Raw genomic sequence first — 202,416 nt, 5'->3', positions numbered from 1 at the left:
TTTCTCCCCTTGTTTGTGAAAAGACAAAACAATGTTAAATTGTAGTAAAAGAGAGCACAGGGGTTAAAAAAAAAATAGCATTAGGCTAAAGGTTTAAGGCCCCTGTTTGGGCCTTGGGCTTTGGCAGGTTATTTATCCTTACCATTTTAAAAATAGAATGGGATTGTATGATGGGGTTGCCTGCGATAGCAGGGCAGTGAACTTGATCACCAAGTACCAAGAGGAAGACAAGCAGGAAATATATGTGTTGCTTCACCGTAGGCTGGAGTACGTTTCAGGCCAGGTGCCTGTCAAGGAGGGAAGAAGAGAACAATCCGGTGTTCCTAACTTTCAATGATTCCTTAAGACTTTCGTTGTAGTCAGGTGCCAGGATTTAAACTCATATTTCCCCTAAATAGTAACAAGTCCCCACACTTCTTCAACCTCACTGAAATTTCTCCTCTGGTTTTGGTGATCAGGATTATTTCTTGTGTATACTTAAACTTCAGAAACGAGGTAGATTATGTTTCAGAGTAACAGCCATGTTAGTCTATATTCGCAAAAAGAAAAGGAGTAAAAGGATGCATCCGATGAAGTGAGCTGTAGCTCACGAAAGCTTATGCTCAAATAAATTTCTTAGTCTCTAAGGTGCCACAAGTACTCCTGTTCTTTTTGAGGTAGATTATGCCTCTCTCATTCATTATTATTGTACTTAAGTTGCTTGTAGGACCCTCAATCCTGGACCAAGACCCTGTTGTGCTAGATGTTGTAAAAACACAGAACAAAAAGAACGTTTCAGCCCCAAAGAGCTTATGGTACCTACTTACACTTGTTTGCTTTATGGATTTCTCCTGATTTATCTGTTCCCTAACTGGAAGAATACAGCTTCTAGTATTTACTTACATACAGCCTTCCTAGGGCCAAATTCACTGCTGGCTTAAGCTGACCCAGCTCCATTGACTGCAGATTCACTAAGGCCAGCAGTGATTCTGGCCCAAGTCCTCTTTATAAAATAGATGGAAATTGATTTCCCTCCTATTCATATTCTGCATATGCAAAGTGTGCCCTTTGATAGGTCATAGAGGAGCAAACAATAGAACCAACATCCGATAATATCAAAATATTTTCAGGTATCAGAGGTAGCAACAGGATCATGAACAAACTGTGCTGGGCCAGGCACAGATTCACTAAATATGGCATGAATAATAACATACTTAGTAGTTACAGCATTTTTCACCCTCAGAACTCAAATTGAGTTTAAATAAGGATAAATGTCATTGGTCTCATTTTGACAGAGAGAAACCGAGGCACAGAGAGATGAAATAATGTGTTTACAGTCTCATGGAGAGTGAACGGCAGATCTGGGCATAGAACCAAGCCCCCCCTGTGTTCCAAGCCCAGTGTTCTGTCCACCAGGCTCTGCTGCCGTGTGCTACTGTTGATCCCTGTTACACACTGCTGGAACTTCCTTCTTTGAAATACTGTAAAGATATTCAAACTTAAGCAAAGCAAAGTTAAAGTTCTCCACACCCACACAAAATGCCCTTTGCCTATAGTTAAAATCAGCTCACAAGTAACTGAGCAATGCTGATGATACTAGAGGCTGTTCAAGTGAATATGTTTTTGTTTATAAATACTCTGAGTTCAAGTTCAAATACCCATCTGGTTGCCAAGAGAAATCATATTAATGAACAGGGACATCTTTATGAAGGGAATGTTGAGTCTCACTTTTTTCATACATGGTTTTTTTTCTCTTCAAATATTTTAGTATTTAAGAGATATTACAGAGCTTGAGAATTTACGTCAGTAAAAATAAGATATGAGCCTACATTAAAATATACAATATTGATCTGATCCAGCCTTCCTTGTGTAAGCAGGGTCTGAATGAACTCTCCCCTGCGAGCTAGCTGGGAGGGGGAGAGAGTTCAGGAGCAAACTGTATTTACATGAACACACCTACTCTGCTTAGATATCGAGCAGATAGCATAGTATGGCTCAAAATGATCAACTTTGGCTGGTGTTGGATTAGAAATCCCTTTACAAATCTCTGAATGCATGGGTAGTGAAATGTTGTTATCAATGTTGTGGTCTTTTGTGTATGAATAAAGGGGAGCAGAACTGTGCTTAACCTGTCCCAAAATGAGGGGGTCACCCTCAGCTGAAAGGACCTCATTAAACCAGGTGTTTGAATGCCAGACCCCTGTGAAAATAAGAGGGGTGTGGACTCTCCCTAAGGGTCCCTGGTTTGGCTTAACCTGATCCTCCTCACTGTTCAAAGATAGCGCTAAATAGGCTCTATTAGGAGCCTTTGTTGATTTAAATGTTTAAAATGAGAGCTGAAATTACTTGTGGGGGGACAGTGTTTCTGCCCAGCCTGCTATAAGCTGACAATCGCTAAGAGACTGACCTACAGAGGTCATAGGAGAGAGGCAGGTAGCAGCAGCAGGACTGCCAGTGAGAATGGCGAGCAGTCGGCCGGCCGGAGCAACGAACAAGTGGTCAGAGAGAGCTGAACAAGCAGTCAGCTGGTGGGAGCAGAGTGGCTGCTGGTGGGCTGGCCATAGGAGAGGAACCACGGTTGGTGGGGCAGCCAACCAAGCAAGTGCCCAGATGGTGGAGCAAACAAGGTGCCTTCTTCCTCAGCTGGGAGGGGAACTCACACAGATGCACCTCTGAACCCTGGGTCCTCACTGACCAAGGACAGCCACTGTGAGTGGGGTGTGCTGAGGGAGCAGAGAGAGGCACAGAAAAGGAACTTTTGGTTGTAGAACTCAAGAACCTGAGGCAGAAGACTCTGCCCCACACACACCGGGGTGGATGCCCTGCTCACAGTTTTATGATTATGAATCCTGCTTGTGTCATTTTCCCTAATTAATGCCTGGTGACTTCCCTCCTTTCATTAAAATTTCTTTGCTACACTCAGACTCTGTGCTTGTGTGTGGAGAAGTATTGCCTCTCACAGGAGCCCAGGGGTGGTGTGTAATTTTCCCAGGTTACTGGATGGGGGCTCGAGCCGGTTCTGTGTTGTATTGTTGAAAAGGAACCCCTAGATATTGAACCCGGCCCTAGTTGCTGCCGGCTGCACCTGGCAGAAGGGTTACACTTGTACACCCTAAACTCTTAACGACTTGGACTTGGTGCAGAAGAAATGAAGGACGAAGCCTAAAATTTAATGTTATTTTTATAATTGCATAATTCAGGTTTCTGGTTCTCCCCAGGGAGAGTAAACTGCACCAGCTACACACTTGGGGTAGATTCTTGCCTCTCTGCCCTGGCTCAGCTACTCTGGCTTATGTGTTGTGGACTGAGAAATGGAAACCAGGCCTCCGTCTACCCCCTGTCCTCCCCTCCCCAACATATATGCACAAGAAATTGGTAGCAGGCCCCTGGAGCTCATGCCACTTATGATACAGGTAGCCCAGGAAGGGGACTAAGTCAGAAACTTCCACTCCCTTCCTCTGTCTGCATACTCATACAGAGGAGTAAGTGACAATCTCTCTCCTTAATTATATAATTAACAATAAGTCTACAGTTGAGTGAAAATAATTATATATAAGCTTGCATTCATTCAGATTCATAGTCCGCCTGTGTGGTATTTGTGCTTTTAATCTATCACAGTATGAATTATGCAATCCTAAATGTATCTATTGTTCTCCTATTTCTAAAGACTCTTCATCCCTACATCTCTGCAGCACAGCTGTTCCCTTTTTGAAGCTGCTGCAAAGCAGTATTTTTCTTCCCTTTTGTGACTTCCCAGGGATGTTATATAGTCTTTCTGTAAGGAAAGCACTTTAAGATATAATGTGTAGGCTTGTTTAACTGCTCTTTACATCTGGGCTGGAAGGAAACATTCATCCATTATGTTTTATAGCCTTCTCGGTGATTTACCTCAGAAAAGCAATGGTCACTACCATTGTTAAACTGGGGTAACCTAGAAACTTTAAATGAAACACAAAGCTCTTCCATGAAATGTAGATATCTGACTTTGTTACTGGAGAAGAGAATGTGCTGTGAGACGTTTGTGATTTCAGGGTAACTTTTCCAAAGGCTGTATACAGTATTGTTGTAGCCGTGTCAGTCCCAGGATATTAGAGAGACAAGGTGGCTGAAATAATATCTTTTGTTGGACCAACTTCTGAAGGTGAGAAAGACAGGCTTTCGAGCTACACAGAGCTCTTCAGGTCTGGGAAAGGTCTTCAGAATGTCATAGCTAAATAAAAGGTCAAACAGCTAGTTTAGCATAAGTAGTTAGCTCATATGCTAAGAGACCATTCAAGAGACAATTGACAGGGTTCTTAACCTTGAATGCTCCTTTAGCATATGTGTTAACTACTTATGCTCAATCATCTGTTCCACCTTGAATTTAGCTGTGACACTCTGGCTATGTCTACACTACCACTTATGTCGGTACAATTTATGTCACTTGGGTATGAATAAGCCACCCCCTTGAGCAACATAAGTTACACTGATATAAGTCCTGGTGTGGACAGCACTGTTGGCACTCCCGCTGACAAAGCTACCACCGCTCATTAGGGGTGGATTAATTATGTTGATGGAAGACCTCTCTCCCGCTGGCTTAGAGCAGCTACACTAGAGATCTTACAGCAGCGCAGCTGCATCAGTGCAGCTGCGACACTGTAAGCTCTGTAGTGTAGACATAGCCAGATATAGTACCTTTCCCAGTCCTGAAGAAGAGCTCTGTGTAGCTCGAAAGCTCTTCTCTCACCTACAGAAGTTGGTCCAATAAAAATTACTTTTTTACTTCAGCCATATCTCTCTAATTTTCAAACGCTGGCACCTAATCACAAATAATTGTGTGTGCAAAACTTCCATTAGGGCATACAAAACTGTTACATGCACCTACAAGTATCTGATTGCATGTGCACCTATCCTTTCTGCAAGTGCAAAGGTAGGTTTGGATGAACAAGGACCTGTGAGCAAATCTATTCTGCAAACACAACTTGAGCACCAGGGGTCAAATTATGTTGTCAGTTATACTGTGGTTATCCAGTGAAATGCACTGACATGGCGAATTTTATTCTGGATTATGCCAATGTAAATGAGAACAGAATTTAGTTCCAAGTTTGTAAAACTTTTCCCTAAAATCTTACCTGCATTATATCTGTAAAGAGCTGCACAGACGGAGCCATTTGCATGGCACAATGAGAAGTTTTGTTGGCTCTACAAAAGTAAGGACTAAAGTGGATCAGAAATCTTCCACTGAATTCTTTCGACAGAAAATATGGTTTCTGCAAAATTGAAATATCTCTTTTTGGTGTTGGTCAACCTTTCTTCTACCCTGCTGGCGTTCACAGCCAAAACAATTGAGACCGGTCACATGAGTGAGTGCATATGCACCAGGGTGATAAGAAGGGGGATATTTATTGCTTCATTGTAGGGAAGAGTATGTTTCATTTCAGGCTAGGAGCCTTTCAAGGAGGGAAGAAGAGAAGCAATAAGTCCAGTGATGGGAGACAGAGGAGCCCTATGTTGTAAGGAAAGAAGCTACCTGCTGAATCAAGTTATTCTAACTTCCCACAATGACTATTTCTGCTGAGAGTGTTGTGTAGCCTCTGCCAAAGTCACTGTAAAGTGGGCTGCAGTAAATATGCTGAGCTGAGAAGTTTGCTACTGAAGGTGGCGGATATACTGGCAGAGACTGCCTGCAGAAGTGAAGAGGGCAATTGATTGGGACAGGTTGCTGCTGGTGGAGGTGATAGGGAGCAAATGAATGAGGATTTGGAGGGGTTGCTGCCCAGAAGATTGGGATTCTGATCAGGAGTCTCAACAAGGAATGATGAGGAAAATTGGTTTAAGGTTTGAGACTCTGGAGAAAAAGGGACAAATGATGAGGGGGCTGGATGCTGATTGGTGCTTTGGTGGCTTGTGGTGGCTACCTGGAGAAATGGGAGAGCAAGACACAAAGAATATAAACAGTGACAAACTGTTTCAGATGAACTTGTTAGAAAAGAAGTGTCAGATCAATGTACAGGTCCTTTCCATAGGTGCTGGAACTAGGGGTGCTGGGGGTGCTGCAGCACCTCCTGGCTTGAAGTGGTTTCCATTATATATAGGGTTTAGAGTTTGGTTCAATGGCTCTCAGCACCCCCACTATACAAATTGTTCGTGCACCCTGGTCCTTTCTTTTATTTTTTTCCATGTTAAAAGTTTTATTCGCTTTCTTTAAAAGAATGAAATTAAATGAAAATCTATTCCAATTGAGAATTTAACAAAAGCAAGGCCATTCAAAAGTAAAAGTCCCTCAGCAGTGTGAACTGGCCTTATTGCTCATCCTGCCTAAAGTATGCTGGATAACTTCTCATGCTGGTAAATGTACGCTTTGGTGCAGTTGTTTATAAGTAGCTAATACTCCTGTAGGAAAGCCAACATGAGAATTTTCTAACTCTTGTTCATTTAAACTGTCAATATTCCCATAGTTGTTAACATGGGGGGGAGGTTGTTGTATTGCGTCCACTTCTTCTTAGTGTAAGCAGAGTCAGGATGAGCTCTACCCTGACATCTGGTGGCGAGTCATAGTGGGTTGTGGAAAAGAACTTTAGGGGCTGATCTCATTTGCATAGGCACACCCACCCTGCCGAGGTGGTCACTTTGGCTGCTGTAGGAGCCCCAGTTTCTCTGTTATTGGGGCAGGAATAAACTGTTATTATCCTGATTTTGTGAATCAAGGACAGTGGAACTGTACTTGCCCTTTTGTTATGATGGAGGGACTCACCATCAACTAAGCAGCACTCGCTAGGCAAGGGTCATGGGTTCCAACTCCCAGTGAATGGAGAGAGGCTGGGGACAGGTGTTAATACTTGGTGGTATAGGCCCCCTTGGTAAGGGCTTTACATGCTAATTGTACTTCCTCCTCTCTTCCCTGTAGAATATCAGAGCTAATTTTGATTCTATTAGGAGTCTAGTTACAGGCTGCTGAGCTGAATTCATTTTGGGCTAATGGTGTATGGGCACTGAGGCTCCCATATTACAGGCTGAAATCACAAAAGAGCTAAAATCACTGAGTGTTGTGTTAAGTAGTGGGGGAGCCTGAAGATACATTGCGGAGCAGTTTGCGGGATGGCTGGCAGAGCAGAGCGGCTGGTGGAGCAGAGCTGTTTGCGGGACAGTGAGTGGAACAGTTTGTCGGATGCCTGGAGCAGCTTGTGGGGTGGCTGGCAGAGTGGAGCACCATGGAGAGGTGGGGCAATCAACTTTGGACCACGTAAGGTGCCCCTTAACCCACTCCATCTCCACCCAGGTTGGGAGGTTAAACTCTGCAGATAAACTTTTGAACTCTGGGGCTGCCCTGACCAGGGACAGAGACTTTTGGGTCATCGGACTTTTGGGACTTTGGGTGATTTTGGGTTGCTGGACTCAAGAACCAAAGGGAAAGGACATGCCCCAATTTGCTTGGGGTGGGTTTTTTGCTCATAGGTTGTGTTATGAATCCTGTTGGTGGAGTTTCCCCAGCATAATGCCACATTGCTTCTCTCTGTTATTAAAAGGCTTTTGCTACACTCAGACTCTGTTCTTGCGAGAGGAGAAGTATTGCCTCTTGGAGATGCCCAGCAGGGGTGGTATATATTTGTCCCAGGTCACTGGGTGGGGGCTCAAGCTGGTTTTGCATTGTGTTATTGGAATGGAGCCCCTAGATACGGAACCCGGCCCTTGTTGCTGCCAACTCTGATGGGCAGAAGGGTTACGTTAGCATATGCATAACGTGCCTCAAGTGTATTCATCACCGAATTTGGTCCACTGGTTGGATCATTAGCTTCCCTGACCCCAGCTGGGTAGTAACAGGGAGTGTGATGTGAACACTGATCTATGTCTCCCATTGCCTCTGCTAATGAATTAATCAAATTCTCAGATGAATTGCTGGAGTAGGTTTATAACCAGCTGACTTCTTAGAACTAGCCAGCTCAGGCTGACATCTTAGAACTAGCCAAGTAATGCAAAAATCCTGTGAGGTCATCGCTTCCAATGTCTGAACATTCTATGCTGTGTTCTGTTATGGGCACATCCTCTCCTTCCTTAGGTACATGTAGGCTCCCTCCAGACAGGCAAATATTTTTTAAAAACCTCAACAACTTGGTCCAGAAGAAGGGAACAAAAACAAACAAAATATTATATCTAGCCAGGAAAAAATAACTCAGAGTTTGTATCAGTCCAGTCTATTTATCTCTATTGGAGTGGCTGGTGGTTGTTTTTCTTCTCAAGAAGCTTGAATTCCAAAACTTCCTGAAATACAAACTGTGATAGTAATAATATCTAAGCAGCCTAAAGTCCTTAGTTACTGCTACTTATACTACTAATATTAATATTCAGAATTCATTATACCAGTTCACATTCACTTATGCTGGAGCTGTCCTCTGAATTACTGGATGACTGCTAGTTTAAATCACATTTAATGCTAAATATTAATGGTTTGATGATGGCAAATAGTGAGAAAGCTCTCCACACGCTGAATGTGGAATTTTTCCTTACTTTAGAGATTGCCATTAAAAAGGCAACATGTCCCTGTGGCCCGCCGCTTACCGCAGCTCCCATTGGCCAGGAACGGCGAACCGTGGCCACTGGGACCTGTGGGGTCCATGCCTGTGAACTGTCAACATCAACAAAATGTCTCATGGCCCGCAATCAGATTACCCTGATGGGCCACATGCAGCTGCATGCCACAGGTTGCGCACCACTGGTTTAGAGCCAGTTTAGGATCAGATCCAACCCCCTTCCTTTCAAGCCCATTTCCAATGTCCTCCATATTTGAAGTCTAAGGTGACAGCAACTCAGACAGCAACAAGATTTTGAAGCAGAACCTCTTGATATTCTGAACCAACCATCCCCTCTAAGTTTGTTCCATGCACGGCTTTTCTTTTACTCTGTCTAAATGAGATACTCTTTGTTTTTTCTTGATCTCTTTTGGCTGGTGCAAGAACCTTGATTATGTGTATCTTTGTGGATTTCTATAATGGTGTGGTAATTATTTTCATGCATGCTGTGAATTGCTGCTTACATTTTAATGTTTTGTGGAACTAGCCATAGCTAGTTCATTTTTCATAAGTAGTAGGGACTGGGAGTTCTTCCCTTCATTATTCCCAGGGCTCTTCTCTTCCAGTACTTTCTGTTTACCATTTTCCTCAGTTTCTTTCTTAGCATTTTCACATTCTTTCAAATGACCTTCTGCTATTTCTCTTTAGCTGTGGTTAAGTACCAGTTCTGTTACTATAATTATAATTCTTCTTCCCTTTCTCCCATTCTGCCTCCAGGTTAGCTTTGTGCTCTGCAGAACATGTGACCTGAGTCTTTGATATAGTTGTCTCTACCTGCCTGGCAATCAAATGTTTCTCTGATATCTCCTTACAAATGATTTCTTCAGGCTCTTTCAGGGAATCCCTGATGGATTCTTCCTTTCTCCTACAATAAATCTTCTTGATTGTTTCAGTATAAGTTTCTGTATCTTGCTTCTCAGATACGCTTTCACATCACTTTTTCTTTCTGAAGCTTCATTTGTTTTCTTCTCCCTGTGTTTGTACTCCCAATAGGTCATATTGTGCCATCAGTTATGAAATAGGATTCTTCCCTGGAATAAATGGGAAGTTCAATGGCACTGTATAGCCCAGTGTTTTTTTAGCCAAGATCATTATATTTTTCAACGTGCTGATTGATATAAGCTGTTCTTTCTTTTGCCCACTGGCCACTTGCAATTACCATAGTGATCACATGTTTCTTTGAGTTCAGCCTTCATTTTGTTCAAAGTATAAAACCTTTCTTTAGGTCTCTGCTTCCAGTTGTTTCTTGGGCTTTTCTTTGAGTAACGTTCTTGAAGTTCTTCCTCAAAATCTTCTAGTGAACACTTTCTCTGCAACCACAATACAGCTTTCCTGCATCGCCATCTTCTCTTTTGTCTATCTCATTTATCTCTTAACTGGGAAAAGGATATTTGAAAGATAGAGTTTTTGTTTATCCTTTTCTAGTATTTCCTTCTTACAGAGTTCACTGTTGATTTTATTAGTTACTAATATTTTCTTTTACATCTACCAATGTCTTCTCATTTTGACCAAACCCTGTCAGTTGTCTTTGTTTGATTATACATTTTATTCCTGGGGGAAATTCTGCACCAAAAAATTAAAAATTCTGCACACTATTTTAAATTTCTGCAAATTTTGTCAATATAAAGCCACATAATCACACAAGTTTCATTTATTTTGGTAATTTATTTCAAAATACCCATCAGCAAGTATATCTGTAACAACAATACAGACATACAAAATTTCCCCCGGGGAGTAAAGACTTAAAGAAACCCCTATGACAACCCAGTTCCTGTTTCTCTGCCCCGTTCCCCGCACAGAGCCCAGCTGGGGGGGCAGACACCCACAACGCCTCCCACTCAGAGCCAACCTGCAGGGCCCCCGCAGCCAATACACTCGAACCCCCTCCTCCCCAGAGCTGACCGCAGGCCCCCCCCACCCAGATGCCCCCCTCCCCTTTGCCAGACACCTGTTCCCCTCTGCCCCCAGAGCCCAAGTATTCAGAGGGAGAAACAGCCTGATGCTCAGTCCCAGGCTTGCCCAGAGTTTCCTGCATTCCCTCAGGGCATGCTGGGAACTGCAGCTGTCAGAAACCCTCTAGCTCCCTCTCCCTCCCCCCAGCAATGTCTTCCATGTGCAAGCTGGGCTCTGCCGAGTCCAGTGGTGGATAGCAGCCCTGCAGCCCATTTCTGTGGGGGAAAGGAAATTCAGGGCGCAAAACTTTAATTTCTGCAAAATTCTGCATTGTGCCATGCAACAGAATTCCCCCAGGAGTAACATTTCTTGTCCTACTTCTCACTTTTCACATACTGTCCTTGCTTTAAGTGTCTAAACTGTATTATTATTTTGATTACAGAATCTCCTGTAGAACCCAACCAAAATCAGAGCTCCATTGTGCTAGACACAGTTCATTCACACATTGATGCTTTTGCGCTCTTTGACCAACTTCGCTGCATTTCAGATGATTTATACATCACAAAAGTGCCTCACATGGTGGCTTAAAAACTCTCTCCCATCATTATTCTCTCAAGTATGTTTGGAGAGCCAGGTGACTCCAGAAATGTGTGGCATGATTGTCTCCACTGCAGTTCCCCAACTTTCTCCAATAGTTGCATGTACACTAGGCTACAGAAGTGTCTGAGCCACAAAATTAAGATCCAAGTCTGAACAGCACAAATTTCAGAGGTATTTGGATCCAAGATTTTTGTTTGGCCCACTATAGGCATAGGAATTAACACAAAATTCAGGTCTGGCGCTTGAATTGGGTTCCATAAGCCATACACCCTTAGCTTCAGGAGTGTTTGAATATGGTTTAGGCTAAGCTCTATTTCTTTCCTGAACCTTTCTCAACTTAATGCAGTTTGTGATAGTGCCCATTTGCAGGAGTTTTGGAGCCCAAATTCTGCTCCACTTTAAATCGGTGTAAATCTAAAGGAGCTCCAGTGAGTTCCAAGAACTTACCCTAGGTTTACACCAGTGTAGCTGAGAGCAGAATTTGGTCTTGAACGTTTTCATCAGAAATATCTTCATTATTGGTATGGTCAATAATGTTATTTCTTAAGGGGAAAGCATTTCATTTTTGATTTAATTTAAATTTTTAATTTATTTATTTTAAACTAACATTTTTATCCAGCTAAAGAGGTGATTGAATTATTAGCAGTTTGAAAAGTATTTTTTTATAACTGTACAAACAATACAGTCAAAAAAGGCACAGTGGTTGTCAAATGGCTAAATTCTGCTCATTATCTATTTGTATTACTATCATGCTATGGACCAGAACCCCATTGTGCTTGGCAATGTACAAACAGAACAAAAGCACTTCCAATCTAAATAGACAGAGGAGGACAAGGAAACAATGAGACAGTATTGATAAGCATGATAGACAATAGTCACAACATATCTATTGCCTAACTGTTGTCAAGTTTTATAGGCATCACAGAGTGATTTGGAGGAGAATAATGAGGCAGCTTTGTGGATGTTTACAGCCTCCTCCCCAACCACGAGGGGCAGCATGAGAGAAAGCATGAAGATGCTTGTTTGCAAATGTGACAAGTGGGTGACGGAGGCTGGCCTCAGGGGTCAATCAGAGGCAGGAGTCAACATCAATAGTGAATGAGAGATGATGATAGGTTGGCTGTGGATAGGCCATGAAGGGCTTTGAAAGTGAAAAACAAATATTTTCATTCTTAAGATTAGATCCGAATTAAAACCCCTTGGTAAACCCTGCTCTTTTACACTGGCACAACTGCACGGTATCTGTGTAACTGGGACCTCGTCTACACTCAAAATTTAGTTTGACAAAACTATGGTAACCCAGGACTGTGAAAAATCCATACCCCTGAGTGCCAGAGCCATGCCAACCTAACTCCCAGTGTAGATGCAGCTAAGTCGATGGAAGAATGCTTCCGTGGACCTAGCTACCATTGCTCATGCAGGCGGTGATCCTATAGTGATGGACAAACCTCTCCTGTCATTGTACACTGAGTATACACTACAGGGTTATGCTGCATAGGTATGGCACCATTTATAAAACAGGGATAACAAGGCTGATGTCCTTATGTAGTGCTTTGAGATATACCGATGAAAAGGGCTATATAAAAACTAGGTATTATTATTATTTTATTTTATTACTTACTTCTTTCCAGATACAATATGTTTAGAATATCTTTGTTTTCTACTTGTCTGTGTTTCTTTGTGTGTGTAGTATGACTGAATACTCTGGTCCACTTTGCAATATCCAGACTCGGTTAGATCAAGGGCCAGATTGTGACCCCTGTTAACTTAGTGAAAATCCACAGAAACACTACTGAAGTTATTCAAGATCTACAACTGTGTAAATAAGACCAGTCTGTGGCCTTAAATGAGTCAAGTCACATACACATTCCAGTGAAGCCATCCCTCTTCAATTGCTGGATGTTCCATCCTCTGTTTCTGTCCTCTCTCAGGTACATGTAGACCCTTTACAATCACAACAAATATTAAAAACTCAGCAACTTCGTACAGAAAAACAAAAATATTAAACTTGGCCAAGACAGCAAAGAAATTAGTCTGCACGAATCCAGTATCTGTTTATCTCAATTTGAAGGGCTGTTGCTAGTTGATTTTTTTTGTTTTTTGGCTGCTGCTTCTTCTCAAGGACCTTGAATTAAAAAAATTGCTGAAATCTAAACTATCGTAGTAATAATAATGAAACATCCTAAAGCCCATCATTATGACTCCTTAAAATAATACATAAATAGACAAACATTAACTTTCTTCTAAATTTCTCGTGCTGTTCAGCTTTCCCCCTCACTTTTTAGTTTTTATTTTACCACTATTTAATGCTTTTACTTAGCCAAAAAGACAAAGAAAAACTAACTTACTCTGAATTGAGGTACCTCTTAGTGCTATTTTTCCCACATTCCCTTTTGATGAAACTCTTTGCCTATAGAGTCTCTTGTAACTTTGTAGCAGCATCTTTCATCCACTCAACTGTAAGGTTCAGATCCTCAAAGGTACTTAGCCTCTTAATTTCCACTGATTTCAGTGGAATGAAGGATCCTAAATATCTTTGAGGTTCTGGGCCAAAGTTCTAAGCCCCTGATGCAAGGGCATGGGCGGTGGGTGAAACTTCCTTGGGGGAGGTAAGCTACTTGTCCTGCCTCTTTTGCCCACAGCCCTGCCCCTACCCACAGCTGGCTCACCACTCACCTCTTCACCCCCCCCAAGATTCCCCTCCGCTCACCTCCTCCCCCACCCGCCCACCTGCTGCTCGCCTCCTCACACCCCCTGACAGACCCTTCTCCCTGCCCGCCATGAGACCCCCATTACCACCTGCTGTGCAGCTGGCTTGCCGCTCGCCTCCACCCCCTGCTGTTGCCCCTCCATCCCGTGACGCCCTCTGCCCTTTTCACCTTAAAGCACTAATAACATTCCCCAAGGACACTGAACAGGCAACAGGTACAGCTCAATTGCCAGATAGTCTCCTCTGTGTGGCAGGGAGTTCGGTGTACGCTGTGTAGAGAGAGACGAAAAGCCAGGCTACCTGGGCCAACCTGAAGCCCAATCTCTCCTTTTGAAAAAGTGCTTGTCACTGACAGCCTGCATTAAGGCGGTAGTTTAATCACCTTTCTTACACAGAATACCCTGCCAGACTCATTTATTTAAACTAGATTTGAATAAAACAACTAGATCAAGAAATAAACTCACTGGCTATATCAGGTCCTCCTTGAGCCAAGTTAGCAGTTACTTCTGGGTACAGAGACTACTGAAGGCTCCTCATTTGGAAACTGTTTTAACCCCAGTAACACATTTTCTTACAATATAAAAGCCAGCTGAATGTGGCCAAAGGCTTCCTGGGCGTTGGCAAATGCCTGTGAAATGGCTTCAGTACCACTGTAATAACTCTCTAACAGTTTCAGTGATCTCTGCTACTAGGTCTCTAGAAGGCTTTTTCACTGTGTAAAAAGAAAAGGAGGACTTGTGGCACCTTAGAGACTAACCAATTTATTTGAGCATAAGCTTTCGTGAGCTACAGCTCTCCTGCAGCAGGAGAGTGAGTTTGTGGCGGCGGGGGGGGACGGGGACGGACGGAGGGTGAGAAAACCTGGATTTGTGCTGGAAATGGCCCAACTTGATTATCATACACATTTGTAAGGAGAGTGATCACTTTAGATAAGCTATTACCAGCTGGAGAGTGGGATGGGAGGAGGTATTGCTTCATGGTCTCTGTGTATATAATGTCTTCTGCAGTCTCCACAGTATGCATCCGATGAAGTGAGCTGTAGCTCACGAAAGCTCATGCTCAAATAAATTGGTTAGTCTCTAAGGTGCCACAAGTCCTCCTTTTCTTTTTGCGAATACAGACTAACACGGCTGTTACTCTGAAACCTGTCACTGTGTAAAGTTACTCAGGGATCCCCTCCACTTGCTTCCCCCACCCCACCCCCCGTCTGCCACTGACTCCCCACTCACATTCTCTCTCTCTCTCTCTCTCACACACACACACACTGCTCCCTCGGGGGGGGGGAGGGAGGGGGAGATGAGGAAAGACGTGGTTGGAAGCTGCAGGCACCTCCGAGGGGGAAGGAGATGGGGTAGAGGAGAGGAGGAAGATTCACCTCAGGCAGCAGCAGCAAGACATGGGAGAAGGGTCAGAGGAGGGAGGGGAAGAGACTGCGGGGTGGGGGGAACGGGGGGGACGACACCATGGCCCAGGCGGCAGAGATGGCTGTCCTAGGGGAGGCAACACCTCCCCTTGCCTATTATACCTGTCGCCCTTGGGCAGGGGCATCTGTTTTGAAGAAGTGAAGTTTTGTTTGTGTCTAGAGAAGGACAGAACAGCAAATTCCCTGCAGATGCCAAGACTTTATAGAAGGGGCTTTTTATTATTGGTTGCACACAAAGATGAAGGCAGGCCTTGGCCTTGAAGAGCTTTTGTTGTGTTTTGAGAAGGCAGAACACAACAAGAAATTGGAGGAAAGGAATAATTAAAGGCTTCAATGGAAGCTAGGAGCCTAAATATCTTTGAGGATCTGTGCTTTGGTATCTCATGTTAGGCACTCAGATTAATTGGTAGGTGCTTTAGCAATTTTTATTATTGACCTCTATGCTGTAGAATAAGATTAGTAATACCCCCCCCCCCACACACACCTCACTAGGTGGCTATTAATGAATTTGTATTCATGTTTGTGAGGTGCCTGAATTCTCCAGTAATGAGCACAATAGAAAAGCTCCCAAAGAAATAAAATATCTTCTATTCAGTGCAGCGTTTGGATGGCACACAGCAATTAAGTCATGGGTACACACATTGAATGAAGAGGATAAAAAGAAGTATTGAGTAGCTAGCTGCCTTATTTGCTAAGTTCTGGTAATCAGAGGGACTAATTAAAAATGATATTTGTTAAGAATAGAAAGAAAAATCAGCTAAAAACAAAAGAAACAGCCTGACTAACTAGTCTTATACTTGACCAGGGTTAGTGTGCCTGGGGAGAGCTTTTTTTCCTTTTTCAATTCTGACCCTTTCAGCCAGTCAACTTGTCATGCACCTTATTTTTCCCTGATTTTCTGATTTTTCCCTTCACAGCCCTGTTAGACCTTTTGGGTTTCTTTTACTATACCATGCACCTCTCTCAAGTAGTGTTCATAGATTCATAGATATTAAGGTCAGAAGGGACCATTATGATCATCTAGTCCGACCTCCTGCACAACGCAGACCACCGAATCTCACCCACCCACTCCTGCGAAAAACCTCTCACCTATATCTGAGCTATTGAAGTCCTCAGATCGTGGTTTAAAGACTTCAAGGAGCAGAGAATCCTCCAGCAAGTGACCCATGCCCCATGCTACAGAGGAAGGCAAAAAAGCTCCAGGGCCTCTTCCAATCTGCCCTGGAGGAAAATTCCTTCCTGACCCCAAATATGGCATATGGGCAAGGTTCACCAGCCAGATACCCAGGAAATAATTTTCTGTAGTAACTCAGATCCCACCCCATGTAATATCCCATCACAGGCCATTGGGCCTATTTACATGAATACTTAAAGATCAATTAATTGCCAAAATCATGTTATCCCATCATACGATCTCCTCCATAAACTTATCGAGTTTAATCTTAAAGCCAGATAGGTCTTTTGTCCCCACTGCTTCCCTTGGAAGGCTATTCCAAAACTTCACTCCTCTGATGGTTAGAAATCTTCGTCTTATTTCAAGTCTAAATTTCCCAGTGACTAGTTTATATCCATTTGTTCTTGTGTCCACATTGGTCTCAGCTTAAATAATTCCTCTCCATCTCTGGTATTTATCCTTCTGATATATTTATAGAGAGCAATCATATCTCCCCTCAACCTTCTTTTAGTTAGGCTAAACAAGCCAAGCTCCTTGAGTCTTCTTTCATAAGACAGGTTTCCCATTCCTCGGATCATCCTAGTAGCCCTTCTCTGTACCTGTTCCAGTTTGAATTCATCCTTCTTAAACATGGGAGATCAGAACTGAACACAGTATTCCAGGTGAGGTCTCACCAGTGCCTTGTATAACGGTACTAAAACCTCTTTATCTCTACTGGCAATACCTGGCCTGATGTATCCCAAGACCGTATCAGCTTTTTTCATGACCATATCACATTGGTGGCTCATAATCATCCTATGATCAACCAATATTTCAAGGTCCTTCTCCTCTTCCGTTACTTCTAATTGATGCGTCCCCAGCTTATAACTAAAATTCTTGTTATTAATCCCTAAATGCATAACCTTACACTTCTCACTATTAAATTTCATCCTATTACTATTACTCCAGTTTACAAGGTCATCCAAATCTTCCTGTATGATATCCTGGTCTTTCTCTAAATTGGCAATACCTCCCAGCTTTGTATCATCCGCAAACTTTATTAGCACACTCTCACTTTTTGTGCCAAGGTCAGTAATAAAAAGATTAAATAAGATTGGTCCCAAAACTGATCCCTGAGGAACTCCACTGGTAACCTCCCTCCAGCCTGACAGTTCACCTTTCAGTAGGACCCGCTGTAGTCTCCCTGTTAACCAATTCCTTATCCACCTTTCAATTTTCATTTTTCATTAAAACTCTTTCTGTTCCACCTTTGTGAGTTACTACTATGTAAACACTCCCTTTCAATTGCTTCCTCCGCTCCGCTCCCTTCCTCTCCTCCCTGTGACTGGAGGGGTGCTAAAGGACTACTCTACCTTGAATTGTCCTTTGAAATATGAAGGAGGGAGTACTTGTGGCACCTTAGAGACTAACCAATTTATTTGAGCATAAGCTTTCGTGAGCTACAGCTCACTTCATCATACAGACTAACACGGCTGTTACTCTGAACCCTTGAAATATGTATTAACTACTTATGCTAAACAATCTGTTCCATCTTGTATTTAGCTGTAAGGCTCTGAGTACATTTCCCAGACCTGAAGAAGAGCTCTGTGTAAGCTCAGAACCTTGTTTCTCTCACCAACAGAAGCTGGTCCAATAAAAGATATTACCTCACCTACCTTGTCTCTGTCTGGATCTGTCGAAGGCATTTATATGGCTCCCATTACCACAGTCTTGGCACCTCACAATCTTTAAAGTGTTTTCCCTCACAATCCCCTGTGAGGTAGGGCAGTACTATTATCCCCATTTGACAAATGGGGAACTGAGGCACAGGAAAAATACAGGCTAGCTCCACAAACAAATAGCCAAGTAGTTCGAGCACTTGCTAAGGTGTGGGAGATCCAGCTTCAAATCCCCACTCTGCCGGAGAGGAACAGAGTCTCACAGTCTAGGCCTCCCACTTCCCCAACAAGTGCCATAACCCCTGGGCAAAGTGGTCTTCTGGGTGTGGACTTCAATCTCTCCTGCTGAAGCTGTGCCCATTTTTATAGAATACATAAATATTCACCAGAGTCTCCCCGATCTCAGGGGAGTGCCCTACCACAGGGCTATAGAGCATTCTCACTCTTTCTAGCCCAATGACTGTTTTAGTATTTCTTGCAAAGTGGAATAGGTTCAGCAGGGGAGTCTCACCCTAGACTATCCCATAGCCCAGTGCACTCACCCAGTAGGTAGGAGACTGGGTCTGCAAGTAATTGCTCCTCTTAGGCAGACTGAGGATGTGAACCTGGGTTGAGGTCAGCTAAGCAATGGAGGGTATTGTGTGGAAGGGGTGGGGGGGCACCACCATCATGTGAGAAAGGTTACTAAGGCAGGTTGGCCCTAACTCCAGGTTAAAATTCATGGCAGATAATCCAATTGGGGTTAGGTACCTACATCCCTGATGGGGCAGGGCATAGGCTCCACCCCCTAAACAACATTTTCTGTTGGCTAGCTTCCCAGCTTTTGTGGATCCTATTCTTAAGCACCTAACTCTCCCCATGCATTGTATAAGGAGCCTGGGCACCTAACTTGGGGCTGTGGATTCCACAAGGCAGCAGGCAGCTGAAGTTAGGCATTGCAATGCTGAGTCTAAGTCCCCTTTGTGGATCTATCCGCAAGTGACTTGCCCATGGTTACACAGGAAGTCTCTGGCAGAGAAGAGAATTGAACTTCTGTTTCCTGAGGGGTAGACTAGTGTCCTAACCACTGTACTGTTCTTCTAACCCATCCTTTGGGTTTTTTTCCAAACTCCAAGGCTTCCTACCTTTTCCTCTGGCCTTGACCAACATACTTTAGCAAGTTAGTTGTCTTCTCTGAAGGTGTCTTCCTGAAACCAACTTAGTCTGCTTTTAAAGATGCTAGAGTTATGTAATCTTACAATTCATTCTTAACATTACTTCAATTCCCTATCAAATATACATTGTAGACAGATTAATTGATCTGTCACAGGTAGTGACAGGGATGCTTCATGTTTCCTTAGATGCAAAACAGCCTTTTAAGTTTCAGATAGTTCATGCTGGTCTCTTGCTTTAAAATTCTCCCTTTAGCCTTGAAGCAGTAAGCACTTAATGTTGTTCATGCTACTGCATCAATAGATTCCTTGAGCTCTAATCACTCTAATAGGGTGCACAGATTTAGCTGATAAATTAGTTCTCTCCTGTATGTCTGAGGTCTTTTTTGAAACCATCACAGCCTGCTAAATTAGTGAAGTTCAGAACCAGCGTTATTAGTCACTTTATACTTTGTTGTCATTCAGCCAGCTACATTTTTTTACTTTTAATGGAGGCTCCGCAAGTTTAATTTTATCTCATTCGACTCTCAAGGATTTATGAATTTTCAACTAATTCCTTAATCAATATTTCAAGTAAGAACATATAACAAACAGTAGTCTCCTTGGTTAGATAAACATTCATTTATCTTTGGGGAGAGGGAGAAAAATGAACTATAGCCGAAACCTGAAAAGTGGCAGTCAATATAAATCTTTGAATTCAAGGAAGATGTATTATTTTGATTTGGTGTAAACCACCATTTTGCTAAAAGTCTAATCCAGGTGATAAAAAGAAAGGAATTAAAAACATATGGTCTGAAAGAATCGTACCATTAGAACATTCCTTTAACTTTTAAGAATTCTCTTGAAAAAATGTAGGAAACTTTGCTCATTACTCAGGATTATTGCTGTGGCTCTTTATGAGGGATTATTCTAGCCCTTCCTATTCATGAACAACTACATCTGAGAATGCATGAAAGCCTTTGTAAAAGACACATGGCAAATCGCACACTGTGTTTGATCCGTTACCATGAAATACATATAATAATGTTTGATCACAAATGGAATGTATTCTGGGTATATTATCTGAATTTCTGATAGAGTTTACAATACAAAATGGCCAGTTTGAAGCTACAAGTGAAACTGGTTCTTATGAAGATTTTCAAATGATCGTTATTTCTGGTGGATTGCTGGCTAATCATAATAAAATGATAGTGTTATTTCTGCTTTTCCCTGAGGAAAAATTATATACCCCAATCGAAGGACAGTGATCGAAGGACAGGCTTATTAGAAAGCTGCACCATCACCAGGAAAAGTGGAACAAAGGAAAAAGAAGAAGAAGAAAAAGAGAAGGAATGGAGGCTCATTAGAAAGCTTCCATGCTTGTTTCAGTTTTCTTTTCTATGTACTTACAGCTCCTGTCACTGTAGCTTTCAAATGATCACCATCACCAACAATACTTCCCTGCCTCACAACAGCACCATGAAGTATAGAAATATTGCAGATCAAGAAATAAGAACAGAGAGATAAGGAGACTTACCCAGTCTCCAAATGTGTGACAGGACAAGAATGTGACCCAGATCTCATGAGTCTCAATCTTGTGCCTTATTCATAAGACTGTCCTTCCTTTCTATCGTTGTCAGTTACAGTGGGTGCTTCTAAAATTACTATTACTAGCCATTATGATGTTTGAATGTTTGAAAAGTAGCACATGAGCACAAATGGCTGCAATGATACACACAAACAACTCCAGTGGCAGCCCTGAGACCTCCAACAAATTTGGAAAATTCTCCTGAAACATTTTTTTCAAAGTTAGCAAATATGCATCTCAAGACCATTTTCTATATGAGCTTAGCTTTATTATCTCTGAAATGGAACCAATAAAAATGAAAATGTCAGGCTAAAATAACACAGGGAGCTAATATTTGCTGTCACCAACCCATCAAATCTTTCTAGGAAGCTTCTTTAGCACTTTGAGTTTCTTCATTTTATATCTCAATGAAACACCATAAAGATAGTTCTTAGTGTAGCATACTAATTAAATAGAAAATAATCTCTGAAAACATTGTTGCAAGATTTTATTGTGGTGTTTGGGGTTTTTGTTTTTTTACTGGAGGGTGGGGGAAATGCAATATATACCTTAGTTATTTGCCCTTTCTTCTAAATTTTGTTTATATTGTACAATAATGAAGGCATATGAAATGTCTAGTTAAATTAGTCACATTTTCTACACTTCAGTAAACATGTTCTCGGGAAAACACTTTAAGTTGGCCTGGCAAGTGAATTCCAAGAGACAGAAAGGTGACAGTTATAATTGCACATAATATATACTGTTCATTCCTTTATTTACACCTCTCAATCTGTAATTGCACTTGCTTTTAGAACGTAGGTGGTGATAAATGAGTTGTTTAAATCCACCATCGAATAATGTTCCAACTTTTTTTCCCCAAAAAATTCAGGAACTCTGCACGCACAGGTTGTTTTCCCATTCTTTGTTCTCACCAAAAGGAACATTCAGTTAGCAATCAGCATTCTTTAGGATACATGGGTATTTAGTTTCTTTCAGTAACATGAGCTATAAATAACAGTTGTTCATTGCTATAGGGAAAAAAAAAAAGAATGAAGCTGTACTCCAGATCAAACATTATCTTGGCATACATCAGGTAATTGTGAGTTTCATAACTACAGCCTACAGCATATTTAAAGACTGTACAGTACAATATATAAGCACTTAAGAATCAAATATTTTCTCACATATGGCTATAATATCTCTATGTAGATATGGTAATATAGTTATCTGACAAAAACCAACCACACCAGCAACTGTATGCTCCAAAGCACTGGGTATTTTGTACAAAAAGTAGCCTTTATATGTTTTTTACAATTAAATTTCCTAGGATTTTGAAAAATAAGGTATAAATGTAAAATCCGTGCTCCTGTTAAACATTTTGAAATTGAGTACAATGCTGCTGATAGGTATTTGAACAGGGAAAACAAATTAATAAACATTCAAAATGTTACTTGGCTTTTTTCTGTTCTGTGATTTTATTTTGAATGTTCATGTCAGGGCACTCATGGCCATGCCAAATGTGTACCCTTACCAATAATAAATAAAATATCATGTAGTCATGCTAAGATACAGTCAGAGTCATAGAATTTAAGGCCAGAAGGGACCACCACGTCTGACCTTCTGTATATCACAAGCCACCAACACAACTAAACCCAACAACCAAAATTAGATCAAAGTATTACAGCCCACAAGATACTAGACTATTATGTGCCACAGGAGGGACCGAGGCACACCAGTGCCTGAGGCCCCACAATGACAGGGAGAGAAATGATCAAGTGAGATATACCCTGATAAACCTGGCAAGTAACCTACATCAATACACTGCAGAGGAAGGCAAAAACCCTCCACGGTCACAGCCAATCTGACCTGGGGGAAAATTCCTTCTCAGACCCAAATATGGTGGTCAGTTAGACCCCAAGCATGTGAACAAGATCCATCCAGCCAAGAACCTGAGAGAGAACATGCTTGGTCAGAGCTCTGGCACACCCTGTCTGGTGTCCCATCTCCCCATCTCTAGACAGAGCTATCCCTGATGCTTCAGAAGAATTAGATTAAAAACAAAACAAAACAAAAAAACCCCAAACCAACCAATCACCACCACCACCACCAAACCAGAATACATTGGAGTGGGGAGGGGAATCCTTTCCTGAACCCTGCAGGTGGCCGGCTGAAACCTTGAAGCATGAGCAGGGCCGGATTTACAGCTTACACACCCCTAGGCACAGCATCTTCAGTGGCCCCCTCCCCCACACCTACAGCTGACCTTCATGTTTTCTGTAAAAAATGAAACTTTTAACCTACTTTTCACTAGAACACCAGCGCCCCTAGGCACTTGCCTATGGTGCCTAATTGGAAATCCAACCCTGAGCATGAGCTTTTAGAAACATAAGATGTGATCCAGATGTGAGCCCCAGGGTGCTGAGCTTTGTCCCCCTGCCATCGCAAGCAATCCTGTTGTATAATCACACTCATAAATTTGTCCAGCTCTCTCTTAAACCTAATTAAGTTGTTTGCCCCCCACAGCTTCTACTAGGAGGCTGTTCCGGTACCTCATTCCACTGATGGTTAGAAACTTTCTTCTAATTTCCATCCTGAATTTGTTCATGGCCAGTTTATATCACATGTTCTTGTGCCCACATTGTTCTATAGCTTAGATAGCACTTCACCCTGCCTTGCATTTATCCCTCTAATATATTTATAGAGTGCAAACATATCCCCTCTCCACCTTCTTTTTGATAGGCTAAACAAGCCAAGGTCTTCTAGTCTCCTTATAAAATAGACCGTCCACTCCTCTGATCATCCTAATAGAGCTTCTCTGGACCTGCAAGATAACAGCAATGAGGCCTCATGATTTAAGACATATGATGTTCGCTGCTGCAGGCCACTCTAGCAGTGGTATGTGGTGTTTCCCCTCTATTTCCTGGTTCACTGGAGCATAATAACCTACTACGGCTGGTAGCTAATGAAGTTACTCCTCTATCTAACATGGTAGATGTCTATACTATGGTGCTGAAGTCCACCAATTCAAACCCTGTGAGGCAGAAAGGTTATATTTGCAGTGGTCAAGAGCAAATGCCTGCACTGCTCCCACCCATCTGTGCAGCAATGCCCAATAGACAACATAGATTTTGGAGTCAATGGACGGTTTCTTTCTCTCTCACATCAGATATTGGTTACACCCAGGAGGAAGCACACCAGATTTATGAAGGACTGATAGAAAATGGAAAATCCTATGATTTTCCTAGCCTTCTAACAGGCTATGGAAGGATGTTTTGCTATCCAGTCATATTCAGAAATGTATTTCTCACTGATCCAGAATTTACTCAGATGTTTGGTCCATTAAACACCTAAGGGTAATGTTCTGTTTAGGGCACTAAATACTTTAGAACTGAATGATGATTGTGTGAGGTTTCTGAGAGCAGAAGGCCCAATTCTCCTTCCACTGAGATTGCTGGAGTTTTTATAAGTGGCATCAGGGTAAGGGGAAACAGGATTATAATGTTTAATTGGAAATAAGTGAATCACACAGTGTTTTTAACTAGAATGCATCTTTGAGGTCAGCAATGTATGTCAATGCTTTCTTATGCTGTGAGGGATCTACGAGATAGAATACTAACTTACTACTAGATGTGCTAAGATTTGGAACAAAATGAAGCTGCAATGTAGAGGTTTTCTATAGTGGAAGAGACAAGAGATGAGAGATAAGAGCAGTTCTTGGAAATTTGATTAAAGCCTTTTTATTTTTTAATGCCTTCTACCTAACTCTCTGTTTAGAAGAGGGACACTATAGTGTTTAGGACTCTAGCCTGGGAATTCAGAGAACCAGATTAAATTCCCTGCTCCACCACAGACTTCCTGTGTGACGGTGGGCAAGTCATTTAGTCTCTCAGTCCCCAAAACTGTAAAATGGTGATGATAATTAAGGTTACGTTTAGTCATGAGTATTATTAGTAAAAGTCATGGACAGGTCACGGACAGTAAACAAAAATTCACGGCTCATGACCTGTCCATGATTTGTACTATATACCACTGACTAAATCTTGGGGTGGGGGGAATGGCCCAGGAGTGCCGCGGGCGCTCGGGGGTGTCTTGGGAACCCTGCTGATGCTGGGTGGGTGTGGGGGTTGGCGGGGCTGGCAGGCTTCCTACCCGGCTCTGCATTTCCCCGGAAGCAATGACATCCCTCAGCTTCTAGGCGGAGGCATGGCCAGGCAGCTCTGCACGCTGCCTCCGCCATGAGCGCTGGCTCTGCAGTTCCCCCCTCCTCTACTTAGGAGCCAAGGGACATGCTGGCCACTTCTGGGGAGTCCCCCCCCACCCCCAGGTGAGTGCTGCCCAGACCCCTCACCCCCTTCCGCACCCCAACCCCCAGCTCTGAGCCCCCCACCTGAACTCCTGATGTTGCTGTGGGAGGAGGGCGCAGTGGCCTGAGACTGCCCCAGCAGTGGCCGGTGTGGCTGGCCCAGGGGCTGCCTGAGCCACACCGGCCACTGCAGAAGTCCCAGTGGTCCCAGAAAGTCACAGAATCCGTGACCTCCATGACAAACTCGCAGCCTTAATGATAATAGTACTTCCCTACATAATGGAGGTGTTGTGAGGATAAACTCATTAATGACTGTGAGGAGATACTATGTGCTGGTAGGCATTAAAATAGATAACTCCTTGATAGCCAGTTTGAATAGTTCTTCCCAAGATGTCAGGAACAAAAGGCAGAGCACAACAAACTTCAGCAAGACTCACTATAGATAATTTGATCTGGTGACCCAATACAATTCCTATTTGAGGTATCCATCTCTTTGAATATACAGTCTGTATTGTTCTGTGTGTACAGATGTGCAATAGCTCCAGAGTTCAGGGTCTGTAAATGTCCAACTGTGTCTAGAGGCCTGCCTTTACGATTGCTTTTCAGATAGAATTGAAAGCATTATTAAGGTTGTTCCTGACACCCGTCTTGGATATAAAGCAAAGTAACATTTGAAAATGAAACTTTTAGGTAAGAAAACCATGTTCAGCTAAATAACATGACCAGCTAGTGAAAGATCTTCCTTTGTTTGGGCACCTCTTAATACTGCTGGTATTAACTTTTCAAAAATAAACTTATAGATTTACACATTTAGGAAATACCAAAACCTCAGATGTCTAGCACTCCTTGAAGGTATCGGGTGTTTTGCCTACAGATGAATTATAGAATTGGACTAAATTATTTAATCCCTTTTAGAAGCAACTTAATTCCAGGAAAGAATAAGGGGTGTTGATTCTGGCAAAGAGCTGACTATGAATAAATAATACAGAATTTTTTTTCTACCCATTCCCTCACCCTCATTCACATACCCTTAATCAGTGAGAAAATGTTAACATGTTTGAATAAGGGGGATTGGGAGGGATGGAACAAACTTGTCAGGAATGCAACTAGCAAATTTTGCATTGTACAAAGTCATTACAAAATGTTACCTCTCATTGACCTTTGATTTTGATCACCCTTACACACTGGACACTTGACAGTGAGTTTTGTTTAACCCTTTCACAGCTGCCAGAATGTGCATTTATGGTTTCCTAATAGTATGTCAGGTTATACTGAGGTATAAATACATTAAGAAAGCACTAGCCAAAAATATTTGCTCAAAAGCACCTCGTAGGTCATTCAGCACTTGAGTGACTTAAGGCATTTTGAATTTTGTGTGTGTCAGTAAGAAAGCAGGAGAGGAAAAGAGAAGTTATTGTAGGGAAAGTCTTTTTATAACATTGAAGTGCAAAAATACTAAGGAGTGCCTGCTGCTATACTAAAGGGACAGCATAATGGAAAATAAATGTCATTCGTCTATTCTAAATTACCAAGTGTTCATGTCTGAGACGAAGAATGAGCAATAGAAGATAAATTCCTACTTTGGAAATGAGGGCAATTTTTTTTCCCAGGCCATCCATCTCTAATCCTAGAGATTTTCCCCAAAATGAGATGAAAATCAGGAATACTACAAAATCATTTTGAGAATCTGAGCTGAAGAAATTATGGTGTTGTTTGCTAGTAGTAGTTCTTGGGGTGATCTTTAGGGTCAGTAGGCAATCACACAAAAGTTAGAACTGAGATATATCAAGGTGATAGTAGTGAGCTTTTCGGTCAGATGCCATGAGGAGAAGGCAAAAGAGAATGTTTTGGAACCATAAGATTCCCTGGCATAGAAAGAAAACAGCATGATCTTTCAAAAACTGTGGGAATTTAATAGTTGTCTGAATATCCAGACAAAAGCCCAACCTATAATATATACGAAGTTAAAGGTTATGTTGTTTGCCATTCAAAAGATAATTTCTCTCAAACTGGCAAGAAGATATCAGATGAGACCTATGGCCCAGCAGTCATGATATTGTTAAAGTGCTCTGTTAAACAGGTCCCACAATTCACCCAAAGCGGTAACTACCTTTCATCAGTTTGTAGAGTTTGTAAGATGCTTTGGGATTCATCTGGATTCAAAACACTACAAACAGTAAAATGTAAGTCATGTATCTCAACATGGAAGAGACATCAAATTTCCCCTGGAGAGGGTATGGCAATAAACCACCAAATGGGTTGAAAATAGCTGACTTTTGCCCAATTTTTTATACCCAGTTATACTGCAAAAGAATGGCTTGTTTTGAAAGAGTTGTCTCACCAATGTCTCATCATCTATTACGTGTAAACTACATATGCACAAGTAAATCATAAACCTACAAAGAGAATTTGAAATGGAAATTCTCATATTGGCAGCTTTCCACGCCAGGGTGGATTCTAATGCCTATAGTTAGAGTTAGTGCTGGGGGAAAGAGGGAAGATGAGAATTGTTGACCAAATTTTGTTCTCCATTACATTGATGTAATTCCATTGACATTGGCAGTGTTGTCCAGGTTTACCCCTGCGTAAGGCCCTGGCTCAGCTGGCTGCCCTTGGATCCTGTGCATGGAGGATAAGTTGAAGGTCTTGGCATTTTGCAGTACCTGTGATTGTAAACATATTAGGCCCTAATGATTAGGCAAGGACGTATGTTGCTTGGTTGTATGAAGAGATATGTATATTCACACTGCTAATAATTGCTACTTTTTATTATTATTTTTGCAAAAATGTTGGACTCATTATGATAAAGGATATGATTAAGAAATTGGAACAATAATAGGGATCTTTCTCCAGAAGTGCAATCATAATTTAATTAAAAGAAGGATTTGACAGTATTAAAGTCAGATTAAAATTTCTGGAGATGAGTCAAGTGAGCTGGTTCAGGGGACTGGTAATGGGTAATGAAATCTTTAATGTCTAGATTGCTGGTTTCAGTGCAGCCCAGGTAGGTAATGACCAAAACTTGTTAAGTTGGTCAGTGGCCAACATGACATGAGCTGGGTTTTTTTGTAACAATTCCTAGATTTATTCATCTCACAAAATCACTACCTTGGCACTGTTTTGAAGCCCTGTTGTAATTGCAGCAGCAAGGCTAAAGACTACAGGAAATGGGAACAGAGACAGAACAACAAAATGCCACATTGCACCAGATGGAATGAACATCCTGTGACGTGACCCCTTCCAGGTCAGCAATGAAGTACAGGATGGGACAGTGTTCTGATGCTTATACAACTGTTACAGTGCTGGGCCCATTTTCAGGATAAATACAAGACCTTAAGGTAAAATCCTGGCCACACTGAAGTCAATGGCAAACTCTTATTTACTTCAATAGGGCCAGGATTTCACATGTAATCTCTGAGGCTCTCGGTTGGGACTCTTCATGATCCCTATTTTAAACTATTTGAAAATTAGTTTCAGTGGTATAGCTGATGGGACTAGGGTCTTTAAGCGAGTTGAATAAGTAGAGGGCCTGGCTAATTCAGGCCAGATCCCATCACCCCATCACTACTCATGTTGAGTAGTACTCTTTCATTAGGATTATGCCTAGAGGTAAGATACTACACACACAAGAATCACAGAATCTGGCCATTAAGCATATTGTAAGAGGAGTTTTGAAATGTGACAATATACAGTTGGTCCAATAAAAGATATTACCTCACCCACCTTGTCTTTAGGGATGAAATCCTGCCTCTAGTGAAAATCAATGGGAGTTCTGCCATTTATTTCAGTGTACCAGAATTTTACTTTCACATAAAATTGGAAAGCTTCTTGGGGTAAAAAGAGACTTTCTAGGAAATGTAAGACAGAAAACTTCCGAGCCGCACGTTCATGATGCTTCTTGTCGGCACATTCTGTTTTCCATTTTCTGTTTTAATTTTAGATTTTCCCATGATGTTGGCAGCTTCTAACTTGCACTTTTGAGTGGTTTCTTGATGAGGACTAAAAGTCATCTTTAGTCCATTTAGTCACAAGTTAATTTCCTTTCGTCCTCTGCCTCTGCCATTCTAATTTAGTTTTGACATTGTTTCTGTATTGTTAATTCTGTAGTAGTGATCTGCGCAGCAGCTTGGCTGAGATTAACAAGGAAGAACTCGCCACCTCCTTAGATCTGGGGTTCTGACACGTGTAGCATTGTTGATCCCTGAGAGTAAAGCTTTTCCAGGAATTGGGCAATTACGAATACTTAATCGATGTGGTATTTACCAGAGTAACCACTGCCCCCCTCACCACCCCTCCACACACCTGTTTAATTTAGTCCTTTGAAAAGGTTTTCACAATTTCTAAAAACAGCCTTCAGTTGCATGTTGTATAGTATTCTTTTAGAACTTCACAGCTAGATAGGGCTGGACTGGGTTGAATTAGTACATGAATAGAGACCTCTCTGGGATACCTAGATCTGTCTACAGTGCAATAAAATACCCGTGGCTGGCCCGTGTCATCTGACTGACTCATGGGACTTGGGCTAAGAAGTTATAAAATTGCAATGTAGATGGGTTTGGATTCAGGCCCAAGCCCAAATGTATACACTGCATAGCCCACAGCCAGAATCCCGCAAGCCTGAGTCAATTGACACAGGCCAGCTACAGGTGTTTCATTGCACTGTAGACATATCCCTAGGTTCTGCAGATTATTTGACACAGTGCTTTCTGAGCTGGCACTGAATGGATGCCCTGTGTTGTGGATTGCACTCTCAGCAAGTTTGCAGATGACACTAAACTGGGAGGAGAGGTAGATACGCTAGAGGGTAGGGATAGGATACAGAGGGACCTAGACAAATTAGAGGATTGGGCCAAAAGAAATCTGATGAGGTTCAACAAGGATAAGTGCAGAGTCCTGCACTTAGGATGGAAGAATCCCATGCACCGCTACAGCCTAGGGACCGAATGGCTAGGCAGCAATTCTGCAGAAAAGGGGTTACAGTGGACGAGAAGCTGGATATGAGTCAACAGTGTGCCCTTGTTGCCAAGAAGGCCAATGGCATTTTGCGATGTATAAGTAGGAGCATTGCCAGCAGACTGAGGGACGTAATCGTTCCCCTCTGTTCGACATTGGTGAGGCCTCATCTGGAGCTCTGTGTCCAGTTTTGGGCCCCACACTACAAGACAGATCTGAAAAAATTGGAAAACATCCAGTGGAGGGCAACAAAAATGATTAGGGGACTGGAACACATGACTTATGAGAAGAGGCTGAGGGAACTGGGATTGTTTAGTCTGCGGAAGAGAAGAATGAGGGGGGATTTGATAGCTGCTTTCAACTACCTGAAAGGGGGTTCCAAAGAGGACAGATCAAGACTGTTCTCAGTGGTAGCAGATGACAGAACAAGGAGTAATGGTCTCAAGTTGCAGTGGGGAAGGTTTAGGTTGGATATTAGGAAAACTTTTTCACTAGGAGGGTGGTGAAGCACTGGAATGCGTTACCTAGGGAGGTGGTGGAATCTCCTTCCTTAGAAGTTTTTAAGGTCAGGCTTGACAAAGCCCTGGCTGGGAGGATTTAGTTTGGGATTGGTCCTGCTTTGAGCAGGGGGCTGGACTAGATGACCTCCTGAGGTCCCTTCCCACACTGATATTCTATGATTCTATAAGATGCTGTCTTTTGGAGATATCAAACAGTCTTGATAATTAAAGATCCCAAGGAACTTTTGCAAGAGCAGAAATGTTAATCCCAATGGCATAGAACGTAATTTCCAAAAATGGAATTTAGCTATCTAAAATACTGGCAGCAATTCCACTTGGTTTCTCCACTTTCTGTCCTAAAATGTTGTGTAACATTGCTGTGCACTGTTAAATAGCTGCCTCAGTCTACCTTAGAGGTGGCTGCATTGTGGGTGAAGTTAATTCCTGTGTTGGCCTTACCTACTCCACGGGGTTGCTCTCAGGCCTAATTAGTTAATGTTTTTGTTAAAGCTCATTCAGATCCTTAGAAGAAAAAGACCCTCCTATGTATCTACTCTATGGCAAAGTATTCTTATCGAAAGGGGGTATTTCTAATCTAGTAAAATCCCATAGGGTGTGTTCTCATCCCAAACTATTTAATATCTTTATTAACAATCTGGAAGAAAATAAAAATAATTACTGGTGTCATTTGCAGCTGACAACAATTGGTGGAGTGGTAAATAATGATGGTGAAAGGTCAGTTATACAGACCAATCCTGATCACTTGGTAAGCAAGGTTAATTTGAGCAATGTGTTTTAATACACTCAAATGCAAGGAACAAACAAATACATCTAGGTACAAAGAATGTAGGTCATACTTACAAAACGGAAGAATTATATCACGGAATCAGAGTTGAAAGTAAGCCCGTACACAGCCAACTGTATCGTCAAGGGGCAGCTTCCCCAGACTGGCAATTTAAAAGGGCCCTAGGATCTGGGCAGCAGATCTGGGCCCTTTAAATCGTTGCTAGAGCCCTGCTGCCAGAGCTCCAGGTTAGCGGTGGCAGCTGGGAGCCCCAGGGCTCCAGCAATGATTTTAAGGGCCCAAGGCTCCCTGCAGTGGCCAGAGCCCGGGGCCTTTTAAATGGCTGCCAGAGCCCCACTGCTGGAGGCCCGGGATTTAAAGGCCCCGCCTCTTTGGATTGAGGTCACGCCCCCTTCTGGTTTAGGGCCCAGCCCTGCTCAGGACCCTGGCCCTGCATGCCGGTAAGTCCTTTAAGTTACTTTCACCCCTACCTGGAATGCAGTGACACTGAAAAGGACTTAAGGGTCATGGTAGATAACCAACTGAACATGATGTCCCAGGGTAATGTTGCAGCTAAGAGTCCAAATGTAACAACTGGATGAAGGGGAATATCAGTTAGGTGTAGGGAGGTGATATTGCCTCCATTTATGAATTAGTGAGGCCATTACAAAAATACTGAATCCAGCTCTGGTGTCCCCACTTCAAAAAGGATATTGAAAAATTGAAAAGGAGTCAGAAAAGAACTATAAGAATTATTTGAGGTCTGGAAAACATGATTTTTAGTGGGAAACTTAAGAAGTTCAAGCTATTTCATTTATCAAGAGAAGATTAAAATGTGACTTGATCATGGTCTACAAGTACCTAAATGGAGAAAAGACTTCTTATAGTAGAGAGCTCTTTAGCAGAAAAAGGGCTAACAAAATCCAGTGGTTGAAAGTTGAAGCTAGACAAATTCTGACTGGAAATAAGGCACACATTTTAACAGTGAGGGTAATTAACCATTGGAACAACTTGCCTAACGAAGTGGTGGATTCCCCATCACTTAAAGTATTTAAATAAAGATTTGGATATCTTTCTAAATATATGTTCTATATCAAACAGAAGTTGTTGGCTCAGTACAGAAATTACGGGTGAACTTCTTTGGCCTGTGTTATCATAGAAGATTAGGGTTGGAAGAGACCTCAGGAGGTCATCTAGTCCAGTCCCCTGCTCAAAGCAGGACCAACACCAATTAAATCATCCCAGCCAAGGCTTTGTCAAGCCAGGCCTTAAAAACCTCTAAGGATGGAAATTCCACCACCTCCCCAGGTAACCCATTCCAGTGCTTCACCACCCTCCCAGTGAAATAGTGTTTCCTAATATCCAACCTAGACCTCCCGCACTGCAACTTGAGACCATTGCTTCTTGTTCTGTCATCTGCCACCATTGAGAACAGCCTAGCTCCATCTTCTTTGGAACCCCACTTCAGGTAATTGAAGGCTGCTATCTCATGCCCCCTCACTCTTCTCTTCTGCAGACTAAATAACCCCAGTTCCCTCAGCCTTTCCTCATAAGTCATGTGCCCCAGCCCCCCTGATCATTTTTGTTGCCCTCCACTGGACTGTCTCCAATGTGTCCACATCCCTTCTGAAGTGGGGGGACCAAAACTGGATGCAATACTCCAGGTGTGGCCTCACGAGTGCCGAATAGAGGAGAATAATCACTCCCTTGATCTGCTGGCAATGCTCCTGCTAATACAGCCCAATATGCCATTGGCCTTCTTTGCAACTGCTGACTCATATCCAGCTTCTTGTCCACTGTAATCCCCAGGTCCTTTTCTGCAGAACTGCTGCCTAGCCAGTCGGTCCCCAGCCTGTAGTGGTGCATGGGATTCTTCCTTCCTAAGTGTAGAACTCTGCACTTGTCCTTGTTGAACCTCATCAGATTTCTTTTGGCCCAATCCAAATGAAGGAGGTCAGGCTGTACGATCCTTTTGGTCCCACCTGGCCTTAAAAATCTATGAATTATTATATTTACTACATACAATTAAATTCTAATCTGCTTTTACCTATTGTACTGTACTGTTCTGCAAGGCTCTGATCCTACTTACTTTGAAGTCAATGGAAAAACTTCAGGGGAAGTTGGATTGCGCCTTCAGCCTTTTAAGAGCTATAAGACTTTGCCATCGTAATTTTCTTCTCACTGTGTGGGTCTGTAAAGAACCTACAAATCCAAGGCGAGTTTTATAATCAGTAGGACAAATGAATGCAAGTAATATGTTTTACCGGTTTGTCATGGAATGCACTGCAGCTGTATTTATTATACACACCTTCCCTGCATGTGCTGCTTTCTTGCATTCCATTATATTAATCAGTGTTACTGCCATGCACTGGAGTTGGCAGTCAGTCTTTTCTTGTTTAAAGTAGGAATGTGTGGGAGGTTGTTTGAGGACATAATGCTACATGACCTCATGCTATATTTTGTGATACTTATAGCATGGAATTTAACAGTGAAAACTGGGCTCAGTGGTTAGGAGGGCTATTAACAGAAGCAAAACTTACACCGTTAACGTCATTGCTACATTTAACAAACACTTTCTCTCATGGCTAGTTACTGGTTTTGCTATTTCTATAAGAATCAAGAACCAGCTCTTCAATTAGTGCCAACTGTTGTTGCCTCACTGAAGTCAATGCTTTACATTTCTGGAGGCTCTAGCCCCAGATCTACAGAAGCATCTATTGCTTCAGAACCTAGGGAGACCGTAGAGTCAGTCAGGGAGCCATTCCTAACAGAGTTTATCATATGGTATGCAGCAGATGAAAAGTTCCAGTTTCAAAAAATAAAAGAAATGACACAAAATTAAATGCCCTAAAGGACAGGTGCCCTTTGTGTAGGATATTCCTCCTACACAGCATTGAAAATAGTGATATAAATATTGAACATCGTTCTAACCTTGTGATGTGATACTGAACCACACACTATAGACAAACAGCATATAGCTTAACTTTAATCAGAATGTTTTTAACAAATGCAGGAAATCATGCAGGGGCAAGTTCTTCTATTTTATTTTTACACTGCTCCAACACTTGCAGTGTTCCTGCTTGAATCTATTAATTGTTTTTTCAAGGGAGAGCAAAAAACTCTGAAGTGAGGGGTAAGATGAAGAGGGAAATCTTTAGCGTCACATAAAGCTGAACCTTCCCGTGTAAACAATAGTAACGGTCCAAGTAACTAGCTGTCATTCTTACTTTGCTATTTTCAAAGTGTAGTAGTAGTAGAGGGGAAATGAGGCCTATTTGCCTGGGATGTGGACGACTAGAGTTCAATTCCCTGCTTTACCATATACTTCCTGCATGACCGTGGGCAAGTCATGTAAGGTAAAATTTTCAAAAGTATCTACATTCAGTGGAGCTTAGGCTCCTAAGTAAAGTCAATGAAACTTAGGCTCTTAAGTCATCTAAGCCTAGATACACAAAGATATTTAGGTTTCAGAGTAGCAGGCCTGTTAGTCTGTATTCGCAAAAAGAAAAGGAGGACTTGTGGCACCTTAGAGACTAACAAATTTATTTGAGCATAAGCTTTCGTGAGCTACGATAAAGTGATCTGTAGCTCTCGAAAGCTTATGATCAAATAAATTTGTTAGTCTCTAAGGTGCCACAGGTACTCCTTTTCTTTTTTAAAGATATTTAGGTTCCTAACATCCATTGATTTCAATGGACATTGGGAACCTAAAGAGCTTTGTGGATCTGGGCCGCAGGTGCTTTCAAAAAGTTTCCCATTAGTCTCCCTGTACCTTCCCAATCTGTAATAGCACTTCCCTACTTCAAGGGGTTGTGACAAAGTTCCTGCTCTACCTTGGTGGGTCTTGCGCTTACTGGTGGATTTGCTCGCCTTGGAGCTTCACGGCAGCCCTCAGCTTGGCCGTTTTTCTGAACCCACAGTCCAGGTCGACTCCTCCTGTGTCTGACCAGGATTTGGGAGGATTTGGGGGGAACCCGGGCCCGCCCTCTACTCCAGGTTCCGGCCCAGGGCCCTGGGGAATGCAGCTGTCTAGAGTGCCTCCTGGAACAGCAGTGTGACAGCTACAACTCCCTGGGCTACTTCCCCATGGCCTCCTTCCAACACCTTCTTTATCCTCACCATAGGACCTTCCTCCTGGTGTCTGATAATGCTTGTACACCTCAGTCCTCCAACAGTCCGCACTCTCAGCTCCTAGTGCCTCTTGCTCCCAGCTCCTCACACACCCACCACAAACTGAAGTGAGCTCCTTTTTAAAACCCATGTGCCATGATTAGCCTGCCTTAATTGATTCTAGCAGCTTCTTGATTGGCTGCAGGTGTTCTAATCAGCCTGTCTTGTCTCCAGAAGGTTCCTGATTGTTCCTTACCCAGGGACAAAGGGACCTACTTAGCCTGCTCTCCTACTTCTGCCCTCTGGCCTGGGCTTTTCTTGCTTTTTGCCCCTGCTTTTGGCTTCCCCCCCGACCGGGCCAGATGCTCTCCCCCTTTCTTTTCCTTTTGTTGTTTTGTTTTTTCTTTCTCCGCTGTTGCTACAGTGCTGGCCGGCTGCCGGCCCGCTGTTAGCCCCCCCGCCTGCCCTCGGACGCTTCTGCCGCTCCAGCTGAAACCCGCCCCCCCGAGAGAGGGGGGGCCTGCTGACCCGCTCCCCGGAGGGGGGGAGTGAAAGGACCCAGCCCCCCGACCCAGCCGCTTGCTGTTTGTTTGTGGACTTGTCTCTGGCTGAGAGAATTTCTTATCACCTGCTCCAGCATCCCTGGAATGTTGGAGCTGCGAAAAAGAAAGCCCAGACAAGGAAGGGAAACAGCCGTCTACCGGAGGAACACCGCCCGGGGAATCTACAAATCGCCGTGGAGGGGGCCCAAGACTGAGTAACTTTCGAACTTTGCTCTCGTGTGGGGGGAGGCCTTGACTGTGTCGTGACTGTGTTTGTAGGGACACAGGGGGTGTGGCACGGAGCTGCCCCCCGATCCATCTGTGTCGTCCCCCCCACACACTACTATCCTCATCACTGCCCCCTCCATCGTCATTGCTGGCTGTTTAGCATCTGCCTCTGGACTTAGCTGCTCGCCCTGATTCCACCGTGTGGGCCAGAAGCACCAGCCAACCAAACAGGACTCTCTGGACAAGAGTACATTGGTTCATGTGCCCCCACCCCGAACTGCCCATCCCACAGTCTGTCCCTTTTTACCTGACCCCAACTCCTGTTAACCACCTGCCACCGCCCCCGCTGGGGCATCGGCAATGGAGGGCACCGGGGTGACCTCCGCCGCTGCTATGCCCACAGCCTCCCCAGATTCTAGGGGAGCCCCCCCAGCCGACGGGAAAGGCCAGGGCAAGAAGAAGGGGAAGGGCCCCACTAAAACCACCAGGCCCTCTGTGGCAGGGACCTCCCCCACTGCTACGGCTCCGCCACCAACCACGGCGTCCTTCCCCGCTGCCCCATCCACCAGCTCTATGGGTGCACCTCCCTCACCCCCCAGGATGTATGCCCAGGCGGCACCAGCCCCCCCGCCTGCCGCCTCGTCATCTCTCCCGTCCACCGCCTCCGCCACCATCAACAGCGGCCGGGGCCCCTTCCCCACCATGACAAGGAAGCATGGTGTCCGATGCCTCCTGGTGCCCGCCTTGCCCCACGTGGAGACCTACGTGCGGGTGCCGGCAAGGGTGGTGGGGCCCTCGACCACTGTGGCAGCCTCCAAAAGGTATGGGAAGGTCGTCTTCTTCTTAGCATCGGAGACTGCTGCCCAGGAGGCGGTGGAGAGGGGCCTGGAGGTGTGGGGGGGGGGTGTTTGTCCCCTTAGAGCCGCTGGAGGACCTGGGCATCCACCTGGTCCTGACCTCTGTCCCTCCTTTTCTCCCCAATGCTGCCCTGTTACCCACCCTTTCCACCCTGGGGAAACCTGTTTCTGTCATCAGCCCTCTCCCATTGGGCTGCAAGGACCCCACCCTCCGTCACATCTTTTCCTTCTGCCAGCAAGTGCAGCTTCTACTGCCATCAGCGGCGCGTGACGGAGAGGCGCTCGAGGGGTCCTTCCTAGTCCCCCACCAGGGGGCCCATTACCGGGTGTATTTCTCCACAGGGGAAGCTGTGAGGGACTGGAGGGACTGTCCGGAGGGACTGCCCCTTAGCCAGGCAAGGAGGAGCACCTGGGATCCCCGAGACCCGGCAGGACATCGGCCTCGTCATTGCTGACGCCCCTGGCCGCCCGATACCCGAATCCGCCCCCCCCTCCTCTTCAGACCACCACTTCTCCCGCTCAGGCCCAAGGGGCACCTTCCCTACAACGCCCAGACGAGCGGGAGAGCCCCACCCTCGCTGCTGACAATCTGGCGGGGCCTTTGGTGGAGGGGGTGGCAGAGATACCACCAGGCATGGGAGAGAGCCTGCCCCAGGGAGAATCCTCCCTCCCTTATGCCGCCCCACAGTCCCCTCCCAAGTCCCTGAGCCATCGCCTTTATCCCCTGATAACGACCCCTGCTAACCAGCCCCCACATGATGCCATGGAGGGCTGGGCCCTAGTCCAGGGGAAGCGAGGCAAGCAGAAGGCTCGAGCTCCACCTCATCTACCCGAGGCAGAGGCCCCCCGGAAGACCAGGAAGGGGGGCACCGATGCCGAACCTTCCCCTTTGCCCATGAGTGCATCCCATCCACCAGTGTCAGCCGGGAAAGACGTGGTAGCACCAGAAGGTAGTGTCTCCCCTCCATGGGAGACCCTCCCCTCCGAGACCCTCAAGGAAGCCCCTTCTGTCCTGACACTACCCGAAGCCCCCATGAACCCCAAGGCAACCGTTGAGTGGGGAGAACCCCGGGGCGACGGAAAGTGTCCTCTCCTCCATGTTCGAGGCGATCGAGGCCCTAGATCTGACCCCAGTTGCCCAGGGGGAGGACAACCTTTTGCCAGCAAACCTCGATTTGGGCGACCTCACTCCACCCCTCTTTTCCCCATGCTCCCTCCCCCTAACTGCTGTTTCTGCTCCCACCGCTTAACCCTCGAGCCTGATAGGGAGGTGCCACCATCTAGCTGCTTGCCTCCCGAAACCCAGAATTTCGCCTCTGCCCCTGCCCCTGTCCTTACCCCTATCCAGTCTACCTCCTGCGATGTTATCGCTGCCCCTGGGGCTGTCTCCTTCCTTTTTCCAACCGATGACCCCCCAGGGAGCGGCCTTTGCGTTCTCCTGCCCCGACCCATTAGGAGCTGCTATTTCCCCTCCACCCCCCGTATGAGGCGGGCCTAGAAGCTCCAGTCCATCAGGCACCCCGTCGGGGGTCCGCACCCTGCTTGCCCATTTTAGTACGCCACGGGGCTGCACCAAAGGCCCGCCAGAGAACAACCGGGAAACCGTAACCCCAGCCCCCCATGAGCTGCGAGGAGAGCTGTGGAAGTTTTTAGAGGATGTCCGTGGCTCCCGCAACAAGGTACAGCTTGCTCTCCAGCGATGGGGGGATTTTTTTCAAATCCTCCGGGCCACAAGGGCCCTCATGGGGGAAGGTAAAGGGACGGGGAAGCAGGATGCCGTGGCCTACTGGCGGGGCCGCGTCTTCCGGGACCAATTACTCACCTACGGGATGGGTCAGGGACTGTCGCACGGCCTGCTGGGGGATGCGAGCATTCCTGCCAGTGAGGATCCCCCCTGGCCCTCCTTATGACACCTCTCACCATCTCAACGTTGAACACTTGGGGTTGTAGGATGGCTCTCTGCAGGTCCCAGGTGCTCTCCTTCCTTCGGGAGGGAGGGTACTCAGTGATTTTCCTGCAGGAGACCCATACGGATCTGACCGCCGAAGATAGTTGGTGGCTGGAGTGGAGGGACAGGGTCTATTTTAGCCATTCCACGATTCGGCAGGATAGAGTGGCGACCCTGTTCTCCCCCGACCTACGGCCCGAGGTGCTAGGGGTTGCTGAGGCTGTGCAGGGTCGCCTGCTGCAACTCCGGGTCCGTACAGAGGGGCTCGTGGTTAACCTCGTTAACGTCTATGCCCTGACATCAGGCCCAGAGCGGCTGCAATTCTATCAGCAGGCATCCGCCTTCCTTGGCACCTTAGATTCTCACGAGTGCCTGGTCCTGGGAGGGGATTTTAATACTTGAGGAGTGAGACCGCTTGGGGACCAAGCAGTGCCCGGCCGCCGCGGACACCCTCCGGGAGATAGCTGAACATCACTCCCTAGTGGACATCTGGCATGACCACCACCCGGATGACACTTCCACGTTCACCTTTGTCCGGGTGGAAGCCCATTGAGTCATGATGGTCGAGTCACTCCTGGTTGGCCCGCATTTATCTATCACGCTTCCATCTCTCACAAGCCCACTCCTCCAGCATTCGGCTGGCCCCATTTTCTGACCATCACCTAGCCACTGTGACAGCTCCCTCTGTGTGGAGAGGCCGGGGCCGGCCTACTGGCATTTTAACAACAGCCTGTTGGAGGATGAGGGCTTCGTGACGTCCTTCCGGGAATTTTGGCTGGCCTGGCGAGGGCAGCGGCGTGCCTTTCCCTCAGCGCGGCGATGGTGGGACCCAGGGAAGGTGCGCGCCCGGCTTTTCTGCCGTGACTACACTCGGGGCACCAGCCAACGGAGAAAAGCGGCAATAGAGCAGTTGGAACAGGAGGTCTTAGAGCTAGAGAGGCGTCTGGCTGCCAACCCCGAAGACCAACTCCTCTGCGGAGCGTGCCAGGAGAAGCGGGAGGAGCTCCGGGCCCTCGAGGACCATTGGGCCCAGGGCGCCTTTGTTTGATCCCGCATCCACCTCCTTCGGGAGATGGATCGTGGCTCCCGCTTCTTCTATGCCCTGGAGAAAACGAGGGGGGCCAAGAAACACATCACCTGCCTCCTGGCAGAAGACGGCACCCTCCTCATGGAACCGGCGGAGATGTGTAGGAGGGCCTGAGCCTTCTACGCAAGTCTTTTCTCCCCAGATCCAACTGACCCTAGCGCTTGCAGAGTGCTTTGGGAGGAGCTCCCTATGGTCAGTGCGAGCAACCGAGACCGGCTGGAGTTGCCTCTCACTCTGGCCGAGTTCTCGGAAGCCCTCCGTCGTATGCCCACTAATAAGTCTCCAGGCATGGATGGGATGACCGTAGAGTTCTACCATGTGTTTTGGGACATCCTCGGCCCAGACCTATTCACCGTCTGGGCCGAGTCTCTGCAGAGCAGGTTCCTCCCTCTCTCGTGCAGGCGAGCTGTGCTCACCTTATTGCCGAAGAAGGGGGACCTCTGCGATTTACGAAATTGGCGTCCCATCTCGCTCCTCAAAATTGATTGATTGACAAAATCGTAGCAAAAGCAATCTCGCTGCAGCTAGGGTCTGTGCTGGCGGACGTGATCCACCCAGACCAGACCTACACCGTCCCGGACCACAGTATCTTTGATAACCTATTTCTGGTTCGGGACCTTTTGGAACTTTGAGTATAGAGACAGTCTGTCGTTCGCCCTCCTGTCCCTAGATCAGGAGAAGGCATTCGATAGGGTGGACCACGGGTACCTCCTGAGCACTCTGCAGGCATTTGGCTTTGGACCCCAGTTTATGGGTTTTCTCCAGGTGCTGTACGCTTCCGCAGAGTGTCTGGTTAAGCTCAACTGGACCATGACCGAACCGGTCAGCTTCGGGCGAGGAGTACGGTGGGGTGCCCCCTCTCGGGCCAGCTGTACTCTCTGGCGATCGAGCCCTTCCTCTGTCTCCTCCGCAGGAGGTTGACAGGGTTGGTGCTGTGGGAGCCGGAGCTGTGGCTGGTCCTGTTGGTGTACGCCGATGACGTGCTTCTCGTGATCCAGGACCCCGGCGACTTGGTGCGGGTGGAGGCTTGCCAGGCCATCTATTCGGCAGCCTCCTCTGCCCGGGTCAACTGGGTCAAGAGCTCTGGCTTGGTGGCAGGAGACTGGCGGCAGGCGAGCTCCCTCCCACCCGCGCTTCAGACCATCCAGTGGAGTGCGGGTCCACTGCTCTACCTCTGCGTTTATCTTTCTGCCACGCATCCCTCTCCGCTGGAGAACTGGCAAAATTTAGAGGTCGGGGTGATAGAGCGGCTCCGGAAATGGACGGGACTACTCCAATGTCTCTCCCTCTGAGGGAGAGCACTGGTGCTTAATCAACTAGTTCTGTCCATGCTCTGGTACTGGCTCAACACCCAGTCCCAGCCCCGGGTTTCCTCACCAACCTCCAGACATCGATTCTGGGGTTCTTTTGGTCAGGAATGCACTGGGACCCTGTCGGGGTCCTTTATCTACCCCTGAAGGAAGGAGGACAGGGCCTGAAGTGTCTACACACTCAGGTCCGTGTCTTACGCCTCCAGGCCCTACAGAGGCTCCTCTATGTGCAGGCAGTTCGGCGTGGAACACAGTAGCGCACGCCATCCCGCACCGCATCCAAGGGCTTCGATGTGACTGGCAGCTCTTTTATCTCCATCTGGGAGGTCTTCTGCGAGACCTCTCGGGGCTGCCGGTCTTCTACCAGGACCTCCTCCGGATTTGGAAACTGTTTTTAATGACCAGGTCTGTGGCGGCCACCAAGGGGGTAGATCTCCTCATGGAGCCCCTGCTACACAACCCCCAGCTCCGTGTGCAGGTGGCTGAGTCCCACTCGGTGCACCAGAGCTTGATCCTGGCAGAAGTCATGAGAGTCGGAGACCTCCTGGACTATGACCAGGGAGACTGGCTGGATTCCCTGACGCTCGCCCGGTGCATGGGGCTCTCCAGACCTCATACCCCTGGCGCGTACTTCAGGAGGTGAAGGCCACTTTGCCGCCCGCTGCTCAAGCTTACCTCAACTGGGTCCTGCTCGAGGGCACGCCCCGCCCACCCTCGACCCCAGGCCCGCCGGACCTTTTAATTGGACCCCTGCCCCGCAGATCCAATCGCTCCCCCACCCCTTCACTGCGAGCCGGCTGCATGAACTGCAGCCAGTACACTTCCAAACCGCACCAAGGAAACATCTATACACGCTCGCGCTCCACAGCCTTCACGCCCTCATCCTAGTGTCCCGTCCTGACACAAAGTGGCGAGACCTTCTGCACCTTTGGAGGGTGAGCAGTCCCGTTGGTCCAGCCTATATTCCACCTTGGTTCCGAGGCCTGTTGGGGACATCAGTTGGCGGCTCCTTCACGGAGCTGTGAGCACAGACATGTACTTGGCGCGGTTCACCCCCATCCCAGATACTTGTCCCTTTTGTGGTGTGAGGGAAACCCTGGTGCACGTATATCTGGAGTGCACCAGGCTGCAGCCCCTGTTCTAGCTCCTCACAAATATCCTATTACGTTTTTGGTTGCATTTTTCCCCTCACCTTTTTATTTATGCACTCCCCATCCGTGGCCTCACAAAGTCGCAGGATCTCCTAGTTAACCTCCTCCTGGCCCTGGCTAAAACGGCCATCTATAAAACCAGAGAGAGGAGTTTGGCCGATAGAGTCTCCTGTGACTGTGGGGCCTATTTCCGATCCTCGGTCCGTTCACGTATCCAGGCGGAGTTCCTCTGGGCGGCGTCCACCGACTCCTTGATGCTTTTGAGGAGTGGTGGGCGCTGTCTGAGGTTCTCTGCTAGGTGTCCCCTTCCGGGTCCCTTTGTCTGACCCTTTGATTGGGGGAGAGAGTAAGGGACCCTGGCCCCAGCCATTGCTGCTGCACACACCACCACCCTAGAGGGGTCCTTTCACATGTGGGAGCACGTGACCCCCTTCCCGGATTGTCCACCCCACAGCCTGCCCCTCTTGTTGGGTGCTTTCAGAGGAGGGAATTGTTGGTGACACTCGGGCATAGCGCCAGGTAACTCGAGGGGGTGGAAGACCACGGGAGTCGATGTAGCCCCCTCGCTCTGGGCCACCAGGTAACTCGGAAGGGTGGAAGACCACGAGAGTTGAGGATGCCCCCCGGTCTGGGCTCAGGCAAGCTTGAACACTTGCCTCCCCTGAAGCTAATGAGAAAACAATTGTGATTGGTTGCTTTGTTACACATTGCATATGCTGCTGTTTTTACTTTGTAAGTGTGTTATGCAAATAAAAATATCTTTTGTTTCAAAAAAAATTACTCTCCTATAGCCATCTGGGTCACAGGGTGTTGTGAGGCTAAATATGTTAAAGACTGTGTAGTGCTCAGGTACTTTGGTGAGGGGGTCATGAGTATCACAGAGAGAGAGTAGAATAACAGTAGACTTGGAGGGTGGATTTAGGTTTAGTGTTGATAATCTAGAAGAAACCGTCTCATCATAGAGTGTTTGAAGGAAGAAGAGTATTGCATTGAATACACAGTGCTCCATCTAGTGTATTCCAACCAACACAACTACAGTTAGACAATGGATGAGGTGGAACTGTATGAAAACTGGAGAAGAGCCGGTGTGCATTAGGACAGCGTGGTGAGGATGAGTGAGTATCAGCTTCAAATACATGTCACAAAATATATTAAATAAGACACTGCTCTTATTCCCTAAATTAACTTTGAGAGGCCACATTAGCACTCATTTACTTATTTATTTCACTTTATACCCTGTATTATAGTTTCATAGAGTTTTAGGCCAGAAGGGATGATTAGATCATCTGATTGGACTTCCTGTATATCACAAGCCATTAAATGTCACCCATCTACTCCTACACTGAGCCCAATAATTTGGTGCACTTACAAAGAATTTAAAACACGTGCCAAAGTGTATCTAGACTGATTAAATAAAAAATATCAAGAACTTTCTCTGCTTCCCCACTTACCCCTTCAGTCCCCCTTCAGGAAAAGCTTGTCATAGTAGTTGGGCTCTGCATTACCACTTGCAAACTCAGATTGTCTGAAGAAGGAGAGAGAGCAAACTTGAGTCAAGGGCTCTCAGCTGAAAATGGTCTGCCACCCTGCCTCCTCTCATGTACATTTTTGGGATGTTAGCTCATGTGCCTCAGCTGTTCCCAAAGATTTGGTAGATATGTGGAGAGAGGAAGTCTGTAATTTAGCTAGGACCCAAATAGTGCTTAATTTGTGCCAGGGCTTGCCAGAGCTGAGCCCCGGCACCTCTAGGCTTAGCAGTTCATAGACCCGGCACCTCTAGACTTGCTGCATCAGTTATGAAGGCAAAAAATTTGCTTGAGCCCCGGCATCTCTTTCATTACAAATTGAGCACTGGACCCAAACTATTAAGGGCTGAAGGGAACTCCTGGAAATGAGATGGTGGCCAGTACAGTCACTGAAAGATGTGTCTTCTGCTCCAAGTGAGGAAGAGTATTCAGTAAGTGGGCAGTCAAGTTCTGCATCAACTACATTTCCCGAGACATCTCCAAGAAGAACCTGCAGTGTAGCATAGTGTCAAGTCTGCAATAACACCCGTCAAATTATTTGTTGTTTTATGTCTGTGGTACTAGTGATTAAGGCCTCAACCATGCCCCATATCTGGGGGAGGGATAGCTGAGTGGTTTGAGCATTGGTCTGCTAAACCCAGGGTTGTGAGCTCAATCATTGAGGGGGCCGTTTGGGAGCTGCTGAAAATATTGGGGATTGGCCCTGCTTTGAGCAGGGGGTTGGACTAGATGATCTCCTGAGGTTCCCTCCAACCGTGATATTCTATTATGCTTGGCGATGTACATCCGGCAAATTTTATTTTCAATTCAGAACATTTCCCAGATATTCAACCTCTGAAATGATTGTGCAGGGCAAATTTTATCAGTTGGCTCTCTTTATAAATTGCTTCAGTTTTCAGTATACGTTCCAACGGAAATGAGGGGAGGGAAAAAGAAGAAGAAAGAACCAGCTAGTAAAACTGTAACATCTTTTTTTCTGATGTCATCATTGCTCTGGCCTCAAATGATAGTTCTGATTAGTTTCAAAATTCAAGGTAAGGTGTTTCTTTGCTTGCTTCCAGTATTCTTAGCAATAGCATTGCTCAGTATAGCTGCCCTCCTGAGCCCTGCTCTTCGGGGACCTCAATTTAAGAATTAAGCAGCTGCCCAAATCACTCAGCATTCTGAGGCTGGGCTCATATCACAGCCAAAGAAGCAGCAACAGACTCAGCACCCATTGTACTGGGACCACCAACAACCTGCCAGAGCAACTATACTGGAGAGTGTTGGGTGCGGTTCTCCCCTCAGTCATCTGACTCCAGTGCTCCCTTCCTCCTCCCCCCCACCATGGGGAAGGCTCTCCCACAACTTGCAGACAGAGGGGGAGAGAGATAGGGCTGGGCTTCTCGCAGCCCTCCCTGGGCCAGGCACACGGCTCTAGCGACCACTTCCCCCCGCTACGGGCAACATGCAGGGCAGGTTTCCCCCCAATTTTAAGGGCAAGAGTGGAAAAGAGCCAGGTGGGGCTAGGCTTCCTGTCATCCCATCACAGGAATAAGGTCATGCCGACAGTGGTAAATACGGCATTCCCTAACTTTCAAGTGCTTCATTCTTTGAACAGTTTTTTTGATGTATAATATATTTTTGTTCGCTAATGCACAATTGGGCACTGAAAATGGGTTTCGGGGGGACGCTTTTGAGAACCTGAACTCATCAAGAGTGCAATGAAGCGGGGAGGAAGCAGGGGACCAGGGCCCAACCCTTCACCTCTGATCAGAGCTGGGTGGTAAAGGCAAAGCCCCTTCCCTGCTGGCATGATGGAGGGGCAGCTGGGCCAAACCTTAGTGGCCCGTGGGGTCACAGCCCCGCTCAGGTTTGCGTGTGTGTGTTTATAAGGAAGGTGTTCTTACAACTGCATCAAGTCTCCTAGGGCCCAGATCCTCAAAGATCTTTAGGCTTTGAACTCTAGGCATTTGGCTACACTGGGCCTTTACCACCATTGCCATGGGGCAGAGGTGCTGACATTCATCATCCAGCGAGAACACGAGCCCCTCCCAGCCTTTCCCCTGCCCGGCCACTGTCTGGCACCATCAGTGCATCTCCATCTTCCTGACCAACTGACTCATACCCCCTGTACCCAGAGTTGCACCTGGCTGCCCTTCTCCTCCCCCCCTCCCCGCCCTCCATAGAATATCAGGGTTGGAAGAGACGTCAGGAGCTCATCTAGTCCAACCCCCTGCTCAAAGCAGGACCAACCCCCACTATTTACCCCAGATCCTAAATGGCCCCCTCAAGGATTGCACTCACAACCCTGGGTTTGGCAGGCTAATGCTCAAACCACTGAGCTGTCCCTCCCTCCCCCTTCTGCCCTGCAGCGTGCCCCGCCGCTGCCCCTTCCTCCTCTCCCGCTGGGGAGCAGGGCCCGAGGGCAAGTCCGGGCAGAGCGAGGCCAGGGGCCTCAGCAGCTGCCACGGCGCAGGCTGAGCGCCAGACTGCCCCGGCCGGCCCCCCGGGGGGCAGAGCAGCGCGCGGAGGGAGAGCAAAGGGGGCGGCGGCCGGAAGGCGGGGAGGGGGGAGCGGCAGGACCAAGCCGCCGCCGCAGCAGCAGGACCGGCTCAGCGGCGGCCCCTCGAAGCCCTGCCCCAGGCGCGGGACTCGCACCATGGCTCCGTGCGGGAGCGGCTGGCTGGCCAACGAGGGGAGCAAGCACCTCTCTCTGGTAGGATGCGGCGGCGCTGGCCGGGCGCAGCCCCCCGCGCGCGGCGCTGTCTCTGCGCGCTGCCCCGCGGCTCGCCCAGAGGAAGTTTGAGCTCGGAGCCGCTCGGGGGGGCTGGGGGCTCGGGGCTCCGCGTGCCGGGGCCGCGGGGAGCCGCCTGCCGTGCTGCGGGCGCGGCTGTGTGTGTGCACGCACGTGGACCCGGCGCGCTCTGCCTGGCTCTGTGGGTGTACGCGGGCACGCACGCAGCCCTGCCTGGCATGCACCTCGCACGCTTCGTGGGCATCGCACGGGCCCGCGTGCTGCGGGACCCATTTCCACGCGCATGTCGGGGGGTGGGGGGGTTGGGTGGCTAATGTCCATTGTGTGCCCTCGGGATTTGTGGGTGTAAATGCAGATGTCCCTGTATGTTGTGTGTGTACATGTGTGTGTATATATACGCACGTGTGTGCTATATAAGCATAGGTGCTGGGACTAGGGATGCTGGGGTGCTGCCGCACCCCCTGGCTTGAAGTGGTTTCCATCATATACAGGGTTTACAGTTTGGTTCAGTGACTCTCAGCACCTGCTCTACAAAAATTGTTTCAGCACCCCTATGACTAAGGGATAATGAACGCATGTGTATCTATGTGTGGTGCATGTGGGTTTGATCTATGTTATAGCCTCTGGAGGGTTGGAGCAGAAAAAGCATGGATCTCCTTTGAAACTGCTTTTCCTTGCTTGGGTCTCATAATTTGTCTTTTCCTTCACTATTTATTTATTCTTGGACTCTTTAATAGCAGCACCTAACTCTATATATTTTGATAGACAGCTTGCATGCAAGATGCTACATAAGATTGTAAAGGACTGAACCTCAAATGCAAACTTTTCGGAGGCTGGCTGAGAACAAAAAGTTTTACAGCCAGCAGGGGCTGTTTTTGTAATGTCTTTCCACTCGTTTTCTCATTCAGCTGCAAAAGCCTTAGAGAGCTCATTACATGTGTGCTGTGTGATGGAAAGAAATATTGAGAAGTTCTGGACTGTAAATGTGCCTTTCATTGACATGCATTCTTTCTTGTTGTCTTGTTCGTTTTAGCTTTTCTGGCTCTCCCTGAATGTGTGGCTCTTCTGGAAAACCTTCCTGCTGTATTACCATGGGCCGCAGTACTACTACTTACATCAGATGCTAGGTGTAAGTGATCCTTTTTCCAAGGTGGTGAGGAGGGGAGTCAGGAGCAGAAATGTGTTGCTGAGGGAAGAATTGGGGTTGCTTAGTAGCCCTTGAAGGGGGGGGAGAGGAGGGCAATGGAGGATCCATAAGAAATGGGCTATGAGATTGTTGACATTTTTGTGGGGTTAGCAATTTGATAGTGTTGAGAATAATCTCTATGTTGGAGTGAATAAAGGGTAAGGAGCTAGTCAAGTGGCTAGGAAAAGCCAACTGCAGGCATGCTTAAAAGATCTGACACTGTAAGCATGATCACAGATGACTGGGGCTTTAGTTTTTAGTCATCATAACAGTGCAAGCTTGTGAGCTTGTTCTGGTGAGCTTTTATGCCAGTTCTCATGCTGTATGTGTCTTAGGGGAGTTGTTTTATTAACTATCTTAGTCTTTCTGCCTTTTTCCATCTCATTTTCATGTTCCTGTGTGCTTGGTTAATAAATAATTATAAGTCCCGTCATTTTTTGCCTTAATTTCTGGCAATCAGTGTGAAAAAAGATGGCATCTACCTGTATAATGCTGACATCTCCACTTTGCCTTTGCAATGATGGACCCACCAGAAATAGTTTCTAGGTGGTGAGATGTAGGTCTTTTTCTTTCTTGAAGTTATCAGTATCTCCTGAGTAGGTACAATTAGCTTGCACTGTAAACTGTCCAGAGGGAATGAGCAAAGGGGAAAAAATATAGTGATGAAAATCTGGCCCTTGTTCTGTCTGTGTCTTAGTCCCCAATCCGTAAAATGGGTATGAATACTTCCCTAGCTCACAAGGGTGTTGTGAGCACAAACGCGTTAAAGGTAGTGAGGGGCACAGATACGGCGCTAATAAATAGGACCTCAGATACATCTATTAGTCAGAGGCTGATAGGAAAGAAGGAGTTCTGGTTCTGAGTCAGGAACACTACCTGAGTAAGAATCCCAGCATTCTCTCAGTAACCGGGGATGGAATGGTGCGTGGTGTTTGCCTGTGACTACTAAATGTAATCCTTTGTCCATCTATAATGTGACCCAGGGCCAGATTTTCCTCATTATATTTTTTCCCCTTTGCACATTCCCTCTGGTCAGTTTACAGTGCAAGCTATATAATCTTTCTTTCTCTTTCTCTCTCGCTCTCTCTCAAGCCACCGTGCGTACAGCTACATTAAACTGAGTAAATAAAAATCTATATTTTTAAGTGGAGAAAAAATATGGGAGATAATTTCTTAACTGCTGAATAATGCCCTTCCCCTCCTCCCCCGTTTTTTTTCCCCTTTCATTTTTGGATAACTCTAAAATGGCCAACTAGTCATTAATGGAAGAAATTATCTTCTGGGCATGAGAGCATACTGGAGAAATTGCATCCCTAAAGGGAACTTGTTGGTGGAGTATTACATAACTGAAAATGGAAGTGAAAAGAGGAGTCTTATTTCATCCTTTAGCTATACTGGTACTGCTGCACATAGCATTTTACAATATATTATGTTGATGTCTTCTTTATTTCTTGCTTGGAATATGTTCCAGATGATACAATGGCTTGAGATCTCATTTGCTGCTGCTTTATCATGATAAAGACTTTGCTATTTGAGGCCAAGTTTCTCCCTGCAAATTTCTGGTGCAACTCCACTGAAGTCTGTTTTTCCCACTACAGTCTGGAGGGAATTAGGCATCTTGAAACTTTGTTTGCTTTATCGTACTATTTTGTATTTAATTGCCTCGTAACCAAAGGATGCCAGATGTGTTTATTAGTCTGCTTCTTGCAGTAGGTGTTTCGTGTAGCAAAAATTGTTACTAGACGCTTTTATTTTTTCCTTTGTTATTTAAGCTCCTCTTCCTGTATTGGGATTTCACAATATTGTTTAAGGGTTTAACTCATGTGTCCAATTATCAACATAGTCCGTGTCTGATTTGGAGGCAATTTGCTGCCTATTATATTGTTCTGTCTGCCTTCTCTTTCTGCCATTCTGGTGTTTTGCAGAGTTTCCTTTAACCCTTTGTCCTCTCTTCTCAGACTCAACAATCCAACAATGCTATTCAGGTTATCATCTGTTAAGGGCCAACAAAGAGCTCATTCTTTGCACTGTACAGATCTTTAACGTTCATTGTTTGCTTTTTTAATTCTTTTCCACTCAAGTGGCAGTGCTCCCATCAAGGGTGTCTATATGACCATTTTTTGGGAGACCTCTTGCTGTTGTGCTACCTCAGATGGAGCTTCATCCATAGTAGCAACATTGGGAGCATTAATGCACACAGGGCTCAAGTAGCCCTCAGCATTTTTACCACTGTCTCTTCTAGAACTGTGGTAAAAATGTCGGAGTCCTGTCTACATTACCATTGGAGCTTAGATACTAGGGTGGTGAGCACAGAGTAAGTACTTACATAGAAGAGAATAGGTACAATGATATCTGTGCAATGGAGGGATATTTTCCCTAATAGTCTAGCATAGACAAGGCCTTAGAATTAACCTTGAAGAGCTAACTTTACTTTCAACCAGGTTTGCTGGGTTGATTAACTCCCTGAGACGGAGATGTGTACAGTGTGTTTCCTGATTGCTATTGATGTTTACATTATAGTCTACATGATAAGGTGTGCACCTAATGACAAAGGAGGATGAATGCAACAGAAATATGGAAAAAAGGGGTGGAGAGAAGGGGGAAATCCCCAAAATAGCAGCATTGCTCAATAAACCATGACCCAGACAGGATTAGAGATCCAGACATCTCAAAAGAGAAGCCTCTTTGGGCCTGATCCTGCAACCTGTGCCCTTTGAGGTGTTGAGCACCCTTATCTCACAACTGACTCCATGGAAATTTAGGGCAGGATCATCCCTTCACAGTCTTTTGGTAAAGAGTGCATAATAGAGTCCCATTCTTCAGAAAGGGACTATGTTCCTTCAAAGGGAGCGTGATATAAAATGCCCACATACTTAGAAGGACAGTACATGCGTGTGTCACACAGGAGCGCTGACAAGAGGCTGATCTTTATTTTCTAGCTTCATGTCATCTGCTCTGGGTCAGGGCACTGTTACATCTTCCCTGTTTTTAAAAAATAAAAAGCAAATAAAATCCTATATCAGCCCTCTCCCTTTCCCCCAGATTAATATGCTTAGGTAATAAAACACAAAGAGATATCTAGGCAGGAGATTAGTTTAGGCTCTGATGGCTTCTGTTACACTTCAGACAATGACTTACTTTGCTCAGGTGGGTTGTGTCATTGTCTCCAGCAGAGTTACAGAGCTCATATGGTCCATGCAGGTAACATATATAATGTGTACGTACACTGGATATGAAGAAAGAAACAGACAAAAAAACAAAAACAGGCTCAGAGGAGTGGCCTGGATTAATGGGTTCCAAGTGGCATGGAAAGAAAATGACTCATATAGTTAGCCACAAGAATTTAGAGCTTCAGTTTTGTTACGAAGACCATTCCCCTATGTTGGGGAAGGGGCTAAATCTGCTGCTGATGTTTGCTCTCTCCTGCCCCTTCCCTATTTTGTATTGCATCAGATTCTGATCTCAGTTACACGAGTGTAAACTTAGAGTAACTCTGTTGATTTCAGTAGTTACTCCAGATTTACCTCAGTGTAACTGAGATTAGAGTCTGGTCCCTACTTTAATTAATTTTTTTATATTTATATAAACACTAGATATAGCTGTATCTGTAAATATATAACCATGTGTCAAACATTTAAAAACTGTCTGACTCCAGTATGCCCCCAATGACTTAACATAACTTCAAAAGAATTGCAATTAATTGAGGATGGGATTACATAGCTCTCTGCCTCCAAAGTGTCCTCTTTTAGGAACAAGTACAAGCTAAAATGAGGTGCTAAAATGTTCTGGTAGATTTTTTTCCTCCCACTTCCATTTTCTGGGAATAAATAAATCCAGCCAGAAAAGCTGTGTTTGCCAGAGTTCCAGCCAAATTTGGCTGTCTCTAGGGGTATGAATAAGTTTTCTTTAAAAAGCACCTGATCTTAACCAAGATCAAACTCCAAACTTTTCTTTCATCCCAGATTGTAAAGTGTGTGACATTTGCATGTACTCTGTGATCAGCAATAAGGAAACATACACAGTACAAACAAAAGGCAAATGAGTAAAAATTAAGTAAAGTGCTCAGTGAAGCCTGCCTCACCCACAGAGATCCTATAAATAATTTTGACTCAGAGAAACTGAGGCATGGATGAAAGTTCATTGATGGACTCTGGGTCTTCGTCCTTTTATTTTGTGCTTCAAGAGGAGTTTAACATGTGAAATAATACCCTACTCCTTGAGGTCTTATCTGTGATCTCCCTTCTAATGTATTCCCTGAACTTAATATTAGGTTTCAGTGCATACAATTGTGACATCAACTTTCATCTTAGTGTTGTTGATAACTTTGCCTGAGAACTTCGGGGCATCGTGTGGTTTATATTAATGATAAATAGTTTTAGTCTCTTCTTGTGTTAATGCTGAAATATCCTGCTTAACCCAAGAAAAGCATATTTCTTCCATTACAGCATTCTTCCAGCACCCCTTGCAGCAGCACCCAGAGAACCAGGAACCAGTTGTGACTCCCTGGTTCTTTGCTTCAGCCTAGGTTGGAGCAGCCTGGGGACTACCCTGATGACGTGTACCAGCTGGCAGTGGTCCCCATGGGACCCTATGTTGCTGGGAATAGCTGGAGAGCAGTACACTCCACCCATTCCTGCTCCCCACTCAGACATATCTATACATATTCTCTCCCCCCTCACCCCCAAAAACTTCTCTGGCTCTTACTGGCTTTGTGCTTGCCTAGAGAGAAAAGGTGTTTCAGTGTATTGGATGCTAGCTTGTGACTCTGGTTTCAATTCCCTGCTCTAGTACAGACTTCCTGTGTGATTTTTGGGCAGTCATTTCAGATACTTCTACATTGCAAAAAAACGCCCCGTGGTGGAGAGTCTCTGAGCCCAGGGCAACTGACTTGGGTTTGTGGGGCTTGTGCTGCAGGGCTAAAAATAGCAGTGGAGATGTTTCTGCTTGGGCTTGAGCCTTGGCTCTGAGACCCTTCCCCCTCGCTGGGTCTCCAGTTCAAGTGGGAATGTCTACACTGCTATTTTTAACACCGTAGCAGGCGCCCCGTGAGTCTGAGTCAGTTGACCCAGGCTCCGAGACTCACTGCTGAGAATTTTTTTTGCTTTTTTTGCAGCATAGATGTACCATTAGTTGCACCCTCAGTTCCTCATCTGTAAAATGGGGATGATAGCACCTCTCTACCTCACAGGTTTAGTGAAGTGCTCAGATATGATGATAAAGGAGGGTTCTTTAAGTACTGAGAGAGACAGGACTCTGAGCAGCAGCTGGTGGGTTGGCTGCCTCCTTTTGCTCTGCATGAAACAATTTAATGTGCTACTTATGTGAAGTAATATCTTCTCCTTCTAGACAAGAGAGGATTGTATGCCTGCTATTTTATAGTTAGTTAACAGGGATATGTTCCTCTGTTAAGATTTGCCTTGGAGCAAGAATCTTCTCTTCCTCTATCATTATTTAAAAATCCAAAGGTCCACTCTTTTGAGCCATTTGTTACTACATGATAATGTGAAAGTTGCCCAGGTAGCACAAAGGAAGTTGAGAGACCATTTAGGGATCACTTGGAAAGAGTGAGTTACTTAGTGACATTTTTGAGCTCTTGGCTGTTTATCAAGTGAAGCTTTAGCTCTCAAATTTATTTCTGGACCTTCCGTAAACTGTGGTTCTAGACATTACTCATGTTTTTGCGTTATCCATTGTTTCCCAACAGCGCATGAGCTTGTCACATCAAGCACATTGCCCAATTTGATTTCTGCTCAGTAAAAGCTTACACAAAGCATTATTGAAACCACGTGACATTTTCCATCAAAATACATGAATCACACTTTTTTGGAAATGTCCTGCTTTTTTTTTACAAGTTGTTTCACATTTTGTTTGTAATGATGTGGTGGAAATGAACCTGAATTAATATGAAGGCAGTGGATTATAGGAATATATCTTTATTAAAGATCACTAAGACAAAATACAAATAATGGTTGCTGGTCCATTTAGGTGGCAACCTGATTCCAGGAGAGGGCACTTCTTAATTTTTCATAGAAAGGCAGGCTGATTCTCATCCTCCTCCACTCCTGCCTGTCCTCCATCACTCTCCCCCATAATGTACCTAGACAGTTCAGTACACAGAGACTAGGGGCCTTATTCTCATTTCCTTCGCACCATTATAACTCCATTGCTTTCAGTGTTGCCTTCTAGATTTACACCAGAGTGAGTGGAGAATTCTGAGGGGGTGGTCATGTGGGAGGAACATCTTGGGGGTGGGTGAAGTTATGGGATAGATGGACATGCGTACTCATGAGTCAGATGAGGTATATCCTACTGTGGAGAACATATGGGGGCAGCAAATGGGGGAGGTGTCTCATAGGGACAATGAGCTACTAGTGGCCTACTTACTATCTCTGTAAGTAAGGGAAACCTGCAGCCTTCTCCGTAGACATCCCCTATAGCACATACTTGTTTCTACCCCAGCTGTACTTTGACATAAGACTGCTGATCATAAGGAACTGGGTGATAGTTGGTTTAACATTTTTCTCCTCGGGGTTAACAGAAATATATTCCAAAGACTGTTGTGTGCCAACGATCAGAAGGAATCATACGTTTTTTGTGGCAGTTGTGATAAACTCTTTGCTATGAGCACATCATAATTGCTGTGAAAAAAAAAAGGCCTACTTTTCCGGCAGGACAGACATGCACAAGAGTTGCCGCTAGGGTATGTTCAAAAAGCAGAGCACAGCTACCAGTGGGGTCCAGAATCTTTGTGGTCAGTTGGTGCCAACACAGCACGCAAAGAGCCTGCTGCTTCTCAAAGTCATGCTGGTTGAGCTGAGGTCAGCGGAGTCATACCAGTGTAACACAAGTGTCAAGGTTCCTTCCCCACTCTGAACTCTAGGGTACAGACGTGGGGACCTGCATGAAAGACCCCCTAAGCTTATTTTTACCAGCTTAGGTTAAAAACTTCCCCAAGGTACAGACTTTGCCTTTTCCTTGAACCGTATGCTGCCACCACCAAGCGTTTTAAACAAAGAACAGGGAAAGAGCCCACTTGGAGACATCTTCCCACAAAATATCCCCCCAGGCCGTACACCCCCTTTCATGGGTTAAAGGCTTGATAATAATAATCCTCATCAATTGGTACAGGTGAACACAGACCCAAACGCTGGGATCTTAAGAACAATGAAAAATCAATCAGGTTCTTTAAAGAAGAATTTTATTTAAAGAAAAGGTAAAAGAATCACCTCTGTAAAATCAGGATGGTAAACACTTTACAGGGTAATCAGATTCAAAACATAGAGAATCCCTCTAGGCAAAACCTTAAGTTACACAAAGTCACACAAACAGGAATACACATTCCCTCCAGGACAGCAAATTTTACAAGCCATTAAACAAAAGGAAATCTAACACATTTTTTAGCTAGATTACTTACTAAGTTTACAGGAGTTGGAAGGCTTGCATCCTTGATCTGTTCCCAGAAAAGGTATCACACAGACAGACAAAACCCTTTGCTCCCCCCCCCCCCCACACACACACAGATTCGAAAGTATTTTGTCCCCTCATTGGTCATTTGGGGTCAGGTGCCAGTGAGGTTACCTTAGCTTCTTAACCCTTTACAGGTGAAAGGATTTTGCCTCTGGCCAGGAGGGATTTTATAACACTGTATACAGAAAGGTGGTTACCCTTCCCTTTATATTTATGACAACAAGTGTAAGTGAATTCTGAATCCGGCCCAATAACTTTCTGTGAGTTACTTCTGGGAAGCCAGTGAAAATCTATGTGTGTCAGGATCCCCAGGGTTCAACCTGGGACTGTGGGAGCACTATGCCCCCTTTACTTCATATTCTGTGTTGTCTCTCACAATACTTTACTGGTGGCAAGCAGTAAACCTCTCCAGTACAACCGCATGTGGAGCCCCATACCCAGCTAGGTTGCATGAATGCTCCCAGAGCCACTCATGGATCACACAGAGAAAGGCACCAGCCAAATCACCCAGCTCCCAGGCCTGCACCCTAGGAATATACCGTCTTGCACTGCTCAGGACCCTTTCTTGAGCAATGCAAGTTTATTAATTGATTCACCACTTCATTAATGGAAAGTGGGTATACACCAGCCTTTGTGACCTGAGCAGATTTACCAAGCAGTTCAGTCAAACTCATTCATAAGGATAAACATTAAAAGAAGTTTATTGATTACAAAAGATAGATTTTAAGTGGTTATAAGTGACAGGCAAAAAGTCAGAGTTAGTTACCAAAAGAAAAGAAAATATAAGCACACAGTCTAAACTCTCAACCCTATCAGACTGGGCAACATATACATCAGGCAGTTTTTCTCATCCCGGTGGTTACAGCAGGTTGGTTACAATCTTTCATACGCAGGCTTTTCCCTCTTAGCCTGGGGACCAGTCTCTTCTGCTCCAGCTTTCTCATTGCTGTCAGCGTAGGTGGGGGAGAAGAGAAAGGACTAAGCATGGGGCCACTGTGTTCTGTTTCATACCCTTAGTCCATGATGTGCATAAGTCCAGCACTGCTGAGTCACCAGGCCAGGTTGGTTGAGCAACTCCCCTGGTGTGGCCTTGTGCAAGTGAGTCATTGAATTGTAACTCCCTTGCTGGACAATGGCTGTGGATGGTTGTTTGACACCTACCTGGGCATTGGTTAGCTCCCTTGTCCTTGTCTCTGGGGATCTAATATCTGGGCAGTTCCCTAACTCACAGCATATTTTAGTGACAACCATACAACAAAATCTCATAACTTCCTATGCACTAGTACACATATTTAGATAGAAAAATAGCTCTCAGCAAATCATAACCTTTCTTCTGATATCTCACATGGCATGCTTTCTATAAAATATCATAATTATATATAAATGATTAATATGGGGGCGCTCCCCCGAGGTATAGTGTGTCACGCTATGTTTGTGCAAACTAGTGATAGACAAACCAGTTCAGATGAAATAAAATACCCACTCTGCGTACTAAAGCAGAACTGAGCCATTTTGAAGTTTGGGGGAAAAACTCTGGGCAAACTTTCCTGTTGCACTCCTCCTCATTTTGATGATGGAAGATGGGCTGCTGAAATGCTGCATACAGTGCTTTCCTTAAGCTATTTCCAGCCCACCTGCCGTATACATGGTTCAGATTTTTGGGGCGCTCCTTCAATTGGAACCATTAGGGTGTGTCTACAGAGTCCAGGGGAGCAAGACTCCAACTCGGGTCAACAGACTTGGGCTCCCTGGGCTTATATTACAGAGCTAAAAATAGCCGTGTAGTTGCATTAAACAGAGGCATAGCATGCAAGTCGTGGGAAGTGGTGGTACCGCTCTACTTGGTGCTGGTTAGGCCTCAGCTGGAGTACTGTGTCTAGTTTTGGTCCCAAATGTATAGAAAAGATGTGGAGAAACTGGAAAGAAGCCAGAAGTGAGTGACAAAGATGATCAAAGGGATGGAATGCAAGCCATGTGAGCAAAGGCGGAGGGAACTGGGCATGTTTAGTTTGAAAAAGAGGAGATTGAGGGGGGATATGAAAGCGGTCTTCAAATACTTGAAAGGCTGCCATAAAAAAGATGGAGACAAGTTGTTCTCTCTTGCCACAGAGGGCAGGACAAGAGGCAATGGGTTCAAATACAGCATAGCAGATTTAGATTAAATCTCAGGAAAAACTTCCTAACTGTAAGAACAATAGGACAATGGAACAAACTGCCTCGGGAGGTTGTGGAAGCTTCTTAACTGGAGGTTTTGGAGGCTGGATAGCCATCTGTCTTGGATGGTTTAGACACAACAAATCCTACATCTTGGCAGGGGTAAGCCTAGATGACCCTTGTGGTCCCTTCTAACCCTATGATTCTGACAAGAAATAATTTCACCATATTTAATAATGTTCAAGACAGTAATCACCCTGGGCTCAGCTAACAATAGACATGGGATTCCATTGTAATTTTTTGTGAGATAATCACATCTAATTATTATTACGTATTGTTTGTGTTATTGTAATGCTTAGGAGCCCCAGTCGTGGACAAGCACCCCATTGTGCTAGGCACTGTACAAACAGAACAACAAAACAAAACATGGCCCTTGCCTCTAAGAGCTTGCAATCTGATACAAGCACTGTTAGATAATGGCTGCGTGGATGCTGTACATTTCAACCCAAGCAGAAATCCTTGTGTTCAATATCCTTGTGATGTATCACATGTGCCAGATAACAGAAGTTATAAAGTTTACCAGTTGCTTTGCTTATTATTCTTGAGCTTTGGAATGTTTTCTGTTAGCACTCTCATTTTTTCTGGATTTTGCATAAACTGTAGTTCAGATCGTTGCCGTGTTTCTCATTTCATCACTGAAATTCTCTAACCCGTTCTTTGTGTCAAAAACCTCTAATGAAAATGTTTAAACACTTTAATTTCAGTTTCTTAAAAATTATTCCTTTGACATATACAGCTCATTTCTAGACTTCCTTTACAGAAATAATAACTAATGAAAATAGCAACAAACTTCACCTCTCCAGAATTCAGCGTACACAGATATGCCAGAGCAAAACAGAACACTGCCACTTTTCTGATACTCCAAAAATATTTGTGATGTTCTAAAATGATTCATTTTGCATAACCTGGGAGTCACTTTAAGCCTAATCTATGGCAAGGAAATAGAAGTACTATGTTTACTATGAATGCCACAATGTTCAAATGATTTTTTTTACTCCTTTTGAACTGTGGGTTGTTGACTGTGGCCTCTTTTACCTAAATCCCACTTATCCTTGTTCCCATGGAAGCAGCTCAGTTGGTATTCAGCAGAGGTCTAGATCCCTGATATGGCAGAGAGCAGGTCCAGGGTGTATGTGTGTGGTGAGTGGGTGATCACTCTTTCATGCCATCATCACAACACTATGGACATTTGCGAGTCTCCCTTCATTCTCTGGAGGCTAGTGTTTGATGGGGGGAACACCTAGCAGCTCAGCTCTAACGCAGAGGACTGAAAGGAGCCGGGGGGATTGGGAGCCAATGTGGAGGCACAGATGCTCCCCCCAGGTGGCCCACTCCACTGAAGATCTCATACAATCTGTGCGTATTTCAGGTATCCGTTGGCTTTGTGGTCAAACTCACTACAAAGAGATGGGGCGTATAGGGGAGAATCATCCACTGTTGCAAACTCTGTGCAGGCATGCAACCACCACAATTTCCTTTCCCAGTACAGGGGACCGCCGGGCCCAAACCTGTGCAAGTGATTTCAGATCCTTCTATATGAAAGGTACCATGTAAAAATAAGATCATTGTTACCGTCACCACCTTTCTGTGGCTCTGTGCCTGGTAGGGATCCACAGGATTTTGTCCCCGCTGTCCTTTATATAATAATCTGTAATCAAGATTTAGGCATCTCTTCATCTATTGCCTGTAATGCAGCCCCTCTGGAGTGGAAATTGGCACTCCTAAATAGTACACAGCAACTCTGAATAACAGGACAGGAATCAAAGAGGATGAGTTAATACTGTTTGGGCAATATAATTGCCCATGTCAGAAATCGGACAAGAAGCCAGGGTTATTACCTCTGCCTTTATAAAATATGCCTGGGATCTTTAATGACTATAACGAGTTTAGATCTTAGTTTTATGCCTCATCAGAAAGACAGCACCTCCTCTAATGTTGCAGTGGACGTAGTCTTGGTAGACTGTGTGAATTCTAAATGAGAAGTGTATGTTAATTATTTTATTTGAGAGTGTATGTATATGTAATATTAGAGCTGGTGGGAAAATTCTGTTTTCCACAAAAAAGCATAGAAAGAAATGACAAATTTTCATTTTTTTCCAAAACACTTCACAGGTTTTGTTTTTTTTAATTTTTCAACTAACTGTAAACTGACCCTCCTCTCCTGGTTTCCACCTCTCTTTTTTTCTTTCATTTTTTCCCCTTTCCTTTCTTTTTCCCCCTTAAAGAAAGTGAAAAAAACCTGAAATTGTTTTGATTACATTTGAGGTTACATGTTACAAAAATAGCTATGTTTTATTTTTTTTTGAAAAAGGACAAAAATTTCAATCAGCCGTATCCTAAAAATTGATACTATATTTTTATTTTCATTTATATTTTAAAAATACACATATGCAAAAATGACTTGTCTTTTAACATGTATACTTTTTTAATCATTTTTTGTGTGTGTGCGAGATGCTGTATTTCTACAGACGTCCCTTAGGAATAAAATGTCTTTATCTACTGACAGTCTGACTGCATCTTTTGTAAAAGCTAACAGAAAAATGCAAATTCAAACTAATAACGGGGAGAGCTGCTGCAACTTGCTAAATTTTGTGAATTTAGGGTGAAGGCATCACAAGGTGTACTTTGCTCGTTTATTTGACGTGAGGTTTAGGTTTAATTAGTTAGGATCCAAGTGGACCAGTAAATGTTATATAGCATATTTTATAAAAGCTTTAGTGAGTGGAGTTCCCAGCTATCAACTCCCCATTGCTGATTTGGGGTCCAATTTAGGGAATGTGCTTATTAGCAGTGTGTGACTTGGTAAGGACCTACTGTGAGTCTATTCCAACCGTCTCTGAAATGGCACAATTATTTCCATTTTAGCTGAATTAACGTATGATGTTGTTCTTTGGCTCATTTATCACAAAGCCATTAAATTTTAGTTAAGTGGCTAATGAGGGTCTTCACGCTGTTTAATCCTTTCCTCCTCTCTAACTATGGCTGTGTGACCCCTCTGGCCACGTAGAGGGTGGTTGCTCCATTGACATTAGGGTTGCTTTTGATTTATTCCCTTACACGTGCTTGTGAACGTTGCTTAGGGTGGCAGTTCTTTCCAAGTGAGATGTCACCTTTTGACATAAAAAGAGGCCAGTCCAATTCCTACTGAAGTCAAAGTGAGTCTTTCCATTGACTTTGGTGGGAGTTGGATCAGGCCTACGATTAGGTCAACAAATCCTCACAGCAGATTTTCTCTCTTCTTTTACATAGCTAGGTCTGAACTATTGCTATAGTTACTTATGGGGCTGAGTCCTACCCCTTATAAAATCTTTCCAGATTCTTCTGCTCTCAGAAGCAACAACTGGGCACCTCCAAGCTCCTCTAGGGAAGAGCAAAGAATTCTTTTAATTATTCTACAGTAGGGTGACCAGCTCTCCCGATTTTATAGGGACAGTCCCGATATTTGGGGCTCTCTCTTAGATAAGCACCTATTATCCCCCACCCCCTTCCTGATTTTTCAAACTTGATATCTGGTCGCTGTACTCTACAGGGTCTTCAAAATTGTTTCTTTGGGACAAATTTAGTTTTGTTTAGCCACCTTAATTTTTGACATTAAGGGTGTAATATATATTGTGTTACAATCTATCATAGCCCCGCCCAACCATAGTACCTGAGCCCCTCACAGTCATTAGTGCATTTATCCCCACAACTCCCCTACCAATTAGGGAAGTACTATTATTTATTTAGAGGAGTAACTGAGGCACAGAGAGCCTAAGGTCACATAGGAAACCTGTGGTAGAGTAGGGAATTGAACCTGGGTCTCCCAAGTTCTAGCCTAGCCTAGCCCCCTACCCATACTGGACCATACTATCACTCTATAATCTGACTCTTGCTGTATTTGTTCAGCTAGGATTGTGTATTAGCAGAGCTTCAGCATCTGTCCTCAACCTGAACTGCAGCCTGGTCCTTTTACCGATGTGCCGTATTCTCCTGGCCTTCCTCCGAGGATCTCAGAAGGTAAACAACATTTAGAATCAATCAGTTAATAAGGACCATGCACATAGACAGATTCCTAAGAAATATTAGAAAGGTTACAGTACACACATATTTAGTTACTATTCATTTGCTTGGCTGTAGATAGTGCTGGTCTGCAGACAGGTATCCTAGATGTGCATGGTAGATACATTGTGTGTGGACCCTGCTCCGGATCCCTTTGAAGCTAAGGAAAGTATTGATTTTGACCTGGCTGGGTTGGGCCCAGTGCTAAGAACATTTCTTGCTTTGGTAAGTAAGGTCATCTTGTGCCCGTGTGCACAAGAAGAGTGAGCGCAAGTGAAGCCTTATCCCCATAGATCCTAAGGCCAGAAGGGGCCATTTTGCTGATCTAGTCTGATCTCCTGAATAACACACACCAAACAACATCTTCTAGTAACTTCTGCATCAAGCCCATGGAGTTACCCTGTTGTGTCTAATCCTGTTCCTACTAAATGTAGGTGTTGTGATCAAATAGCATTAAACCTCGTATAAAAGTTAATTTGACAAAGAAATCATGTCTAGAACATCAATTACTTTTAACTTTATTTTCCATTGCTTCATCTTAGAAGAGAGATTGCTTGAATTCTTTTTTTACTAGGTTGCCAGCAGGAAAACAAGAAGGCTGTTGGATAAAAGTAAAACTTTCCATGTAACATGTGGTGTTACTATATGTGTCTTTTCAGGTAAGATTTTATTGTGCTGAGCACTAGCTCATGTGGGAAGCATATTAAACAATACAAGTCACTTGTGGCTTTTCTTGTGCAGTACGTTTTGGGGTAGTTTTTCTCTGTGTTTCTTTGTTTAGACGCGTGAATGTTTTCTCAGACATTTTTGAAGCCTGGGATCTAAATGAGGGTGGAAAGACTTTCCTTAAAAGTTACAGGTTCTGAAGTGTCAGTTCTTATTTCTTATATGAAATCAAATTAAAAGCTGCCGTCCTAACTGATTTCAGACCACATGTAGTCAATTTAAATGAGGAGGCATGAATGTTAGAGATGAAAAGATCTATTGCAAACGTGTGGGCAATACAGGTAAATACCACAAAATATTGCCACTTTCAATGAAGTGTTAACATAGCGTTGACACAGTCCTTTGATTCAGTTTCCCAATCAAAATTATAATGGGAAAATAAATTACAATACTTTAAAAGGTTCAAAATGAGTAGTATTTTTATATCAGCCTATCTGTCCAACTCACTTAGTACAACAATAGCATATGGTGTCTTAGGACTGATCTTGTTTCCCCTAAAGTGAATGGGAGTTTTCCAATTGAATTCAGTCAGAGCTGAATGAGTTCCATAAAGAAGGTTCTTATATAAAATCTGCAGGTCAGAAAGTTGAATGTTCCAAATATGCAAAGGAAAATGATAAACAGGTAGTTTATATATAAAGGCTAGGAGTAGGATAGACTAAATTATAATGACGGAATCAGCCTAGTCAGTCACTTGGGACCCAGATCTACAAACTCATGTGTGTAAGAACAGGGATCCACCTACGCATATGAGCTACCAGGGTTAGGGGCTTCACATAATCTTCAAAATGCATCTTAGTGAACTGAGATTTGTTCCGTTTTATAGTCTTACATGTTGCCGCACACCTGGTGAATGTCCTTAACTTCTCTGTGAACTATACTGAAGAATTTTTGGCGCTAAATGCAGCAAACTACCGCGGTGAGGTGGGTGACCTGTTCCTTTATATATTCCTTGAAATAGTTGTAACTTGTATGGTGCCTTATAGTTTCCATGAGTGATGTGTACAGTGGTGCTTGTCTTGCATACTGTGAAAATGCAGTATCCTCTTGATTTCTTTTCTTCCTTTCGACGGCTAGAGTACTAGGACTGGAGTCAGGAGACCTAGCTATGCCACTGACTTTCTGTGCGACCTTAAGCAAGTCACTTATTTATTTATATTTTATTAATCCTCCCTCCCCCAAAAATGAGGGGAGAAAAAGACAAAAAGAACAAAAAAAGTAAAGGAATGGGAAGGGAGGGAAAGGAAAGAAAGGAAAGGGGGAAGGGAAGGAAAAGGAGAGCAACAGCTTGGTTTCTATCTGCTAGGAATTAAAGATTTCTAAAAAGTTAGACCATATCTTTGCCAATTTGTCTTGGGGTCCCTCTTCTCCAAAATGTTACCTGCTCTTTAGCTGCCAGGACAGCCATATTGCTGAGCCAAGCTTCTGTCCCTGGAGGCAGGCTTCTTTTCCGTTTCTGTAACATGAGTTGTTTGGCTAGAGAACCAAGCTAGAGAACCAAGATTTCCATGGAGGTGGAGAGTTTTCAGGATGATGGTTTAATTTTTAAGGTGGTATCCATTATCATGTTAATCCTCCTACTGACGTCTAACCAAAAGGATTGAGAGTCCCCAAACATGTGAGCGAGGGTGGTTCTGGGAGACCCACATCTCCAGCAGCAGTCTCCCCCACTGCCTTTCTGTGTGCCCTTTGGCAAGTCACTTCACTGTTCTGTCTTAGTTTACTGCCCTGCTGCTGGGCAGGCCTTGTTGAATCATTTATGCTGCTATCATTGGACCTTATAAAATGGGAGAGGCAGGAGAATAGATGCTGCATTTGCAGCATTGCACAGGCAGTGTAATGTGACATATGGATTGAAGCATGACAAGATTTGGGCCAATCCTGCTCTCATTCAAGTCAAGGCATGGCAAAACTGCTGTTGGCTTGAATGGGAACAGTATCGGATACTTTTATTTTGGCTTTAATTGTCTGCCTGAATTAGGCTGGAAGCTGCATTCTGCTTGCAAAATGCCATACTCAGCTGACTTTTCTATCTCTGATGTAGCCTCCTTAAATCATATCAGAATGTAGGGCCTAAAGTCATTTGTGGGAAACACTCTGGCCTGAGGAAGTCTTAAAGTCTTCTCCTGCCTTTGCACTGCCTACAGGAGTAATGCTCCCACAGGCTTCCCCACTGTGCATTGCTCCCTAACTGTTCTTTGGGTGGTAGGCTTTGCCCAAAGCGGTGGGGAAATAGGAATCATTTAGTGCTTACAAGGTCAGCATTAACTTATGCTCACAGAGTCCTTCTGAAGTTGAGTGGAGGAATGATTCCATGGAGGATGACTGTCTCCTTTGCTCCATAATTGCTTCTTCCCTCAGCCTGCCCCTCTCACCCATGATCCTCATGGACCTGGTCTTCACTACCAAAAAAAAAAAAAAAAAAGGGTGTGTTCTTAACTTGAATGAATAAACCTGAGGCAAAATCCTGGTGGAGGCAAGGCAGTTAGAAGTTTTCACATGAGTTAGCAGGTTGAGTTAAAGCCTGTGGAGGAGCCTCATCTTTAACTCAACCAGCTAACTCATACAAAAACTACTAACTGCCTTGCCTCCACTAGGATTTTATCTCGAGGGAGTTAACTCGAGGTAAGAACACACTTTGCCCCACACTGGTGAAGACAAGGCCATAGAGGGACTTCCTCAGGATCAAGGGGATTGTGGAAACATGCTATAGTGTTGGCACTCTGCCTTTTCCCCTCCACTCAGATCTGCTGCTTTTTCCCCCCGAACCTCCCACAAGGAAGTGGAGAGAAGCATTTGGCCTGATATTGTGAACTCCTTGAGGCAGCCATGTTAAGCTCACTCCTGCTCCCAGGGAAGTCCGTGACAAAACTCCAGTTGACTTCAATGGGAGCAACATAGTTGCCCCTTGTCTTTATATTCAGCTTTAAAATCTCATCCCTCTCCTACAACTATTCAGTAGCTAGGGAAAGTTGTTTTGTAAAATGATTATCTATGAAAGCAGAGAAGTGTCTGATTGTCTCACTACTCTGCTTTCTTATTCAGTGTGCATTTGGTTTTTGCAAATGGTTGCAAGGGTTGGCAAAAGGTTCAGTGTACATTGATGGAACGTAGTTGTCATTGTTCTCTATTACCAGTTACGCAGTCCACTTTTACAGCCAGGTTTAGGGATTGACTGTCGTAGCGAGGCATGTGGAAATGATGAGCAGTTTCTTATATTAAGAGATATAAAATGATAAATAGCAACTGATTTTTGTGTGTTTTTGTGTCTATTTTTCAGGACCCCAGGAAACTCCTTTTCACTACTGGTAAGTTGGTAACCTTCTGTGCAGAGTTGATAAGCTGATTAGTTAGTTTAGATTTCATATTGCAATCAAACCAGAAATATATTTTCAGCCAGACAAGAGTCTCACTTCCACCCCCAGTCGGATTTACCTCCATTTCTGTAGGGGCAGAGCTGGGACCACAGTGTTCCTAAGTGTTCTTAAAGGTATTTCACTGTATCCACACAGCAATATACAAATGATCATGGGGACCTGCCCTGCTCCTGTTCCAGTCAAAACCAAAACTTCCATTGACTTCAGCGAAAGAAGGATGAGGGCCTTTAGTTTTTGTAGAAGAGAGAAAATAAATCAGAGGGTGGACCCTCTAGAGCAGTGGTTTTCAACCTGTGGTCCCTGGGTACCTCAGGGTCTGCAGACTATGTCTAAGATTTCCAAAGTGGTCCACAGCTTCATTTGAAAATTTTGGGGGTCTACAAATGAAAAAAGGTTGTAAACCACTGCTGTAGAGCCTCATCTCATGGAGCAACATTGATGGAGACAGGGAGTAATGGGGGATGACTAGTCCAGGTCGTTGCTCCAAGTTAATACAGGCCGCTCAATAGATCTCTCCTAATATTTAGAAGTGGAGTGAGCCTCTGAAGGAGGCAAACTGAAGGGCTAGGTTATAGCCTGAACCCGACTTTAGGGGCTTTTTGTTGTTATAGGATATCAGGGGAGGAGGGATAGCTCAGTGGTTTGAGCATTGGCCTGCTAAACCCAGGGTTGTGAGTTCAATCCTTGAGGGGGCCATTTAAGGATCTGGGGCAAAAATTGGGGATTGGTCTGCTTTGAGCAGGGGGTTAGACTAGATGACCTCCTGAGATCCCTTCCAACCCTGATATTCTATGACAACTGACCCACTTCATCTGCTTACCTGTCCTTTATGGACAGCCCAGTCTTGCAAGGCTTAGCACTTGCAAGGTACTGAGGAACCTCAACTTCCTTGCCTGACTTCAGTGAGATTTGAGGGTGTTCAGTCCCTCAGAGGTGAGATTAACTTTAAACAAAGGGAAAGCTGCTGCCTCACAGAGTGTCAGTGGATAATAACCCCTCCCCCCAACTTGAGATGACTGCAAGGAAAATTCACTATTTTCAAAAGAAAACTGTGATCTAACTGAGGCTATGTGATACTGATTCAGTAACCTCAATTAGAATATTTAGAAAATACGCATTCAATATAATGGCTTGATAATGTATTGCTCTGTTATCTGCAAACCAAAAAAATAACAACCATAACTGTTTGCCATTTTTCATCGTCACACTCCAGACAAAATATTTAGTTTCTGTGTTGGTATTATACAAATCTGCCATTTGTTACATCAAGCATATGACGAGATGAACCTAGGTTTGCTTATCCAGTAGTCAGGAAGGAGAAGTTATAGAAATCCTTGGAGTGGTGTGAGCAGAGTCTTCAGTGCTGTTATTCTGCAGATGAGTCAGTGGAACATAATTTCAAACAGAGATTCTACATAATATTAAAACCATATTTCTGTATTATCTAATGTTAGAAAAATAAATGTAACCAAAACACTGACTGGTTGTCTCAGCTGGTTTATGTCAGGATCAGTTCAACTTTAGAATGATTCAGCTGCAACATGGAAGCAAGCAACTATAATCATAAAAATAAGTGAGCAAAGAGGTTTTAGTTGCATGCGCATGACAGAGAACAATGTATTCCCATTATGGAATGGATTCCCTGGGCCTGATGCAGACTCTCCTGGCTTAGACTCAACTCCTATTGGCACCTACGGGGTCTGTTTTTCTGCTGTGTTTCACCTTGAGCACCCCTGTTCAGAATGAAGACAGAATGCTGCTATTCTGATTTGGTAGGGGTTGGTGCAAGACAGCATAGAAACACGCCAAAAAAAGTTTCATTTGAAAGGACTGCATGATGGGGTCCGGTGTCTCTTGCTCCTGTTGCACTTACTGGAATTAGAAGTCTATAGAAAACATAGTTTTCAAAGGTTCTAAGCCAAATCTAGACCAGGTGTCAGCTGGTGCAGCTTCCATAGAAAATCAGTGATAATCTAAATGGTGGTGTAACTCTGTTGCCTAACTGGCATAGACTCAGACTTTAAGACCAGAAGGGACCAGTATGATCATGTAGTCTGATGTCCTGCACATTGCAGGCCTCAGAACTTCACCTACCCACTCCTGTAATAGACCCATAATCTCTGGTTGAGTTAGTGAAGTCCTCAAATCATGATTTAAAGATTTCACATTACAGAGAATCCACCATTTACACTAGTTTAAACCTGCAGTTGACCTGAGCCCCATGCTACAGAGGAAGGCAAAAACTCCCGAGGGTCTCTGCCAATCTGACCTGGAGGAAAATTCCTTCCAGACCCCAAATATGACAGTAATTTGGACCCTGAGAATGTCAGCAAGACCCAATAGCCAGACTCCTGGGAAAGAATTCTCTGTATTAATTCTCTTTCCCCATCTAGTGTCCCATCACTAACCATTGGGGATGTTTGCTACAAGCAGTTGTAGATCGGCTACATGCCATTGTAGGCAGTTTCAGCATCTCATCCCCTCCATAAACTCAGTCTTGAAGCCAGTTAGGTTTTTTGTCCCCGACTGCTCCCCTTGGAAGGCTGTTCCAGAACTTCACTCCTCTGATGGTTAGAAACCTTCACTTAATTTCAAGCCTAAATTTGTTGATGGCCAGTTTTTATCCATTTGTTCTTGTGTCCCCTCCCTCCCTGGTATTTATCCCTCTGATGTTTTTATAGATAGTGATCACCTCTCCCTTCAGCCTTCTTTTGATAGAAGTAGTGCAGTTGGCATTGATGTGGCATTCAGTGGGTGTTCAAGGTGAGGGTTGTTCACAGACTAAGGAGGAGGAAGAGGGAGGGTGCATCAAAACCAACATCTAATAGGAGGTGCAAATAAAGTATAAGCAGTGTTGCCTTGGATCAGGGAGAGGGCCTGAGTGCACATTGTACAGCCCACAGCCTCTCCATGAATGACCCTGCTTCTGTGGATACCTTGAGAGCTGTGTGGATCTTGGGGAACGCACTGTATTAGAGTGAGAGCCTGCAAGGTGGAACCCATGTCTCCCTAAGGGAGCTAGGGGAAAACCTTGTGTCATTTTCATTCCTCTTCACTTCTCAGTGTATTCACTCATAAGGGATGTTTTGGCCTGACTCTAGATCAGTAATTTAATAGCATCCTTCTTTCAGCCCATTGTGCCACGTGTTGAAGTCCTGTCCCACTGAAGTCAGTATCAGACCTTCCATTTTCTTCACAGAGGCCAGGTTTTCATTTATGCTCCCCAGCCTAGAGAGATCAAAACCATGCAGGGGGATTGCATATCCTGCAGTGTAGGAATCAATACTTGGCACAGGTGGTTTAAGGCTTAAGGTGTGGGGGGTTTAATTTTTTTTTTTTTAGTATAATTTTAAATTTTTAAGAGTTTAACTTGTAAAAAAAAATAGCAGAAGCATTCAGGTGAGAATGCAGCAACCATTTTGAATCACCGTTATTGTTGTTTGAATTGTGGTAGTGCCTAGATGTCCCAACTAGGTTTGGGGCCCTGTTGTTATTAGGTGCTGTACAAACACATTGGTAGACACTGTCCTCACCTTGAAGAGTTTACAGTCTAATTTGAGACAGTAGGCAACAAATGAAACAACAAGAGGATGGAAGGAAGGAAGGAGAGGGGTTGCAGCAATAAGAGTACAGGGGTGCTATTGCACAAACGGATAGTTCCCATTCATTTTAATTTTAAATAAAATGAGCTATCCCTGACCAACCATTAGTTATTATTATTGCCATAGTGCCTAGGAGCCCCAGCCATTGACTAGTCCCCATGGTTCTAAGGGCTGTACAAACACAGAACAAAAAGACTGTCCTTGCCCCAAAGAGCTGACAATCAAATTTGGTGGCTGATTTCTTGAAGGCAACACAGCAGATATGGGACTTGGAGGCAGAGGAGGATGATGACTTTATGGATTAATCTGGTGAGGACACACCATGCTGAGGGGCAGCGTACTAGGAAGTGTGAAGAGGCTTGTGGGAGAAACAGATGGATGTTGAAGGTTGCCATCACTAAAGGAGTATCAGGAATGGTGTGGGGGGTAAAGGGAAAATAAATAAAAGCAGATAAGTAGGGAGGGGACAGAGTTGAGAAGGGGTTTGTAGGTTAGAACAAGAATCTTGAATTTGATGCAGAAGAGAAGGACAAGTGTGTTGGGGATTTGAAGAGTGGGCTCACATGACTGGAATGAAGGCTTAGGAAGCTGATTTTAGCAGCTGTGTTTTGAGTGGAGTGCAGGGGTAATGGGAGGAGGAGGGGATAACTTTTTAGTCATGCACAGATTGAAAATCTATATTTAAAAAGAATAAATGAAGAGAAAGGAGACAAATTGTATTGCAACTCTCCTTGTTTTTTCTAAGATCTAGGGTGAAATCCTGGACCCACTGAAGTCCTTGGCAAAACTCCCATTGATCGTGGAGCCAGGATTTCATCCTAAGATTTTCAGAAATGAGTACTGATTTTGGGTGTCTCAATTTTTGGGTCCCTAACTTTAAGCACATTAAAGTAGTCTGGTTTTCTGGTGCTCAGTATTTTCTAAAAGTCAAGTCTCAAATGGAGCACTCAAAAATTGAGACACTTAAAACCACTCGTCATTTCTGAAAATTTTGGCCTACATTTGGAAGCAAACATGACTTGATCCTGCCCCATTATAACCAATGGAAGCTTTGCCATTGACTTCAGTGGAAGCAAGATCAAGCTCTTAGAGCATAATCTTGCAAAGACTTAGGCATATGTTTAACCTTACACACTGTGAGTGGTCCTATTGGCTTTATGTTATATTAAGCATGGGGCTTTGCAGGCCTGGGTCCTTACATGTTAAAACTCTGAATGATTTGCTTTCTTCAAGAGGTAAAATATTCATATGTAACTCTTCATGGCTTTTAAATGTTTGCTCATTATACATAATTCTTAAGCCACCAACTTTGAAAATCAGATGCCAGCATTAAGGTAGGTAATTTAAAATCTTTGTCCTATCACTCTGGAATGCTGACTGCAGCTCATCCTCGCAGGTTTTGTTCTACAGTCAACAACTTCAAACATTATACTATGTCATGAAGACTAATTGCAGCATTTTTCCCATTTCAGGGTAAAATGGGTCTGCAAATGATCTTAGCAACAGCTGGCATTGCAATTGATTTGCTTGAAATTCTGTCTGTGACCAGTTTTTTAATTGTGCTGTTTTGGAGAGCTGTACATTTTAAAAAAAATTTAACACTCAAAATTAAAATGGAAATGTTCTGCAAGTAACTCGCTTTGAAAGAGATTTCAAAAGTTATTATAAAACCAGCCTTTACAGCAAACTGAAAGCCTGTGCTGTTAGAAAGCTACCTGCTGAGCTCTAGCTGGTTCATGGTGCAAAGGGGGTACAAGAGGAGGAGTGAACAGTAAATTGTGAATTTTAGATGTATCTGTATATACTTGGACTAATGCAAGGAAGAAAACATATTTTCCCCTCTCCAGATGGAGAATAACAGTGAAAATCTCTTTTGCACAAAATTCTCTGAAACTATGTTCATTTGGAAAATTGGCTCTTATAAATACATTACATAAATGAAATAAATCATTTTGATCAATACATGATTTGTGTTCCTAATACAGACCAGCACTTTAAATGGTCATAAAAGATGAGTATACCTTTTCCTATTATAATTTTAAATCTATGTGTGTTTATGTTGCAGTTCCAGGACTGACTGGGGTCCTGATGGTGTTAGTTTTATTCCTAATGTGCACAGCTTCTACATATGCTATCAGGTAAGACTTAAACTGATTATTACGTTGAACATCACAGTCTGAGCAATCGTATTCTGCCACAGATTAGAAGGAATACAGAGCAACTACAATGATATGTAACAGGCATTATATAAATGGAAGGAAAATATCAAATATCTTGTTCCATTTGTTGCACTAACTTGTAGGTAAACTAGCACATTAAGTTTTGGAATCAGTATTTGTACAATAAATATGCAAATTGATGATGTTTTCAGAGTGTAGATTTATTTAAGAGACATGGTAAACTTGAAATCTGGACAGTTTTACTCTCCCCCGTCACTGTGTGAAAGATCCACACGAGCAACACAGTAAACTGACTGTACAGTGGTACCAGTGAAACTAATTGTACACGAAGTGCTATCAAATGCACAAAATAAATCTGGAAAAATCAGAGGTTAATGTAGTTTTTTTCATCCTTCCTTGGGTGTTACTTGTAACAATAAATTGACAAAATACTTCAGATAGAAATGTACCATTTAGTTGACTTAGTGTCTTTTTAAGGGGATATTAAGAATTCTGGGTACCACATTTCATAACTGAACACAATAATTCTTGGTCAAAGCCTCAGGTAACATTATTAATGGAGATGACAGTCTAGAGCAGGGATCGGCAACCTTTGACACGTTGCCCATCAGGGGAAATCTGCTGGCGTGCCGGGCCAGTTTATTTACCTGCAGTGTCTGCAGGTTCGGCTGATTGCAGCTTCCACTGGCAGCGGTTTGCCGTCATGGGCTGAGGGATGTGCTGGCCACTGCTTCCCGCAGCCCCCATTGGCCTGGGGCGGCGAACTGTGGCCAGCGGGAGCCGCAATCAGCTGAACCTGCAGACACTGCAGGTAAACAAACCGGCCCTGCCCGCCAGCGGATTTCCCTGACAGGCCGTGTGCTAAAGGTTGCCGATCCCTGGTCTAGAGAGAAAACGAGCAGGGAACTGTATCTTACCCTTTTCAGTGCAGAGTCCTTGTGAACGCCAGCGGCTTAATGCTGTGTGGTGCCTGCTCCAAGGACTTAAGTGTCAGAGTGCTCAACAGCCTACAGGATCGAGTTTGGTAGCCTTTCTGGCCTTAGGCCCTGATCCTGCAAACACATGCATAACTTTTGCTAATGTAGTAGTCCTTATCAAGTACTCACTTGAGTAGATTAATGATTTTGTAGAATCAAGAATCAAGTGTTTGCAGAATTGGGGTTTTAGATCCCAATTCAACAAGGTACTTACAGATGTGCCTAACTCAAAGCATGAGAGATTAGTCCCAATTACGTCAGTTAGGCATATGTAAGTTACACTGCTGAACCAGCATGTCTTAGCTAGCTATTATTATTATTGTTAGGCCTTGATTGAGGAAGCAGTTGAGTAGGTACTTAAGAACCTTTACTGAACACAGATGCTTTCCTGAATCAGGACCTTAGTGAGGTCAGAAGCTGGGAATTTGCCAGAAGCTTGGAATGAGCGACAGGGGATGGATCACTTGATGATTACCTGTTCTGTTCATTCCCTCTGGGGCACTTGGCACTGGTCACTGTCAGAAGACAGGATATTGGGCTAGATCGACCCTTGATCAGATCCACTAGGGCCATTCTTATGTTCTTATGTTAATTGGCAGCCCCAGGTGGAGCTACAGAAGCACTGAATTTGAGCAGGATTAGACTGCAGTGCTGCTAGACTCAAGATAAGATTTCAAGATAATTGGGCAGGATGTAAGCTATGCTGAAGGCTTTGCCTCCAAAGCTAAACCCATTTCATAAAAGGTGGAAACACTAAATGATCACTTCAGACTGATACAGCTCTGCAGTGCTTTTCCAAAAGCAAAAGTCTGTTTTCTCCAAGGCCAACATAAATTAGAAAATAATAGCAGCATTTGTTTAAATAAAAAAAGAGAAAGAGATGCAATGCAAACATTCTTGGAAATAATGAACAGTTTTAAATTTTTATCGTAGTAATTTCCTGATCCAGGCAACAAAGGTTTCCCTGTTTCCAAGACTGTGTACTAGTTATATCCCGTTTTGACTACTGCAACCTCCTGCCCTTCAGTCTCCCCTCCCTAAAACTCCGCTCCCATCAAAACCTCATTTTTCTCTCTTAGTGCTCCAACTGTGCCTCTTCTTCTAGATTCATTACAGTGGCATCTCCTCTTCTGTATAAAGATCAAGCTTCTTTTCTTCAAGCATTCCACAGCTCTGCAGCCACCTATCGTGTTCAAGCCCGTTTCTCCTCCTGTAATCCCATCTGCTCCTTCATGTCCTCTCTGTCTTCTCCTGAAAACTCTTTCCACTTCCTTTCATGCTGTCTCTATATTTGCAATAAATAAAGGCTTGATACAAATGTGAGGTGAAATGGATAAACAGTTTCTGACATATGAATTTTAGAACAAAACCAGTTGAATACACTTCTTGAAAAATCTTCTTAATTTTTTTAAAATGTTTTTCTTTCATGCAATAGCTTGTGTAGCAACTCTCCATTTTTCATTCAAGAGCCATTTGCTAGGAGGGGGGTTGAATTATTATAAAATGTAATAAAACATACAGAAAAATGCTGAAATGTGATCCAGTTACAAGTTAAATTTATTCCAGGGCCTTTCCCATGAACTCAATCACTAAAATATAGGACACCACTTTTTCAGGGCTTCCTAAATAAGTTCCAAACTGCTCATACACAAGCTATCTTCTCAATCACATATAACAATAGTCATTCACATCATTATCCTGTAAACCATCACATACACATTCCCTTCCAATGCAAATCTACACCCACGCACATACCAAGGCCAATTTTCCAAAGTAGGAATTAAATACGCAATTTGAACTCAGGTTTTCAAGAACTCTGATTTCTAGGAAATTAGATTTTGATAAATGTCTATTTTGAATGACAGATAGTAGATAAGAAGCAGTCTGATGTGTTTTAAAAAGTTCTGATTTAGTAAAAAGAAATAATGTTTATAGTTAGGCAATGTGCCAGATATAAGCTGTCTAGGTAAAAGGAGACAAAGACATTTCAGAGAGAGACTTAGTGTATGTTTGCAATGTCTTAAGAATAGCTTCTTAAATTATATAGTAAGAGTTAAGTTTGTGTATGATTTAATTTTTGATTTGTATTGTGGATGGGGATAAGGGTTTGTATTGGAAGAGAATACATTGTGTACATTGTGCTGCTGTACAGGGTTGGAATGTGCTGTGTTGTGTATTTGTGAAGATAGGTAGCTTATGGGTGAATATTTCCTTAACTAGTGAGTTCCTATTTTTTTTGAGAGATGATTGTATTCATGGAGAAAGGAATAAAGTTAAGTGACAGTTCACAGAGTTTTTATGTGGGGAGAATTTCCCTAGTTTTTAAAATCATCAATAGAAGGAAGTCCTTCTTCCCCTTTGTCCTGCACTTATGTGGCACTGCTTGTTCCCTGCAGTTTACCTCTATGTGCCCTGGATTCCAGAAAACCCTCTCTGTATGTCAACTCTTAACTCCTGAAGTATCTTCATACTTTCCCCCCTGTTACCCTTTGCCTCAGTTCCCTGCGTGTGTACCATAACTACCTGCACCTCCTTCAGTCCTTCTCCCCTCTCCCTCAACTCTCTGATTACCTCCCTTCCACACACCTCGTTACCCACTTCCCATTACACCCATTTGTATTGAAAATGCTTAATAGTTACTTTCAATATTTTAAAATATAAATGTCTACAAGAGCATCAGGGTGAATGATGTGGTCTGAGGGAGCCAGTGTTGGTGGCAGAACTGTGGTTATAGGCTGAATTTTGGGGCCAGGGAGCCATTATGGCAGCAGGGGTGGGGTAGAAGGCTGTGTAGAGACCTGGGAAAACAGGCTAGTCTCCATACCTTAGTTCCCTGCATGCACTCCTACTCCCTGCTTTCCTTCCCTCACTTTCATGCTTACCCAGTCCCCTCTCCTTTTCAACAACTCAATGTGGGAAAATGTGTGTGTATATTTTTTACATAACTGAATTGGATTTTGGACCCTAGCTGAATTGGACTTTGCTTTTTCTATGTTTATAATTTTCATCTAGATACACAGAGCTGCTTGTAATTAGCAATGACTGAGTGTAGTATCTGCAAATGGCATTAAACCACAGTTTATTCTTTGCAGGCTTTTGAACTACGATATCTTCTGGTACACACACAACCTCTTCTTTGTCTTCTATGTGCTGCTGCTGGTGCATGTTTCTGGGTACGTAACCAAATAAACTGTCCCTGTTCCTGAAGCACACTGAGTAGGGTACAGCTCACAAAGAAGGGCATTGAGGCAGGGAGCCAAGTGGCATCTTCCTGACATGACCTCGTGCTGGTCAGTATTTAACAGCGGCAATTGTTCAGGTAAAGCTTGTGTTGTGGTTGGAGCATCATTTGGTACAGCAGATTAGAACACAGCAGGGTCACAACCTGAACCAAACCCCGCTCCTTGCCCATTCCACCAAGTTCTGGTTGTAACTAAAATAAATGTTGTTTAGCTCTGCCCCCAGAACCACCCTGGCTGGCTGCTGGCAAAGGGTGACGTGAGGTCACTCTCTTCCCTTTGTCTCTCCTTTCTCCATGTCCCCATTGCTGTACCACAACAATTATTTCTCTCTCCCCAACCATTTTATGGGTGTAAATGACCACACAAGTGTTACGAGCGGGGCTTGGGCAGTCCATCCCAATGGCCAGAGCCCAGGTAGACCAGGATCAGAATCTGGTCAGGATCAGAATCTAAGAGTGATAGCTGGAGTTCGGGACTGGGGCTGTGGTTTAGTATTGATGCCAGTGGGCAGGGGTGGAGCCAGCATTCAAAGGGCAAAGCCAGGGTCTGTAGCCAGAGTCAGAGTTCAAGCACTGAAGCCCCAGGATCAAAGCCACAGTCAGAGTCCAGGTTCCAAAACCAGAGGTTGAAAGCTGGAGTTGGCCTCCCAGTACTGAAGCCAAGGATCAAAGCCAGTGTCAGAGTCCAAGTACCAAATCGGGCTGGACTCAGAGTTAGAGTTCAAGGGTAGAAGTCGAGGGTCCAACCTGGAGCCAAGGGTCTGAGAGCAAGCAGAGAGGCGGATCCATCACAATGACTGGCAGCTAAGTCGACCTCCTTGCACAGATGCTTCCTGGAACTCCTCTGGGCTTAAGTAGTGTGCCTGGACCAATCTGGGGCATGTCAGTCCAGCCTCCTGTGGTGATACTTCCTGTGTTTGTATCTCCACAGGAAGTATGTGGTGATGCCTACAGGTTTCCCATTGCTGCCAGGTAGTGGTGTGGAGGTGTCACCTGTCCTGCAGACCCAGGTTCTGGTCACATCTTCACAGAACCACACAAGGTGCAAGACTGTGGAGTTTCTCACACCAGTGCAACTCCTTTGGACCAGATCCTTAGCTGATGTAAATCAGCACAGCTGCATTTCAGTCAAAGCAGCTGCATCATTGACACCAGCTAAGGACCTCGTCCATTGACTTCCTTGGTATTCTGATTTAGACTGAGAATGAGAAAGAGACAAGCTTTTGAGCTAGACAGAGCTCTTCTTCAGGTCTGGGAAAGGTACTCAGAGTCACAGCTAAATACATACAGGAGTTGCACTGGTGTGAGAAAATGAGTACTTTTCCCAGACCTGAAGAGCTCTGTGTAGGTTGAAAGCTTGTTTCTTTCACCAACAGAAGTTGGACCAATAAAAGATGTTACCTCACTCATCTTGTCTCCCTTGGTAGGGTCTGAAGGTAAACGATGAGTAGCTGTTGGATTTTACAAGCTGTGAAATAGAGCACTGTAAACTTGAAATCTAGAGAATTTTTTAAAAAAGAGTTCCAAGAATCAAGTTTTTACATTGGACCATGATTCCTAACTTTTTCATGTTTTTTTTTTAAAAAGGTTCTCCCCAGCCCTTTGTTGTTGCTGTATGAAAGACCCAACAGGGGAATCTGACAAACTAAGGCTCCCATCTCTCACAAAATAAAAGGCAGGTGGTTCCCTGTGCAGACCCCTGTTCTTGCAGGACTGGAACCTGCCTGGCTATACAGGGGAATTGGTGACAATGACTCTGCACAAAGTGCTGTCTCATACACAAACTAAAATCAAGAGGAAAACATTTTTCTACCCTCTATCAGTTATAGTAAATGTAAGATGTAACTTGTAACAATAGAAGCTAAAAAACATTTCAAACAGAAGCATTTTAATTCACAGATTTTTTTTTATTATGATTAGGAGCCCTTGTCATAGACGAGGACCCTCATTGTGCTAAGTGCTGTACAAAATGATGATCCCTGCCCCAAAGAATTTACAATCTAATTATAAGACAAAATACAACAGGTGGAGAGAGACAGACAGGTTAGAACACAAGGAAACAATGAGACAATATTAGTCAGCATAGAATCATAGAATATCAGGGTTGGAAGGGAACTCAGGAGGTCATCTAGTCCAACCCCCTGCTCAAAGCAGGACCAATCCCCAACTAAAGTGTCCCAGCCAGGGCTTTGTCAAGCCTGACCTGGCTTGATAGGCTGCAGTATCAGCACACCTAACTGTTGGCAAGGTTTTTTGAATAAAGTTACCAGTAAACCCCCTCGCCCCCACCCAGGGCACTGGCAGCTGGAGGAAAGACTATCAGCATGATTCTAAAGGAGCTGAGCAGTCAAGGAGCAGGGGAATGGACAAGGGGTCCCAGGGTGTCTGAGATTTGCATGGGAATGGCAGCTCATTCTTCAGAGGACAAATGTCTTCCCAGCACTGGAATGATTTGGGGAAGATTCTGAAAGGGGACTTTTTTAGGATATTCCATGCCCTTTCCTCCCAGATCCTCTCCTGGGGGTGTTTCGTGGTTCTATTCTATGTATTTTGTTATACTGCCCAGGTCATTACAGTATCTGAGCACCTCCCAGTAGCGTGTTAAGTGACACAACTAACATCTGTCATGTATGCTTTGTTGTTTCTTTCATCCTCACCCCAGGGGGAGAAGAGAACTAGCCCTAATAGGTAATGCATGTGCTGTTGTGGTACTTTTTGCAACAAGACCTGCAAAGCATTTCAGTGACTTACAGATGCCCCAAACTTTAAGTAGGCTTTGGTATTAAAGCCAACAATAGCAAAAAGTCAATAGGAAACACAAAACAGATGCTTTCACGGCATTATTCTACAAACATAAGGATTACTAAAACATTTGGAGCCAGCTCTTCTGCTGGTGCCAATTGGGCTAGTTCTACTGAAATCAAAGGAGCTACACCAATTTGCACCAGCTGAAGATCTGACCCCAGTGATATTGCTATAGTTGTCAAAGGACCAGAGCTTAACCCACCCTGGGACACCAGAGAGAGGATGCCAAGATAATCCTCAAAAAACCCCAGACATAAATCATACATCATTGCAGCTAACTCAACTTCAGTAGGACTAAATATTAAGTAATTAATGTATTAAAGTTAAGCACGTGCTTAAGTGCTTTGCTGGAATGGTGTCTTCACGGCAAATACTTTATTAAATACTGGCTGATGATCTGAAAACTGGGACATGTCTGTAAGTTTTATTTTCCTGTGTTTTAAATATATTCTTTATCGGAGATGGGAGGAGGGGATAGAAGTGACTAATGTGATGGTACTGAATTTATCAAGGAGCGCATAGCTTTCTCAGTGGCTGTAGCTATGGTAATAGCTTCTATAGTTTATCAAAGAATCGGTGCCTTTGGACAATGTTTTATGATTGTGTGTCACTTTTAGTCGATAATATCTTGTGTATTGGACACAACGTGTGTCAAAAAGTATAATGTTCAAAGAACAGGGTTAGTCTTTCATTTATATAATGCGGTTTTGGATGTATTGTAGCTTGATTGTTTAAGATTCCATTTTCAGTGAAAACTGGGGCTACGCTGCATGAAAGCAAAAACGCTATTATCAAAACAGAGTTTTTATAAACCTGACATGACATGAGAGGTGGCCAAATTATATATAATATATGTATACATATATACTTTTCAAGGGTAGGGGGGCGGAAGGATTTGTCTGTACAGAGATTAAGTGTGTAGCATGCTGGGATGTAATTTTACAGCACAGCAGCCTGCTACACACTGAGTGGCCATGTAAACCCTGCTGCCGAGCACTAGATGTTCCGAAGTGCATTTTGATGTGCACTACAGAACTTTTAGTGCGCTGCAACAGGGTCCCCATGGCCATTTAGTGGGTGGCAGGCTGGTGTGCAGTAGATTTACATCCCAGCTTGCTGTGCGCTACATTTCTGTATAGAGAAGTTTGAAGAGTAGTCTATGAGAGGAAGAGTAGCCTTCTTCCTAAGGAGACACAGGATTTTGGGTTCAATTCCCAGCTCTGCTGCAGCTATCCTGGGTCCTCTGAGGGAAATCTGGTAATCTGTCTGTGCCTTAGTTCGCCATCTTACTGAATTTTTCCTTTTCATCCCACCTTTTTGTCTGTCTTGTCTGTTTAGATTATAAGTAGAGCTAGTCAAAATAACCAAAATTAGTTTAATGAAAATTTTCAAATTTGTTGTCTTTTTGAAATACTTGAAACCAACCATTAAAAAAATTTTTTTTGGTTCCTTTTCAATTTCTTTTGTTCAAAATTTTTATTTCAAATGTTATCAGAATAGTTAACAATTTTGATTTTGGTTTACCCAAGACTGGGTTTTTTGGTAAATAAGATTTGTATTTACGGAACAGCGCTGTTTTTGATAAACATAATTTTTTGATTATTGAAAACATTTTAGGAATGATTAAGAATTGAAAAAAAATAAAGGCATGAAATCTTTTGAGAAAAAACAAAAAAAGTTAAACAAATGTCAACAATTTTTTACAAATTGGAAAAAGGGCATCTTCTGACAGACACATTTCAACCAGCTTTAGTTTTAAGCTCATCAGCGCTGTAGCTATTTTATGATGTGTTTGTACAGTGCCAAGGTCAATAGGGCTCTGATCTTTCTGAGGGCGACTTTACCACGACCATAAATAATAATAATGACACTGGCCAGATTCTCAGTTGTTGTCAATGGAGCTATGCCTATTTACTTTTGGTCCAATATTAATGACAATAAAAACAAAAGTTCAATACAAAGATTGAGTAGAAGGTAGAAAAATATCACTGGTTCTGTTCTTTTTGTAGATTCCCACAAAAATCACAGAAGTTAACAATGGGAAAAGGTTTACTATGTTTTTCTGAGGAAATTCTAGCCCCTTTCCTTGCAAATCTTCCCTGAGGATATTGTCTAGTGTTTTTTCCAGTCTAATTTTACGGGTGGGTCTTCCAACCTTTGGAATGTATTTCACAGCAAAGTACAGCATGCTGTCAAGAGAAGCAGAGTGGACAAGTGGCTACAGCACTTAGGTGGGACTCAGGAGAACTGGGTTTTATGCTCAGCTCTCCTATTGTCCTGCTCTGAGACCTTGAGCAAGTCACTTCATCTGCCTCAGTTTCCCCATCAGTAAAATAGGTATAATGATACTGACCTCTTTTGTAAAGTGCTTTGAGATCTATGGATGAAAGGCACTATATAGGAGCGAGGTATTTTTATTGTTGTTATTAATGAGAGAATAACATTGAATAGGTGGAGGAGTCAGTGTAGTGGAATTGCAGTTCACCTTATGAGCTTCTGAACTCATAGCATAACACTAAAGATGCCATCCTGGCAATGGCACCTGTTGTACAGAATGTTGCCAACCATGATTAGTAGGCTTCAATCAGTGAATTCACTTTCAGCTCCCATAATTATTAGTTAACTTGTAGAAATCGTAAAACCAGAAATTTGTCATGTGAACCATCAGAAAATTCTCACTCGCTCATCTTGCAATCCTGAAACACTGATAGCCCGAAAGATCTAGTTAACCCATGTTATTTTTTGGTTTTGCAATGTTTTGTTTAATTAGAAATAATGCCTAGAGACACTCTATCATGGGGCCTTGTAAATGATTCGATTACCTTGTGCCAAGTGGTAGATGAGTTCATGCATGGCAAAGTGAAGTGCAACCATTAAAGGGCTTGTGTGTGACAATTTGTAATGGACAAATATTAAAAGTGTGTTTTAATATTACTATCCCACTTTGGGTATCCTCTGTGTTAGAGGTGACAGAGTATCCGAAACGTATCTCATCTGTCTAGCCCATTACCAGGATATCTAAGCATGCAGGGGGAAGCCATAGTTGGGTTTCCAACGCTCTGGTGGGGTGAGGAGCTAATGCTGCTATCTTATCTGTCTGAAGTGCTTCTATGTGCACCAATTACAAGTGTATCTGAGCGCCTCACTATCTTTAATTTATCCTCGCAACACCCTGTGAGGTAGAGCAGTGTCATTATCCCCATGTAACAGATGGGGGAACTGAGGCAGTAGGATCTAATGACTTGGTTAAGGTCGCATAAGAAGTCTGTAGTGAAGCAGGGAACTGAATCCTGGTCTCCCAAGTCCCCAGTTTGTGCCCTAACCATTGGACCATGTTGGCAGCATGTATCCTGTCAGGAGGGCAAGGTTGGGTTGGGAAGGTTGCTGCCACCACCATGCTTTCCTCCACTCCTGCGAGCCAAATAGCGCCAGGATGGCTGGTGTGCGGGTGGGGCATCGATTACATGTTTCAAAGGTGGAACTAGGAGCGTTGCTCACCACATTGTACCCAGCACTCAGGAGGTATAATGCTACAGACGTTTCGCCCAGCCATTGCTGCACAGGCCAGAAACCTCCTCCTCTCCCCAGCAAAGCCGTGCCTCTTAAAAGGTATAATTTAGCCATTTATATTTCTACCATCCCAGGCCATAATTTTGATATAATTCAAGCCCAAATTCTTTGAGTGGCAAAGGAAGGCTTCAGAAGAACAAGGGGGTATATTACTTATCTCATTACCTTCTTAATGATTCATATAGTGTCTGGAGGAATCCTAGTTTTCTTTTGGTATTTTTCCTCTTTCTGTTCTCCAGCTGTGTCTGTAAAATCCCATGCACGTTCGTGTTAATATCGATGTAACTCTCACCTGAGAAACATGTACAGCTCCAGACGTATCATCTGTAAGGTTGGATCCTGGCTTTTTGTAGAAGTGTGGAATGTCATTGCTGCGGCAACGCTGTCAAAGCTGCTAAGTTGTTACATCTGCTCAGTGCTTCTGTCCTTGGAGCTCCAGTGTTATCAGCACTAGCAGAGAGCACCGCTTGCTCAGCCAGCAAACCTCGATGTTACTCAGAGAGAAAGACCACAGGCACGGTTCGGTGACAAAGGCACTCAGCCAGATTTATTGCCCTCAAGGCACAATCCTAGTGACTCGCACAACTTGGACAAATACATTAACACATGAGTGCCCTGCAGCAAGGAGCAGTTCAGTCATCCGCGGGAGTCTCTGCTGTCCCCTTGGCCTCACAAAGGGCTAAGGCAAGGTACCTCAACATTTACAGACTGAGACAAACAACTGGGATTAACAAGTTACATATTGCCTTACATGTTTCATGACATCTGTTTGTTACCTCCCCTTGTACCCAGTTCTTTATATTTCAGAAAAACTTCCCTATTATTCTGTTAAACCATCTTATCTTGTACTAGATTGTGGTGTGTCTGTACTAACCTTCTGAAATATATTTGCGTGTATATCTAGTACCTTGTACGCTAGCAGCAACTTTGCCAAGTTTATGTACCCAACAGTGAATGTGTGAGCATCTGCTTTAATACATGGCCTGACTTTGGTTCACAGCCGCTGGTTCAGGCCTAAGGCCCTGCACCAGGCCCAGTGCTCCAGGCTCTCTCTCTGTACTACACATTTGATGGAGCACTGTATTGGGGTTCACTCAACGCAAGAGCTCCTCTTCCTGGCCAGGCATGTCATAGTGGCTTTCTTCCCAAATGGCAGCCCCTGCCAATAGTCAATCCATGGCTGCGATGGTCTCTCTTCCCATAATTCACAGTGCTCCCTCTTTGCGATTTGGCCCTCTGGGTAAATCACTATATAGTCCCCCCTTCCAGGATATCAAAGTCTCACCAGACCAGATGTCTGGGTGGCACCACCAACAGTGCTGTGCCCTTTCCGAGTGACTGGTAGGGGAACTCAGGCTCCCCCCCCCCTTTTCTTATTGTTTCCCTGGGCTTCTTCCTACCCAGGCTTCTCAGACTTTATTTTCCCACAACTCCTCTGGAGTTGATCCTGCTTCCAGGGCCAGGATCCCAGGGCTTATTCTCCCCCCTGGGTTTCCTCCTCCTCCCCACCTCTCTGTTCTCAGAGAGTGACTACAGACTCTCTCCTTGTGGCCTCCTGCTACTAAAGACTTCATCTCTTTATATTCTTTACCCAGCTTCTCCCCCAGCTGGGCATTACCAGCAATTAGTATTTATAAATCCCTCGGCCTCCCTTCAGGTGCAACTATGAAAATTAATTGGCCCCATCTGGAGCCTCCTTAACTCCATCAGGGCCAGTCTGGGGTGAACACCCCATCATAATGACTTTTTTCATTTGACAGGTGGGTTTTCAGAAGTGGGATGTAGCTCGTGTATGATGCTGTCATGCACAAACATGAAATACACTGAATGATAGGAGTGCTCCCTGCAGTTTATAATTCTGCAATATTGTTAGGCCACTTGTGTTTAAGATTGCATTAAAACGAGGGCTTGTATAACACACAGAGTGTGGCTGAAAATAGCTTTGTGTGATTGAATTGCAAATGCAATTATTTAATTTCTCTCCGAGGCCCGCACAATTTCTCCTACCCTCAAGTAGTATCAGGAGTGCCAGATGGGTTGCAGAACCTCCACTTTAGTGACAAAGGGATCTATTGTTGGAACGTGTCAAGCTAATTCAAACTCCTGGAGGTAAAACAAAGTTAAAATGCTTGTGGAATATCAGCCTTTGATCAGCTTTGTGATGGCCTATAAAATCCTCTACAAATTGAGAGAAGTCGGTTGATTTTGATTGCTGTTTCAGTGTCTTTTTTGTTTGTTTGTTTCCTGTAGAGGAGTGCTTAAATACCAGACTAACCTAGAGGAACACCCTCCTGGCTGCTTTCATCCTAACACAACTCTCCGAGAGGATATTCCAGTGCCAGGCACTTTTGAAGAACCTTTTCCTGAATACGCTCCTGAGCCTTTCCCAGCAGAACTGGAACCATTTGTACAAAATAATTTTGTGAGAATTTGCGCTGAGGAACCCAAGTTCCAGTCGCACTTCCCAGAGGTCTGTATGATCCGATATTTCAGGTTTTACAGGCAATGCCAAGTCTTTCAGTCAGCCACGACCACTAATTATTACTTCTCTGGACCAGAAGTTTTAATAATGGAAAATATTAAAACCTTATCAGGCATCAGCCCACCCCACCCCCCCAGCTTTTACAGCCCGAGTTCTAGCCAGAGCCACAATGTCTACACAGCTATTTTTAGGGCAGCATCGTGAGCCCTCGCTAGCCCATGTCTGTCGAACCAGGCTGGGAGGCTGGCTGCTGCAGACTGTGTAGGCACACACTGTGTGACCTTGGGCAAATCACTTAATCTCCCCGTGGCCAAATCCCATCTGTAAAATAGGGCTAAGAATGCTTCCTATCTCCCACCCTTTGTCTATTTAGACTGTGAGGGTGAGATTCACAAAATTATTTAGCTATCTAAACCCAAGATGTAGGCACCTAAGTCTCAGTTTGTGCTCTACTGCGATCCACAAAACTCCTGCTGAACACCGCAGCTGCCTAAATTCACTCAGTGGCTAAGTTTTTTTGCAGTAAACGTTCCCTCAGCACCTGTGTTTCTGCCTCTGGGCATGCGTACTGCTGGCTCCCTCTAGATGTCTGGGTGCCTATCTCCTGCCTAAGCCCCAGAGCAATTCACAACCAGAGAAGACAGGCAGACAAACACCTATGTTGTGTGCCAGGCCCAGTTCAATGGGTGAGCCCAAAAGCTACCTACTGGAGCAGGCCGCTCAGGCAAGTTCACACAAAACAGCTGGGGTGAGAAAGGGAAGGAGAACTTCCTTTATAACTTTTAATCTAATGGTAAGGGTATTCACCTGGGATGTGAGAAACCCGTGGTTCAAGCTCCCCTCTGCCTGATGAGGAGGAGGGATCTGAACGGGGATCTACCACCTCTTAAGTGCTCTAACTGCTGGGCTATGGAACATGCTGATGTGGAAATAGAGAGTATCTATTTTAGAAAGACAGCCAATCTTGATTTAAAGACTTCAAGTGACAGAGAATCCATCACATCACTAGGTAATATGTTTCAGTGATGAATTACCACCTGTTAAAATTTCTACTTTATTTCTAGTCAGAATTTATCTACCTTCAGCTTCCAAACACTGGATCTTGTTATGTCTTTGGCTGCTAGATTACAGAGCTCTGTACTATCAGAAATCCTCAGCACACATAGTTATATAAAGACTGTGATAAAGTCACATATTAACGTTCTCTAGGATAAACAAAATAGATTGAGCTATTTACACTTAAAGTTAAGTACAGGCTTTAGTGCTTTCCTGCATAGTGATGCTTTCCTGAATTGAGGTCTGAGTGGATACCAATAGTACAGATGCTATAGACAAATGTATTAGCATCATGCACACAGATTCCACAGTGAGCAATACAATATAAACATAACTTTCATCTTGACCACCACTACAGATGGCTATCTACACCCGCCGAAAGCCTATTTTCATTAGTATCAAATTCAATGAGAATGTTAAAAAAGGAAGGAGGAGGCAGAGTTTATTCTAGAAAAATGTGAAAAGAGAAATGGAATTTTAGAAAAGATCAATAGACTCAAGATGATTTAATTATGATATATGTATGTCCCAATCCACCAATCAGAAACAGGGCTTCATTCTAGGATCTGTACAAACACAGTGGTCTACATGGTCCCTGTCCCCTGAAGAGCTGAAACTCTAGGAGCACAGAGCAACACACAAAATATCCAGTTCAGTATTGGGCCAAATATTACCCAAAAGCTCCTCAGCTGCCTGTCCCATCTGCCCTTCACCTTAGTCATTTGAGGAGGCATGTTGAAGTTGTTCCACTTTAATTAAATAACTGAATAATTCACTATTAATTGGGCCAGAGAAAGATTTAGAATGATTCTGTAGCCTTGTGATTAGGGCAGTCACCTCCTCCTCGTCCATTGGGACTACTTGCAAAGTAACGGGTAGTGTTCAATGGTTCCATGTCTAGTTGGCAGCCGGTATCAAGTGGAGTGCCCCAAGGGTCGGTCCTGGGGCCGGTTTTGTTCAATGTCTTCATTAATGATCTGGAGGATGGTGTGCATTGCACCCTCAGCAAGTTTGCAGATGACAATAAACTGGGAGGAGAGGTAGATACACTGGAGGGTAGGGATAGGATACAGAGGGACCTAGACAAATTAGAGGAATGGGCCAAAAGAAATCTGATGAGGTTCAACAAGGGCAAGTGCAGAGTCCTGAGTTTAGGACAGAAGAATCCAATGCACCGCTACAGACTAGGGACTGAGTGGCTATTCAGCAGTTCTGCAGAAAAGGACCTAGGGGTTACCGTGGACAAGAAGCTGGATATGAGTCAACAGTGTGCCCTTGTTGCCAAGAAGGCTAGTGTCATTTTGGGCTGTATAAGTAGGAGCATTGCCAGCAGATCGAGGGACGTGATCATTCCCCTCTATTCAGCATTGGTGAGGCCTCATCTGGAGTACTGTGTCCAGTTTTGGGCCCCACACTACAAGAAGGATGTGGAAAAACGGGAAAACATCCAGTGGAGGGCAACAAAAATGATTAGGGGGTTGAAGCACATGACTTATGAGGAGAGGCTGTGGGAACCAGGATTATTTAATCTGCGGAAGAGAAGAATGAGGGGGGATTTGATAGCTGCTTTCAACCACCTGAAAGGGGGTTCCAAAGAGGATGGATCGAGACTGTTCTCAGTGGTAGCAGATGACAGAACAAGGAGTACTGGTCTCAAGTTGCAGTGGGGGAGATTTAGGTTGGATATTAGGAAAAACTTTTTCACTAGGAGGGTGGTGAAGCAGTGGAATGCGTTACCTAGGGAGGTGGTGGAATCTCCTTCCTTAGAAGTTTTTAAGGTCAGGCTTGACAAAGCACAGGCTGGGATGATTTAGATGGGGACTGGTTCTGCTTTGAGCAGGAGGTTGGACTAGATGACTTCCTGAGGTCCCTTCCAACCCTGATATTCTATGAGTCTATGATTCTAAAGCTGTGTCTACATTTATGGCGGCATGTAAGAGTACAGACATTGCATGCTCAGCTAGCATGGTGAGATACGGCTTAGGCCAGTAGCATAGTGTAGAGTGCCCTACCTGCCTGAACCACCAGGGTATATACTCTGCACGGCTCTGTACACGTCCACGCAGTGCCTCCCGTGACTACCCTGCTATTTTTAGCAGTGTAGTGTCCTACTGCCTCTGGAGCCTTTCACTGTGACATGGAGAATCACAGAACCATAAGGTTAAACGCGAGGGTCATCTAGTCGAATCCCCACATTTTGACGTGTGGACACAGCCGGCATTTCACTGCAGCCTGTGGCTACATGTGTAGTGCCTGTATTTCAGATGCAGCCATGAATGTAGACATAGCCTAAGACATTAGTCACCATAAGGATGGTAGAACTAGGCTGTATAAGGAGTCATATTATTTTGAAATGAAAAAGGAAAAACATTCCTTGGAGTAATATTTTTGCTTTTCTTCTGCAGACTTGGCTTTGGATTTCTGGACCTTTGTGCTTATATTGTGCAGAAAGGCTCTATCGCTATATCCGCAGTTACAAACCGGCCACGATAACTTCAGTGATAAGCCATCCCTCTAATGTCCTTGAACTACGAATGAGGAAAGAAAACTTTAAAGCAAGGCCTGGTCAGGTGAGTTGACTCACAGCACATAAAACTCCAGCTTCTCTTATGCAAGGGTTGAGGGATGCTTTTAACTTTGGGGTATTGTTAGTAGCAGCCATAACCGAATGTTTTGAACGTAGCTTTTTTACCATTCGTTTTTCTCTGGGTGATTTATTTCAGTACATTATTCTGCACTGTCCAAGAGTGTCAGCATTAGAAAGCCATCCATTTACGCTCACAATGGTAAGAAATCCATTTACTTTGAGTTATGCATTTGAAGTAGTTTCCCATTTATTTATTTTTGGTGAGGGAGTGTTCTCTCTCATTTGCAGTGAAAATTCCTTGAATAAGAGCTTACGGTTCATTTCAGAGGTTACCGGTGAATATAAAGTGATTGTTATGTCTCTCAGCACTTTGTGTATTTAATTTTGTCTACTGTTGAGAAAATGATCATAGGAACTTGTTTTCTAACTTCCATTAGTGGGAAATAATAATAATAATAATTAATAAAAATCCTTTCTATTTTGCTCATTCAAATATAAACAAAACAGCACTGAAAATCTTTATGTGGAATTAGGCAAAAACTTTTATTTTGTCTGTTTGGTGAAATAAACTTAAACAAAGACATTGCGTCAGCTTCTTTTAGTTTAGTCCATAAGTAAGTTCCTTTTCAGTCTTCTGCTATGTTGGTGATTTGTTGTGAAGTTTACCAGTGATGTAGGACCAGTGAGATGGTACAGTTGGAGAGTATGGGCCTATTTTGTTGTCTTATTATGACTGATTTACCCCATTGTAAGTGTGAAAAGACCAGAATCAGACCCATTTAATTTAAATATTAAATAGAAAATATCTTTTGATAGTTCTCCCTGTATTGAAGTTGACAGATTGGACAAATGGCAAGTGTGATGTCAGGTTCCAAAATAACAACCGCTGCTAGCAGCTAGCATGGAATTGACCATTATAATTAAGGACACTTGACCAGATCCTGCAGATTTTACTCTGGCAAATCTTTGAATTGACTCCTCTGGGAACTTTGCCAAAGGAAAGACTGCAGAAGTGGGCTCAGTGGTGTAAATTGACAAGTTCATTTACATCAAGTTGATTGCACTAGTTGACGATCTGGCCCACTATTTGAAAAAGTCTGTTACAGTGATGACACCCATTGCAAGAAGCAAATCTCAAGACTGGGTGAGACAGATATGGTTTCTCAGTCAATATAAATAATTCATTTATATTCAAATACAGGGTTATGTATTTTCAGCTGAGTACAAATATCTAGTTGATAGATTAGTTTAGATCTGTAGCAGAATCATAGAATCATAGAATATCAGGGTTGGAAGGGACCTCAGGAGGTCATCTAGTCCAACTCCCTGCTCAAAGCAGGACCAATCCCCAATTAAATCATCCCAGCCAGGGCTTTGTCAAGCCTGACCTTAAAAACTTCTAAGGAAGGAAATTCTACCACCTCCCTAGGTAACGCATTCCAGTGTTTCACCACCCTCCTAGTGAAAAAGTTTTTCCTAATATCCAACCTAAACCTCCCCCACTGCAACTTGAGACCATTACTCCTTGTCCTGTCCTCTTCTACCACTGAGAATAGTCTAGAACCATCCTCTATGAGATGTTAACAGCCTATAGGATAGGTCCATCAATGTCTATTAGCCAGGATGGTCAGGGATGCAACCCCATGTGCTAGGAGTCCCTAAGCCTGTGACTACCAGATGCTGGGACTGGACGAGAGAGGATGGATCACTTGACAATTGCCCTGTTCGGTTCATTCCCTTGGAATCATCTGGCACTGGCCCCTGTCAGAAGACAGGATACTGGACTAGATGGACCATTGGTTTGACCCAGTATAGACGTTCTTATGTTCTTATATAACATAGTATATACTGCTTTAAATATTCCTTCGTATTAAATTGCTGTTTTGACATTAGCTCTGATTTTTATTGCCCCAAATGTATTTCAGTAGCACTTTAATTACACTGCAGTAGATGCTATTACTGGGTGGTTTATTGCATAATAAGGACTTGAAACATCTAGACTTATAATAGTCTTCTCTGTCCAGCTTTGGCAGGGGACAGTAGTTTCCAGATGTCTTTCTAGGTCATTGTTGTGCCTTGGGCTTCTTCTTTGCTTAGAAAGCTTTTTTCACTGCAATATAATGCTAGACATAGGACGAGGCTTAAGGGTACGTAGGCAATATCTTTACTCAGTAATTTTTCCCCCCTGCTGCTGTCTGACCTACTCGTAGGTAGCAAGCATTAATGATTTCAGTGTGAGTTTTGTCAACTTTTCTTATTCTTTTACATAAATAATAATAAATAATAATAATGATCTCTTCTTGTTATTTTATAATGTGCATGGTGCTTAATAGACAAGTAAAAGTGATAGATCTGGGAGCTTACAATGGACATAATCCAGCAAGCAATGCCAATAGACAAAGGCTGGAGGGAAGGGGAGTATGGGCACAGAAGGAGGGCTTTGCATCTTTATTGGTCCCTCTTAAAAAAAAAAAAAGGTTTAATATGTTGCTGCTTGGATTAATGCCCAGTAATAAGGCTGGGGTGGAAGCCCAATACCTACTCCCATTGAAGCCTCTGGCAAAACTCCCACCTGTCTCCATTGCAGCCAGAGTGTACACCAGATCCCAGCCAAGTGAGGTAAATGAGGTGGCATTTTGTAAAGAGGTGGAGTAATTTGTGCAATTTAATAGTCGCCCCCCCCCCCCCTTGGAAGGGGTAAGGCATGAAACTTGTATGTGGATTTGGCAAGGCAAAGTCCATATCACTACCTAGGGCTCAGAGCTGCTCTCCTGCCTACTCCTACTGTGGCTGCTATTTTACCCTCTAAGCTGGATCAGCAGTCAAAGGCTTCAGTGCCACTTGTGCAGCCTGGTGAAATCACTGGATCCATGCAGTCATTGATCCTCCTCCAGCCTGCCCCAATGACTGAAACATTTTGCTACTTGAAAACACATTTTTCTTTTCTAATATGAAAATTCCATTTATTTTTATCCATGCTTTCATTTTGTCTCGCTCAAAATTTCAAGTTTCCAGAGGGGTGAGGAAGAGGAAGCACAGCTTCTGCAGTCCCCTGGAGGAATCCTGCTGGCCAGCTCAGCAAATTATTTTGGGAGCTCTCAGGTAGCTCACAATAGAATAGAAGTTGCACCATTCTTGAATAGGGTACATCACCCTCCCCACTGGCTCTCTGCTATCTTTGTACAACTTTTGTCAATATGCTCTCTATTAAGCAGATTTAAGAATATTTATTTTCCTAGGTCCCTTTCAGAGCATCGAACAGTCACTCCCAAAGTGCTGGTTGGTGTGGTATTCAAAAATTCTTCTACTTGGACCCCTGTGTGCCCAATTTCCTTACTTTAGATGAGTATTTCCTATCACTTTTCACAACAAAACCCCAGTGGAGTAAGATAAAATAAACATGGAATCTTTCTTTTATTGCAGCCTCTGTGCCATTGCTTCTGAACTCCCACAGGGCCTTGTCCAGAGCTCATTCAGATCAATGAGAATCTTTCCACTGGCTTGGAGGGGCTTTGGGTTAGGGCGACAGGCTCATTATGCACTTTAATAGGGGGCTTGCCGAACAAGTTAACAAGAATGTTCAAGGCATTTTACTTTTTTTGTTGGCAAGGATTTTTTTTTTTAAATTGTATATCACTTTTAATTAGGATACGAGATGTTCCTCTCTCTGTGTTACGCAGATTAATCTCGTGAGTCCTATATTTCTGGGTAAATATATATCTTTGGCCAGGATTTTCAGAAGGGGCTAGTGATTTTTGGATGCCTCCATTTTTGGGTGCCCGATTTGAAATTCCTTAAAGGGACCTGATTTTCAGAGGGCTGATGCTCAGAATACTATGAAAATCAGGCCCATTTAAGGTGTCGGAAGTTGGGAACCTCAGAACTGAGGCACCCAAAATCAGTAGTCCCGTCTGGAAATCATGCCTGCAGTCTCCAGAACATCTCTCTACACGTGTTAATTGCTCAGCAGTTTCTCTGTGAGTGGGAGGGTGGAATTTATGTATTCTGTCATGCAGTTTAATGCTTAATGCCTGGAGCCATCTCTTAAGGCTCTTCAGTAATAGCAAACATCAACAGTTATGTTTGTTTCAAACACCGTAGTGCTGGTCCTGTAAAAGTTCAGTTCGGATTTCCAAAGCATTGCTTTCACTCTTTTTGGTATCATCAGATCAAAATTCTCCTTCCCTTTCTTTCCCCCTTCCAAAAAATATGTACACATTTATGGGGCTGATCCTCTCATTTACACCAGTTTTAAAATGGTTCAACTCCACTGTTGTCAGCAAAGTTGCTCCTGATATTAACTACGCGAGTGAGAGGAGAATCAAGGCCAACAGTTTATATGGAAAGTTTTGTAGAAATCTTTGTCTTCTGTTTCTTTCAGTCTCAGTTCTAGATCTTCCACTCATGGGTACTGAATTTCCTCATTTTATAGATGCTTAACCACAAAGATGATTATTTGCTAGCAGCATGAAACCACAATCCTAGTAATTTATGGTTGCACATGTTTCCTTTTTACTGATGAATGACTTCAGAAGAGGGATTCTCATTTAAAATATTCATTGCAATATTAGAAGAGAAGTAGCTTTTTATGTAATACGTTGGCATCACTTCTTGTGTTGGCACATCGTGCTTGGCTCTATGCCTTGGAGCATACGACTTTACATTTTGCAAATGTAAAGAGCTGTAGAAGTTACAGGGTCCTTTCATGTGGTCTCAGTTAAACCCACTAAGGAATCAAAGCAAGCCACAATCTTTTACAAGCTATAAATATGTAGCTTGGCTAATAGATAAACTTGCATCTACCCTAAATATCATTAAGTACATTGTATGGGGTAGCTGTGCTAATTTAATTATGTTGACTTTCTTGTGGAGGTGCGATGTAGCTTATTTTACAGGACTAAAAGAATGTGCATCTTTTCGACATGTCTTCACACGGATGTTGACTGTGTTAAGCCTTTATCCTGCACCAGGATCAGTCACTGATAACCAAATTTCAGTTGTGGATCTGAGCTAAAGGTTGGAGTGGTTCAGATCTGAGGTTTTGATTCAGACTATTATAGAGGTGTGAGCCAGCCACGAGGTTTGGAGCAGGGCAGAACTTTCCAGAAATGTAGGGATGCTCGGATCCCCTTTGCCTTTTAGTGGTGCTCCCATCTCTAATTAGAATTCAACACTGTATTTCACAAAGAGGGGCTATTCCTTTCAGTTGTTTTGGTGTGACTTTAGTCCTGGATTCATGACCTTGCAAACTGACATCCTCTGTTCTAGCACATACAGAAATTTAGCAAGCTTTTCAAAAACGTCATGCCAATGTGCCTTACGTGTAGCCCGGAAGCACCACCTCTGATGGGAGAGATTCCATGGCCCATTCAGTCCTTGGTTTTGCTACTGAGACTGCCAACAAGGCTGTTATATAATTGCCTGTTGTGGTGGTGGTTTTAGAGACTTGTCCATTGGGTGCCTTTTATGATGATCTTAATCAATTTCCGATATGCCCATCACCACGGTATCTAGGCATTATGGCGAAGCTGAATTATCACGTAAAGTGGCTTCATTATCTTCTGTTTTATGCCAGTAAAGTATAGCTGACACTGAAATTGGTGATTCCGTTCTAAATTGAAAGAGATTGGGAGCCAGAGGGCTGTCCTCTTTAGTGTCCAACAAGGATTTCCTAAATTTTATACTAGAAAGATTTCAGTAGTTCAACACTTCAGCATAATAGTATATCGACACTTATTATTGTAGCCCCTAGAAGTCCCAACTGAGATTGGGACCCAACTATGCCATGTGCCGTACATATGCATAGTAAGGGACAATCCCTGCCCCCAAAAGCTTGTAATCTACTTAGAGAAGACAGACCAAGGGAACGACTTTACAGATGGGGATCTGAGTTGTAGTGATATTGAGTGACTTGCTCTAGGTCACCCAGGGAATCTGTGGCAGCGTTGGGAACTGAACCCTGGCCTCTCGCGTCTCTGTCCAGTGTTTAAATGGCAAGACCATAATTCTTTTCTTCATTAAGGTTATTCAAGCTGCTCATTCTGCTGCTCTCTAGCTTGCAGAACATCGTTTAATTGGAACAGGTGGAGCCGTAACTTGATTCCTTTAGCAAGAAGGGGTACGTTCAATAAGCCCTCACTTCTTTTCTTTAACTTGCTCACACCACACTGTGTCCCTCTGTTTTGCTTTGGGTCATAATGGAAGGGGGGCGAAAGGCAGAAAAGGGAAGATTTTTATTCTTGGCTTTTTTTTAAGATACTGAAAACTATGCAAGCACAGATCCCTCTGAGCTAGAGCTGATTCTGCTCCCTGGCTTTACACATCTCCTGGTAATGTTGAGGTATTTCTGTTACCCTGCTTTACTGTCCGAACCAGTACCTGGCGTCTGCTGGAGACTGTCCCTTTGGCATTGCGTTTCAGATGAAGGCTCCATTCAGTTTGAGGCCAGGCCAGTTCACAGGTATGGGCTTTGGTACTTCATCTGACAGTGAGAAGGCAGGACTACTGTTGGCATTGCAGAATTTTACTCACCACCCCTTCTTCCCCAGCATCACAGTTTCATTGTGCCATTCTCAGAGAAAGCAGAGGGAGCTATTTTGTCTCAGTCCTTTCTAGAGCATGCTTAGCTCCATTGAACAAGTTCCAATCTTAACATGGCTGAAATATCAGAGGAGACACAGAAGAAATCTCCTTTCTTTGAGGCACTGAAATCCAATGGCACTGAGGTACTGTGACATCAGATCTCTTTTGGCTGTAGAGCTCTGTACTGCCATTTGCAGCATTTGTGGAGACCACAGTAAATCTTAGCCCACTATTTTCAAGTTCCTCAGTGAGAGAGGAACAATTATCTGAGGCCCAAGTACCTCTAGTGCACATAGATCAATCATCATCTGTCTGTGACTTCACGCATGGAGATTTCATCCTTTCTCCATCATTTCCTCGTAAACCAACTGTGACGGGTTCCCCGCGGGGTGCCACCTGGAACCGGGGTTCCACTGTTCCCTCTGGCCCACCAGCCTGACCCACAGCAGCCTCTCTCACTGTGCTGCTGTGACAAGCTATAGACCACTCCCAGTCCTACACTCCCACCAGCATTCGCACAGGCAGGGACACACCCAGCTGCAGTTACATGCAGGCTGACCAGCCACTGCATGAACCAACAATAGAGAGGCTACAGCCAAGATACCTCTAGCTTCCCAGCCTAGGACCCCAGAGCTGTACTGCCCTGCCTTGGTCAAAACTCGGACCAATATGAATTTATTATCCAGTTCGCCCCTCCCTCAATGTGGAGAGGAATATGCAACAAACTTGTGTTAACCAAGCTGAGAGTTTTCCCCAAACACTTCACTCAAAGTACACTGATTTAGATAAAGCAAAACCAAGTTTATTAACTACAAAAGGATAGATTTTAAGTGATTATAAAGTGATAGCAAACGGATCAAAGCAGATTACCCAGTAAATAAACAAAACTGCAAACTAAGCCTAAAATACTAGAAAGAGAGGATATGAATTAGGAATTTCTCACCCTGGCTGCTGATACAAGTAGGTTTGCAGATTCTCAAGGCACAAGCTGCACTTGCTTTTGCAGCTTGGGCTCTCCACCCTGGTTCCAAGTTCTTTTCTTTCAGCGCTTCTCTCACGTGTTGAGTTGTGGGGGAGTGAAGAACAAGAGATGATGTCACTCCCTGCCTTATATAGCTTTTCCATATGGCGGGAACCCTTTGTTTCAAATTTGGTTCCCAGACCAGTTTGTGAAAAAATACAGGTACCCAAAATGGAGGTCAGAGTCATGTGGTCTGGTCACATGTCCTTGCAGAGTCATGGCAGCCATTATTTACAAGCTGGCCGAAATGTTTACAGGAAAGCTAAGCTAATGCACAGCCCATTTTCTTTGTCGATGAGCCGTTAGCACTGTCTGGCTTCTTCATTGTTGTACCTGAAAGACTGGCTGTGGGTGTTTCCCACAGTAAGCCCATTTGAAATACAGATCCATAGTCAATATTTATAACGTCGGATACAAAAATGATACATGCATACAAATGGGATAATCATAGTTAGCAAATCATAACTTTTCCAGTGACACCTTACATATCCCATCTTGTACAAAATGCATCATAATTATGCCATGATCGTATCATAATAATATTACTATGATGGATATTGGGTGTAGTGTCATACCAACCTTCTGTTGTTAGCATTAGTTGAAGCATGTGCCACCCACCATAAATCCTCCAACACTCACCTGTAGCTAACATTAAAAATCCACACGCTGTTAAGTTATGAAGGCTCACTGTTAAGACTTCTTTAGTCCAACCTACCCAGGTCAGAGTGACTCTAGCCTCTTCTCTTTCTGTGAATAACATTGTAATGCTAGCCTGTTCACTTTTTGTGAATAGCATTTTTGTGTGGAGTGCCTTTGGAGTGCCTTTGTTGCGTTGCATTCGCCAAAACCCAGTATTTATGTATTAACACAGTGATTTTCAACCAGTGGTCTGTGGACCGTTGCGGGTCTGCAGACTATGTTTAAATGGTACACAAAAGGTTGTCATTACCCTAGAACAGTGGTTTTCAACCTGCGGTCTGCGGACCAACTATGTCTAAGATTTCCAAAGGGGTCTGCACCTCCATTTGAAAATTTTTAGGGGTCCACATATGAAAAAAAGGTTGAAAACCAATGTATTAATGTGAAGCAAATCACTGTGGTAGTATTTGCAGTTAAAAACCTTTAGACCTTGCCTTTTTAGAATGACAGTTTCTGTCTGAACAGAAAAATTGAGGGACTCATTTAAACTTGAGTTCTTTATTCATGTACAATGGTGGATAGATCCAATCCATAGCTCGCTGCATGTACCAGGGTTTGTAGGCTTGTTTCCATGGGTAATAAGGCATGTTTTTGTATAGAGATACTCAAAATGTCAGCACAAAATCCAAACATGTATAAAGGAATGAGCAGAGGCAGTTACCAAATCTTGTTTGATTAGACATTCTCAAAATATAAAATTCTATAAAGAAGTGATAGTTAATGAAGCCGAGAGAGAGAATTACCTGAAATAGTGTACTCGTGTACATGAAAAATTTTAATATTGCTTCTAGGTGTCTCCAGGCTATTATTTATTTATGCATTTTCCATCCTCATGGGCTTCTCCTCTGAACTCTGATCTTTCCTTATTATTTTTTTTTTTTACTTCCCACTTTGACTCAGAAATATGTAAGTTCAGTTGACCTAAGGCTTTAAAAAGCCTGACAAATTTAACTTAGGCATGTGTGGGTTGAGGACTAGTGTTATGAAGCTGTCAAGTATGTGCCTGACACCTTGTTAGAGTGATCTGAACAAATGAAAATGTGAACGTTATTTAAACAAATGTAAACAAGAATGTGGAAGCAAATGCTTCCTTTTGCTTTAGCGAGGAAGGTTTTTATTTTACAAAGCCGTGGATTGCGTTATTGTCTTATTGGAGGCCTGATCCAACATTCATTGAAGTTAATGGGAAGTCTGCCATTGACTTCAGTGGAATTTTAACAGTCCCCCCAGTGAAGTTTGACTCTCAGTGTCTTCAAGCAAGTAATGTAGTACTATGCAAAGAACAAAACTGGGAAATGTTGGAGATGCCTATGTACTGTACGGTAAACTCAAGAAAGAAATGATGTACAACAGGAAACCGAGATACCTAATATTTTTAAGTTGTTAGAAATTTGTCCTTGTAAAAATAGGTAAGAACCTCAGGAAGTGGCCTAATGCTAGCAGATTAATACAAGAAAAAAACAAATCTAAAAGTGATATGTTTTTAATGAGCTTTATTAAGTTCTTAATTCTTTTGCATATGGTAAACTTGGCTTTATGAGATGATCTACAGAACACTCAGGGAGATGCAGATATTGTGAAGTATATTGCTGGCAAACTTATGCAAGTCCCAGGGGCTTGTCTGCTTTTCATACAAATAGAAAATCAAACAGCTGTGTGGAAAAGAATTTAAGTGCAACAAAAATAATGTAGATGAACCTTTCTCTTGCTCATTGTGTGCTGCCTTACATCCATTTGCTTTTAGATTTTTGTTTTACGCATCAAGTTTATCTAAACAAAAAACTTTACACACGTAGACTTATACTTCAGATACTTACAAATATCCACCTATAACAGCTACAAGAGCTGAGATCTTTTAGGGTTTGCTACATAGTCACTGAGATTTTCTTTTGCTGTTAGCTCCTGCTTTGCCAAGAACATAAGAATTGCCATACTGGGTCATACCAAAGGTCCACCCTGGCTGGATGGACCTTTGCAAGACAAAATTGTTTGCATGTTTGGGCGTTCTAAATACGTATGCTCAGGCTACAACATTTTGGCCCCTATCTTCACAGGTATTCAGGCTGATTTCAGTGAAAATTAGGAGCCCAGCCACCTTTTAGGATCCAGACTTCTGAGCCTTGCAGGATAAAGGAGAGCCGAAGAAATGGCTAGCTAATGAAGTTGGGAAGAGGTGTTTTTTAACTGGAATAAAACTCTTCCATATTTTGGTCAGCTTAGGAAGATAGGGCCAGATAATGGCAATTAATTGATGCTCCGTGTTGGGGTGGTACAAAGCTGCTTCACCCCAGCCAGAGTTCCTCCACCATCTCACTACCACATGGGGTAAAAGAGAAGACTACCCCCTGCATCACCCTTCAGCAAGAGGCATCATGGACTTCACAGAACTGCCATGGACCTGAGTTTGGTGTACGGGTACTGGACGGTGTTAGCGGCCTGTGATATACAGGAGGTCAGACTAGACAATGTTGTAGACCCTTCTGTGCTTAAACTCTGTGACCGGCCTCTATTGGGATGGCTTGTGCTCCAGCAGGTGTCAGCACGAAGTAGTCTCTACACTCAAAGTGCAGAGACTGTGCTTGTACCAGATTCTGCGTGTGGGCAGTTCGTTACACTCTCCTCCTCTGCCTCCGTGGACATCCACGCATTGACCAGCCACACTCTGGTTCATAATCTGGAAAAAAATGACTGTATGTTATGCATTGAACTCTGATTTCACTTTGTCTTTGCTACTTTCAGTGTTTCATTGTGCAAGGACAGTTTCACACCTGACTATGACACCTCCAAGGTTGGGAGGAGACATGGTCATTCTGACTGCTCCTCTTGGCAGCGTTGAATTGAGTAGGTTCCTCTATCAACTGCCGTTTAGAAGTATTGGTAAGCCGTGCACTTGGAGTAGCGGGGATGGAAGGTCTGGAGGGGAGAGAGCCTAGCAAAATCATTTGTTTCAGTTTGCTTGGTAGTGCAATAGTCCATAAATATTTTAATTCTGGTTCCATAATGGTATCGTGTCCTGAGACACCACTCCATAGGTCCACAATTCACTTCTTTTGACCTTCTGAGAGTTTCTCTTCAAATTTTTAGTCAAATTTGTGGTTGCATTTCTCTCTTCATTGGGTGTTTCTAACCAGTTCCACGTCTGGTTGCTACAAACTTTTTTAACGTGGCTGAAAGGCATGGAAAGGGTCCAGTTACACAGCTGATTGTGGATCTGCTGGTCTCTGCCAGGCAGTGGCTGGTGTTGGAGGCAGTGTGGAGTGGTGGAACCCCAAAAGGAGCTCCCAGGGGAATCCTACTCGGTGCACCGCTATGAGCAGAGCCAGCCATCCTCCTGCCCCCTTCTGTTCTATTTGGTGTCTGATATTGCTCCCATCACTGTGGTATTCTTCCTGCCCCCTTTGGAAGAACTAGTAGATAGTTCTTGTGCTCAGGGGCTGCTGTTGTGCGTGACCCCTGTGCAGGGGCAAAATTGCATGCATAGGAAGATGCTTTTGGCATACTGCTCACCCTCCTTATCCATGCCAGTGTGCGACAGGGTGGCTGCTTCCAGGGCACCCCCTTGTGTCCTCAAGGTGTCCCTGAAAGCAGCTCCTGCCTCAGTTTCCCTCTTCCAGAGTCCCCAGTAACTCCACACAAGCTGTCTGAATATAAATAGCTCTTCATGGGGTTTATTTTATTTCAACAGAATCAGAATTCCCCAGCATCATTCAAACAGTACATTCAATTTTTCAAGTCCTGACAGTCCATCAATACACCAGTTCAGCTTCAGCGACTCTCACCACAATCCATCTCTTGACTACACCTCCAGCGTTTCTTACCACTCAGGTACAGCTCCTGCATGTTTCATCATGCCTCACCCCAGTCCTCTAGCTGGGGTGTTTTTCCACCCTATTTTACTCCTCTGTTTTGTTCTAGCTGTCACCTGGAGACATCAGCAGGCTCATCCCTTCCTCATTCACCAGTCTTCAGCTTTCTCTGGCTCTCTGGCTTCAGCTCTTCCGTTCAGACAGTCAGCAGGCATCTCCCTCTGCTTCTCTCAGCTTTCAGTCCTCTCCAGCCCTCTCTGGCTATGGTTCTCTGCCCTAGGGAAGTGTGTAGGTGACCCCCTGACTGCATCCCTGCCTTCTGCTTTCGCCAGTCTAATCTGGCTCCTCTGCTCAGCCAGCGAACTCCCACGCTGCGTCTTTCAGAGGCATTCCTTTCTTGAATCTCTCAGCCCAATTCTGCTCTTCTTTTGAGCTCTTTCTACTTCTCTAGAAATACTCACACAGCCCCAGCCCTTCTGGATTCCGGATCACCTCTTCATTTTGGGTTGTCTCATAAAACTCACAGGGGCAGCTCTGCCTTCCTCATTACACCAAACTAGGGTGCATCTGGACTGGAACAGGAGAGCTGGGCCCAAATTCATTTAAGTGCCAAACATAGTTTTAACCAGTGTTTCGGAACTAGAGGGTTTTTGTCATAAAATACAATTGGGCGGGTGGAGGTTGTTAAAAATTTTATTACAATCTAAAGCAAAGAAAATCTCGCTCCCTCATTCCCCACACATCTTTACCCTTCAAGGTCAAGTATTATTTGCCAACCTCTTGAAACACACAGATAAATTATATGATAAGTGATACTTCTTGTACTCTTACTTTTATAGTACATGTAAGGGGAAAAGGGTTGCTAAAATGTTTAACCTTGAATAAGGTTGAGAAACACTGATCTGGACACTAGAAGTATATCTTAGTGGTAAATCTGTAGCAATAAAACTTTGTGGAGCTTAGGCTGTTCATCCTTTACTTACCACAAAAGCTAAGATAATGTTATTTATTATTTATTGAATATGGTCAAAATTTCCCAAAGTAGCTTCTGAAAATCATCCGCTAGATGTCTCAGCCTAGGGTGGCAAAGATCAAGTCACCCAAAATCAGAGATGCTAAGCACTCTTTGACCTTTGTTGGAGTTTTGGATACTTAGCGCCTCTGAAGATTGGTCTCTGGGTGTCTGGAAAGTGTTGGCCTATTGACATTTCCAAGACATCTACCACTGTTGTACATTGGCATTTGCCTTCAGAGAAAACAAAGAAACAAAAAGTTGGATAAATTCAGGCTAAAAATAAGGTGCAGATTTTTAACAGTGCAGGTGATGTGTCAGTGAAAGAATTACACAAGGATGTAGTGAAGTCTCCATTATTTAAAGTCTTAAATCAAGATTGGATATCTTTTTAAAAGCGAAACAGAAGATATGAACTTGATGCAGGTATCATGGAGTGAGGTTCTGCGACCTGTGTTATACAGAAGGTAAGAAGAAGGTAAGCTCCATGTCTAGTTGGCAGCCGGGATCAAGTGGAGTGCCCCAAGGGTCGGTCCTAGGGCCGGTTTTGTTCAATATCTTCATAAATGATCTGGAGGATGGTGTGGATTGCACTCTCAGCAAATTTGCGGATGATACTAAACTGGGAGGAGTGGTAGATACGCTGGAGGGGAGGGATAGGATACAGAAGGACCTAGACAAATTGGAGGATTGGGCCAAAAGAAATCTGATGAGGTTCAATAAGGATAAGTGCAGGGTCCTGCACTTAGGACGGAAGAACCCAATGCACAGCTACAGATTAGGGACCGAATGGCTAGGCAGCAGTTCTGCGGAAAAGGACCTAGGGGTGACAGTGGACGAGAAGCTGGATATGAGTCAGCAGTGTGCCCTTGTTGCCAAGAAGGCCAATGGCATTTTGGGATGTATAAGTAGGGGCATAGCGAGCAGATCGAGGGACGTGATCATTCCCCTCTATTCGACATTGGTGAGGCCTCATCTGGAGTACTGTGTCCAGTTTTGGGCCCCACACTTCAAGAAGGATGTGGATAAATTGGAGAGAGTCCAGCGAAGGGCAACAAAAATGATTAGGGGTCTGGAACACATGAGTTATGAGGAGAGGCTGAGGGAGCTGGGATTGTTTAGCCTGCAGAAGAGAAGAATGAGGGGGGATTTGATAGCTGCTTTCAACGACCTGAAAGGGGGTTCCAAAGAGGATGGCTCTAGACTGTTCTCAATGGTAGCAGATGACAGAACGAGGAGTAATGGTCTCAAGTTGCAGTGGGGGAGGTTTAGATTGGATATTAGGAAAAAAATTTTCACTAAGAAGGTGGTGAAACACTGGAATGCGTTACCTAGGGAGGTGGTAGAATCTCCTTCCTTAGAGGTTTTTAAGGCCAGGCTTGACAAAGCCCTGGCTGGGATGATTTAACTGGGAATTGGTCCTGCTTCGAGCAGGGGGTTGGACTAGATGACCTTCTGGGGTCCCTTCCAACCCTGATATTCTATGATTCTAAGATGATGATACTAAGTCCTGTTTTGCGTGCAGGGGACTGGACTAGAAGACTTCTTGAGGTTCCTTCCAGTCCTATGAGTCTATGATCATACTGGTCCCTTCTGGCCTTAAAATGTAGAATCTAGGCACCTTTTGTGGCTTTATTGTAGGGTGTTTTCCTTCACTAGTTGGGTTACAGGTGTTTTGAGTCAGAAAGAGGACAAGGGAATGGAAAGTGAAAGAACTCTTTGGGGCATGTTGCCGCTGCTAGGCAGCCCTAAGGGAGAGACAAGGTGGGTGAGGTAATATCTTTTACTGGACCACCTTCTGTTGGTGAGAGACAAGCTTTTGAGCTACATAGAGCTCTAAGGGAGGCAGCCCTGCTATGAGTTCTCTGGCTGCCTCAGCGGGTTGTTAGATTTAAAGACAAAGGTCTCACCTTGTTCATTCAGACTCCCCTGTTGCAACATCATGTTCTGTTTTAGGGTTGTCCCCTGTACAACCAAATTATAATGTCTGCAGACACTTCTCAGTTAAATTAAGTCACTCATAAGGCCAAGTTCCCAATATGGAGAGAGTTTAAACAAAGCCAAATTTGCAAAGTAGCCCACAATAGAAATAAATGGAGCCACCTTGAAGACCCTTCCCATACAGCTCATTCTTTCAGACACAAACATGTCTTAAAAAACCCCCAACAACCTTACAAGCACCTTTTTCTGACATCTGTCTTTTAAACTGTGTGATTCATTAGTTAAAACTGGGGTAGCCTGATTTAGCATGGTTCACTTTCCATGAGTCAGACCTAAGACTAGCTGTCCTTTATTGGCTATATTCTTTATATAGCATGCCTGTATTTGTCATCATTCTTCCTTGTTGTTTTCTAATCTCAGGATAAATTGTTTTGGGAATATTTAGATCAGTTTTCTGTGAAAACCAGACAAACTATGGCTCACTGAACTTTTGAAGCCCAAATTCTTTTTGCAGCTGATTGGCAAAGTTGAAAATCCACCCCCACCTCCTCCGTGAGGGGAAAAAAAATCTAGGTCAGTTGGGTTTAGTTCTGTCATTTTCTCATGTACATTAACTCTTAAGTGCATTTCTGTCTGAGTGGCATAACTGATCTGACTGGTTCCAGGTCACAAACTTGGACAATACAGCAAAGGTTTGCAAAAGAGCAGTTTTATCCTTGGAGGCAATCACCATGACAATGAACCAGCTGCAGGAGTGCATGGTGTTTACAGTGCCTGCCTGGATGTCTGCAAATTCCAGCTTAGAATCATATTGCGGCTCTTTCCCAAAGTGAAATAACCTCTTAGAAAGAATTTCTCTCTGCTTGTTCATTTGTGTGAATCCAGCTCTGCCATGACCTTCCTTTTAGCTGTCGAAATGGGGACAGGGCTCCTTTTCATTTCTCTGCCAGCCATAGCACACATCATAGCTGTCGTTGCCAATAAACAACTAGTCTGGTTCCCACTTCTGCCTGTGCAGAGGGCCCCTGGGCAGTAGATTCAGAGCCGTTCCATTTCATGAGGAGGCAGAATGCAGAGGGGTCTCTCCATTGGAGGCACATGCCTTGCATTAGTGGAGTCCAGCTCAGCAAGGAATTCTTGCACAGCCGTCTCGGGTAGGTGGTTTGGAGAGGTCTGAGATCCAATTGTCTGGCTCCTCACTTTTGCTGGAAGTACTAAGTTTGTGGAAACCACTCTGTGCCTTAGGCTGATGTTGATTCTGTGTAGTGTGCCACAGTTGAAAGAGGATTCTTTCCCTCTTCCCTCCATTGTTATCTCCAGTGCCAAACCAAATTACTTGAGGTAATCCAGGAAAAAGATTTCTCTCAAACTGGAGGTATTGTTTGGCTTAGTGAGTAAGGCTCTGGACTGGAATTTAGGAGGCTGGTGCTCTTGGCCAGGCTCTGCTACTGTCCTGTCATGTGACTCCTGATGCCTCTGAGCCTCTGTTTCTTACGTTATGATGATGAATTTTCTACAGTGCTGTCTGTGCATCCACCAGCCAATGACTCCTCCAGAGTAATAGTATAGCCAGAAACATATGCCAAAGGCCACCAAATCCACAGTGAACCACCACAGAGAGCAAATTTGTAGTCAAGGGCCATCTAGTGAACATGCCCCTGGTTGTAGCAAGAGTTCTAGGCTGGGAATGGGTACCAGTGCTCTAAGGACCTAAAATACTGTAGGTTATATAATTTACAAGACCTATCTGTTTTCATTTCCTGTCTGTTGTGCTCTCACACATATGGGACCAGATTCTCCATTGCTCTGCACCTGATATAGTCACTGACATTGGTGTAAAGTGAGTGTAAACTGTTATCACTCTGATTTAGTAGCATTTTACACTTTCTTTGCACTAGAGAAACTGGTCCATAATTTTTTGATGCCACTAAATAAAATCAAGTATATTGCTAGTATGTATTAGTAACTAGTGTATATAATGTCTTCTGCAGTTTCCACGGCATGCATCCGATGAAGTGAGCTGTAGCTCACGAAAGCTCATGCTCAAATAAATTGGTTAGTCTCTAAGGTGCCACAAGTCCTCCTGTTCTTTTTGCGGATACAGACTAACACGGCTGCTACTCTGAAACCTGTAATACATTAAACTTGGATTAGTTAAATTAAGAATATTATCCATATTCTTTCTGTTGATGATTGAAATAAACGACATCTACAGATGAGTGCTAATCCATATGCTGGTTTATGAACACAGAGACTTCCAGGGATTGTCACAAATCCACATGAAGTCCCCTGAGTGCTAGATTTTGCATTTACATCATGGAGTTAGCTGAAAATCACATATAGGCAGACAACTTCCTATTAAACATGCGTCTGTGAAGGCTCAGAAACAGTAGTTTTTTTTCTCAGCAAAGGGTGCAGAATAAATTATATTCCATAAATTTGCTCCAGTTATAGGATGTCAAATCCAGTGTTACAAATGGCAGAATGCAAAACAAACAAAAAGGGTGTGTGTGTGCACGGGGGGGGGAGGGGATGGCATTCTACATCTCACTTTTCATTAAACCTCGTAGCAGGAAATCTACCATTTCAAATACAGAAGACTTTTATCTCTGAGGGTATAGGGCCATGTTCTCAGGTGATGTAAATAAGCACAGCTCCATCAAAGTCAGTAGAACTATTCCAATTGACCCTTGTTGAGATTCTGTCCCATAATCTCTGGAGGATGGCTGAATGCCTGCAGATGAACATTTTAGCCAAAATTGCTGGAAGACCTTATGACCTCAAATATTCCACTTTTTTGAGATATGCATGTTTGGTTTGAGGACAGACTAAGATGAGCATAGCTTCACGTAAGCACAGACAGTTTATTTGCAACAATACATTTGAATAATTTCTCTCGTATTTTAATCAGGTTGGTACATCAAATAAGGTTCATTCACAGCTCTCTTGTACAGAAATAATCCATTTAACATTGTCCAAGGTCTTCCTTCGCTGTAACAGTCCTAGAATATAGTTAGGAAATAACCTTCTCAAATTGGTACTCTAGTGAATATGTCTTTTTAGAAAGACTAAAATACTGTTCTTAAAACAACTTGTATGTCCTAGGAGCGGATAATCCTAACAAGTTTTGTAGTCGCTAAATTATCTTCTAGGGATCTCGGAGAAGAAGTTTTATTGTCTTTAATTAGAGCTGCAAAAAGTGTTCAGGCATTCCCGAAGTCACTCAGACACTTGTAGTTTGGCTAAAGGTCATACACATACTTTGTAGGGTCCCAATTCAGGAAAGCACATAAACTTGTGCTTAACTTTAAGAATGTTCTTATGTCCCTTTGACTTCAATGCAATTTATCACGTCAATTAAGCTTATGCTTAAATATTGTCCTGGATAGACTTGTTTTCTGAATCAAGGATTAACGGTACTCTATTTTGGAGACCAGAGATGCCAAAGAGTATAGGCTTAAATTTCAGGTTTTTAGTCATGTATGAATTTACTGTAATTGTGTGCAGAGACCTGTCAATGGCATGTGTTGTTTAGACATGCCAAGGCTTGCATATTTTCATGCCTACACTTATGAATGCCAAGATGGCTGCAGCTGGCTCTGGTCAGCTGACTTGGGCTTCGGGCTAGAACTTGCTATGTAGATGTTTGGGCTCCAGCCCAAGGCCAAATATCTACACAGCAATTTTTCAGGCTGGGAACTCGAGCCTTGGGTGAGCCATGAGTTTGTTTGTTTTTTATCCCTGTCTAGACATACTCTCAGAGGTCAGATATGGGGTCATTGTTTTATAAAAAGCCTTTGCCCATCGTTATGTGGTGTTTTTGCCTTTTATCGTTTTTGTGTAAGAGTTCATTTGAGAGCGTAGTGATTGTCTGGTTTCACCCACATAGTTGTTATTGGGGCATTTAGTGTCCTGGATGATGTACACCACATGCTGTGATAGGCATGTGTAGGACCCATTGATCTTGAAAGGTAGGTTGTAGTCGGGGGCGGGGGGGGCTTTTGGTTATTGTGGCAGTGGAGAGATGTCTGTAGGTTTTGCATCTGTCGTTCTGGCAGAGTCTGGTGCTGCTTTGAATTGTGGGTCCTGGTCTGTGCGGAGCTTGCTTCTGATGATGAACATCAGTCTCTAATATCCACCCAAGCACTCATTTGTCTGGCAGTCTGGAAAAGGCCAGGGTTCTCAAGTTCAGCTGATCTCAGAGGAACAGAACATGTGAATGTACTATTTATAGAATAAAAATATGACTAAGGCTTTAAAAACTAGGCTCTATATATCCTACATGATGGGTTTGTTTCCTCTATGAAGATTTAATAGCACAATAAGGTTTTCTAGAGCCCTCCAAGGGACCCTTAGGCCTGCGGTGTCAGAATATACTTCCTAAAATGTGAGAAGAAATAAATCCTGATGTTAACGGGGTTGTTGTTCAGAGTACTGCAGAAGGGAATATTATTCACATAAGTCATGTAAAGCAGGGCTACTCAAAGTGGTGGCCTGTGGACCGGTGCCGGTCCGCGAGCCATCGGCTGCCAGTCTGCGCGCACATTGGAAGAAAAAATTGCTGGTCCCCCACATCCAATAGCTTGAGAAGCCTTGATGTAAAGAACAATGGGCTTGGACCTGCACCCACCTGAGTCGAGGGAGTTTTGCCATTAACACTGGATGGAGGGAGGTTTTAGCACGAGAGGAAGGATAGTCTTTTTTCGCATTGGGCATTGACAGTGACTGGGCAGGGTTGGAAGGGCGGGGTTGCTTCTTGCCTGTGGCCCCTCAGTTAAAAGTGAAAATTCATCTTTCTTAAATATTAATTGAAATAACGTTTTTCTTTCTTTTCTTTTAAAATCTGGTACAGCACTTCTGTAGTTCTTTATAAAACCAGGCTTTGTGATGGTCGGGCTGCAGGAGGGCAACTGGCACCTCCTGCAGGTGCTGGGCGTGAGATTCAGGGGTAGTCGGGCTCTGGGGTGGTATCTCCAGTGAGTGCCGGGCACAAACTTATCTTATAGAAAAGGTGATGAACTGGAATTGCAGACATCTGGATTGAGCAAATCATTCCATCTCCCTGGGTAGAGAAATTTACCCACAGAGCAGAGATCCAGCACAAAACCCACCTCAAGACTTAAGGTCTGCATCAGGGTTGTACTGGAGACCTGCTGGCAAACAGCTGGGCAAGGGTGCTGCATGCTTCATGTGGGCTTCAGAAAAACTGCAATAGGAGCAGTCTAGGTGGGGAGCTGCAAACTTTACCTTTGCATGGATAAAGTGGCCCCATTAGTCCATGCTTCTGATTGCAGTCCATAGGTTGTCTGGCCAGTATTGGCCAGGCAAACATGCCCATCAGTGGCAAGTGGGTGAGTGTTTGTTTGAATGCTTACGCCTGCATTCTAGCACTATCTGAATGTTAACATAGCTAACAACATATACCAATATATAACTCATTTTTAAACTGTATAGTTCTTTTCATCTTTGTGGAACTTTGATGTCTGAGCAAAGTCTCATTATTCCAAAGGGGTTCAGGTTCCATGGTGGTGAGTACAGTATAAGATTGTGAACAGGATTGGATAGCATAGAAGGTGCGATGGCGACCCAGAACTTCGTAGTTGCAGTTTGCAGGGAGATGTGAAAACTTTCCTTTGATTTTGCTTCATCTGGCTTCAAGGTCCATGAGTTCTGCTGGTTTGGGGAGGAAATCATAAGGAACAGTTCTGTTTTGCATGGTTTCCTTCTGATACCCCAAATTGTCTCAAGATCATAAACCTTAATAAAACTGTGGTCTGAATTTGGGATTTGTTCAAAAAACAAACAAAAAGCAGCCCCCTAAATCCTCAAATAAATTAAAATGGAACCAGATATTCTTCAGTCCTTCATTTTAAGCACTGGAATAAATTGCCTAGGGGGGTTGTGGAATCTCCATAATTAGGAATTTTTAAGATCAGGTTGGGCAAACACCTGCCAGGGATGGTCTAGATAATACTTAGTCCTGCCTTTAATGCGGGGGACTGGGCAAGATGATCTCTCAAGGTCCCTTCCAGTTCTATGATTCTATAAGACTCTCCCAGCTCTAATAACATTTTTCATCTCTAAAATGCTTCACAGATATTAATTTAATTTATCCCTGTGACAGCCTTGAGATGTTGGAAGGTGTCAAGGTTCCTCCCCCACTCTGAACTCTAGGGTACAGATGTGGGGACCTGCATGAAAAACCTCCTAAGCTTATCTTTACCAGCTTAGGTCAAAACTTCCCCAAAGTACAAAATATTCCACCCTTTGTCCTTGGATTGGCCGCTACCAACACCAAACTAATACTGGTTACTGGGGAAGAGCTGTTTGGACGCGTCTTTCCCCCCAAAATACTTCCCAAAACCTTGCACCCCACTTCCTGGACAAGGTTTGGTAAAAAGCCTCACCAATTTGCCTAGGTGACTACAGACCCAGACCCTTGGATCTTAAGAACAATGAACAATCCTCCCAACACTTGCACCCCCCCTTTCCTGGGAAATGTTGGATAAAAAGCCTCACCAATTTGCATAGGTGACCACAGACCCAAACCCTTGGATGTGAGAACAATGAAAAAGCATTCCGTTTTCTTACAAGAAGACTTTTAATAAAAATAGAAGTAAATAGAAATAAAGAAATCCCCCCTGTAAAATCAGGATGGTAGATACCTTACAGGGTAATTAGATTCAAAACATAGAGAACCCCTCTAGGCAAACCTTAAGTTACAAAAAAGATACACAGACAGAAATAGTTATTCTATTCAGCACAGTTCTTTTCTCAGCCATTTAAAGAAATCATAATCTAACACGTACCTAGCTAGATTACTTACTAAAAGTTCTAAGACTCCATTCCTGGTCTATCCCCGGCAAAGACAGAATATAGACAGACACACAGACCCTTTGTTTCTCTTCCCTCCTTTGAAAGTATCTTGTCTCCTCATTGGTCATTTTGGTCAGGTGCCAGCGAGGTTACTTTTAGCTTCTTAACCCTTTACAGGTGAGAGGAGCTTTCCCCTGGCCAGGAGGGATTTCAAAGGGGTTTACCCTTCCCTTTGTATTTATGACAGAAGGTATTATTGCCCCCATTCTGTAGATGGGACAGCAGAGGTGCAGAGATCTATATTAGGTACTCCCAATACTGTAGTATCTGAGCACCACATAGTACGTAATGTACTTATCCTTAAAACACCCCTGTAGGGTGTGAGGTAGGACAGTGCTATTACCCCATTTTATAGATGGGGAACAAAGGCACAGAGATTGAGGTATTCAGGCTCCTAATGTCATAAGAACGGCCATACTGGGTCAGAACAAAGGTCCGTCTAGCCCAGTATCCTGTCTTCTGACAGTGGCCAATGCCAGGTGCCCCAGAGGAAATGAACAGAACAGGTATTCATCAAGTGATCCTTTCCCTGTCGCTCATCCCTGCCCATCCTGGCTAATTGCCATTGATGGACCTATCCTCCATTAATTTATCTAGATTCAAATGATAGGTTACAGACTACAGTTAGTCTGTACAGTTAGATAAGCTATTACCAGCAGGACAGTGGGGTGGGAGGAGGTATTGTTTCATATTCTCTGTGTATATATAAAGCCTGCTGCAGTTTCCACGATATGCATCCGATGAAGTGAGCTGTAGCTCACGAAAGCTTATGCTCTAATAAATTGGTTAGTCTCTAAGGTGCCACAAGTACTCCTTTTCTTTTTGCGAATACAGACTAACACGGCTGTTACTCTGAGACTACAGTTAGTAGTCCTGCATTTTCACATTTGAGTTCCTTCAGAACTCTTAGGTGAATACCATCTGGTCCTGGTGACTTATTTCTGTTTAATTTATCAATTTGTTCCAAAACCTCCTCTAATGAAACCTCAATCTGGGACAGTTCTTCAGATCTGTCACCTAAAAAGAATGGCTCAGGTTGGGAATCTCTCTTATCCTCAGCCGTGAAGACCAATGCAAAGAATTAATTTAGTTTCTCCACAACGACTTTATCATCCTTGAGTGCTCCTTTAGCATCTTGATCGTCCAGTGTCCCCACTGGTTGTTTAGCAGGCTTTCTGTCTCTGATGTACTTAGAAAATGTTTGCTATTACTTTTTGAGTCTTTGGCTAGCTGTTCTTCAAATTCTTTTTTGGCCTTCCTAATTATATTTTTACACTTCATTTGCCAGTGTTTATGGTCCTTTCTATTTTCCTCACTAGGATTTAACTTTCACTTTTTAAAGGATGCCTTTTTTCTTCTCACGGCTTCTTTTACTTTATTGTTCAGCCGCTGTGGCACTTGTTTAGTTTTCTTACTATGTTTTTTAATTTGGGGTATATATTTGAGCTGAGCCTCTGTTATGGTGTCTTTAAAAAGTTTCCATGCAGCTTGTAGGGATTTTACTTTTGGCACTGTACCTTTTAATTTCTGTTTCACTAACTTCCTCATTTTTGTTTAGTCCTCCTTTCTGAATTTAAATGCTACCATGTTGAGCTGCTGTGGTGTTTTCCCCACCACAGGGATGTTAGATTTAATTATATTATGGTCACTATTACCAAGCAGTCCAGCTGTATTCACCTCTTGGACCAGATCCTGTGCTCCACTTAGGACTAAATCAAGAATTGCTTCTCCTCTTGTGGGTTCCAGGACTAGGTGCTCCAAGAAGCAGTCATTTAAGTTGTCAAGAAACTTTATCTCTGCATCCTGTCCTGAGGTGACATGTGCCCAGTCAATATGGGGATAGTTGAAATCCCCCAATATTATTTTGTTTTTTATTTTAATAGAAGCTTGGGGTGGGGGGAGTCCTCAGTTGGCATCTGTCCAGTGTAAGCAGCTGTGTGGCCTTCAGAATCGGGGCATGGCTGAAGTGCAATATTGCCTACTCTTTTGATTTTATTGTGCATCCCCTGATATCTGGTGTTTTTCTTAAAGTCTGATCCCCTGGAGTCATTTGAATACAAGAGACTCTCAGCTTTCATTTAAAAAAAAAAAGTAACTTTTTAGCCCTCGTGGTTGTGAGGATAAGCTTGAAAATGTGAACCCTAAAGGCTGAAAAGCCAGAAGGGAACCAAAAAGAACTCCCAATATGTGATTTGGAGGCTAGTGATTTTTCAATGCTTGGGGTTGGCAATACTGAGCATTGCTGCACTCTTGCGATCCTCTGTTACCATAACAATCCCTTGTGAGCCATTGTAGCTAGGTGCAACTTAGCAGAGTGGCTATTCTAAATCACATCCAAGGTGAATACATCCCAGGCCTGTTCCCTGATCACAATGAGAGATAAGAATGTTTGGAGCCTTAATCATTCTGTTCTAGGCCTTCTGCATTTTACTGAAGTTGCAATTGCTTTATAATAAAAGGACAGCTCCTCGTCTGGTGTAAATAACTGGAGCTACTCTCATTTACACCAGCTAAGGATCTGGCCTCAAAATTGTGCTTAAATCTCAGTTTATTTAATTATTTTTCAGAAATGTTCCTTAACTTATTTAATTTTTTCAGTGTCCTACAGATACCAAAGCAACATTTGGGGTCCATCTTAAAATAGTGGGAGACTGGACAGGTATGTAGAAACAAACTTTCCTTTTTAGGCACAAATTCCTTCACTTGAAATTTTATCTCCTGAAGGCGTGAATACAATGATCATACTTTGATTATGAGGATTTCTCACTGGAAGTCATTCATATTTATTTTTCAAAAGTTGCTTTTATTTGCTTTATTTTTTATTGCTGACTTTTCAGATGTGTATTTCTTTAGATAACATTTTTTTTTAGTACTAACAGATGTTCTGATTGTCAGCTAATTATTAGTAATGTGCCTCAGTCTCTATGCTTTTTACAATAGCCTGCTGACTCTGTGCCAAGTGTAATGGTGCCTGCAGAAATGTGCACTCCCTAGATAAGGGGATTTTAATACCAGCAGTTTGGTTGGCTGCCAGGTTAATTAACACCTATGGCACACTGAGATTACAGGTTGCTTTCATGTTCTCCTCTGCTCTTCTGCTGCACTGTCAATGTTCTCCAGACCACAGGTGTCAACCCGTATTCTTTGCAGAGGAGAATTCTAATTTGCTGCTCCACGTGACAGCTGTTCACTGAGGTGATAGTTGTCACTGGTGTCTGATGGCTGACTTTTTCCAGCTTTGCGTTTTCTGTCTTAGCAGGAAGCCGTCTCATTTGTTTTTTGTAGAGGAATGTCTTCTGTATTCACTTACTCTGATTCATCAATATGGGATGGGCTTGTTACTCACCACTTCTCCCCAGGACCAGAGAGCTGCTTAAAGAACAAACAAGGTGGGGAGGTTTTAACTAACTGATCTTTCTTGAGGGGGTGGGAACTTCAGCAGGTGCGACTGGCTGCCTGGTTTTAGTAGACATGGTTTGGTATCTTATACTCCTTTCCCCCTGACTAGTGTTTGTGTTATCAGTTTAGATTGTAAGCTCTCTGGGGTAGAGACTCTGTTCTGCTCTGTGTCTGGACGGTGCCTGGCACAGTGGGACCCCATTCTCAGTTGGTCCTTAGGCTCTACCATAATAAGCCTGGTTAATAAATAATAATAAAAATAGACAGTTGTACTTTCCTTCAGGTCTGTCTCCTCAGCTTGAATTCCTGTTATTTTCAGCTCTCTTCCTGTATCCCATCATTACATTTCAAATAATTTACACCCGATACCATTGAGAACTCACACTGTAATCAATTAAACGTGTAAATTAAAGGGATGCGGTGGTGCAGATATATGGTGAATCAGAGATGGTCTGGTTAGTTCAGGGCACTTTTCCACGTCCCTGGCTGCTGCTCCTGCTACCTGCACCTGTGAGATGCCGTGAAGAAATGGTAATCTGGGTTGCTTCTGGCTCTAACGACTTGAGGGAACAGATATACCATGCTGCTGTAGGCATACCTACAATAGTTTTTTTTGGGGGGGGCGAGGGGGGGGCTAAGTCATTCGTTGGCTTTGTCGTTTTCTAAAAATTGAGCGGAAAACCTTGTGGCCTGGGTATTTGGTGGCAGGGAGGCAACTGCACGTGGGTAGGAGATGTGTGTAGCGTTGAAGTCAGAACAAGTTTGAAAGAGTGATTACCACATCCCCTGATGCAGGCGGTGATAGAAGGATAATTGAGCTGGCAACTCCTTGTGGGAGGTTTCTGTTGATGGAAGATCATTTCTTGCCTAGGTTCCAGCAGATATAAATTTACCATCCCAGTAGATGCAGGAAGTAGCTTCTTAATGAATAATTATGACTTCAGAAGTACATTTTCAGGCCAGAAGCAGATATTTAATGGATCTTCAGGCAATATAATTACTCACTCCTAAGAAATAGTGATTTAATACAATGGAACAGGGGATGCATTTGAACAGGGAGGAAAAATGTAGTTTTGAGACTCATTTAAAGGGAGTAGCCTGTCGGCCAAATCTTCAGCCAATTTGTATCAGAGTAGTTCCATTAAAGTTAGTGGAGCCATGCCAGTTTACACCAGCTGAGGATCTGGCACGTTAATTAATACGTTTTCAGAAAGGCTGTGGTCTCCCTTTTTGTTGGCAGAACATGCATCCTGAAGATGACTTCTGGGTGCAGATAAGAGGACTTTTCATTTATAATCATATGGCAGTAGTACTGGAGATCCCATTGTGGGAAGCCTTGCAAAAACATACCATGAAACAGTCTCTGCCCCACAGGTTTATGGTCTAAATCAGTGGTGCCGAGCCTTATTACACAGGAGGGCCACATAAACCGAAGCACAACCTTGTGGGGGTCAAACAGATTCTACGTATTTTAATAAGATTTAAAGGCACCTGTATCGATTTATATTTTAAGTTCAGCTTGTTTCGTATGTAGTTAGATAGGTTGTGTAAACTAACATGATGACAAAATGCTAATGAATTGGCCGTTAGTATATTGTGTTGAAGTAGGCCTTATGAAATGCTCTGGTGGGCCAGGTGCAGCCCATAGGTGGGGCACCCTCTGGTCTAAATAGACAGGCCAGATAAAGGGTGGGAGGGAAGGTATAATTATTCCTTGTTTACAGTTGGGGATCAGAGGCATAGAGAAACGAAATTACTTGCTCAAGGTGATACAGGGAGCCTGTGGCAGCACCACAGTCTAGTTCCTCAAGCACAAGACCAATCTTTTTTCCTGTCTTTGAATCCATAGCTACCAGATTGGTATCCATTTAGGGCAGTGGGGCTTGGTGGAATGCGTAATTCTGTCCCTGGGAAGGAACAGCCACCTTGCTGGGGGTGTATGTGTGGTCCCTTGGAGAACTGCTCAAGCATCTGTGGCTGTAGGGCTAGACTGTGCAACTCCTGTGGACGCCACACCCATTGTTCCAGGGCCACAGGATGACGTTTAACTGGCAGAGAAAGAAGAGGTGGAATCCTGGAAGACATCTGTCTGAAAGGGCTAGATTGGTGCCCAAAGAAATTCCTTGTGTAAGATTTCTTAAAGGAAATCACAATCCGTGCAAGATTTTGTTTTCTTTTAAATGACTTGATGGGGGCTTCTAATAAACCAGTCTGCTTATGCTTAATGAAATACAATGTACTAGGTATCACCCCAAAACTTTATCAGGCCCCTCTTTTAAGGTAAGGTCACAACACAGGTGGGCCTTTGGCACAGGCTTGCCAATAAAGAATGCCCAAGTTCTAATTTGTCCTCTGGCAATTACTCTTTTTGTGGCCAGGGGCAAGCAATATAACCCTCTCCCCTTAATTACCCTGTTTGTAAGGCGCTTTCCTGTCTCCTATAGGTGTTGTGAGGATTAATGAGTTGATGATAAAGCATTTGGCAGATGGGAAGTGTCATCTCAGTGGTACATTAGGCCTGATCTGCCCTTAAAACTTTTACCAGCAGAGCTGTGACGGTTCGGGGTGAGATTTTTTTTTGCTGATATAGCGATGGTGGTAAAAGCCCTAGTGTACGTGCAGTTTTACCAGTATAAAAGTGCTGTCCCAGTATAGTTTATTTTGCGTCCCAAACTAGCGTAAAGCGCTTTTGGACCAGTATCTACCAGGAGAGGAGGGGATCTTGCCCTAGGCCATTCGCCATTTGTAAAATGGGGATAATAGCTCACAGGGGTGTTGAGAAGACAAATGCATTGAAGATCGGGAGGAGCTCGGATACAATGGTGATGGGGGCCATAAAAGTACCTAAGATAGATTTGCCACTTGCCAGCATAGTTAAAGTGCAAAACTTTTCAGTGTAGACAAAGCCTTATTAGAGTCTCCCAGATTCAGTAGATAAACACTGGCTGATTAACACCTGTTTGTCCTGCTTCTCTGATATCTGGCTGGTGACCCTGTTCTCCTCCAGACCCAGGAAGTTTGTTCCCTGAACGTTTACAGAAGTCCTTTTACAATTTTTTTTGGCTTAATATTTGATGTCAGCTTTGTCGCCTATTATGCTTCTTTCTCTTGCTGCTCCTTTGAGTACTGTTGCCAGTTGTGCTTTAAAGCTGACATTTCAGCTAGCACCCCCGAGGGAACTGAGAGGCCATAGACCATGGTGATCTGTCCAGCAGTACAACAGCAGCAAAAGCAAAACACCACACTGTAGCAAACAATGTGTCTCGCTCATTAACTGTACTTCAGGTCTTTAGACAGAAAGTGATATTGATAGCATTGAAATAGACATGCTCTTCTGCAGCTCTGGAAGATGTTGTCATGGAAATAAATATACAGCACACAGAAGAATTAAGGTGAACTGTGTATTTTTCATAAATCCAGTAAAAAGACTGAAATAGATTACAATGTCTGCTGGGACAAACTGGTTAGGGTTATATTAAAAGCATTGGTTTTGTACTGTGCCTTAATAATTTTTATTCTGTAATGATATCATTCTGCTATCAGACTGTTTATCACGTTGTTTATCACGTTGTTATAGGGACAGTATAATAGCAGTGTGTTGGCCTTCAATTGAATTTGGTACTCTTACTATCCTGTATGTTACTACATGGGACCCAGGAAGCGGTAGACGTGTGACTTTGGTCTGCTTGGTTTGGAGATGAGGATAAATATTGCAGTGAGGTTCCTCAGCTTTAGATATTGACCATCCTGGTTTGAATCAGATACAGTATGTTCTTTATCATTGTTGCCAACTCTTTCCACGCTTGGTGATTTTCTTAAAGCTCCAGCTCTCGGAGTCAAGTGGTTTCAAGAAAATCCCAGCTTTCATTTAAACAGGAAAAAAATAACTCTCCATTTCTCATGGATGTGAGAAAAGTCTGAAAACATGAACTGAATGCACCCTGGAGGCTTCAAACCCAGCAACCAAATACAGTTTCATGATTTTTAAGCCAATCTTGTGATGTTTCAGACTCTGATTCTTGCTATTTGAGCTGGAAAACTGGCTTAAACAGACAGCTGGGGATTTCCTGGGGTGGGGAATCTTCATGTAGTGATGACATGGCTGCATGGGCTCTGTGTTAACCCCTCACAGCTCTGAGTATACAAGGTATTCCAGGGGCAAGTTGTGATGTGCTGTGAGCCATTTCAGCCAGATAAAATTTAGTGGTAAATGTAGGAACTGGAAAGAGAGTGAGATTTCACTTTCAGAAACCTAAGGGACGCAATTAAAACTGTTGAGGTGCCGACCATGTAATCAATAGTCACCACAACCCTAATTGAGTTTGGTTCAGAATGGCTAGAGAGAGAGAGAATGTGGAGTTTGGGTGAAAGAGGTGACAAACTTGTCCCATTATCTTCATAAGTTATTGATTGCTGCTGAGTTTCTTTTAAAATATCCTGTTGTTAGTAAATAAATAAAGGATAAAAACAGTGATCAACATTCCCTCAAGATCCCTTCTACGATCGACAACCTGCGGCACGTGTGGCAAAGGCGGCATGCGAGCCAATTTTTACTGGCACACTGCTGTCAGCCAGGGTCCCGGCCGCTGGCCCCGCTCAGCCCGCAGCCAGGATCCTGGCTGGCAGGAGCCGGCGGAACCCCAGACCGGAAGCGGGTGTGCCATTGCCGGTCTGGGGCTCTGTCCACCACCCCACTCATCCCGCTGATGGTCTGGGATTCCAGCCGCCAGCCCCTTGCCAGCCAGGGTCCCGGCCATTGGCCCCGCTCAGCCTGCTGCCGGCCTGGGATACCAGCCGCCGACCCCAATCACCTCACTGCTTGGCTGGGGTTTCAGCCGCCCAGCTCCCTGCCAGCCAGGGTCCGGTCCTCCGGCCCTGCTCAGCCCTCCTGCCGGCTTGGGGTACCGGCAGCCGGCCCAGGGCTCTGCTCCTGACCTGGGCCCAGCACTCTGCAGCCCTTACAAAAATTACACTACAATTAGCTTAAAAACTTGATGTAAAAACTTTGTATATTACAGTAATCATTAAAAAAAGTATAATGTTAATAAATACATAGGTTTTATGAAACAAAGTAGTTGTACTTATGTGCCTGTGCTTAATTTGTGTTTTCGATGATTTATCTTCTAAAAAAATCTTGCATGTCACACACCCCAAGAAAGGGCATCTCACACCCCCAGGGGGTGCGTGCACCCCAGGTTAAGAACCACTGCACTAAACTGATAAGATCTGCATTTTAATTTAATTTTAAATGAAGCTTCTTAAACATTTTAAAAACCTTCTTTACTTTACATACAACAATAATTTAGTTATATAATATGGACTTATAGAGAGAGACCTTCTAAAAACGTTAAAATGTATTACCGGCACGCGAAACCTTAACTTAGAGTGAATAAATGAAGACTCAGCACACCACTTCGGAAAGGTTGCTGACCCCTGGTGTATTTCATTTCATGCTAGTGTAAGCAGTGTCAGGATGAGCTCCACCCTGACATCTGGTGGTGAGGTGTGGCAAGTTGTGGAAAAGAACTTCAGGGGCCGATCTCATTTGCATAGGCACACCCACCACGCCTAGAATGAGACCATAGCTGCCCAAATGGTCACTTTGGCTGCTGTGGGATCCCCAGTGTCTCTGTTATTGGGGCAGGAAGAATAAATTGTTATTACCCTGATTATGGGAACTGTGCTTGGAACTGCACGTGGCCTTTTGTTATGATGGAGGGATTCACCATCAACTAAGTAGCACTCGCTAGGCAAGGGTCATGGGTTCCAAAACTGTGTGAATGGAGAGAGGCTGGGGACAAGTATTAATACTTGGTGGCATGGGCCCCTTGGTGAGGGCCTTACATGCTAATTGCACTTCCTCCTCTCTCCACTGTGGAATATCAGAGCTAATTTTGATTTCATTAGAAGTCTAGTTACAGGCTGCTGAGCTCACTTTGGGCTAATAGTGCACCAGCACTGAGGCTCCCCTCCTACAAGCTGACTTCACCAAAGAGCTGAACTGACTAAGAGCTGAAATCACTGAGCGTTGTGTTAAGTAGCGGGGGAGCCTGAAGATATATTGTGGAGCAGTTTGCGGGACGGCTGGTGAAGCAGTTCGACTCGGTGCAGTGTGTGGATGGCAGGAGCTGTTTGTGGGCCGTGGAGCTGAGTGAAGGAGTTCGTGGGGCGGCTGGCGGAGCGGAGCGCAGCTGAGCGAAGGAGTTCGTGGGGCGGCTGGCGGAGCGGAGTGCCGCTATGGAGCTATGGGGCGGTCAGCTTCAGATCACGTAAGGTGCCTCTTACCCCGTCCCATTTCCACCCAGGTTGGGAGGTAAAGCTCCGCAGATAAACTTTCGAACTCTGGGGCTGCCCTGACCAGGGACAGAGACTTTTGGGGCATTGGACTTTTGGGACTTTGGGTGATTTGGGGTTGCTGGACTCAAGAACCAAAGGGAAAAGGGCATGCCCCAATTTGCCTGGGGTGGGTTTTTTTTTGCTCATGGGTTGTGTTATGAATCCTGTTGGTGGTGTTTCCCCAACATAATGCCACATTGTTTCTCTCTGTTATTAAAAGACTTTTGCTACACTCAGACTATGTGCTTGCGAGAGGGGAAGTATTGCCTCTTGGAGGCGCCCAGCGGGGGTGGTATATATTTGTCCCAGGTCACTGGGTGGGGGCTCGAGCCGGTTTGCATTGTGTTATTGGAATGGAACCCCTAGATATTGAACCCGGCCCTTGTTGCTGCCAACTCTGACGGGCAGAAGGGTTACACTAGTATGCTTTAATAATGTTCCTCTTCTGTTACATTCGTTTTTGTGACTAAAAGCAGCACGAGAGATGATACTGTGTTCAGAGCTGTATAGTCGGTCACACCAGCAGAATTAAATCTCAGTTTAACGTTCCAGAATCAGCAACTGTGGGACTCTGTTAGGCACACTAAGACTTTCGGCTTAACTATCCAATTTTCAGACTAACTCCCACATTATTGGTGAAGGCTTCTGATCTTGCAGTTCAATAAGGAGCTGATTCTGCAACCCTTACCCACAGCCCCACTGAATTCAATGCTTCCATGCTTTAGAGTTGCAGAAATGAGCCTTAAAGAGCTTTGATTTTGTTGCTTATTTTATTTTAATTTTATTTTATTTTTATAACTAAATAGAGCTGGGCGAAGAACTGATTTGTCGGTTTGGTGCAGTTCTGAAAAATTGAAAAAAAAAATCCGTTGAGGTTGAACCAAAACTGAAATTGTGGGGACTTTTCAGTGAAACAGAAAGGACCATTTTGGGGTCTGTACCAGAGCAGGGATTCAAACCTGGGTCTCCCACATCCCACATGATGCTCAGATCACTTGGCTGAAGGTTATAAAGATGGGTGGGAGCCGCAGCAGCACCTCCTCGTCCAGCTGTTTTGTGAATGGCCGAAACTATTTGTAGCCAATTCACAAATAGTTTCAGGTTTACTGAAGCTGCGTTTTTTGGCAAACAAACTATTTGTCTGAAAAATTTTGCCGAGCCGTAAAACTGAATATTGGTAATAAAAACATAAAAATTAGATAGCTGTGTCATTAGCCAAAGATTGCCGTAAGTAATATAAATTTTACTCTTTAGAGCCATTAATGTTGATTGATTGATTTATTATTGTAAATTGATTAAAATAAATCATTAACAGAAAGGAGCAGGAACAAATTTCGCTTACTGGCTAGACAATGAAAGCCTCAGTGCTCTTATTACAAAAGGAAAGTTAATGACAGCCAGTTTACGTTTGTGAATCTTTTTACTCTTAACCTGGATGATTTTGCTTAAACTGATCTCCATCTGATTTGGTATAATACACCCTGTTATTTGAGTAAGCTTTTCTTGGAGTAGTCTGTTTCCTAATTTAAAGGAAACAGTCAAGATTGTTTGGCTTGAAAATTAGCCTATAGCAACAGCCTTCCTACAATGAAGATCCTATTTTGACAATTCCTGTTATGCCCAAACCTCCATTTTTTGCACTTCAAACTCTCAATGACTACTTTTAAAAAAATAAAGAAGGGGACATAACATGACCATTAGCCATTAGCAATTATCTTTGAAAAGTCATGGAAGACCGGAGAGATTCCAGAGGACTAGAAAAGAGCAAATATAATGCTCAGCTATAAGGGAAATAAGGACAACCCAGGAAATTACAGACCAGCCAGCTTAACTTCAGTACCTGGAAAGATAATGAAGCAAATAATTAAGTAATCAGTTTGCAAACACCTACAAGATAATAATGTGATAAGTAACAGCATGGATTTGTCAAGAATAAGTCAAGTCAAACCAAACTAACAGCTTTCTTTGACAGGGTAACAAGCCTTGTGGATAGGGGGGAGGCGGTAGACGTGGTATATGTTGACTTTAGTAAGGCTTTTGATACTGCCTTGTATGACCTTCTCATAAACAAACTATGGAAATACAAACTAGATGGAGCTACTATAAGGTGGGTGCATAATGGGTTGGAAAACCGTTCCCAGAGAGAAGCTATCAGTGGTTCACTGTCAAGCTGGAAGGGCATATCGGATGGGGTCCCGCAGGGATCAGTTCTGGGGAGTCTATGATTCTATGACTGAATGATTTAGGTTTTTCTTATGTTTCAATATATTATGTGTAGGAGAAGATGAATAATCTTGTAATTAAGACACAGAACTGTGACTTGAAAGATCAACTGCGGGTTGAATTTTCTGATCTGCTTCATTATGTCTGACAGACACTTTATCTCTCTGTGCCTCTGTTTCCCATTTTGTAAATCAGGGACAGTAATATTTCACAGGTGTGTGGTAATTGATTTTTTTGTTAATTACTTGTGGAATCCACAATTTGCTGGCCGTTGTCCACATGTGTTCAGATAATGTCGGCCACAAGGAACTTGTAAGACTATTTGAAACAGTCTGATGACTGTTGGGTGTCAGTGATGTGTTGTGTATCAAAGAGGTCCAGTTTCTCAGATAATTGGAATAGGAGTTACCCTTATTAATTGGTCTTCAAAACAATTTTGCTGCTTAAACTTTGCAAATATAGTAAGAGAGAGAGGGCCATTAGTAGCATTTGCTACACTTTACTAAAGAAGATTATTAGACTATAAAGGTCCAAATCCAGGTTATCCTGTGGTTTTATAAGCAAAGGTCCACCTTTTGTATGGTCATCTCTCTCTGTAATCATTACCGCTATCCTGTATGCTACATTGTGAGTTACTGAAGAAGACAAGGTCTCTGTCCTGGGATTTTCTATGCTAAATTAGACAGATTTTAATATCTCTGGTTCAGAAATGTTCAGTGGTGTTCCATCCTCGATGTGCCAGCTTTCCCTAGAGTGGGCATGGGTGCTTTAAACCATGAATTTACAGTGCTTGGCTGAACTTTCCAGTCCTGTGTGTATCTTAAAGATAAGGTGCTTGTGGGTTTCCAGGGAGACATGGAGGTGCCATCTGTTGATGCATGACTACATGTTCCTGAACACAGTGCATCCCCCTAGACATATAAAATTTGAAAAATTCAAAAAAAAATTTACAATATTAACTATTGTAATAAATTACAGTTATTTATAGCTTCATAGATTTTAAGACCAGAAAGGATTACTGCAATTGTCTACTCAAACCTGCACAACACAGGGCACAGAATTTCACCCCACAGTTCCCATACTGGAGTGAACACAATCCAGCCCAATAATTGGTGGTTGAACTAGAGTATCCCATTAAAAACGTTGCGTCTTATTTCTAATTTGAATGGTTGTGACTTCATCTTCTAGCCAACAGATCTTCTTATTCTTTTGGCTGCTAGATTAAAGAGTACCATAAAGTCAGATTTCTTTTACATGTGTGTAGGCACGTATAAACCGTGATCAGCTCACGTCTGAACCTTTTCTTTGATAAAAAGAAATAGATTGAGCTCCTAAATTGTCATCATAAATCATGTGTTAAGACATCAGATCATTTTAGCTGCTCTTCTCTGCATGCTCTCCAGCTTTTCAACATCTTTTAAAAAAGTGCACACCAGAACTGGACTCATTGTTCCAGTAGTGGTATCAGCAATGCTATACACAGTAATATCCTGGTCAGTATTCTCCATTTCTACATCCTAGGATTGTGTTAACTTCTTTTTGCCACAGCAGCCTGCTAGGAGCTCACATTCAACTGGTTATCTGCAAAGACCACTCCTCCTCCCAAGTTTTAACAACCACCACCGATCAACTGCCATGGCTGCTAAAATAAAAAACTATAAACACCCCAAGCCATTAGGGTGTAGGGCACGGCTCGAGAGAGGACATTAACGGTTATAAAGCCTAGAATCAAAAGCATCATTTTGTGACATCTGGCCAACTAGCAATTTTCTGTACATGTCAAGGCAGGAGCACTCAATTCAGGCAAGGTGCCACCAGTGAAGACTTCCTTTTGAAGGTTGATGATTACCTATTTTAGATGGTCCAGATTGTATGACAAATGATTTGGTGGTCTCAGACCATTGTAGAGTGAACAGGTGTTAGGATAACTAAATTTTTCACTAACTGCTGTGGCAAGGTACCATCTCGGTCTCACCAGCCTCAGCTGTTTTTAGCCTTGGTGAGACGGGCTTGGGTAAAACAGTACTTCTAGGATGCACAGGAGCAGTGTGTTCCTTCTCTCAGCCAGTCTTCTGGGCCTGTTATGGGAGGGAATGCAACCTTCCCCCCCCGCCCCCCCGGTGAGGGTCCCTGTTTTGCTGCTCCTAGTCTACTGGCAGCTTGATTCCTTCTCTCTCTCTTCCCCCCTCTTCTCCCAACAGAGGAGGGTTTAAAAAGGTCTCAGGCAGCCCTTAGTTGGAATCAGCTGATCCTAATTGACCTCAGGTAACTCCCTCGCAGCTGGTTCTAATTGACCTCTGGTAACCCCTTCTCAGCTGAATCTGATTGACCTGTAGTTACCCCTCCTCAGTTGATAGGGAGGAGGGCCTTTTAACCTTTTGGGACTGTTTTCTAACACCCCCCCGCCCTTGCAACTGTCTGTCCTGAGTGTATCACACTGCATTCTCCGCAGAGTTGAAGTACGGAATAGGTGTGGACACTTGAATTATCTTCTCCCCAGTAGATGTAGTCACTCCAGATCAGCTCTGAGACATTGGCAGGGCTGTGTGGAGACAGAGGCATTTCTCTGTTGCTGTCCATGCTGTACCCATTCTGTGAATAATAATAATAATAAAGGCTTCAGTCTTTGTGCCTGTCAGTCCAGTAACTTCTGCGAGCACCAAATTCACCAGACTATTGCATTGACTTTTGGAATTTCAGATGAGCAAAATGGGACACAGTTTTTTGGTCGAATTTCTAGTGCATGAGCAAAAAATGATGGTTGTAATATGATGAACATGGCACCCCTTAATGAGACAGGTGATTATTAACTATTATCTAATATTTAGCAGGTGATTAATAGTACAAGAAAATACAATCATGTGAGAGATTTCAACAGAATGGCAATTGCTTATCAAAAATGTGAATGCAGCCTTGTGTACTATGCATGGCAATGAAAGGCATGAGGGTTAGGCTCAGCAGAGGAGGGTGTGCTGTGACAGTAACTAGCAAGGGCTTGGCACAACCACCATGAAATGCAACATCTGACGAGCCATTGTTCACCATGTTTTTCATTTCACTGACATTACATATACACCGGCCTCCTGCACCTATTCCTGCTTTCATTTTGAACCCCACTTCTTGGTAACGGTGAGGTAAAAAAGGATATCATGTGATTTTTGGCTTATGTAATGTGTGACATTTTTTACTAAATTGGTCCAGGATACACTATACTGAAATCGTCTTTCGTATTCGTTGTTGCAATGCTGGTTGTTCAGCAGAAACATCAATATTTGCGCTACTGGGAAAATGATTTTTTTTTCTGCAGAAAACTTTAATGAAAATCAGAAAAATTGTTTGTTTACATTCTCACAGATTGATTTTGGTGGGTGTTGGGGGACCAAAAATTTGACTACCAAAATATTTTGCTTGAAAATTAAAATATTTTGATTTGGAAATACTGCCGTGTTGCCTCAGGACAGTTGTAGTTCGGCTGTCTGAAGCTTCCATTCTGTTATAGGCCAACCTTCCAGATCAGACTACATTTCCCATGAGGACCATAGTCTCCCCTCTTAGAGAGGAGAGGCGAAGCATCATGGGAGTCCCTGGCCATCCTGCATCGTGGGAGATGTAGTCTGAATGGGAATCCTGGCCCATAGAAGAGAATAAGGACTTGAGGCAGTGAAATAGCGTAGCCAAATTGAAATATTTTGGTTTTTGGCTCAAATATTTTGGTTTTTGAGTTTTGGGGTTTTTTGAACAAAAATGGTAATTTTCATCAGAAAGCAGACACTTGTGTGAAAAAATTTGTTTTGTCAAAAGCCCAATTATCTATCCAAATACATCTCCCATGTATTTCAGCTAGTGCTGTTCCCTACTTCAAAAGATCATCAGTGCACTTTCAGCAATTAGCAGGGAGCCTGTTCTGTGTTTGGAAGTAGATGTACTTAAACACAGTGGGAGTTCATATGGCTATTTCTGACCCAGTTGGAACCAAAAAAATATTAAGCAGGGCATTGTGCATGTGGAATAGTGCATAACCACCCTCCCTGGGGGAGCATCATGAAGGATTGTGCCTCAGGAAAAACATCCTGCTATGTGCATGCATGGTGGGGAGGAAGGAACTGAGTTTGATAGGGTTTTTGGAGAGGGGCTGAGGATATGCTTCCTATAACAATGGAGTGGTGGAAAGGAGTTTTAGCAAGTGTCTGGCTGGCTGCGTACTGGTGAAATGATTACTTTAATTCTGCTGGGATTTTATTGTGTTATCAATAATAGTTAGAGCCTGTAGAGCCTTGATAGGCATCTTTATATTACTTTGAATCTGAATAAATAAGTTGGTGGGTTGCATTCTCATTTCAATAAACAGAATTTAGCATCCTCCCCTAACATGGACTGAATATATTCCCTTATGTGTTTTGAGTAAGATATAAATGCCATTTCCTCTGGGAAAATTCCACGTACACTCCCACACACATTTTTCAAAAACATAACCAGAGATACTCTGTTTCCTTCAGTGACTACCACTGGACTACTGACTGCATAGTCAATTCACCCAAGGATTTAAGTTATGCTACAAGTATTACTCAAGTGCTGCTTCAGCTCAGCAATGATGGGCTTTTTAAAAAGTGAAATAATAATAATTTGAAGAATAATGATTTATTCTAATGTGTACTATTTAATGTCTGTATTCTGTGAAATGGGGTTTTTTAGGGTAATTGCGTCCCATAATTGAATAGCATGGGTATCTAATTTTGCTAATTGTAATTTCCTAGTAATTCAGTGGACAGTAAACCAACTGTTTAGCACTTAGTTCATTACCTTTTGCCATTTCTGTTTGCAGCAGACTTGACTTGTCCTCTCAGGCTTGTTGTGTTGCTTGATTTATAATGGCGAGTGGATTTTTTGTAGGATTTAGATATTTTTAATGCTCTTTGGAAGGTACTCAGATGAGCACCATAAGAGATTCTAGATCTATAGATGGATGGAATCTAGATATAAGCTAGATAGGTAGAAAGTAAGTGACTTGAGGAATTGCAAAAACATTCATGTTGGAAAAATAAATTGCTACACACCTTTCCCAAGAATTGTAAAAGGAACTGTGGTCTAAATAACATTTAACCAAGTGGGTTTTAATCTGGAGAATGTTTCAGCACAATTCTCTAATGTAATATTGCAGAGTAACATTTACAGCATAGTCTTGTTCCCGTTCACGTCAATGAACATTTTTGCTGTTGACTTGAGTAGGAGCAGACTATGTACCATGTCAAAACTACTGTATTTAGCATTCCTGTTACGTTCCTAGAACCATGGAAATGGTAATCTAGGAGCAAATCTCATAGTCGTAACTAAGACAAAACTCCCACTGACATTAGTACAAGGACATCAGGATCTATAGACTGTGAATATAGAAAAAATAAGTTAAATATTAGTTAAAGAAGAAGAAAAGTATTAAGATTAGTCTGTAAACTGTAGGTTTCAGAGTAGCAGCCATTTTAGTCTATATTCGCAAAAAGAAAAGGAGTACTTGTGGCACCTTAGAGACTAACCAATTTATTTGAGCCTTAGGATATTGGCTGGCTAAAGTTATCAGCAATAACTTCTTTAGCTCAGATTTAAGACACAGTAGCAGAAATATACATAGAATGAGATGAAAACAATAGTTTGAATTATTACTTGACATATTATATGCTTTACTTTGTGCTAGGCATCCAAATGGAATAGAGCGAAACTAATGTATCATGTCTGGTTTCATTTTCCCATCATTCAAATTATCTCCTTCACACAGGGTTTTGGTATTGCACTTCATGAGATGTGATAGGAGGTGGAGCTTCAGATGTGGTGAGGTCTTGGGAAAAGTCATGCATTTCTTCCTGTGATTATCCCCAGCCGGCTATTAAAGTTTATTCAGAAAACAGGAACTTAATTAGGATCCAGCTGAGCTCTGATTACTTTACAGTGCCCTGTGTTTTCAGTGCAGCAATGGTGGAGGAAGCTTTTGCAGTTAAACTTGTAAGTATTCTGAAAATGTCAGAGAGTTGAAAAGACAATGGGAGTGATACATTATATATATGATATATAATTAATTATATTATCTGTATAATGTACAATTAATAAAAATGCATGTTTTTGTATCTATTGATTTTTATCCCTTTTGGTTAGATAAATATATGGCTAGACAGGGATTGGAGGCCCTGGAAAGGCATTGGACCTTCAGGGTACATAGTGGTATTGTTTTTTCCATATGTAGTGGCTGAGAATTCTACCTACCTTCCATGCTTATATGGCCCCAAATACCATAGTATATGAGCACCTTACAATCCTTTTGTATTTATCCTGACAATTTCCCGGTGAGGTGGGGAGGTGCTGTTATCCCCATATTACAGCTGAGGTGCAAAGAGACCGGGCTACACTGCATTTTAAAACCTGTAGTGGAGTGTCTCAGAGGCAGGGTTTACAGACTCAGGCTGTGGGGCTTGCACTACGGTGCTAAAAACAGATATGTAGATGTTCGCCTCTAGCTGGAGCTTGGGCTGTAAAGCCAGGGGAGTGGGATGGGCTTCAGAGCACGAGCTCCAGCCCCAGCCAGAACCTCTACCCTGCTGTATTTAGTGCCATAGCACAAGCCCAGTGAGCCTGAGTCTGTGGATCCAGGCTCTGAGACTCACTGTTGTGGTGTAGACATACCCTAAGTGACTTGCCCAGGGCCACACAGGAAGGGTGTCTTCAAGTCCCAGACTAGTTCCCTCACCATTGGACCATCCTTCTTTCATTTTGTTGTTCCTTCTTGTGTGAACTTGCTTGCTTCTGAAGTTTTTGAAAACTTATTTGTAACAAATGTTGCCACCATGGGTAAGAAACAGTACAGAACAAGGAAACTCTGAGTTAAAATAAACACATTTTCCACTCCATAAAGCTCAGTCCACTGCATTTGTTTCATGAGTGGAATTCTACGTGATTTAAAAAATTACAAAGGGATGGGAGATTTAAAAACACTTTGCAACAATATTTATATAGCGTGGTTAGATGTTTGGCTGCATGTGTGTGTTCTTTCTGTGTTCTCTCTGTGTGTGCTGTCCCAGCTCTGCCACAGCAGACCTTGAGCGACCCTCCCAATGACTACAAGAGCCGTGAAGGTACGAAGGCACCAGGCCAGGTTTATTGTCAGTGAAGCACGGTACTAGTATCTGGACTACTAATACATGTATGTCCATAACAATGGACCAGCTCAGTGAATGGCAGGACTTTCTGTCCCTCCCTAGGCTAGACAAAGACATTCCCTCTGAGATACATCTTTATACCCCGATACAAACAAGTTGCATACTGCCCCTCTGACATAGTTAGTTACTGCCCCCCTAGTTATTAGCCATCACCTTGTACATGTTGGTTCAGTCAGAACATCTTTATTACATACTATCATCCTGACCGTATCTTTTAGGAGGGGTCAGTGTTTTTAAAGTGTGTTCCTGTTATCCTTGGGGAATGTTTTTGTACCATCCTTGATATCGGGATGTGTTTGTGTGAGTTCTCTGTGCCTAGCACTTATTAGGAATGTGTATTTCTGCAATATCAGCCCTGTTCTTGCCAGATTCTGTGAGCAGGTCCTGCCTCTTGCTCACAGTTTGTCTTTGCTTTATATCAGTAAAGCTTTGACTACTACTTTAGCTCAGGCCTCATACCAGGCCTCTGATACAAGGGCTTATGTCTCAGGCTCGCTTCCTACAACATATAGTATCTGTCTCTCTCTTCCCTCCCCTGCCTTGCCACCTAGGTTTGTGTAGGGGGAGCCCATTAATACTACTTTAGTATTTTATTGGAATGGAATGTGAACACACTTTGTTCAGAGGATGGTTAATTGTATGCTTTGGGGATGTAGGGAGCTGCAGAGTACCAAAAAAATAGTGGATGAAGGGGATGTTGCATACAATGGCCTTTTAACAGCCTCAAAACACCCTCTGGATATCTCAGAAATTACAGATGGAAAAGGCCATGAGTCCAGCCCTGCAAGTGCAAGATTATTCCCTCCAGTTCTAGTGCTTTGTCCACTCTAATTTTAAGCCATTATATAGTAGTTAGTTGTGTGTTTCTCTTGAGTGCCATAATGAATGTGTATTTGAAAATCGTTCGTGAAATGATCCAGTACTTAAGGTCTAAAATAAGACCAAATGTGAATGGACAGGCCAGCTGGTACTTCGCAAAAGATCACAGTCATGGGGTGGTGTTTCTGCTGGTGATGGATGCGAAGTTTCAGCCTGGGATGGAATTCATTCCAGTATTTCGTTGCTGCTGCTTAAATATGCTAGATGCAAAGTGGGGCAGCTGCTGCTCACTTGGACAAATATGTATAAAAATATCTTACACTTCTGAGCCTCTTGATGGATCTGGTTAATAATGTTTTTTATAGTGTGTGTATGTATGTATGTGTGTGTGTATGTGTGTATATATGTAGGTATATATATAGTGTTTGTTTTTACACACATGCTCACTGAAGCCATGGCCATGTGCTGGTCTCAGTGCATCAATGTTTATTTTATAATGAAATAAATAACTAAACCAGTAGCCTGATTACAGTGTTAGACTGTTCCTGCCCCGTCCCCCACAGGTTTACAAGGACTGGAGAGAGCACAAAGAGAATTCCCCCAAATCCTCCTACAACCAATTCTGAGCAGGTACAATGGGAGCCCTTTGTTGTGCATGCACAAACTTTTCAGGGCAAACACCAATGTCAGGGCTTAAAACATTTACATAAAAAGATTAGGTATGTTTTAATTAAAGTATAACTCTATTTTTTTTTTTTTTACTCTTTCTATATTCATTCTAAGCACTGTTAGCCTTGTAGCACTTTATATGAACTTGTGTTGTGGAGTTGGCTGTACCTTCCCAAGGGAAATAGGTATAACATGCGGTGTGTCTGAAAGGAAGGACAATCTTGTGGCTAAGGAACAGGATTGGAACTCGGAAGATCTGGGAAATAGTTCCCAGCTCTGCCATGGACTTTCTTTGTTACCTTGGGCAAGTCACTTAATCTCTTGGTGCCTCACTTCCCCTTCTATAAAATGAGACTAATAATACTCCCTCTTTGTCACCTTTGTCTGCCTTGTCTGTTTAGACTGTAAGGTCTTTCGGGCAGGAATTGTCTTTTGGTATGTGTTTGTACAGTGCCTAGCACAATGGGACACACGTTTCAGTTGGAGCCTATTGATGCTACTGTAATTAAAATAATTAGGGCTGGTAGAAAATATTCTATCAAGAGTGTTTTACAATGGAAAATTGGGCTTTTGACAAAAAAAATTCTTTTTCAAGAAAAGTGTTTTGTCATCAAAATACTTTGGCCCAAAGTCAAAAGATCTTGAACGAAAACTTACGGGTTTCAGGTTTTCCCAAAAACATTAAAATTTCTGTGGGGAGAATATTTTCTCGGACCAGCTCTACAAATAAAAATATACCCAGATCATTCTGCTATATGAGTGAGATACTGGAGAGGGGGGCGGGGAGGTCAGCATTCTTAAATGTGTGAACTAAATACAGGATGGATTAATTGTGTGCAAATCATATCAGTTAGTGCTGATAGGAAACCATTTTTATGTGTTAGTAATAGCAAAAGGAATTTGTTTCAGGGATTTTGTGGTTTGTGCTCTTACCACTTTTGAATGTTCTATCTCATGGAGTCTCTTCCCCACATCTCAGTCTTACCTAGAATATTTGTAATATAGACTTTCTTCAAGAGGATATGCATGTTCAGCATTTCCTTAATTTCTGAAACTTTCAGACATTAATAAGTCACAGGACAAAAACAAACAGTGAACACTGCATTCTTGTGACCTCTTATTGCTCAGCATAGTTGCCATTTTAAGCCCTTAACTGGCAAAAACATCACCTTAAACCCTTCTTACTTTTTTTAAAATAGGGCACTGAGGAACTGCTTATGATTGTGCTTCTAAATTTGCAAGGCTCAGAGACAAGACCTGAGTGAAGGGTCTGGACTTCATTTTAAAGCACTCGGCAGTTTTATGAAAGCTGACTTAGGAAAAAAAAAATTATTGCAAGATGGTAATCAGCAGCTTAAGGACCTATTCAATAACAAGAAGTCGGATGTATAAAAACAGGGTGAATTTACATAAAAGTAAGCAGGTGTTTTAAGTTTAAAGTTGATGATGGCTGCAAATGCCCATGTAGCTTAGGGTAGAATTGAGACCTGTGTCTCAGAAGAAAGCAGAAGTGCTATAGATAATTACAGAAGCATAATTACAAATATTCCAAGCTATCAGTGCATCCCTATGGGGAGAACTTTGGAGTGAGCTAAGCATTTGGACCACAATGTTCTATTCTGCATCGCTGACAAAGGGAAGCATTTTTGGTCTTGCACTTCACTCATTTTACAGTCACTTTCTAATTACATTTCTGTTCATTCTTATTAACATTGATTAAAAAAAAATCCTGGTAATTGTACAGATATGCTTAAGCAGTCTCATATCCTGTAAAAAGCAATTAACTTCAGTTGTACTGTTAATCTGGTCCAGTGCACACAATGTTTCCATTAAGAGTTCAGGGACATCTGAAGCTCTCAAAAAAAGGGAGGAGGCTTAGGTATAGAGGGGAACACCGCAAACTGTATTTGTGCATTATTCTGACTTAATGGATCTATTCTCAACATGCTTTTTAGTAACAGAAATAGGATCCTCTGCCTTCACTAGCATAGATAATATATTGTTACTAATTCCTATGTATTTCGTAAACGGGGGGACACAGGAATGGGAGTCAGGAGACCTGGATTTTTATTCCAGCTCTGTCACAGATGAACTATGTGAGCTTGGGCAATCACTTATGGCATGATCTTCTGAAGGGTTGAATTAATGGGAGCTGAATGTGCTCAGCACCTCTGAAAAATCAGGCCTTAACCTCTCTTTGTCATACCATGCCCATCTCTAAAATGGAGATAATAATGCATATCTACCTCCCAGGGATTTTTGTGCGATTTAACTGTTATGCACTTTGAGATCCTTGGCTGATAAATATTAGAGAGATGCAAGGTATTATCATCATGGTCTACTTTCCATTCAAGATACTTTGCTTCACTAATGGCACATTTTGGAATAAGAAAACATGACTTGGTAGACAGTTTGGAATGCTCTTAGTATGCCATATTTCCCAGTCATTTCCATTTAGTATTGTTACAGATGACTGAATCACACAAGCCTATTTGAGAACGTCATGGATAGTGATATAATAAAAAGGGAAAATGTCATTTGAAATGCACCAATCTGCCTGTGTACATTGTTAACTACTAGAAGACAGAGTAATTACAAATTTTATAAAGTATTCTCTTCTCCATTATATACAATAATTCCATGGAAGTAAATGGAATTGCATGAGTGTAACCGAGGGCTTGTGGTCTTTTGGAGATGTGAGGCCAAAGCGGAATAGGATATGTCTTTTCAGAGCTGCTGTGTACTCAGAACTGGAGTAGAAGTCAATACGTTATCTATGCTAGTGAAGTGGGAGCTGTGGATGCTTAGTAGGCATGGAAAGGGGTTTTGGTAGGTATCTATCTTGGTGAGATCCTGTGGAACTGATTATTTTAATGCTGCTGAGATTTGATTGGTGGTATTAATGATGTGTTAGGGTGCCTAGAGCCTTGGATAGGTATCTATCTTTTTAATTATTTAGTTATTTAAATCTGAATAAACACAGTAAAATAAAGGCACAGCTCCTTGCCCCAAAGAACTTAGTCTAATTTAGACATACATGGATGCGAGGGAGGGGAGAGAGAGAGTGACATCAATAATAACCCTAACCCAAACATGGCTACCCCCTGATACTTTTTCCTCAGATTTGTCACCTAAAAAGAATGGCTTAGGTTTGGGAATCTCCCTCACATCCTCAACCGTGAAGACCGATGCAAAGAATTCATTTAGTTTCTCTGCAATGGCCTTATCATCCTTGGGTGCTCCTTTAGCATCTCGATCGGCCAGTGGCCCCACTGGGTTGTTTAGGAGGCTTCCTGCTTCTGATGTACTTAAATTTTCTTTTGCTATTACTTTTTGAGTCTTTGGCTAGCTGTTCTTCAAATTCTTTTTTGGCCTTCCTAATTATATTTTTACATTTCATTTGCCAGAGTTTATGCTCCTTTCTATTTTCCTCATTAGGATTTAATTTCCACTTTTTAAAGGATGCCTTTTTGCCTTTCACAGCTTCTTTTACTTTGTTGTTTAGCCACAGTGGCTCTTTTTTAGTTCTCTTACCATGTTTTTTAATTTGGGGTATACATTTAAGTTGAACCTCTGTTGTGGTGTCTGTAAAGCAGTTTGCAGGGATTTGCTTTTGTTGCTGTAGTTTTTAATTTCTGTTTAACTAACCTCCTCATTTTTGTGTAGTTTCCGTTTCTGAAATTAAATGCTACAGTTGTCATAAATATAAAGGGAAGGATAAACACCTTTAAAATCCCTCCTGGCCAGAGGAAAAACCCTTTCACCTGTAAAGGGTTAAGAAGCTAGGATAACCTCTCTGGCACCTGACCAAAATGACCAATGAGGAGACAAGATACTTCCAAAGCTGGAGGGGGGAAAAAAACAAAGGTTCTCTCTGTCTGTGTGATGCTTTTGCTGGGAACAGAACAGGAATGGAGTCTTAGAACTTAGTAAGTAATCTAGCTAGATATGCGTTAGATTCTGTTTTGTTTAAATGGCTGATAAAATAAGCTGTGCTGAATGGAATGTATATTCCTGTTTTTGTGTCTTTTTGTAACTTAAGGTTTTGCCTAGAGGGATTCTCTATGTTTTGAATCTGATTACCCTGTAACATATTTACCATCCTGATTTTACAGAGGTGATTCTTTTACTTTTTCTTCAATTAAAATTCTTCTTTTAAGAACCTGATTGCTTTTTCATTGTTCTTAAGATCCAAGGGTTTGGGTCTGTGTTTACTTATGCAAATTGGTGAGGATTTTTATCAAGCCTTCCCCAGGAAAGGGGGTGTAGGGTTTGGGGAGGATTTTGGGGGGAAAGACGTTTCCAAGCGGGCTCTTTCCCTGTTCTATATTTGTTAGACGCTTGGTGGTGGCAGCAGTAAAATCCAAGGGCAAAGGGTAAAATAGTTTGTACCTTGGGGACGTTTTAACCTAAGCTGGTAAAAATAAGATTAGGGGGTTTTTCATGCAGGTCCCAACATCTTTACCCTAGAGTTCACAGTGGGGAAGGAACCTTGACAACAGCGTTGGGTCACTGTGGTGTTTTCCCCACCACAGGAATCTTACATTTAATTATATTATGGTCACTATTACCAAGCGGTCCAGCTATATTCACCTCTTGGACAAGATCCTGTGCTCCACTTAGGACTAAATCAAGAATTGCTTCTCCACTTGTGGGTTCCAGGACTAGCTGCTCCAAGAAGCAGTCATTTAAGTTGTCAAGAAATTTTATCTCCGCATCCCTTCCTGAGGTGACATGTACCCAGTCAATATGAGGATAGATGAAATCCCCCCTTATTATTGAGTTTTTTAAAATTTTAATAGGCTCTCTAATCTCCCTGAGCATTTAACGGTCAGTATCACCATCCTGGTCAGGTGGTCGGTAATATATCCCTACTGCTAATTCTTATTATTAGAGCATAGAATAACTATTCATAGAGATTCTGTGCTACAGTTTGGTTCATTTAAGATTTTTACTTCATTTGATTCTACGCTTTCTTTCGCATATAGTACCACTCCCCCACCAGCACAATCTGTTCTGTCCTTCCGATATATTTTGTACCCTGGTATTACTGTGTCCCATTGATTATCCTCATTCCATCAAGTTTCTGTAATGCCTATTATATCAATATCCTCATTTAATATGAGGCACTCTAGTTCACCCATCTTATTATTTAGACCAGTGGCTCTCAAACGAGGGGCGCCGCTTGTTCAGGGAAAGCCCCTGGTGGGCCGGGCCGGTTTGTTTACCTGCTGCATCCACAGGTTTGGCCGATCGCAGCTTCCACTGGCCACAGTTTGCCCCTGCAGAAAGCGGTGCTGGCTGCCCTTCCTGCATCCCCCATTGGCCTGGAGCATTGAACCGCAGCCAATGGGAGACGCGATCCGCCGAACCTGCAGACGCAGCAGGTAAACAAACCAGCCCGGCCCGCCAGGGGCTTTCCCTGAGCAAGCGGTGCCCCTAGTTTGAGAACCACTGATTTAGACATCTAGCATTGGTATATAAGCACTTTGAAAACTTGTCACTTTTTAGCTATCTCCCATTACATGATGTAATTTAATGAGACTATTTTTCATCTGACTGTTTCTGATCAGATCCTACCTGTATTTATCATCTTCCATCCTCTCGTCCTTACTAGGACATAGAGAATCTCCATGAATAGATCCTCCCCTAAGTGATGTCTCTGTCCGAACCATGTGGTCCTCCGCACCTGTCGGCTTTCCTCCAGTCCTTTGTTTAAAAACTGCTCTATGACCTTTTTAATTTTAAGTGCCAGCAATCTAGCCCAATTCTAGCCCAAAATGAAACACATTGCCCACGTTACATCTGTTAGTGGTTACTAAATGTTGCTTTATATTGAAGAGAGTAATTCATGGGTGCAGCCACGCAGGAACCTAAAATGTCACAGGGAAGAGTCAGAAATTCTTATGTCAATGAATGCAACATTTGAAATTTTAGTTAGCTAAAATGTGTGAAAGTTCCCTAATGAGCAGGCATACGATGAGACCCGTGTGTGGAAGATTTTCAGATGAGTTTACTGACATTAGTTTACGGGAATAAAAAGGTTGTTTTTGGTCAGACTCATGCCACAATTTGGGGACTGTTCAACCATCAGCAATTCACATGTGTGTGTCTCTTAATGTGCATTTTAGAAAACTGCAGCATCTGAGTGTAACTCCATTTTGCATGGAGACAGCTGTTAGCCACTTAAACACAGAGTGGTATTCCAGTTTGGTGATAGATATGTGTGTATATCATGGATCAGAAAATATTGATTTACTGTAGGATTCTTTACAGGCATCTATTGCTGTGGTACTTGGCTGCATGTCTTCAAAATAAATACATCAGACACTAATTTAAACTGCCTGGAAGATGTAACATTAAGCAAATGCTTAACCAAATAGATGTCATACACCATGTTCTGAAGGCCAACAAACTCAAGTTCTGGAAGGTGGCCGGGGGAGTGGGTTCCACAGCCAAGTATTTTCCACAGAACCCCCCCACCAGTTCCAGCCCTCCACCATCCACATCTAAAGACTGTTGATAAATGAGATGTCAGCCATTGTTATCTGTAAGGTAGCTAGATCCCTGATTATATAGACCTCTACAGATTAGTACCAGTAACTTGAACTGCATTGGGAAAGAGATGGGAAGCCCCTGCAGTTTGCAGAGCATAGGTCTAATGTGCTCACTCTCCATTTAACTGATTAGATGGATTGCTGCATTCTGTACTGGCTGAAGCTTCAATTGGTGTTAGGCCACGTCCATAGAGCACATTGTAGGGTACCAACCTAGAGGCAGGAAGATCCTGGAGAGATGTGGTACAGTCAGCATTATCAAGTCACTACACTTCTCTAAGAAGCCAAGAGCAGACAGGTCAAAAATAATTGAAAACGGCAAGCTTCTTTGACTAGGGAATGAGCAGACACAGCCCCCACCAATTCCTGACACTGATTCCCCTTCCAGTCAGACTCACCTCTATCTTTACAGGATAGTGTTTCAGTTGTGTCAGTCTCCTCCAGATCCATGTCTCAAGCAGGCACAGGGAAAGCAAAGAACCTGTGCCATCAGGATCTGACATAAAGGAGCCAAAGAGGTGTAATGTAGTGCATCAATGGCACTGGACTCATATTCAGCTGGTGAAATGACAGAATGGAACCTCTGAGAAACCACATGTGGGGATATGGATGGATGAGAAGTGACTCTTAGAGATGTCTTAGACTGGAAGGAATGAAGCCACTATCCCCATCTACCTTACCAGATCCTGCAAGCTTGTCAGAAATGTGTTCAGTACATTTTGGCCAGCTATATCAAAAGCTGTTGACAGATCTAATCAAATCAACTTAGACATTTAACCTTTAGAATTGACCCCTTCACGAACGTGGCAGGATCCTTTCCAAATTAGAATATCATTACAATAATACCTAAAACTAGAGTAGAGACTGGTATCATCAGTTGGGGCTTATAGGTGCTACTGGGTTGGAATACAAAAAATAACCAATAGTAAATACAACAGCATTATTATTATAAAAATGTAATAGAGAAGAGTGATTTCTAGTGTTTTCAACGGTTTTAGTGGAAGTTTTTTGATTATTAATTATATAGCTTTTGTACCTCAGTTAAAACAACACCACAGAAGAGAACGTATGTTGGATACTGCTTGCTTACTCATGTGGTGGACTTTTACAACGTGAAGTCACAACCTTAGATCTATTTTTTTTTCCCCTTTGACAGAAAGATTTCGAGATTTACTGCTTCTCCATTCAAGTCAGGACACAGAGATTCTACCCAACTTTCAACAAAGGAATTACCCCACGTAAGTAAATTGCCTCTTCAGGAAAACCAGTCTTTGTGAATTCATAGTGAGGGAGAGAAGCATTTATAGCACTATAAATGCTTTCAGCATAAGCTCCTAAGGCAGAGCTGTCAGGGAGCCTCCCATAGAATAAGCTTTGTGCTCTTCACAGCTGCGACAGGAAGAAACAGACATATCTTGCAAGTGCACCCAGCTGTCACAGTGGAGTCAGTGGCAGAGTGTGGATGATAAGCTGCATGGATCAGTGTCTGGTGGAGCTTCATTTCACTTGACATTATATGTCGACATAGGCAGATGTTTTGTCACACTAATCCCCACTCTTGTCTTGTGGGATTCCATCATTCGGGCTGACAGACTCATTTGGATTTTAACAAGCTATCCTATGGAATCATGTGAGTGCTAAAAACAGTTTGACTGCCCTTGTTAGGGACACGTGGGCAGCCAAACCAAAGGAACAGCCGTGCATGCTAGGGAGCAAGCAGTACAGCATCCTCTCATGTTATGCTTCTCTATTATAAAAGCAATGCCATAAGTGATGTGGGGGAGTTAAGAGATTACCCCCGTTAGAAAGTTTCTGTCTTTCAGCCTCTAAATCCATTCAAAGATTTTAATGTGACGTATCTCCCTTAAACATTGCTCCCAACAAAAATCTCATACCGTGCAATAATGTGTCATTTTACTGAGTGTCTTGATTTAGTTGGGGTGGTCCTTCTTTGAGCAGGAGATGACCTCCTGAGGTCTCTTCCAACCCTAATCTTCTATGATTCTAATGCTATTCCTACAAAGCTAAAGAAAAGCAGAGTTAGATAATAAATAACATTTTTGCCGACTTAATTAAAACAAAGAGCAAAAAGAAAATTGAGTCACATGAAAAAAGAAGGAAAGTGCTTTCAGCAGAGGGTTGATATGAGTCAGTGAGGGGGAAAGACATGGGAAGGCTGTTCCAGATGGCAGGGGCTGCGGAAGTGAAGGTTCTTTCCCGAGCCATGGCCAGATTGCGTGGATGAATGGCAAAAAGGCCAATGTTAGATGAACAGGGGGAGCAGGGTTGGGGAGGAGAGGTACGTGAGAACGGCTGGAGCAAGTCCAAGAGTAGTTTTGAAAACAAGCGGGCGATTTTTTAACTGAATCCTGAAATGAATGGGAAGCTGTTTGCTGTGAGAACGTAACTCTTGTGTACTGTAAATTAAAATTTCAGGCTTAATTTCAAAATGGGATTAAAGTGCACTATGGAATTTTAATGCGCAGCAGCAGGGTCCACATTGGTAGTTAATGTGTGGCAGGGTAGTGCAAGCTAGATTTACACCCAGCTTGCTGTGCACCAAGTTTGTATGGGCAAGCCCTTATTTTTCTAGAACATGCAATAATTAAAGAGTTAGATGTTCATGACTTGCTGAAAAAAAGACATGTCCCATGAGCACAAAAATCTTAAAATACCTAGGGTAAAATCGTGGATTCACTGAAGTTGATGGAAAGTCAGCGCCATTGACTGTCTGAAAGCCAGTATTTCATTGCCAAAACCTACCTGTTTTGTGGATTTGTACTGCAGACCATCATCAGAGTATCTGAGTGCCTTCCATGTAAAACAGATGGGATAACAATATTCCTAGTAACCTTTATGGAGGCTCTGGTTGGGCTCCCTTTTTGTAGTATTGACACTGTTTGGGCTATGGTCAGTTTTTAGTTTTGGTTTGTTGCTTCGTTGCACTCTTGAATAGTTTTGCCCATAGTTCTCTTCTTTGCCTTGCCCTTCCCTTTTTGGTTTCACAGGCACGTTCTCTTCCCCGGTGTAATTTGCTTGGTTCTAATTATAGCAGTGATGACACTGGCGGACCGATTCAATTATGTTCGTATTCTATAAAGAATTATGCACTGAGGAATAAACAAAGACATAGGTGTTTTTATTTTTTGCAGTCAAGGTCTCTGACTATGTCACTGTGTAAAAACAGTAAGATTTATGGCTGGTATTCCTGAAGGTACAGTATACTTGTAGTGTAACTAATGGCTAGGTCTGCAGAGATGCTGAGCAGTTGCAATTCATTGCTGAAGTCAGTGAGAACTGCAGGTCCTCAGCCTCTCTGAAAATCATGCAGTAAATTATTTTCACCAGAATCTCAAGCTGTTTATATTACTGAGCTGTAATGCTGTTTTAAATTGTAATGTTCCCGCATTATCGTACAACAATATGATTGGCTGAACATGTACCATTGCTTGACTAGAATGATTGATCCTAACACATGGAATCAGCCAGGGTTTGGCAGCTAATTAAAAAAATTCTTTACAGATGTTTTCATAAGTAATTGACTGCCGCTTATAATGTCATTAATCAGTACAAAATTGTTTGCTTGTTACCGACACGAGTCATTGGCTGCAGTTCATTTACAAACTGGTTGGTGATTATTGATGCATCCTGATTTCTCTGGGAGTTCTGGTAGAAGCATACGTTTGAGCTCATCAATATGGGGAACGTAGTCAGCCTCATAATATAGGCCATACCCTCATTCCCCTTTAACCTTTTTCCTATTCTGTGCCGATTTCCATTGTATGGAAGTTGAGACCATATAAAGCCAGATCCTGTAAATCAGCACCTCTGCATTGACTTCAGTTGAACAACACTTCTTTGCATTAGCTGAGGATCTGGCCCATAAATTCATCTTAATATGAAGGCGTCATGGGATCTAGGTAGTTTGCAGAACTCATAGAGAGAAAGCCTGGAAACAAGAGAGGAAAAATTGTGAATAGCTTGACTAAGTAATGTCCAGTGGTGGGAGGGTGAACATGAGACCAGCTGACAAATATTCGATGGGTGTAAGCACCAAAGAAAGAGAATGGGAACTAAAGATCCCTAGCACCTCTCTCTAGGTCCTTGCTACCTCATAGTCTCAGGTTCTCGCTTTACTAATGTAATGAGTTTATGAATGCTGATCTTGTCAAGTCACCTGTCTGTGCCTGCTGTCTGTGGCAGTGAAAAAGGAGAAGAGAGAAAGGAGGGTTGTAAGCAGATTTTACTAAGATTCATAGTTAGTGTCATAAATATAAAGGGAAGGGTAAACCCCTTTGAAATCCCTCCTGGCCAGGGGAAAGCTCCTCTCACCTGTAAAGGGTTAAGAAGCAAAGGTAACCTCGCTGGCACCTGACCAAAATGACCAATGAGGAGACAAGATACTTTCAAAAGCTGGGAGGAGGGAGAGAAACAAAGGGTCTGTGTGTCTGTCTATATGCTGGTTTCTGCCGGGGATAGACCAGGAATGGAGTCTTAGAACTTTTAGTAAGTAATCTAGCTAGGTATGTGTTAGATTATGATTTCTTTAAATGGCTGAGAAAAGAATTGTGCTGAATAGAATAACTATTTCTGTCTGTGTATCTTTTTTGTAACTTAAGGTTTTGCCTAGAGGGGTTCTCTATGTTTTTGAATCTAATTACCCTGTAAGGTATCTACCATCCTGATTTTACAGGGGGGATTTCTTTATTTCTATTTACTTCTATTTTTATTAAAAGTCTTCTTGTAAGAAAACTGAATGCTTTTTCATTGTTCTCAGATCCAAGGGTTTGGGTCTGTGGTCACCTATGCAAATTGGTGAGGCTTTTTATCCAACATTTCCCAGGAAAGGGGGGGTGCAAGTGTTGGGAGGATTGTTCATTGTTCTTAAGATCCAAGGGTCTGGGTCTGTAGTCACCTAGGCAAATTGGTGAGGCTTTTTACCAAACCTTGTCCAGGAAGTGGGGTGCAAGGTTTTGGGAAGTATTTTGGGGGGAAAGACGCGTCCAAACAGCTCTTCCCCAGTAACCAGTATTAGTTTGGTGTTGGTAGCGGCCAATCCAAGGACAACGGGTGGAATATTTTGTACCTTGGGGAAGTTTTGACCTAAGCTGGTAAAGATAAGCTTAGGAGGTTTTTCATGCAGGTCCCCACATCTGTACCCTAGAGTTCAGAGTGGGGGAGGAACCTTGACAGTTAGTTATTACAGTAGCGCATAGGGTCCAACTAAGAATGTTGCCCCACTGTGCCAGGCACTATACAAACACAGAGTAGTACCTGGTTCCTGCCCCTGGCCCTTCAACCCTACCCACCTCACAGCTTGTTCTGCTCCTTCTTCAGCAACGTGAGGCATCTTTTGTTTGGACAGGGGCCCATGGAATAGGAAAGAGGCACTCAGATTAGGGATTGGTGGGGTGGGAAGGACAGATAAGAGGAGCAGACCTTGGACAGAAGAAGTGGGACTGGATGGTATGAGGTAAAAAAAACAACAATGTGAGCACCCCCAAACTGGGCAGCAGCATGATGGAGTGAAAATGAGAGACTGCAACAGGAGTGCTGTTGCTCCAGAGTCCAGTAGGGTTGGAGTTAGATCTACGAAGCAGCTTTCCTGCAGGAAGCAGCTCAAATTAACGTTTAAAGTGTCTAATGGTGACCAAAGGCAGCATCAGCGGGTTTTGAAATGGGCTGCAGGCACTGATGTTGGAATGGAAATGAAAATCAGTTTCACGTTAGCAGCCATCTATACGTGCATTAAGTTTTGTATTGTTGCTTTGAATTGGACAAGAATACAACATACACACAAGGGTCAAAAACCTCAAATAGTACTGTAAAACCCTGCAATGGACAAATGCTTGTTGCATTGACTTCGGATGTTTGATGTTACCGTCCTTTAAACTTTGGCAATGCTTATGCAGTCTGTCATTTCCCCTGCAGCAGAATAATTTGTAAACTCATTGGTGATGACTATGGTTTCACATGGTATTCTGATCCCTAATGTGACTGTGACATGAATGGGAGGTACCAAACTTGGTACTTTTTTCACACAATACACAATTAACCTGTGGAGGTCATTGCCACATGATATCACTGAGATCAAGAGCTTAGGATTCAGACAGGAACCAAGTATTTATATGGATATCCAGAAGTGTATTAGTAAATACTAAAGAAATAAGCATTTTTGAAAGGGATATAAACCTTCATGCTTCAGGGCTTAATTCTATTCTGTTCCGTTCTGGTTCTTACACCGCACTCACCACTGTAGTATCTGAGCACCTTCCAGTAGTGCATTAAGCAATGTGACTAACATCTGTCATTGTTAGTTCTCTCATCCTCTCCTCCCTCAGGGGGAGCAGTATGGGGGGGTATTTTATTTTAGATTTTTTTTTAATAATAACAATACATAAATACACTCATGTTGCTCTGTGTTTGTTAGAAAAGGCAAAGAAATGGTGTACAAGCTGGGGAGTTTTGTGATAGTCCTTAATTCCTGGGAGAGTTCATTACACAGTGTTGGGCCAACCCCCGAGAGAGCTCTGTCTCCTCTCCACTGTCTCCAGCCTCTAACTATTGGGACTTAACTATTTAGGCTTTCCCTGGGGTAGGTTATCCCATAACTACCAACTGGAGGGTTTCTTGAACCCTCCTCAGAAGCAGCTTGTACTGACCACTGTCACAGACAGGATACTGGGCTAGATAGGCTAGTCTGAACCAATATGACAGGTTTCAGAGTAGCAGCCATGTTAGTCGGTATTCGCAAAAAGAAAAGGAGTACTTGTGGCACCTTGGAGACTAACCAATTTATTTGAGCATGAGCTTTCGTGAGCTACAGCTCACTTCGTCGGATGTAGCTCACGAAAGCTCATGATCAAATAAATTGGTTAGTCTCTAAGGTGCCACAAGTACTCCTTTTCTTGATCCAATATGGCAATTCCTACATACCCAATTTCCTATGGTAACTTTTAGAGAATGGGGCTTATGGTTACGAAATCAAAGGCAGGCATCATTTGAAGCTGCCGCCTCCCCAGGAAGCCCACCCACAATGTAAAATATTTTTAGGAACAAAACCTAACTGTTAGCGCAAGTTAAAACATCCTGCCATGTGAGAATTCTCACATCCTAATACAAGCATAAAGCGCACAGCTGGGGATGCCATAGGGTGGTTAAACAGGGTGAGGCACATAGCACACAGAATAGTAACAGCCTGGTAAGAGTCTGTGCACAGGAACTGAAACATATAAATGACTAGGACCTGTTCTTCCACTCACACTAGTGTATATCAGGAGTAACTCCATCTTCAACGAGTACTACATATGTGCAAATTCGGGTCCTTTAAGTTCACATCTGCAGTGTCCACACTGGGAAGTTACCGTGCAGCACTTTGGTGCGCACTGCTGTTCACACCCCCGAGTCTGAACTGCGGGGCAGTGTAGCCATGCCCTTAGGCTCCTAACTCACTTAGCTGCTTTTGAAAATGTTGCCGTTAGCATAGTCTTGTAAGAGCACACCTCAAGGTAATTATGAGATCTAATTTGACTCAATATCCTGCCTACCTTATGAGATGTCCGCCTTTTACACATGAATCCACAAATGAGGCAAGAGTGAGCAGCTGACACTAACTATAAAAGATTGGTCTTGAAGAAGACAAAATTATGTTCATTAATCAAGTTGTTGACTCTGACACTTGAACAATTCTCAGAGAACATCCAGCTTAGTTCTAAATATCATGGGCCTGATTGTCCTCTCACTTACACCCATATAATTTCCCATTGACTTTAGTATAGTTACTGCTGATGTGCCCTGCTGTGAGTGAGAGGAGAATCAGCATTCATGTAATCATCTCACATTGCCTAATGACAAACTTCTGAAAGGGGCCAAATTGGACGCTTGTCAAAGATAAAAAGAAAATGATCAGGGGGAAAAATATAAAAGAGCTGAGAGTCACTGCATTTGAATAGGGAATTATGTTGTTAAGTGAAGCATGCTAGAAAGAAGGTAATACGGCACAGAACTGTGCTAATTAGAGACATACCAAGCCCTTGCATACAATATTCTCAGCACCATCCACTTCTAGCAACTTTCTTCCTACTTAAAAGTTACCTGAAAAGAAATAATTAAACCAGGTTTGTGGCCCTTTTGCATCCTCGTGATATTACAGAAGGCCTGATACAATGTTTTCAAGTATGTTGTGTTTTTCTCTATTTGTTTTTACCATAGAAATACCAGTAATGTCAAGTCTTATTTTCCCTGCCTTGGAAGGAAGCTTCTTGGGTGACTCGTAGATTTTAAGCCTAGAAGGGACCATTATGATCATTTAATCTGACCTACTACATAAAACAGGTCATATAGCTTCACCTGGTAATTTCTGCTTCAAGCCCATTATTTGTTTGACCTAGCGCATGTCTTTTAGAAAGATATTCAGTCTAGTTTTAAAGACTTCAAGTGATGTAAAATTCACCACCTCTGTAGGTAACATTTTAGGTATCAGCAGCACCCTGATCACTGACATTGCTACAATCTGGAGAAGGCTACAGGCCCAGCTGAGGGCAGTTACACACTTTCTGTTGGGGGATTGTGAGCACCTGGGTGGCAATCACTGGGCTAACAAGGTAACTGGGGAGAATATAAGAGGAAGAAACAGAAGGCCAGGGTGCAGCTTACAGGTTGGGCTGGGGCTGGGGCGCAGGCTGCAGGCAAGCGTACCCTTACTATAAACCTGGATTGCATGGTTCAGTACAGACCCGTTTACGCGTGAATCCGTTTAACGTGTGGTAGCACCATGCCTCCCAGTGCTACCTGTTTAACACACGAGACTCCTTAACACATGGTACAGGAACTTGCTATGTAGCGCTACAGATTTGCTCACTAACTCACTGACATAGAAATCGACAGGAAGTGCAGAGCGGAAACGTGTTGTACGTCTTTACCGCCGACTGGGGGGGCGAAGGGGCCGCGCTTTAAGGACGGTCCTTTGCTGCGGCAGTGCTGGGCTGCTGCCGGGGGCGGTGGGGAGGGCGCAGCAACGTTAAAGTGCTGCCATGGCAAAGGACCCTGCAGCATTTTAAGGTCCCTGCCCCCTTTGCCCCCTCCTCGGCCGCTGACGGGTGGGGATGGGGGGCAAAGGGAGCAGCTGTGCTGGCGATTTAAAAGGGCCCGGGGCTCCGGACACCGCTACCACAGCAGCAGCATCCAGTGTCCCGGGCCCTTTAAATCGCCACGGGAACCCCGGGCAGCGCAAACCAGGTGGCCTGGAAGGGCTGCCTGGGGATGCTGACCCCTAACCACGCCCCCTCCGCCCGAGGCCCCACCCTTCCGGGGGCCAGAGCCACCCCCACCCTCTACCAGTAAGTGTCCTGAGTTACTTTCACCCCTGTGTAGTAATAAACATGTTTTAATTAGATTACACATTTAAATTTATATTCTTGCAAAGCGCCGTTAACAGATAGGCCTGCAGTATTTGGTATGCTGTAAATACGTATATAATCCTAGATAATTATACATGAATATATATAGATATCTTAAGATATTTCAGCATGGCTCTCTTAACCCGCAGTTTGTTAATACGAGGTCATGACGGCTTGACTCCTGACATCTGCGTGAAAACAGGTCTTACTGTATTACTATGTAAGAGAGGAATAAATACTCATCTCAGTGAGAGACAAACAGCCTTGTGTGTGCTTGTGAAACTACTTGACCTAGCCAGGGAATGAGATTCACTGGGTAGTGCCAGAGGCACCCTGTGATACCCTCAGTGTTCAGAATCGGGGCCTTTTTGAAAGTCTGAATTTGTCTAGCTTCAGCTTCTAACTATTGGATCTCTTTATGCCTTTTTCTGTGAGATTAAAGAGCCCCCTACTATCAGAAATCCCTTCCCTATGTAGATAATTGTAGCCTGTGATCAATTTACCTCTTAACCTTAATTTGGCTAAATTAAATGTAGGCCCTTTGTTCGAGGAGCTATCAGAGGTATCCTGATTAGACAGGTCTCTCTACACCAGGGTTTCCCAACGACCGGTTCGAGAAATCTTCCTGACACAATTTAGGAAGGCAGCAAACTAGTCCCTGGTTTCAGAAAGGTTGAGAAACACTGCTGTGTGCTGGTTTTGAAGCAAATTCCATGATGCAGTGGTGGGCATCTGCTGGGGCTGGACTGAGCTTCCTGGGTCAGAAGCTGCTGCAGAAGGGTTAGCAGGCTCCATTTCCCAGGCAGGGAACTGGAGCAGAGAGCTGCTGCTCTGTGGGGTCTGGGCCAGGAAAAAGCTGTGACAGGGCCCTTTTGTTGAGTTGCCAGGGTTGAAGACACATGACCAAGGGTAAAACTACATTACAATTGACAACTTGTCAGTGTTGAGCCCTAGGTCATGGACTCCTTCGCCACAGCTAGGCACTGAGAGCGGCAGCTATTGGTTGTGCGGCAGATGACTGAGGAAAGAATGAGTTACTGCTGAGCTACACTCTCTGGGTTTCAGAGTAGCAGCTGTGTTAGTCTGTATCCGCAAAAAGACAAGGAGGACTTGTGGCACCTTAGAGGCTAACAAACTTATTTGAGCATAAACTTTCATGAGCTACAGCTCGCTTTATCGGATGAATGCAGTAGAAAATACAGTGGGGAGATTTTATATACACAGAGAACATGAAACAATGGGTGTTACCATACACACTGTAACGAGAGTGATCAGGTAAGGTGAGCTATTACCAGCAGGAGAAGAAAAAAAAAAAACCTTTTGTAGTGATAATCAAGGTGGGCCATTTCCAGCAGTTGACAAGAACGTGTGAGGAACAGTAAGAGGGAAATAGTTCTACTTTGTGTAATGACACATCCACTCCCAGTCTTTATTCAAGTCTAATTTAATTGCAAATTAATTCCAATTTAGCAGTCTCTCGTTGGAGTCTGTTTTTGAAGTTTTTTGGTTGTAATATTGTGACTTTTAGGTCTGTAATCGAATAACCAGGGAGATTGAAGTGTTCTCCGACTGGTTTTTGAATGTTATAATTCTTGACGTCTGATTTGTGTCTATTTACTCTTTTACGTAGAGACTGTCCAGTTTGACCAATGTACATGGCAGAGGGGCATTGCTGGCACCTGATGGCATATATCACATTGGTAGATGTGCAGGTGAACGAGCTTCTGATAGTGTGGCTGATGTGATTAGGCCCTATGATGTTGTCCCCTGAATAGATATGTGGACACAGTTGGCAACTGGCTTTGTTGCAAGGATAAGTTCCTGGGTTAGTGTTTTTGGTGTGTGGTTGCTGGTGAGTATTTGCTTCAGGTTGGGGGCTGTCTGTAAGCAAGGACTGGCCTGTCTCCCAAGATCTGTGAGAGTGATGGGTCGTCCTTCAGGATAGGTTGTAGATCCTTGACGATGCACTGGAGAGGTTTTAGTTGGGGGCTGGAAGTGATGGCTAGTGGCGTTCTGTTATTTTCTTTTTTGGGCCTGTCCTGTAGTAGGTAACTTCTGGGTACTCTTCTGGATCCGATGAAGTGAGGGTAGCTCACAAAAGCTTATGCTCAAATAAATTTTTTAGTCTCTAAGGTGCCACAAGTACTCCTTTTCTTTTTACTCTCTGGGTTGAAGAGGATGTGTTAAGACTCAGTGTAGCTACATTAAATCTAAGAAGAAATTGGGGGGATGGGGGGCTTATGATATGGGCTCTTGCTTTCTGATATAACACATTACTGCCCGCTAGTACTGTGCAGCATAGGATGTCACAATACAGAATTGCCTCACTCCTCCTTGTTTCACTCGGGACTGCCTTTGCCAGACTTACAGAGTGCTGGCCTGAACTGCTGCCCACCCAGCACGCCAACACAAGAGAAGGCCCAGGACTGTAAACTTAAGGGAGTGTGCGCGCTCAGGGACGGGGTGAGTCTCTGCATAATGCTAAGAGTGTTGGCGAGGTGTATGTTGCCTTTGACTATTAGTTGTACTATTGCAGCACCACCTACTGACCAGGTACAATTGTAACAGTTACCCTATATTCATCTGTTGCATTTCCCTCTATATGTTGCTCAGACAACTTTTGGTGAGCACAGCAGTCATCTACAGAGTTTCAGGATCACATGGCTATCCATTACAGCCCATGCACATTTTGATGGCTCCATTCATGTTTCATTTGTCTTTGTGGGTTCCTTTTTTGTGGATTTTTATGGCAAATTTATTTGCCTTTTGTAGACAGCAAAAAGAAATGGGTTTTTTTAGGAGGGATTTTAACAAGAAGAAGGTTGCTTGGTGGAGAAATTGAGAGGATGGCCGTATGAAAAGGGGAGGAGAAACCACAGTATGCATCCGATGAAGTGAGCTGTAGCTCACGAAAGCTCATGCTCAAATAAATTGGTTAGTCTCTAAGGTGCCACAAGTACTCCTTTTCTTTTTAAGGGATGGTTGAGGCTTGTGGTGTTAGTGGACTAGAGGGAGCTGGGGTGAAGTAACACAGTAGAAGACAGGGCAGGGTGGTGTGGTGTGGCAAGAACTTGAATGCAAGAGCAAGGAGTTTGAACTAGATACAGAGTATGAAGGGGAAGCAGTGAGGGGAAATTCCATGGGACAGTTGCTTGTGAGAGGTTCCCAGGATTGTGCCAATGTTTATAATTAAGCAGTAATTATTAGTTATTATTATTTATATTTAGGTAGCATCCAGAGTTCTCACTCAGGTTTGGGACTTCATAATTCTGGCCCCTGTGCTAACAGATTGGTTAAAAGAAGGATCTTGTCCTGAAGATCTTACTTTGAATCCTGATTCTAAGAAGTGCTCCTTAGATCTATGATATTATATTAGTGAAGCCTATCACGCCTTCCGATTATAACCAAATTGTGCTAATAACTGGTATACAGGTGAAAAAGATCACGCCATAGCAGTATCCATGTTAATAAAAGTGCAAGGATTGTGTCTGGATTAGGCAAAACCACAAAGGATTGTGGGATTAGAATCAAAGAAAGAAACAGCACAGCTGCAAGTTTTGGGGCCCCAGATAGAGAAAGGGCAAGAACTCCGCCCTGTCCTTTGCCTGCTGGGGCCCTGATCCTACAATGAACTCTGTGTGGACAGATTTCTGCTGAATTCAGTGTAGGTTACATCAGAATCTGTAGAGTCAATGGAGCAGTACATGAAGCTCATTCCAGGAGCAGTGTTAGTCTTAAAAATGGTAGTAGTAAATTTCAGATAATACAAATGCAAGTATTAAAAAGGTAGGATGAAATCTTGCCCCACTGAAGTCAGTGGAGTTTTGCTATTGACTTCAAGGGAGATAGGATTTCACCCACAGTCTAACAAATTTTGAAGATGCAATTACAAACACTTTGAAAAGGTAGATGTGAGAGAAAATCTTCTGTGCACTGGGAGTTTAATTTTACATGTATATTAGCTGTTTTAAAGTTCCATGTGGCTACATATGCTTTTTTAAGCTTTAAGTCATCTAAATTTCAACAGTTCGACTTTAGCTTTGGTGGTCTGTATAGTACAACATAGTTGAACTGTTTTATTCAAAGCCTTTCATCACTCCTAATTGAGGGTGGGGTTTGCTAACTGGAAATAAAAGATTCATAAAACTTTCAAAATATCTGGGAGATGAAATCATGAATTTGTTTAAAAATGACTAATATAAGACAGCCATAATAGTGTATAGTATATTACTTTTGTTGGTGGAAGGGAGAAGCTTTTTTGTTTTACAGAGCTAAGGAGGAGCTGTGGGATCTTGGGACCAACACTGTTAAAACAGCACTGCAAATATCATGCAAGATAGGACATTACAACTGATTTGATTTTGCTTATTTGGTGATATAAAAAACAATTGTTTTTTTGATAAAACTGTGTGTATACTGATTTAATGTATACCTGCCCCCAGTGAGGGTAATTAACCACTTACAGAGGGATGTGATGGAATCTCATGTAGATGAGGTGGTTATCTACAGCTGAGATTAGAAGGAACACCCTCGCACAATTTGTCATCGTACTTTGGTCCCTAACTGCAAACCCAGCAAAGTGTAGGATAGGAACAGAAGAGACAACCTATTTGGGTTTCAGAGTAGCAGCCATGTTAGTCTGTATCCACAAAAAGAAAAGGAGGACTTGTGGCACCTTCAGAAAAGGAGGACTTTGACTCCCTCAAGGAACTGATGGGCAAGATCCCCTGGGAGAATAACATGAGGGGGAAAGGAGTCCAGGAGAGTTGGCTGTATTTTAAAGAATCCTTATTGAGGTTACAGGGACAAACCATCCCGATGTGTAGAAAGAATAGTAAATATGGCAGGCTACCAGCTTGGCTTAACAGTGAAATCCTTGCTGATCTTAAATACAAAAAAGAAGCTTACAAGAAGTGGAAGATTGGACAAATGACCAGGGATGAGTATAAAATATTGCTCGGGCATGCAGGAGTGAAATCAGGAAGGCCAAATCACACCTGGAGTTGCAGCTAGCAAGAGATGTTAAGAGTAACAAGAAGGGTTTCTTCAGCTATGTTAACAACAAGAAGAAAGTCAAGGAAAGTGTGGGCCCCTTACTGAATGAGGGAGGCAACTTAGTGACAGAGGATGTGGAAAAAGCTAATGTACTCAATGCTTTTTTTGCCTCTGTCTTCACGAACAAGATCAGCTCTCAGACTGCTGCGCTGGGCAGCACAGCATGGGGAGGAGGTGACCAGCCCTCTGTGGAGAAAGAAGTGGTTCGAGACTATTTAGAAAAGCTGGACGTGTGCACAAGTCCATGGGGCCGGATGCGCTGCATCCGAGAGTGCTAAAGGAGTTGGCGGCTGTGATTGCAGAGCCATTGGCCATTATCTTTGAAAACTCATGGTGAACGGGGGAAGTCCCGGATGACTGGAAAAAGGCTAATGTAGTGCCCATCTTTAAAAAAGGGAAGAAGGAGGATCCTGGGAACTACAGGCCAGTCAGCCTCACCTCAGTCCCCGGAAAAATCATGGAGCAGGTCCTCAAGGAATCAATCCTGAAGCACTTACGCGAGAGGAAAGTGATCAGGAACAGTCAGCATGGATTCACCAAGGGCAAGTCATGCCTGACTAATCTAATTGCCTTCTATGACGAGATAACTGGTTCTGTGGATGAAGGGAAAGCAGTGGACGTGTTGTTCCTTGACTTTAGCAAAGCTTTTGACACTGTCTCCCACAATATTCTTGCCAGCAAGTTAAAGAAGTATGGACTGGATGAATGGACTATAAGGTGGATAGAAAGCTGGCTAGATTGTCGGGCTCAACGGGTAGTGATCAATGGCTCCATGTCTAGTTGGCAGCCGGTATCAAGTGGAGTGCCCCAAGGGTCGGTCCTGGGGCCAATTTTGTTCAATATCTTCATAAATGATCTGGAGGATGGTGTGGATTGCACCCTCAGCAAGTTTGCAGATGACACTAAACTGGGAGGAGAGGTAGATACGCTGGAGGGTAGGGATAGGATACAGAGGGGCCTAGACAAATTGGAGGATTAGGCCAAAAGAAATCTGATGAGGTTCAACAAGGACAAGTGCAGAGTCCTGCACTTAGGACGGAAGAATCCAATGCATCGCTACAGACTAGGGACCGAACGGCTATTCAGCAGTTCTGCAGAAAAGGACCTAGGGGTTACAGTGGACGAGAAGTTGGATATGAGTCAACAGTGTGCCCTTGTTGCCAACAAGGCCAACGGCATTTTGGGATGTATAGGCAGGGGCATTGCCAGCAGATCGAGGGATGTGATCATTCCCCTCTATTCGACACTGGTGAGGCCTCATCTGGAGTACTGTGTCCAGTTTTGGGCCCCACAGTACAAGAAAGATGTGGAAAAATTGGAAAGAGTCCAGCAGAGGGCAACAAAAATGATTAGGGAACTGGAACACATGAGTTATGAGGAGAGGCTGAGGGAACTGGGGATGTTTAGTCTACGGAAGAGAAGAATGAGGGGGGATTTGATAGCTGCTTTCAACTACCTGAAAGGGGGTTCCAAAGAGGATGGATCGAGACTGTTCTCAGTGGTAGAAGATGACAGAACAAGGAGTAATGGTCTCAAGTTGCAGTGGGGGAGATTTAGGTTGGATATTAGGAAAACCTTTTTCACTAGGAGGGCGGTGAAGCACTGGAATGTGTTACCTAGGGAGATGGTGGAATCTCCTTGCTTAGAAGTTTTTAAGTTCAGGCTTGACAAAGCCCTGGCTGGGATGATTTAATTGGGGATCGGTCCTGCTTTGAGCAGGGGGTTGGACTAGATGACCTCCTGAGGTCCCTTCCAACCCTGATATTCTATGATTCTTAGAGACTAACAAATTTATCTGAGCAAAAGCTTTCATGAGCTACAGCTCACTTCATCGGATGCATTCAGTGGGATATTTGGGATTTACTTTGGGGAAGGGCCAGGTCATTTTTGTAACAACTTTCCATGAAAAAATTTGAATTTTTGGCAAAAAAAATAAATAAAAACCCAAAGTATGTTGGCCAAAAACTGGAATATTTGGATTCTAAAATGCCCCCACAGGGCCTCATGAGAGTTGTAGTTTTGGTGCCTCATGTTTCCATTCTAATTTATAAGTGGACTCTGTGGTTGGACAGCATCATCCATGATGCACAACAGGCTTCCCTTGCAGTGAGCGGTCACAGTTCATCATGGCAATCACATGGCTGCAGTGCATTACAGGAGATGAACCCAGCCCATGGAGGAGAATTGGAGCACAAGGCATCCAAACTACAACTCCATGAGACACCACAGTAGCATTTCAGAATTATTTCAGTTTTCAGATGAAAATCAAAAGTAAGTCGGTTTTTGAGCATTCAGTTTGTGTATGAAAAAGCAAAATTTTCTGTCAAAAGCAGACAGTCTTGATAAAAAATAGTGTCAACAGATAAATTTCAACTAACCTAAATGACTGGGCCAAGATTGGTCTGTTATGGTCTTCACTTTTGTAAAACACAGTTTTGATGGTTCCAGATTTCTTTAAAGTTTGCCAGTCATTTTGTTGGACACATTTCACAGTAAGACATGTTGGCTGTTCAAGAGCTTGACCTGGTTCTCAGATTACATTTTCCCTGTTTTGACATGAGGCATGTGTCTTCGTGTAAGAGATGAGAAACTATTCCCTCTCTCCAAGGAAGATTTAAATTAGTTACTTGCAGAATTTCTTCCAGGCTTTACGCCCCCATTGGCTCAGTTATTTTTTATGACATTTTACCATCTAAGTCATCAGCTTTCCCAGGGTAAACAAGCATATCTGTGCTTAAAACCAGTTTAAGACTGACCTTGCAACTCAAAATGTGTTTGCTTTCTTATACTGGGTCAGCTTGAAATTAAAGAGCGTGCATATTTTGTTTTCTCTGGCAGTGTTCTTCCAGAGAATATTTTAAAACAAACCTCTTCGGGAGCAGTAAGCTTCTCTGTGCATCTAGAGTCTACGCAGGAGGTGGGGAGAGGGGCAACCCAGCAGTTCTCCTTGCAGAGATACCCAGGAAATGGTAACATGGAAGTATTATCTCCTTTGTAGATCTTTCCAGTTTTCTTATAGACATCTGTGCCCACTGGGGGCCAGGATGCACCACTAGGGAGGCAGAGTGTATGACCTTTGCGTGACCTAGCTGCCCAATAATCTGCTGGGAATCCACCAGGTTTGGGTGCATCACCCTTCGGCTTTTTCTGCTGCGAGGGCAAACCCTGCCCATCAGTGGGACAATGCAGGGAATTTCTATGGGTATTCCTCACAGAGATTTCCCTCTTTCGTCCCGTGCATTGGGTTTGAGCATGGGAGGGGCTGAGCTGATCCAGTCTTTTAATTTGTTATGAAAACAAATGTGATCTAGAGTAACTGAGAAACTGTACATACGGAAATCATCTCACCCTCGATGGCACTATTTCCAAAATCACTTTTGAGACCAGAAATGCACTTTGACACTATGCTGGGTCTCACAGGAGATCTGTCAATGGAGTTAAAGGCAAGGTGTTCCCAGTTCAGAAATATGCATCATTCTTGCTTCATAAAATTTACCTGGAAATATTTCTAACATTTTTATAAACTTCAATATGTGTGAACAGTGCCAGACTGATCTCTCTGGAACCTGGAATCCTGTACCTCAGAGTGAGTGTAGCACACAATAGTGTCACTGCAAACTTTCCCTGTTACCCCACCAGTATGACTCAGATCTGACCTAGAAGGAAAAACTCGATGATTGAGAAGGTAATTTTGATTTATTGTCCATTCAATCCATGGCCATTCTGCTACACATGTCATTGGGTTTCCCAAATGTGCTGGTGATTTTCCAATGAAGACACCTGTCCCTTAGTATCAGTATTTTGAATAAGAAAGGTCTTGTCACATAGGTAACTGAATATCCACGTAGTGGTAAGAACTTTTGAGCACTTCTGACCCGTGTTGTATTTTAACCACTTATAGAGGATGTAGAGAGATGGTCTAGGTATAATTAATGCTGCTTCATTGCAAGGGAGGGAGGAGAATATGGACTAATGACTTCTTGAGGTTCCGTTCCAGCCCTACATTTTTATTATTGTTCCTGAGAGTAAATACAAGGAAGAGTTAGGTACATCTCTCCCCTACCCTTCATATTACACAAGAACCAGCAGATTATAATGAGAATTAAAATTTGAGCAGCATTTGTGAACCTTCTGTTGAATCGGTCACACATCAATTTTACCTGAAAATTATTTATGTAGCAAAGCTCTTTATAAAAATAATGAAGGCCATAATCAGCTTATAATGATAAGGCAACATTACCTTCTTCTAATTAGCATGCACAAAGTTTGCCATATCAGTGGAAATAGAACACAACTTGTTAATAAAAGTACTTCTTATGGAAATCCTTGCTCCAGTTTCATAGCACTGCTTGTTGCTTTGGGCAAATCGTTGCTCTCTTTAATGACACTGTTTTATCCATATTGCTAATGATTTTAGCAAGATAATTATTCTCTGTGATTTTACTGTTGCAATTAGAGTAAAATAAAACCAGAAACCACAAAACTTTGTACTGCAGTCAACAGACAGAATTGCTGTATGACTAAGGCCATTTGTTCTCAGTATGAATTTATCATTGTGTATTACAAAATTTTTAAAAATGAGTGAAAATCCGTGCAAAAAATGACTGTAGTAGATATCTGGGTAAATATCAGGGTAACTATCACTCTTATCTCCTGATTTGTTTTGTTTTTTCCAAAGCTTTAAAAAAAAAAAAAAAAACCTTTAAGTTCTAAAAGATAGTCAGGTGTTTGGTTTTTTTAAATTTTTGACCCATTTTAGCATGAAAACTTGTTCACTAGCTTTTATTTGCTTTGAATGTGGATAACTATCCATGTTATCTATAAAGCTGGTATTGTGTATGTAGTGGATGTGGGATTTAGAATAATACATACACCAATGCCTGAGTCATTCTGCTATTTCTGACCCAGCTCCCCACTCTGAAAGGAGACCTTACTGATTGGTAACCTGGGCTGCCCAGGTTACCGAGCCATCTGTCCTTCCAGAGCAGGAAACTAAGTCTGGGGAGTTCCAGCACTTTCAAAGTTTAGATGAAAATTGGTAAAAACTAATAATGGCTTTTGTAAAACCTGGGAATATTTTGGTAAAAACTGACAACAAAGGGCCTTATATAGGACTCGTACCCAGGGAGCTGGGCATAAAATCCTTCAGCTCCAGAAACCCTTTCTTCTTGACCAAAAGAATCATGAACAAAAGACTCATGACTCATGGTACTAGCAGCTTCCTTCTCGGTGCTGTGGGCCAGCCACAAAGGGGCAACATCGTTCAGTCACTCAGATACACAATGCCTGTGCATTAGCACCTCAGGGTTTGTGTCTAGCACCTACAATTTTCTCAAATTTCCTAATCAGGATGAGGAATTTTGATAGAATTAGTAAAATAATCCAGGTTCTTTCACTGCGAGGTTATGATCAGAATAGGTTGAAAAATGCCCTCTCCTCAGCTCCCCCCCCCCCCGATGTATTTTATTTATTTATTTACTTATTTTGAAAACTTCGACCAGCTGTAGGTGTTCGTTTTTGCTTCAGTCCCAGACGGAAGTGACTGAAAGTCATTGCTAATGCCTAGTCTGTCTGATGGGCTTTGTAGAAATGACTTGATGGGTCTCCATCCAGTTCCTAGGTGGCGGGTGCCTGCGTCACAAATGTTCCTAGAGATTTTTAAAATCAGGTGCATTCTGTTTTTTAAAATGAAGGTGTATGAATTTCATGTATGATTAAAAAGGGAAACATGGAAAATATTATGGTCCATACTATTCCCGGCCCTTGAATATGTGAGCAAAGTGCAGGAGGGAGGAAGAAACCTCCCACCATTCCCCCCTTTATACTCCCATGTGGGACCTAAGAAAAATTATATTCCATGAGCTGTCCTCAGTGCAAGGGTCACTCCCTCCTTGGTGTGCCAGCCCCCCAAAGCTGCTTTGGAGGGGCAGGGAGGATATTGGGCCATGATCCCACCCCTGTCCCACTCCCTTTTACACTAGTCAACATAGCTGGCTGGATACACAGAAGACAACCCTACCTTGCTTAGAGAAAGCATGAGCCTTGAGGAAGCACAAGGAGATTCATAGCTTTTAAAGCCAGATATGACCATTAGGAGCATCTAGCCTGACAATCCTGTATAACACCAGCCAAGGAACTTCATCCAGCAATTCCTGCATGAAGCCCTTAACTTCTGTTAGAACTATAGTGCATCTTGTAGAAAAAGACATCCAGCCTTCACATAGAGTGCCAGTGATGGAGGATCCACCACATCCCTAGATAAGTTGCCCAGTGATTAATTACCTCACTGTTAAAAATTTACACCCGAGAGATTAAGCCTAATAGGCCAAATCTGGTCCTAGGAAAAATACTTCTAAACCCATGTTAAATATGCTTTAAGAATCATAAGTGATTTTGAACAGCTGGACAGTTAACAGCTGGAAAACACTATTAGCAGCTGTAGAACAGGAAGAGCCAGTCAAATTAGGTGTCACATTAGGTGTCATCCTGAGTGTTGCTGAAACTGTTCTGTGAGGAGAACTGGAGACTAAAGTAGATAAACCCCAAACACAAAAGCTATTAAAATAAAGGATCTTTAATGAGCTGTTGCGCTGATACAATATACTAGATGGTGTTTAGAGTCCCTGATTATTTATTCCCTTATTGCAGAAATGTTTTGAGGAATAAAAATGTGGCAGAGAAGAAGAAACTTGTAAACTACAGCACAGATTTAGTGGGTGCTAATGTAGTCTTATGTTGTTTGTTCTAATCACATAATTACTGGTAACAGTCTCTTCGCCTAACAGAAAGCACTGCACCTGCGAAATGAGGCTGTCTTTGTACTCACTGCAGTAGAAGCTAATGAGATTGTTTCCCCCCCCCACTGTAATGACAAAAGCCGCACAGAAGCGGGATATGGGTGACAGGAGATGGATCACTTGGTGATTACCTGTTCTGTTCATTCTCTCTGAGGCACCTGGCATTAGCCACTGTCAGAAGACAGAATACTGGACTGGATGGACCTTTGGTCTCACCCAGTATGGCTGTTATTATATTCTTAACCAAAAGGAAAAGATATTAAAATATTATGCTTTGTTTTTAGAAACCAACCAGGCTTCATGTGACATTTTGTTTTATGACTTTATTTTTCATTCCTGTTGAGGTATCTTATGTCCAATAAGAAGTCAAACAACATTTGCATACAGTACTGAGACTGATTTAGTGCCAGAATCTGCCTGGCCGTCATATGGGTGCATATTATGGGACTTCCCTACTCCTTAGTCAGCCTCTGTAAGCACCTTATTACATGCACCATGTCTTAAAGCATTGTACTCCTGGGGGAATTCTGTGCCTAAAAATTATGCGCACAGTATTTTAAAATGCTGCATAATTTATTGTCAAAATAACAATATAATCATACCAGTTTCAATTATTTTTGTAATTTATTTGAAAATACCTGTCAGCAAGCTGAGGGAGAGGGGAGTAATTACTGGGAAGGCGCTTGGGAGTGAACCTGGAGGGTTGTTGGGTGCAGGTGGGAGAAGTATTGAACAGGGTTTATTTTGGGGTGAGGGATTGTTAGGGAGTTGGGGAGCTTCCCACCTGTGGACCCTGCTGACCCTTAGCCTCTCCCATTTAGTCAGGCACATCTGCCCTGTCCCTAACTATCCCTGCATCCCCACTTCCCATTCAGCCGGGCATATCTGCACATGGCCCCATGTGTCCTTGCACGCCCCTCCCCCATCCGTATGTGGCTCTGCACCCCCACTCCCATTCAGTCCCTGGCTCAGTATTGTCACCCCACTGGCTACTGTGCCCCCATCCCAGTCTGTGCCCCCCACTTGACCTTCTGAATCCCAGCTTGTGTGACCCCCCCCAACAACCCTGTGTGTCCCACTCTGTCCATTCCCCCATATCCCATGGCTCCTCAATTGGTCCTACAGGCAGGGCGCTGTGAGGAAGCAGCCTCTGCTCCACCCTTTCTCTGCGGCTGGCTGCTCCAGCCCATGAGCCAGCTGCCCTCTCTTCTGGTGCCACATGAGCCCCTGGTGGGCAAAAGGTGTAATTGCAGCATGACCCTTCTTGCGGCTTCACTAAACTCTTGAGCGTTTAAGATATAATTACCCCTCCTTTCACAGTTCCTTGTGAAACACTTTATTTCTGATTTCAGAGTGGTAGCCATGTTAGTCTGTATCAGCAAAAACAACGAGGAGTCCTTGCGGCACCTTAGAGACTAAGAAATGTATTTGGGCATAAGCTTTTGTGGGCTAGACCCTGAATTATCCTCATATCACTTCTGTTTAGCAGAGTTCTGCAGCTCCTAGGACAGTCATTTAAAGCTGTTAACTTATCTCAGGACCCTACCATACAGAGTTTGAAATGTCTCCAGTTATTTTCAAGATTTTGTGCAAAATCAATGCATTGAAATTGCCTGGTGGAAAGCTCAAAATCTATAACATTTTCTCTGCAGAAATTTTTATATAGTTAGGGAGAATGGCGAAATGGATGTGATGAGTGGCAATTTCGCAGCACATGGGCTGTCAGTTTGGACTTCCTGCAGAGTGAGGGACAGTTAGGAATGTCAGAATTGGACCCTCTCTATTTCTATACCATGTGAGAGTACACAAATTTAAACCATGATATGTATTTTTAACTTGTATAAGGGAGATAATGTGAATTTCTTGCTGAAACAAGAAAACTGATGTTCTAGTTGTTTGTGGATTATAAAGACTCAGTGATGCTGTGGGAGCCTGAAAATCTACATGGAACTCTCCCATCATTGCAGACTTCCAGGGAATCCAGATATACGGGATCAGGGCTGGGCTTAGTTAGAGTGAATTCCTACATCAGTAGCGCCTACAGGAAAAGTGACATATAAAGCATCTGCTTACTTTATCCAAACCCAGGAACTGGGAACTAGATTCATCCTGGGATAAGAGACATTCTTTCAGAGCTGTGAATTGAACCCAGAAGTCCTAAGTTTCAGCCCAGTGCCTTAATCACAAAACCAGCCTTTCTGTATTGTTACTGTCTATGGCTAAAATGCTATCATATCATACTAGAAGAGTCTATAAATAAGTCTCAAAACCCATTAGTTAAAGGCTGACAATGGCTAAGTTATTCAATGTCTGTGTCTCTGTTCCTGTCTGGGAAGGGAGAGCAGGTGCTACCATATTAATGGATCACAGCTGACCAGAAAAGTATATTAAAGCACTGGCCAAAATATTTTTACTATCTTTAAATGAAAGGAAGACAAAGAGGAAGCTTTCCTTACATAGAGCAATCATTCTGGGCTGGCCTCTGGGTTGACCCTATTTTGTTCAAAGGAGACATGTATGTGAAAGTTGGCCGCAGTTCATGGGGCCTCGAACTTGGCAGTGAACTTAAGAAGAAAAAGTTTTGTAGTTTTGAGTTGAGTCCAACTGATTTTGAAGGGAGCAGAGTGACACTCCATTTCATGCTGCCCTTGACAAAAAGACAGAAGTGTGGGTTTGTGGATCATCACCCTTTCAGCATTTAATGGGGAAGATGACTGAATTTGAAGGTACAGTTTTATTCTGAGTGGTGAAACCAATTTTAATGAGCTTGTTTAGCAAACAGGGCCCTGACTGTATACTAGGGGTCTCTGGGTGCTTCAGTTATATTTCAGAAAAATGATGATATGCTATTGATTGACATGGAGTGGATGCTTGCCTTATGCTGTGTTGATGCACAAGGAGGTGTAGGAGACTATCCTCTTTGCCCTGCACAAGTAGCAGCAGCATATTAGGCTAGTCTTCCTGCCTGATCTCTGTGTCCTCAATAGAAAGTAGTGTCTGGGTCAGGGTGTCTGCTAGCCCTCCAAGCTAGCTAGCACATGTGCTCCCATTAGCATCAAGCACTAGCCAGCAGAATGCTGGTCAGCATTTGGTTCCTACTCAGAAGGGCAACAAAGTGCATCTGAGTCAAAGCACTGTTCCCTGCCTCTCCCCACAGAATTGGGCCATGAGCCCGTCACATTCCTATGGCACTGAGCTTTCTCTCTGCTCCCTTTCAGTGTGCCAGTCAAGGTAGGATTTTGCTCTTTGTTCATATGGCTTTTGTTTTCACATTATTCAACAACCTAATCGAACTGACCGCTTTGTTAATAGCTGGATTCTTGAGATTCACATGGATGTTTGGCATCATGATCCCCGTTTTTGAATCTGCTGTCCTTATTGGCCCAGATCCTCAGCTACATGCAATGACTGCATGGCAAACCTTGACGGAGTGGTGCAAATGTGTGGTTGTATCAGCTATACATTAGCAGAGGATACCTCTTACAATGTGTAATCCCCCCATTGGTAATTAGGTTGGATCTGCAGTCAGATTCTGCTACCATTGCACCGGAATGTTTGGGTCCTTAAATCTAATGTTTTGTGCTCTCCATGTAAAGTCTTTAGTGTAAGGGAAAGCATCTTGCTTTGATGAGTAAACAAACCCCAGTACAAAACATTTTGTTACTTTACCAGTTTTACTTCTGTTTTTAAAATTGATAGCTGTTCCTCCTGTTATATCCATTTTATGTTGTCCAAGAAGATGATTTCTTATCACTGAAATATTTGAGAGCTATTTTTACAAACTGGTGGATAGTTAGCCCTTCCCTATTGAGAAACTTTGTTGTGGATGCAACACTCAAGAGACATTGCTTCTGAAAAAGAAAATTATTTAAAGAAAAGATGCTCCTGAGTCAAGTATCATATCATTATTACTGTTAAAATTCGTCATGGCCATGTGAGAAACACTCAAGAATTCCAAAGAAATTAGTAGAGGAAATTGCAGACCTGTTAGCTTTTCCCACAGATGTCTTCACACTTTCTCCCATGCTGTCTCTGGCACTTGGCAAGAATTCCCCATCAAAATGTACAGAACTACTACCTTATCAGTTAGGCTGGTGGTCACTTATAACTATTCATTTATAGGAACACATGTTTGCACTGTTATCTTCTCCTTCCTTCCCCCTTATTAAGTTATTGTGAGCTCTCTGTCTATCTAAGTTACTTATACAACCCTCATTCCTGTTGTATTTGAGCATCTCACAACCTTTAACATATATGTCCTCACAACACCCCTGTGAGATAGGGCAGTGCTATTATCTCTATGTAACAGATGGGGAATTGAGACACAGAGTAAATGACTTGCCCAAGGTCACAGAGGAAGTCTGTGGCAGAGCAGGGAATTAAACCTGGGTCTCCTCAGGCTTGGATTTAGTGCCACTGAACCATCCTTCCTCTCTGTGGCAGAGTCTGTCTTTGTGTTAAATGTTTGCACAGTGCCTAGTGCAATGAGGACCTGGTCTATGTGTGGGGACCCTTAGGTGCTGCCACAATAGAAATAATAGTAATCACATTAGTAATACATGTTGACGTCTTGGCAAAGAGGTAAAGTACGTAACAATTAGGGAAAAGGTAAATACGATCTCAGAGCCTACAAAGGGACAGTGACAAAATGATTAACTTGTTAGTCTGACTTTATTTAAAGTATTATTATTATTTATTTGTATTACTGTCATGACTAGGAGCCTGAGCCATGAACCCATTGTGGTATGCACTGTACAAAGAGAGAACAAAAAGACAGTCCCCAAAAGCTTATGATCTAAGTAAAATATTTGAACTAATATTTGAAGTAAGGGGATTCCACAGAAGAGAAAGGAATAGGAGGGACATATTGATCCATAATGAACAACATGGATTCATAAAAGTCAGCTCATAGCTTACTATCAGTACATTAGCTATCAGAAGAAGAGACAGCCTTTTTAGTGTGTGTGTGTGTGTGTGTGTGTGTGTGTGTGTGTACTGTGCTTTGCTTAGGGTATTGGTGCCCCCTCTCTGTTTGCAGTCCTTGTGTGCTACTGCCACGACAATAATAATAATTTATTTATAGCTGATTTTATTGAGTGCAATTTGGTGGACCAGGGTGCATAAAAATTGATTTGTAATTTAAAAAAAAGTCAGATTTTTTTATTTAAATCAGATTTATTTTTAATTTAAGTTAAATTAAACGTATTTTTAAATAGACTTATTTAAAATTAAATGTGAAATTGGCAATCTATGTTAGGGCCTAAATTTATTGTAGTCTATTAAAATCCTTTAAATTAAATACAGAAATATTAAGTGATATACATTTGCTGCAAGTTTGAAAGTCAAACCACTGAACTGGTGGAAGTCACTGGCTAAACATCTGGAACCAGAGTTTGTTGAAGTGTGAAGCCAGCTTTTGACAGCAGTAGCCTCTTCCTCTGCAGGTGCAGAGGGAATATTTTCTTTATTTCAGTTAATTCAACTAGTTCAGTACAATGATTTTAAAGAATTTTAAAGAATCCTTATTGAGGTTACAGGGACAAACCATCCTGATGTGTAGAAAGAATAGTAAATATGGCATGTGACCAGCTTGGCTTATCAGTGAAGTCCTTGCTGATCTTAACCCCCCCGCAAAAAAGCTTACAAGAAGTGGAAGATTAGACTCAACGGGTGGCTCCATGTCTAGTTAGCAGCCGGTGTCAAGTGGAGTGCCCCAACGGTCAGTCCTGGGGTCGGTTTCGTTCAATATCTTCATTAATGATTTGGAGGATGGTGTGGATTGCACCCTCAGCAATGATCGAGGGACGTGATCATTCCCCTCTATTCGGCATTGGTGAGGCCTCATCTGGAGTACTGTGTCCAGTTTTGCGCCGCACACTACAAGAAGGATGTGAAAAAATTGGAAAACGTCTAGCGGAGGGCAACAAAAATGATAAGGGGGCTGGAACAAATGACTTATGAGGAGAGGCTGAGGGAACTGGGCTTGTTTAGTCTGCAGAAGAGAAGAATGAGGGGGATTTGGTAGCTGCTTTCAACTACCTGAAAGGGAGTTCCAAAGAGGATGGATCGAGACTGTTCTCAGTGGTAGCAGATGACAGAACGAGCAATAATGGTCTCAAGTTGCAGTGGGGGAGGTTTAGGTTGGATATTAGGAAAACCTTTTTCACTAGGAGGCTGGTGAAGCACTGGAATGCGTTACCTAGGGAGGTGGTGGAATCTCCATCCTTAGAAGTTTTTAAGGTCAAGCTTGACAAAGCCCTGGCTGGGAGGATTTAGTTGGGCTTGGTCCTGCTTTGAGCAGGGGGTTGGACTAGATGACCTCCTGAGGTCCCTTCCAACCCTGATATTCTATGATTCTATGAATGACTAGCTCATTCGAAGTTACAAAACCAACTGGGAGTTGAAAAAAGCAGGAAAGCTTGTTTTCTTCTCCTAATTTATGAGCAAACTTGGTGTGAGGGAATGAGATCTACTAGTTTCTAAAATCTTGAAGGACATAGTGACCAGAAATAATCGATTCACTTCACTAACTACAGATAACATTTCCTTTGTTTAATTAGTCAGTTAATTTTAAATACAAAACATGTTTTGATAAACTTTTTTATGTTTCCAGCACATTTAAGGTAGTTGTATTTAATTAACTAACTAAAATGAATAAAATTGCTGTTTTATGCATTCTTAATTGAATTTGAAATTCCATCCAAACACCATGGCACAAATCAAAAGTTTAAAAAAATAACCATCATCTAGTAAATAAGAAATGCATCTTTAACCATTTTTTAAAATAAAAAGTAAGCATCTGCATGAATGTAAGTTAAGCATTATAACTTCAAATAAATGTGTATCGATATAGTGTATCCTCATGGTTAGCAAACACCAAAATTAATGAAAAGGCTGTGTTTTGTTGCAAATAAACGTGTTTTAGTGGCTGCCAACTAATGAGAGTCAGCCTTTCTTTAGGAAAATAACTAAAAATGTAGAAATGCAAAACACGATTAAAATTGATTATTTAAATTCAACAAGCAGGAAACGTTGATTTAAATAATCTGTGATGGAGTGCATAACCTGGGGGAAGATTACATGTGTTTGCAGTTGTAGCTATGTGGAGAAGGATATCCCTTTGTGCTGCCAATATCCCCTTTATATTGGACTGCAGCATCTTTGAGAACTGGCCCCAGAGCTAGTGCTTGCGATGCCGGCCCTGAAAGGTGCCCCTTCAAAGGACATCTCTTTCAGGCTGATTTTTGCTTAGAACATGAGCCTGCATTCTGCATTTTGTATGCTTTCATTTCACTTTGAACCACTCACAGAGGACACCATGAAAAGATAGTACATATACCCTATCAAATTTTCTGCAAATCAGTTCAGGCAGTTGCTAAGAAACCAATCCGTAGAGGCTGTTGCCGAAAGTATATCCTGGGCTAGTCATCAGAGGAGAGTAAGCTCTACCAGAAGTTCAGATTCGCTGGTAACAAATAGGAAGCCATTAATAAGAAAAAGGAATTCAACTGCCAGTTCAAACCAGATATAATCAATGGAAAGAGACAGTGACAAAGATGGACTTTAATCATTCGAGCCAGAAAGCCTGGCAGACCATGAGAAGACTTTCTGGAGCCACCATCCTCAGCACAAAGGAGTTTTCAGTCACCACAAATGCTGTTACATCCCACCCCAAGGCCGCACACAGAACATGGGTAAGTCCTTCAGCTGTGTAGTCAGAACTAATGTTACAGAGTTGGCAGGCTCCTGTGCAGATTCAAAGCTGAGGCTCCTTTTTCAGATAAAGATCTGTAGTGTGCTGTAGAATTTACGAAAACAGAAAAGGCTTCTGGCCTGGATTATATCCATGTAGAGTCCCTACTGCATGTAGGACCAAAAGCTGGCTGCTTTAGTTCTTTAACTGATATTTCTCGGACAACTGCATCTCCAGGAAAACTGCTGGAAGATTCCAAGAGCTGTTGATCCAAAAATCCTGCGCAAGGCAAAGGCCATAGCCCATTCTGAAACCATGAACACTGCTGGGAGATTCAAAGAGCTATCCACCTCTCTCTCTCCTTTGTGTCACATACAAGATTATGGAGACACTGATTCTGATGCGCATCAACCAGGTTATTAAACCACAATTGCCCTTTGTTCAGGCTGGCTTCAGATGTGGGCAGTTCACCCAAGATCAAGTTATTCACCACAACTTTCTATCTGTACAATCGCCTGGCCAATCAACCCCTTGTGTTGAAGATCGTCCCTTCCCTTTCCAGGCAGTTGTCACTTATTTAAATGTCTTCCTCAAATTGTCACAGTGAATCAGTGAGAGAGGTGGGGAACCTGATCTCATTTCTCCCTGGTCTTGCTCAATCCACTGGACCATAAAAAGGGGAGATGAGCTCATATGCCGGGCCGAATCATGCGGATAGTTACCTCATACATCCTTATTCCTTCATGGCTTCACATTGAGGAAGGATATGACATCACTGTGATGTCAGGATCACAGGATCAGGCCCTCATTTGGTTCAGTTTCTTATAATAACATTATCCTATGAGAGTGTTTCTCAGCTGGTTGTAATGAAACCCCAGGTGATGAAGGGCAATCTCAAGGGTCAGAAGGCTTTGAAAATTTTATTGCAGTGTAAAGCAAAGAAAAGCTCATTATCCCACTCCCTGCACACCCTTGCCCTTCAAGGTCAGATGTTCTCTTTCAACTTCTTGAAAACACAAACAAATTCTATAGGATTATCACTTTTCTCATTGAATCATTATTTTCTTCTTTCTTTTAAAGTAAATATAAAGGGGTCCTGAATATTTTTGGCTTTAAAAGGGCTCAACAACCTGAAAAGATTGAGAAACTCTATCCTAGGACATGCAGACTGTACTACTTACGAATAATGATGCTGTGATATACTGCCTTAGCAAGACTGAGGTTGGAATGCTGCGTAGTGGGCCCTTCACTATTTGGGGGGGCAGAGGGGAACTTCAGAGGATATTCAGTGAAGGGCAACTAAGACGTCAAGTGGCTACTCAGGGCTGGAATAATTGGATGTGGTGGAATTCTCTGGTAGCCCCATCAGCTTTTATGCATGGGACTGCTCTGTGGGTTCATCCCTCAGCCTATGTCACCTCCAGAAACTTCCACTACAGATCCAGTAGATCTTTCTCTTCTCTTGCTGTTTTATTTACTGGTGTTGATCCTCAACTCTGGTGTCAGGGGCAAGGCCAGCTTGTTCCTAGTGTTGCTCCTGCTCAAGTCCCAGTCCCAATCCCAGCCTGTACCTGCTCCTGCCCCAGGCCAGGAGTGGCTACGGACCCTTGGCTACGCCTCCTGGCTGTGACTCCGGTTAACCCTTCAGTTTTGGCTTCTCGCTGCCAGCTATGACTCCAAGCTACACCTTCTGACTGTGACCTTGGTTTATACCCAAGCTCTGGGATTCGGCTTCTGTCCCTCCGGTACTGAACATTGCTTTTCTCTTTGACTCTGCCCTGCTGGACCCAGCTCTGATCAGTAGGCTGAACTTTCATTTTGACTACCAGACCTGACCACCCACAGCCTGGTTCACTGCAGCTTTCAGTGGATATGGATCCCATCCATTTTTGTCTTGCTGGTTTTGCATCTTCCTCTCTGGGAAAGAGGCTATCAGCAAGATACTGAAAGTATGGGACTGAGGTAGTCTGACTACTGATGGAACAGCTGGAGGCCCTTTGCCTTTACCTCCCACTAACATGCAGAACTCAATTCCCATCTGCTCACAGTGGCCTTCAGAGGAGGTCCTACAGCTTCTCTGGCACCTAGGCTCAAAGATAGTCTTCTGCCTTCTGTAGAGCCTCAAGCCTACTGGATTTCTAACCTCTTTAGCTGTTCCCCCTATTGTCCCCCAATGAGACTGCCTATCATGGAAATTTTCTCTGCTCTGGGTAGGTTATAACGTTCAGGAGTGGATCTTTCCATCAAAAGACCCTGATTGTGAGAGAGAATTTCTTGCTATAAGTCAAGGGAGTTTCTCCAGAGGGACGATGACTTTTTGCCTTGATTAGTCTCCTTTACTTACCCAGCTCACCTTCAGTGTGTGGAAATGATTTATGGATACCTTTCTTTGTAGTTTATTACATATTGTGTAGCAAAGGATTTCTACTTAGCTATGCTATATGTTAAGATCCCCTTGTCTTTGTGGCCCCGTTACAAGTCAGTTATGTTTGCATTCAAAGATTTTAGTTCATTTTGATCTGCCCTGTTCTAAGTGGCTAATTCACTGAGAACTTACCATATAAACCAGTCTATTCTCTTTATCTTTCTTTCTATCCCTTTCACTTTGAAATTACACCTGCTGCGTAGTCAGAGGAGCCTGGAATGGCTGAGCTTGGCCTAGATTTTGGCATTCCTGTTATTGCCACGTATATTGGGATAGAACAGGTTTTGTATCAGTTCACTCCTCCAGTGCTCATGGAGTGTTCTTTATCCTCCGCCTTCCTTCTCGCAGATATTTAACCGGAATTTTACACACCTACACCTGTCTGTCAGGCTAAGCCTTAGCGTCTGCCAGGATGATGTTAGTTCCTCTTACTCATGTCCCTTGAGTGGATCTTGGGACCTAGTTGAGAGATCCATTAAGCACTGTGGGCAGTTAGCTAGCTGTATGCTTTACCCCTCTCCCCTGTACTCAGAAAAATTCATCCATAATGATGGTTAGTGTTGTTCTCCTCCTCCTCCTGAGTCTTTCTACCTGCTACTCCTATTTAGTGCAAAGCTTGCATTGTAAAATGGGAGACGATTATACATATGAGAAGAGAAAATTACCTACCAGTAATTCATAGTCTTCCTCTTCCAGCATCCTACATCCCACCCACCCACCCACCTATCGTTGGATTGGTCTCTTGGGTGGTTAGATTTCTACCTATCATCTAGCCTCTCCTTCTTGACTGGCAGTTCTCCATTTCTGCAGCATCTCAGCATTTCAGGATCTGAAAAGAAAACTAAGTGCCACTGATCAGAAAATGGTGATCAAGTAATGTTTTTGATGAAAAATAGGGAAATTACGATATTTTCCCCACTTCCTACCCTCCCCACCCTTTTCAACAACCTCACAGAGCTGGTTGCAAATTTTTTGTTGTAAATTTTTGTTGAAAAACTGGGACAAAATTTCCATGATTTTATTTATTGTTTTGGCTGCTTTGCCAGAAAATAATGTTTGCCTTGGAGGTAAGATGCTTTCTTGAGCAATGCAAAGCAACACAAAACAAGGTTTTTATAGATGCAAAGCAGCTGCATGACGATCTGCTTCTTAGCACAGCAAAGTCCTCATTGGCAGCTGCTGGTGAATCCTAAGGCAACATATAAAATATTTTATGCTGTGATTTTTTTTTAAACTTGCAAATATCTGAGCATTGGCAGTACCGCTTGGTCTCTTGCATGGTTAGATTCCCATCTATCTTCAGTGTTAGTTCAAATAGCCAAGAAGCATGTATAACTGTTGGAAGTGCGAAAAACTTGAATTGGAGTCTAAAGATAGCAGGCTAATTTCTGCACTTATTTGTATACCGTGTGCAATCCTAAATGGGGCCAGTGGCATTGCATTGACTCAGCATAGAATTTGGCCTAGTGAGCGTCAAAGGTCTGAATTGGTGATGCCAGCAGAGGCAGGGGACAGTGATTACACTAACAGAACTGAGTATTGTGGCTGCTAAGGAGAAGTGGGCAAGCTGTGTGACAGACAGAAACTCCAGTGTGGGTTCCAAGCATCGTAATACAGGGGATTATGAGTTCCCATAGCAATAAAAACAGGACAACAGGGAAAATGCATTGCTACTGTTGACTATTTTAAAACTAAATTATAATTTGTTGTAGGAAATGGACAGACAATCACCATGGTACCTAATAAATCAGTAAACAATATACAAAGGAGAGATTTTAAATCCAATTGACATCCCCTCAACCACCTTCAACATCTCTTTTCAGGTCTGGATTCAATATATACACCTCAGCTTTCAGATTCCTACATGCGTTTGCAGATGCCCAAGGAAACCTTCTGGTATCCCTAAATTATATCTGAATCTAGCCTTCAGAGAGACAAGGCTGACACTGTTAAAGATGTAAATGTTTTGCTTGTTTAACTTTATTTACTGATGAGACAATGTTGTGGAAGGGCAAAACATTTCTCAGGAAGTTTAGGAGAATATCTGATGTAATTAGGAAAGTAGTAAGGAAATAACAGAATTTTGGATGTCTTGTTATAATGAAATTAAATTATATGTAACATTTAATCACAGGAACATTTTAGACACATTCTGTGAAGAGGCAATAAAAAAGCTCTCAGGAAACAAAATTAATATAACATTAAGAATATTGAACCAAAAATTTTGGTACAGAAAGTATGCATTCTTCTTTGAGAGATCAAAAGCATCTTAATTCATGCAGTTAATATATATGCTTTTACAGACCTTTTTACTTCAATAAGTAGATGGACTAAAATCTTGCTACCTGTCTACAATAAAGACAGTAATGACTGTAATAAGAAATTTTGGTTCTCTGTTTAGGTACATTGCACAATATTTATTCAATTTAATTCAGTTATGAAGGAATCAAAGCAGTTGTGAGGGAAGCTAGCAGTAAAACACCTATTGCCTCCTAGATGGTACAGGATCATGTCTTGATCAATGAACGATGTGATTTTCAAAAGCACTCAGCATTGGTCTAGCTGTGCTCCCATTAGCTTCAATGAAAGCTTTAGCAATGAAGCAGTTAGGCCAGCACTAAGCATCTTTGAAAATCTCACATTTAATTATGTATAGGGCCACTTTCTCTCTAAAGTTATCTTTCACTCTGTACTTACACGGCCTTCTCCACTGTGGTATCTGAGCCCCAACACTGAACTGGGATCTGCTAGCCCCTGCACTCATGTGGAGTCTCATTGATAGCTGTTCTATTGGAACTAATGGAAAATTGGGGCCTAAGTTATTAAATGTTCTGTTATCAATAAATACAAATGAATAAGGATTTTATTGACAGTGAACAAGTAAACGTTTTGGTCTGGATACTCCACTCTGGCCTGCTGTGTCAGGCAGATTGGAGAGGGTGGAACTGTGGCTCCTAAACTCAGGACCATTGTAATGGGGTAGGTACCACCGTCAGGGGGTCACTGGGTTGTGGGGGAATAAAGGCAGGGGTTTCATGACCCGAGTGGCCTAATCTCTCACGTTGCCGTAGTGGCCCTGGCTCCCAGGGCAGCACAGCCTAGTGGTCAGAGTCCGTGGGACCTGCCCTCCTAGGCGAGGCAGCTCAGCCTAGTGGCCAGAGGAGAGTGGGCTATCACCCAGGGGTGGTGGCAACCAGGATAGGAGGACCAAAGCCCTCCCTACTCGCATAGGGCCTTGTCTGTGGCACGTATGTCCGCCACAGGATCAGCAGGGGTCCTTGCAAAACATGCTGAGTCCATCCCCAGTTCCACAACAGGATTAATGTCTAATTCCCCTGGGCTACTTCCTACCCTTCCTTCTGAGTCTGGCCATCTTGAGGCTTCCTCTGTCTCTCTTCCATCAGTAGTGGCGGATGGCTGGGGGTCAGTTGGAGCTCAGCCCATCTGGTTTCTGTGTCTTGGAGCTCTAGTAGTCTCTTTGCAGGAGCCTGCAACGCACATCTGCTCCCTTCAGCTTCCAGCCAGACTGAGCTGAGCTACTCTTTTATACCTGGGTCCCAGCAGGGGCAATGGGGGCGTATCCTCGTCGGCCCACATTGTGTGGTTAACCCCTGCTGAATCAGTGCGGGGTAGGTACACCCCATCACAGCCACATAGCCCCTGTGCAGATTAGGGCTGGAGAATTGGGTGTAGCAAAGATGCTACTCCACACCCCCTTTCATGCCCTCTCCATCATGTCCATGCCCCCAGCACACTCCGTCCTTCATCGTATGGCCAGAGGTTGTGGGCAATTGACACAGGAGAGAAGATTCTTTACCAACCATCTCCAGCCACTTTGGATATGTCTACACAGCAACGGGGAGGATGTGATTCCCAGCCTGGGTAGACGGACTTGCATTAGCTCAGCGTGCGCTAGCAAAAACAGAAGTGTGTTCCCTCTAATTTTTCCCACCTATGTGCGGAATGAATTTTGTTATGTGCACCAATATGGAGGTGATGTGTGACACATCACCTCCATATTGGTGCACATAACAAAATTCATGTGGTGGGGATGGGACGGAGGGGTTCTTGTGGGAGGGGGCTCAGGGCTGGGGCAGAGGGTTAGGGTGCAGGGGTGTGAGGGCTCTGGCTGGCAGTGCAGATTCTGGGGTGGGGCCGGGCATAAGGGGCTCAGGGCTGGGGCAGAGGGTTGGGTGCAGGGGTTGAGGCCTCCGGCTGGGGGTGCGGGCTCTAGGGTGCGGCTGAGGATGAGGGCTTTGGGGTGCTGGAGAGAGGACTCCCCCCAGCACGCTCTGCGCGCAGCAGCACCTGGGCTTGGGGAGAGAGGCACCTGTCCCCGCCGTGGGAGCTCTGGGGCTGGGGCTGCAGGATAGGCACCCGACCCCAGCAGGGCCGGGGGAGGGGCGCCCCTCCCACGGCAGGTTGGGGGCTGGGCTAGGTGGGGCGCCCCTCCCCCAGCCGTGGCAGGTCCCCTAAGCGCCTGCATGGTCCTAAATAGGCTGCTGCATGGCCGCGCAGCTTACAGGGAACTTAGGCTTGCACATTGCAGCACTGGCAGCGGCTCAGGCTAGCCACCTGAATCCAAGCCCACTCAACCCCCCCTGGGTCTATACTTGGGTGGCTAGCCTGAGCAATGTCCCCTGCTGCCATTTGTAGCGTGCTAGCTCAAACTGAACTAGCATGAGTCTGTCTGCCCGGGCTGGGAATCATACCTCTTAGATGCAGCGTAGACATACGCTTTGAGACCTTAGCAGAGAATCCAACCCCTTATTTTAAAGCATTCTACTTTTCTGATATAAAAATGTCAGTTGAAACAAAGGAAATCCATCCCAAGTCACCTGTGTTAAGAATCACAGCAGGTCCACCACCTCCAAATGCCTGTGTGCAGAGAGCCAACAAAGCCTATGTCCCAATTATGTCCTGCGTATGCCCCAAGGTCCTTCTGCAAAAGGAGAGAATTTTTTTACCTTTTGTGTACACAGATTTGTGGTTTTAAAGGTGCATTAGGTACACACACACTTTTGTCGTCATACCCATTGTATCCTACTTGGAAATTGTATCCTATAAATGCAAGGAGCGGAGGGGTGGGGGTGTTATTTTAAAAAAAATTTCCCCTTATTTCAGGAAGCCAGGTAACATTTTGGGAAATTTCCGAGGCAGGCTTCGCCTGTATGATGCTTTAAAATCCTACTAGATAGCTTCTGAAATGAACAGTTTCTATCTCTGTACTGCAGATTAGTACATGTCTCTCTAAAAAGACCTGATTCTGTCTGGAAGGGAAAGAAGATAACAATCTTTATGGTCTAAGGGAAAATATGAAAGGAAAGATTTGCACAGTCAATAAGAAAGGAATCTAGTGGAGATGTTTCAAAACAAACTGTTTGCTAGAACTTAACACTGAAATAATAATTTGGAATCTTTCTGTGAAAATAAAATATGAAGGCAATTGATTCCATGTGGGTTTTGAGCAAACATTTTATTATAACGTAGACATTGTACCAATAAATACCCTAAAGAAAGCAGATTCTATGAAAAGGGGGAAAAAACTTTTAAAAGCCACTGTGCATTGTCTAAGAAAAAAGCAGTGCTTGATGTTGAAAAGAAAGAGTTGCATAGTCAATCAGATAGAAATTGAGCACAAGCCATTCAAAATGAAAACCCTAATATAAATTGAATTAAAATATTAATACTTTGACATCTGATGTAAAAAGAAATATATGAAGCTAATTGGACCCACTGGGTTTTCAAAAAGCTAATGTCTAGGTGATTGCTGTTTTCTTTAATGAAAACATCATCCTTTTCAATGTCAGGAGAACACAAGGGAATTTCCAGTTTCACATGCCAGATGTCACCTTTTGTTACACTTTAAATCAGGAAAGCAATGCATATTGTAGGTCTGGAAATGTGTCCAAACCAAGGTGCACTCCTGTGTTATTCAGGTGTTGCTCCTACGTGATTTAATTGTTGTGTAATGTGAAAAAGACTAAGGATATTGAAATGCTGTCAACAATGACAAGTTTTCTGAGCACAATGCTTTCAGAGTTTAGGTTAATTATTTGAAGTTTAAATAATAATGTAAGATACAGTATATTACCAAACAAAGACCAAACAGCTACTTGGAGATCTGTTTATTAACTTGCCCTGCTGTTGCAGGTATTCTGTGATAATGACAAATACGGTTTACTTGGAAGGTAAAATAATGTGAACCTCTATAACTTGTACTAATATAATCTAAGCAACCTATATATTGGGTCAAATGTTCAAAATGAGGCAGGAACAACTGTTCACATACCTTTGTACACTGTATGCCTAATTTATGTTCTATATATACCCAGATTTAAAGTTCCAGTTCTGGCCCATTTATCAGTTTTATTGCCATAGTGCTTCAGAGTCCTAGTCATAAACCAGGACCACGTTGTGCTAGATGCTATTTAAAAACAGAACAAAAGGATAGATCCTGCCCCAGAGAGCTTACAATCTAAGTGTAAAACAAGAGACAACAGATGGCTACAGACAGACAAATGTGGGAGGGGGTACAAGGAAACAATGAGACAATGTTGGTCAGCGTGATAGGCAGTTATCTAGGCATATTGAAGTAGTTTTGTGATGTGGGAGGACTCCAACATCAAACACAAGGGGCAGCATGGGAGACAGCACAAAGGTACTTGTTTGAAAATGTAACGTGGGTGATGGAGACTGACCTCCTGGGCTGATTGGAAGCAGGAGTTGACATCTGGATAGTGAATGAGGGGTGATAGGCTGCAAAGGACCATGGAAGTGAAGAGAAGCCGCTTACGTTTGATGCAATAGAGAAAGGGCAGTAGAGGAGAGATGTAAAGAGAGGGGTGACATAGATAAGAGTGGAGTAAGATTGCATTTGTCAAGGCCAGGGAAAAGGATGCTGCAGTAGTTGAGAAGTGAGATGATGAGGGCCTGGGTGATGGTTGTAGCTGTATGGATGGATAGGAAAGGCCATATCTTAGAGATGTTCTGTGCTTTTTACTCAAGTATGTCCAAGTCCTTTACAAATATTAGTTAAGGAACGTTTCTCTGCTGAGTGTGAAGCACCTGGAATGAGAATCAACACCTCCAAAATGGACGTCATGTTCCTCTCCTGGAAGAAAGGCTGCTCTCTCAAGGTGAGGTGGGGAGCAGCTGCCCTTAGTGGAAGAGTTCAAGTATCTAGGACTCTTGTTCACGAGGCAAGTGGGAGCATGAGATCAACCAGAAGCTTGGTGTGGTGGCAGCAGGGATGCTGGTGCTGTACCAATCTGTGGTGGTGTAGTGGGAGCTGAGTTCTCGGATGAAGCTCTGGGTTTACAGGTCTCTCTACATCCCCATCCTCACCTGTGGTCATGAACTTTGGGTAATGACTGAAAGGACAAGATCACAGGCACAAGTGGTGGAAATGAGGTTTCTCCGCAGGGTGGCTGGGTTTACTCTCCGAGACAGGGTGAGGGACTCAGCAATGCAGGAGAGCCTCGGAGTAGAGCTCCTACTCCTTGGATCAAGAGGAGCCAGCTGAGGTGGTTCAGGCACCTGATAAGGATGCCCCCCTGGGAGGCTTCTGTCAGAACTCTACCAGGCACATCCCACTGGAAGGAGGCCCTGAGACTGACCCAGGACACACTGGAGGGATCTCCCAGCTGGCCTGGGAATGCCTGGGAATCCCCCAGGAGGAGCTGGAACCTGTTGCAGAGGAAAAGGAGGTCCGGTCCTCCCTACTCTCCATGCTGCCGCCATGACCCTCACCAGGAAAAGCATCATAAAGGAAAAAGAAGAATCATCATCATCCCTGTGAGGCAGGTAAGTATTGGTCTAGCAGATTACAAAGGGAGAGACTAAAACCTACACATTTCTATTTATTTAGACTTAATCCAAAGCCTATTGAAGTGAGTGTGAGTCCATCCATTGGCATAAATGGGCTCTGGGTCAGGTAGCTAGGGTACCAAGTCTCATTTCCTTGGGTGGAATCCTGTCCACACTCAAGTCAATAGGAGTTTTGCCTCTGACTTATGTGGGGCTAGGATTTCACCTTTGGTGTTTTACAAAACTTAAATAACATTCAATACTCAGATTCCAACTGTTTTTCTTCAAGATACAAATTCTGATACTACCTTAATCAGAATACTATATGAACTCTTAAATGAACTCCCTTATCCAGCTTATTGCTCCATTAACATCACTCATGGTCCCCCTAACTTCTCCCCAAAGCCTTGAAAAAAGGCAAGACCTAGCAACAGCATTTGCAGTTGTTTAGTGGAATACAACAGAGGTGTTCTACTTTTACAGAGTTCATACACGCTCCAAGTTTCTTTGAGGTTTTTTTTTTAATATATATGTATACACCATGCCATGATTCTTCCTGTGGCACATTTTTTCCCCTGCGCTTCCCTCTGTGGTGTTTTGAGATGTTGTGCTAAAATAATTGAGAGCAGCCCTTAAGCCTGAAAATTAATAAATGTGAAAAATGGGACTTCATTTGAATTGCTTTGCTAGGGGGAGTTAATAAAACTTTATTAAGATTGTAATCCCTTTATACATTTTAAATTAATGATGCTTTTAAATAAAAACTTCTCAGTAACAGGATACATCTGGGACTAAGCTCAAGACAAGTACTCCCTTTGGCTTGGCTGTCTTAATAGAACTCAGTTAGGTTTCATTTGTGGCCGTGCCGGGTTTTATGCAAAACTTCTCATTACTGTCAGTTGAGTGGGGGGAAGTGTTGACAGGACGTAAAAGATACATAAGACTCTCCATATGAATTTGAATCATTAGTGAATTTGAATCATTAGTCAGTTCAGTAAGCCCCTGATCCTTCGGCATGGGAGTTTTTCCATTGACTTGAATGGAAGCAGGGTCCAGCTCTAATTGATCATATATGCAGCTTTGCTGTTACTCCTTTTAGAATTCTCTAATAAAGCCTGATGTTTATGACCCTAATTCAGCAAAGCAGCACATCTGCATATACTTAATTTTAAGCATATTCTTAAGTGCTTTGTATAATAGGCATAGTATTCAGCACTTGCTTACGTAATTTGCGGATTCTGGGTCCAATTCTGCAAGGTTTTGAGCAGCTTCAACTCCCACTGACATCACTGGGATTTGAGGGCATTCAGTATTTCCAGGAGTTGTTTAGCCCTTGGTAGCATCAGGCCATCGTACATTGCCCTTGATTTTAGACCATCTGAAGCAGATCTTTGTACAAGTTTGCTGAGGTGCTGCAATGTGGTGTGAAGCTATTCTCAGAAAGGATGCCAGACCATCATTTTTGAAGTCCAATTTGCCTGATTTGCTTTTGGTTTTTCATGATTTTGGCCATGACTCTATATATTCAAGGAAGAACCAAAAACCTTGTAGTAGAAAGAAAAAGAAAATTGTAAAAAATGCAAGACAAGTGTTTGTTCTGTGCTTGTATCACTATCATCTTGGCTGTGGTCTTGTTAGATCTCACAAGCTAAGCAGCGTCTGGCTAGGTTAATACAAGGATGAGAAACATCCAAGGAATGCCTATGGGCTGCAGGAATTGGTCCTAGTGATTCAGTACAGATTTTTTTTCTCCCCACCAATACCCCAGAATTAGACCTCAACTGTCTTAGGTATTACTTTGCTGTTGGAAGTGCCAGTTTACAGATGAGATGTACATCTGAGAGGCATACTATTTGTCATTGAAGTGTCTGTGGCAATTTTCTCTAAGGGTAAGTCTACACTGCAATGTAAGCCCAGGGTTTGAATTCAGGTTCAAGCCTAACCCCCTTTCTATCTATGCACAAATGGTGCTAACCCAGGGTTCAAGCCATATTGCTTTGCAATGTAGACACAGCCCCACTGGACCTTGGGAGTCCACCAAAAATATTCCAAAACTCCATGGGCTGACTTTCTTTGTCCTCTGGACAATCAAGTTTGGTGAACAGTCCAGTTTTTTCTGACTGCATCATGAACAAAGGGCTAAAGCAGCCACAGTTTGGTAGGGTGCTAGGTAAGCTGGATGTGAGTGGTTGGCCTCAGGCCCACATAATGTGGTGTAGAGGCTGGAGCACCAGGTTGGGACCCAGGTTCAACAATTCCTAGCCTGGGGTTACAAATGAGAGTAGATGTTCAAGCCCTAGGTTAACAAATCCAAAGTCTGCTCATTTGAGTTCGACTAACCCTGGGCTTACATTGCAGTCTAGGTATACTTTAGAGGTCTCTGGTCCAGATCCCAGTTTGATTAATTACAGTCTGGCTATCTACATTCCCACTGCTATTTCATTTAGGTAACAGATGCTTCTTTACCATCTCTATTAAATGGCTATGCAGTGTTGCAGTGGTCTGCTGTATTCCACTCGAGAAGTGGCATCAATTCAGTAATGAGTGAAGTTACCCATTTATATAGTTTATATACCAATTTGGTACATTTTATTAACTAGAGAAAAATGTAACATATTTTATGAAAAGATAGAAACAAAGTCCTATTTTTACAAGATGCATGCACACAACCTGCTAAATTTCTTCCCCAGCCTGGAAATGAAGTTCTTCTTTGAGTGCTTGTTCAGGTCCATTCCACATTGGGTGTGCGCACGCCGCGTGCATGAGCGTCGGAAATTTTTTCCCTTAGCGGCTCCCGGCGGGCCCCCCAAGTGGCACCACTGCGTCGTGCATATATACCCCTGCCAGCCCCACCCCCTCCAGTTCCTTCTTACCATCCGTGGTGGCATTGGAACAATCTCTCTCTCTCTCTCTCTCGTAGAAGAGCAGTCCCTTAGCCTTAGAGTAGCTGTTATCAGTTTGTTTACTTACAGATTGTGGACACTTAAGTCACTAGGTGCTTGGAGGCCTCCAGCACCTGCCCCGGGCCACGGAGCATGCCGCAGGCCCATGGCTTCAAGGCTTGTGCCACATGCCGCAAACCTATGCCAGTTAATGACCCCCATGACTCGTGTCTACATTGCCTGGGGGACGGACATCAAACTGAACGGTGTAGAATTTGCAAGGCGTTTAAGCCAAGGACAAGGAAAGAAAGAGACTTTCGCCTAAAGCAGCTGTTGATGGAGGCCTCATTGCAGCCACCGGGCCCGGAGCACCCGACGCAGGCTTAGGTTTCCTCGGTGCGTAGTGCCCCGGAGCCGTCGAGAGACCCAGCACCGGCTAAGCACCATAAACTGTCGGCCCCGGAGCACCAGGCTAGGCCCCAGCACCGCTTGTCCTCCCCAGTGCGGCCCCAGGCGCAGCCTAAAGGAAGGCGTGGTCGTTCCCAGGGCCCCGAGCGCCGACAAGAGCGGGAAGGTACCGGCGCTGTCACAGGCAGTCCCGGCAACACAAGCCCCACCGAGCCCAGACCTAAGTGAGCTCAGTGTGGTCGATGGGCTCCAGGGCATAACGGATCAGCCCTCTACGCCTGGCACCTTTGAGGCTGCAAAGGACCTCACTGAGCCGGCGGCGGCGAGCCCCCTCCCGTATGGGGAGAACCCTCCGGCACCCATGCCTCGGGAGCTGTCGAGGAATAAGCCAGCAATGGTGTGCTGCTCGAGGACACCATCCTGGCCCCGCTCCCAGAGTTGGTCCTGGTCAAGCTCCGACTCTGTGGACTCGCACTTGCCGGTGGCCCAGAAGGAGGTTGCGGCACCGGCAGTGGGTCGATGCGAAGAAGCACCAAAAAAGGGCATGCCGCTCTCTGGCACCGCCCAGAGACTGGCACCGGGAGGAGTTGAGACGGCCCTCGCCAGAGGACTCCCGCAGACGGTCCCGGTCCAGGGAACGCTGGCACTGGTCCGGGTCCCGATGCCAGTCCCGGTCCCGAGGATACCAGTACTGCTCCCGGTCCCGCTCAGCCAGGAGCAGCTCGTTCTCCCGGCGGCGCAGATCATTGGCATCGCCATGGCCTTCGCGATCGGCATCACAGTCCAGCATCGGCTCTGGCCACTATAGCTACCTGCACCAGGGCCCGGACAGCAGGGACCCTCAGGGGAGCTGGCAACCTCAATAGGGGCTGCCAGGCCATTGGCCCTTCTGGACCTCTTGAGCCTATCAGGAGCGCCAAGGGGCCCCATCCAGGGCAAGTTACTCGGTGTAGCGGTCCCGGTCCCCTCACTGACGCCAGGCGGTGCCAGAGGTAACAGTATCCCTGGCCTCCAGCATCCCCCCAGCATAGACCAGAGAGTCCAGCACCAAGCTCGTTCACGTCCCATGGACTCTCACTCGGCCTGAGCCGGCGGCCACTACCATGGAAGATGGGGAGCAGAAGGACCAACCAGAGGGGGTTGAGCAGCAGCTAACCTCCTCATCTTCCCCCAATGAGGCGGTGGTGGGTACAGAGGTGTCCGGTCCTCCGCCGATAAACCATAGAGCCCATCAGGAATTGCTGCGGAGGGTCGCCCAAAATTTGGGGTTGCCAGCCGAGGAGATGGTTGAGCAGGAGGACCCCGTGGTGGACATTTTGAGCCCCAAAAGTCCATCCAGAATAGCGCTCCCGCTCATTAAGACCATTCAGTCCAACTATAAGACTATATGGCAGACTCCGGCCTCCAGCGCTCCAAGGGCTATAGGAGTGGAGCATAAATACTTCACCCCATTTAAGGGCTATGAGTTCCTGTTCTGTCATCCGAGTCCATGCTCCCTAGTGGTTTCAGCAGTAAACGAAAGGGAGCACCATGGACAGCAGGCCCCAGCCCCTAAAGCCAAGGAGGCAAAACGCCTGGACCTTTTTGGCAGAAAGGTGTACTCATCTGGGGTCTTCAGTTGAGGATTGCGAACCAGCAGGCCATCCTCAACAGGCACAATTTCAACTCCTGGGCGGCAGTGGGAAAGTTTAAGGACAACCTTCCACAAGGTTCCCAACAGGAGTTCACTGCCCTGGTGGACGAGGACAAGGCAGTAGCCAAGACCTCTCTCCAGGCCTCCCTAGATTCGGCAGACACGGCAGCTAAGAACAGTCGCATCAGGAGTGGTCAGGCGCTCAGCGTGGCTCCAGGAATCAGGCCTTCCCCCCGAGGTCCAGAATACACTCCAGGACCTCCCCTTTGAAGGGTCCGGGCTCTTTTCAGACCAGACAGATGCAAGGCTGCACAGCCTCAAGGACTCGCGAGCTGTGCTCAAGTCGCTGGGTATGCACACCCCGGCGACCCAGAGGAAGCCCTTTTAAGCCGCAGCGTCCCCCTCAACACCAGTACCAGCCTCGCCATAGGCATGAGCCTTACCGTAGGCGAGACAGGGATAACAGGCGATGGCGCAACAATAATAACAATAATGCACCAGGCCAGAACCAAGGCCAGCACAAACCCCAGCCGGGCACTAAGCCAGGCTTTTGAAGGTGCGCTCGAGGACAGCGTACCAGACCAGTCACCAGATCCATCCCTTTATTTCCTGGACCACCTGTTCCGTTTCTCCCGTGCGTGGTCCACCATTACGTCAGACCATTGGGTCTTACACACGGTGCGGAAAGGGTACTCGCTGCAGTTCGCCTCTCTCCCCCTCCCCACCCCACCCCCCACCTTCCCCGTCCCTCTTCAGGGACCCTTCTCACAAGCATCTCCTAGAGAAGGAAGTCCGCTCGCTGCTAGAGGCGGGGGCGGTAGAGGCAGTGCCACACGGCCTAAGGGGAAAGGGGTTCTACTCCCAGTACTTCCTCACCCCCAAGGCCAAAGGGGGCCTTTGCCCCATCCTAGACCTGCGCAGGCTCAACAAATTCCTGGTCAAGGCCCGGTTCTGCATGGTCTCTCTGGGCACCATCATCCCTTCCCTGGATCCGGGGGACTGGTACGCCGCCCTCAACATGAAGGACGCGTACTTTCATATTGCCATCTTCCCAGCACATCGGCGGTTCCTACGCTTCACCGTGGGCCAAGAACATTACCAGTTTGCGGTTCTCCCATTCGGTCTATCCGCGGCCCCAAGGGTGTTCACGAAGTGCATGGCGTGGTGGCGGCCTTCTTACAGAGGCTGAGAATCTGGGTGTACCCGTACCTCGACGACTAGTCCTGGCGGGCCGATCCGAGGTGGAGGTGTGGGGCCATGTGGAGGTGGCCCTGAGATTGTTCCACGAGCTGGGGCTCCTGGTCAACGTCCCCAAGTCCATGCTCGTACCCACGCAGAGGGTGGAATTCATGGGGCAGTCCTGGACGCGATGCAGGCCAGGGCAAACCTTCTGGAATCCCGATTCCAGGTTATCCAACAAGCGGTGGCCTCCCTGTGCCAGTTTCCAATGACAATAGCCAGGTGTGCAGGGACAGGGCAGTGGTGATCCTCATCGCCCCAGCCTGGGCTCGCCAGCACTGGTACACATCACACCTAGAGCTGTCAGTGGAGGCCCCGGTAGTCCTGCCATCCAGGGTTCTTGGGGGCTCGGTGTTTTCCCACCCAATGGTGGGATGGTTCCTTAAAGGGTTGGAGAGGGTGTTCCCGTCCTTCCCCCCCCCCCCCAGTCCCTCCATGGAACCTTAACCTGGTCCTTTCTAAACTCATGGGACCCCCTTTCGAGTCCCTCGCTACCTGTTCTCTCCTCCACCTTTCCCTGAAAGGTGGCATTTCTGGTTGCCATTACCTCGGCCAGAAGTTGTGTTCGAACTGAGGGCCCTCACCTCTGAGCCACAGTATTTCACAAGGACAAGATGCAGCTCCGGCTGCACCCCAAGTTCTTCCCTAAGCTGGTCTCCCAATTCCATTTGGGCCAGGGCATTTGTCTGCCGGTGTTCTTCCCAAAACCCCATACGGACCCGAGTCACCACAGCTTGCACACCCTGGATGTGCGTCGAGTGCTGGCATTCTATTTGGAGCGCACCAAGCCCTTTCGCAAATCCGCGCAGCTGTTTGTGGCTGTGGCCGAGAGGATAAAAGGCCTCCCAGTGTCGGCGCAGCGGATTTCGTCTTGGATTACAAGCTGCATCCGGGCGTGCTATGAGATCGCAGGTGTTCCGGCCCCGGCGGTCATGGCCCACTCGACCAGGGCGCTTGCGACTTCCACGGCGTTCCTGGCACAGGTCCCGATCCAGGAGATCTGCAGAGCAGCCACCTGGTCCTCGGTGCACTTCACGACCCACTATGCGGTGAACCAGCAGGCCAGAGAGGACGCGGCAGTTGGCAGAGCGCTCCTCCGATCAGTTGTTCCGTGACTCCTACCCTCCTCCAGATGTAAGCTTGTAATTCACCTAATGTGGAATGGACGTAAACAAGCACTCGAAGAAGAAAAAACGGTTACTTACTTTCTCGTAACTGTTGTTCTTTGAGATGTGTTGTTCACGTCCATTCCACCACCCAACCTCCTACCCCTCTGTCAGAGTCACCGGCAAGAAGGAACTGGAGGGGGTCGGGCCGGCGGGGGTATATATGCACGGCGCAGTGACGCCACTCGGGGGGCCCGCTGACCCGAGGGGAGCTGCTAAGGGAAAAAGTTTCCGACGCTCATGCACGCGGCATGCGCACACCCAATGTGGAATGGACGTGAACAACACATCCCGAAGAACAACAGTTACGCAAAAGTAAGTAACCGTTTTTTATCTGTCCATATTTCTACCTAATCTGTGTTTTGCCATGCTCATCACTGTGCTGTCTGGGGACCTGCTTTGACTAGCACTGGGATTTCATAAAGGTATTTATGATGTCATTAATAGGATCAGTAATGTAATAGCCCCAAGACTTTAAAAAAGAAATCTAGCCAGGTTATAGAAGGATCAGTTGCTAATTTGAGAAGATTCAACCAGGTAAAGAGGGGAGATTGGCAGTACTTCTGATATTGTTGCACCTTTGTTTTGTGCAATGGCAAAAGCAATTATGGAGGTATAATGAGAGGCGTATATGAGGGTAAATGAAACACTAAACATTATAAATGGTGAATTCTGGGGTATGGAGAGAAATTATAGAACTTTACTGAAAATGATGAAGTTAAACATTTAATATGTTGGTTTCATTTTGCATGCAAGTGCACTAAAAATCAATCACATCAAACTAATAGTTTTCACAGTCACTTTTATTATTAAGGTTGCATTCATAAATGGTTTCTAAATGATTAATAAATGATGAATAGCTGCTATAAGCATGTCAGAGAGATGCATAGTAGGGGTCATATGCACTTCACTAGAAGATGTTATAGATGTTTACAACCTATGGTTATAAGCTACCTGTTGACTGGGGATTTAATAACTATAACAACTGAGTAACCATTAAAATAGCTAGGAATTATCTAATAACACTTTATAAACTATTTTTTAAATGGGACCTCAGTATAAAGTCTGACCAGTTTGGGGTAGAATGTTTGTTCTGGGACAAATAAGGTAACCTTTTTTCCTAAATCATTGTCATATGAATAATATATTTAGCTGAACACCCAGATGCTGCCTATATGGGATATTCTGGGACTATTGAGGCTCAATTCTCCACTACCTTTACACCTGAGCCCATCAAAATGGTGGTGTTTTATGCTTGCTTTGCACAAGTGTAAATAGCTACAGCAAGTGTAATGCAATGGAGAAACAGAGTCCTAGCTCTTTTTTGTGTAAGTCCATCTATTCTGATACTTAGTACTTCTGGTTTCAGAGTAGCAGCTGTGTTAGTCTGTATCTGCAAAAAGAACAGGAGTACTTGTGGCACCTTAGAGACTAACAAATTTATTTGAGCATAAGCTCACGAAAGCTTATGCTCAAATAAATTTATTAGTCTCTAATCTCTAAGGTGCCACAAGTACTCCTTTTCTTAGTACTTCTGGTTAAAACTGCATCAAATCCTTACTATATTAATAAAAAGATAACCTTGATTTATGTGAAATTGTTCAACACATTTTATAGAGTTGTTTATAATTCTTCTAATGACTGGGGCTGGGATTTTCAAAGTTGCCTCTGAGAATTAGAGGTAACATTTTTAAAAATGCCAAAATCCCATTTCAGAAGTGATTTAGTGGCTTAGGCACGTATGTTCCATTGACTTTTGATGAGACTTAGCTTCTCAGTGCTTCAGTGACTTTTGAAAATGAGACTTAGGCTCCCAATCACATAGGCACTTTTGAAAATGTTACCCTAAGTGAAGACTTCCTATTGAAATTCCCTTTTTATTTTATTTTTTAAAATGGAAATGCTAGAGGTATCACACCCTGTTGCCATTCTTGATCATTCAGTCATCCTTTTATAGTCTGTTACTGTGTCATTTGTGCTAATTTATGCCTCTTCCAGGGCATGAGCAGGATGTGCAATATCACCCTTATGTTCCCTGGAGTCATTATGCCCATGTAAAGTATAATGGGACACGAGGGGAAGGTTGCAGGGGAGTGGATCTTGCTACACTTATGAAAATGTGGAGTAGGCAGTTTAGCCATTTCAGCCATGCCTGATGTTCAGGAAGCAGGCCTCCTCTGGGACTGCTAGCCTACTGGGCAATGCAAGGCAGTGCTTCTTGCTTTCCCCAGCATAACCAGCCAAGTTGTTACGGTCTTCACTGTAGCAAGGGCAGCCATAGTTTGGCCCTCTCTGTCCACATCACTGAGAAATGTGCCATCACATGTAATCATGCAGAGTCTCTAGAGATTCGGTATACCTAGGTTTTTGTGCAGTCTTGACCTAGGTTCCTCTCTACAGCCTCCACCACACGCACTTTCCCAGGGAAAGCTTTCATCTTCTGAGTCCCAGAAATAATATTTAACTTAAATTATTTCTGTATCGGCTTTAAATTCATTGCACCCTTTGTATTGTATTGTATTGTAATGTGTTTGTTGAAAAGTATTTCTGCTTTTTCTGCAGGCTATACATAGACGGTCCTTTCGGGAGCCCCTCTGAAGAATCCTTGAATTATGAAGTTAGCCTCTGTGTGGCTGGAGGCATTGGAGTAACTCCATTTGCATCAATACTCAACACGCTGCTGTATGTGAGCCTACCCTATTTAAATTCATTTTCCCAGAGTTCCGTGTTGCATATTGTAAATGTTTCCAGCATGTGCATACCTCCTGTTCATGGAACACTACCCTCCTGTGGAGAGAGGAATAGGGAGGAGGATTGAGATCTGCCATTGAAAATCCCAAATCCATTCATGCTGGCTGTTCATGCCCAATGAATGCTGAAAGTGCAATGCTGAAAAAGTACCTTAGGTGGCACAGTGGTACCTAAAGGCCTTATAGACAGAGTTTCCCATCCAGCGACCCGTGAAAACTGAGTTTGAGCTCTGCCAAGTCCATGGGGATATTTGTTTACAATTCCAACCTTTTAATTGGAAAACTCCCCAGTCTGTGTTCGGGCAAGGGACAGAGATAACAGGGGTGCTGAGAGTCAGGACTGAGATGCATTTCCTCGCGTGGGGAAGCTTGAGCAGTATCAGTGTGGTGTATATTTGGCTTCAGTCAAAGCTCTTTGCCTATCATTTTCAAGAATGCTTAAGCTAAGTGTTTTACAGGAACTCAGAGGAGTCAGGCATTCAACTCCCATTGAATTTAAATGGCACTTGGGCACCTAACTCTCTTAAGCCCCTTTGAAAATCCTAACCTTAATTGCCTCTTTTAAAATTATTATTATTGTTAATTTAAAACATTTTAAAATCCAGTAAGACACAATTTTCAGTGTCTCTCTGTGAGTCACCAGGGCTGTCAAAATTCTCCCAATCCCACTCTTACACAACGGTGAATCTTCATTATTATTTTTATTAGGTGTACCTAGTAGCCCCAGGCTCGGGCCAGTGCCCCAGTGTGCTAGTCACTGCACAAACAGAGCAAAGAGTGTCCCTGGCCCAAAGAGCTTACAGTTGAAATAAGCTTACAAAGTGTTTTACAATTCACACACGACACACTTGTTCAGAGATCAGCTGGTAGCTGGAGTAAAATTAAAACCTTTTAAAGCCTGATTTTAAGAGATGCTGAGCTCACTCAGCTCCCCTCAATCTCAGTTGGAGTCATGGGTGCGCAGCGCTTCTGAAAATCAGGCTCTTATGTGGCAGCTCCTGGTGCCTTTGTGGAGCCCTCAAAGAACCTAACAGGTTCCCTACACATTTTCATCTCTGAAAGCCCATTGTTCATCTTGGAGCAGGGGACTGGACTAGTTGACCGCTTGAGGTCATGCTCTTTTGAACGGGGAGTACCATTTTCTGAAGCGCATTTTCGTTTCTGCCAAAAGACTGGAGTCCCAATGGATATCCTGACCATTTTCTCCAGGACGGATTATCCCTGACAGTGCTGAGAAAAAACGTCACATATCATAACTATGGGCCAGCGGTAGGTAATGAGACGGCTGTCTCTGTCAGCATATTATTGGAGGCAGTGAGAGGCTTGTACAGACGTTTCCACAGCAGCTTAGTGTCCAGTGAATGTTTTCGATACCAGATAAATAGGATGATTCCAGACAGTGCATGGCGTAGCCCAGCATTACAGTGAACCTTGCGTGTCATGCACTGCAATATTATGTAATAATAAGAGCAAGCGATGTTTTGCTGTTCATATGTAAGGATATCAGCAATACAGAGCACTTGTCCACTGGAGAGGCTGACTGTTGTTTTTTGTCTCTTCATAAAAATTGAGATTGGCGCGGTGAAAACGGTAACTCTTGTGTCCAAACTTGAAGGGGTAGGAAGGCAAAGCCCTTTTTGTTAAGGACATGCAGCTGTGGAGGATATCGGGGTATCCTTCAGGACGAGGATGCAGTCTTTTGTTTTGTGTTTGGTTTTGTTTATTTTGATATTTTCTGAGCAGCTGGGGTCTCCCAGCCTAGATATATCCCACTCAGGTATCTAATAAATGTTGCCTATTTATTATAAATCATGATTGTTTTTTTAAAGAGAGTCAGAAGCTTTTTGGCATAGGTCAGGTGTCTATACATTAATGATTAATTACAAGTAGTAATATTCAGTAACGTGCATATCAGCGGACGTGGCATGTCGTACACACATCTTTAGCTGTGGAACAATACTGCACATTTATCATGTCACAGCTTACTGGAGGTAAACCCAACATTGTATGTTTGACATGCCATTCACTTCACGTGCATGCATGATGCATGCCACAAAACACGACAGATCAACCTCACATTGATTCAACTTAGCTCATTCCCACTGGCCTGTGTTTGCTCAAGTCAAAAGTCTGAATTGATAAAAGGCGGTCCCCAGTGAATCCTCTTGTATATCTTTCAGTTCATTTATGCTGAGACACGTTTATTTCCTTTTATCATTTCAGAATGATGCACTGGAGTAAATGAATACAGTTTATTGCTTACATACTGTACACAAGATACTGTATTTGTGATCTCACCCCATATGATCAGACCATTACCTTGGTTCTGGTTTCTCCCAGCACAAATGATACGCCAAATAGGGAGAAATAACATTTGTCTGCAGGACAGCATTGTACATGCAGCAGCTGGTGTCAGGACATTAAGGATGCTACACTCCCACTACAGACACGCAAGGCATGAAGCCCAGGGCAGCCAGCACCTCTCTGCAGGGTATGGATAGTTCACACAAGGGGTCAGAGTCCCCACACCCTGTGTGCCATGGAGGATTTGCTCCACAGCTCCTCTGCAGGCCTGCAGTGGAGGGGTTAGGCATATGGAAAGGGACGGTGGCATGTCCATCAGTTACACAGATGCATTAGCAAAATGGCCCAGATGTTAGGGTTGGCGGGTGCCCGGTTTTCGACCAGAAAATCCAGTTGAAAAGGGGACTTGGCAGTGTCTGGTAAGATGTACAGACGGGACACCAAAAGTTTGGTTACCACAGGCAAGGCGGGGAGGCACCAGGTCATCAGACTGTGCCAGCCCCTGCTCAGCCAGGACTGCCTCCTACCTGCATCTCCTGGGCAGACAGGCAGGCTCCGCATCAGGCTGCAGCTCTAGAGCAGAGGGAGCCCAGCTTGGGCGGGCGGCGGGAGCTGGAGAGGATCCAGCTGTGAGGAAAGGAGAGGGAGGAGAGCAGCAGGGGGCCAAAGGATTAGGGCAGGGCCTGGAGGAAGAGGTGGGGCAGGGATGGGGCCTTAGGGGAATGAGGCGGGGCAGGGGGCTCCAGTTATCAGCAATTAGAAAGTTGGTATATGGGACCATAGTAGCTACTGTAAGTCATGTTGTGCAGTAGGAGACGTGGAGCAGCTATGCAATTATCCCACACCTTGCCCCCTGGCCATGACGTTTGGCCTAATAAGCATATATACTGCTGAATTTTTGGAAGTCCAGAATGCAGCTGTGATGGTCCCAAGTGGGTCTTTACAATCTGTAAATAGTTTTAAGGGGAAGGATTTTGTCCCCTAAATGGCTAAATTACAGGTAAGTAACAATAACGTAAAACCAGCCATGGCTGATCTGAGAAAAAATCATGCAGACTTTTTTAAAAAATCTGTTAATCAGTAGATCTTTTTTCCTGTTTATTTTTCTAGCCCGGTTCATTGTGATCGTCCCTCTTTTACTAAAATCATGTTTTGTCTCCATCGCCATTAGGAAACCTGGCACAAGTGTCATGTTTTCTAAACTAAATGCCAAACGTTGTCCATGCACACGCTCTAGCCGCTGAAGCTCTTTGGGGACTATACCTTTGCCTAGCACAATGGGGCTCTGACCTTGTTTAGGCCTCTGTGCACTACCACAATATAAATATGAAGTAATAATTGAAATAATCTGATGCTTGCATGCACCTGAATGCAGAATTCGCCCCTAACTTTACTTTGGAGTTGCATTCTGTGAAGTTTGCATTCATCAGCATCGCCTCCTCTGGGAAGAAATGAGTTTGTGAACTCTGCCTTATAATTGCAATAAAGAATCCACACTATCTTTTTGAAATGCAGAGGCAGCTTTGCTTTTAGATAACTTAGATATCTTGGTTATGATGTATGAATCAACATTCTTACCTTAAGACATATATGCATTCAGTGTGCAGTTTATACTGTTCGGCTGTAAAGACAGTATCCGTATAGCATGTTGTTCTGTGTTATGGGTTCAGTATTTAAGTCCATCATTTTAGACTGATTTGGGCATTTCAGTATGATGGGGGGAAAACTAACTTCACTTAATGGAAATGGAAATTAACATTTGCACAATTAATATAAAGTGTCTTAATTAGCATTAATTAATTCCCCAAACACATCATTTTCATTTTATAGTGATAACTGGCAATGCTACAAGCTCAGAAGACTTTACTTTATTTGGGTGTGCAGGGAAATCCAGTCTTTTCGCTGGTTTGCAGATTTGCTGTGTATGCTGCATAACAAGGTAAAGGGGACGATGACACAGGGCTGGTTTTAAAGGGATACTGACAATAAACACATCTGTTTGAATATTTAGATTAGTAACAAAAGTGTTTCCATTAAACATGACTAGAGAAGGCTGGGATTTCAGATGGACCAAACTAAGTTATGTGATTGTGCAGCAAAATGGCAGATGAAATTTGTTGTTGATGTACATGGAAGGACTGGTTCAAAGTGTCATGTGAGACAAAACAGGGGTGAAATCCTGCCCCCCACCGAAGTCAATGGAAGTTTTGCCATTTCCTTCAGTGGAGCCAGGATTTTACTTACTGTTTTTTCTAAAACAGTCAAGGATGTTGGGACAGGCCCTGAAATCGGGGTTATGTGACCTTTCTTCAGGGATGCACAGTCTCCTTGCATGGTCAAGAAGTTTGCTAGAAGGGAAAAGAACATGCATCTAAGGAGTCTGGGTGCATCCTTTCCTTTGAAGAAAAGTAAAACCCCAGCTCATCTGGTGAGCGGACTGAAGGAGGTGGGTCGGTGAGTTTATGGAAATTGGAAGTCAACTCTAATTGTCAAAACAGAGATCAGGTGGATTTTAAAACTATTTTAAAGTCTTTTTAGGAGAATTTGTTCATGTATCCTGGGATGTAAAGAAGCTTCTGGGTAAAAGAAAGATATGTAAATGTGTCATTTTCATTAAAGTGTCCACTGTATCTGCTGTGAAGATCAAGCTTAATCAGGGTACTGAACAAGAGCAACCATATTCTTATGTAAGAAGAGGCGTATTAATTCACTTGATGTTTTTCTGGTCTTCCCAGCTTTGGCAGGAAAACCGTCCAGACTACATAAACATCCAGCTGTACCTTAGTCAAACAGATGGGATACAGGTATGTGGCTAAATGCTGTTTGTAAACCTAAGTAGATCTGATGGTGGTAGACAACACAAACTGCCAGTTAAGCATGACATGGAATGATTGCAGATGGTTTAAGCAGGGAATAAAGGCTAATTGTCTCAGTAAGACTGCATCGCAAGTCCAGCCCCACAATACTAGAAGAAAAGTCTGGTAGCATTCATTTGATTATCCATGGGCAGAGATCCATATCTCCCTTCTCTAGGAAAGAGGTCTTTCCAGGCCAGGCCACAGATTAGACAGTTGGCAGGGCTTTGTGGGAAACTTGCATCATTCCTGGGCTGAGAATCAGGCTGGAATAATTCTAGCCCCAAACTTTTGAAAGCAAACACGTTGTGAGAAACTGGCTATTTTTAAAAATCCCGATTGGTTTCTTTTTGTTTAGTTTTTGTCTCGAATGTTTGAAGAAGTTAAACTTTTAAAAGTATGCAGCCAGAAAATGTACTGAACTGTTCACAGTAGTCCAGTTTAGAGAGTTGGATTTATTCCCCACTGGCTGGAACCTTGTGTAACCATTTACACATGGGATGCGGTGACCTGGGTGTTAGCATTTTACATCCACTTTGCACTGCTGTAGCACAAATGTAAGGGCCTGCTTCTTCACACTCTAAATGAATGTGAGCTTTGTCATTAACTTTGATTGGCATAGGATCAAGCCTTAAATTACTACAAAAGGTGAAAGGCAGTCAAGAATCAGGTCCATTGGATTTAGCTCTCCTTTCTAGCAGATGAAGACAAGAGAAAATTTATAGTTCTGATGAGAACTACCCCAATATACAGGGCTTGCTGCTGGGCTTCAGCTAAATAATCTGCTAGCAACAATTCTGAACAATCTTCCGAATATTCAGTGCTAGTTCCAAATAACTGGATGGGATGTCTCTGCTGGCATGGAGATAATCCAATATATTATTAATTAACAGGTAAGAAATGACCAGGTTCAAGGTAGAACATCCAAGATGAAGCTGAATATCACTGAAATGCAGTTTAGAATATTTACTCTTAGATTTTGTGTCCAGTAGCTACTGAATTTGTATTAGAACTCCTTTTCTTTTTTAAAAAAGAAAAGGAGGACTTGTGGCACCTTAGAGACTAACAGATTTATTTGAGCATAAGCTTTCATGAGCTACAGCTCACTTCATCGGATGCAAGTACTCCTTTTCTTTTGCGAATACAGACTAACACGGCTGCTACTCTGAAACTTTTCTTTTTTATGACTGTTTGGTAGAAAAAGTGGCATCAAGTATAGAAGTGTATACCATGAGGGCTAAATTTTGTCTTTAGTTAAAGCATAGCATAAATCCAGATTTGAACAGTTACTCCAGATAGTTCAAGGGAGCACTGGATGCAAGTCTCCATTGCCCTGCACTCGTGCTGTCGTTGACACCAATCCAAAGTGAGTGTAAAATGCTACCAAACCAAAATAGTGTCGCGTTTTACTCACTCTGCACTGGTGTAAATGAGTGACCCGAGATGCAGGACACAAGAGAATCAAGCCCATTTTTATTTCCAGAAACTGCTTTCGGCCATGGTAAAAAAAACCAATGTAAAACGGTTCAAGCTTAGAATGTACTTTTGTATTAGTATAATAGATGGTTTAGATCATTCGATTATGGGGTGAACGCAGAAAATCAGATCAGATATAATTCTTCTCCAGCCACATGTTACATTATATTAGGACAGTAAAACAAGGAGCGGTAATGCAATGCAGTGGAAACAGGTTTGGCTTCATAAAGAGAGGTCAGCTGGGATTTTACCAGGTTAGAATTGCTAAAAGAATCCTGTGCTCACTCCAAGGATGCAGCTTTGGTGCTTGATGCTGCTGAGGCTGTTCAAAGCAACTGGTAAACCATCCTCTAAAGGTTTCCCTTCTCACTTTTTCAGCCTCAGTTAGCTTAGGTGTTACTTGTACCAATAGTAGGTAAAAATACTTCAGACAGAAATGTGATTTTTCTATATGGACAGTGTCCCTTAAAGGATAGCAGTGAAGGCAAACTAGGGAGTGAGTAATGAGAATATAACTATTGCTCTATGTATGAATTGACAAATTGGTTTAAAAATAATGTGGAGACTAATAACTAGCTATATAAGAAACAGCACACAAGCCTGAAGATGGTTATTCAAAAGGCAAGGAGCTGAGGTATTGATGCATAGAAATGGCTGCAATCTAAGTCACACGGTTTGATACTTAGTTCAGTTTTTATATTTCAGCTATTTGGTAAATCAGCCAGGGCATTTACCAGACCAGTATACAAGCTCTGAGTGATGTGTAACAATTTACAAACACACAGCAACTGAATTTATTGTTTCTCACAGAAGATAATTGGTGAAAAATACCAGGTCCTGAACTCAAGGCTTTTGATTGGACGACCTCGTTGGAAACTCCTTTTTGATGAAATAGCGAAGTGTAACAGACAGTAAGTACCACTCTTGATAGGTTTTGCCAGAGTTTGAGAGATGGGGATTGTGTATGTTTAATAAACAGCTATATTTGTATGGAAATTACTTCGGGGTTTATCTTATCATGTAACATTCAAGCTACTGATGTTGATATTATTGAATGTGTTGCAGCTGAGAGATGGACTGTAAAAAAACATCTTTCACTTTGAGCAGTCAGAGCCGTTCATCTTCCCCCGCAACTAAACCCGTCAGTGGCCCAGGCAATAAAAATCATATTTCTGTGTTGCTACACAGAGATTGTACATGTTTTAATCCTTTGCTATAATCAGTATCTTGCAACATATGCCAGTTTTCTGCAGTGACTTTTATGATTTATAGTTCGAATAATAGAAATGCTGTATTCTGGCCGTATTCTACTGTGTTATGTCTTTATTCAGAAGATATATTTTCTTTGAGGGCTACAAGTGCTATTTATTGTTTGTTAAGAGCCTACTCTGTAATCAGTACTGTACGAGAAAGAGCTTACAGTCTAGACAAGTCAGATGTAGAATAAATGAGACACACATCAAAGTATTGACTCACCTCTTCTGGATTTAATTTAACCCAGTTGTTAAACCAGTCTCTTTGATGCTGTGGTTACTGAGGATTAGATCCTGAGAAGGACTGGGCCCCAGAAAATCTTATTTGATCTCAGTGTGAGCGCTTGGTATGTGATATCTCTTAGGGTCAGGACCTAAGATCTGATCTATACACTGTGGTACTAATCTTGCTATTCCCCCAAAGTAGCAAAGTGCCTAGCACAATGGAGCCATGCTCCCTGTTAGGGAGTTACTGTAATGCAAACCAATATATATGAATACTGCTACTCAGTGATGTGCAGGAGGGAAGGCAGGAACTGGGGCCTAGGTAGAGGTGTGTACTTCCTGTGCAACATGGAGAACAGCTCTGCAGGGGCTGAGCTCTGGGCAGTCCTGCTTTTTATGGTGGGGAGAGATAGGGGCATGGCAAAGGAGATGGGGAGAGTGTGAGAGGTAGATCTGCTGCTAGGTTGGTCCTGTAATCACAGCCTCCTGCACAGTTTGGGGAATGTTAACCCTTTAAGTGTCATTCTTATTTCTTTCTTAATCTTTTGTCCATTCTATTTTTCAAAAGATCAAAATAATGGGAGCTTCCATCATTTCTCTTGGGAGACGCTTGCACACCCGAATGCACATCTCTTTCAAGACGTTTTTCATGATTTTTCCTTTCTACATTTCATCTCATCGCTCCTGGTTAGATCCTCAAGTACCACTTTCCCTTACATCTTTGTATCTCTAAGATGCCCATCACCTTGATTTCTAAGCAACATGTCTTGTAGAACCTCAGTAATGCTTCTGCGTCCTTGACTGTGAACACCTTTTACATTATTTGTAGACTCTTATTATGCCCTTCCTCAGCCCATATCACCCCCTTGCTAAGGTCTATAGACTAGCTCTGTAAGGTCACCATCCTGCAGACACTTTAGTTACATGCGCTGTGTAGATAAGGCATCCCATTAACTTTCATAGAACTTACCAGGTGCAAGATCGGGACTTTAACCTTTCACCAAAAGAAAAGGAGTACTTGTGGCACTTTAGAGACTAACCAAATTTATTTGAGCATAAGCTTTCTTGAGCTACAGCTCACTTCATCAGATGTATGCATGTATGCATCTGATGAAGTGAGCTGTAGCTCACGAAAGCTTATGCTCAAATAAATTTGGTTAGTCTCTAAGGTGCCACAAGTACTCCTTTTCTTTTTGCGAATACAGACTAACACGGCTGTTACTCTGAAACCTAACCTTTCACCATAATTCAATTTTTCAGCTCGCTGACCTTTTGTTGCTTCTTCTCCTACTTCTTCCCATTTGTCAGTAACTCCCTCCGAATGGCCCTGGTGCAATATGCACACCACTAAATAAGGGCAAGACAAACAATTCCTCTTTTAGCCAAACAAGTCTAGCATTGGCATTCAGGATTCTGGACGTGTTTGCAGACACACACGTGGTTGGTTTGCAGTCTTTATTTGGTGACATCAAAGGATTTCCCAGTTTTTATTTTACATTTCTAGTAAAAAAGAACAGGTTAGACAAACACCAGTCAGGGATGGTCTAGATAATATTTAGACGTGTCTAAGTACGGGGACTGGACTAGATGACCCATTGAGTTCCCTTCCCCTCCTGTGATTCTGTGGCTCTGGCTATGGTTACTAAAAGCCCTATGTAAACAAACATGCAACTAGGGATGCTCTCATCAGTTCAGTCATACCATTGGTTTTGGTTGCTTGACTCCCAGATAGGGAAGCTCATGTCTAAGTTTCTGAGGTCTGCTAGAATGTAATAGTTCTCCGCACAGTTAACAGATTAATTCAATCCAGCATCAGGTTCAGATTCTTTCAGTTCAACTAAGAGGAGCAAAAGTGCACCATCTACTGTTGATATTTTATACCACATCTACAGTATTTGCATTGGGACAATTCAGAGCGTATGTTATGCATCCAGTTTTCAGGATTTTCGTGCAAACTATTTGGGGAAAGGGTGGTACCCTTTTTTGTGATTCATTTATCTTCAGGATAAAAATGCGCTATATACTTCTGAGATATTATCATAGCTTTTACATTTTGCTGGGTCCAAATGGCAATATGCTTCTTATATAAAGCTGAGAATGAGCTAGGCAGAAGAAATTAAAACATGTAGGGAAAGAAGGTATGTAAAGATAAGGCACATTTTCTCCATGCTATAAAAGAGAATCATCTATAAGGAATGTAACACATGGTTTGGAATCAGAAAATCCCGAGTCCTCGTTCTGGCTCTTATTATATTGCCAGTCACCTCACCTCTTTCTCAATGACTCCATGTGTAAAATGGGAATAATAATGCTCACCCGCCTACTTGCCTCAGAGGGGAGTTGTATGGATTGATGAATTAGTATTTGCATAACACTTTATACTTTCAAAGTGCTATAGCAGTGCTAAGTATTACTGTTAAGGGTGGTCTGGTGGATAGGGCATTGACTTGACTGGGACTTAAGAGCCCTGGATTCAATTTCTGGATCAGCCACAGACTTCCCGTGTGACCTTGGGCAAGTCACTTAACCTCTCTTTGATGCAGTTTCCTGTTGTAAAATGCTTCCTACTCATGGAAGTGCTGTCAGGATAATAATCTGTTAGTGATTGTGAGGGGCCGAGATACTATGGTGATTACGGTTATGTAAGTATGTAGAGTGAGTTTAATTAAGTACCTCGCTGTACTTAATTAAACTAATGGATACAAATGTTTAATAACATTAAGGCTTTCAATTAAATACACAATAAGATAAAAATTTCGATTCAAGGCTTACTTGCCCTTCTCCTCATCCACAAAAGCACATACTGTCTGGTCTTCAAAAGTGTTCAACACCAACAGATCCTGTTGAAGACAGCGGTCAATAATTTGCTCAACGCATCCGAAAATCAGGCCACTTATTTTTCTCCCCTTGTCAATAGTGCAACACTGGACCATTATGACAATGGAATTCAGTGTAAATACACAACAGTGCAGGAGGGTGGGGGGTGCAGAATGTGTATGGAAAGATTGTAAACCATGTGAGATCATAGAATTAAAAATGGTATTGTAACACATCTGGACAAGGCCATCATTTTGGTTGCACACGCAACGTTTTTCATGACATTTCCTGACTTTTGTAATGCTAATGTTCGCTTCCCTTCATTGTATAAAGTCAGTGTCATCTGTTATTCAGGTGGCCGAATTATGGATTTAACTGGCTAACTTTAGATACCTAAGTTTGAAAGTGTGGGCCAGAGACTTTATATGATACATTTTCTTCTTTCAAAGGCACATTTTTCTGTAAATTTGTCAGTACCCTTAGACTATACTTTTTTTTTTCTGTCTAGCAGCGCAGACTTCCTTCAGTGCAGTTTAGGGGACAATGCAGTTAATTGTGACGTGAATTTAACTGCACACTAAAATAGATTATATGTACCAGTAAGCTGCCACTGTCATTCTCTGCAATATACGTAGGCCTTAATTTTCAAAAGTGGCCACTGATTTTGGGTGCCTCAGTTTTTGGATGCTGAAACTGAGACACTTAGAACAAAACTGCCATTGACTTCAGTCGGAGTTTACTCTACATAAGAATTGAGTAAGGACTCTGGGATCTGGATTTGATCCAACTACATTAACAATCGTGTGCCTTTTGAATAATGAATTCCTAACATAGAACACGGATTATCGTTAATATTCACATCATCTGGCCGAATGGTTCCTTGGCGCTGCTATGGTGTGCACTAGTATTGTGGATAAATGGTAATGGGTGTAACTGTACATTCTAGGTCTTCAGTAATGAATGTATAATAAGAACCCGCATCTCTGCATGTGCTTCTTAAAAATTGGTAAATGCTCATTTCAGCTTTTTCTTTTTCATTTTAAATAATCATAGAATCATACAAATGTAAGACTGGAAGGGACCATGGAAAGTCATCTAGTCCAGCCCCCTGCACTGAGACAGGACCAAGTAAACCTAGACTGCCTCTGACAGGTGTTGGTCAAACTTGTTCTTAAAAACCTCCCATGATGGAGATGCCACAACCTCCCTTGGAAGCCTAGTCCAAAATTTAACTACCATTAGAGTTAGCAAGTTTTCCCTAATGGCTAACCTAAATCTCCCTTGCTGCCGATTAAGCCCATTACTTCTTGTTCTACCTTCAATGGACATGGAGAACAATTTATTACCCTCCTCTTTAGACGATCACTTAACATATTTGAAGACTGTTATCAGGAAACCTTTTATCATTTTTGGTGCTCTCCTCTGGACTCTTCACTTTGTCTACGTATTTCCTAAAGAGTGGTGCTCAGAACTGGATGCAGAACTCAAACTGAGGCCTCGCCAGAGCTGAATAGAGTTGGGCAGTTACCTCCCCTGTCTTACATATAACACTCCTGTTAATACACCCCAGAATTATATTAACCTTTTTCGCAGCTGCATCAAATTGTTGAGTCATGTTCAATTTCTGAGCTGCTATAACCCCCAAATCCTTTTCAACAGTATACCACCTAGCCAGTTGTTTTCCATTTGTGCATTTGATTTTTCCTTGCTACATGAAATACTTTGCTTTGTTGAATTCAGACAAATTCTCCAATTTGTCAAGGTCATTTAGAATTCTATTCCTGTCCTGCAAAGTGCTTGCAACCCTCCCAGCTAGGTGTCATCTGCAAATTTTATAAGCATACTCTGTTCTCTGTTGTCCCAGTAATTAATGAAAATATTGAATAGTACTGGATTCAGGTCTGACCTCCTCTGCAGGACCCCACTAGATATGCCCTCTAAGTTAGACAGCAAATCACTGATAATTCCTCTTTGAGGAGGTCTTTCAACCAGTGGTGCACCCACTTTATAATAATTTCATCTAGACTATATTGCTCTAATTTGCTTAAGAGAGTATCATGTGGGACTATGTCAAAAACCTTATTAAAATCAAGATATACCACAGCTACTGCTTCCTCTTAACCACCTGGCCAGTAACCCTCAAAGAAGGAAATTAGGTTGGTTTGGCAGGTGCTTTCAAATTGATTGTTTATTAATTTGTTGCAGTATCTTTCCAAGTATCAAAGCTAGGCTGACTGGTATATAATTTCCCACATACTCTGTTCCCCTTTTTAAAGTTGTGTACTATGTTTTCCCTTCTCCAGTCTTCTTGGACTTCACCCGTCCTCCATGAGTTCTCAAAGATCATTGCTAACAGTTCTGAGATTGCTTCAGCTAGTTCCTTAAATTTCCTAGGATGAATTTCATCAGGCCTAGCAAATTGCAGGAAGTGATTATTCCCCTCTATTCGGCACTGGTGAGGCCACACCTGGAGCATTGCGTCCAGTTTTGGTCCCCCCACTACAGAAGGGATGTGGACAGATTGGACAGAGTCCAGTGGAGGGCACTGAAAATGATTAGGGGGCTGGGGCTCATGACTTAAGACGGGAGGCTGAGGGAACTGAGGTTATTTAGTCTGCAGAAGAGAAGAGTGAGTGAGGGGGATTTGATAGCAGCCTTCAATTACCTGAAGTGGGGTTCCAAAGGGGATGGAGCTTGGCTGTTCTCAGTGGTAGTAGATGACAGAACAAGAAGCAATGGTCTCAAGTTGCAGTGGGGGAGCTCTAGGTTGGATATTAGGAAACACTGTTTCACTAGGAGGGTGGTGAAGCACTGGAATGCGTTACCTAGGGAGGTGGTGGACTCTCCATCTTTAGAGGTTTTTAAGGCCCGTCTTGACAAAGCCCTGGCTGGGATGATTTAGTTGGGGATTGGTCCTGCTTTGAGCAGGGGCTTGGACTAGATGACCTCCTGAGGTCCCTTCCAACCCTAATCTTCTATGATTGTGTGATAGCGGGAGAGCAGAATTTCAATCTGAACGTTTCAATCAAGAACATTGTAGCAATAGAGGCATTCTGCTGCTGCTAGAAATAATGCATGATCTGGTAGTGCTTCCTTTTAATTCGCGTATTGAATCATCATAGACTTGATTATGATCTCACGGTGGTATAAATGAAAAATTACACTAATGAAGTCATTGAAGTGACACAAATTTGTAAGAGTGAGGGTGATTAATCAGTGGGAGTGGTGGATTCTTGATCTCTTGATGTCTTCAGATCAAGACAGGATGCCTTTCTGGAAGATGTGCTTTGATCAAACACCAGTTATTGCATTCAATACAGGGATAACTGGGTGAAATTCTATGGCCTCTGATATAAAAGAAGTCAGATTAAATGAACTAATGGTCCTTTCTGGCCTTAAAATATATGACAGTAGTGTAATTCTGTGGTATGTGAGATTAGAATCCAGCTCTGTGTGCCTTTAGACACGATTCACAATTTATCTGGCATGTGGTGATTCACTTTTCATTCTTAATAGGAAAACTGTTGGCGTTTTCTGTTGTGGACCAAATGAAATCTCCAAGGTACTCCACAAATTGAGCAACAGCAGCAACTCCTATGGGACAAGGTTCGAATACAATAAAGAATCCTTCAGCTGAAAGTCTTGGGACTAACAGGACTCTATGGAAGAAAGAAGTGCAATTATTTTTTGTAAGACTTAAGAGTCAGAGCTTTGTGCTAAGCAGATACAATATACCAAAGAGTAGCAGGTTTTCTTATTTATGATTATTTAAAATTCTGAAATAAGGACACAGCAGAGTACCAAGTCACATCAAGTGTTTATGCTCAAAACCAAAAGCTCTCAGAAAATATTTATGTTGGTGGGGATGATTCATTTATCAGTATGTAAATTAATTTAAAAAACGGAAACACACGGTTGCTTTTATGGCTGATTCAAGAACAATCCATGGAACATCTGAAATTTCTCCACTTCATCTTGCTAACCTCAGTCCTCTGAAATTGGGATTGGTTAAACGAACTCCAGATTGATCAGAATTAAAAGTGCTCTGCAAGACAGATGGTGCTCTTTACTGGCACACAAATGAAATGGCTTTGAAATGGAGAAACTCCAGGCCAAAAATATTAGATCATTTAAATATTGCAGATTAGGATTCTGTATGTAAAATATAAAAGTTTATTCTCCCTAGCCTGCCTCCATACTGGATAGCTGTCTGGTAGGGATATATATTGAGGGCTTACCCCAGACTATGCGAAAGTGGGTGCAACCCTATGAAATCTCTGGGCCAAATCCTATGGTGATGTAAATGACAGGTGGGGTGTAAATTGGCCCATAGAGGTACTAGTGTAACTTCTATCAGTTTGATACTGAATGAGTTCACAAAAAGCGTATGACTTATGTACCTAGAGGGAATTGGATCAGGAAAAACAACTAGCAGGAGAAGGCAAGATAGGATATTTCTGCTATACCCCCAAGTCACCATGGAAGTCACACACACACACACACACACACACATGGATGAATGAGTTCAAGCTGCCTTTTTAGGTGCCTCTGCTGATAAGTTTACAGCTCACGTACTCCATAGTGACTCAAGTTGACTTCAGCCTCTCAACTGACTTGAGTGCATTGATGCTGAATTACACCGATATAACTGAGAGGAGAATTGGGGCAGATATGTCATTTGCATCACCATTTATAATATGGTAGGAATTAGCCTTAATTGCTGTGACCCTTTACTTGGTGTGTGCTGATGGAAGCCTTGGCCAGTCTACAGGATTGTTGTTGTTTTTCTTTTCCCAGAGCTTCAGAACATGAGCTTTCTCTCCTACCATCCATTTCCCAATCTGTACATAATAAGTGGCGGGAAATCA

The 202,416-nt window shown here is 43.4% G+C and overlaps 1 protein-coding gene across 2 annotated transcripts; it reads left to right on the top strand.

Moving 5' to 3' along the window:
* Positions 1-46,611: 46,611 nt before the first annotated feature.
* On the top strand, positions 46,612-201,185 carry NOX4 (NADPH oxidase 4). 2 transcript variants are annotated; one of them, XM_073318024.1, is made up of 18 exons: positions 46,612-46,677; positions 47,750-47,845; positions 61,469-61,579; positions 62,196-62,280; positions 63,174-63,271; positions 65,628-65,655; positions 71,392-71,464; positions 75,576-75,656; positions 84,350-84,569; positions 88,043-88,207; positions 88,361-88,423; positions 112,760-112,820; positions 138,520-138,601; positions 186,431-186,550; positions 190,753-190,861; positions 191,658-191,726; positions 194,064-194,164; positions 201,065-201,185. In XM_073318024.1, the coding sequence occupies exons 1-18, from the start codon at positions 46,621-46,623 to the stop codon at positions 201,183-201,185; spliced, it is 1,740 nt and encodes a 579-aa protein (XP_073174125.1). In that variant the 5' UTR covers positions 46,612-46,620. The 2 variants fall into 2 exon arrangements, with proteins under 2 accessions (XP_073174125.1, XP_073174205.1); XM_073318104.1 differs by lacking the exon at positions 186,431-186,550.
* The last annotated feature ends 1,231 nt before the right edge of the window (positions 201,186-202,416 follow it).

This window comes from Lepidochelys kempii, chromosome 1 (assembly GCF_965140285.1).
Source record: "Lepidochelys kempii isolate rLepKem1 chromosome 1, rLepKem1.hap1, whole genome shotgun sequence".
Lineage (NCBI taxonomy): Eukaryota > Metazoa > Chordata > Testudines > Cheloniidae > Lepidochelys > Lepidochelys kempii.
Note: the sequence above shows the minus strand (reverse complement) of the source record. Positions and strands in the feature narration are given on the sequence as shown.

Excerpts from the sequence above, each read along its gene's own strand:
- NOX4 (XM_073318024.1), top strand. The coding sequence starts at position 46,621 with ATGGCTCCGTGCGGGAGCGGCTGGCTGGCCAACGAGGGGAGCAAGCAC. Across the intron at positions 46,678-47,749 it reads GGAGCAAGCACCTCTCTCTG|CTTTTCTGGCTCTCCCTGAA; the intron begins GTAGGATGCGGC and ends TGTTCGTTTTAG. Across the intron at positions 84,570-88,042 it reads TCCAGTCGCACTTCCCAGAG|ACTTGGCTTTGGATTTCTGG; the intron begins GTCTGTATGATC and ends TTTCTTCTGCAG.